Source organism: Natator depressus, chromosome 6 (assembly GCF_965152275.1).
Source record: "Natator depressus isolate rNatDep1 chromosome 6, rNatDep2.hap1, whole genome shotgun sequence".
NCBI classification, from domain to species: Eukaryota; Metazoa; Chordata; order Testudines; family Cheloniidae; genus Natator; species Natator depressus.
Genome location: NC_134239.1, coordinates 75391618 through 75679975, shown reverse-complemented (window position 1 = coordinate 75679975; position 288358 = coordinate 75391618). Strand labels below are relative to the sequence as shown.

General features: G+C 41.9%; 3 protein-coding genes and 1 long non-coding RNA gene across 6 annotated transcripts in view; 2 read left to right on the top strand and 2 right to left on the bottom strand.

Moving 5' to 3' along the window:
- Positions 1-95360, top strand: part of SPRED1 (sprouty related EVH1 domain containing 1) — a 114413-nt gene extending 19053 nt beyond the window's left edge. The window contains exons 2-6 of the mRNA XM_074955754.1: positions 42736-42910; positions 62322-62490; positions 64110-64159; positions 81620-81775; positions 90360-95360. Coding sequence (XP_074811855.1) covers positions 42736-42910; positions 62322-62490; positions 64110-64159; positions 81620-81775; positions 90360-91019 — 1210 coding nt within the window. The 3' untranslated portion in view covers positions 91020-95360. The remainder of the gene's footprint in view (positions 1-42735; positions 42911-62321; positions 62491-64109; positions 64160-81619; positions 81776-90359) is intronic.
- A 38674-nt stretch (positions 95361-134034) lies between these two features.
- On the bottom strand, positions 134035-148155 carry LOC141990109 (uncharacterized). The gene is made up of 3 exons (XR_012640079.1): positions 148031-148155; positions 147487-147624; positions 134035-134241 (listed from the first exon to the last, which is right to left on the bottom strand). It is a non-coding gene; the product is annotated as an uncharacterized LOC141990109 (long non-coding RNA).
- A 154-nt stretch (positions 148156-148309) lies between these two features.
- On the top strand, positions 148310-206124 carry FAM98B (family with sequence similarity 98 member B). Of its 2 annotated transcripts, XM_074955753.1 has the most exons (9): positions 148310-148421; positions 150692-150840; positions 153328-153462; positions 155038-155216; positions 168627-168707; positions 169123-169239; positions 178317-178484; positions 191731-191824; positions 206105-206124. In XM_074955753.1, the coding sequence occupies exons 1-9, from the start codon at positions 148357-148359 to the stop codon at positions 206107-206109; spliced, it is 993 nt and encodes a 330-aa protein (XP_074811854.1). In that variant the 5' UTR covers positions 148310-148356; the 3' UTR covers positions 206110-206124. The 2 variants fall into 2 exon arrangements, with proteins under 2 accessions (XP_074811854.1, XP_074811853.1); XM_074955752.1 differs by lacking the exon at positions 206105-206124 and having other exon boundaries at positions 191731-193297.
- On the bottom strand, positions 202082-275477 carry RASGRP1 (RAS guanyl releasing protein 1). 2 transcript variants are annotated; one of them, XM_074955750.1, is made up of 18 exons: positions 275271-275477; positions 274388-274455; positions 272157-272338; positions 241399-241504; positions 238453-238515; positions 236738-236869; positions 235493-235646; positions 231409-231582; positions 230616-230732; positions 229787-230062; positions 224997-225077; positions 223062-223166; positions 220580-220689; positions 219509-219653; positions 218765-218801; positions 217936-218082; positions 212731-213104; positions 202082-205154 (listed from the first exon to the last, which is right to left on the bottom strand). In XM_074955750.1, exons 3-18 carry the CDS (start codon positions 272224-272226, stop codon positions 205020-205022), a joined length of 2226 nt encoding a protein of 741 aa, XP_074811851.1. In that variant the 5' UTR covers positions 272227-272338; positions 274388-274455; positions 275271-275477; the 3' UTR covers positions 202082-205019. The 2 variants fall into 2 exon arrangements, with proteins under 2 accessions (XP_074811851.1, XP_074811852.1); XM_074955751.1 differs by lacking the exons at positions 274388-274455; positions 275271-275477 and having other exon boundaries at positions 272157-272393.
- Between the last annotated feature and the right edge of the window lie 12881 nt (positions 275478-288358).

Sequence of the window (288358 nt, the reverse complement as noted above, 5' to 3'; positions counted from 1 at the left end):
CAACTTGATTAGTCAACTAGTGTCAGTTGTTAAAACAGAAATGAAGTCAGTTATTTTCTCCTGATAGAGAAAAAACTATTGTATTCTATTAATTTCCCTTTAACTGAGTACATAACCTGAATCCATGATTGCCTGGTCTCCTTACTCTGATGTCTGTCTACTTTAAAACTTGTAATTTAGTCTTAATAATTATAAGATCATGTTACATTTCTGGGGTTAAATCTATTTGACATGTAACCCATATGAGAAAAACCCTTAACAAATAATAGTGCTTGCCGTGATAGTTTAAGCTTTAGTTAATATTAGGATTATAAAACCTGGTTTTAAGGAGGAATTGCAGTTTATATCATAATGGAAGATTTTCTACTTTTGTTTAAACCATTGTTAAGTAGAAATTTCAAAGTTAGAAAGATTATCCTAACTTGATCAGCAAGACTAAAGTGTAAGTATGTGTGTGTGGAAAATGTGCAGACTGGTAGGACCCTTGAATTACTTGGGTATCAAATTTAAGACAAAATGAGGAACAGTTTTCACCATTCCAGTCACTTCACAGCTACCTTGGAACTTGTAAAGTTTAGGATGCAGGGGTGTTTAACATCTTTTTTCCATAAAATTATGCAAAAAAAAAATAAAAAAAAATTATGCTTAGGCTGTTGTTGTTGTAGCTAGGTATCAAATCAAGCAAAATAAAATGTTACGAGGATAACATTAAAACACAACCCCGCAGATGACATTTTCATCTGTGCTAAAGTACAGTGTTTTCAGTAGGAAAAAAAACAACCCTTTCCCTGATGTCACTTAGCAATTAAAATCATTCAATCACAACAATTGTGTGTGTAAATTAATTTGCTTAAACCTTGCGAGGGGGAGGGAAAGACAGTGAATACTCGGCAAGGACAGAGATATAATTGACCACTGCTACTAGCTTGCTTATGACATTGGTATGTGGTGAAATTTTAAGACTTTGTTTGGAAGTTTCATCATTAGAAAAATGCTGAATTCATTTTTAATCACTTAGCAATCAGATCCTTTAGGACTTCACAAATATCATTTTAAAAATACGGGAGTTAAGTTTTCCCCTTTGCTTTTCCATAGATAGAAGCTTTTTGTCTGCATCAACAGTAAGAATTGTATTAACTTCCTAATTGTGGGTAGGGAATAAGGAATTGGTCCATGATGAATCTGAATGAATGTTCAGATCAGTTATAACCAACGAAATTCCAGTAAGTAATCTTTCCTGTTCTGAAATGTCTTTCCAGATTTAAAGCTCTGATATATCTTTTACTATAAACACAAAATCTTTAAAAGCAGCTACAGTGACTTGCTTTTCTGAAGAAGAAGTTGAAATGGATGCCAAATGCTCATGTATTGAAATTGTTGTGGGTCTCTGAATACAGTTTATTGGACTACTGAGACACTTGTGGAGTGATGGGACAGTATTACATGTGGGTCTCAAATGGCAAGTCAGTTTACATAGCATACAACTGGTAATAAATAGGTAGTGCATAATGATTTAATAGCAGATTTTTATGAATCTGAGTGAATTATGTTGCATTTATGGTTTATGCATAGTTACATATACAATTTTAATATGATGGAATCAGTAGATGTCTGTGTGCTTTTCCAGAGGGGAATGTGCAGGTGCTGGAGCTAGTTTGAGTTCACAAGCTTTTCCTTCTTAACAGGCCCACTTATTACTATAATTGATTACTATTATAAAAGTATTATTATAATGTGCATATAATTACAGGGGAAAGTAATGGAGTGGAGAAAACAGGGCAAGGTAATTAATTCAGTTATTGTATTGTCATATGACAAAATGAGGTTTGATTACCCTTACTCGCCGAAAATGGTCTAGGGCAAGAAACTTCTGTAAAAAAAAAAAAAAAGTATAATCATGTGGGGTTATGAGCACAGGGCAAAGGTGACGTGCTTTTTTTGGTTTTGGTTTTTTGTTTCAAATAAATTCACTTAAATTCATATTCACTTAAACAATTTTAATTAAAATTTAAGCAATAAGGATTTTAACTGTGATGTTGCAAATTTGCTCTGCTATTAAAAACCGAATATAGTCTCTGCACCAGAATTGTAAAGCAAGATTATATAGTTTGAAAAAGACTGGAAATAAGCTCCTCTTAACATCTCTAGTTAAACGGTCAAGGAAAGGAAATGAACATAATCCTATTCCAGTGCATTTGATCACATAATCCTAGAGCAAAACACTGCTTTGACTTTATAAGTCATGGGGCTATGCCCTTGTGAGAAATTTATTCCCACCCTCTCTGCTAAGGAAGAGGGTATGCTTACCCACATGCTGTCTCTGAGCCTTGTTGGGGGATTCTTTCATCTCAGCTATTAGGTTTTTAAAACTCAAACCCTTCTCCCTCATCAGCTTTGGAAGTGCAGGGAATCTCTCTCCTTTCCCTCCTAAGTCTACTGTGCTGTTCTCCACACACCCCTTCAGAGAAAGTGGGATGTCTTTACTGCTCTACCTACCTCAGTCTCCTGTCTGCTGCAGGTGTGGGGATGGAGGGTGTTATACTATTTTGTCCCTCTTTCTCCCGCAGCCTTTCTTTTTTTGGGGTATTGTTTACCTATTAATAGCACAGTTGCCTGCCGGCATAGTTCATCAAAAAATATTGTTTATCATGTAATTTGTTAATTGGTTGGGTCCCAGAGTCTTCCAAGCCACAAGTGTCAGATTGATATGATGATCCTGAGTACTGGGTTGTGCTTCTAATTTTCTGATTTAATCCTAGAAAAGTCAAAATCACATGTAGGCAGCCAGCTTCATTGCACATGTGAGGGCAATCTAAAAGGCAAGCTCCAGCTACAGATTGACTTTAATTTGCGGGGTTTTTTTTCCTTCCAGAGTTACCCTGTTTGGATAGACAACTTGTGTAAAATAGATTCCATCTTATAAAGCCCTTTCAACTGAATTTTAGAAGCGTGTATATATAGGCTTTGTGCTTTACAGGTTTCTCTGATGTTAACTGTCTCTGGGTCTAGAAGTAGCTTCATTGCCTATTAGAAGGATTGGAGTACAGTATTTCATTAAAAGGCAAAGCACAGCTGAATGGAACTAACATCCCGGAGTTCTGTAATTCCATACTGCAAATTTTGATCTAGTAGTTCTATATGCTGTTGCTTTGTTTACTGCCAGATTTTTGTATATAAGTTCAGTGCTCCATATAACGAATTCTGGCTCACGTTTCTAATAGAAATGTGAACATAGGCATCTACGTTTCCTACCCCATTTGGGTCTTTTCAGAATGTGCTGCTTTTTCCTCTGTCAGATTGAAGGACCATGACAGACGGACAACTGACGTTCATGTACGCTACTAGCGGGAAGACACACTCCTAACCCCTACTGTTGTTCCAGAGTCTCAGACAGGAGGGGGAAGCGAGAAGGAGAACAGATTTCTGGATAGAACGTTGGGCAATGTGATTAATTCTTTTATCATTTTCCACCAGAAATTTATTCTAGTGGATATCAGTTTTTAACCATTTAACTACTGCATGCTGTACAGTGAGTCAGTAGAATCTTGGATACAGCTGGAGCATATCCATCAAAGGGCAAACGTCTAAATTAGGGTAATTATTACCGTAAAATACTAAACGGTTAACCAGTAAGCATCAGTCTTACCGGTTAACCAACCCTAACGGTTAACACCCAGGCATGGCCGGTTAATCGGTTAACCGATTAAATTACATAAAATATTAAAATTAAACAGTTAACTTTTTAAATGGGTATTTACATCCCTAGTGTAAATAGGCTTATTGGTCTAGCTTGAAATGCCCTAGCGCCACGCTGCACCTAGAAGCAGCTGGCAAGTCCGGCAGCAGCTCCTGGGGGGAAGGAGGGTCTGTCTCCGCACACTGCCCTCGCATGCAGGCACTGCCCCTGGGGCTCCCATTGGCTGGGAATGAGGAACCGTGGTCAATGGGAGCTGCAGGGGCAGTGCTTGTGGATGGGGGCAGAGCATGGAGCCGCCTGTACACCCCCTCTCCCGCCAGGAGCTGCTGCTGGACATGCCAGCCACTTCCGGGGAGCAGCACGGGGCCAGGGCAGGCAGGGAGCCTGCTTTAGCCCCGCTGAGCTGCCGCCCGGGAGCTGCCTGAGATAAGCAGTACCTGACCAGAGCCTGCAACCCTAAACCTTGCCCACAGACTGAACCCTACCCGCACCCTGGCCCCGGCCCTGCATCCCCTCCAAAGCCCACACCCTGCACCCTAAGCCGCTCCTGAGACCCCTCCAAGAGCCAGAACTCCACATCCACTCCTGTACCCCAATCTCCTGCCCCAGCCCTGGGCCCACACCCTAACCCCTGCCTGCACCCCAACCCCTGCCCCAGGCTCAGCCCATAGCCCCTCCCACACTCCGAACTTCTCAGCCCCAACCCAGAGACCACACCCCCTCCTACATCCCAACCTCCTGTCCCAGCCTGCTGAAAGTAAGGAAGGGTGGAGGAGAGCAAGTGATGAAGGGAGGGAGATGGAGTGAGTGGGGTGGGGCATCAAAGAAGGGGCGCGGAGTGAGGGTTATCCAACTTAATGCTTATCAATGTATCTGAAATACAAAATTTAGATGAGTAAAATATGAACTGCAAATCATTACGTGTAATACAAAGTTACAGGACAATGTGTCAAACATAGAGGATACTGATACATGTGTGGAAATTCACATGTATGACCGGACTTTGCATGTGAGTAAAGCTATGCAGGTACTTCGGTGTTTGCAGGCGTATGGCCCAAGTTGATATTGATTGCACTAGGCAGAGGAATTTCTACCACATGACTCCTTAGTACTGTCACTGTACATGTCTGTAAAATGTTTAGATTGTTCATATGGAAATGCCTGCATTTCAGGAACATGGAGCCTAGTTATCCTCAAAAGATAGTATATCAGAGCCCAACATTAAAACTTACAATTTCAGATTCCTGAGAGAGGCCAGGTGGATGAGGTAATATCTTTTATTGGGCAAGCTTCTGTTGGTGGAAAAAACAAGCTTTTGAGCACTACAGAGCTCTTCTTTCAGATCCCTGCATTTTTCTGTGTTCCAGATAAATCATCAGGGATCCTCACCTTAAATAGTGGGATCCTTGTAAGGGAGGAATTCCAGGAACTCTTGTAGTGTTCCTGTATATGTCTTTATATTTAAAATAGATTTTTTTTAAGGGGAAAAAGGTTGCCAAAAAGAGCAAATAAATGCAGATAAGTACAGCGTATAGTTGGAGCAAATATGAAGAATCACAATCACTAATAAATTAGTAAAATTTATAGAGAGGACTATATAGGGTCCTCAGGACCATAGTAGTTGCATTTAAAATTATATAAAGTTTTCAAACTATTATACAAGATAAATTGACAGGCTTAATATAAGTGTAAGTACGTAGAGTAGAAGTATCATTATAATTAATGAAAATGACTGTTTAAAGAATGACTGGTTTCAGTACTCTTCACAGTGGATACTTTTCTATGCTGAAAAGTTTTTATCATCACTTGTACCTCTTTGACGCTATTCTTGAAAAGCCAACCTGCTATTTTATTTTTTTAGTTCTTGATCTGGTGGTACACATTATGTGATTTCTTTTAATGTAAGTGACAGAAAAATGCTTCGACATGCATCAACCTGCGGGTCTATTTAGACAGAGCACATTCATCTGGTATGTGTTAACTCATTTGAAAATAGTGGCTGGTGGAAGTTCTGAATATAACACAGGTAGAACCAGACTGAATATTTACCTCTGTTGAAGAAAGCCATGAATGTAGGGCAATAGATTTGAATCTTATAGCTGGATAAAATTGTGTTTAGGCCTCAGTAGTGTAGAGAGAACTTTGCTACTGTTTTCACTCCCCTAAATCGTTGCAGGATAGCAAACTGTGAACATTCCGTATTTTGACAACAAAAATATAGCATGTTAAAAAACAAACAAAACCCCCCCATGTGGTTTTAATAATCTATCTATTTTTGGTAGCCGCTGACACATTAACATGAATATCATATGGAAATACAATACCACATCTCCATATTGAATCAGAAATGAAACTTCAGAAGCTTAGTAGTTTTCTATATGTTATAATTTGTTTTTTTGCTAAAATAACCACAGGCCCAGTCCTGTTCCTGGTGAATTCATAAGGTGTTTTAACATAGGGACTCATCTGTTTGGGAGCATCTGTTGCACTAGATAAACTACTACCAGGATTAATCTACAAAATGCATGTTTATAAATAGTTTTGGTTATGCGTTTGTACAGTTCCTAGTACAATGGCGCTTCAAAACTAGTTTGAACCTTTGTGTGTTACCATAATATATATAATATAAAATATATAAAAAATAACTGAACCAAAGTTTTGACCCAGTGTGCTTGATCAGTGTCTAAGTATGCTGTGCAGTGTTGTATAACTTCATTATTTAACTTTGAAAATGTAAATAGAAATATTGTACAATATTTGCAGCCGTCCAAGTAGTGATTATCACTGAAGATGAAAGCTATACAGACTAGATTTGCTAATATTTAAATGTCTGGGATAAATTTTTCAGTTGATTTGTTTGGAATCAACAGTTTCCCTGCAAACCAGTTGTTACCAGAGTGATGGATAAACCCTTCTCACAATGGCCAGAATGTCTGTATTTCTGCTACGAGATTTTTTTCCCCTTCTAGAACCAATTTTGCTTCCTCCTTGTGTATTTTAGTCACACAAAAAAAGTTTAATTTTTGTGTAATAGTCATATGTGCTTCACCAACTGGTCTCTAATTTATCTAACTCTAGCAAAGAATATTAGGAAAAAATTGATAGAATCCTTGTTTGGGATGTAGAAACTACATGCAGTTTATGGTAGCACTCTATTCTGCAGTTGATTTCACATCTAAGAAGCTAGGCTTCAAATGCAGAAGACTTGAGGCTCTTAATGTTTCAGATCCTTATTTCTCCCCTGGCACAAGAAGAACTTCTGAATTCAAGGACTGTAGAAGATGATGGGATCATGGATTCCATTCTGCAGAAAATACCCAGTAGGTCAGATTGTTGTGCATCTGTTCTTATGTCTGACTACAGATTTCTTACACTAGTGGTTCTCATTCTTTTCCAACTCCTTAGTCCCAGACTATCCACTTTTTTCTTCTTCTGTGGTGTTTAAACCGAAAATGTGTTTCAAGTAATCAGCACATCTTCAAATGCAGCTAAAGGTTAGCTACTGAAGAAAACAAACTATGTTAATATATGAAAAATAGCAGAACTACACAGTAAAGCTTATGTGTTTTGCTATCTGTTTTCTGTCACACATAAGACACGTTTCCCACCAGTTTGTGTGTATATTAAGCAAGGGCACCCAGGTTCTCCTTCTAATGTGCTTCACTCTCAAGCTGCCGCTCCCGCATTTAAAGTTGCAGTAATGTTTTGTTTTCTTTCTCTTTCATCTCCCTTCACATGGCTACCCCAGATTCTTTAGATGGGGACAGATTGGCTCAGGGCTTTCTCTGTTTCCCCACCCTTATCTCTTATCTTTTATTCCACTTCTGCTGCCAGAGTCGCTGCATTTGTAAGCAGCCCCATCTCCTGTTCACTTTTCAAAAATACTGGTGAATAATCTATTTCCTTTTTAAAAAGTCACATTAAACAGCAGATGTATAACTTAAGGAAATCTAAGTACTAACAAAGAGGCTTTCAAATTAATGTCTTCAATGATGTTCCTGAGGACATACATCAAACTAATCACCAATATCACTAGCGCTTCTTGCTTGGCCTGAAGGACTTTGCCTGTGCCTTTTCATGGGAGAGAGTTAGGCTATGGCTACACTATAGACTTTACAGTGGCACATCTGTACTGCTGCAGCTGCACCACTATAAGGTCTCCCGTGTAGCCGCTCTCTCCCATTGGCATAATTAAACTACCCCCGTTGAGCAGCAGTAGCTATGTCAACTGGAGAGCATCTCCTGCTGACGCAGCGTTGTCCACGCTGGTGCTTTTGTCGGTGAAACTTACCTTGGTCAGGGGGTGTTTTTTTTTCACACTCGTGACTGACAAAAGTTTACCAGCAAAAGTGCTAGTATAGTATAGACCTAGTCTTAGCATACTGTCCATTTAGTTGGGCTTTTGGTTTTCTTTTGTTTTGGCATAGGGGATTTTTCCAGACAAAGCATGTCACTGTGCTTCAGAGGATCTTGCCTGGAAATATTCTAGAATCTGCCCTTAGAAGGTGATCTGCAAAGGATTTTTTAAAACTAGTGTTGTGCCCTTTCGTGTTGGTGGTTATATAAAGAAGCCCTGAAAAGTAAGTTTTATTTTCCTGCTTGCTTTAATCTTAAAAATATTCAGGAATGAAGTTTGGTCTTCCCTGGGTTTGTTGACAGCTTGGTGGTGGTGTGAAGGATATTTATTGTGAGTGCTATTGTGCAGGAGTGATCAACTTACCTGTAGTGGATGGAGTACAGACTCTTAAGCCTTGTCATCAATGGTAAAAAAGAGGTCTGTGTCTGTGTCTGTGTCTGTGTCTGTACATATATAATAATATGTGTGTATTATATAAATATAATTTTACCTCGGGGCAGCTATTGTGCATGACCTATCCCAAGTGAAACAGTGAAAACAAGGCACTTTAGTTTTACTGCAAGGAAAACTAGGCTATGCCAGCATTATCTTTCTGCCTGGGGCTGACTTCACCTAGCTTACCTTGTGTAAAACTTTAAAGTGCCCTGTCTTCATTTGTTTCTTGCTTAGGGTAGCTCATACATGTTAGCTGCTCCAAGGTTTAAAAAAAACCCTTTTTTAGTGGTGAAGACAAGGCCTTAGGAATAGACGTTAAACTAAGTGGAGGAAAATAAATTAAAAAACTGATTGTTTTTATTTAAATAAAAAACAGGATTCTTTTTTTTTTAATCTACTTAAAATTATGACAATATATACTAAGGCCTAAATTTACTATAATCTATTAAAATTGGAATTAAATAAATGTTTTCTGCTAGAGTTTTAAACAAAGCCATACCACAGAACTAGTGGAAGTCACTGGTTGAGCACTTAAAACCACAGTTTTGTTGATGTGCTAAACCAGCTGTTGACAATAGTAGTCTCTTCTGCAGGTGCAGTGAGAATTTCTACGTCAGCTTATTCAACTAGTTCAGTTTAATGACTAGTTTGTTTCAAAGTTAAGAAACCAAACAGAAATTGAGAAAGCGGGAAAGTTTATTTTCCTCTTCCAATTTATGAATCAAATTATGATATGAGGATGAGTTCTGCAAGTTTTCAGTGCTGAAGGAAACCATCCAATTTGCTAACTGAACATAATACCTCTTTTGTTTAATCAGTTTTAAATGCAAAGCATATTTTGATTCTTCTTAGTTTAAAATAAAAACTATTTTTAAATGTTGGTTTTTATTTTATTTGCATTCCAATGTCCATCTAGTGCAGCTTGGCGCAAATCATGAGTTTTAAAAAACCCTAGTTAATAAGAGAGGTCATTCACCATGTTCTAACAATAAAGTAAAAATTAATTTGAATAAATATGTTAAATGTATGTAGATACCCTGTATCTTTCTGGCTAGCAAAAAGAAGTACCAGATTTAATGTAAAGCCTATATTTAGTTGCAAATCAACATATTTTAATGGTTACCAACCAGTGAGAATTATCTTTCGTTTTGGAAAAATAATTACAGTACAAAAGCAAAACAAAATTAAAACTGGTTATTTAAATTAAGGTTTCCTGTTTGCTGATTTAAATCAGGATTACGAGTGACTTAAATCCTTTTGATTTAAATCGTTACACCTTGGTATAAGACTCTTACCCTCTCAGTTACTGAGATTTCAGTCTTTTGTGATAATCCTAATTCCACTTATTCTTGAGTCGTGTCCCAGGATATACCAGATTTGAATTTCTAATGTAAGGAACAGTTGAGGATGAGATGTGGGGAACGTCTTCTGATGACAAAAACTTTTCATCGTAAAGAAGCTAAAGAGGACATAAGCCCTATTTATTTAAAGATTGCCTTTTTATATTGAGGACTCATTAACACTTTTCACATGATGTTTAGTTTAAATGTCCCAGAGTGGAGGCCATGTTGGCCACCAAGCTTCTTAGGCAGACTATATACAGACAAAATAAGCATGAACGGCGACTTCCATAAACTGGATTATAACTCCAAGATCCCAAAATGTCAGGAAAGGGTTTTTTCTCTGTTCACTTGCTGTCTTTTCAAACATTTTGTCAGAAAAGGGAGGCTTTTATAATATTGGGAAGAATGGATGAGAATTGTTTGTTCTATCAGCTGAAAGCCCATGCCATCCCAAAGGGGTGGTGGCTGTTGGGTCAAATAATCCACCATCTGTGCAGTCTTCCTCATATTAGCTGTAAAGTAAGTGTGGTGATTGGTTGAGTTACCTCTGGTATCACAATGGTTTAGGACTCTTGGTATGGCATAAATGCATGCCCTGCTATAGCTGTACACCACTCGTGTGAAATTCATAAAGTCAAAATGGATGATGATAGACTGTGAATCCCAGTGAAATTGAACCTGCTGATATTCTAAATAAAAAGATCTCTCAACCATGGTTGTAGCTGCTTCTGTCACTTCGCACTGACCAAGCAGACATTTTTTTAGAGTAGCAGCCATGTTAGTCTGTATTCGCAGACAGAAAAGGAGTACTAGTGGCACCTTAGAGACTAACCAATTTATTTGAGCATAAGCTTTCGTGAGCTACAGCTCACTTCATTGGATGCATTCAGTGGAAAATACAGTGAGGAGATTTATATACACGCAGAACATGAAAAAATGGGTGTTATACACAGTGTAAGGAGAGTGATCACTTAAGAGGAGCTATTACCAGCAGGAGAGCGGGGGGGGGGGGGGGGTAGAAAACCTTTTGTAGTGACAATCAAGGTGGGCCATTTCCAGCAGTTGACAGGAACGTCCGAGGAGCAGTGGGGGGTGGGGGAAATAAACATGGGGAAATAGTCTTACTTTGTGTAATGACACATCCACTCCCAGTCTCTATTCAAGCCTAAGTTAATTGTATCCAGTTTGCAAATTAATTCCAATTCAGCAGTCTCTCCTTGGAGTCTGTTTTTGAAGTCTTTTTGTTGTAATATTGCAACCTTTAGGTCTGAAATCGAGTGACCAGAGAGATTGAAGTGTTCTCCGACTGGTTTATGAATATTATAATTCTTGACATCTGATTTGTGTCCATTTATTCTTTTACGTAGAGACTGTCCAGTTTGACCAATGTACATGGCAGAGGGGCATTGCTGGCAAACTCTGATATCATAATCAAAAAGGCTGACAAAGGAGGTGCTGTCGTCATCATGAATAGGTCAGAATATGAACAAGAGGCTGCTAGGCAGCTCTCCAACACCACTTTCTACAAGCCATTACCCTCTCATCCCACTGAGGGTTACCAAAAGAAACTACAGCATTTGCTCAAGAAACTCCCTGAAAAAGCACAAGAACAAATCTGCACAAACACACCCCTGGAACCCTGACCTGGGGTATTCTATCTGCTACCCAAGATCCATAAACCTGGAAATCCTGGATGCCCCATCATCTCAGGCATTGGCACCCTGACAGCAGGATTGTCTGGCTATGTAGACTCCCTCCTCAGGCCCTACGCTACCAGCACTCCCAGCTATCTTCGAGACACCACTGACTTCCTGAGGAAACTACAGTCCATTGGTGGTCTTCCTGAAAACACCATCCTGGCCACTATGGATGTAGAAGCCCTCTACACCAACATTCCACACAAAGATGGACTACAAGCCATCAGGAACAGTATCCCCGATAATGTCAGGGCAAACCTGGTGGCTGAACTTTGTGCCTTTGTCCTCACCCATAACTATTTCACGTTTGGGGATAATGTATACCTTCAAATCAGCGGCACTGCTATGGGTACCCACATGGTCCCACAGAATGCCAGCATTTTTATGGCTGACTTAAAACAACGCTTCCTCAGCTCTCCTCCATTAATGCCCCTACTCTACTTGCGCTATATTGATGACATCTTCATCATCTGGACCCATGGGAAAGAAGCCCTTGAGGAACTCCACCATGATTTCAACAATTTCTATCCCAACATCAACCTCAGCCTGGACCAGTCCACACAAGAGATCCACTTCCTAGACACTACGGTGCTAATAAGCGATGATCATGTAAACACCACCCTATACCGGAAACCTACTGACCACTATTCCTGCCTCAATGCTTCAGCTTTCACCCAGACCACAACACACGATCCATCTTCTACAGCCAAGCTCTACGATACAGCCTCATTTGCTCCAACCCCTCAGACAGAGACAGACACCTACAAGATCTCTATCAAGCATTCTTACAACTACAATACCCACCTGCTGAAGTGAAGAAACAGATTGACAGAGCCGGAAGAGTACCCAGAAGTCACCTACTACAGGACAGGCCCAACAAAGATAACAGAACGCCACTAGCCATCACCTTCAGCCCCCAACTAAAACCTCTCCAACGCATCATCAAGGATCTACAAGCTATCCTGAAGGACGACCCATCACTCTCACAAATCTTGGGAGCCAGGCCAGTCCTTGCCTACAGACAGCCCCCCAACCTGAAGCAAATACTCACCAGCAATCACACAACAGAACCACTAACCCAGGAACCTATCCTTGCAACAAAGCCCGTTGCCAACTGTGTCCACATATCTATTCAGGGGACACTATCATAGGGCCTAATCACATCAGCCACACTCTGAGGCTCGTTCACCCGCACATCTACCAATGTGATATATGCCATCATGTGCCAGCAATGCCCCTCTGCCATGTACATTGGTCAAACTGGGCAGTCTCTATGTAAAAGAGTAAATGGACACAAATCAGACGTCAAGAATTATAACATTCAAAAACCAGTTGGAGAACACTTCAATCTCTCTGGTCACTCGATTACAGACCTAAAAGTGGCAATACTTCAACAAAAAAACTTCAAAAACAGACTCCAACGAGATACTGCTGAATTGGAATTAATTTGCAAACTGGATACAATTAACTTAGGCTTGAATAGAGACTGGGAGTGGATGTGTCATTACACAAAGTAAAACTATTTCCCCATGTTTATTTCCCCCACCCCCCACTGCTCCTCGGACATTCCTGTTAACTGCTGGAAATGGCCCACCTTGATTATCACTACAAAAGGTTTTCTCCCCCGCCCCGCTCTCCTGCTGGTAATAACTCCCCTTAAGTGATCACTCTGGTTACAGTGTGTATGATAACACCCATTTTTTCATGTTCTGTGTGTGTATAAATCTCCTCACTGTATTTTCCACTGAATGCATCCGATGAAGTGAGCTGTAGCTCACGAAAGCTTATGCTCAAATAAACTGGTTAGTCTGTGAGGTGCCACTAGTACTCTTTTTCTTTCAGCAGACATTGTAAGCTTCAGGTTGACACACACAGTGAGAATCTTGGAATCTTATTATAGAAATGTAGGGCAGAAAGGGACTTTGAGAGGTCAAGTCCAGCCACCTGCACTGTGGCAGGGCCAAGTAAACCTAGACCACTGGTCCCCAAACTTTTCTGGGTCATGCCCCACTCAGAGCCAGGGTCAGGAGCGGGGCTGCGTCTCCTGGGCAAGGGGGAAACATGGACGGAGCTGGGGTTGGGAGCAGGGCTGGGAAAGGAGCTGTGAACAGGGGTCAAGGGTTAGGGTGTAGCAGGTGAGGTGAGAGCAGAGTGGGGCTGGGTGGCGGTCTTTCCCCACCACTTGTGTGGGCTGGCCCAGGCCCTGCTGTGCCCCCTTGAACGTTCCTCCATGCCCCTGTAGAGGGTCGTGCCCCACAGTGTTGGGACCTCTGCCCGAGACTATCCCTGACAGGTATTTATCTAACCTGTTCTTAAAAACTTCCAGTGATTTGGATTCCATAACCTCCCTTGGAAACCTGTTTCAGTACTTAACCAACTACCTCTTAGGGGGAAAAAGAAATCTAACTCTAATACCTTGCCTGAATCTCCCTAACAGCGGTTTAAGACCATTACTTTTTTTCCTACTTTCAGTGGACGTGGAGAACAACTGATCTTTGTCCTCTTTGTTACAGCCCTTAACATATTTGATGCTTATTATCAAGTCCCCCCTCACTCTTCTTTTCTCAATACTAGGCATGCCCCTTTAGTTAAACTTTTTTCTTCAGAGATCAGGTTTTCTAAACCTTTTCTGGACTGTCTCCGGTTTGTTCACATCTTTATTAACATGTGGCACCCGGAGTTGGACACAGTACTCCAGCTGAGGCATCACCAGCATGAAGTAAAGTAGGACAAGTACCTCCCATGCCTGTGTTATGATACTCCTGTTAATACACCTCAGAATATTAGCCTTTTTTGCAACTGCAAGTCACATTGCTAACTCCTATTCAATTTATGATCTACTGTAATCCCCCGAACTTTTTCAGCAGTACTACCACCTAGCCATTTATTCCTCATTTTGTAGTTGTGATTCTGAATTTTTTTCCTTCCTAAGTGAAGTACCCGGGATTTGTTTTTATTGACTTTCATCTTGTTGACTTCCGATAATTCTCCAATTTGTCAAGGTCATTTGGAATCTAATCATGTCCTTCAAAGTGCTTGCAATCCTCCCTCCCCCCAGGCTTTTTGTCATCCACAAATTTTATAAGCATAGTTGGTACTCCATTATTCAAATCACGAATGAAAATATTGAATAGTACCAGACCCAGGACAGACTTCTGCAGAACCCCACTAGATACGACCTCCCAATTTGACAGTGAATCATTGATATTCTTTGAGAATGACACTCTTTGAGTATGGCCTTTCAACCAGTTGTATGTACATCCACCTTGTAGTAATTTCATCAAAACCACATTTCCCTAATTTATTTGAGACTATCCTGTGGGATTGTATCAAAAGCCTTACTAAAATCAAGCTTCTGTTTGTTACTTCCCCTGTATCTACTAAACCAGTAACTCTGTCAAACAAGGAAATTAGGTTGGTTTGGTGTGACTTATTCTTGACAAATCCATGCTGGCTGTTCCTGATGACCCCTGATCTAGAGGATAATAGGTTAGCAACCTTTCAGAAGTGGTGTGCCGAGTCTTCATTTATTCACTTTAATTTAAGGTTTTGCGTGCCAGTAATACATTTTAACGTTTTTTAGAAGGTCTCTTTCTATAAGTCTATATGTTATATAACTAAACTGTTGTCGTATGTAAAGTAAACAAGGTTTTCAAAATGTTTAAGAAGCTTCATTTAAAATTGCTGATCTTACGCCGCTGGCGCGCTGCCAGCCTGGGGTTCCGTTCACCTAGGCCGGCAGCAGGCTGAGCGGGGCCTACGGCCGGAACCCCGGGCTGGCGGCCGGAACCCCGGGCTGGCGGCCGGAACCCCGGGCTGGCCGCAGGCTGAGCAGGGCTGGCGGCCGGGACCCCAGACTGGCAGTGGGCTGAGCCGCTCAGCCCGCTGCCACTCGGCCTGCTGCCGGTCTGGGGTTCCGTCCACCGGCTCTTGCCAGCCAGGGTCCCAGCTGCCGGCCCTGCTCAGCCCTCTGCCAGTCTGGGATCCCGGCCCTGCCCACATAGAGTGGGTACCTACCTTCTCCCTGCTTCTAGGCCATTCTCTTTCTCTCTGCACTGAACTGAGGGTGGGAGTGCACTGAGCACAGGGCTGGGGGTGAAGGAGCATGGGGGTTGGGATATAGGGTCTGGCCAGGAGCTAGAATGAGGGAGGGGGCTCTGGGTTGGGGCAGGAGGTTTGGGTGTGGAGTGCTTTCCTGGGCAGCTCCCATTTGGTGCAAGGGGTGCAGGTAGGAATGTGGTGGTGGGGGGGGGGGTGCAGGAGCTCCCATTTGGTGCTCGAGGGTGGGCTGGGGATGTGTGGGAGGTGCAGGAGTCAGGGCAAGGGGTGTGGGGGGGCTGGGGATGTGTGGGAGGTGCAGGAGTCAGGGCAAAGGGTGTGGGGGGGTGCAGGGGTCAGGGCAGGAGGCTGGGTGTGTGTGAGGGGGGTGCCGAGGTCAGGGCAGAGGGCTGGGGATGTGGATGTGGGTGTGGGCTAGGGTCGTGGGGTTGCCCCCTGCCCAGAGTGGGTCACGGCAGGGAGCTGGAGGGGATATGCCCCACCCCCCTCCCCCTCCCCCTCCTTCGCAAGGGCCATCAGCTGATCGGCGGCAGGGAGGGAGAGGAGGAGGGGCAGGAACCCAGCATGGCAGGGGAGAGGGGGACCTTGCCTGCTCTGCCGCAGCAGCTGGCAGGACCAAGCTTCTTCACCCTGCCCCCGCGGTGGCGGGGGTTGGGGGCGCGGAGAAGAGCGGGTCAGGGCGGGCAGGACTTTCAATGGCATGCTGCTGCCTGCCGGGGTTCCGGCCTGGGTTCAGCAGCGAGCTGAGCTGGGCCAGCGGCTGGGACCCGGGAGGCAGGAGCGTGCCATTTAAAAATCGGCTCGTGTGCTGTTTTTGGCACGCGTGCCATAGGTTGCCAACCCCTGCTCTAGTTTTTTTTTTTTTACAAATTGATTGTTTAATAATTTTGTTCCAGTATCTTTCGAGGTATCAGAGTGAGGCTGTTTGGTGTATAATTCATTGGGTCCAATTTGTTCCCCCTTTTTTTAAAGTAGGTACTATGTTTGCCCTTCTTCAATGCTCTGGGACCTCACCCCATGCTCCCTGAGTTATATCGATGAGTTTTGTCTAGGGAATATTTCATAGCTATTCTTTCTTCCCTTTGAAGAATGGTGGTGTTGAGGTTTCCTCCACTGTACTCAAAAGCAGTATTATCTCCTTGATATAAGAACTATATTTCTAGTACAGCAGTTCTTACTTGGCATTGTTACTTCCATGTCTGAAAAAAGACCAGAGAAAGATGACTTGTCTTGGACCCAAAATAGGTGACCCTTTGTCCACAGCCAGAACTTAAAAATAGAGTTGTAAATATCTGCCCTAGCGTCCTAAAGCAGTATGAGGAATTTTGCATAGACTGTGTAGACTGTCGGCCCTTCATCAGTTGAGACTGAGCCAATCACAACATGTCTTCCAATCTTCTCTCGCTCTGGCCATCCTTTGCCATGCTTGTCCATATCTCCTTGTTAGGAAATCATCCCACCTCTTTGGAGGCCGACCGCCTGGCAATTTCTGTTTTTGCGGATACCTCTTGGATATAGCTGCAGTCCATCTGTTGTCACTGAGTCGGGCCACATGTCCCGCCCACCGCATTTTGCTGAGCCTGCTTTCAACAACGTCGTCTTGGACTCCAGACTGCTGCCTAATTATTTCGCTGGGGATGTGATCGCGGAGCGAAATATCCAAAAATGTTCGTTCCATCCCCCTCTGTGTGACACAGTTGATGTTCTTCTATCTTTGTCAGCGACCATGTTTCACTGCCGTATAACATCGCTGGAAGCATGGTTGAGTTTAAAAGATTCGCACAAGGAGTTTTGCTGATCTTTCCTTGGAGGATGTCATTGCGCACCATCCAGCTTTTTTTCTGCACAACAGTTCACCTTTCTGATCTTGGCGCATGTTGACTTCCTGGCCCAAATAAATGTATTTATCAACCTCTTGGATCTGCTCTCCTTCAAGAGTTATTTGGGTTCTTGGCAGAACATCTGATCTCATGTATTTCGTTTTTGACCGGTTCATTTTTAGTCCGATTTGACTAACTTTCATGTTCAGTTCTTTAAGCATTCTCTCAAGCTGGGCTGTATTTTCAGCTATCGGCACTATATCTGCGAACCTGAGATGGTTTAGCCACTCACCGTTGATATTAATCCCGCCTTTCAAGTCTGCTCGTTGAAAAAACAATTCAGGACAGGCTGTGAATAATTTTGGTGAAACTGTATCTCCTTGTTTCACACCTTTCTCCATGGGGATTCGGAGCGGAGTATTCAACAGCAATATGTCCGTGCTGCAGCCAGAATTTGCTTCCTTTAGTAATGTGATATATTTCGCGCTGATGCCCTGTTCTGAAAGAGCTTCAAGAACGTCATTAGTCTTTACACTGTCGAACGCCTTCTTGTAGTCCACGAAGGCAATACACAAAGGAAACTTGTATTCTCTTGAACGCTCTAGTAGTTGGTTTAGAGTGAAGGTGTGTTCTGTCATGCTGTAATTCCTTCGAAAGCCGGCCTGCTCTCTAGGTTGCTGTTCATCCAGGTTTTGCGACAGTCGATTTGTTATTATTTTAGTGAACAACTTATAGATATGCAAAAGCAGGCAGATTGTGTGATAGTTCTTTAGATTTTCTCGATCGCCTTTCTTATGCAGCAAGATGGTATTGGGCTCTTTCCAACTGGACGGTAACTTCTGGATTTCCAGGTAGCGGCTGAACATTTGGGCGAAAGCTTTCCAAAGTTCCTGACCTCCCGCCTTAAGCACTTCTGCTGTCAGACCGTCCTTGCCTGGAGCCTTCCCCTCTTTCATTTGATGGACTGTGTGACGGACTTCGCTGATGAGAACCAGCAGTATGTGTTCTTCGGTTTGTTGAAGTGATGGCATTGGGATGTCTATACCGGATGCAAACAGCTGGGTATAGAAATCCCTGCAGATTGCCTCCATCTGTGTTAGATCGGTTACTGATTCTCTGTGCTGTTCTTCAAAGCTGATGATAATGATGACCTGTACAACACCAGTTCCCGTTCACATTTTTTGAGACTTTTACGATTTTCAGCAGCCTTTAGGAGCTTTTCGGTTTGAAATTTCTCGACGTTTTCCTTCAACTTCATTCATATGAGCTTGCAGAGAAGGGAGTACTCGAGCCTGTCACTACCATTTCTTTTCATTTTCCTCCTCTTCTCCAATAAAGTCTTTGTATTCTCCGAGGTTCTTCCACTAGCTCTTCATGGTCTTTCACGCTCAGCTGATTTCACACACTGTTTCAGTCTCTTACTGAAGTTGTTATAATTGTCACTGCAGTTGTCCAGGAGGCTCCAATCTTCCCTAGAAATGTTTTCCTTCAGGATTGCCTCGTCGAAAGCTACCGGTTGGTGTCTTCTGTTCGCCATACACAGCGTCTTTTTCTCCACCTTCACAGTGAACTTGAGTCCGCCTCTCAGTAGGCGATCGCTATTGAACGATGGCACTACTGAAATATGCTGCACGATGCATCATCTATCGGTCAGAAAGTAATGGATTTCATTTTTTATCTTCACGTTTGGTGCGATCCAGGTCCATCTTCTGTTGGCCTTCTTTCGGAACCAGGTGTTATCAATGAACATTCTCCTCATCTCTGCCAAAATAGCTAGTCGTTCTCCTCGCACGTTTTTGTTCTCAGATACTGTACCTTCCTATGAACTTTTCGCCCTCTCTCCCTCTTCCAACTTTGGCGTTAAAATCTCCCATCACAATCGTATATTTGGAACTGAGTGAGGGTTTCCTCCAATTCCTGATAGAATCCTTTCACCACATCATCTTTGCATGCACTTGTGGGAGCATAGATCTGGATGATTTTGAGGGTACTATTTTGGTTCAATTGGAGGTAAAGCACCTCGATACGCAATGACTTCAAATAGCATAAGACAATTTTCGAAGACCATTCCTTGTTTATGATGATTCTGCCTTCTCCTTTTCCTAGAATGACCGTGCTTCCATCCCTCCAGCTGACCTCCATCTCCTTCTTTCGTCGTGTTTTGCAAACACCCAGTACATCGCAGGCTGTTTTTGCCTTTTCTTCCATGAGATGGTTTATTGATTCCTCCCTCGTCCGTGTTCTGCAGTTAAGTGCACACTGAGAGAGTTGTCCGGTTTCCTTTTGGCGACCTGGCACCTGAGATTCTTTGCAGGCTCTCATCGTTTGAATGCCTCACTGTCTCAGGAGTAGGGATTGAGGGATGTGCAGAGAACTGAGACTTGGTTTTCCATGTTGTTTTAGGCATTGTTTTCAGCCACCCGCTGGCTGGGCTGTCAGTGGCGCGTTTACCTCCTTAATTTAGCTAGTTTACAGCCTCAGAAAGAGGGATTATATGCCCCTCCACAGAGGAAGCAACCCCCTCGCTGGGCTGATAGTCCAACACCTTGATAGCATGGTTAGACTTGCCATAGAATGCACTCCGCTACCATCGCTGTCCAACAGCCAGGGTCACCGCTGCGCCACATTGAGGCGTCAAGGTGGGATTTGCAGCAGATGAGGAATTTTATGCCTGTAAATTTACAAGATGCTTATGTGAATGTTACTAGAGGTATTGAAGGGTCATCATTAGAATACTCCACTTGAAGTAGTACATTTGACATTTGTTCTGGTCTCAGCTCCAAGGAAGCTTAATAAAATCCTGATGATGATGGCAGCATTGCTTCTGATAGTACACCAGTTTTTTATGACTTCCACTTTCCTCAATGACTGGGATTATTCTGGCATTACAACCAGAAGAATCCAGCTAGGATTTCTTGGGCATTTTTAGTAACACAGAAGAGTGATCACCTAATATCAAAGATGATCTACAGGGGGTTAATATTAGTCCCACGCTTACTTTCTCTGACCACTAGGCACAGATTGCATCTCTGATCGTGCGGGAAAAAAGAGGCAAGAGTAAATATGCATATGAGCCTCTTTGGGCTGCTGCTGCTGTGCCCTGTTTGGATTCTTATTCCTTGGTCTTTTCCATCTACAGCTTCAGTTAGGAATTAAATATTCAGAATGAGAAACTGGATGGCATGTCTATCTTCCTGTAGGCAAGGTCCCTGCTTTTATAACTCTAATGGAGATTTTTTTTAAGACACTGTCAAAAATCACTGTCAAAAAAAGACACTGTCAAAAAAAAAATTGAAAGATGCAATTTCTCTAGGTTATGGCAGCTACATAGATGTGGGAAGACAGAATTATGTGGTCATGGAGAGGGAGACTAATGTATATCCACTTCCACTGCTTGAATAAGGTCCCTTATTTTGTAAATATTTTGTATGATAAGTAGAAATGTACTAACAGGTTGGACTGATTTAAACCATGATTTAAGTAAACAGTTTTAATCTTCTTTTGCACTTGTGCTTTTTAGTTATTTTCCCTAAGCAAGGGTCATTTTCATTGGTTGGTAACTATTAAAACATTGATTTGTAACTAAATATACACTTTACACTACACTTCTTTTTGCTAACCAGGAGAATACCCTATATCTATACATATTTATTTAAGCAATATATGTATTTATAGCTTAACATTCAGATTTTTAATTTTTGCATGTTTTTTGCTGTGTTAAAAAATGGTGAATGGATGCATTTCTTACTGAGAAGATGAGGATTGATTCTTTACTTGTGATGTTTGTCAAGCTATATTGGATGGAAATTCAAATTCAATTAATTCACAAAACAAGGATTTTTTAAAAATAAATTAAACTACCTTAAATGCTTGGATACATAAGAAGAAATTATCAAAACTTAGTTTTAAATGAAAAATATGATCTGATTTACTAAACAAAGGAAGTATTCTCTGTAGGTAGTGAATTAAACTGCTTGTTTCTGGTCACCATGTCCTTCAGAGTTTTAGAACTAGTCTTTCTCATCCTGTCAGCCATGGTTTTTGTTCTTAGATTGGAAGATGAAGACAAGTTTTTCTGCCTTTTCAGCTCCCAATTGTTTTGTTTTTTTTGTTTGTTAATTTTGCACAAACTAGTCATTAATGTTCTGGAACAAGTTGAATAAACAGAAAAGAAGAAAATGCCCTCTCAGCCCCTGCAGTAGCTGCTGTCAAAAAGCTAGTTTGTTAAAGTGCTAAACTTGTTTCCAGGTGTTTAGGCATTGACTTCCACCAGCTCAGTGATTTGACTTTCTTTAAAACTTGGCAGCAAAAAGGTACTGTTCAATAATTTTTTTTTAATTTTAATGATTTTAATACATTATAATTTTGAACTTAACATAGGTTGCCATAATTTTAAATGTTCTTTTTTAAAAAAAAAAACACAAAACCACATGGTTTTTATTTAAATAAAATTTCATTTTAGATCAGAGACTTTTTAACTTTTTAAAAAATGAATTGATTTTATCCATCCTGTTTAAGACTAATAGAAAACTAGTTAAACATTTCTTAGAATTTGCTAGTTTTTATATTGTCTAATAAAAGTTTGTAACTTAGTTACAAGTTGCAAGAAACTCCCTAATTCTCCTAACAATGCAAACGTCCCATTCTTCTTAAACTGTAGGTGAGGTTTTCACCTCTTGTATCCAAGTCAGCAAGTACCATCCAATATATCTACCTACTAAGCAAAACAGCTACCTAATGTGGAGTTTGCATTCTCTCATGCTGAGCCCACTTGCTGGAGCAGACTGCTTGATCCTGTATGCAATATAGGCTCAACTTGCTTCCTTTTGAATCCCTCTTCAGAATTTCTTTCGGCTAATTTCAGCCAACCTTTGTTTTTAATAAGTGTAATCTTTTTTTAAAAAGTCCAAAGAGGAAGCAAAAAGATGCAGGCATAACAAACCAACTCATGATCTCTGTTTGCAACACTTCGCTGTTGTCAAAATAAGGATGTGTAAAAATGTATACAGTGGATCACCCTTGCAGTTCCTTTTTTGCTTTTTTTTTTTTTTTAAAACAAGCTGGATGTTTATGCTAACTAATATTATAGGCATGCAAGTTCAGAATAATACACTCAGCTTCATGGCTGTTATCTTTGTTCAAGAAAGTATCTCCCCCAAAAGAATACTGCACGATTAATTGCGCACTATTGTGTAACTGATGAGCGAAGTTCTCAACTTTTTCTGACGTGTTTGGCTGCGGCTGGACTACATGGACCAGCAGCAAATAATGTTCCATTACAGTTAATTCCTTTGAATTAAGATACGTTTACTGTTTTGTTGTTCGTTTTCTTCATTTATGCACACCCACTTGAAACCCTGCTTTACCTTCCATAACTTGGTCCTTGTGAAAGATCCTCAGCAGGTAGTGATCAATGGTTCCATGTCCAGTTAGCAGCCGGTATCAAGCAGAGTGCCCCCAGGGTCGGTCCTGGGGCTGGTTTTGTTCAATATCTTGATTAATGATCTGGAGGATGGCGTGGATTGCACCCTCAGCAAGTTTGCAGATGACACTAAACTGGGAGGAGAGGTAGATATGCTGGAGGGTAGGGATAGGATACAGAGAAACCTAGACAAATTGGAGGATTGGGCCAAAAGAAATCTGATGAGGTTCAGTAAGGACAAGTGCAGAGTCCTGCACTTAAGACGGAAGAATCCCATGCACCCCTACACACTAGGGACCGAATGGCTAGGCAGCAGTTCTGCAGAAAAGGACTTGGGGTTACAGTGGATGAGAAGCTGGATATGATTCAACAGTGTGCCATTGTTGCCAAGAAGGCCAATGGCATTTTGGGATGTATAAGTAGGGGCATTGCCAGCAGATCGAAGGACGTGATCGTTCCCCTCTATTTGACATTGGTGAGGCCTCATCTGGAGTACTGTGTCCAGTTTTGGGCCCCACACTACAAGAAGGATGTGAAAAAATTGGAGAGAGTCCAGCGGAGGGCAACAAAAATGATTAGTGGACTGGAACACATGACTTATGAGGAGAGGCTGAGGGAACTGGGATTATTTAGTCTGCGGAAGAGAAGAATGAGGGGGGATTTGATAGCTGCTTTCAACTATCTGAAAGGAGGTTCCAAAGAGGATGGATCAAGACTGTTTTCAGTGGTAGCAGATGACAGAACGAGGAGTAAAGGTTTCAAGTTGCAGTGGGGGAGGTTTAGGTTGGATATTAAGAAAAACTTTTTCACTAGGAGGGTGGTGAAGAACTGGAATGTGTTACCTAGGGAGGTGGTGGAATCTCCTTCCTTAGAAGTTTTTAAGGTCAAGCTTGACAAAGCCGTGGCTGGGATGATTTAATTGGGGATTGGTCCTGCTTTGAGCAGGAGGAGGTTGGACTAGATGACCTCCTGAGGTCCCTTCCAACCCTGATATTCTATGATGATGATAGCTTGGCAGTAGTTGGAAACAAAGTTGCCTAGCCACACAGGAGTTAAAATCAAGTGGTAGCTGTCAAAGGCTCTCCTTATGATATCCTGCCAGTGTTCCTCAACTCTCTCTGAATTAGAGGGAGTATTCAGAGCATAGTTGTCACCATTCCTTTCAATCACTTTGAGGCATTTGAGACTGCCAAGAACAGTGCTGATTATGACTGGGATTGTAGAAATATGAATCATGAAGTTGCACATAGGCTACTTAAAAATCATTTCTGGCTCCCTACTGACTTTATCTGGATTCTTACCAGTGACCAACTGCAAAACCACCAAAACAACCCTGCATCATACAGATCCTCTCTTCTTTTAAGGACTGCTTACATAGGAGCCTGTGCATTTTTCTTTTGTTAGTCTGTATGCCTCACTATAGTCTCTCTACTGAAAGGTATGCAGTTGAGAAAATAGCTGAACAGCTAATGCAAATCAGTTTCGGGAGCCTTGCATGCTAATTATTGTGTATCTTCTCTTTATTCACTGAGTGGTGGATTTAAAATTAGTATTTAGATTTCATAGGGTTTTTTAAGCTAGATCAAAATTTGAATCTAACTTGCATACTGTTCGTTTACATATTTTTGCTGTTGAAAAGAAAATCTAATGAAAGATTGCAAGCTAGTAGTCCACTTAAAGGGACAAAGTAATTTCTTTGTTTTGAAACTAGAAAATTTATTAGGGCTGCCAATTAATTGCAATTAACTCAAAACAAATTAACTGGATTAAAAAAATTAATCATGATTAATCGCCGTTTTAATTGCACTGTTAAACAATAATAGAATACCAATTTAAATTTATGATAAATATTTTTGGATGTTTGTCTACGTTTTCAAATATATTGATTTTAATTACAACATGATACGAAGTGTACAGTGCTTGCTTTATATTATTATTGATTACAAATTTTTACACTGTAATAAAGATAAACAAAAGAAATAGTATGTTTCAGTTCACCTCATACAAGTGCCGTAGTGCAATCTCTTTACCATGAAAGTGGAACTTACAAATGTAGATTTGTTTCTGTTACATAAGTGCACTCAAATAAAAAATCTAAAACTTTAGAGCCTACAAGTCCACTCAGTCCTACTTCTTCAGCCAATTGCTACGACAAACAAGTTTGTTTACATTTATGGGGTTCTACCTGTAATTCCCCACCCTGTAATGCACTTTCATGATAAAGAAATAGCACTACAGTATCTGTATAAGTGAATTGAAAAATATTGATTTGTTTATCTTTTTACAATGCAAATATTTGTAATAAAAATAATATAAAATGAGCACTGTATACTTGGTATTCTGTGTAGTAACTGAAATCAGTATGTTTGAAAATGTAGAAAACCCCCCAAAATATTTAAATAAATGGCATTCTGTTATTGTTTAACAGCATTAAACTGTGATTAATCGTGATTATTTTTTAATCTCGTGACTAATCATGATTATTATTTTTTAATCATTTGACAGCCCTAAAATTTACTAGTTACTAATACAAATATCTAAAATGATGGGGATATTCTTGTTTTTTTTTTTGTTTTTGTTTGTTTTTTTAAGATAGCTTTATCTAAAACTCTTAACTACAGAGTTTCATTTTAGGAGCAAATTTATATAACCAACTTACCTCTTTTTAGAAGTCAATCTTTATAATGCAAATGTTCACACAAACTTCACTGTAATAATACTTTCAGGTGCTATAAAACACTGTATATTTTTGTTCAGAATATTTTTATAATCCATAATACTACTTACACACAAAGTTCATAGTCCATTTAGAGATTGACACTGACTTTTTTTTAAAAAATGAAAATTCTTTTCTCTGTTTTATTTAGTTATGTATTTGCTCAGGACTGCTTGATTTGATGTGTTTCTGCCTGTATTTCCCACCCAACCCATGTGGGAAGGGAAACAAAGAATAATATGGACTTTGTAAACAGATATAAGAGTGGAAAGGTAGGCTTAAACTAAAGGTAGGATCTAACTACCTTAATTCTGTGATTCTCTACTTCATGTGGAACTGTTTGAATTAAGAGTAAGCTTATTGAATATAGGTGTAAACTGAAGGATTGAGGCCTGGACTGCCATTTTCCCTTGGGGAGAAAGGGTGGTGGAATTTGTTGGTGGCTCTGCAGTTGGTCTAACTAAATATGCCAGACACTTATTGTGGAAGGAGCTGCCCCAGAGAGCTGGAGGCACTGGGATGCAGAGACCACTTGTGTATCGTAGCTGCAACCTGCCCCTGTGGTATTGCCGGCTTTAGAGCTTCACAACCCATGCGAGGAGGTGGATCTGGAATGTTGTTAGTAGTAATGTTTCTCTAGTGGTGGGAACCCCATTGTGCTAGCTGCTGCACAAAGACAGAACAAAAGGAAGTTCCCTGCTCCAAGTAAAAGACAAGAGATAACATGTCTACAGACAGAGAGGAGTACAAGGAAACAATAAGACAGTAGTGGTTGGCATGATAGGTAGTGGTCTCAGCACATCAGAGACCTCTAACCATTGCCAAGTGTGCGATGGTGATGGGGGGTATGGTGTATTTTTGTTTTGTTTTGAAGGCATCATAGCAAAGTTAGGGATGTGAAGGATGATAATGAAGTAGCTTTGTGGATGTTTACAGAGTTTCTCTCAAGCATGAGGGGCAGCATAGAAGATTGCACAAAGGTACTTTGTTTGAAAACTTTAATGAGTGGAGGGTGGCATGAATTCTTAGCAGCCACACTTCCACATAAAATTTTACTATAGTGTACTTAGTTATTTTAAGTATCCCAGTCTCATTTGATTTTTATCAAGAATTAATCAACAAGTCATTTTGTTCCAAACATGTCCACACCTCAGTATGCACATTGAGGGTGATTTTTCTGCCATCCTTAACCAAGATGACTGTGTGTCGTCTTACCGCACTCACATAGCCAGGAGGTGTCTAGTTACTAAAGTGATACGATCTATATATACCTAGGATGGCAGAATCTGGCCTTGAGAAAATTAAATAATTGTAAATTAGTGAACTTTAGCTTGTTCAGATACAAACACTAACTGAAAATTGTTTACTATTAAGCCAATATTTTATCATAAATTGTAATAACCGGTGCTATTCCAGAGAGAACAAAAGCCACTGCTGACTCCAAACTTTATTTTTGTATTTTTTATAAAATGTTGCAGAATTGTTTCCTTGGAGGCTGGGTGTTGTCTGACTGCATTTTTTATTTATTTATTTATTTTATTTAAGTGTCAGGTCATCTAAGATTCAGTTAAGTCTGCCTTAGGATACATACCTGTACTTGTCCTAGGGTTGGTGAATTGGCTGAAAAAGTTACAAAGCCTGTCTTCCTTGTAAATGTTGGTGTTTTCAGACTTCATTTCAGACAAAATACCAAAGTATTCTAGTGCTGTTTTTATTTAAAAGGTCTTGTAAAACTTTCTTTGGGTTTTCTTGTCTTTTTCCAAGCATTCTGGTGGAGGTACCTCACAAGTGGCAAATTGGTCTCTGCTCTTAAAAGTGTACAGTTTTGACTTGATGTGGCACCGTAAGTAAGGTTCAGACAGACAGGTAGATGATGCAAGGGGCAAAGATGGCAATAAGGTTTTGTTTGCTTTTTTTGTTTTGTTGTTGTTGCTCAGTAACCAATAGTATTACAGACACAACTGGTATCACCTGTTATAGTTATGGTTTTCCAACACTTTCCATTATAAGATCCTGTTCTTTCAGTTGCTTATAGCTTTGGCAAACTTTACTTGTTTGAGCTGAATTTTCCCATACAGGGTGTCTGCCTCTGGCTTTTTATTTTATTTTACTTTTTTTAAGTTTCAGCTACAACAGCTCAGCTGTTTTTCAAGAATGAGGTTAGGAAAAAATATATTGTGTGCCCATGTTCAACATGATAGAATTTCTGTTTCTCACTTTTTTTTAATTAGTATATTACCCCCAAAGCCTGCAACTAAGTAAATGGGAGCTCTGCTTTGAACATATAAAATATGCTAAGTACTCTGAAAAATTAGGCCCTAGATGTTGCAAGTTACACATCCAAAATTAGTGGAGAGTTTTGAGAATTTTGGCCTTAATCTTTGTGCCTCAGTTCTGCAACCGTTAAATAGGGATCTTACCACCTAATCTCACAGAGATGTTGTAAGGATAAATAAACTGCTGGTGAGAGTACCACAGAAACATCCCAGAAAAAAATGAATAATTTTGTATTCAGTGCTATATTTGGGTGTTGTGTGTTTAATAAGGAGTGGAGCAACACGTTGAGTGTGGAGGATAAAAATAAATATTCAGTAACTGCATGAGACAAGGGTTCTATGGGGGGAAATAGTATGTGATTAAAACTGTATCCAAACAGGGAAGCTGAAATAAGGTTGTGTGACCAACCTTAATTCTGGTATTTCCTAACTTTGAGTGTTTAATTTTGCAACCTTAATATTCCTTTTAGTATAGTTTTTGGCTGTAATATACATCCTGATGTTTCAGTTTTCTTATTTTTTGGTAGACAGTATTGCCAACCTTAGGACATCAGATATTAGGATGAGATTGGAGCTGATGAGACTGGACCCCAAAATAATGAGATTTTAAAAACCATCAAATCATAGTTTTTAAGTCTGTCTTCTGATTTTTAACTTTCCTCTATGCTCCTCTACCAATGTGTGTGATGATTTTAGGTTGAAAAGTCAACCTTTTAATGCACACCTCTCCCTGGCTACTCAGATGGAGACTTCACTTACCCTCTCCTCTCACCTCAGAAAGGAGAACTGCTATCCATTTCCTAACACTGTCTTGACTTTCTCCCCTCCTAGTTTATTTCCTTTGATTAAAAAAAGGGCTGGATGGTAAATAGTTTGAGAACCGCCGACCTAATTAACGCATAATGGTTTACAGCAGTGATTCTCAAACTTTTTTACTGGTGACCCTTTCACATAGCAAGCCTCTGAGTGCAACTTCCCCCCTCCCCCCAACAATTAAAAATGCTTTTTTATATATTTAACACCATTATAAATGCTGGAGGCAAAACAGGGTTTGGGATGGAGGCTGACAGCTTGCGACCACCCATGTAAGAATCTTGCAGTCCCCTGAGGGGTGCCGACCCCCAGTTGAGAACCCCTGGTTTACACTCTCACATAGAACTCATTACCTTTTTAGGGTTGATGAATTCCATATACATATAAAGAATGTATTCATTCATATAAGCAATGGTGTCACAATAAAAACAATATGGAATTGGTTTAGCCTTTTGCAAAAAGTAACACTTCCCTGACACCCTCTACCCCGTCTCTGCTCACATGTTGCCTGAGACTGGACAGCACTCCCCACACTCTGCAATCACTAAATCCACCTCTGGCTCCCTACAGTTGCCTGCTCGCCCTCACTCTCCATATCCACCTTCACAGTGTCTGTGCTGCTCCCCACATACCCTGTTTCTTGTCTAGCCCTTTGAACCAGAGTGGAATCATTTTGCCTGTGGGCATGGCTTCAGTCTCATTGAAAATAGTGGGAGGTGGCAGTCAGTGTTTTTTTTAAGGACAACATCACTTCCATATGCAGATAGAGAAATGGTGGCCATAGTGCTGGCTTTAGCCCCATTAATAGTAATGGAAGATGGTGGCTAGTTTGAAGAATGAAAAATTTGTGAGTTGGCAGCCTTTCGTCTTTTCGTGAGGTTAAAAAAAACACCCAAAAGTTGCTAGAGTGGCAATAAAATTTTGAGAGTTGGGAATACTGGTTACGTACATTCTCCTCTACTTCCAGGCTTCGTAATGCGAAGTGGGTTTTAGGAGGGCTTTGAATTGGGCACAGGAGGGTGAACAAATTCTCAGAGGACATTAAAAGCATAATGAACAGAAAGACTCTTTGCTTCAAACATAAATACTTGGCTTTGTAGTACATTTTGCCCTTGTAGTTACTACTGTGTCCTAAATGAGGAGCTTTAGCTTTTATTTTATTTGTTTGGGTTTTTTTACTCTCTTGCTGGAGGTGGCTTCTGAGTATGTTCTAGTGATTGAACCTTCTGAATGGTTACCATTTTAAACACGCCTTGTGGGGGAAAAGTAATAACTGTTAAAACCATCTTCCTTCTCTCTCTCACTCACACATCTGAATAAGGAATAGTTTTTACTAAAAGGACACTGTAAAAATATTTTTCATGTTTCTTAAATGCCTAGTTGCTTTCTATAATCATCTCTTGAATTCAGATCAGTTTCTTACCAATTGTCCATTTATCATGGACCTAACAGTGTTTTGTTGTAGGGCATACTGTAAGGGCTTCTAATATGTCAAGTGGGAGGTTGGGAGCAGAAGAGCACTAAAGCATTTTTATGCTCACATATTAAATCTACATAATTCTTAAATAAGGAAAACCTAGGTCTAGTGATCTTGCTCAGTTGGCTTTCAAGGAATCATTATTAATAAAATTCAAGAAAACATAAGTATATTACACTGTCTGGGTTCTGGGAATGGAATAAGTAGTCATTCATGCCTCAGAACTCTCTCTCAATGCGTTCTGGAGTAAAATCTCCTTTCCTGGTGTCTGATTTATTAAGTCACAATACAATAAACAGTTCTCCTGGCTTTGCAAGATGAAAACAGAGTCTGAGTCCTTTCTGCGCCAAGGTGTGGGGCTCTCCAACCCCAAGACCCTAAATAATGAAGCAGTCATCCATTTCAGCCTTGTCCATCAGCAGCATTTGGAGGTATTTCCTGTTCTTATCACCTGGCCTTCCTCTTAGGCCCTTTATTCTTACCCTTCCTCGGGTTTCCTTCTGTATTCCCTTCTAAGAATTCTTGGATCTGGTCTGGCTGGTGGACTCCATTTCCCAGGCCTGGTTGCTGTCCAGAGCCCCACTTCTTCAGGTCTTGCCAAGACTCTGGTCTCTCCCTTACTTGAGAGTAGGCTGCCTCTTCTATAGCAGCGGCCTTGCTTTCATCCTGCAGTCACATGACTCTTCACAGGCTATGTTTACACTTAAAAATTTTGCCAGCATAGCTTTGTCAGTTAGGAATGTGTATCCGGGGCGAGGGAGAGAGGGAAATAGGAAATCACATCAGTAACCAACATAGCTAGGGCCAGCAAAAGCCTTTGGGAAGATACAGCTATTCTGACAGTCTATTTGCTGGTATAAGCGGCATCTCTCTTAGGATTTAGTCATGTCCTCCATCTGGAGGCTGCTACTCCCAAAACGCCATTTTCAAAGGGCTACATACCTAAAGCAAACATCCCATTCCACACGTGCCCAAAGGACTAGCACCCTGTTATAAGTACAGATATTCACCTAACCTAAACGGTAGATTTGTCTGACTTTATTTTGGTGTTTAGTACGATACCTTTTATGTAATCCACACATTTTTATCTTGTTTCTAATTATATATACATAAAGGCTCCCGTGCCCTGCCCTGTCTCTTTGCAAGCATAAAGTGCTCTCCTGTTTGGATATCAGGTACTGTAAGTGGCAGAAGAATAGCTCTTGCAATCTCTCCCAAAGAGCAAACAAAGGCATTTTATATTGCCCTCTCCCCCAACAAAAAAAACAAACAAAAAACTTAAAATAGGCTTACAAAGCACCAACCTGAGGTAGGGAGTGTGGATCGAGGAAGAGCTCACTCTGAGCTGCCAACGTAGCGCATGGCAGAGGGGTTTTTGTTATAGTATAGTGTCCTTTTATTGTATAGTATAGTGGTCCTGTAGTTGGCACATAGACTTTTATAATATAAGTTTCTTTTCTCTCCTCTTCCAACATTGTGAAAATGCATCAATCTGTTAGACGCTCCATTGCACAAATTGACTTTTCCCGCACAAATTGACTGCTTAGCCAATATAACAACTATCTTTGCCATAATATAGTGACCATGGATTTATGGGAATTCATCTTGTACTACGTTAGCTATATTTACAAAAAGTTTATTTTGTTAAGACATTTTAGTTACATACTTACAAATAGAAATTTTAGCAATATTGAAACAAATTGGGGGAAGTATTTACATATCTAAAAAAATAAATGAAATCCTAGATGGTAGCCAGTGTCACATGCATTACAGTTAGTAATTCCAGTTGTGGATCCAATTTTTGGAGGTGACTTTATAGTTTTAAAATGCTGAAAAATATTTTGCATGAGTTCTAATAATATGCACAGGGTAGTTGCTCTACCCATAGGTTCACAGTGTGACTTCAGATGTGATCACTATTTCTTTGAGTTACATTTCCAATTTATATACAGTTGTATGAGGTTAAATAAAAGCATAGCAACGCTGAATGTGAGAATAGAATATTGGCACTGGTAGTTTCAAAAGTGGAATACTGTAGAAACTGAAAGGTGGTGTGTTTTTCTTTCCCTGAAATTGCATGGGAGTAGGTTCTTAAACTTTTGCAATGCTGATAGAAGAAGGAAGAACTCTGTTAATGTTTAGTAGTATATTCCAGTAGTTTATAATCCCAACTGAACCGGCGCCAGGTGCTTTAGTGTGCAGCGCACCGGACTCGGTACGGGAAGCCCCGGCACCGAGGAAGGACTCATCCAAAGGGCTATGGCACCGCCATTCCTTGGCACCGAGGACCAGGTCTAGTGTGAGGCACTGGTCATAGTCACTGGTGCCACACAAGAAAAAAAGAGCTGACGGTTACATTCGAGTTGGCCAGGGAGTTGATTGCCATGATGGCGCAGTTCCTCTCTCCACCAGCAGGTGCACCAGCAACATCGTTGGCACCAATGCTGATCTGGAATAGGGGCAAGCCCATTATGATGCAGTGCCGATTGCATTCACCACAGCACCGATCCCCGGCACAGTCTCCATCTGCAATGCCCTGGTCAGATTCGGACTTCTCCTTGGAGGCAAAGGTGGATTCCTATGCTTCCAAGCAGAGCCAGCACCATTCCTGGCCCTTCCCTAGGCAAAATGAAGGGCAGCCGGTGCCTGTAATATCCTGGCCTCCTCAGTGGCAGGGACTGACACAGTGGCTCTTCTGGACACCCAAGTCCAGGGTCCGGGTTCCAGGTCCCTGTCGGTGGAGTTGGAGGCACTAATCCCTCCATCAGCTACATCTGTAGCCTGGGAGCCTCCGTGGGGTAAGGATGCATAAGGCCAGGCTGATGAGGATGTCTTCACTGAAGCGGCTGTGGCACTGGGTGCTACTGCCATTTCCCACCCTCTCAAGTGGCGCAAGGGGATCCCCGTGAGCCAGAAGGGCAAGAAGACCCCGTGCCTCCGAGGGCGTCATCCTCGTCCTCCCCGGATTAGGTGATAGCAGGCACCTCCACCACTCTGCCCGCTACGGACACCAGGGCCCATCAAGATTTGCTCAGGAGGGTGGCCCAGAACCTGAACTTGCATGCAGAGGAGGTCTCTGAGGATACAGATCCCATGGTAGATATACTGGCCCCTGAAGGGCCCTCGAGGGTGGCTCGGGCCCTCATCAAAACCATACAGAATACCACCAAGGCGCTGTTGCACACACCCGCCTCTATCCCGCCGACAGCCAAGGGTGCAGAATGCGAATACTTTGTGCCTTCTAAGGGATATGAGCACCTCTGGGGACCCTGGTGATGGAGGTGACGAACCACAAAGAGCACCAGGGGCAACTGGGGCCTACCCACAAATCCAAGGATGCTAAGAAGCTGGACCTCTTCAGTCGGAAAGTCTACTGCACCGGGGCGGGTCCAGCTTCACACAGTGAATCAGCAAGCAGTCCTGAGCCTCTATGCTTATCATTCCTGAAGCTCTCTGGCCAGATTCCAAGAATTGTTCCCAGCTGACTGCCGCTTGGAGTTGGGAGCAGTTCTGGAGGAGGGAAAGGAGGTCGTCAGGATGTTTCTTCAGGCCACCCTGGACTGAGCTGACTCAGCCACCTGCACTATGGGCACGGCCATAACTATGAGATGCAGCTCTTGGTCTCGGGGCTCCCGCATGAGGTCCAGAACACAATTCAGGACCTGCACTTCGACTGCTCCAGCCTCTTTGCTGAACAGACTGACTCAAGGCTGCATAGCCTTAAGGAATTGCGAGTGACCCTCAAGTCTTTGGGGCTGCACACACCAGCCCCACAAAGAAAGGCATTTAAGCCCCAGATCACCCAACGATTTTACCCTGCCCCTCCTATACAGGACTACAGTAGGAAGTGGGGCAGAAGAAGGCACTTGTCTCAGTCCTCCTCCGGCCAAGGGAAGGGCTCAGTTAAGCAGACCTCAGGCTCAAAGCCAAACTTTTGAAGGTGTGCCCGAGGACAGAGCGCTAGTTCAATACCCGGATCCTTCCCCTCCCTTGTGAACCATCTATCTCATTTCTACTGTACCTGGGCTCAAATAACCTCAGATCGTTCATGTCCTGAGCACAGTAGAATTGCAATATTCTCTTCCCTCCCTGCCTCCCTCCCTCCCATCTGCCCACCCTCCCTGTCCCTCTTCAGGGACAGTTCTCCCGAGCAACTTCTAGTGCAGGAGGTGCAAACGCTCCTACAGCTGGGGGTGGTAAGAGGTTCCTCTGGATTTTAGGGGCAGGGGATTCTACTCCCACTACTTCTTAATCCCCAAGGCCAAAGGCAGGCTCAGGCCCATTTTAGACCTGTGAAACCTCAACAAATTCATGGAAAAAAATGAAGTTCCGCATGGTCTCCCTGGCCTTCATCATTCCCTCTCTGGATCTGGGTATTGGTACACTGTCCTCAACTTGAGGGACTTCCATGTACTTCCACATATACATAATCCCTTCCCACAGACAATTTCTGTTTGTGGTCAGCAGCATGCATTATCAATTTAGAGTCCTCCCCTATCAGCAGTTCCTCAGGTGTTCACCAAGTGCATGGCGGTCGCGGTGGCCTTCCTTCAAAAGTGTCAGGTGCAAGTCTTCCCGTATCTAGACAACTGGCTCATCAAGGGTCCGTCTCAAGCCCAGGTGGAGGAACATGTGAACCTGGTACATACAATGTTCTTCAACATGGCAAAGTCGACTCTGGCTCCCGCTCAAACAATAGAATTCATTGAGGCCCTCCTCGATTCCACCCAAGCCAGGGCGTTCCTGCCCGAGTCTCGTTTTCTTGCCATGAGCGCCATCATAAAAGGTCCCCACTGGTTCCCCACCACGATATCTAGAAACTGCCTAAAATTACTCGGGCATATGGCACTGTGCACTTATGTGGTGCAGCATGCAAGGCTGCAGCTCCATCCCCTCCAGGCGTGCCTGGCCTAAGCGTACAGACCAAACTGGGACCATCAGGACAGTCTGGTCATGCTTTCTCCTCGGGCTCTCGAGTCCCTTCTGTGGTGGCTCGATTCACAGTCAGTCTGTGTGGGAGTACATTTTTCCAAACCTTTCCAACCGGACATCGTCCGCAGTATCTCCTTGAGGTAGGGATCTCATGACACGAAGCAACAGGAAGTGCCAGAAGTTTTGCTCTTTCCTGAATCACAGCCCTGGCTCAATCATGTACGCCTTTATCCTCTCATGGACGGGGTGCCTGCTGTATGCATGCCTGCTGTTGCCTCTAATCCACAAGGTCCTCCTCAGGGTCCAGCAGGACAAGGCTTTGCTGATTCTCATAGTGCCGGCGTTGAACCTCTCGGTGGACACGCCCATGACATTGCCCCTATTTTCAGACCTTATCACGCAGGACCACGGCTGCCTTCTGCACCCCAACCTGCAGTCTCTCCACCTCACCACATGGAAAATCCATGGCTAAACCCATTAGAGCTCCAGTGCTCTGATTCAGTTAGGGAAGTTCTCCTTGGCAGTAGAAAGCCACTTATCTAGCCAAGTGGAAAAGGTTCTCTATTTGGTCTGCACAGAAGGGCACCCTTCCGCTGCAGTCCTCAATCCCCTTTATACTGGACTACTTACTCTACTTAAAGCAGCATGGGCTGGCAGTCTCATCAATCCAGGTGCACCTGGCAGCTATTTCCCCTTTCCACCCACACACAGTGGGCAGTTGGTATTCACTAACCCCATGGTTGGATGCTTCCTTAAAGGGCTAGATAGACTGTACCCCCACGTGTGGCAACTGGTCCCCCTTGTGTCCTTAACCTGGTCCTCTCAAGGGTCATGATGCCCCTTTTCGAACCTCTAACAACTTGTTCTCTGCTTTATCTCTCTTGGAAAGCGGCATTTCTCGTGGCTATAACGTCAGCCAGAAGAGTGTCTGAGCTCAAAGCTTTAATGTCTGAGCCCCCTTATACAGTGTTTTATAAGGACAAGGTACAATTGCGGCCACACCCAGCCTTTCTCCCTAAGGTTGTTTCGCCATTTCATGCAAATCAGGACATCTTTTTACCAGCGTTCTTCCCAAAGTCACATGTTAATGACAGGGAATGCAGGCTCCATTCCCTGAATGTTAGACAGGCGTTGGCTTTTTACGTTGAGTGGACAAAGCCATTCAGGAAGTCAACACAACTCTTCTTCACCATTGCTGAGAGAATGAAAGGACTGCCGGTCTCATCCCCAATGAATCTCTTTTTGGATTACTTCCTGTATCAAGATGTGCTACATCCTGGCAAAGATACCAGCCCCAGCATTGACGGAGCACTCCATGAAAACTCAAGCTTCATCTGCAGCATTTCTGGTGCAGGGCCCCGTTCAGGACGTCTGCAGGGAGGCAACATGGTCATCTCTTCATACCTTTATGTCGCACTACACCATCATGCAGCAGGCTAGAGACAATGCTGCATTTGGTGGAGCTGTGCTACAATCTGCAACTCTGTGAACTCCGACCCCTTCTCCAGGGGACTGCTTGGGAGTCACCTACTTGGAATTGACATGAACAGTCACTCAAAGAATTAAAAATGGTTCCCTACCTTTCGTAACTGTTGTTTTGAGATGTGTTGTTCTTCTCCATTTTAAGACCCATCAGTTCCTTCTTGCTGGATACTCCGACATAAGGGAGACGGAAGAGGTGGGTCATATATACCTGGCCATGAAGGCGCCACTCCAGGGGCCCCACAGCCGATCCAACGGTTACCGCTAGGGAAAAACCTTCCGACGATCATGCACGTAGCATAGAATCATAGAATATCAGGGTTGGAAGGGACCTCAGGAGGTCATCTAGTCCAACCCCCTGCTCAAAGCAGGACCGATCCCCAATTAAATCATCCCAGCCATGGCTTTGTCAAGCCTGACCTTAAATTCTAAGGAAGGAGATTCCACCACCTCCCTAGGTAACGCATTCCAGTGTTTCACCACCCTCCTAGTGAAAAAGTTTTTTCTAATATCCAACCTAAACCTCCCGCACTGCAACTTGAGACCATTACTCCTTGTCCTGTCCTCGTCTACCACTGAGAATAGTCTAGATCCATCCTCTTTGGAACCCCCTTTCAGGTAGTTGAAAGCAGCTATCAAATCCCCCCTCATTCTTCTCTTCCGTAGACTAAACAATCCCAGTTCCCTCAGCCTCTCCTCATAAGTTGTGTTCCAGTCCACTAATCATTTTTGTTGCCCTCTGCTGGACTCTCTCCAATTTTTCCACATCCTTTTTGTAGTGTGGGGCCCAAAACTTGACACAGTACTCCAGATGAGGCCTCACCAATGTCAAATAGAGGGGAACGATCACGTCCCTCGATCTGCTGGCAATGCCCCTACTTATACATCCCAAAATTCCATTGGCCTTCTTGGCAACAAGGGCCCACTGTTGACTCATATCCAGCTTCTCATTCACTGTAACCCCTAGGTCCTTTTCTGCAGAACTGCTGCCTAGCCATTCGGTCCCTAGTCTGTAGCGGTGCATGGGATTCTTCTGTCCTGAGTGCAGGACTCTGCACTTGTCTTTGTTGAACCTCATCAGATTTCTTTTGGCCCAATCCTCCAACTTGTCTAGGTCCCTCTGTATCCTATCCCTATCCTCCAGCGTATCTACCACTCCTCCCGGTTTAGTGTCATCTGCAAACTTGCTGAGGGTGCAATCCACACCATCCTCGGATCATTTATGAAGATGTTGAACAAAACCAGCCCCAGGACCGACCCTTGGGGCACTCTGCTTGATACTGGCTGCCAACTAGACATGGAGCCATTGATCACTACCCGTAGAGCCCGACAATCTAGCCAACTTTCTACCCATCTTATAGTGCGTTCATCCAGCCCATACTACTTTAACTTGCTGACAAGAATACTGTGGGAGACCGTGTCAAAAGCTTTGATAAAGTCAAGGAACAACACGTCCACTGCTTTCCCTTCATCCACAGAACCAGTTATCTCATCATAGAAGGCAATTAGATAGTCAGGCATGACTTGCCCTTGGTGAATCCATGCTGACGGTCCCTGATCACTTTCCTCTCCTCTAAGTGCTTCAGAATTGATTCCTTGAGGACCTGCTCCATGATTTTTCCGGGGACTGAGGTGAGGCTGAGTGGCCTGTAGTTCCCAGGATCCTCCTCCTTCCCTTTTTTAAAGATGGGCACTACATTAGCCTTTTTCCAGTCGTCCGGAACTTCGCTGGATCGCCATGAGTTTTCAAAGATAATGGACAATGGCTCCGCAATCACATCCGCCAACTCCTTTAGCACTCTCGGATGCAACGCATGCGGCCCTATGGACTTGTGCACGTCCAGCTTTTCTAAATAGTCCCGAACCACTTTTTTCTCCACAGAGGGCTGGTCACCTCCTCCCCATGCTGTGCTGCTCAGTGCAGTAGTCTGGGAGCTGTCCTTGTTCGTGAAGACAGAGGCAAAAAAAGTATTGAGTACATTAGCTTTTTCCACATCCTCTGTCACTAGGTTGCCTCCCTCATTCAGTAAGGGGCTCACACTTTCCTTGACTTTCTTCTTTCTGCCAGCATACCTGAAGAAACCCTTCTTGTTGTTCTTAACATCTCTTGCTAGCTGCAACTCCAGATGTGATTTGGCCTTCCTGATTTCACTCCTGCATGCTCGAGCAATATTTTTATACTCATCCCTGGTCATTTGTCCAATCTTTCACTTCTTGTAAGCTTCTTTTTTGTGTTTAAGATTAGAATACACACCTACTTGGAATGGACATGAGCAATACATCTCGAAGAACAACAGTTACAGAAGGTAGGTAACTTTTTTATAAGGTTTGATCAGGCTGGGATTTCAGGGTTTATATCTGCATTGTTGTTGCTCACTAATAGTTATATTTGACATGCTAGTTATTCTCTATCTTTTGTTTCAAATGTAATTTCAGAAGTATCTTATACTACTAATGAAGGATGCTACTTTGCAGTCAGACTTCATTGAACTTTTGTCCAGTCAGAACTCAAGACATTTTTTATAAATTTCTGATATGCTGTATTAAAACAAATTTTGTTTCCAGTTTAATGTGTATACAGCAGATAGGTTACAGATCTGATAGGGAAACCTGTTCCACTCTGTGAAACTAGTAGCTTTTAATCTAGTGCCAAGGGAGTATAGTTGTACTCTCGGATAACCTTTTCTATTTAATTCACAAACTGTGTTAATACACAAACTCAGTGTTCTCTCAGGTAACTGCATTCTTTTTTTCTTACCTAGGGCATCCAGTCCCTGTAGGTGTAATTTATATGTTCATAATTGATGTAAACTGATCTTTGACTCTAAGGTCACACTAAGGAGTTTTAGAAAAGACTTGGTAAAGCTGCTACTCCTTTTCAGCTGTTTGTGATAGCTCTTGTGAGACTAAGTAGAGTCTTCCAGTTCTATTTACCACTATGCCATTTTTTAAAGACTGTCAAAGGTTTAATTGTCATGTCACAGGTTTAATTGACTTGGTGGTAATTCTGAAAGATCTTGGAATCTTGTCTACAGAAGCCAGTGGTAGCACCCAGTAGTAATTTGTTCTTAAAATTCCCAAGTGTAGATTGAGTTCTAGGGCACATGAACATGTGAAGTGTTAAAGATTTTAGGGACTAATAGCTCCAATGGCAGAAAGTTAGAGCCATCTCTGCTGTATTTGCAAAAGATACTGAAAAATTAACCTTTTGGTTGTTGCAGTGCAACTTAAAAATATAGATTTGTTTTTGTTACTCAAAAATAAAACACTGTAAAACTTTAGTGCCTACGAATCCAGTTAATCCTACTTCTTGTTCAGCCAATCGCTAAGATAGACAAGTTCGTTTTCATTTACGGGGTCCTATTTGTAATTGCCCCCTCACCCCCTTCCGCACATAATGTACTTTCACAGTAAAGTGATTGCACTTCAGTACTTGTATGAGGTAAACTGAAAAAAATACTATTTCTTTTGTTTATCTTTATTACAGTGTAAATATTTGTAATACAAATAAATATAAAGTGAGTACTATACACTTTGTATTCCGTGTTGTAATTGAAAACAATACATTTGAAAATGTAGAAAAACATCCAAAAATATTTACAATGAATTTACATTGGTATTCTATTGTTTAACTGCGATTAAAACTGCGATTAATCACAATTTTTAACAATAGTTTGACAGCCCTAGTTTATTCCTTTGATGTTTGGATGAGACGTTTTCATCCTTTTAGTATGAAGGGGTTGTGAATGTACTGTACCATCTTTATTTGTGTTAGGAATTTTTGTATTGGAATCTTGCACTAATTGGCCTTTATCAGTTGTATAAATGGATTTCATGGTAGTTGATCAAAATGTCTACGGTTTGAATGTTGTCATAGTTCAATATACTTGATTAGATGGTACAATTAAGCATAAGGTTAAATGTGAAGATGGTGTTACTGTAACTTGGAGAGCTTTTGGACAAAGGGGAGTTGTATGTATCTGTAAATTGTATTTGGGGATATAGTAAAAGTACAAATTAGTAACGTTGGAAGTAGCAGTACTTCTGTAAACATACAAAGGAAAGTACTAAACTTTAGTCTGAAACCTCTCAAGGTACTGCATTCTGCTGGTTTTGTGAACTTCAGTTTCCTTACATTAAATTTGAAGTTGGCCTGGTGGAAAGAGAGCAGAAATGTAATATTTTGTCAGACAAGATTGTGGCATTGCGTACTTTTTCCCCCCTTATTTACAGGGAAGCCCTAATATCCTTGATTTCCTTCAGAAGGAGCAGTTTATATTGCTGCCAAGGGAGCAGTGACCAGGGAAAGTCTGAAGCAAATGGATTTTAAATATATAAGCAGACACTTTAAGATCTTGTCTTTATAACTGAAATTCTCTTAATCTATGTGAGACCAATGATTAGACTCGCAGTAATACTGCACTGTGAAAAATTAAGTTTGAGACTCATACTTGGTCATCTGGCTGCTTCTGGGAATATAAGAATGAGTGAGTGCATGGCAGTGCTTCTTTGATGCTTTTCGGGATGTTCCTGGTGAAGGAGAGGCTGCTAATTGATAATGGTGCTAAAATGGCTCCCATCGGTGTCATTACACAGACCACAGCAAATGTTTACTTGAGCTACCAATTTTTAGCGATGAAAGACACAGGTTCAGTGAACAACTTGTATTTCATTTGTCACCCCTAAGTTAAAATGATCTTGTATACTTTTGTTTCATTTTCCAGTTTGTACAGCCCCATTTGCACAGCTTTATGTATTTGATCATTAGATATTTACATCATAATGTTTATTTTATTTATTTGAATTACAAGTTAAAGCAGGAAAGCCCAACAATGACTTTTGGTGTGTTAAAAGGTTTGAAAAGATCAGCATGGAATATCAGAATTTCTTAATGTGTTAAAATTTAACTGTTTGTGTAATAAAACATTCTCCCACATCCCAAAAAGATGCATATGATTATAAGTAGTACTCTTGTACAGATATCTTTTTGTAAATTTCTAGTTCAGTTCTGATAGTTCATATAACATCATTCAGGTGGCGTAACTATGCAAACTTGATTTCTGAAACCCAGTGTAAGCCAGACAAATGGTCCTCATTTCTTGTAAAATAGTGGATTGCTTTTTATAAAGTGCATAAATGATTGTGCAAATGGGACAGTCACACAAGTTCCTGGATAAACCATGTGCTCTCTTTAATTCCTTTAAACACAAGAAGTTGCAAATTGGGGGTCATAAACTAGCATTTCCATTTTTTAAAAACAAAAAACAAAACAAGTTGTCAGACTTTTGAAGAATTAATATAGCATGCTTTTTTAAATTAAAATTTTTAGCATTTCTCTCCTTTACAGTATTTCAAAAGAGCTATGTAAAATGTAAGTAAATTTCATCATGTATCAAACAGAAAAGATGATGTTGGGAGCAAATGGTCCTAAAATAAGTCTAGTACTCTCTTAAAAATGCCACTTCGGTACAAGAAATAATTTTAGGTGTTCATAACAATGGCATAGTTCAATCAGCAGAAATATCTATTGTCAGTTAAGATTTTCTTTTTTCATGGGACCCCGTAGTATACACACTACTTTTCTTTCTTTTTCTTTTTCTTTTTCTTTTTCTTTCTTATAAACATAACTTATGAAACTGGTGTAAAGCAAACTGGAAAAAAGAAAAACAGGTTTCCTAGCTTAGAGCCTGTTCCTACTCTGATTTCAGTGGGAGCAGGATCAAGCCCTTTCTCATTTGTTTACTTTTCTGTACAACTGATAGTGGAAACCTGATTCACTTTATAGTTAGTCTTCAGTCAAAAGCTGATGCTTCCTAGGTATAGTTAGACCATTAAATATATGGTTTCTAAATCCATTTGTGTCTTTACTAAGACTAATGTTGGCTGGTAAGATTTCTTTCCTAATGTCTCTGATCACCAGATATTTACCACAACAAGAAATTATATCGAAAGTGCCCAAGGAAAAGGAGAGGCATACAAAACAATTTTTTAAAGTTAGATTTAAAATAAAAGCATGTTAAAAGTCAGTTTTTAATTTTGGGCAGATTTCCAGATTGTAGCATCTGTTCTCTTTTCAGTTGTGAACCTAGAAAGCACTTAACAGCCATTTATTTTTTATTAAGGTGGTCTTGGTATTTCAAATAAGATTGGGTGCTCAGCCATTTTGTGTTTATGGAAAAACTAATTTGTTCATGTTACATCTCTTTCAGTAATAGTTATGCAAGAGTGCGAGCTGTGGTGATGACCCGGGATGACTCAAGTGGTGGATGGTTACCACTTGGAGGGGGTGGACTAAGCTGTGTTACGATCTTCAAAGTCATTCATCAGGAAGAGAACAGCTGTGCTGATTTTCTTATCCACGGAGAACGACTCAGGGATAAAACGGTAACAAATTACATTATGAATACAACGTATATGTATAACTTGATAGAGCCTAAAAGTAACACTTACATGTTGTTCTACAGAATAATTAAACTTCTTAGCCATAGTTGTTTCCACTCTTTGTTGCATGATTTTACACTGTCTAAATATTCATATGCCTAAAAGAGCAAGTATTTTATTTTTTGATTCTTTAAATTTTCTTCCTGTATCTCTAAAATTAAGTGTTGCCCTTTCAGAAGTTCAAAAATACACTTTTTGGCAAACAATTAGTTTTTCTCCCCTCTGTCTTTCTAATAGAGTTTCAAACTAACCTCTCTTTTCTGTTTGTGCACTGGCAAAATCAGTGAAGTCAGCAAAATGCTGGAAAGTAGAAAAGTACAAGCATGCAATATTCTTGAAGTTTATTTTTTAAAAAAAAAGTGCAGAAGGAATTCCATCTTGAACTAGAAACATTTTATTGTGGGTCAAATTTTGCACTTAGACTAAGGTAGTTTCTTTAGTTATTGCTTGAAAATAACCTGTCTGGACTCTGATAAAATAAATACTAGAAAACATTGCATTGCCTGAAAACCACCAAGCGGAGTTACAGCGCAGCATGCCCTTGCATGCTGCATTTTACACCCCTGCAGTCTGAACTTCAGGACTATGAACTCTTTAAAAGAGTTTAATCTCTTACATGCATGAAATGTGCAGTTTCCTTCTAGGATAAAAGATAGAATTGCTTTTTAGATCTGTGTTGCTAATTCTCACATGTGAATACCTGCTCCTCCATCAGTACTGATGAATTTTCTGCCTTTATCTCAGCTGTTAGGAAGGAGGTCCTATGATGCTGTCACCATCCCCATGGCAAGTGGTGGTTGGTTCCCAAATCCTGTTGAAAGCCTTGGACCCTCTTCCTCCTCCCACTGTCCAGCACCCAGCAGGCTCAGAAGCTGAGGGTATTAGTGATCCCACGTTGTTTAGATTTTTTTCTCTCAAACCTTTTTTCCTAGTCCTAACCAGCCTCTGACCAGACCGCCATAAACTCTAAATTTATAATACGGTGCTAAATTCCATCAAAGTAGCACTCTCTCTTTTTTCCCCCTGCACAATGCAACCTGTGACATGCTTAGGCTGTCAGCCAGATCCCTCTTTGCAACATGCTATTTTGATTGAATAAAAGGGGGTGACTTGACCAAAAAGGGAAAAGCAGTTAAAAGGAGTTTCTTGGCGAGCTTTGACTTCTGAAGAGCTGGTGGATCACCCAAGTCATCAGTGGAAGAAGGCAAACTTTCCCCATCATTCTTGGACTAGTTCAGCATGAAGGAAAAGGTACCAATATTGAAGTTGACAGACTTGGTGAATACCAGTACTGAAGTTGACAAACTTGGTGAATCTTATTCACTCCCCCGTTAACAAATAAAGAGCCTTCAGCCCGTTGCTCTCTCATCTAAAGAAGCTCTTAAAAATATGTAGGAAGATCAGAGCAGTTGTTCCGAATCTTAGATTCTCTGATAAAGATTGTGAAATCAATGATCCACTCAAAAGGGAAAATCCATTTTCAAAGTTAATCCAGCCATACTATATTCATGTGGACATGTCAGTTAAATTATCTTCAGACTGCAGGAATGACTCTTTTCCTTATCTCAATCAGTACTTCCCTCAACACAAAAAAAATCTCCATTGAAGTGACTGGAGCTGGAAGCATCTCCAAAGCGTTGTTTGCAGACCAGATAATGGAGAGCTTGCTACAAGAATCTTTGAATCCTTTTCTCTGGCTTTGCAAGCAGCCATAGTCTTCATAGACTCTTCCTGAACAGTCCTTTCTATCCCCTGCTCCCAGGTTCATGAGCAAGAGAGGCTACCATTTGAAACAGCTTCTCCTCCAAAGTCCTGACATCTCAAAACTTGTTCCTCACATAGGAGGTCTGAAACTTTTCTCTTCCTTTGCTGGTACTATGTCTAGAAGCTATGCTTTCTAAATTGGGGAGATTCCTCATGCAGTCCCAAGACACATCCTCTCTGACCTTCTCTCTCATTCTGGCTCTAGAGCACAAAGAGGTCTTTTAGTTCCTGTTCAGGAATTTAGGGGGGAGGGATATAAAAAGAAAATATTCACCCAGTACTGGTTTTGGGGTTTTTTGTTTGTTTTTGTTTTCTGGTTTTTCATGTTGTAGGATCACAGATTTTTAGACCAGATGGTATCATTATGATCATATAATTGAACTTTCTGCATAACACAGGTAATTTCCTATAATGTACCCAACATCATGTGGTTGGACCAAAGCATGTGTTTTAGAAAACCATCTAATACTGAATTCAGTACACAAAATTATGGAGGATTCACCACATCCCTTGGAAATCTGTTTTAGTGGTTAATTACTCTGTATTCAAACTGAAAATAAAGTGCAAATTTACTATTTACTCAAATATCAAACTACAACCTTTAGAACTGGTTAAGCCCATTTCAAAAGTAGCAAATGGGCAGACTTACTAAGGTGATGTGAGGTGGGGGGTTGGAAATTAAATCAGTTGTGTTGTTTTTTGTTTTTGCTTTTTTGTTGTTGTTGTTGTTGTTGTTGTTTTTGGTTTTTTTGGACCAAATTTTTTGGTTCCTGCCTTATGTGGATCTATTTGGTATCCAGTTCACTGAGAAGGTAGTGAGGTTTTGCATTTGGCATGAGCACGCTCTGGTCCTGGAGGGCAGACCCATTATCTAGTTTTCTGGAATCTCATCTATCAAAAGTTGATTGATCTGAATGTATGCGTGTCTGTGTGCGCTCCCATCCCCAATTTCAATAGTATTTTTTTTTCTGTACTACTGACGTACACCTGACCACAGCTGTACTTAGATGTTACTTAAGTTGTAGGGAAGGTGCCTCTTTAAATGAATACCAGTAGAATGAGGAAGATAACTAGAATGCAGGCAAGAAGTTTGTTTCCAGTGCAGTCTGAGCAAACAATGTGAGAAGCTCCGGTAAAATACAGATACCGATACAGCTTGGAAAAAGAGTTGCTGTGTAGGTAATTATGGGGATAGATGTTTGGTAAGTGAGTAAAAGGAAGCTGTACATTTGTATTGTCCCTGACTTCAAAGGAAAGCTGCGGTAATCAAAAGCTAATATAGTGACTCAACCGGAAAGATCTGATACCTTAGGTGATTTAGGATAACTGTTAGGATAAAATAAATGACCCCATATCCAGCTACTAGTTAGGGTAGGTGGGGACATCCTCAGACAATGATATTTCATCAGAGGAACTATAGCACACTGTAAGACAGCCTTTTAAGGTATGTGTACACTGCAATGTAAGCCTAGGGTTAGTGGGGCTTGAGTCAGCTGACCCTCGTTAAGTGACCCTGGGCTTGAGCATCTCCGTTGTATTTTAACCCTATGTTAAGACTTTTCTAACCCATGCTTGAACCTAGTGGTCTGGTGTCCATGTTGCAATGCACAGACCCAAGTCAAAGTAACCATATCCCAGAGTCCCTAGTGCCCCCGGAAATGTGGCCACTCTAGCCCTGGGACTGAGACACGTGAGTGCCCTCCGTGCACATTACCAGGAAGCAGCTCACTAAGCAAAAGTCTTGATCAGTTCGCTCTCCATTGCAAAACCAGGAGGCTCTTTGATAGCAAGCTTTCAGATCAGTGATCAGAAGAGAATGAGTTAATGCTCACTTGAACTGCTGCTCTTTGCAAAAGGGCGGAGGTGGAAAACCTATTCTGTTTTCAATAGGTTGGATTTCAGATTGCTGGGATAGAGAGGACTAAGGAAGTATCCCTATAGAATTGTGGGATACTTCCAGCTGACTCCCAGGTCCATGTCAAGGGGGCTGCGTCAACACTGCAAAGCAACAGGGCTCAGACCTTTGGGTAGTGGCTTAAGTTGAGCTTGGACCCTCCAGCCCTGCCGGGTCCTGGGTTAGTATAATTACAGTGTAGATGTGGGGAGTAGGCTTCAGCCCAGGCTCAAGCACAGGCTTACTTGCAGTGTAGACATACCCTTAGAATCAAGGAACAAACGATGATGCTATGAGCTGTTAGCTATGATGAAATGATGCTAAGAGCTGTTAGATTAACCTCCTTCCTACGGTGCTAAAATTTGTGTAGTTGCTAGTTCGAAGGATCTTATCGTAGATTCTATGTTCAAGCATGTAAGTCTTGGCCCATTCTCTTCTCTTCTCTTTTTTTTTTTTTTTTCTTCAAATGGACAAGAAGTGTGTTGTTTTGTTTTTAAATCTGAACAGAGTTGAGATTTGGTTGTCTTATCCCTATCAAGTTATTTGCTAGTGCTCTGACAGGAAACAGAATTGTGTCCTTAAGCCAAGAAAGTTGGACACCACAACTGTTAAACTCAAAGGAATGGAGAAAGCCTCAGTCTTCCTCCACAAAAGAGCCTGTAGAGACCACTGTGACACAAAGTGGAACAAGTGACATAGGGATTGTGGGATCCTTCACAAAATCTTTTTTTTTTCTAATATAGATTAGATTATCCTTATCAACTTCTGATTTTGAGAAATAGTTATATATAACTATAATTATGATAATGGCTGCATAGGATGCAAGATGGCGGTTTTTTTCACAAAGCAAATTAGTTTAAATTTTCCAGAAGCATTGTTTTATACACTTCAAAATTTACTTTATATGGCCACTGAATGGCATTAGTGTCTCCAAGAAAGATTTACTATGTGTTCTTGCAGCTGAGATCTTCAAACCTGAATCTCTTCAATACGATATTTAGTCTTTAATTTTAAAGTGGGCCTCTTAATTATATTTTCAGTTTGTTTTTAAGTAATCTTTGGATACAGCAAATATATATATTTATTTAGTCTGTCGCTACGATTTCTGGGAAAGACTAACTATTTTAGCTTTGCATAGTACGTCCTGTAATGTTTTGGTATTAAGGCTATAACTCTGCAAAGACTTAAGCATATGAGTAATCCTATAAGATTCAGTGGGACTATTTGTGCTTAAAGTTTTTAAACATTTGTGTAAGTCTTTGCAGGATTGGGGCACAAGTGACTATGGCTTCCTTTCCAATATCATTCCCATCCTACTCATATGAATTCTTGGCCTATGGAAAGTAGAATTTTCAGAAGTTTGTGGTTTTTTACCTTCATGAATATATACAGTCTTCCTAAATTACAATCTTCTTCTGTTTTACTCCCATGAAATTGTTGTCTTATTTTCATTTTTTATCTTCTGATTTAAAGCAGGCTAGAGAGTGTTTGCCTTGTCTGTAATTTGCTATTAACTTGAAAAGAAACTCATTTATTGATAGCATAAATATATGATCAGTATGAACTGCGAGTATTTCTAGCAGGCAGCCTGGATTGATTTTTTTTTTTAACATTTACATTGTTAGGGTTTATTAGAATTATTTATGAGTGTGAATTGACCAATTAAATTGTAGACAGGAAAGCTTCTCTTAAAGTAACCTCACTAAATAGAGAGCATTTAGCAAGCAATTACTGATTATTCTGAACTGAATTCTTAACTTTGAAGATCCTTTTAATTACCCTAGAACTTAGATTAGTGATGAACAAACTTTAGCTGGATCCTATGTAGAGCCTTCAGAATTGCATGTGATGGTCAATTTAAGAAACTCAGTGCAGTCTCTCTAAATAATGTTTAAAATGTTGCATGATATTGACAAACAGCATGATAGTAGTTTAGGAAGGAAGTCAAAGTGGTGGCAACAAGAATATTGATTTAATTTAGGAGAGGAAAAGGAGGCTTGCAACTGGACAACTTTACCCAGCTTGTATAGATCTCTTTTGGAATGTAAAGTAATCTCACAGAATACCCTAGACATAAATACACACTTCCTCCTTTATTACAGGGAGTCCTCAGACTTACAACACAATTCGTTCCTCGGAATTGCATTGTAAGTCGAAACGTTGTAAGTCAGAACCGCTTTCCCCATAGGAATCAATGGTATGAAGCAGGGGATTGGTTCCATAACACAGGTTTGATACACTATTTTCACCACAATAACCCAGATTTTTGTACTAAATGAATTATAGATGACTAATGTTGCAACATCAATGTATTTACTGTACACTATATTTTGTAAACAGCATTCAAATAAACATATAAACTCACATATGCTGTTCAGAATGCTGGCAACATAGGCTCAGAAAGGCAGGGAGAACAGCACACATGCTGAGCTTCAGCCAATCACTGTTCAAGCTTTCTGATTGGCGAGCCCGGGGCCAGGAGCCAATCAAAAACAAGTGGCAACGCGACCTGGCAGCTACCCTGCTGCCTCAAAGCCAATCAGAAGCGATCCCTGACAGCTCCATACTACTATAATGCAACCAGGAGGTGATTTCAAGCAAATTTTATGCAAATCAAGAGTTGTAGGGGCGAAACGGGCAGTCAATTGAAATGCGTTGTAAGTGGCATCCCATGTAAGTCTGAGGACTGCTTGTTAATCACCTACCTAGATCTGGCTCCATCCAGTCTACTTGGAACAATTACACTCCACCTTAACATAGTCAGGTCTGCTTCTCTGTTAGCCTGTGTAAAGATAGACATATTTCTCATTAAATATATATTAGCATAAAGCTTCAAGGTTTTCAAATTCTGTAAATCTTATTTGTTAAATGAGAATGCGTAACAACTAATTTGGCTTCTTGTTTAATTATGGTGATTTTCTGTTATGGCTTGCACATTTCTCCAGTTCTTCCTTGTAGTGGAATCCAGTATAAAAGTAAAAAGAGAGGCTGGCTTAATTTTGTTCACCCATCAGAAGTGACAGATGGAACAGGTGACATGTTTTCTGAAAAAAAAAAAGGATTTTTGATTAATTTGAGAGATGCAGGGATGCATTTGTATAAAGGAGGCGCACTATACCTCAGTATATAAATCCCAGCACTTTAGGAGACTCCATCCTGTTTTTCAGTCTCTTCTAACTAGAAGTTGGAAAGATATTAACGGGTGTACTTGTGCCAGAATGCTAATTAAATTCAAAAGCTGCTAAACCGTAAGTTTGCATGCTAAAATACATAGAACTATTTCTTCTTCTTCGAGTAGTGTCCTAATGGGTGCTCCACGCTAGGTGTATGTGCGCCCCTGCACCTCTAATCTGAGATTTTTGCTAGCAGTGTCTGTTGAGCCCGCGCATGTGCTCTCCCTCCTTTGTGGTCTGCCATGAGGCTATCTAGCACTCAACCCCTTTGGCCTCAGAGCGAGCAGTTGTCCCTTCCTTATCTGCGTCATTAGCATAAGTAAGTAGTTTGTTTTTTATTTTCCTTAATAGTTAGTGTTTCCTTTTTATATATATACTCCTTTGGGATTAAAGGAAAAATTAAGAAGACAGAAAGAAAAAGAACTTTAGTTTCCTGCCCTGAGAGTATGCCCACCCCCTACCCCCAGGTGTTTAGTAGCCTCTTAAGTTTTTTCAGTTTAGAAAAAGGGCGGGGGAGAAGAAGAGGAGTAAAGAAGACCTTTTTCTGCATTCCTCACTGCTAGAGAATGATAGCCCCCTGCCCAGGGGCATGTCTGGCTCTCCCTGCGCCAGAGGCGCCTCTCCTGCAAGGAGTCAATTCCTGTAATGGCCAGACGCTCACACAGTGTCTGGTGCCTGGGAGAGTTTCACAGAAGTGCTTCACCTGCCACAACTAAAACAGCAGTCTTGCAGGAACTGTGGAGCAGAAGTTAAAACTCCTCCTTATGGCGAAGGTACTTCAACCTCCAGGAGACTCTGGTGCTGACCCCAGATCATCCCCGGAGTCTTTAACTTGAAAGGGGATAGAGTCATGAAAGAAAAAAAACAGCAGACTCTCCCTGTGAAGGCTCATAAAAAGGGCTCCAAGTCATTGGCCAGACGGCGGGGTTTCCCAGTGCGGCCACCACAGTACCAACGGCACCGGAAACGCATAGGCTCTGAGTAGTTGGCCAGCCAGAGCGGCTCCCCAGGGTGGTCACCTCGGTACAGATAGCAACAATAACTCTGAAGCACGGTACCCAGAAAGGGGCCTCCGCTATGAAGTCTGCTCTGCAGCACCAGCTACACCGCTTGGAGAAGCCAGGGGCTCAGGCAGTCAGGCTCTGAGGCAAGTACCACCCCCTAAGGAGACAGACAATTACTGTACCGTCTCAAAAAGAATGGCACAGAGGAAAACCTTTTTGGTATCAGGTGCGACAAAACTCCCATGTAGGGAGTGCTGTGCACCTTCCCAACCATTGGTACTGACAACATACCACAGACATTCCTCTCTGGTACCAAGTGAGCCCGCGGTACCAAGTGAGCCCTGGTGACATGTGGCCCCAGTACCCAGGGAAAGACAATTACCATACCATTTCTAAAAGAGTGGCATCGACAAAACTTTCTGTACCAGCTGCAACAAAACTCATCCAAGGAGTGCTCTGCCCCTTCTCGACCACCAGTACCAAAAAAGTACCGTAGACACTCCTCCGTGGTACCAAGTGAGCCCATCGTACCGCATGAGCTCTGGTACCCTGGAGACGTGATGGCTGGGGAAGAACTGCAATCACCATTACTTGGTACCAGGGCCCCAGTACTGAGCACATTCTGGCACCCAGAATCATTCTTGTCATCAGGCCGTGTACCGTCAATACCCCAGTCAGTGCTACCCTTACCCAGTGACAAGTCTGACAGTGGCCAAGAGGAAGTCATTTCCCTGGTCTCTCATCGTGGCCCCCATTCCAACTCTCCTTCCCTATTCCCCTTCAGGGACCCTTCTCATGAGAATCTACTTCATCAAGAAATATATCATTTGTTGTGCCTAGGGGCCATTGAACCAGTCTCGGTGCAACTCAGTAGCAAGAGGTTTTACTCTCATCATTTCCTGATTTCCCCAAGGCGAACGGAGGTTGGAGGCCCATTCTAGATCTAAGGGCATTAAACAAATACGGGACGGCGTGGAGGTTCAAGATGGTCACACTAGCAGCCATTATTCCAGCTCTAGAGCAGGGAGAGTGATTTCCAACCCTCCACCTACAAGATGTCTACTTCCATATCGCAGTACAACCATCGTACAGGAGATTTCCTACAGTTTACCTTTGGGGCAGGACACTAACAGTACAGATTGCTCTGCCCAAGGTATTCTCCAAGGTTATCTTCATTGTAGCGGCACACAAACTCCAGTCGCTGTACTGGGGTTAATCAGCACCAATCTTGATGCAGTACAAGCGAGAGTATTCCTCCCTCTACACACTTCCCACCCTTGGGCGGATTCCTCCTTAATAGGCTGCGGAGCTCACCTACACATCTACAAGGTTCAGGGCAAATGGCCTTCCACAGAAGTGGCCTTCCATATCACTCTGCAAGGAAGTACTCGAACTTTGGAACTGGTGCATCCATCACAACGTGCTCATCTCAGCTATCTACCAGGGATACAGAACGTGAAGGCCGACAGTCTGTCGGAATTTTTGTCACGACCACGAGTGGGTACTGAACTCAGAAGTACTTCAAGATATAGTTCTCAGGGCTTTTACTAGACCTCCCTTTGAGTCCATGGCAACTTGCTGTCTCTCACACCTGTCCATGAAGACAGTATTTCTAATTGCCATCACTTCAGCTAGGCACATAGGAGAAATAGTGGCCCTGATGGCACACCCATCATTCATGGCCTTTTTTAAAGACAAAGTAACTCTAAGGCCATATCCCAATTTTTTCCCTACTTTCTCTGCACTTTCCATATGAATCAACAGCTCTACCTCCCTGTTTTTTCCCCAGAAGCACATTGTGACAACAGGGAGACAATTCTGCATATGCTAGATGTTAGAAGGACACTAGCATTCTACTTGGACAGGACTAAGGACTTCAGGAAATCCCTCAAATTCTTCCTTTCATCCACAGAAAGATCTAAAAGCTCTGCGATATTGGCTCAAAGACTATCCAAATGGGTCTCTGGTTGCATTAATCAGTGGTATCAAGGGCTCAACCTGCTTCCATCCAGAGTCCATACGCACTCCACGAGGTCAATTTCTACCTCTGTTACATACCATGAAGATAGGGATATCTCAGTAGTCTGTAGAACAATGACTTGGGCGTCTGCCCATACTTCTGTAGAACATTATGCAATCACTGAAGATTTGGCCCCCGACGCTGTCTTCAACTCCACAGTACTCTCCGTAGTAACAGACTCCATTCCGAAGTCCCATCCTCCAGTGGTGGGTGCTGCTCGGAAGTCACCTACAGTGGAGCACTCATAGGGTGCATAAGCACTACTTGAAGAAGAAGAAGAAGAGGAAGTCCCTCACCTTGTGCAGTACTGATGGTTCTTCAAGATGTGTGTCCCTATGGGTGCTCCACAACTTGCCCTCCTCCCCTCTACTTTGGAGTTCTCTATAGGGCTCTGGGGTGGAGAAGGAAGTGAAGGAGGTTTGTCAGCACAGTGCTAGATGGTCTGCATCAAGGCTACTAGGGAGGGAAAGCACATGCACGGGCTCAACAGACACTACTAGCAAAAATCTCCAATTAGAGGTGCAGGGGCGCACATACACCTAAAGTGGAGTACCCATAGGGAGACACATCTCGAAGAACTGTCATTACTGCACAAGGTGACTAACTTCCTCTGATTACAGTTTGTTTAATTATGCTAAAATGAAATTTTTTTAAGCATGACACTGGGTTGTGTCTCCAAAGTTTGATTTATCTTGTTACTGTTACTAGATAACAAATCATGTAATTCATTTTCTATCTTTTCATACTAAATGTTCTTCAGAAAATAAATGCTACTATTTGTTCTAATAACAAGGAGCAAATACACAACTGTGGGAAAACAGTATTACAAATGGTTTTTCTTTTACAGGGTTTATTGTAAATGGCTAGTAAACATATCTGTGGACAGTAGTATGAGACAGAACTTTGAGTGGGTCTTCAGCTTTCTGCTACAGGGTGGAGTAATTTAGATGAGTTTGAGGCTTTTGTGAATCTAATTTGGAAATTTGTTCTATTGCATCTTGAGAATAAAGTGTATAATAAAACTTTTTTAAAACCACCATTTATAATTTTTAAAAATGCCACTATAGCTGGGATATCTTACTTGACTGCTACAAAACCGCTATAGACAAAAAACAAAATATTGAAAAATAAGGCACTAATCTTCCAAATGCTAAGGCAGGCAGTTTGTTACTTGAATAGATCGATTGACTTCAGTGAGATTAAGCACATGCTTATAGTTAAGCATGTGCATAAGTGTGTTCAGCATCATAAGCTATAATTGTATTTTTATTAAAAGCTTTTCAAATCAAAATTGCCTTGGTGTTAACAATGAAAAGTTATTTAGTCTTCCAATACATTAACAGTTAGTCTGAAGTTTTTCTTTCATAGCCCAAAATTTTCAAAAATAGAAGGCTAATGTTAGGCTTCTATCCCGGAGTTAGACACCTAAAGGTAGGATTTTCATGTGCTTTTAAGAGCACAAGTCCTACTGACTATATGCTGCAAACCCTGAAGGAGTATGGCCTGGTCAAAGTATTTCAGCTTGACTGCTAGAAGTTCAAAGTATTTGCATGTGGTGTCAGTTGAAAACAAACCACAAGTCACTTGCTAATCTGTTTTGTCTTTTGCGTTAATGTTATCATAGTAAAGATTTTAATGAGGCCATGGACTTGTCTTTCTCAGCAAACTTGGGCATTTTATTTAAATGTGAAGAGAAAAAAATTCTAAAAATCTGCTACCAATTAAATTAAATAAACAAATAAAAAAAATGTTCCCATTTAAGAGAATAAAATGGGAAGAACTAGAAACATACTAGAAACATAGAAATCATGGATATTTATCTATCGACCCAGCCAATTTTTATTCTGCATCCGTAGCTCTCAGAAGGCAGATTTGGTGCACCAGCTGCAGAGCCAAATCAGCTAAAGCAACAAAACTAATTTCTAAACAAATGGTAGCTGTGCTTCTAGAGGAGCCCTTCTCAGGAACAAGGGTCCCGCCCCCTATTCTCTCTCCATAAATTCAGTCCCTAGTATACTCTGCTCACTGTCACGTGGCAGATAAACTCATAAGAGCAAGTCATAAGTCTATGGTAACTTCTCTTCACCCCTCAGGGTCTGAATGGACTCAGAGATTTGTGTCTTGGGTGGTCAGGAACTTGGTCCCTCCCCAGGTTTCCCCTTGGGGTTTGTCTCAGTCCCCTCCCCATTGCAAAATAAAGCACACATTGCCTCAGACAAGATATTCCCTTCAGTAAGCCCTTCTGCCCCTTGAGTGGTTGTGGCTAATTTGCCTTTGAAGAACAGAGCAAGTCCTGCTCTAAGATGCCTGAATTGATGTTCCCAGCATCACTACCAAACACAGAGTAGATTTCTGACTTCCAAAATGTCTGTAGTTGAAGCACTACTCTGAGCACCCAGAGTAGGAGTCAGTACTATATGATAGGGGATCAGATGGCCTGAACCTCCCACTTTGGGTGCAGTCTGTGTGTCTTGCTTTAAGCCCCTCCACAGTCTGCCTAAACTCTTAGGCTGTATTTTTTCTTGGGTGGAACAGTAGAATCTTCCTTCTTGACCTTACCCCCCCCCCGGTGGAGCTTTTCTCATCAATACAGATCTGCAGGCAAGAAGGCAGCCCTTTCTTAATCCTGTCTGGAGGGCTACTCTAAAGGGGAAGCAAAACAGAGTGGTGCCATACGGGGAATGTTTGTCTCCAGAGGATCAGAGAAGGCTGCGCCCAAAATGCAGAGTCATGAGGCGGTGCCTTCCCTCAGGGGTTTAATTTTTTGTTCTATCTAGAAAATCTTCAAACCTCTCCTTCTTGTGAACCCAGAGAGAAGGAGGCTTGCTTCAGGAGTTGTTGTTTTCTTCTACAAAAACATCTCTCTTCTCCTACAACACAATCCATGTGAGAAGCAAATGGAAACACTTTCCTTCTCTCTGGGCTTTCTTCTAGAGCAACTTTTTTGCATTTTCTGCAGAGTTGAAGGAGATTGAAACAAAGTATGGATTCCAAAAGGGGTCTTCCCACTTCATGTGCCCCAAGTAGGATGAGCAGATAGCAAGTGTGAAAAATCAGGACAGGAGGTGGGGGGTAGTAGGTGCCTAAATAAGAGAGAGCCCCAAAAATCAGGACAGTCCCTATAAAATCGGGACATCTGGTCACCCTAGCCCCAAAAAGAGGATTTAGCACCCTGTCATCATCCTTTTTATAATCTCAATCTGCAGAAGGCCTTAGTCCCCTAAACAGAGGGACAGAGACTGGCACAGGATTTCTCTTTCCCCTACCGTCCCTTGGAGACTCGCATAGGTGGCTTCAGTCTTCAAACCATGAGCCTTTCCTTACATGGGGTTGTATAAATGCACTACAGACAATCACACCCCACCCAAAGAAGTCCCCATGAATTGGAAGCATCTTGAAATCAGTTGGGCTACTCAAGGACTAAGGTGCTCAGCATGAATAAGGGTGTCTGACTCTCTAGTCCTTAGAAATTATTAACTGGTTGTAGCAAGGTCTAATGCACATTTTAAACAAGACTGTAGTTACATGATCCTACCAAGTAGGCCCTGCCAATTGTGGCAGTTACTGGTGCAACACAGCAGAAGATGTCCTGGCATTGGTGTTAGCCACATTTGGCCAAGGTGACATCTCCCCTGCAAACCTAAGTATTTTTCTGTTGCATATAATTGTAACCCATGATTGTAGATAGATTGCTGTAATAGCATAGTGGGTCACTGTTTGTTCTCTTGCATGTGCCTACTATTTCCCCAAAAAGTAAAACCTCTCTGCTTTTCTTTTTCTTTCCCACATTTTAGTGATTTTCTGAAAATAGATAGAGGGCTTCATTTATCCTATTGATTTCAGTGGGACTGTTCATACAAGTAAAATTACATGCATACGTGTTTGCAGGGTTGAGCCCTTTGTGATATATTATGGGACAGTATCTACTTACATATAATGATATAATTTGTTAGCACAGCTGGAAGCCAATTAGAGTTTATAACTTGCTTAATTAGCTTCCTGATAGATAGAAGTTTTCAGTTAATCATATCAAAAAGGAGGTGTACACCAAATGTACTCACTGAAAATTTTTTTTCTGTACAGTAATACAGGTATCTTGTGTTAATCTTGTGTAAAATAAATTAAACTGTTTGAAAGCGTGAATTTTTCAGTCTAGACTTGCTTACTCTGATCAAAAATTGCTTTGAACACCTTTGCCAATTTTAAGCAAAGTTTTGAGAATGGCAATTAACAAAGACACAAAATTAATGTTGCTTTTTATAATGGTAGAAGGGAAAACCACATCACTTTGTTACTGTACTTAAGAATTTATTAATCTCTGCTAATATTCTGCTTCAAGGGTCTAAACCGTTATTTTGAGACTGCATATGCTCCTGATATAAAATTGTTCTGACTTGCACTACACAGAAGTAATATTCTGTTTGTACTTTTTAAAAAGTATAATAGCTTTATTTCTGTAGCCTTTTAGTGTTTTGTCTATTGTGTGTTCTCATGAAGTCTATAGGTTCTCTGCTGTAACTGTTATGAGATTATGGCATTCAAACCAATGAAATGTTAATTAGGTTGAAAATCTAAACTAGGTGGGATGCATGATAATTTAGCAAGCAATATTTTCTGTTCACAGCACACATGTACACATGCATGCTGTCTGTTGAATATATATGCACACATTCTACTAGGGAAAAATAATAAGTATTATGTGATGCAGAATTAGAGGCTGGTAACAATAGGTGATGGTAGTAAAATGACATTTTTCTGGCCAGAATCATGGAAACAATTTTATGTACATCTTATCTGAAAGTATAAATATTTAGCTTCTGGGATGGTAGATTAATAAATCATCCTTTTTAAAAACAAAAAAATTACTCAGAAAATTCAAATTAATAATTGTATCTTTTAAAAAAAGTATTATACCAAATAGATGCAAAATTATATGTATGATATGACAAATGCAACCTAACTTCTGTGAGCAAGGTCCTTGGATTATGGTGTATGAAATTGAGAATTCTGCATCAGCTTCAACCGAGTGTTCTAGTGGAGGGTTTTTATTCAGTATCAAAATGAATAATCAGAACAGTAGCCCCTGTTAAACCCAGTTTTTGGACTATGCCCACATCTTCATATTTTAGTATACCACAGATTTTTGGTTTTTGTTTTTTTTAAATTGACATGCATAACACAGGGTTAGGAGTAGGAAGTAGGGAAGCTGGAACCGTAGCCACTTTAGAGGTGCAAACGATAGCATGACATCTGTAAGTGTGACCCAGGGATTTCTTGATGGAGTCATGGAGCTGACCCACTGCAGACAGAGTCCTTACACTATGGATGGGTGATAGTGAGCTGCCTCATAACCCTGAGTGCCCCTGGAAAGCATCAGAGCAGGCAATTCAGGGTTGTGGGAAAAGCAGAGTAGAGAAATAAGTATTGATATTTAGATTCTTATTTAGGTTTGAGTTAATCATTTACTATGAGCAGGCCAGTTCACACCTCCACACTACATGTTTCAGGATATCTGCAGGCTTGGGAAGATAAAATTGCATTAATGTAACCCGGGAAATATGAACCAAGTTTTTCATCAGAAACATGGGTAGTACCTATTTTAAGGAAAACTTTTAGATTCTACGGCAGGGATCTCAAACTCAAATCACCACGAGGGCCACATGAGGACGTCTACATTGGCCCGAGTGCTGCATCACTGGCACCTTTTCATATAAAGGTACAAAAGCCCCCCCCCCCCCAACTCCACCCCTTCCCCACCCCATTCCAACCCTTTCGCCAAAGTCCAAACCCCACCTCCATTCCCTCCCTGCCCCTATTCCAACCCCTTCCCCAAATCCCTGCCCCTGCCCCACCTCTTCTCCACCTCCTCCCCTCAGCGCACGGCTCCCCATTCCTCCACACTCCCTCCTGGAAAGTGCTAAGCTTGGCAGCGGGAAGCACCTGGAGGTAGGCAGAAGAGCAGGGATGCTGGAGGGGAGCGTGGCAGCCTGAAGGAAATAACTCTGCAGGCCGCGTGTTTGAGACCCCTGTTCTACAGCATGATTTAGCAGCATTGTATGGATCAGGGAAAATTTCTTCAACCAAAGAATATGCAGGGACCTAAATAGATATCCTGTTGGATGTGGCACAATATTGTACGTCTCTCCAGGAGGGCTGTTGTATTAAGAAAGATGAGAGGTTAATAAGCACTTTAAGAATGGAAGAATCCAAGATATTTGTAAGGAAGTATAAGGAAGCTTGGTTCTTGCATGCTATTTCTCTGGATTCCAAGCTTTACTGTAAGAGCCTTTCTCTGCGATTCCCTTCTCTAGGATGAAATCTTTTATTCTTCCTATTTTGGGAAATTGTATCATAGCATTATATTGAGTTGGGGGCTTTTTAAAGAAAATTTCAAATTTTGGATGACAGTCTTAAGTACTGTTTTAGATGTGGGACCAGATTGTACCTTCCTGATTTATTCCAGCCATGAAATCTGCCAGAGATCAGGGTTATCTACCTGCACCATCTGCATGTATTGCCATTGGCCTTTGTACCATCCAACAAGAGGGATGAGGGAATTTGCAGAGTGTTGGCAAAACTGGTATAATTTAATGCTGAAAGACAACTCAAACTCTGGATGGGCAAGACCAGACACTATAGAAATGGAATAATGTTGCTTCATTCGATCCAGAAATCTGCTGGTGTTTCAGGGACACATGCTGAAAAAAGTAGATACTCCATGGGTCCATATGAACATAATTCCTAACAAGTTTGTATAACTCTTTTCATCTGAAGATCTCTAAGCGCTTTATGGAGGTGGAACTCCTGAAAATCCCCAACTACTTGCCTTTAGCACAGAGGGTTATCTGTGGGCTTAAGAAAGTGGGGGAGGCTTTCTTGACATTCTGCTTCTTCTGGCCATGCTACGGAGGGGAAAACAGGGCCTTTGGGTTTACACAGGGTATCGGGAGTAATTTGGATATCTGGCTATGGGCTTGCAACTTAGACTTTATCCTAGTATCTAAACTGGGTTAGGGATCTATATGTATTTCACATAGAGAAATATATTGAGCACTATAGAAAACAGATATTCCATAAAACAGTTTAGCAAAAGAAAAAAAATCACCAAACCCCCTTTCTTTTGATCAGGTGACAGTCTGGATTTGTGAATAGCATTATAATTTATAGGCAGCCTGGAGGTTGACTCAGTGCTAATGTCTCTTGTGTAAGCATTCTAGCCATCCAGAAATGCTAGTTTTTGGCGCAAGGTGGTTAATGCTACTATAAAGGATGTTTGTCTCAAAATAGACTTCCGTCACATGTTAGCATCAAAATTAAAGCACTGATTTTTCTCCCCTCCTTCATTTAATTTTTTCTCATGGTGTTTAGATTAACACAGTTGGGAGCAGATGTCTAGTCAGGTACTGCAGGAATCAGTGTTCCTGTACTTCACATCTTTCGTTGTGGATGAGAGTACAAACAACATAATCTTGGCTCCAGATTAGGAGGCATTTTGAACAGCATAAGACACACAAATAATACAGATGGACCTGGTGATATATTATTAAAATGAATAAGAAATATTAATATTGGGGGAAGAAGAGGAACAATCCAAAATGAAGACATTGAGCTGGAGGAAGAAACTTACAAAGCACTAGTACCAAAAGTGACATAGGGTGATAGTGGGCTGCAAATTAAAAATAGACAACGGCTGGTTTGGGAGTTTTTTGATGCACATGTAAAGGCAGGTATACAGAGGCCATAATTTCTCTCTATATACCTAGAATAGAGTACCTCAATATCAACCATTTGTAGGGAGTTGAGAGAAGAGCAACAAAAATAATTTTGAATCTGAAGAGATTCATATGTGAGGAAAGAGTAAAAGATCTAAATTAAAATTAATATTGCATAGAGAGGAGTAATTATTGGCAATAGAAGGCAATTGAATTCTGAAAAGTGGGATGAATAAAGAATACAAAAGCCAAATAGGAAAATAAATAGTCTGAAATTCACCTTAACTGTGTAACGGTTTCCCAAGAGAAGCAAAGGAAGTTCCATCACATCACATGCTTCAAAATGGACTAGACAAAGCATTTAAAAAAGACTGGGGAACAATCCTGTATTGGGAGGAGAAGGAAGGCTAATATAGGTAGTCTAATAATTAATGTTGTCTATTTCAGAGCTGTTTTAAATATAGGACTTTGTCATCAGAAAAATGCCAGAGATTGGCATAAGAACCTAATATAGTGCAATCCAATGGCAAAGATGCTTTTGTGATGAGGGAATCTTGGAGGGTGGAAGGAAACATAATTTTGATTTCAAGAGGTATTTATAATTAGTGGGTAAAAATGATCTGCAGAAAACATTGATTGAATCTTCTCTTTAACCAAGTACTGTGTTCAAAATAATCCTTATTTCCCATTTACTATAAGAGATTTTATATTTCCTATCTGTGTTGTGTGTGTAACAAAACGTAGTACAAAACAAATGCTGAAGTTAGCATTCTGAAAAGACTATATGACAGGGTTAAAGGAAAAAAATAGTATGTAACAACTTATCATGAAGTGCTTTAAATTTAAACAGCCCTGCAAAAACATGAAATAAGAAGGCCCCTGTTACAGGTTGTTCACTATTGACGTTTTTAAGCAACAAATGTAATATAACTGAACTTTACTGTGTGATAACTTTAAAACAGAAAAATGGCAGAGTGATAGGAAGATTGTTTTGTTTCATAACTGGACAAACTGCCTGCATATGCCTGGAGTATTTTTGTGGTCAGATGTTGTGTTGTATTCTCCTTTCTCTTAATATTAACACTGTTTTTATTCCAAATGTTGTACAACACAAATCATAGATATGTTTTTAAATGATATTTCTGGCTGTTTTAGCAAATAGAGTGCAAAACTACAGCTGTCTGTATCCTGCTTGTTTTCAGCTTTTAAATTTTCTTTAATGTTTTAAGTAGGTTTGGCTTACTTACCGATATTCATTCCTGCTACTATATTAATTTCTACGCCCAGTGACTTCTCCTGTAGAAGGTGGAGATAAATGGCTTTGACGCAGTATTCAAGGTAGGCCTAGCCTACACTCAGAAGTTTTGTAATAGAGCTATGCCAGCAAAATCTTCCTTGTGTAGATGCAGCTTATACAGGCAAAAAAAGTGCTTTTGCAAGTATAGCTTATACTGGTTAGGCAAGCAAAATAAAGCTATACTGGCAAAAGCATTTTCATACTGGAAAATGATGCCAACGCTAGGGCTCTTGCTTGTATAGAAATGTCACTAAAGAAAAATCTCACTCCTCAGTGACACTGCTATATTGGCAGAAGTTTCTAATGTAGACCTGGCCTTAGTTGAAACTGCTTGTTTGTACTGGGAAGAAATTAAACAAGGATTTGTTAACTGTATTTAAGAAGTCATTTTTCAAGTAAAATTCCAAAGATGTATATTGAATATCTTTTCTTTACAAATTTGTGATATTTTCAGAGAATTACATTTTTTTTTCCTCTTCATTTCTGGAAGGTGGTTTTGGAATGTGCGTTAAAGAAGGACCTCATTTACAACAAAGTTACCCCAACTTTTCACCACTGGAAGATTGATGACAAGAAGTTTGGCCTCACATTTCAGAGTCCTGCTGATGCACGAGCATTTGACAGAGGCATCCGTAGAGCTGTAGAAGATCTCTCTCAAGGTGTGTGTCTTGGTTTGGGGTTTTTTTTGTTTTGTTTCTTAAACGTATCCGTATTAACCCTGTGAAATGACACCATAAAAAGTATTTTGATGTAATGCTGTTAAGTACTTAAATATTTGCATTGTTCTACAATAGACTATGGTTGTAATGGTTAGACAGTTTAATAATACTTTGAATTTCTCTAGTACTTTCCATCTAAGGATCCTAATATTTTTGCTAATGAACTAATTCTCAAAACATGCCTGTGTAGTGAAGAAGCATTATCTCCATTTTACAAATGAGAAAACAGAGGCATAGAGAGGTTTAGTGACTTACCCAGATCATACCAGAGGCCTGCGATGTAACTGGTTTGACCATATCCATAAATTCCCAGTCCTATGCTTTTTTAACTAGAAGTCCATCATTCCCATTGGTTGATACTGTTTTGTATATATGAATGGATTCATGCTAGTATCTCTAGGGGCATGTCAAATTATATGTTCTTAACATGTGAACTATGTAGCTGAATGGTCAGACACCTTTAAGATTACTTTCTTTGCTGAGATGCTTAGTTCATAGTAATTTTTTTTAGCCGACACTGTCGAAGTAAGTGAATGCATGAATTTTATGTAGGATCTGTGGAGAAAATGTCTCATGTAAAATCTTAAGCACTGGTCTAATTGACACAAAGTCCCAGAGCTGTGCTTGTATCATAGAAACTGATGCATAAGAAAGACAGTAAAACAAAGACTGTTTTGAGGTAGAAACATAATAAATGGGGAGGAGGCAAAAAAATATTTGCCAGTGGAAAAGGGAGTGAGTGTACCTTTCAGACGTATAAAACGAAAATTCAAACAATGGAGAGTTTGATATTCTATGTAGATATCCTTCTGAGATTATTTTTTTTATGTGCACGAAGCAGTGCTAGTAAAAGGAAGAATGTGAATTGTTTTGTTCTATTAAAAAGACTTGTCATGAGTTGAGCTCTGAGAGAAAATGCAAGACTAATCAATGAACATTTGAGCGCACACACTCTTTTTTTCCCTTTAATGTTGATCCTTGTGTATTGTCTGTGTGCACTTATTGATGGTATTCCAAAGTAACTTTTTGAAGGAAATATTTTTGTCTTTAGATATGTGCACCATATTGCCTTTTTACCAATTCATTCAGCTTAAGGCATAATTCTGGGAGTTGCAAGATTCTAGTATGAGGGAGTAGCACAAAATATATTAATGCTTAAAATATTTAATCCAAAAAGGGTGCTTTCTTAATTCCCTTCTGACCTTAGTATCTATGAATTCTGATTCATGGTAGAGATTTCTGGGGCGGGGTGGGGGGGGGAGAAGCTTTTACAAGACAAGGAGAGGAAAGCAAATAAATAGGTGACTAGAAATATGCAGTGGTAAGAACACAGCAACGCAGAGCTGCAAGCTAGTTAGAAGACCATGCTGACAGGAGCACAGAAGTACTAGGAACCTGTATTACAGGCTCATCAGCATAAATGATAAAGCAGTTGATCTACTTATTTAAAGTATTTAGTTCAGTTTTTATATCCTAAGTGGTTATTGGCGGTTCAGATGGAATGATTGAAGGAAGTAAAACAAATGTTGTTTATTTTTGCCCTTTTCATTTTTCCACAGGTTGTCCACCATTGCACAGTGACACTGAAGTGGCTGAAGATGGCTTTCAAGTAAGTGTTTTAACTTTTATGCCAATTGCATAATTTAGAGCAAATGACAGTTGATTGACTTCTGTAATTTTATTTTGCTGCTTCTTCCTAGTACTTATAGTATTTTAAGTTTAATTAAAGTGAGTTTTCTAGATTCAGTATTTTGGAAAGTACCTTATAATCCAGCCTATCGCTTATCTTTGTAATACATATTAAACAAGGAGATGGTTTGACATTTTAAAAGTCCAATTTTTAAGTTTGTTGTCTGTTCCAGGGGAATGTGTGTCCTGTTGAAACAAAGTCTGATCCTCTGGTAACATTTAAAGAAAAGCAGAGGAGCCTGGATCTTTCAAAAATATACAGTTTTATTTGCTGACCAGAATATCATTGTGGTATTGTATACTCTGCTGGCACTGGGCATGATTAGGGTCATGTGGTTTTTGGTTTGGTTTGTTTTTTTGGAGGGTGTGCAACACAACCTAAAAGAGTCATAGAGTAAATGGAGGGAAGAGTCCAATCCAAACAGGTTAGTCATATTGGAAAACTTCAGATAATTTTAAATAAAGCTGGTGCCATAGTTAAAGCTGTCCCTAAACATCTTCTAAAGGTTTTATTGAGCCTAGCAACATTACAGGATTAATTTTTATTTGAACTGTTCTTGAGCAATTTCGGTAGACAACAATGAAATTAGAAGTTTAAAAACTTCCTTAAAATTTGCCACCAAAAAATTACGGCACTTTATTCAGAGACACCATTGAGTACTCTGAAATTGATATGTAGTAATAACTACCAAGTTGTTATATAATTAAAAACCCGTGTCACCTCTGAAAAGCATAGGTGCTTTTCTTCATTTATAAGTGTGCATGTAAGTCACACTATTTTATGCAGCAAATACAAAGAAAATCTTGGTTACTTTTTCGCCTTTTCAGATATCCCATTTAAATATTCTTTTTTTGTATATGCGGTTCTCCTTAAAGACTTCAGAGTCACTCAGACAACTGATGGTATTCTAAAGCAACTTTTTGAAGGAAAGATTTTTGTCTTTAGATGTTAAATTCTCATGCTGCACATTGCCTTTTTACCAATATACTGAGCTAGAATATAAAATGCACAAAATGACAAAGATAAGATTAGCAGACTACCTGTATAATTTGAGGTCCTGGTTAAGAAACAAACTATTAGTGAGGGGCTAATATAATTCCAGTGTATAGAAAGGATTGTAGTGCAAGTGGATAGGCAAGAGCAATCTAATTTTATCACACAATAAAATAGGGATTTAAAGATGGAAATTCCTTAAAGCAGTGGTGTCCAAACTTTTCTTGTCACACCCACCCCCCCTTACCAGTAATGGAATCTCTCTCTGCCCACGCTCTGGTCCGTTACAGCGGAGTTGGCTAACAGAGGAGCTTGGGGATAGAACTTGGAAGGAGCAGGAGCGGGCCTGAGGACAGAGAGGGAATGGGGACGGAGTGGAGCTGCAGCTGGGGACAGAGTGGAGCTGCAATTGAGGGTGGAGTGGAGCTGAGGGTGGAGCAGGGCTGTGTGGTGCTCCCTTCCTGCCCCCCCGGTCCCTGACACGTGTCTCCCCCCCCCCCCCCCCAACTGTTCCTCTGCGCCGCCCCCCACTCCTTCGAGGGGAAACACACTACAGTCTGGGGGCACTGTTATAAAGTATAGATAGAAGGAACAATAATCTTTATAATATTGTTAGGGAAAATCACTTTATAAAATTTTATATATTTTAACATAATTTAGACAAGTTTATAATAGAATTACTTGTATTATAGGGAGAGTGGAGAGTCAGTTGCCTTCCCAAAAGATGGTTGTTACCCCATTCATAGCAATTAGTTTGAGATTAGTGTACAAATAAAATTCATCTGAGTACAGTATCGCATACAGTCCAGAACACACAGTGTAAAGTGCCATCATGACTAGCAATCCCTATTGTAGTCATATTTCTGATCTGTCTCTTGGTGGCAAAACGAATAGCAAAAAAAACTTCTCCCATTCTATCTGCATGGCATAGTAAAGTAAGGGATATTTTGGTAATGAAGAAATTCACACAGCAGATGATACAGAAAAAGACGTGTTTATTGGGTAGCCCACTTACATTTTCAGACAAGGACTGTACATTGCTAGTGAAACCAAAACTTCTACAATCATGTGAATATTAGAGGGGGAAATTAAGGCTTATTAATTATTTGGAGCAACTACTCTAGCCACCAGGGATGACATTCTGGGAAGATGCATTAACTGGGCAGCTCAGGATTCCCTCAGTATGGAGGAATCCTAGGCTGGCATAGGCAGCACTACACCATCGTTTCCTACTTCCCTAGAGTAGAGAGTGCATTGGGGGCAGGAAGGGACATGATCAGAGCACACTTACAGCTTCACATGGGGTAGAGGAGGTCTGTGGTTCACTGTTGTTAAAGTGTGTGAAGTAGTGGTGGAGTTAGTTGCCATTTGTTGGGGAGGTTAAGGAAGTATGAAGTTGGTATCATAAAAATAATCTCCATTCTGGGTATTTCACCAGCAGTCCCTTTCAGAACTGTCAGGTTCCATGCAGTCTTGCATTTGGCGCCCTGTCTCACATTCCTGCACGTCATGTTTTGCTATGCTATGGGAAGGCTGCAAGCATTTATTTGTAGGTTCTGTTTTGGCCACTCTGTCTCTGAACAGGCAGCCAGACATCCCCTCTATTGCAGTTCCCCTTGCTGCATCCCAGCAAGAAAGGAGCACTTGAGGAGGAAGCACCACTACCACAGGGTGAGGGGCCCAATATTAGTTTCAGGCACCTGCGTGCTCTCCTTCTCCTTCCCACAGTCAGCTGCACCAATCTCGCCTACAATTTCCCTGACTTCCAGTACCATTATCCGTAGGAATTACAGCAGCACCCCACCCCGCTATGCTTCTAGATACCCTTGAGGACCCACCTACCCAAGACACAACTGCCAAGTTTTGTTCAGCTCCGTGTTCTACCACCACTGCTCAGAGCAGATTGGGTTGATCAGAAGTTTAAGTTTAATCTAATTTGCACATAACCATAAATAATTGGCACTAATGTCACACGTGGAGCGGAACAAAATGCATCAGCTCTGCCCTTTGAAATATGAGGAGTTCCTTGCTGAAGCTGCAGCACAAGGCAAATTCTGACTGAATTTTGAACTTTCTGTTTATCCATATGTGTTCTACGGACTGGAAGGGTTGGGGAATCTGTCACACGCTAAGATGTGCTAGGCTGATTATAGTTAAACCCAATTTCAACCAGATTCTGTACAGCAATGCTTCTGTAGGGCTTGGTGCTCTTTTTATGTTACTTCATTGCAGGATTAGCATAACAGCAGCACCACTAGATGATTTCATTGATTGTACCATGTAATTTTCTTACTCTTCAACCCTAACCCTCTAGACTACACCCCCCTTGTTTGAGAGCCTAACCTCTCTTCCATCAAGGCAAGTACTCCAGCTCTGGACTCTGGGAGGTATGCTAAATGAAAAGGTCTATAATCACTTCCTTGACAAAAGCTCCTGTGCTAAATATCTGGAGAGACAGAGCTCATCCAGTTTTATTGCGCTAAATCTTAAAAGGCTTCATCCCCATTCCACTGCTCTAGTCCAGACATATCTTCCAATTACTAGGTAGTACTTTCTTTTGATACATGCTTAAATTTTAATGACTCAGTATATGTACACAATAAGCCTTTAGTTTAAAAAAAAAAAAATTGGGAGGAGGGGGGAATAGAGGAGCAGGAGCGTGTTTAAAATATTGGCAGAGACATCTAAAAAATAAGCCCCAAATTGACCTAATCTGAACTGTTCTTTGCTCAGAGATGAAAATGCTAAAATATTTATTTTAATCTTTGAGGCATAATCCACTTGCTTTAAACCAAAATTTTGTTGTAATATGTCCAATACAGAGTTCATCCTCGCAATCTGTAGTTAAAATACAAGGTGACTTGTATTCAAATTGATAAAGATATTGCTACAAACGGTAGTGTCCTGAAATTCACATCACAGCACAGTAGCAACTATTTTTACCATAAACCAGAATTCTGTAGTTCATATTATTTTTTGTTTGTTGGGATGCTAGACAAATTCACTGAGATTTCAAAGATGTTTTTGCTGATATTTGTAGTAGGTTCTTAACTGTTAATCCACCTTTTTAACAAGGTTTTGCAGTCTTCTCAAATTATCTCGTACTACACAAATCCCACAAAAGGATTGTGTACATGTGCAGTAAGAATATCGTAATATTAAGCATGTAGTAAATATTGTAAAATGTGTAATACAATGTTTAGCATATAATACATTTTATTATAAAATAACTAGTTATTTAAACCTATCAAAACCCTAGAAATTCATAGTAAAAATCTACGTATCGTCTCTGGACTCGCTTTATACTACTACTAGTGTAGAGCTATTAAAAGATGATATATAACAACATTACACAGTTATAAAATCCCTCTAATGTGTGGGAGCTAAGTTTGGTGATAACTGAACTTCTTGCTTTATAACCTTTTTTTTTTTTTTTTTTTAAGGTCTGTAACTTTATGTTCAGATGGCTTTTTGGTTTAAATGAAAGAAATGTATGTTAGAGCATAAGCTCTGCTGCTACTGAAATCCATAGGAATATTATTAGTATAAAGAATGCAAGTTTGGCCACACACAATTTTAGTAAAGGCAAGGCAGAACACAGAATGTGAATAATTAAATATTTTAAAAAATGAAAATGAGTTCATACCTTCCAATACAAAAGCTAAAGGATACCTATCTAGAATTAATGAGGGAGAGAAGGTAAGTTGTGTAAATGAAGAACCCTGAAGAAACTTAAGAAAATTCCCAGCTGACAACCAAATCTAACGGGTTCTCTCTCAATTGAGATCATTTTCATTTGCCCTTCAGACTGTATAGCTTAATATTTACTTTTCAACTGGAAGTATTGAAATCGTAAACATACTTTAAAGAAAAAACCAGCACTTCAGTTTTTCCCAAACTGCTATTAAGTAAAAGAATGGTACAGCTATATTTATTGATTACAGTGAGACTAATACTACCATTTATTAAATCACTTGTGTGTTATATCTGAAGACTTTCACTGCCAGCACTCAGTGTGCATGTTTTTATTGTTTAGCACCATAAAATTCCAATTCACCACCATAAGTGGTTAGCTGACATTATTTATTTTTCAAAAACAGTTTTCTTACAGTAGTTCAACTTAACATTTTAAGTACAATTTATTAACTAGTTACTACATTAATTCCAAATGTAAATTTATATAAAAAGGTTAGTGCAGTCATAAAGGACGTGTGTGTGTGTGTCTGTGTGTGTATATGTATGTGTGTATATTTATATTTATAAAATCTCCACATACACACACACAAAGCAAACACATGTATAGAGACTCTAAAGGACAAATTTTTACCTGAGAGTACAGTGGGTGCACGCAGACCCATTTATTGCTCATGTGTGGGACGCTAAGCAATGAGGCATGTATTTATCGGATTTTCTTGTTTAAATATAGGACATGTGGGCTCTGCTGAAGTGCATGTTTTTGCATTCGGTGTACCTGCAGTTTTAAGTGGCTGGCCATAGTTGTTTTCCTCTACCAAATATAAACTTATAGATACAGGGGTGATTTTTTGATTTTTAAATGAAGTTAAGAATCATAAACCAAAAGTGAAGAACTAATCAAGATTTTTTCATCTGTTTTAATCTGATAGTGAAGTCTAAGCATACAGTATTGTTGGAATACTTGCATATTTCTTTCAAATTGATATGCTTATTTTAAATTTTGATTTTGAGACTTACAAGATACGTACATCAAATATGTTACAATGCCTGACAGATTTTGTTGTTCAGGTATATTGGAGCGATCGACAGGCCACCAACATTGTTTCACTACAGTTTTGATGTACTTTTAAGACAGGAAGTTCTTCCTTGAGTTTCCTGCTACAGGCAAAGACAGAGAAAAATTTAAACTTGATGGCTAAAAACAGAAATATTGTCATATTCTTTGACTCCAAGGAAGTGCTTGATTGTTGTTGTCAGGATTAAGTGCTTCAGGTTTTTAGCCAAAGCACTTAATCCTGCACAAGCAAAAAGGCTTGTGATTCACGCACATTATCTAAAATGATCTTACTGCAGCAGACAGGATGTAAGTTGGTCATGTTCCTTTTTGTAAAGATAATGTTTAATGAGTGTCCAGGTTTTTGTGTGAAAATGAAGTAAAGCAGCCATTTGTGTATGAAGTACACATTTTCATACTTCTGTTACATGGCTGAATATATGCAAATTTTGTAGATGTGTATGAAGTAAGTTTACACATGGCCTCTTACAAGTAACTGCAATCTAATTCAGCAGCGATACTATGATGTTTGTAATTTCATTTGTTTCATGTATTACAGGGTTAAGAAATTCCTACACAAATTATTTGCATATAGCATATTAATTAGGTGTAACTCAAAGCAGTAAATGTGACAGTCATCCGTATTCCTTATTTAAATTTAATATAGCAGTTCTGTGTGCGGGGTGGTGCATACTAAACGAGGAAGAGGAATTACTATTTTTTTCTGATTAACACAAATTATTAGCTGATTTAATCTCTCCCTATTTGCTTTTTCAAAGGTAGACCACCTCCTGTTATGGCTTATGAACTTGTATACCAAATTTGACACCAAAAAACATTAGTGTTCCATTGTGGTTAGGCAAAGCAGATTTAGGAGAAGGAATATATGTCATATGTCCTATTTATTTTTCCTTAAACTGTTTAAAAATATTAAAACTAATCCTGACAACAGTTCAGCACTTTCAGAATCTAGGCCAAAAAATACATGTGATTGATTGTAGTGAAGGCTTTACTGCCAAATCTGAAAATTGCTCCATCAGTCTAAGAAATAGCTAAAGCAGAAGGTGGTTACTTTAAATTTGAGATCTGTTTCACTTACTCAAATGAAAAAAAAAATTTACTTAAAACCTTCACCTGTTGGTTAGAATCAGGCAGCAAAATTTCAGGCCTCATGGATGCAAAATACAAGTAAGGGAAATGTGGTCTTTTATCCTTTCTTCTGTATAATCATTCAGAATACTGAAAGCAGAACATTTTTAACAGTGTTTTCAAAACAATGCTGAATTCTCTCCCAGGCAGAGAAGGGAAAAGCGAGGAGAGAAGCTTTGAAGAAGAGAGAAGCTTTTTGGTTTTCATTTTCTCTACAGCTGTCGTCTGGCTTTGAATTCCGCTGGAGAGCTACAGCTGGATTCATTTTATTGCTTTTCCCAGCATCCTTTTGCCTGTGAGCACAGAAATGTTTTAGTAGTCTTGGGGAAAAAAAAAGTTAGTATCTCGTAGCAACCATAGGACAGTAATTATTATACCAGCAGCTGGGAGCAAACCAGATTTCCGTTGTGCATTAAAAACTGGCGTAGATTACTTTACAGATGATACTGACTAACCTATGCTTGTGCTGAACTTTGCAGACTGTGGTAAAAGGATATTGAATGTGGGCGGAGTGTAATTGCTGTGGAAAATAGAAGAGGGGGATGTGCATGTGTGTTTGTGTAAAATATATTTAATGTAACAAATTTTGTTCTTAAGGAAAATTTTACATGCTTTGGTTCTTATTTAAAGAATTTTTTCAGTATAACTGGAGTTTGTTTCTAGGATTTCTTCAAGTTGTCAGTATTTCCATTATAAATGCTGTTTCTCATGTTCATAACTATGCCATAAAAATTCACATTGGACTAAAACTTGGCATATATATCCTCTGTCCAAAGTAAAGCTTTTTTCAAATTTAATAAAATTGCTTTGGATATTTCTGAATTATGAGTTCACTAAAAAAGTTTATTGGTTCATTTAACTATTTTGCTCCCATATAAAGTAAGCAGCTTTGTTTAAATAGTCATTTCTGATATTTTGAAAAGGAAAAAGCTGTGAAGATAATTAAAAGGACGCTGTCTGTGTCATTAGGCAAAATGTCAACCTTTCTACAGTTTACCTTCCTCAATTACCTTATGATTTTCCAAAACATTTTTCTCCTCATCTCCACCCTGCCCTGAATTGAGGAGAGTGGGTAAATAACGAAGTGGTCAGGTCACTAATACAGAAAGATCTGGATCGCTTGGTAAGCTAGGCTCAAGCAAATAGGGACAGATGATAGGAAGGAACGCAATACAAAACGTACTATAGCAACCCATGCTGCTGTTTGTATGTTGCTATTTTTTAGCACTTTAGCTCAAAGCTAGCCATGTGTACACTTTACCTGAGCAGGAAATTTTATACTTCCAGCTGCAATGTAGACTTACCCTAAGATGTGCCTCCAAACTATGCTAATGCATACACAAATGGATGCTTTGCATACTTCTGTTACATGGCTGAATATGTGCAAATTTTGTAGGTACAACTTAAGTGCCTTTGTTTGATAATTTAGCTCTCAAAATTTGCACAATAAATCCAATGTTTAGGTTTTTTTACCTTTTTTCTTTTTTGTGCCAGAGCATGGATCCATAGATTCCAAAGCTAGAAGGGACATTGTGATTATCTAGTCTGACCTCCTGTAAAACACAAGCCATAGAACTTCCCCACAATAATTCCTACAGCATATCTTTTAGAAAAACATTCAATCTTGATTTAAAAATGGTCATTGGAGAATCCAACATTACCCTTGGAAAATAGTTCTGAGAGTTAATTACTCACTATAAAACATTTATGCCTTATTTCCAGTCTGAATTTGTCTAGTTTTAACTTCCAGCCATTGAATCATGTTAGATCTTTCTCCTCTAGATTGAAGAGTCCCATTATTAAATATTCCCATATAGATACTTAAAGTGTAATCAAGTCAACCCTTAACCTTCTCTTTGTTAAGATAAATAGATTGAGCTCCTTGAATCTGTTATAAGGTATGTTTTCTAATCCTTTAATCGTTTGGCTGGCTCTTCTGTGAATGCTCTCCTATTTATAATTATCCTTCTTGAATTATGGACACCAGAACTAAACACAGTATGCCAGCACTGGTTGCACCAGTACCAAGTATAAAGGTAAAATAACCTTCCTACTCAAGATTCCCCCATTTATGCATCCAAAGATTGCATTAGCCCTTTAGTCCATACCATTGCATCGGGAGCTCATGTTCAGCTGGTTATCGATCTCCACCCAAAATCTTTTTCAGGGTCACTGCTTTCCAGAATAGAGTCCCGTATCCTATAGTATGGCCTACGTTCTTTGTTCCTAAATATGTATATTTACCTACATGTATACATTTACATTTGGTCAAATACATATTTGCTTGAGTCCAGCTTACCAAGCAATCCAGAGCTCTCTGTACTAGTGACCTGATCTCTTCATTATTTACCACTCTCCCAATTTTTGTGTCATCTGCAAACATTCAGTGTTGATTTTATGATTTCTTCCAGGTCTTTACTTAAAAATATTAAATAGCATAGGGCCAAGAACCGATCCCCATAGGACTCCACTAGAAACAAACCTGTGCAATAATGATTCCCCATTTTCAATCACATTTGAGACCTAGCAGTTAGCCAGCTTTTAATCCATTTCATGTGTTCCATGTTAATTTTATATCTTTCGAGTTCTTCTTCGAGTGTTTGTTCATATCCATTCCATTCCATTATAGGTGTGTGTGTGCTCACAACGTGCACTGGTGCCGGAAGTTTTTCCCTCAGTGGTATCTGTAGGGGACTGGCTCTGGTGCCCTCTGGAGTGGCACACGTATGCACCAGTATAAGGGATGCCACCGGCTCCCCCATCCCTCAGTTCCTTCTTACTGCCCGTGACTGTGCTGGCATGTCTCCTTGCTTCGTAAGATTTCCTGTCTGTACTGTGTCCAGTAGTGAATTTGTTGTATATAGTTGTTCAAAGTTGTATAGTTACTAGTTTCCTTAGTGTTAAGTTAGAAATAGTCAGATAGTCCTGTGCGGGACTCAGCCTAGGGACGGGGCATGCCCTGGTCCCCGGGCTTCAGACCTTGTGACAGCTGCAAAAAACCCTTGCCAATCAGTGATCCCCATGAAAGCTGCTTGAAGTGTTTAGGGGACACTCACATGAGTGACAAGTGTCACATTTGCAAGAGCTTCAGTCTGCGAACTAAAAAGGAGCTGGAGATTCGTCTCAGAGCACTCCTTATGGAGTCAGCCCTCGCACTGGCCTCAGAGCCGGCAAGATCGGACTCTGCTCCAAGCCGGCACCAACCTCTGACTGGTACCATTTCCCATCCCCTATACCAGCTAAAGAGCAAAGTATGGCCAGGAGGGGGCGTTCTCCTATGTCCCGTAAAGGGAAGGAGAGAGCTGGAGGAGAGCAGACCTGCATGGGGCAGCTCTTCCCCTCTGGATGGTGGCCAGGCTCTAACTCCCATTGAGCTGTCAAGACCTGCCCATCCCAGGAAGTGGCAGAGGCGCTCAGCACCTGGTGGTTCCATCCACTCAGGACATACTGTCCCTTCCGGTGCTGCCCACGCTGGCCGCTGAGGTTCCCCATTCAAGGGGTAAACCTGCCTTGAGACCCTTTCAGCGGTCTCCATTAGTGCGGCACTGCTCCTCACCACAGTGGGTGCCCCGTCAGCGTTTGCCTGAACAGCGCCACCAACCCCTGGATGCGGAGCTGGCCTGCCAGAGTCCCTGGCATCAGTCCCCAGATTCTAGGCACCGTTCCTTGGGCTCTAGGCATCGATCGCCAGCAGTCTGGCGCAGATGCACAGCACCAAAGCCCAGAGCACCAGTGCCAGGAGCGCCCAAGCCACTCTCACAGCACCATTCCAGAGGGTCGAGATGCCGGAGCCTGGTCGCCAGATCACCAGTACAATTCACCGTGAGCACATTGACAGTCTCTGACAGTCAGTCTTCTCGCTCCTGTTCCCAATCTACGAAGCGGCACCGCTCTCTAATTGTGAGGCATCGATCATCAGGTTACCATCACTGATCTGCCGAATGCTACCATTGGTCATTGGGGTCACAGCACCGAGAGCCATTGCCCCCCTACAGGTCCTCAGTGGATGTCCACAGCCAGAGCTGACGGGATCGGGGTAGGCAGGTAGCCTCGGTACCATCCCAGTCCCCCAGACAAGTCTCTCCCTCGGGCTCAGACAGCAAGGAGGAGACCCTGCTCGCAGGCCAATGCCAACCACAGGGGCATTGGCATTCCCCTCTGGGCTACCAGGGGCAGCATTGTACCAGGGCCAGTGGCTGGCCCCCTGGCAACTATGGAACACATGGGGGATTTCCCCACCCATCACAGGGGCATAGGTTGGTCTGCCCGCACCATGACTCGGTCGCAAAGTCAGAGCAGACTCCCCAGGGCTGGCCAGCCTCAGCCAAGCTCCCTTATCAGAAGCAGCGGAGTTGGCAGACCCACCTGTACCTGCCTCATCATCATCTTCGCCTGATGAGGCAATAGCAGGGCCCTCTCACTCGGTTCCTCAGGATGATGCAAGGGCCCACCAAGAGCTTTTGAAGAGGGTCGCCTCTAACCTGGGGCTGGAAGCCGAGGAACTGGTGGAGCCCTCAGACTCCCTGTTCAATGTGCTAAGTGCAGCAGCCACTTCCAAGGTGGCATTGCCGGTGCACAAGGAAGTGGTAAAAATTACTATGGCTTTGTGGCAGACACCCTCCTTCCTGCCCCCCATCTCCAAGCAGGCAGAAAGAAAAATCCCCACTACAGGGTATAAGTATCTTTATACCCACCCTGTCCCAAGCTCACTAGTTGTGTCAGCAGCCAATGAGCGCAATAGGCAGGACCAACCAGGATGGACACCTAAGAACAAGGCGGGAAAGAGGCTCGATCTTTTTTAGAAAATTTATTCTACGTCCAGCCTCTAGCTGAGAGTGGCCAACCATCAGGTCTGTCTTGGCCATTATGATTTAATATTTGGCAGTCCATGGCCAGATTTACAGATTTGCTGCCAGAGGAGTCCAGGAATAAATTTCTGGCTATCCTCGATGAGGGCAGAGCTGTGGCCAGGGAAGCCCTCCAAGCGGCTTCAGGTGCGGCAGATTCTTCGACCCAGACCATGGCTTTGGTAATTTCAATGAGGCGGACGTCCTGGTTGCAGTTGTTGGGCCTATTGATGGAGGTTCAGCAATCCATCCAGGTCCTCCCATTCAATGTCGTGGCACTGTTTTCGGAGCAGACAGACAGTAAATTACATGGCCTAAAAGACTCTAGGGCTACCTTGCTCTTCCTGGGCCTTTACATGCTGGGCCAGCGAGGAAGCAGTTTAAGCTGCAACAGCCCCACAGGTTTGGAAACCAACCTCAGTCAGAGCCCTTCCGCAAGGGCTATAAGCGCTGGCAAGGCCATCAGCCAGCACCCACAGCTCACTTGAGCTCCACTCATAACCAACCAGGTAACAAGCAAGCATTTTGAGCATACACCCAAGGACAACCTTCCAGCCTGTGTCCTGGATCCTGCTCCCCTGTTATTTTCTAACAGTTTGTCTCCCTTCTTCCTTGCCTGGGCCTCTATAACATCAGACCAGTGGGTCCTCAGCATAGTAGCAGGGGGATATACCCTACAGCTTATTTCTGTCCCCCCACATCTCTCTTCAGGGACCCTTCTCACAAGCATCTCGTTGCTTAGGAGGTGCAAGGCCTTCTGCGGGTGGAAGCCGTGGAGGAATTCCCTCTGTACCTTTTATCCCAAAAGCCAAGGGTGGTGGGGGAGGGGGGGCACAACCCATCCTCAATCTGCGGAGCCTCAAGTACCTCAAGAAGTTGAAGTTTCACATGGTGGTCTTGGCCTCTGTCAAGGCTAATTCCTCACTCTAGCACTTGGAGGGCAGAAAGTGGGAGCCCACAAGGATTCTAAAAATTAATACTGGCCATTCCGGTCTTGTATTAAACTCCCAAGGTTACAGCTTTTCTCTGACCTTGGATGGGTAGATGCTGCCACCACCCAAGTGCAAAACACCTTTGAGAACCCAGGAAGGCGCACTTGGGAGTTCCTTCCTGTGGGGTACCCTCGAGCCCTTTCACCCCCCCTTCCGGGGAAGAGCTGAGAAAGAAAAATAAAGGAAATTAGCTGTTGTGTGTAACAACATGTGCATAAACTTCTTAGGACCCAAAAATCCAATTCTGTTCTTAAAGGTAAATTTTATTTTAAAAAAAAAAAAAAATCTGAAAACTCAAGCTATTGCTAGATTTAAAAAAGAGAGGGAAAAAAAAGAGCAACTATAAGAATTAAACACCAAGAATAGCTTTCTTGAGGTCCAGCTTAAAGGTTACAAGCAAAACAAAAGCATCTGGGGTTAGCACAGAGGAGTCCACAAGCCATAAAGAAATAAAAAGAGAGAGAAACCTAATTGCATCTTCCTAGACATTTCCTGATCTACTTACATATCTGGGGTTTCACTTGAGTAGTTTGTAGGTATACCGATGATTTTTCATACCTGGCCCAAGCTTCTTACAGCATAGTTGCTGCCCTGTTCTCTCTCTCTGGAGAACAAAAAACAGAGACAGACAGACAGACAAAAGGGAGTCTTGTTTCAATTTTAAAAAGTTTTAGCCTTCCCATTGGCTCTTTTGGCCAGGTGTCCACTCACTTCCTTTTACCTGTGCATAGCAGTGAGACTTTTAACCCTTTACAGGTAAAGCAAGTAGAGAACAGCTACTAAGAGGGATTTTATCGCTAACTGGCTGGCTGGGTCCATAAAAGGTAGCTATCCCCCACCCCTTCATTTATCACAGCCTCCATCATTCCCTCCCTGGATCCAGGAGACTGGTACACCTCCCTCAATCTGAAAAACGCTTACTTTCACACATTGCTATTTCATGCATACAGACAGTTCCTATGTTTCGTAGTTGGGACCACCCACTACCAGTTTGCAGTGCTCCCTTTGGCCTAGCGGTGGTGCCAAGGGTGTTCACGAAATGCATGTCAGTGATGGCAGCCTACCTCAGACGTCAAGGTATCCAGATTTACCTGTACCTCGACAACTGGTTCATCAAGGGCTGCTCCAGGTCCAGCACAGTGTCAAGATGTTGCAAGCCACTTGTCAAGCTCTGGGCCTGTTGTTAAATGAACAAAAATCAATATTGATCTCAGTCCAATAGATATTGTTTAATCAGAGCGGTACGCGACTTTACCTGAGCCAGAGCATTCCTGCCAGAGGCCGTGTTCAGGGCAATGTCAGATCTGATTGCCACTTCACTGCCCATCCACTCACCAATGCCCGGGTCTGTCTCAGACTACTGGGGCACATGGCAGCATGCACGTATGTTGTCCAACATGCGAGACTCAGGCTGCGTCTCCTCCAGATGTGGCTGGTATCCGTCTACTCCCCAGACATCACCTAGACAAAATCATCACGATCCCTCCATGGGTACTTGCCTCTCTGCAGTGGTAGTGCAACCCGATTCTGGTGTTGGAAGGTGTGCCATTCGCAAGCCCACAACCCATGGTCTCCCTGATTTCAGATGCATCCGACCTCGGTTGAGGAATGCATCTCGGTACACAGCGGACTCAAGGGTTATGGTCTTGAATTGCATATAAACGTCAGGGAGTTCAGAGCCAGCCACCTAGCTTGCAATGTCTTCCTTCCCCAACTGTCCAGCCGGGTGGTGCAAGTGTTGATGGACAACATGGCCTCCATGTTCTATGTCAACAGACGGGGGAACTCGATTGTCACCTGTGCGCCAGGAGCCCTCCCTCTGTGGGACTTCTGCATCCAGCATGCAATCCACCTGGAAGTCTTGCACCTCCCCGGCGTCTGGAACAAGCTGACAAATTGCCTCAGCAGGTGCTGCGTCTCTTACCACGAGTGGTCCCTTCACTCGGAGATTGTCAGAATGCTCTTCCAGAAGTGGGGAGCTCCCCAAGTGGACCTGTTTGCCACCAGACAGAACAGAAAGTGCTATCAGTTTTGTTCTCTCCAAGGGCTCGGCAGAGGCTTGCTAGCCAATGCCTTTCTCCTGTCTTGGTCAGAGGACCTGATGTACGCCTTCTCACCAATTCTGCTCATTGGTAAAGTCCTGTCAAAAATCAAAAGGGACAAGGTACAGGTCATTATAATCGCCCCAGCATTGGTTCAGCATGCTCATGAACCTGGCTGTTTGCAGCCATGGCCGCTTCCCAGCCACCTGGACCTATTCTTGCAGGATCACAGTAGACTTCTGCACCCGAACTTCGCCTTTCTCCGCCTCACAGCTTGGATGCTGCGTGGCTGAATCCAGAGGAACAAGCCAGCTCTAGTCGGGTACAGCAGGTTCTCTTGGAGGGCAGAAAGCCCTCTACCAGAGCAGCTTACATGGCAAAGTGGAAGTGTTTCTCTTGCTGAGCTTCAGAGCAAAATATCTCCCCAACTGAGTTGTCTCTGCAGTCCATGCTGGATTACCTGCTTCACTTAAAGCACCAACAGCTTGACTTCTCTTTGATCAAGGTGCACCTGGCTGCCATATCGGCCTTCCATCATCACATTCAGGGTAGGTCGATGTTCTCGCATGAGATGTTGATCGGGTTCTTGAAAGACTCTTTCCACCGGTCTGGGACCCTGTTCCCCAGTGGGACCTTAGCCTGGTCCTCTCCAAGCTTATGGGTCTGCCCTTTGAACCTATGGCTTCTTGTTCCCTTTCTAACCTTGACAATACAGCCCAGCCTGCAAACTGTAAGGTCCTGCCTACAACTCTAGGGATACATGTCAGCCTCCAAGTTTTCAGTTAATCTGGAAAAAGAAAAGGAGTACTTGTATCACCTTAGAGACTAACAAATCGGATGCATCCGATGAAGTGAGCTGTAGCTCACGAAAGCTTATGCTCAAATAAATTTGTTAGTCTCTAAGGTGCCACAAGTCCTCCTTTTCTTTTTAAAGAGGATGTTGTAGTTCCTGAGGCTGCGAGAGGGGCAGCAAGCGGATAGCAGAGACAGAGTGACAGTGTGCAAACTACAGATGGGCATCAGCCTCGAGAGAATCCCCAGAGTGCCACGAGGGGGTGCCAGTCCGGTGGTGAGTGATGCGCCCCGTGACCATGCCCACAGACACTGCTTTGTACTCTCCAGTTGAGAGGGCACAAGAGTGCACACATCCCTTGGTGGAGCGCCCATAGGGGCAAAACATCTCAAACTCAAGTTACTGTAAGATAAGTAACCTCTCCTTCCATCTCATCCAGAACATGGTGCTTTTGTATACTTCAGATGCAGAGCTAATTTAAAGAAGAAATGATTTAAACATATATCTATCAAAAGGAGAGTTAAAAATTCAGAGTCTTGCACTTTCTGTATCTTTTGGACATGCCAAAGCCCTTGATTTGCGTCCAAAATGGAAAATTCTCGTGTATTTTGAAGCCTAAATATGACTACCTCATCTGGTCCTGTGCAGTAGTTTGTGTTTAATTGGCTTATTCAGATCTTTTCGGATCGCTACAAATCTTTAGCTTGTTTGGTTTTATTACAGTGACCACCATTAACCCAAACAGTTGAAGTTTGACCTTTTTCAAGAACATCAGATTTTACCACCCAGTCAATTCTAGTTTTTAATTATATCTGTCAGTGCTAACCGAACTTTATATGGCATGTGGGGTGGTTGTTTTTTGGGAGGCAGCTAACTGGGAACTGCCTCATTCTGATTCACTACATCCTGTCCTCAATATATCCCAACTCATTAAACACCTCAGATTCTTTAAGATTATCTCCATTCTGTTCAGTAGATTGATCGTCCGCACATACAGACCACTGTTCAACCAAAGCACACTTCCTGTTCCACAATCTCAAGCTATGAGTGGGATTTATCCTGCAGATATCTTAATATACATTTTCCACATGGTCTTAACCTTGTGCCCAGTTGTTTCATGTAAACTTAGTTTCAGTATTGGATAATCATTATTAGTTTTGTGTATGCTTGCTGTGACTGTGTGGCACTCAGCTCCAGTATCTATTTTGAAATTCACTTTTTGTTCATTTATTTTCCTGTATAGCAAGCCAATCTGTTAAACAAACTTGCTTTCTAAACTTGAGACCCAAATAGTAATTCTGTTTGTGCATCATTACTCTCAGAACCTTTTCCTTCAGCAGTATGTCTGAGAGGTTTTTTTCTTCACAATTTGTAGTGAGAGCAATACAAATTTGCAAACACACAGTACAAGCTACTGTCAAAATAAAAAATAATTAACACCTTTGTGGACATTTCTAGAACAAATAGCATTGGAGACTGGACTAAACACTCCCTCCTAGAAGTAGTTCTTCCATGTCAGATTTGAAGTGCATGGGTGGGGTAGAGAGACTTGTATTGCTGCTGCCTATGCTGTATTCATTCTGTGGACAGGGAATTTCATTCTTTTGGGCAGACTTACTTTGTCGGTACTGAAACGATTTAAAAAAAAATTGTTTGAGACCTTGTGAATGTTTCCTTCTAACATGTATCTTGTAAAATATATATGTATATATTGGAGAGTTTGAAGATTTTATGGTTTGATATTTGTAGAGATTTTTATGTAAACGTTAAATCCATATCAAGAACAGAATACAGTTGAATTCTTCTATTTTAGGCAATTCAAGAAGATACTTCCAGTTCATTAAAAGATCACCTTTTCCAACATGAAACCGTAGTAACCAGCGAACCTTATAAAAGTCCAAATATAAGGTCCTCGACATTTGAGGAATTGAACTCTAGAAGAGCCTACTTTCCCAGCCAACCCAACCAGGTAAGAGCTTTCCAACCGGGGATGGCCTGGTATTTACAGATATGATTTTTACCACGTGAAACTGTCTTTGTTACCAGCCTGGGAAAGACTAGTTAGTTCCAGTTCAAGGCATTTTCTATTTTAAAAACTGTTTTGTTAATGCATATCACGTTACACTTTGTTTTAGTTACATATTCAAATTGTGGTTACCTAAGGCAGTAGATTCGGAGATTGATTTAAAATTCTACAAATAAAACGTAAAATTGCAGTAGGTGTAAACTAATATATTTAATATGACATTGAACATCAGACTGTGTATTTTATTTCAGTATTTTCTCAAGGAAGTTATAGATGTTATGACTCATTTCAATTTTAAATATTATATATACTGCAAAACTATTATTTAAATTGCTAGATATTTTTCAGTAATTTTCATTAGTATATTCTAATTTTATTTTTTCCAATTTCAACTGGTATTTGCCAGTGCCCTATCCTAACCTAGTTTTTTCCCAGGAAATTGCCAACCCTGCTTCCAACCATAGAAACATTTCTTGTTTCACTGACCATGTAATTCTATATTAGTCATTTAATCCAACACTACATAGGTATGGCTGGGATGACACTTGAATTATAAGCCCCTATATGTACGTACTGCAGTCCTTACTTTCTGAAATGTGGTAGATATATCCTCTTTGGATGAAATGTCAAAGGATTTTTACCTCACAAAGGACGTTTTGGAGGTTAAGTTTTGTAAAATTGTTTAGCCATCCCTGAGTTAACCAGATTAGGTGAAAAACCATTATTTCCACATTCTGAATTTTTTTTCCAAGTCTTTATTACACCTTTCTGTGTTTTGATAAGCCATTTATTTTTGAAACTTTTAATTTGCCATGGTCTTAGTCCTCAGTGAAACAACATTTTTGGCAAGTACAGAAAAACTGTTTTGGTTAGAAATTATAAATAAATGTATACTTGGGGTGTATTGCAGAGAGTATTTTTCTAATTAATATTATTAGAGAAACTTCATTTATAGCATCGTAAGCAGTCAGAGACCAGGATATAATGTTTGGTACAACATGAAAACAATATATAAATTGTACATGAATAGTATTGAATAGTTACAAAAGGAAAAGACCACTGACCCAGGAAAAGGCACTTTACTGATTCAAATGTTTAAAATACACTTTCCAAAACATAGTGTTACATACAATATTAAGACTAAGGAAAAACTGACCTTAGTCTTCCAATATGATGTGTGCATTTTGCTGCTGCTTAAGTATCAAAGCATCAAGGTTTTTGATAGACAGGATAGAAGTAGTAAGCATTTTTATTGACTTGGGTAACAAATTTATTATCGCGGACTATATGCCAAGACGTTTTGGGGAACTTTTTACTAGGGAAACTCTAGAGAGTATGTCCATAGCATGTACTGAAAATGTGGAAGTTCAAATAATAGTTCAGTGCATTTTATTAGAATGTACTTCTGCCCCTGGAAAAAGCATAAGAAGGGAGCCCTCTAATACATTAGGTATTCTTCCAAAGAAAGATAAGCTCCCCGTTCACAAACTTGTATCAACTAGTGCAGGAGTTGACTAATTACCCAAAAGTAGTAAAATAAACCTTCTTCGTTGATTTGAAAGACAGTCCTATCTGCAGAAATAGGCAAAGGATTGGGAATCATGAGTTTGTTTGTCTTGCTTCTGCTGCTGACTCATCGTCTCCTTGATAAGTCACCAGACCTTTGTGTCTTAGTCCCCGTAGTTGTGAAGTGGGGATATGTGCCTACCCCCATTAAAGGAATATTGTAAAGATTACTTAGTTAATGTCTTTACTGTGCTTTGAACATACGTCTCTATAAAAATGCTTTATTATAGCTTTTTACATGAAGTACTAACATTAAAATCTAGACTGTAGAATATCAGTAGAAACTGAGGTAATCTTAGATTCCTAAAGCATTCCTTTCAAACCTAAGGACCAGTTGCATCCTTCACATCCCTCTTTAGCATAAACCCTCATTTAGAGCATGGAATATTGTTGATTTTTATTGGTTCTAGATTTTTTCATTTACAGAATTATAGAAAGATTAATGTATATTTCTCCTGACTTTAATGTGCAGGGCTTCAATTATGTATACACTAATATGTATGTGGCGTTCTGCATAATGAGGTAAATGCCAGTAAGTTTTATTTTGATCATATATACATATATTCAAACAAACCCTCTTTTGGGTGCAGGGATATTTTAACCACCCATTGAATAAATTATAGATTTTAATCTTGACCATAGCATTCAAAACTGCTTAGTGCAGTGTTAAGATTAAGAATTTTAATGGACAAGAGTAAAGAAATTCAGCCATAACCCAACCCTTCATGTATAATTGTGTATTCAACCTAGCATTGTAGGCTGACTGCAAACTAAGCAGAGTTGGATCTGCCCACTTGGTTGGATGGGACACCGTCTAGGAAAACGTGGGAAATGTACAGTACTCAACAAATGTCCAAGCCTAGTTTGGATGTGCTGCCTTTCAAACAAAATGCAACATTAAGGCCCTGACCACAGTGAAGCTGTTAATCTCTTGGTACTTCTAGCAACACTAAGCACATTAGCACCAGTGTTCCAGCTAATTTTCAGCTGGGTAATTTTATTAATGAAATTCTCACCGGAGTTCCAATTTGTTATAGTATTCTTTCTCACTCTCTTTTCAAACTGCTGTGTAGTGTTGCTACATGGTATTAGGAGAGACCATGTTTCACTATTGGGCGATGTGAATCCTGAAATATATAAATGTAGGTGCAGGTATATACTCTGACGTTGAGTTAGAGAATGGGATTGTTCTGAATGAAAGGCACACTGTAAACCTAATTTATTTCGCCAACAGTGTTTTGTACATAACTGATCCTGGGTCATACTCTGTTGTAGTCTTCTTTACTTCCTGCCTTTGAATTGTTTAAAAGGACACTATCAAGGTGTATCACCTAGCTTTTAAAATTACTTCATACTCTTCATGTATAAAATCTTTGGAAGTTCAGTACTAAAACTTCTTTCCTTATAGGTATTTTCCCTGCTCCCTTGACCACTGATTTGTTATTAGGTTGCTATTGCGGTGGACTGCTGCAAGTTTTTAACATATCAGCATTGAAACATTTGAGCAGGTGGTAGATTTGGGGGTGATTTGGGGAAGGAGAAGTGGGTACAGTATCCATGTGTATGAATGAATAAATAAAAATAACAAGCTTTACAAACATAAAGGGGGAAGGAAAAAAGGTCAAATTTCAGGACTATTAACCCTAATCAAGTCCTTAATGCTTTATTAGTTAGCCAGTTTTTTTAAGGAATGACTTATTTCCGTTTAATTAGAATGCATTTTCAGCATGTTGTGTGGGTGAAGGACCCGTTTAGAGGGAAATGTGTGATAGAGTAATACACTTCTAAGGAAAGAATGAACAGATTTTTGACAAGTGTGCAGTAAATATTTTAAAAATAACTAATTATCCATATCCAGTTCTGGTGCTAAAACCATAAATTCTTCTGTTCAGAAACTTTCCTAACCTTTAGGGATATCTCTGCTTCCATGAGCAGAAGGGAGCGCTAACCTCTTAATTCAGGCCCAGAGGAAGCATGAAAAAGGTAGTAGTAGTGGCTGCATGCCGTAAGTCCTCTGCTCACACAGTTTCTCCTAGATCAAATGGAAGCCCATCCTCACACTTTCTGTGGATTAGGGCCAAGGGAACAAATATTCTTCTTGGCATATGCCACCCCTAAACGCACAGAGCAACTCAGCAATAGTTCTTCCTCTGCATTTTGGAAACCCACACTGAGAAGGGCTCCAGGGGAATGTCAGTCCGAAGGGCTGGGTATCCCTGGCAGAACAGCTTCTGTACAGTCGAAATGATAGTATAGAGGCCACCGTGTCCTCACAGGTGGCCCCTGCCTATGGTATCATGTGGATTTGCTAAATTAGGGGGCTCAACCCCCTCAGCCTTTTCTGTGAGAAGGTTCACAAATCATGCACCTGAGAGCAGAATGAGAAAAAAACTGACTGGAAAGTTGAAGGGTTTCCATTCTCTTGGTCTGGGTTCTTATATGACCCTCAGCATAGTACCAGAGTTCCTTGCTAACCTAGGTGAATTCATCCTTGCAGTACCCTGTGAGGAAGTTAAGTATTAGTATTCCCATTTTATGGCAGAACCGAGACTTATGCTTTCTCTCAGTTGCCTCTTATTTTATGGGGATTTTCTGCAATATGTACATGCAAAACCTCTATGCTATCCTCCTGCATATCTCTCCTTAAAACTCACCTGTGTTTTGATATCAGTAAAGCACTCAATAAAAAGGTTATGCATGTGATGTGCTGTGATTGCTGCTAATTTATACTGAACATAATCGCCTCACTATTGCCTGTCTGCTTCCAGCTGTTGTCTCCTCTTATACTTTGATTGTAAGCTCCTTAATATTTCCTTTCAATGGATTTTCATTTAATGTTCCCAACTCCTTGTATTACAAGATAGGACAACTAGAAGTTCTCTATCTGCTTATTCAGTTCCATTCATTATTTCGTATGCCTTTATTGTCTTATTTGTCTTTTCTTTATGGTAAATGGTCCCAGTCTCTTTCAGTATCCTTTCTGGGATGAGGTGACCTCTGGAATACTGGAATTCGGTAAAGGTAGCAGACTCAAAACTGATAAAAGGAAATACTTTTCCAAATGGCTGAATGGGTGAAAGTTACTGGTTAAGCACCTGGAACTAGTTTGTTGAATGCTAAACCAGCTTTTGACAGCAGTAGCCTTTTCTGCAGGGGCAGAGAGAATATTTTCTTCATTTCAGTTTATTGAACTATTTCAGTTCAATAACTATTTCTTTCAGACTGTTAAGAAACCAATTGGGATTTGAAAAAGCAAGGAAGCTTGTTTTCCAATGTATTAATAACAACTAGATGTGAAAGGATGAGATCAACTAGTTTTAAAATCTTGAAGGCCGTAGTGACCAGAAGCAATGGTTCAGTTCACTAACTACAGATATGTCCTTTTGTTTAATAAATCAGTTATAAATAAGGCTACATTTTAGTCACAGGTATTTTTAGTAAAAGTCATGGACAGGTCACGGGCAGTAAACAAAAATTCACGGCCCGTGACCTGTCCATGACTTTTCCTATATACCCCTAACTAAAACTTGGGCAGGGGGCTGCAGGTGCTCTGAAGGGATGGTCCGGAGGGAGTGTGGATGCTCTGGATGGGTGGCCTGGGACCCCCGCTGGGGGGCGGGGGAGGTGGGCTGCATGCAGCCCAGGACCCCCACTGGTGCTGGGAGGGAGGGGCTGGGAGTGGCGCATGGCCCAGGACCCCCAATGGTGCTGGGGGGAGGGTTGGTGGGGTTGGCAGGCTCTCTACCCAACTCCGCATGTCCCTGCAGCTCCTAGGGGGAGGGAAGACCGGGGGACTCCGCACGCTGCTCTTGCCACAAGCTGGGAACCACAGCCAATGGGAGCTGCTGGGGCAGGACCTGCGGACAATGCGCGGAGCCCCCTGGCCCCTCCGCTTAGGAGCTGCAGAGATATGCTGGGGGGAGCCACCCACCTCGAGGTAAGCGCCACCTCTCACCCCAACCCCCTGCCCCTAGCCCTGAGCCCCCTCTCACATACCCAAACTGTTGCTGCTGGTCCAGGGGCTGCCCGGCTCACGTAGCCCCTGAGCCAGCACCAGACACTTCAGAAGTCAAGGAAAGTCCCAGAAAGTCTCCAGCACATTTAAGCATAGTTGCCAACTTTCACATGGTAAATAAGCACCCCGACTTTCACAATAAGCCAAAAATCAAGCAAATCCAATTTCAAAACCAGGCCAATCCCTAAGAACTCCAACACTATGTGACTAAATTCTCCCTCCCCCCCCCCCCCCCCCCAACCCCAGCATGCAGTCTGGGACTGCAGTAGGCCCGCTATGCACTCTGGCCTCTCTCCCCTGCTTGCCAGGAGCCAATCAAAAAAAAAAAAAAAAGCTACAAGCCAAAAACTAGCCAACAAGCAACTCATGCCAATTAAGCCAAAAACAAGCCCAATTTCTGCGTTAATTAATCTAGTAAATAAGAAATGGATCATATATCCATTTTACAAATATGCATCCATTTTATAAAATAATATTGTAAAAATTAAGAATCTGCAAAAAAAATATTTTCATCTGTATAATTGTTTAAAAAAATATGTATAGATACAGTATATCTTTCTGGTTAGCCAAAAGGATCAAATTTAATGCAAAGGCTCTATTTAGTTGCAGATCAGCATGGTTACAGACAAATGAGATTCAGCTTTTCTTTAGGAAAATGCGTAAAGTGCAAATGCAGAGCAAGATTAAAATCAATTATTTAAATGAAGGTTTCCTGCTTCCTGATTTAATCATGACTACTGTCAGTGATTTTAAATTGCTTTCATTTAAATCAGGGGCGGGAAAACTTTTTGGCCTGAGGGCCACATTGGGTTTCGGAAATTGTATGGAGGGCCGGTTAGGGGATGTTGTGTCTCCCCAAACAGCCAGGCGTGGCCCAGCCCTCCCCCTAACCCTCCCCCCCCCCCCCCCCCGGCCCGGGGGTCCTGCCCCGGGACGGAATCCCCCGTTCCCTGATGCTGCCCCCCCCCCCCGAGACCCCCGCCCCTGGCTGCCCTCCCGCCTCCCCATCCGACCTCTCTCATTCCTGACTGCCCTCACCCCGCGGGACCCCTGCCCCATCCAACCACACCTTCCTGACTGCTCCCCGGGGATCCCTGCTCTCATTCAACCCCCCTGTCCCCTGCCCACCCTGAACCCATCCACACCCCTGACCACCAAACTCTCCTGCTCTCTATCCAACCCCCCCTGCCTCCTTACCATGCTGCCTGGAGCACCGGTGGCTGGTGGCACGGCTGCACCAGGACAGGCAGCCGCGCTGCGCAGCACAGAGCCCTGGGTCAGGCCAGGCTCTGCAGCTGCGCTGCCCCAGGAGCTCGCAGCCCCACCACCCAGAGCACTGCGCTGGTGGTGCAGTGAGCTGAGGCTGCAGGGGAGGGGGAACAGTGGGGAAGGGGCTATGGGCTAGTGTCCCGTGCCGGGAGCTCAGGGGCTGGGTAGGAGGGTCCCACGGGCCGGATATGGCCCGCGGGCCATAGTTTGCCCACCTCTGATTTAAATCAATCCACCCTGCACAGGATGTTGTAGAAGTCAAGAATTCAGCAAGATTCAAAGACAGATTGGATATTTTGTATGGCTAACAAGAATAGAACTATTGTAGATACTAAAACACTTCATAAAGCATATAAAACTTCATGCTCCCTGGGGAGCAGTTATCACATATGTGTACCGTGGGATTTCTTCCACCTCCTCTGAAGTCTGTGTTGCTGTAGAGGAATCCCCAGTTTGAGACACCTGAACAAGCAGGTGCCAATGCCAGGCTTCAAGCCTACACCGTTACTGTACTGCCACAGGCCTTTCCCTTCGTTTACTTCCCTCTTCCATGGAGGTCCTGCTATATAATACCTTCCGACCTTGAACAACATAGTCCTCCCCAAAGTTCCCTTGCCTTCTTTTCTGGTTGTCTCTAGGCCTCTTAACAGGTCCTTCCCACAGCCCGTCCTTTCTGCTGCCCTAGCTGCCTTAATGGAGAGCTCCACTCCAGGTTTTTCCTTATGTCTAGTGTTTCTTAGCGCCATTGTGGAGAGCATAAAGCACAAACTGTTCCCATGAGGTGCTAAAGACAGAACTATAAAATTTTATGTAGTGCTACCTTTCCCAGCATTCGTTGCTATCCCACTCCCCATTCTGGGCTGAAGTCAGGTATATATGCTTGCCATTAAAGACCCAGCACCACTACAGTACCTTAGATTTCTGTTGCTATATTTTGATTGAGGACTGTGCCCTGCAGCTTTTCAAAAATTGTCCTCTCTATCTTGCTCTACAATATTAGTGTGTTTACCATTGGCAAGGTTGGCTGATTCTGAACTTTATTCCATGGAGCCAACTAAATCTTCATGAATCTCAAGTATTTCAGCAGAGGTTAACCTCCCCTATAATTGAGGGACTTGTTTGCTGTTGGCAGCGATGGGAAAGGATTGTTTGCTTTTAATCGTTGCTCATAAACTAAAACTTTATAGCAAACTTATTTTCATTAATAGTGAAAGATGGCTCTCATCACCAGCCAATCTTTATAGAACTATGAAAAAGTTATGTTGATCTTGGTTTTGCAAAATTTCCAATAGATGCCAGCTGTGTTCTAAAAACCCTTTTTGTGGTAACTGGCTGTGAGCTCCCACCATAAGCATTAATGCATTTCTTGTGAAGTACTGCTTCAGTAAGCAGAGACAACTCCATTAGAAAGTATTTTGAAATTATTCAAGAAATGGATGGTGGTGGCTTTTGCATTATTACCTGCACGTTATTTGATCATCTGCTTCACAAGATAAGTTGAGCTCACACCTTGTAAAAGTCTGTTATGCAGATTGTGCTAGGTCATATATAAGCTGAAAGCACTATCTCCTGGCAATGGGGAAAAGTTCTGTGCCCTGATTTGTATCGTAACTGAAGTACTAACCTAACTGTGTCCCTGTACATAATTTAACAAGATGCTTCTATTTACCATTTCAGGTCCCACTGAAATCAATTAGACACGTCAGCTTTCAGGATGAAGAGGAAATTGTTAGAATAAATCCTCGTGATATTTTAATACGTCGTTATGCAGACTACAGACATCCTGACATGTGGAAAAATGATCTGGAGAGGGATGAGGCGGACTCCAATATACAGTTTTCTAAGTCCGACAATAAAAAATCGGACTATCTATATCCATGTGGGGATGGGACTAAGCTGAATTCACTAAAAGACCCAAAGAGTTCTGTGGTATTTAAAACACAGCCTTCCTCGTTAAAATTTAAAAAGTCAAAAAGAAGGAAAGAGGATGGTGAGCGTTCTCGCTGTGTATACTGCCAGGAGAGATTTAATCATGAAGAGAATGGCAGGGGGAAATGTCAGGATGCTCCAGATCCTATTAAAAGATGCATATACCAAGTTAGTTGCATGCTTTGTGCAGAGAGCATGCTATATCACTGCATGTCAGACTCTGAAGGAGATTTCTCTGACCCCTGCTCATGTGACACTAGTGATGACAAGTTCTGCTTACGATGGTTAGCCCTGATAGCTTTGTCATTCATTGCCCCATGTATGTGCTGCTACCTCCCCTTGAGAGCATGCCATCACTGTGGTGAGGTGTGTGGGTGCTGTGGAGGAAAGCATAAAGCTGCTGGATGAACAGTCTAGTGCCAAATAGAGCTGAAAATCTTTGTTTCCAGGAAGCATCTATCTTGGATTTGTGGAAGCTTTTGGCAAGCAGGAGGAAATCTTATCTCGTGTAAGAGAAGCCTGATGTGGAAGAAGCAGCAAGACTTGTCAGACCTTAGCATTTTACAAATGCTAGTAGCCATGCCTAACTATTTCCTTTCAGTGCATGGTGTTTCGTTGCAAGTTGTGAAGGAGTTTGGAAAAGGAAGCCTTTTCTTATTATTGGCTATAAAATGAGTATATAAACTACAGTTATACTAAAAGGGATTAACTTTTGCCATTTTGTACATTCATGGTTTAGGTGATGGGGCTCTTAAAAGAATTACAAATGATTTGAGAGGAAATTACAGGTGCACTAATGACAGCTGATTTAAGACTAAGAAAAGTTAATACATGGCAAATGAGAAATGAAACTGATTTAAGTGCAACTAAATCACTTATTAATAGATTTTTGGAAGCAACTTTATATATAAATAACAAATGTTTATATTTAACTAAATGTGTAAGGTACGAATTATTACATATTAAACTTTCCTTCCCCTTTCCAGTTATATAGTAGGTATGAATCATATCTACAGTCACATTCCATGTTAGTATTTTAAATATTTAATTAGTTTATTTAGTAGCATTTCTATTCCAGATGGACAAATCGGTATTTTCAGTCCTATTTCCCGTCAGCTACAGTTTGTATTGAGTTGTATCCATGCATTTTGGTAATCTCTAAAAACATTTAAAATATTAATTATTATAGTCTCGAGTGACCAATATTTTTTTTGTTAAGCACAGATGTAATTGTCTAAAATGTTCTAATAAGAACACAACATTTATTTTTCTATATAAATGACTTTGGTTTCAACAATATAGCAAAAAGGAAGTTGTATTCTGTTACTCAACCAGCAAGTTGTTTTCTTTTGGCGTGTCTTCCAAAAAATATTTTATTGCATTTACAAATGTTCCGCAAAGCGAAAGGTCCAATAAGGCAGTTGTAATGGCATGTCATCAGTGTTCTCAGTTTATCCTTCTGTTAAACTAAGATTATGTTCAACTGTTTATCAAGTACTATGATTAAACTGAAAGATTAATAATAAAAATTTAAATTTTTTTCATTGTAGAATCTTTTTATTTAAACTGGCAAGAATAAAATTATTCTGTGTTTTAAAAAAAAATTAACAATTTACAACCCCTGAAAAATTGGAGTAAACTTTTTTGAGAGAGAGCGCGAGCGTGTGTGCATACGCGTGCGCACGTGCGCGTATTTGTGCATGCGCACACACAAAATATATATAAAATTGGCCATGGTACTGTATTACTAAATGTTTAATTTACAGAGCAATTGGTCAAATATTCTAACACGTTAACTATTAGAGAATTTTTAAACAAGTTGTCATGACTCTTATTACATGGTACAACAAAATACATTCACTCATAATGTTTAATTAATGTCATGTTAAAATTCTAACACAAGTAAAGGCATTCGTTCATTTAGGAAGATATCCCAATAGGGTTGGAGTGGGAAAGAATGTCCTTTGTACACTCTTCCTATAAAAAGTTGCGTAGTTGATTTTTTAAAAAATTACCTTCTTAATTTTCTATGCATTTTTCCAGTGTGGGTGTATGTAACATTTCTTTCGTACATATATTAAAGCTTTTGTTAGTTCTCTTCTGTAGTCCAGGAATCAAATTCTGAACAAATGTATATAACACTATCTGTCTGTAAAATACTTTTTTAAAGAAAACATTTATATTTATATGACCGCTCGAATTGACCGCATTGTGTACATAGAGCATCTTGAAGTATTATTTCACATTGAAAAGAAGACAAATATATTGATAACTGTAGAAGTTATGAAAGAGCTTCTAGTTTTGTACTAAAAATTGATTGGATGAACTAAGTCCAAGAATATGACACTGTAGCAGCAGTCTTAAGTCTCGTTTTTACTGTTTATATATTTGAAAGCTGCTACTCTGGATGATTTTCATGCTTCACATGTTTTCAGATAAACTTGGTTGCCTAGAATAGACTGTTACTTAAACTATTCATTAGTGAAATGGGAATGTTTTCCTTGTGAATAAAAAATATTTGTAAGTGCTAGGTTTTTAACAAGATTGAGTGAGGTATGAACAACCTAAGAAAAGAACTTGCTGGCTGTATAGGAAAATAATGTAGAGTTGTATTGTGTATATACTTCAGGAAAACATGAGTTTAACAATTTCCTCTGAGCACTGTTCAGCATAGTGCAACTCCTGGTCCTGTACTGTATTTTATATGCAACTTATATGCTTTAATATTTTTACTGAATGTGTGCAGTAATATTTTCAGTTTGCATTTAACCACTTTGCTCCTAAAATTTTGCCCCCATCCTTTCCTTTACTCTTTTTAAAAAAATCGATCCATTTAAAAAAAAATAAACTTAATTCCATTATCATCTTTTTTACCATGGGTCTTTCTAGCAGTTCACCCAATTTAAGACTAATTAAAAGAATTACATGATGTACACTGACACATGGGTTGGATGCAGTAGAGCACAGAGATGTATGCCTCTCTCTACTGTTTGGGTTCTTATTCACTTTTGGAGGCACTTTCTGAGTATTCAAAAGTAGACACTTCGCAAAACCATTCAGGGACTGTCCCTTGCATCCCACCCCTGGTCTGTGGCAGTGTTAAGTGAAGTTTACCTTTCCTTCTGAAATCTTTTCTCAAGTTTTTGAAAGGGAAGAGGGAAACGTAATACAATATTTTTTTCTGAAAAGTCAGAAGTCAAATTTTAGTCATGTGACTTTGTAACAGAGCTCTGTGCTGCCATTCGGGAGACCTAAGTTTTAGGAAATGGCCATAGAAGATTCACTTTCCTGGCATGGTGAAGTCTACAGTTATGAAAAGAAAGCATTTAGTCTCTTGGGTATCGAGGTCAACTGTAGCACTTGGGCACCACCTATTGGAAAAACTAAAGGTAAGCATGATTACGTAGCCCAATCATGTATTGTAGCTATATTCCCATACAAATAGCCAGCTAAATACAACTACATTGTTTGAGGTATGAATTTAGTAAAAACTATCCTAAACTGGAAGTGGGAATAAGAATCCTTACTCTGATTCCTGAGATCTTATGCCTTTTAAATGTTTCCACTACAGCTGACTTTAAAAATATAATAGTGTTTGCTAGAGTACACATTTGCAAAATGGACCATAGATTATATGAGATGGGCCTAAAATATAAAAGTATGTGTCACTAAAATCAAGATAATGGCTAAAATGGTGCCTGAAAAAAGTATTCTACCAGTGGACCTCCAAGAATAACTGGGTCGGGTTTTTTTGCCTTTGTTTGGGGTTTTTACTAGTTCCAAGATGGTGGTACAAACACTTGTGTAGATAGAGGAATTTAATTCTTTGGGTAGCTTTTTTTAACAACCGTGAACAAGCACACCATCAGCTCAACAGTTGTGAAGTGGTGTGCCTATAATCTTCTAAGCAAGGTTAAAACAAAATACAGAGAAACCTGTGGTAAGTAATTGTTTGTTGAACAGCACAGTAAATGGTTGCATAACATTCACAAGTGTCCAGAACAAAGTGAGGGATGCTTAGTGCATGAGTTATGCTCTGGATAAACTATTTCAAAGAATGCATCGATTTTTTGCATGTTGAAATATAGCACTCCCATTTCTGACTTGTTCTCTTTTGGATGATCTTTCCATGTGTACTTAGAGGATAATATTGAAAACCCACTTGTAAATAATGCACAACTTTTAAATTGGACTTTAAAGGAATATCAAGATAAGGATTACTGGGTGGGGGGAAGCCTTATGGTACTGTTAGTCAGCAGCCAAGTGGTTAAAACTTCCATATGCTTTGGTGCACTGATAAACGTAAGCATTTTTTTCTTAAAGCTTCTTAAATTGCAAAAGTTGTTGTTAGTTTTGAGATTTCTAAAACATTACCTAGTGGAGAAACAGTTGTATTTGAAGTTACAGTATAATCTGTACATAGATTTTCATTTGTGAACACTGCCTCTTCTTTTGCTTAGTGCCATTTGCTTTCCACCCTAACGACCTCAAAAAGTGCCTCACTTGTATATTATTTCCATTAAAATCTTAACAGCTATTTCTTTCTACTAAATGATGTATGATTTAGTTTAACTCATGTCATAGATGTATTTCTTCTATGTATAAGAATATAGCTTGTTACTTTTGAGTATATAATGTAAATATGCATATATAAGTTTGTAACAGTTTTGTTACATCATACACTTGTAAGTTGACATCAGATAATATCATACAACAGTTTCAATGTTTTTCTGCAATTACCTGATTAAAACTATCATGAAATTAAACTGCTGACATGTTTTTTCCATTGTCTTTTGGGGCTGCTCAGAACAGTACATCAGAATTTAAGTATTGTTGCTGGAGAATAGAATACATATAGCATTAATATTTACTAATTAAAGTGTAATCAAATCTCTAATACATTTGAAAAGTTACCAACCACTGTGTTACTTTGAAGCTCTTGCATTCTTTACTCTATCAGTTTTAAAGGTGTTACTATTATGTCTTAATCAAATACTTGCCTGTTCCAGATTACTCTGTGTACATAAATAGTACAACATGAATTGTACCTGCAGTCACACTATAGAGCTGACTATTTTTAGGTTTGCTGCTTATATCAGATTTGTTTGTTTGAACTTCTGTTGAACCATGCAAGACAATGAACCAATTTTGTTTTAACCTCATATTTGGATTTTAATTTTTAGATTTTTCACAAACATTAGAAAAATGAACACTTACTACAGAAGGAAGAATTGAGTAGGATAGAAAATAAATTAGCAAGTATATGAAGGACAAAAATCTGTTCAACAAAGAAGAAATTCAGTGAAAGGTGGACCTATAGAAAACATCAACATTGGATATGATTTGAAAGGTCAGTTGTCAGAATTTAGTACAGACTGTTCTAAATTGAATTTCATGTGCCTCTAGCTCTTGCAAATGCCCTCACATTTGTTACACATGATAAAGTAATCTCTAGAGGGGCTTTGCTGCATGCTTCCTCTGACTACTCCTGTGTGTGAATACAGCCACTCATCTAACAAATACCTGAGGATAGTTGGTCTAGTTATGGTCAAAAGGACTGAGCATGTGATTGACATAGCTGACTTCCTGGAGCAGCTAATAGACAGAAAAGGTAGATATTGCCATAAAAGGGAAGTAGGCAAACTAACACAGAGACCAGTAAGTTTGTGGTTTTCTACAACCCATGGCGGGGACGGGGGAGGAGAGAGTACCCTGGGGGAAATTCCAAGTTGAAATGCATAAGTACCAAAGGACACTTGATGTAGTATTCCAGCAGGGTCTATTTACAATAATTTAAAGTGTAGGGGGTGCCTACTGTCTGCCTCAAGAAATCCATCTCTACCATTGCCACTATCAACTCATAGATGACAAATACCTTTTTGTTCTTTTAGAAGGGCAGGATGTGCAAAAGGCTAGATGTGGTTGCTTTTAACATTAAGTACCAGACTAAACTCAGGTTCTGGGGTATCAAAAAGTTAAATCTAGACCTGAAGGCAACATGTAACATACTCTGTAGCTTGCAGCTAGAAGTCCAAGGGGACAAGAGTGCAAAAACTTTCCAGCTGCTCTTAATTGCTTTGCAATTACTGTACAGAGCATGATGTACTTTTAACAGTGTATAGACAGACATTCATGTCAGCAAGAGAACTTATTATACATTGTATTGAAAATAAGTTTTAAAAAAATCCTGAAATCAAATAAAAGCTGGGAAATATACCTGTGTTTGTAACAAAACAAACTAGATTCACTCTGGAGGAAACAAAATTGAAGTTGTAGTAGTATGAAAGACTAAGAACTACGTTTATATTTATGAACAAAGAAAATAGAAATACTACCTTGAAAATCTGATTGGTAGCTTTAATCTTTATGCCTAAATCTAGGAACTTAAAAGGTGTGAGCGGGAAATGTTTCCAAATTTCCAAAGTAGCTGAAATGTCAGTCCATCTCAGAGGTTTGCTGTCTGTCAGTGAAAGTTGCGAACGGTAGCTGTTGCCAAATTCCATTCCCTAAAGAATTATATCAGCCAATGAATTATTAGGAACATATAATTTAAGTAAGGTCAGTTTCAAATAAACAATGCACAGGAACTATTTCACAAACGCATCATGCCCATTTTTAAGGATCTGGAAGGCCATGGTGGATTGTCTTGTGTTTGCAGGGAGGAATAGCTCAGTGGTTTGAGCATTGGCCTGCTAAACCCAGTGTTGAGTTCAATCCTTGAGGGGGCCATTTGGGATCTGGGGCAAAAATTGGGGATTGGTCTTGCTTTGAGCAGGGGGTTGGACTAGATGACCTCCTGAGGTCCCTTCCAACCCTGGTATTCTATGATTCTATAACAAAAAAATGTAAATACCACCTGACATGCCTAGAGAGCAAGGAAAGGCGAACCTAAATGTCAGCATTGATGCAGGAGCAAAATCCATATGTAGAGCCCTGAGCGGATACAAAATTTGTATCTACAAAAATGATCTGTGGGCGCGGATAGCCGCAGTTTGCAGGGCTCTAGATGCAAAATTTGTTTCCGCATCTGATGTGTGGATATCCAGATTTGGGCCCTATCCATATGTAGGTAACTCACTTTCAAAACTTCTGAAAACCAGCACAGCATGAAAACAGACAAATCTTTAGTAAAAGCTGCTGCTGAGTTTGACCCCTTTAAAAAAACTTTTTTTGAATAGAAGTAAAGATTTAAACACATACCGGGGGAAAGTCCATACTAAACCTATCTGACTTGACAATCTCACAGAGAGAGCAAAACCTGTCAGGATACAGTGTGACTTTGAGGGAAAACATGCAGATTTAATTAAAAATAATGCACTTAGAGCTGGAAAAAAATCATACGTTCTTAGCCTCTCGTGATAAATGCATGGGGCATCTGATTTTCAGTTTTAACCATAAACACTAGAAATGGTTACAGTACCTGTATCTAAGAGCTTGTCTACAGTAATGCTGACTCAATAGTCAGCCTGGTTTCTAAAGTGTTGTGAATTAATTGGTCTGTGTAGACCTTGCTCGTACACAGGAAGGTTTCCCTAGTATATTTACCGTAGTGCTGTTTGAAATAGTACTATGACAAAATGCACTAGGGAATATTACAAAGATATGTTACCGTAATGAATGTGTAAAATAGATCTTGGAGTTATTGTGGATAGTTCTCTGAAAATGTCCGCTTAATGTGCAGCGGCAGCCAAAAAAGTGAACAGAATGTTGGGCATTAAGAAAGGGATAGATAATAAGACAGAAAATATCATATTGCCTCTATATAAATCCATGGTACACCCACGTATTGAATACTGCATGCAGATGTGGTCATTCCCTCTCAGAAAATATATTGGAATTGGGAAAGTTTCAGAAAAGGGCAAGAAAAATTATTAGGGATATGGAATGGCTTCCATATGAGGAGAGATTAATAAGACTGGGACTTTTTAGCTTGGAAAAGAAACTACTAAGGGGGGGAATATGATTGAGGTCTATAAAAACATGACTGGTGTGGAGAAAGTAAATAAGGAAGTTTATTCCTTCCTTCTCATAACACAAGAACTAGGGGGTCACCAAATGAAATTAATGGGCAGCAGGTTTAGAACAAACTAAAAAGTATTTCTTCACATAACACACAGTAAACCTGTGGAACTCTTTGCCAGAGGATGTTGTGAAGGCCAAGACTATATAACAGGGTTCAAAAAAGAACTAGATCAGTGGTTCTCAAACTTTTGTACTAGTGACCGCTTTCACATAGCAAGTCTCTGAGTGTGACACCCCCCCCCCAATAAATTAAAAACACATTTTTATATATTTAACACCATTATAAATGCTGGAGGAAAAGTGGGGTTTGGGGTGGAGGCTGACAGCTTGCGACCCCCCCACATGTAATAACCTCGAGACCCCTTGAGGGGTCCCGACCCCCAGTTTGAGAACCCCTGAACTAGATAAATTCATGGAGGATAGATCCATCAATGGCTATTAGCCAGGGTGGGTAGGGATGGTGTCCCTAGCCTCTGTTTGCCAGAAGCTGGGAATGAGCAACAGGGAATAGATCACTAAATGATTACCTGTTCATTCCCTCTGTCATTGGCCACTGTCGGAAGACAGGATACTGGGCTAGATGAACCTTTGGTCTGACCCAGTATGGCCATTCTCATGTATTACCCATTACAGTATATGCAAGGAAACCCTGGGAAAAAAATTTTTTAGAAAGCAACACAAGTCAAAAATTGCTAAAAATACACCCAAAAATGAAATTAACAAACTCCAAGAAACTGAAGCCCTATAAATACATCTTCATTAGGATTAGTTATCTATGCATCAAAATCTTTGACAATGATGCAGGTGAACAAGGTGAGCCAAGAGGAGTCTATTGAAACCGCTTACGTTGGCCGAACTCTGCCCAAATGCTGATACCACAGAGCCTCTACTTCTACAGCCAACATCATGACTAGTCTTAAAAGGGTGTCTCTCTAGATGGTGAAAAGAGAAATCACGTTAGGTAACATGATTTTAAATCTCATGCACGAGTGCATAAACCCATTTTTCTTTACACAGGTCACCTTTAAGATCTTTCAGGACCATCATCTAATACACAAGGACCTCTGAAACCTGCTGCTTTTCTGTGGTACAAAATCAGTTGATACCATCTTTGTGTTTGCCGAATATTATGATCAGGCTAGACTATAAACTGCAGCAGAGATCTTGTCTCCTCTCTGTACAGTTCCTAGTACTCTGTTAGCATTATAAAAATAAGGCAGCATCAACACCTTTTCCCCCTCACTTTATTTCCTATTCTTATAGCTGATAAGAGCAGGCTCCAGCTTGAAGTTTTCATTCCCCTCTGTCGATCTGTAGGTTATTTAACTAACCAGCCCAGTACTATGTTACTTGCTGCAAAATGAACAGTGAAAATGCCCATTATGTTCATAGCTTCTAAGGCCCAACGGGGTCATTGTGATCATCTAGAGTGACCTCCTGTATAACACAGGACTTTCCTGAATCTACTCCTATTGGAAGTAGAGCATATCTTTTTGAACTCAAGATTGGATGTGTCTAAATTTCCAGTGATGGAGAATCTACCATAGCCCTTGATAAGTTGTTCCAGTGGTTAATATAACCTTACCATTACATTTGCACCTTACTAGTCTGAATCTGTCAAGCATCAACTTCCGGCCATTGGAGCTTGTTATACCTTGGTCTGCTAGACTGAAGAATTTCTATTACCAAATATCTGTCGCCATGTATGCAGTATACAGTGCAGACCCGTTTACGCACAGATGTCAGGAGTCAAGCCATCATGACCATGTGTTAACGAACTGCGGGTTAAGAGGGCCACACTGAAAAAAGTGTCTATGACTCACTTAGGAAAAAATGCCATTATTTTCCACTCTTTCTGGCTTGCATTTTTTTTTCTTTCTTATGAAGTCTGTCTTTCGCCACAGATGAATGATTTCGATATTTTCCGCATTTTGCTCCTCCATAAATCTTACAACAGTTTCTACAGCACTAAGGGCTTCTGTGGGTGAAAATTTGACCTTTTCAATGACATCCTCGCCATCACTTTCGCGATCTGACATAGCCTCGCAGCCCGTTAATATTTCTTCCTCGGACAGAAATTCTGAAGTTGGACAATCTTCATCCGTCTCCAGCCCCTCGGTGATGATTTCTGGTGACGTATCCAAACTAAAATCTTTTATCATTTGAAAGAGAAGTTTATTTTTATCCTCTTTTGTCTGCATGCATCTTTGTAGGATGTCGCCTTCTGAAAATCCTTCAAAGTCTGGCTCTGAATCAGTGCCACTGCTGGAGTTTTCCAAGTCTGAGCCATCTTTGACAGAAAAGGCATCACCGAGAGCCTTCATCCAGCAGTTTTCAATGGACTTTTGTTTTACTCCGTCCCACGCTTTTTTAATCTAATAAATAATTTCCTTCATGTTTAACTGTTTCAGGAATTCAGAAATGCCTGAAGATGTGCATGACACGATCGCCAAAATCAGCTCCCATCAATAATTGTTTTTAAAATTCTGAATAATGCCCTGGTCTAAAGGCTAAATTTTGGATGTTGTGTTGAATGGTAGGTATAGCACTTCAATTTTTCCATCACTCAATACCACTGATTCAGCTGGAGGATGGGCTGGAACATTGTCAAGAAGCAAAAGTGCTTTGGCTTCAAGTTTCTTCGACTGCAGATGCTTACAAACAGCTGGAACAAAGCTGTTGTGGAACCAGTCGTTGAAAATGTGTCTTGTCATCCAAGTATTTTTGCTGTCAGCATATATTACTGGCAGTTTGGCTCTACTGAGGTGATTAAAGCAGCAAGGGTTATGAAAGCGGCCAATGAGAAGAGGGACAAGCTTATGGCTGCCTGTCTTATTACTATTAAAAAAGAAGAGTCACATGATCTTTTATCTTTTTAAACCCAGCTGTTTTCTGTGTCTTATAATTAAAGGCTAAAGTCTTATCAGGTAGCAGTTTTGCAAATCAAGCTGTTTCATCACAATTATAACATTTCAAAGTAGCAGCCATGTTAGTCTGTATTCGCAAAAAGAAAAGGAGGACTTGTGGCACCTTAGAGACTAACCAATTTATTTGAGCATAAGCTTTCGTGAGCTACAGCTCACTTCATCAGATGCAACATATAACGTTGTTCTTTGTGGTAGTCTTCATTTTGTAAAATAGATTTTAACTCGATGGGAAACGCGTTCGCGGCTGATTCATCGGCTGATCGGCTTTCTCCTAACCTGTGCTATGCCATGACACTTTTTAAAATGACTTATAAACCCTTTGCTGGCTTGGAATGATTCATCCCCCGTTAAATTTCCAAATTTTATCGCTTGAGCTTGAAGAATTGGCCCACTTAGCGGCATTCCTTTCAGCCTTTCCTGAGTAAACCACATGCGCATGGCTTTGTCTGTGGGTTTTGCTGAATAGCGCACACATTTTCGCTTAAGACCCGTGGCAGAATCAATATTTTATACAAAGCCATTCAGTTTAGATTAATTTTTTAGCCATCCTCGGAGAGTAGATTCGGCAATCCCAATATCTTTTGAAACTTTGGCCTGGGTTTCTCCGCTATTTACTCGATCTATTGCAGCTAGCTTTTCTTCTACAGTGTAGAAACGCTGACGCTTGCCCTCTGCCATTATATGAGGCCTACGGTTAAAATTTTCTAATGTAGTATATATATTACTGTATAACTACTATATATATATATATATATAGCGTGACAATGACTAAGCCTGCGTGATATGTCTTTACAGATATTGGTAAAGACGTACAACACATTTTTGCTCTGCACTTCCTGTCGATTTCTATGTCAGTGAGTTTAGTGAGCAAATCTGTAGCGCTACATAGCAAGTTCCTGTACCGCATGTTAACGAGCCTCATGTGTTAAATAGGTAGCACTGGGAGGCATGGGGCTACTGCGCGTTAAGCGGATTCGTGCATAAATGGGTCTGTACTATAGTTGTAGCCATGTTGGTCTCAGGATATTAGAGACCTGAACAAAAGCTCTGTGTAGCTTGAAAGCTTGCCTCTCTCGCCAACAGAAGTTGATCCAATAAAAATATTACCTGTTGCCCTGTAGGTACTTCTAGTCTGTGATCAAGTTACCCCTTAACCTTCTTTGAGCTCATTTGACTTAATATAGAAGTGTTTTTCAATCCTTTAATCATTCTTGGGCTCTTCTTTGAACCCTCTCCAATCTCTTCTTTCTTTATCTACACAATATTGGTACAGATCTGGGGTGAAGATGGAGCTCTTTGTAGTATCTTTTTTGACAGCGACAATAGTGTTTTCCTAAGGCTTTGTCTGTGTTTGGCATTAGCTCCAGTCAGAGCCATCCCTTTGGTATGGTAAATCGGGGTGACCACTTCGGGCACTGTGCTTTGGGGGGCCCCATGCTTCAGAGTGTGTGTGTGTTGTGCGGGGTGCGCTAGGCCGGCCCGGGGGGGGGGGAGAACTAGGGGTGCCTGGGGGGGGGCGCTAGGCCGGCCCCGGGGGGGGGGAACTAGGGGTGCCTGGGGGGCCTGGCACTGGCAGCGGAGGTTGGGCCCACACTCACCAGCAGAAAGTGCGCATTGTATTTCTTTTTCTTGCTCACCTGCCACTGCACCGGCCGCCAGCGTCCTAGCGCCGCCAGAACACACCAGCGCCAGGCTGACCCCATCCATTGCCCTTCTGCACTGGACCTCTCCCTTTTCTGGGACCTCCCCTAGCATGGGTGCCACCCTGTGACTCTCCATCATCCCTTGCCGCCACCCCCCCCTCCCTAGCACTGGTGTCCCCTCCCCACCCCGGATTTCACCTGTATAAAAAATGTGAAGGGGGGGCCTATACAGGCTGATTTGTCCCAGGCCCCACACCTCCCTAGCTCCAGTTTAGCAATCAAATGCAGCATTGCAACAAACCCTGTGCATAGAGAAAAATGGCTGCACTTTGCGCCATTTGAGCTTTATCCGAAGATATCCTTATCTAGGGTTTGCATAGGTATTGCTACACCTGTTGGGGTTGCCACTGATACTCACTCCAAACTACAGACAAGGTCTAAGGTTCTGTAATGAGTGCTAGGATCTTACTTTAAGCTCAAACATTGTGCTACTGAAAGCTTCCTTAGCAGACAGCCATGTCCATGCTCTCCGATACAAAGAATGAGCTCAGTCCATTCATTGTTTGCACCTATGTTCAAATTTGCACCTAACCACATTTATACGGCAGTGGACCCAAATTAGGCCCTTTGGGGAGAACATATCTAATTATCAGTGGACGACTCTTTAAAACAAAGCGCTGAACAGTCCTTGTGTAGTTCAAAGAGCAAGAGTGTGTATCTGTAGTACAGTTACCTTGTCTCCCCAGTTGGTATTGTGCTGTCGACACTGGAACAAAATAGTCTGAGAGGCTTGCTGTCAGTGGGCTGGTTCCCTTGCCAGTGGTTGAAATGCTCTGCCTGAGGCAGAGTTGCAATGCTCTGCAGTGAGTCATTTGCTATGCTGGATCCCATGTGCTTGTTTTCCATAATGATAGAGTCATGTGTTGTCAGTTGTTCCAGAACTCTGCTTTTGGACTAGAGAGCTCTTTTTTCCTTACAGGGCTACTTCTGTCAGAAGAGTAGTTAATATGGTGAAATGGACTGTACCTTCTTCCCTGAAATTGGCAATATGTGATTTCAGAAGTTTGCAAATGTCTTGGGGCCCACAAAATAGGCTCCATTCATGTGAGTCACCAAAATGAGACCTCACGCACAACAGATTGCATACACTCTGAGAGCCCCTGGGCTACTTGAGTGTGGCTCATCCTTTCTAGGATTTGAATATGCTCTATTACAATTACTGTTATAGTCCTGGGCTTGACTTGTCCTTGTCTGGGTCCAAATGCAAGTAGTGAGATCTTCCAAATGTCATCAACTCGTGGCACCAAAAAGGAGATGTCTCTCTCATAACTCATGCAGCTCTATGATCTTCCCACTCCTTTTAAGGAATGAAATGGTTCACAACATTGACATTTGAATTAACACCTCATTGTGATAAATGAGGCCATTGGCATCTCTGAGCAATTTTTCCAGGCATCTCTACATTGGTTTCACTCAGTTCATGTTTTTGAGGTTATGGTTACAAAGACTTCTCATTTAAAGGGAAAAAAGCAGCATGGTGACCCCACATGCCAGGTTGCAATACCACTCGCTCAAATTTGGCCAATTCTCCTCCTCCTCTCTCTCCCCCCCTTCCCCCCCCATGATGGAAGGCCAAACCATCAGAAGGCTTGCTGCATTCCCACAGAAAGGAGGGGATCCCCAATTTCTGTAGTGCACAGGCCCCAAAAATCTAGCACTGTACTCTCTACACACAATAGTTGCAATGATTTCATTTATACTTTTATTTAAAATATAAGTACATTTATAAATTTTAATATATGAAGGCATATAAATATAGCATTGAGTTCAATAGGGCTACTTCCAGTGCAAGTTGCATAAGTAAGGAGTTGCGTGCAGAAGGATAAGTCTTTGCAGGAACAAGGGGTGTGACTGAATTGGTGTAGAGAAAATCTGCACAGCCATATCATTACCAAAACTCCTTACCCATTTTAAAACTGCTTTAGTAAAATCAGTCTAGGCTACCCAAGCCTGGGCTATATTACAGCTCCAGCTAAAACTAATTTAAAAACTGGCTGAAGTTTGGGGAAAGCTTCCCCAGAGTTGGCAGGCCTGTAGTGCCTAAACCGACAGCCAGCACGCTGGCGAGAGACCCACAGAGAAAATCATCAGCAGCAGGGTGGGACAAGATACTACGGGTTGATCTACCACATGAGGCAGAAGGGGGACTGGCTTTGAGATTCTGCACACTCTGTAAAATACAATATGCTGAACTGGTTACAGGAAGACACCTGTGTGTAAGCCTAGGAAGGGGCAAAACACTCTTAGGTGACCATGATTACTAACTAAGGCCCTGGCTCTGCAACTAGCTGTGTGTGAATGGACCCATGCAACAGCCTACTGAGGTCAATGAGATTCCGTGCAGGTGCTCTCGGAGGCACAACAAACTGTAGGACGAGTTCAAGTTTTAACCAAGTTTGTGTGAACCCAAGTCTTGCTTAGAACCAGCCATGCCAGTAACTGGTTACAAAGTCAATTGAATGTTGTAAGGTAACCTCACGGTTTTCTCTGTCCCTTGTAATCTAACATTCTCCAAACCCTTCCTCCCACCACCACTGTGTCTTCTCCATTGGCCTACCTTTATTTCCAAAATACTCCCTTACTTGCTCCCTTTTCTCTAATCTCTTCCTCATGTTCCCCTCCTCTCTCTGATCTCCACAATCACAGTTTTTCTAGATTGAGGCCTCTGATTGGCCTCAACAGTTCGTAACCATAGTGGTGGCCCTGATCCTCAACTGTATTGTCCCCTTTTCTTACATCTACAGATCTGTTTATCACTGCCATGGCAACATTGCCCACATACACCCTGCTGCAGCTCCATCCCTACTAAAACTTGAATCCATGCCTTTATTTCCTGTCTCCTTAACTACTAGGGTTCCCTTCTCTATAAAAAGTCCTATATCTCCAGGCTCCAGAATGCACTGAAATATGCTGCCTGCCTGTTCACACATTGAGTACACCCATCCTTCAATAATTCCAGTGATGCCTTGTTCATTTCAAATTCCAGTTCAAAGCTGCTGGTTATTACATTCCTCCATAGACTTGATCCAGTCCATTACATGGCCCTTGTTCCTCTTTCTACTCCCCCATCTCTTCCCTCCACTAATCTAGCAGCGGCCTTCTCCTTATCCCGTGACACAATTTCACCACTGCTGATGCAAGAATATTCTCCTCTGCAGGTTGTAAAACCTCCTTTTATCCCATCCATGAACTGTAGGGGCTCGTCCACACATAAAGTTGCACTAATCTAAGTAATGGTATGACTTAAAATCCATGGCAAAAGGCCATGACACTCTTAGATGGACATAAACCTGGCATATCAATTTAACTTAAATATATTAGGAACAGGTTTGAGACAAGCTGCAATAACCCACTGATGAAATGAAACAACAATGTCTACACAGGGTTTGCACCAGTTTCAATAAATCTGTTTTAAACCAATTAAAACTAAACCAGTGCAACATCTGTGTGTAAGCTAGGGCTATATCGGATTTCAGGGATGGAGAAACATCTCTTTTCTCCTTCATATGTACCTGTTAATTTCTCCCTCCCTTTGCTTTTTTAAAATTAGACATTTTTTTTAAATGACCAAATCCTCATCACTAAATTCTGTTAGATCAGGTTTTCTGCTGATCACATTAAAGCACAAATGGAGGCTATAGCATGTGCTATAATGTAGTAATACACAGAGCGTGAAACAATTTGAAATTATTGAAACATTCTGGGTGGGCAGAGTCTGATTCTCTCTTTTGGTTATCATGGAACCAAAAACTGTCTGGCCCCTAAATACTGTGATGATTGGCACTCTAAAAATACTAAACACAGACAGGAAAGAGGTATGTTAACGGGAGTATGCTAAGAGCCTGTTAGTGTATTCTATCCCCAGAATATTAATGAGAGATGGTTGTTCCCTCTTAGTGGGCTGACCTTTGATACCTCTCTCTCTCTCTCTCTCTGCTGATTATCTCTGTAAATGAGAATCGTTTTAGTGGCAGTTTTTATTAAAGATACAATTTGATAATGCTTCTTGAAGCTTTTCATTTTCAAACCTCCTTACAAAATACTCAAGGACCTGTGAGAAGTAAATAGGTGTACTATCCTCCATTTAACTTAGGGAAACTGAGGCAGGAGGGTTAGAGACATGCTACATGTGACATTTTTGCACCAGAGTGGTTTACCTCATAGCAGTTAGCATAATGTAAAAAATGGCATGCACTGGGATAAGCTGCACCAGTGCAAGTCACTTTTACACTGAGGTTTGCATCAGTGCAGTGCTGATGCAGCTGCACCAGTGGGGGGGGGGGGGAAGAGGGGAATCACAGACCAGACCCAAAGTGTCTTGACTGGGAGAGAGTCACTGACAATCTCCACCAATAACGGACCCTTACACTAGTATACTGCCCTTCCACTGGTGTAAATCTGGAGACACTTCACTGAAAACTGGAGTTACTCTTGACTTACACTACTGCCATGAGCAGACATTATAGGTAAGATTTTCTAAAGCAGCTAAATCACTTCGGAGCCTGGGTCACATTGGAAGTACGAATGTGACTTAGGTTCCTAAGTAATGGAGACACCTATGAAAATGTGACTTAGGTAATTTAAAAAATGTTACAGGCCTAATTCTGCCATGCACCTTTTGTCGACAACTACACCAATGAAAAGCCGATGTAAACCACTACTATTCTAATTTGGTAGCATTTTAACTCACCTAAACAAAGGGCAAGGCAGAGGAGAATCAGGGTATCGGTTGGCAGACACATGAATGACATTTCTGAACCCATCTGTTGAGCGGATGGGGATTGTGCGAAACAAAGGGATAGCTCTCAGCATAGAGATAGGGTCAGAGACTCAGTTCAATGTTGTGAAGGAAGATTGGGGGCAGGGGAGGACATTCATGGAATAAGGTAGCTTGGTGAGGATTTTAGTGAGTTAGCACATTTATGAAAGTAATTATGGGTTTATAGACAAGGGTTTTGTAAGTAATAAAATGTAGATGAAATCTGAGGTCTACATGAGAAATACTTCTTTTTAAATGAAAATAGGATAGGGGAAAGATACGTACATGGTGTTAAACTATCAAGATGTATCCATAATTGTTTTCAACCTTCATCCCTTCTATTTCGTCCACATTTACTGTGGCCCGTGCTGCCTCTGCAAATAATGTTGTATTCCGTTCAGTTCTCCACCACCATTTGGAACTTCCATTTTTTTAATGTACAATTATTGTTAGAAGTGTAACTTGTATGATTTTATAGGCTCTACCTCAGATGAAAGCAGAATGAGGATCCTGGCCTTTTAATGGTTCTTATTAACCAGAATGTTTGGACAACTACCATTTGGGGAAATCCTGACAATGAGAAACTGGCTTGACTAACTGAACTCTATATTTCCAAATGATTGGGAGAAATCTTGGCGCTTCAAACTTAAGATGTAAATTTAATGTGCAATATTCAGACCAGGCAGCTGAAATTGATCATGTATCCACTGAAAAGTTGCTTTCAAAGTAGTCCCAAGATTTACCATACAATTTTGTTAGCTCTCTAGTGAAAGACTGTCTGAATTAGCCTACTGGCTTTGCAGATCCCTTGACTGCTTCAGACATTTTTCATTCTATTCCCTAGCCAACAGAAGTTTCTTTAGATAAACAATGGATGTATTAACTAAAGGACAATCGGTTCCATTTCTGATCAAAGAGCTCTGTTGCTGTGCAAAGGGCCTACATGACTGAAGAAAATACAGCAGCTACACTTGATGGTGTATTCGGTGGCCTCGTGTGTAGTAGGGTTATTTTCCCAAAATGTCACTCCAGTTTTAAAATCAGGGAAAGTGCCAGGGTAGCTAAGGGTGCTGCCAGATCTATTTTTATAACCCATTTACTTAAACCTCCTGAAAGCAGGTTTAACTAAACCAGTTCTGAAAAAGTCTATATGGCTAGAGCTGTCTACATTGCAGCTCCAACCAGATTTAACAGCTGGAAAATTTCCCCATGGTAAACCAGGTTAGACGGTCCAGTGAAGTCTGCTAGAGCGGTGGTTCTCAACCAGGGGTACATGTACCCCTGGAGGTACGCAGAGATCTTCCAAGGGATACATCAACTCATCTAGATATTTGTCTAATTTTACAACAGGCTACATAAAAAGCACTAGTGCAGTCAGTGCAAACTAAAGTTTCATACAGAAAATAACTTGTTTAATCTGTTCTGTATACTATATATGGAAATGTTAGTTCAATATTTGTATTCCAATTGATTTATTTTATAATTATATGGTAAAAATAAGAAAGTCAGCAATTTTTCAGTAATAGTGCGCTGTGACACTTTTGTATTTTTATGTCTGATTTTCTAAGCAAGTAGTTTTTAAGTGAGGTGAAACTTGGGGGTATGTAAGACAGATCAGACTCCTGAAAGGGGTACAGTAGTTTGGAAAGGTTGAGAGCCACTGCGTTAGAGAGCAAGTGTGGATGGGGGGAACCAGGGAAGAGCGGGTGCAGGTAAAACAGCATGTGACAGCCACATAAGTGCTACCTGTAAAAGTGTGACCCTCCTTGCTGTAGGTTAGTCTACAGGGGCTTTATACAGCTGCATTTTTGGACAATTTTCATTCATAAATTAGTTTTTAGTTGTGCCAGTTCCATACTTTGCCTCCCTGTTCCACCATTTTAATGATATACCCCCTTAAGTCCCAGGCCTGTGAGTTTGTCATTGCTCACTGAGAAAACCACATTGACACATAGAATTTTTGTAAATTGCATGGAATGGCCCTGGTGTCCTTTTCCCGTCTTTCCTCTCTCCCCCATAAGTAATGCACATAAAATTCAGCATTGCTTAGCTACACATGAATAGGATGTTACTAAGTCAGTGAAAAAGGATGTGACTTCTGGGCCAATCCTGTCAGGGGATGAGCATCCTTAACTTCCCGTGAGGCCAACGGGAGTTAAATGTGTTCGACATCTCGCTGATTCAGACCCTTAGCTATTAAAACGTCTCACTTAGATGACTCACAGTAATACCTTTTCCAAGCAAACTAGCAGGGAGTTTAGGTACAATACTTCTGGACATAGAAGTGTGAACTTTAGCCCCTGGCTAGAATGAAAATTTGGCCAGTATGCACATTGAATGCTTCCAAAAGTATGGTTTGGCCCTGCAAGTAGTTATTGTTAAATATTATTGGCTCTAGACCAATATTATTTATATGGAATATAGGTTGCTATGTAATTTAGGAATTTGTGTAGGCAGAAGGCTGTTTGATGCCTATCTAGCTCTGAACTAAAACTCACGTTCAGTTAAAAACTTACACACATCTGTCATAGACATCTTGAAGATATCCATAATGCTAAGCAAAATAAATACTGTTAGCATGACATTTGCTGCAATAATATGTCTCATGAGGTAATTCTGTACTTTTTTTTATTACCTTATTTTCATTGCTCACTCACTGCATTGGAGTTCTGTTTTGTGGCTTAATCATTATTACATCACTTTCCCTTTTTAATTTAAAGCTGCTGCCCTTTTCCTGTCATTTCATGCCATCTCCTTACTTCTTGAGCTTTGTGCACGTATCCCTCTGGCTCGTCTTCTTTAATATTGTTTTCGACACTCATATGTTTGAGTCACCGATGAAGACTGACTGTGAAATTATTTTAAAACATATCTGATTTATAGAAATCACAAATTAGGCAGGTTGTGAAGAATGCGCTAGCATTAGTAAATACTGAAATAAGCATACGGGACAAATATAGAGAGGATAACATGGTGAAATAAATACAACACAGCATATGACGTGTACAGGTAGGCAAACCAAGTTGGGGCATTGCAATATCACATCCATATGAAACAAAATCCATAGGTATTAGCGTATGCATTGGTCTCAACACATTTAATAAACGGTGGCCCAATAGCAATGTATTTGGCATATTCTTGTATTTAAAGCTGGTAAGTTGTTCCTTATCCCCACTACTAGAATGCAACATTAATTGCAAATCCACTGCCTGATTTTCAAACATGCTGAGCGCACGGCAGCACCCACTGAAGTCAATGAGAGCTGCTGGGTGCTCAGCACTTGAAAAAAATGAAGGCACTTATTCAGGTGTCTAAACTCTGAAACCTCTATTGAACTGTAGGCTCAGATTTCTTTTTTAAATTGTGGCCCCCAATTAATTAAAGTGGAAAATTTTAGTGTTCATCATTGGCAAATAACAGAAAATGCACGAATCAGCAAAATAAAACTGGGATGTTCATTTAGTTGTAGAACACAGAATCTTGCTCTTCTATGTTTTGAATTTCTCTCCAAAGGGCTATAATATTCCCAACACAGATGTCTAAATATTTTAATGATAGGATTGCATCCTCAGCACTCATTCGGAATCTCACCATTTTATCTGCAAAGGTTTGGACAAAGTAGAGAGTTCCAATGAAAAATCTAACATGGCATATTTCACTGACTGCAGAGTGATGTTCCCATGGGCCGATTCCAGACATCTCTTCGGTTCTGTTTTTAAAACAATATTCTGGAGATACTACCAGATTGTCCAACTCATTTCAGGCAAGACTGTATACCCGTGCTCAGTCAAAAGACATAGGCAACATGAGATTATTCCAGTTAACTATAACTTCTTATTTGGTTTGGAAGTTTCATTTGATTTGCAAAAATTCTTGGATATGTGGAGGCCAAATCGTGCAGTCCTTATTCAGATTATACTCAGTCCTAGCTCAGGCAGAATGTTGTAGGCTTCAATAAATCTTTGGCCTAAGTAAGGACTTCAGGACTTGACTCATAGATTTAATACATTCTAGGGCCAGAAGAGACCATTGTGACCATCTCGTTTGACCTCCTGTATAGCACAGGCCATAGAATGCCCCCAAATAATTCCTAGAGCATATCAAAGGTTTTAACTGAAATATGATGAAATAAGAAATTGGTCGTAAACCCTTTCTGTAATATTAGATAATCCTATGGACAGAGCACTGGATTCACTGAAATTTATTTAAAAATTCAAAATATCTTCAGAACTGTCAATATAATTTTAAAATGTAAAGGAGGGATGTGATAGGGTTACTGCAAACAATCAGACAGTATGGAGCTGGATGTCATGATATACAGATATATCTGCCCATAAGACTATGGTCCAGATCACTCACCTTAATGCCAAAGGCTATATCTTGCCCTGTGTGGATTTTCCAATTCTTGTCCCAAGGAGTTCCCATGCCATTGTAACTGGTACTACTTCCCTCCTGCTCAATGGGTAGGGACTTGAGGCTAATAAACCTGCTGATCTCAAAATACCTGAAGAAATTCAATTCAGTACTTCCTCACAGCTCCCTGTACAAGTTCCTAAAAGATCCAGGCTTCTATACTCTTCCTAATAACTGATCCTCACTGAGGGTTCGGTGTTGCTTCATTGGAGGGGAAAACCACGTAAGAGAGTGCTGGGCAGCATTCTTCCTCAAGGAAGCCATAGATTTCCAGGGCCTGGAGACAGGGAAAGAGGCAGACATCTCCGCCTTGCTGCAGAACTCCGGCCCTGTTACCAAGCCACATAGTGTCCTGACCCCAAAGGAAACTGATGGTGGAGCAGAGCTGCTGGGACTGCCGTCCGCTGTTTACCCAGAGGAGATTGAGGACTTGCAGACAATGGACCCATGCCAATGGATTGTGGTAGGAAGTAGCCAGATATTAGTCCGGAAACCAGATATTAGTCCGGTTGTGCTGTTGCAATACGAGTCAGCGTGTTTCAGTAGGAGCCCTGCTGACCCAATGGCAAGACCACCTACCACTGTTAGGGCCCTGGGCTGGGACCTTGTAGAGTAGGGTGGGCCTGGGTCCCTCTGCCACTGACCCCACCCCTGGTGTGGCCGTCTACTCACCCTAGCCTGAAGGTCTGTGCCTGACTGCTGTCCGCTCTAGCCAAAAGGCTGGGCTAAAGACTGCCAATTGATTCACCTTGCCCAGAGGGTCAGAGCCCTGACTGGGTTTACTGTCTGCCCTGGCCAGGAGGCTGTGGGCTAAAGACTGCTCATTGTTCTTCTCTGCCCAGAGGGGCAGAGCCCCAGTCGTATAAATTACTGTCTGCCCCACAGGAGGCTTGGGCTATAGACTGAGTGGTGTTCAGCCCTGCCCAAGGGGCCAGGGCCCTAGTCTAATAATTGACTATCTGCTGTGGGATGTAGTGAGGCAGAGTGGCCTCCCACCAAGCTTGTTGGGGAGGGATGACCACAAGCCACTACGCCATACTACCTATGAAGGGATCTACAGAGCAGTTTGGGATAGCAAGGTTCTACGTGCTAGAACTGGGGCAGCTACAACTCTTAGTAGACTTAGTACATGGCTTCAGGCATCCATCCCTCTACCCTCCAGCACAGGCAGGAGCACAGATCTGGCTAGCTGTAGCGAGAAGCAAAATGTTCCATATTTTGCCATCTGTTATCTCTCTCAAGTCTCTTAACATTATTGGACTGAGGAAATACACCAACAGAAAGCATGAGCAGAGAGCCCAGCACATTGTTTCAGGTCATGTTGCACATTCTCTCTGCTGCCTACAGCCATAAACTTTTGAAGTCACTACTAGTGGAAAAGGTGGCAGAAAAAAAAAAATGATGACAGCAAGTCAAATACTACTGTGACAGTGGTATCCGATAATTCCCTGAATTCCAGCAAGAGCTTCAGAGTAGCAGCCGTGTTAGTCTGTATCCGCAAAAAGAAAAGGAGGACTTGTGGCACCTTAAATTTGTTCATCTCTAAGGTGCCACAAGTACTCCTTTTCTTTTTCCAGGAAGAGCATAACTATCACCGAAGGACAGGGACAAAAGATCAAGGTCAGGGACGTGCATGAAAAGGGTAGCGGCAAGGTCTCACATATTAGAAGTAAAAGGACAACTTTACTGCTGCAACTGTTGTTTGCTATGAACTATCAAAGAACATTCGTTCTCAAATGAAGACCCAAATGGGTCCAACCACATGATACACAACTGAGGGCTACAGTGGAAATTACCCAAAACTGTGAAACAAGTTCAGTTACAAGTAACATTCAAATTGACAATAGTGAGGGCTGAGGCTAGAAAATCTACCAGCCTAGAAACCTTTTGAGGACAAACCTCAACAGAAAGAAGTGGGCCAAATTAAAATCAAACAACAAGAGAGCAGAAAAGTTCAAAGATTGTGTTGTGAATGGAAAATATTTCACACCAGTATAGAGCAGGAGATAAAAGTAGGCTATGCGTAAGTTGTGCATGTAGATAATATAAAGTGCACCAGCCATTGGCATGCAAGAGTCTGTAGCAGCTTCCTGAATCTTCCTGACAGCTGAGATCTACAGCTTTGTCACTTCTCATGATGTGTTTTTAAGTTTTATCTTCCTTCATTCAGACATGTTTCTGAACTATGGTTCACACTTCACAGTGCAAGGTGGCTACTATGCATATAAGATTATTTTTGGCAATAACGGAAAAAATACTGTTCCTATATTTCCAATACATGCTTTGCTCAGAATGAGATTACTACTGTGGGGAAAAATTAAATTGCATTGGAGAGGGAGAGAGAGAGAGAGAGGAGTATGCCTCTATGTACAAAAAATTCCTCTTTCAGTGGCAGTGGGTTAGATACTAATCTGCAAAAATCATAATCTGTAACTTCTTTCCCTACTTGGCATGATTTGCACAGAAGCTCAGCTCATCTGAGGTGATATTTTATGACATCCCTAGAAAAATAGAAACCAGTGTAGTTCTGAGTTGTCTCCCTGCCACGGCCACAGGTCAATTTCCAAGATTACTCTTGGTTTATTTTGAAGACATTTAATTCAAAGGTCTGACTTATGCAATCTTTCCACATATTCATAGCTTACTCCAAGAAAATAACATGGATCAGACAATTCATTGTAGAAAGCCCGCAAATTCCAGTATTATTATAGAGTCTCTAAAGCTGTTGTGTTATCTTGGCTGGGATAAGACAATGTATCATGCTCCAGATGCAAATTTGTATTGCAAAAGTGGGTTCAGATACCAATAATCTATGTGCAGTTTTCAGAGACTTCAGCTGTTATTCGACAAGAAACATAAAAGAAAAAAAGATTCACTTCTACTCCTTGAGGAGACTTTCATAGGTAGTCTGACCTGCATTCTTTTGGGTTTTTTTAACTGGTTGAGGCAAGAATGAGGACTATGGGGGCTTTGCAGGCTCTTTCAGAAATGCATTTGGGCACAGGCTAAGTGCTTGATAATGCAACCTTTTCTCACACTGAGTACCACTTAGTGAGGCAACGATTCCATTGAAATCAACAGACCTTATTGCGTAAGAGGTTCTTAAGTGTTGTAGAATTTGGCCCTTAATGGTAAGCAGGCTATAATATTGAGGAGCTAAAATATACTATCCACTACCAATGGCCTTTAACTCCTCATTAGAGCTCACAATACGTAGTTTTACTGGAATTCACAGAGATTTCTACAAGGTCAAAGTTAGGCCAGATCTATACTGCAGACTTTTGCCGATATAGTTACGTTGGTCAGCGTGTGATGAGGTGTGATTTGTGACCTAGCTGTGCTGGCATATACTGGCTAAACTGCAATTTTGCTGATATGGCTTGTTTTGCTCAGGGGAGCTGGACCAAGCTATGCCAGGGTCACATTTAAGGATGAACTGCACCTCAGACCTCTTTCAGTTCCCCTCAAGTGGACCCCTTAGGTCACAGGCCTGGCTTTCTGTATCTCACTATAAGTGGAATGAATTGGTCTAACCGCTCTTATTCAGGATCTCTGGGCTGTGTTTGGCACTTGTCAGCATTTTCACACTAGAGACCTGAGACAACTGAGGTGACTCAAAAAAGAAGCGTTTTCAAAACAAAGCATTACTTATTCCTCCCCCCAAAGGTACTAAGCATGTTGAGCAAAGGGCAAAAACCATGGGCTCTACAGGTATATTTCCCTTTACCTTACTCTTAATCTTTCCTGGCCAACTTTTTCATACATTTCAGCTAGCCCAGTTACAGAAGCAGTCCGTCCTGCTCTAAGCATGATCCCTGCCTCTGAGTATCTCCTTGCCTGCTTGTCCACTCTCACCACCATTCCATGGGCAAACCCAATCACATTCTAGAGTGCAATCCAGACTAGTGAGGGACTGTGTCACTGTCTGCCTAGGGTTGCCAATTTTCTAATGGCATAAAACCTAACATGCCTACCTCGCCCCTTCTCCGAGGCCCCACCCCTGCTCGCTCCATCCCCTTTCCCTCCCCCCCACTCACTTTCACCGGACTGGGGCAGGGCGTTGGGGAGAGGGGTGAGGGCTCTGGCTGGGGATGCGGGCTCTGGGCCGGGGACAGGGATGAAGGATTTGGGGTGTGGGAGAGGGCTCTGGGCTGGGACAGGGTGTTGGGGTGTGTGTGTGTGCAGGCTCTGGATGGGAGTTTGGGTGCAGGAGGGGACTCCTGGCTGGGGTAGGGGATTGGAGTGTGGGATGGGGTTTGAAGTGCGAGGTCCAAGCGGCACTTACTGCAGCTCCCAGGAAGCAGCCACCAGTTCCCTGAAGCCCCTAGGATGGAAGCTACGGAGCTGGCACTGGAAGCAGGGGCAGTGCACGGAGCTTCCCTGATCATCCCTCCTCCTAGGGGCCGCAAGGACCTGGCGGCCGCTTTCAGGAGCTGCGCGGAGCTAGGCCACGCAGGGAGCCTGCCCTAGCCCCAGGCCCCTGCTGCACTGCTGACTGGACTTTTAATGGCCCAGTCAGCAGTGCCACCCAGAGCCACCAGGGTCCCTTTTTGACCAGGTGTTCCGGTCAAAAACTGGACACCTAGCAACCCTATACTTGCCCCACATAATGCCTCATAATGCTTTTCTGCTGTAGCTCCCAACCCTGGCTGCTCTCAAACAGCCTGCCAGCTTGAAGGTAACACCCTGAGTGTCTTATAATTGTAGCCCTGGGCCAGCAGCTCTGACCCCAGCAGCCTGTCAGCAACATATCAGTCACACTCTGGCTTCCATCAGCCTTGGTTACTACTTGCAGGATGACCCCAACACACTCTCAGTCCTGAATTTTCCCAAAACGTGTGTGCCGCACTTTCTAGTCTTCTCCTGGACAATTCAGATATTAAAGGTCTGTTGCCCCTGTAAAGGGTCAATGTTGAACAGTTTGCTACTTTAATGGGAATGACCAAACAGTTCAGTTTAAACACAACACTGGGTTAGTTTAGATTAAAAATAAAACAAGTTTATTTAATGACAAAGAGAGAGGTTTTAAGTGAGTGCAAGTACAATGTATTAAAGTCAGAAATGGTTACAAGAGAAATAGATAAAATGCTTTCTAGTAGCCAAAACTTAACAAGCTAGACTTGGTTCAAGGTAAAATCCTTACCACTTTTCCAGCAATATGGCTGACCAAATTCTCGTGGCTGGTTCCTTTGTCTTCTAAGGTGTGAGAGAGAGAGATTGGGGTGGTTTTGCCCCTCAGTTTTATAGTCCAGTCACCCTTTGAAATGCATTTTCCGCTGAGAGTTACCCCTGGATAAAGTTCATTCCAGCTGTGAGAAAGGAGACATGGAGTCTTGTAGTGAAAGAGGTTCCATACTGTTATTTGGTAAAATGTAGATAGATCTGTTCCTGCCCCCCTTTTGTTGCCAAAGAACAGCCAGTTGACGGGTGATTGACAATCAACTTTGATGACACCTAGCTAGAGGTGTCAGCTTGTTCTTTGTCTTTGAGAAACAGGTTTACCCCCACCCAAGACTTATCTAGTAAATGCAATTTAGTCATAATTTCAGTTTACGTTCATAACTCTTAATACCCATTTTGGATGCACATTACACAAGAATATTAATCGTGTTATTAGTTTTTAAATGATACCTCACAAGGCGTATTTGGCACAAAGATTATTACAATAATGTGTAGCGTATGACTATAGAGGTGCTTAGCATCACAGACCCCACCTTAGTTCATCCAGAGTCCTGTAACTCTTTGATCTCTCTCTCTTCTAACTTTTGCAAAACAGCTATGTTACCAGAGTAGGGGCCCGAGGAGTTGGCTCTTCAAGGCTATAAATCTGGTTATTAGGTTTTGAGTGTGTGTTGGAATGTTCTTTATCTAGGTCATTATGTTGCCTTTCCAGCTTTCCCCTAACAACACCTTTTGGTCTAACTCCATAGCAAAAAGAAAAGGAGGACTTGTGGCACCTTAGAGACTAACCAATTTATTTGAGCATAAGCTTTCGTGAGCTACAGCTCACTTCATCACTTCATAGCAAGTAACCCATCATAAACGCACAGAGGCATGCACCATATTCATAAAAATAAATACAGATATTTGAAGTTCATCACAGCTGGCAAAAGCACAGCTTTGCCGGTATAAATTGTGGCCACAAGGGGAATCCTTTGCCAATATAGTATGCTCGAATTCCTATATGGGCAAAGTGCTCCTTAGTGTAGACTTGGCCTTAGCTTCATCAAGGGAGTTTGATGAAACTCTATAGGTGCTGAAAAATAAGTGGTTCTTGGAGAAGAAAAGAAAGTTTACATGCTTGAATTGCTCAGCTACTTCTCTGTTAAACTGTATATTACGTTTTAAAATTGTCAGTAAATAAGCCAATTTAAAAAAGAGACTTAAATATTTTTTCTTAACTAAGTGGCTTAGCCACTAGTTAAATTGACTTTTTATTAGAGCTGGGCAAATAATGAGGGGAAGGGGGAATTTACAGAGTATCTATAGGTTTTGTGGGAATGATGATGCCAGTCCCCTGGCTTCCCCATGCCCCCTTCTGAGTTACAGATTCCCCCTTTGAGGAACTACCACGAGGTCTGGAAAAAAGGGAATAATGCAGCAGATGGAGCAATCAATTATTTCTGTGTTCCAAGAAAGATCGCATGGGGCCAATCTGGGCTTTGGATGTTACATAACTTTGCTACATTTCCTACACACACACACAACTTTCACAGACTTCTTGTGTGACCTTTGGCAAATCACTTAGCCTCTCTGTGCCTCAGTTCCCCACCTGCAAAGTGGGGATATTAGGACTTCCCTACCTCACAAGGGTGTTGTGAGAGTAAATACAATAAAGAATGGGAAGTACTTTGAGATCTACTGATGAAAAGTAAAGCTAGGTTTTATTATGATCCCTTTGTTTCTTGTTTAGAAATTATACATGATAGTATGTACCTGGTTAACGTGTGATGTCATTTGCCAAAGTATATCATACACTGGCTTGACAGCATATCTGATATTTTCCAGGGTTGATATTTTTATGGTTTGTAACCAATGTTAATAGGACACACAAAGTCCAGACAGACACTTTCTGTAAGAATTGAAAAGAGTCTCAGAATTTCCTGCATATTCCCAAATGGCATGTAAAAAAAATCCTTCATGGATAACACTTCTGTTTTCATCCCAACAGCAGTTTGCTGAAGCACTTGGACTTTGGACAATGCAGACATTTAGAGGAGGTTTCATTTTTAACAGGATTGTGGGGGTTCTGATGATATTTGATTTTTTTTTCCCATTAGAGAAAGCTTGGAAATATGTTGAGAGCCTCTTAGGACAATCAACCATGCTGTGAAAGTTTGGAGAGAGAGCCACTCACAAAATGAGAATGCAACTGATAAGTGTGCTAGCAGGTCAGAGGAAGAATTCAGTACAATCAGAATGGAATGGGTCTAAACCTTTTTTCCTGATGGGGGAAATAAATAGCCATAAAAATGATTGTTACTATTTATGAATATCAGGTTGCTAGGTGACATCATGTGATGCTCACTGCTTAAACTGCCACCCACAGTTCTTGAGCAACAGCAAGAGGGTGGGGGTGGGGTGTGGAATAGAGATGGAGGAAAATCAAAGAGTCAGAGTGACTGTAAAAATATAGTGTTTTTAAAAACAACAACAACAAACAAACTGAGTTTTCTAAATATCACCTGGCCTGTTTTTCCCCTCCTAATATATTTGCTCCCCTTTTTTAGCAGACTCCATTATGGATGGATGAATAGGTTCCTGCAGAAAAAAACACCAGCGAAGTATCTGGCAGAGAAAGCCTAATAGCCAGCCCTGCCTCCCCACCACAAATGTAAAACTGAGACACATTCTATTGTATACACATATGTGTATGTGAGTCTGTGCATGCATGAGAGTGGGTAAAAGACTATATATGTGCATATGTATTCTATATGGGGCTGCTAGCAAAACCAAGTATTGTTTGCCTGAAGCTTCCCATTATAAGACAAAAAGAAAAGGAGTACTTGTGGCACCTTAGAGACTAACCAATTTATTTGAGCATAAGCTTTCGTGAGCTACAGCTCAGCATCCGATGAAGTGAGCTGTAGCTCACGAAAGCTTATGCTCAAATAAATTGGTTAGTCTCTAAGGTGCCACAAGTACTCCTTTTCTTTTTGCAAATACAGACTAACATGGCTGTTACTCTGAAACCTGTCACTATAAGACACTGTTTTCAGTTGTTTAGATCATTGTCAAACTTTAAGTGGCCTAAATTTTTCCCTGCTGGATGGCTGTCTCAGTCTGAATTTTTGTGGACCTTTCAGCCAAAACAGTTCAGCCATTTCCAAGAACAGGGCTATTAAAAATAAATAAATAAATAAATAGTCATTTTGCCCATGTTAAAAAATTCTAATGACCTTGTGTTTGAAAAGTTCCTGCATCATGATGTTTTGGAGCAGGGACTTGAAATTTGGCAGGGGGTGACCATTGTGTCAGGGTTGTGACTTTTGCCAACCCCATGAAAATCTGCCCAAATTTGGCCAATTTATATGCATCTGAGAACTATTAGTTCACATATGCTCAGTAGAAACTTCTTACAATTTAGCGGCTAAAATCTTCGAAGATTTTTGAGCATCTCACAGCTCTTAGTGCTGATCAGACTATGCATTTGCCATCCTCACAGAACAACTGAGCATGCTCCAGCCCAGGGCTATGGGGCTGCCCTTTTCCTGTAATGGTTGCTCCCTGTTGCTCAGGGCCGGGCATCAGTTCTGAGAGCAGGGAGTCAACCTCTCCTGTGCTGTCAGTGACCTCCCAGATGGCACCCATACAGCGTTGAGAAGGAAGCCATCTGATTCAAATGCAGAAGGGTTAGAAGCCTGAACAGGGAGGAGGGGAAGGGGTAGATTGTGACAAGGGATCTGGTGAGATTGGAAGTGGAGAGGTGAAGGGTGAGAGAAACTGGGATTTGCAGGGCCAGGAGCCTGGGACTGGGAGCCAAGGGATGGGAGTGGAGAGGGGAGACTGGGACTCGTTGAGAAAAGAGATTGGAACTGGGACCCTAGGGCTTTGAGACTCCTAGGCCAGCTGGCTCCCCAAGCTGCCTAACTCAGCTGCTTAATGAAACTGACAAAAATCATGTCCATTTCAGTCAGCAGCTGCTGGTCCTGTGAAGCATATTTCATTTTGGAAACACCATGTGTCAGTGTTTCTGAAATGAAATTTTTTGGAATTTTCAGTTCCTGGGTAATTTTAAAATACTGAAATTTCTTGCAAACTGGAAATCCTGAATTTTGGCTAGTTCTAGTTGTTGTTGTTATTTGTATTATCAAAGCACGTAGGAGCCCTGATCATGGACCATGATCCCCTTGTGCTATCATATGTAATACCAATGCTTGCATGAACATAAATCATAAACAACTGTGAATTAGACAGATTTAAGGATGCGTGGTAAATAAATGCACCAAAGCTCTCTGATATGAATGATCATAAAAGATGAAAGCAAAGGGGATTATCAGGTCGTCTTCCTGCCTGGGAACTTCTGTCCTACTGCTTTGTCTGTCAGACAAAATAGTTGATCTTTTTCAGCTCTCAGATTTCACACCTCCTTTCCTATCCTAGGATTATTCTACTGCTTTTCCCCCCACCTTCTTAGACCCAATGTGATGATTTTGGGAAATCTGTCTGGACAATTTAAGAATTGTGATTCATTTGAAGTTATTATGAAGTTCTTGCCATGAAGATTTCTGTATTATTGAATTCCCTGTGTCAGTGTGGAATCCACTATTGTGGGTAAGACCTACAGCAGGTACACACCAAAATTAGCACAATGGGCAGTACTTAACTTTAATGACTGTATTTTGACTACACAGTGGCTATGCTAAGGAGGGAGAAACCAGCTTAGCCAAGTTGGTCTGTAGGGCTCTGGGTTCTTGGAGCAGTGAAAAGTTACCAAGCAGGCGGTTAAGCTTGAGTTTGTAAAAGGACATACAGAAACAGTCAGGAAGTTTGGGCAGGAGGAAGGAAGGGGACGGACTGGCCAAAGTCAGAGTAACTGAGCTGAGGGAAATAGGAGAACCCTGATCCGAGCCCAAGAATATTCTGGACTGATGAGGAAACTGAGGCAGGGAAATGTGTGTCAGGATTATTATTTTTGTATAGCTCTATATATTACTTGTGTGTTTAAGTAAAGAGAAATAGTATGTTAGAATTCTGCACAAGGTGTCTGTGTTATAGGGTACATCTACCATGTGATCCCTTGAAGAAGTCAACCAGAAGGCTCACACCTTTAGGTGGAGTTCTAGGAGAGGGTTCTTAAGATATAGGGGAGATCTTAGGGATGAATACTGGTCCTAGGGCTATAGGCAGAAGGTGTGTGAGACTCCATTTCTGTGAAGGGGTAATGGACTGAGAGTCTGTGCCCAGGAAATATGCCAAAGGGGAAAACAGTGCTGCAACCCACTGACATCCAGGGAAGCTTTTATAAAGCACACGGGAAATTCAGTGTCTGGATCCCCTCACAGCACTCTGGTGAGCCGCCAACAGGGGGAGCCTGACCAGATCTTTGACATCTTCCTATACCCATTTTCCAGCTACTACTTTATATAGAAAGTCCTTCAGAATGTAAATCAAAGGTACTTTTTGCCCATGCACCTCCAAACTGGTGATGTTAGGTTGGGTTGGCCTCAGTTTCCATCATGAGGCTTCATCTTCATCAGGACTCAGGACCTTCTCGGTTTGAGGATCCCATTTAGGAAAATCCCTTCTAGATACATCCCTCTGAATGAACCTGTTTTTTAGGTTTGGTGGAAGACCTTTCTATCCAGGTTGGTTCAAATTTCATCATTTTTTTTTATCCCTTTTCCACAGACCACAGCTCTTCCATTTAGAGTTTTCTTTGCCATCCTCTTGGCTGCTTTTCTCTGAGCTCTGTGGACCCATCTTTACTTTAGTGATTATTCTTTTCACAGCACTTAGATACAGAGTGATCAAAACAAACAAATATATACTAAATGCCCCTTCTCCTCTTCCACTGGTAGGGCCGCGGTGTTGCCTCTCTCCTCTCTTGCCCCAGCCTGACCTTTTCTGTCATGACACCTACCAGCAGTAAAAGTCATCTGCACTTTTCTGTGGCTGTTTTCATTTTTGTTTTGAATATGCGTACATGGGGAATGTTATCGTTCTCATTTTGTTCTCTAGAGGAAACCCAGTCTTAAACCCAGTCTGATTTTGCTCTCCCCATAAATTTTCAATGTCCCAGATTTTTTTTGTATTGCTAAAACAACTGCTTTGTAGAAGCTGTCGGGTGGGGGGTAGAGGGGAGAAGCTGAAGATTTTGGCAGCTGGATGGGGGACAATTTGGGCTTTAGAGATATGACACTGGGCCAGAAAGGGTTAAGCAACTAGCAGGCTAAATGACCCAAATTAAACCTTTAAAGACATATTAGGAAAGTCTGTAAATGGTAATTAGGGCTATTCCTTATAAATAGCTAACAAAGCCATGTTAGACAGACTAGAGCTTTGAAATGTAAACCTATATTGTTAGAGAATTGAAAGAAGATAGTGATTGTAGTGGTCTGTTTACCTATATCTTGTTAGAGGTTAGCAATGTAACCAAATGGTTCCTATCTGTTACTATATTCTGTTGATTCAGAAATCAAAAGGGGATATGAACATTAAGATGGAACTTGGGTGTAATAATATCATTGTCTATATTTCTCTTTGAAGTTTGTAGTAAACTGTCTATGAACTGCTTAATGAATAATTACCTTATGCTGATGAATGCAACTCATTACCCATGTACACATAGGAAATAGGAGGTTTTACTTCAAAGCCACAATGGAATGCCTGCTGGCAAGAGGCTGCCAGAGATCTATAAAAGAACTCTATGGTCCCATTCCTATATCTCAGATCTGCTTAAGCCTCATCAAGGGAAGTTTGAGTCACAAGACTGAGGTCTCCAGCTCCAGTCTGGATCACCTTGATAAGTGGACATGGTCTGCCTATTTTGGACTATAACCTGATGAACTGATTCTGGAAAGAACTTTTTGCAGCTCTACAGTTCACCATCTCTACTATGAAACTGACCTAAGAACTTTATTCATATCTGTATGTATAAAGATCTTTTAACCAGTACTCTTTCTTTTCTTTTAAAATAAAGTTTAGTTTAATTAATAAGAATTGGCTGTAAGGGTGTATTTGGGTAAGATCTGAAATATTCATGGACCTGGTGGGTAATGTGTCTGATCCTTTGGGATTGGTATAACTTTATATATGATGAACAAAATTTTCAGTAATCCTCATCATATTAGACCTGACTGTCTGCTTTAAGTGTTTTTGGCTTCTGGATAACCAGTAAGGTATTGTAGAAACTGTTTTATTGCTAGCTTGGTGAATCTAATTATTAGAATTACCACCAGTTTTGGAGATTGTCTGCTCCATCAGGGCAAACTGCAGAGAATGGAGCAAGCTCAGTATGGGCCTCCTAGGACACCGGTCACGTGAGATTTGGGCATTTGTGGGAGGCGGTTTGGAATTTGGGGATAAACATGTTAGCTGATATTTTTGCTAAAATGATCAGTTATAAGTTAACAACATTGACATTTAAATATTCATTATTAGGTTTCAGAGTTGAGGATCACCTGAGACAAGTGGGGGCATCTCACACATCTGTTAGAACTGGTGTTTTAGGCCATGCACAGCCTCAGGAATATGACACTGCATTGATTTACATTCAGTTCACATTTGATTTTACAACATCATTCTGTGGTAAGGAGTAAATTCTATTGCAGAATACAATATACCGAGATCCATGCCTGCTTTTTTTTATTGCTCACATATGTCCAGCCTTGATGAGAGCTATAGAAATGTCTGTAGTAGGTTTTTGAGAGGGAAAGACAATACTTTTATTTCATATACTCATTTGTTTACATTTCATTTGTGCATTAAAAAAAATAGACAAATGCACTGGATTCATTTTCTTATACTCACAAAGTAGATTCTTGATTTCTCTTTCTGTGGCAGTCACACCTTCCAGACAGGGAGTTGCTTTCAAACTTTAGTGGTTCACTCCCTTCCTGCTGGAGACCAATTGTGTCTCATTTGCAATGCCATTGGTCAAGGGAGCAGCTATGCTGAGGTCTTTCCTTAGCCTACCCTTCCCAAATGGCACTGGGATGCCCTTCTGCCAAGCCACGGGACCAGAGCACTCTTTGTGGTGTAGCCTCCTCCCCGTGCACAAGCAATATAACCATTTCAGCATTAGCCACAACGGGTGTGAATTTCAATCCTCCAAAAGAATTTGAAGCTGTGGCTTGAAAAATGATACTGCCTATTTATTAAAACAGCAAGCATGATCATACCAAAGCAACTTACTAGTTTAACAGATGGGAGCTTGTTAAAACCTTTATTCCTATATGTTAAGAACCCATTTTTGCTACAAATTGTAAAGTATGACTTGTGAATCAAGCCCCAGAGGAACGGATGGCTCATACTCTTCAGTTCTCAGTTTCACCTTCAAGACTCGAGATTTTTCCTCTCCAAAATATTTTTTTCCCCCTGAATAAATCAAATTGTTCACATCATTCTCAATAGCTCTTACCTGACTTCTGGCTTTTATTTTTCCTAGGACACCCTGAAATCTGCTTTACTAGTGAACGGGGAGCAGAATGAAAATTCTTATTCATTTGAGGCCTGATTCTATCAACTTTATTCACAGTGACTAATCCCTTACTCAGTGAGTAATCTCGTTGATTTTAACAGGACTACTACTCAACCAGTAAAGTATTACTGTGGCAGGATGGACTCTTAAGAAGGATAATTTTAAACTATGAAGGCCTGTAGGAGAAGAACAGCTTAGAAGTTGCTGTGCCCCCCTTATTGCAACCCTGATGGTAAAGCTGAGCACATACCTCACCTCTACCTCTTATTTAAAAAAAAAAAGTCTGAGTGGGTAGTTTGCCTTTGTCCTTGCCACAGTTCTCAACCAGAAGGATAATAATGGCACTTCATCAGTAGACCTCACCTGAGATTATCCAAGGACCTAAAAGTGCTTTACAAAGGTAGCCAAGTAGTAGCCTTCCCCTCTCCCATCTTACAGCTGCGGAACCTTTGGCACAGACAGGTTGAGTAAGCTGCACAAGGTCACATAGCGTAAGTGAGTGGCAGAGCCAAGGAAGTGCTTCTCGCCTCCCGCTCCTGTCCTGCTTCAGCCCATTAAAAGGATCTTCCTCTCACTGCCTTCCACTCTGTCCTGCCAAGGGAAGCAGCATGGGAAAAAGCACAGGGAGTCCACTGAGCTGTGGGGAAACCATAGCACAAAGAAGCAGATAGGCAGGAAGACAAAATGATGGGTGAAGAAGCTCTAGAGCAGAAAATGGATACTTTTTTTTTTTTAAAGGTGTGTTTACTTGGAAGCTCCTTAGTGCACTCTTTGTTTTTAAACTTGGCCTTCAAGTAACATCGAGTCATTATTGTATGAGGCACGGAGTTGACTCTGTTCTCCTACTGGACATTAAGGATTTGAATTTCTTGAGGATGTAAAGGAGGATCATTTTTTTTAAGTGTGGCCCCAGCCCACCCACTGCCCATGACTGTCACAACAAAACTGGAGATTGAAGGGTGAAGGACAGGATGGAGATAAGATGAAAGGGATTAGAAAAAAGAAAAAAAAGATGACCAGACTATGTTACAAAAGACCACTTGTCTCTTTCTTCTCACCTTTGTGGCCTGTGGAAAGCCTGGGGTCAGCGCTGGCGGAGGAACACTGGGATAGGGCAGCTCCTCTTGGAGGTGGCATTATTTACTGGTCCTGTGCAATTCAGAATGGCAGGTAGCATAGTTTAGAATAAAAATCTTAAAAACCATGATCTAAATCAAAGAGTAAAGGTCAAATGCCTCTTCCCAGATTCATTGCGAGCACCTCAAGATCTCAGGACAGGTCCATGTCTTTCTGTCTCTTTCTTTTCTGAGATAAGAGACATTTCTTATCTCTTCCTTAACTGACTTGTTTAATGCAATAAGGGCACTTGCCCTGACAGGCAAACTGGAAAGGGGGAACTCTTGCACACCCGTAAAACAAGACTAGGATGAGGATTCAATATACAACTTCTTAATCCTCTAGGACTTGTAACTGGCTTCCTAGGATGCTTTGAGTTACTTCGCAACATTCCAGTGCCAATTATACACATTCCAGGGATTGCTTTTGGTCTGAGAGTCTTCCCCTATTAAGCCCACGGGACTTGACTACCCAGATAAGTGTCCTTCCATCATCATGTTCTAGTTAAACTGCTACTTGCAAAAGAACTGCTGCAAGGTCCATCCATACTGCAGTTCCTCCCTTAGAAGACTGGAAGAGGAGAAGGGTATCAACTACCTATGAATACATCACAGTGCAGGTATAAGGCCTCAATTATAACTTTGTGTATATTCAGGAAGAGATTCATGTAAAATTCAGGTTTCAGAGTAGCAGCCGTGTTAGTCTGTATTCGCAAAAAGAAAAGGAGTACTTGTGGCACCTTAGAGACTAACCAATTTATTTGAGCATAAGCTTTCATGAGCTACAGCTCACTTCACTGGATGCATTCAGTGGACAATACAGTGGGGAGATTTATATACACAGAGAACATGAAACAATGAATCTCTTGTGTGGACTGGTCCAGGCTGAGGTTGATGGTGGGATGGAAATTGTTGAAATCCTGGTGGAATTCCTCAAGGGCTTCTTTTCCATGGGTCCAGATGATGAAGATGTCATCAATGTAGCGCAAGTAGAGTAGGGGCATTAGGGGATGAGAGCTGAGGAAGCGTTGTTCTAAGTCAGCCATAAAAATGTTGGCATACTGTGGGGCCATGCGGGTACCCATAGCAGTGCCGCTGATTTGAAGGTATACGTTGTCCCCAAATGTGAAATAGTTATGGGTGAGGACAAAGGCACAAAGTTCAGCCACCAGGTTTGCCGTGACATTATCGGGGATACTGTTCCTGACAGCTTGTAGTCCATCTTTGTGTGGAATGTTGGTGTAGAGGGCTTCTACATCCATCGTGGCTAGGATAGTGTTTTCAGGAAGATCACTGATGGATTGTAGTTTCCTCAGGAAGTCAATGGTGTCTCAAAGATAGCTGGGATTGCTGGTAGCATAGGGCCTTAGGAGGGAGTCTGCATAGCAAGACAATCCTGCTATCAGGGTGCCAGTGCCTGAGATGATGGGGCGTCCAGGATTTCCAGGTTTATTGATCTTGGGTAGCAGATAGAATACCCCTGGTAGGAGTATTCTATACCCCTCCCCCCCCCCCCCCGCTCTCCTGCTGGTAATAGCTCACCTTACCTGATCACTCTCCTTACAGTGTGTATGGTAACACCCATTGTTTCATGTTCTATGTGTATATAAATCTCCCCACTGTATTTTCCACTGAATGCATCCGATGAAGTAAGCTGTAGCTCACGAAAGCTTATGCTCAAATAAATTTGTTAGTCTCTAAGGTGCCACAAGTACTCCTTTTCTTTTTATGTAAAATTCAGAGAGCCAAAATCAGTCAAGAACACTATGGGCTTGATTCTCAAGTAAACTGTTTTTTTGTTCAGCTCCATGGAGTTATGCAAGTGTAAAACCAGTGTAACAGAATGGAGAATCAACCCATCTGTATGCTGCTCTTCACAATAAAACACTTACACTTACCGTCTAAGAAATCATCATCCTCATAATGTCAATATAAATCGTGATGTGCTGTGCTGAATACTTCCCTGAAAAGATTCATGCCATATGGGCTGAAGAGCAAAATGGGCACTGTTTATTTCTAAAAGAATGAGAAATATGAGCTTGGAATATGCATTGCTTGGTCCTGCCAGGCAGACAGCCAGGATTTGCTGAGGAGGAGGCCAGATCTACTGCATGTCTGGCTTTTTTGCCTGTTTGGTGGCATATGTCCCATGAGTTTGTGGCTTCAGTCTGGTTCTGGTGGAATGATGTCCAGACCACAAAAATCATCACTCCTCAGCAGTATCAGCTGATGCCAAGGATTCAACGGGCATCATGGAGACTGAATTGCCCTCTTGCGCCGATCGTTTTCTGTCTAAATGCGCCCCTTAAAGCAATTTTTTCCTGAGGAAACCCCCAGAGTATTTAGCCATTGTAATGCCTATCGATTTCCATCTCTGGGGCTGAATTCAAGCCAATGAGATAGAAGTGAAAGGCACTATCTCTCATTACCAATCTTGAGCCATCCAGAAATTCCAAGGCCAGAAGTGACCACTGGGATCATGCAGCCTGAGCCACAGAACTTCTCCACAATAATTCCTAGAGCCCTATCTCTTACAAAAACATCCAATCTTGGTTTTAAAACTGTCAGTGATAGAGAATCCACCACGACCCTTGGTAAGTTGTTCCAAATGCTAATTACTCTCACCATTAAATGTGTACACCTTAATTCCATTCTGAATTTGTCTGGCTTCAACTTCCAGCCACTGGGTTGTGTTGTACCATTCCTTGCCAGATTAGAGCCCATTATTAAATATTTGTTCCCCATGCAGATACTTACAGACTGTAACCAAGTCTCCCCTTTACCTTCCCTTTGTTAAGCGAAATAGATAGACTCAAAAAGCTCAATCACTGTAAGGCATATTTTCTTGTCCTTTAATCTTTCTTGTGGATTTTCTCTGAACCTTCTCCAATTTATCAACCCCCTTCCTGAATGATGTGCACCAGAACTGGACACAGTATTCCAGCAGCAGTAGCATCAGTGGCAAATATAGAGGTAAAATGACCTCTTGACTCCAATTCGAGACTCCCCTGTGTATGCAACTGTGACACTTTCCCAGCATCACCAACCCACCGTTCATAGATGCAAAAAGAGCAGTCCTTTTTGCTCTGTCTATGATGGATATCCAAAGCGTCTTACTTGTCAGCCAGCAAATATTCAAAATGCTCTTTATTGTTTGTTCTCTGGTGTGCTGATCCCCATGTTAACTTGGAAGGCAATGTAGCTCCTATTGGATTTGACTTACAATGCTTTATTAACATCAGAGATGGGGCATGGTGAGTAGATCTGCTTTGTCTGGGAGAAAACCTGTTTGTCAACTCTGCTTTGTTACACAGTTTAAAACATATTTTAGTAGGTACGTATAACTCTTTAAATGTCATCTGCAGATACATTTCCCAATGCTATTGATGATCAGCATGTTCCTGGCTTTCACTTATGATCTCACACAACATTCTTTATAGATAAATACCATGACAGCAATGTATTGGGTGAAGTGAGTTTGTCAGGCCTGTTAGGAGTCGCTGACACAGTGTGGTGAACCCTTTGCCAGCTGGCACCAGTGGGCCTCTGTGTCAGAACATACTAGGATTGCATTAGCTCTTTTGACCACAGCGTAACACTGGAAGCTCATGTTCTGCTGATTGTCCACCATGACCTCCAAATCCTTTTCAAAGTGAGTGATTCCCAGGTTTGAGTCCCCTGTCCCATATGGCCTACTTTTTTTGTTCCTAGATGTATACATTTACATTTAGCTGTATTAAAACATATATTGTTTGCTTCAGCCCAGTTTACCAAGCAATCCAGATTGCTTTGAATCAGTAACCTCTCATTACCATAGATTCCAAGGCCAGAAGTGACCACTGGGATCATGCAGCCTGTCCTCCTCCATAACACATCGGCCACAGAACTTCATCCGGATTTTGGAGTTGGAGAATCAATTGTGGGGGCCATTGTCATGCAAGCAAGTAGGGCCATTAATCATCTCTTGCTATGCTGGACTGTGACACTCAGCAATGTTCAAGACATAATGGATGTATTTGCAACATTCAAGTTTTCGAATTGTGTTGAGGCGATAGCATGCATGTCCTTATTTTGGCACCAGCCCACCTTGCCACAGAATACACTAACAGAAAGGGCTACTTTTAGCTGCGTATGCAAGTGTTGGTGGATCACTGGGGATGATTCACCAGTATCAATGTGGGCTGCTCAGGGAAGGTGCAAGATGCTTGCATCTTTAAGAACTCAGGACTGTTCAGACAGCTGCAAGCATGGACATTCTTTCCCAATGGGCAGAGTACCACTGGCGATGTTGAAATGCCAATAGTGAGTCTGGGAGACCCAGCTTATCCCTTGCTTCCCTGGCTCATAGAGCCATACACCAGCCAGCTTGACAGACTCAAGGAAAGACTCAACCCGTGCAGAATGACAGTTGAATGCTCTTTTGGAAGGCTGAAGGGACGCTGGCTTTGTATATTCACAAGATTGGATCTCAGTAAGAAAAACATCCCAATGGTATATCTGCCTGCTGTGTCCTATGTAATATCTAAGAGGCAAAGGGGGGAAAGTTGCTGCTGGGTGGAGCAGCTGTCTGCTGACTTTGAACAACCAGACACCAGGGCCATTAGAAGAGCTCAACACAGAGCTACATGGTTTCGGGAGACCTTGAAAGAGCAATTAACAATCAGGCACAGTAATGTAGTGTGGTGGACTGTGCTTCACTTAACCCTGAAGGTTTGGGAGCTATTAGGAATTATGTAGTACTTGGTGTACATTTATGAATATACCACAGTCTTTTAATACACCTATGAATTATGTGGTGCTTGCGCTACATTTATAATGATTACACTGTGTTTTTCACTGAACCTATGAGTTCTGTGGCTTCGTTCAATTACAAATAGTGGGTGCTTTGAGTAGCATCCTGCATTCTATGTTGTGAAGTAATAAACATGAATTTATTTCCACTAAATATAAATTTATTACATACCAAAATCAGTGCACAAAAAGGTAATTAAAAATAAATACAATATAAACTTCTAAAATAAATTAAATAAACAAAACTTTAAAATTAAAAATGGTAGAAAACATTCTTGTCCATTTTGGGTACACTACACATACAGCAACTGTGGCTCTCACAGGTCAGTGTATGTGAAGCTGTGGTTATCCTTGCTGTCCCCCAGTGTGGAGTGGTAGGGGTAGATACGTGGCTGCTAATCATAGAATATCAGGGTTGGAAGGGACCTCAGGAGGTCATCTAGTCCAACCCTCTGCTCAAAGCAGGACCAATCCCCAACTAAATCATCCCAGACAGGGCTTTGTCAAGCCTGATCTTAAAAACTTCTATGGAAGGAGATTCCACCACCTCCCTAGGTAACACATTCCAATGTTTCACCACCCTCCTAGTGAAAACGTTTTTCCTAATATCCAACCTAAACCTCCCCCACTACAACTTGAGACCATTACTCCTTGTTCTGTCATCAGCTACCACTGAGAACAGTCTAGATCCATCCTCTTTGGAACCCCCTTTCAGGTAGTTGAAAGCAGCTATCAAATCCCCCCTCATTCTTTTCTTCCGCAGACTAAACAATCCCAGTTCCCTCACCCTCTCCTCATAAGTCATGTTTTCCAGTCCCCTAATCATTTTTGTTGCCCTCCGCTCGACTCCTTCCAATTTTTCCACATCCTTCTTGTAGTGTGGAGCCCAAAACTGGACACAGTACTCCAGATGAGGCCTCACCAATGTCGAATAGAGGGGAACAATCACGTCCCTCGCTCTGCTGGCAACGCCCCTACATATACATCCCAAAATACCATTGGCCTTCTTGGCAACAAGGGCACACTGTTGACTCATATCCAGCTTCTCATTCACTGTAACCCCTAGGTCCTTTTCTGCAGAACTGCTGCCGAGCCATTCGGTCCCTAGTCTGTAGCGGTGCATGGCATTCTTCCGTCCTAAGTGCAGGACTCTGCACTTGTCCTTGTTGAACCTCATCAGATTTCTTTTGGCCCAATCCTCTAATTTGTCTAGGGCCCTCTGTATCCTATCCCTATCCTCCAGTGTATCTACCTCTCCTCCCAGTTTAGTGTCATCTGCAAATTTGCTGAGGGTGCAATCCACACCATCCTCCAGATCATTTATGAAGATATTGAACAAAACCAGCCAGAGGACTGACCCTTGGGGCACTCCACTTGATATCGGCTGCCAACTAGACATGGAGCCATTGATCACAAGCCATTGAGCCCGACAATCTAGCCAACTTTCTATCCACCTTATAGTCCATTCATCCAGCCCATACTTCTTTAACTTGCTGGCAAGAATACTGTGGGAGACCGTGTCAAAAGCTTTGATAAAGTCAAGGAACAACACGTCCACTGCTTTCCTCTCATTCACAGAGCCAGTTATCTCGTCATAGAAGGCAATTAGATTAGTCAGGCATGACTTGCCCTTGGTGAATCCATGCTGACTGTTCCTGATCACTTTCCTCTCCTCTAAGTGCTTCAGAATTGATTCCTTGAGGACCTGCTCCATGATGTCACGTCCTGTGCTCAATTTGTAATGAAAGAGGTGCTGGGGCTCAAGCAATTATTTTACTTTCATAACCGACACAGTAAGCCCACAGTTGCTGGGGCTATGAATTGCAAAGCCTAGAAGGGGTGGGGCTCAGCCCTGGCAAACCCTGGCACAAATTAAGCACTGGTCATGTGGAATGTTGGAGGGTGTAGAGAAGTGCTAAAATTGAGTTCTCCATAGACTGCAAAGGGAAGCAAGCCATGATTGTTGGACCCGGAGGTCAACAACTCTGCAGCATTTGTGTTTGCTGCCTGATAAGACACATTATGTCCTGGTGCATTTCCCTCTGCTTTTCCTGGGTCTTTTTCCTGTCTTCTCTTTCCTTCTCCATGCTGTCTGCCATAGTTACCTTCCATGCCCTGTGTTCACAGTCTGATCCAGCACTGGCTTGCAGGATCTCATTGAATGTATCCTCCCTAGTCGTCATCTTTCTCCTTCTCATCAGGGTCAGGTGTTCCACAAGTGTGGAGGAGAGGCACCCCTCAAGCCACAACAGCAGAAACTACAGATAAAACAGACAGATGAATCATTGGATTTACAGTCACAATGGAAAGGGAAAGGTAGATTTCAGAACGCCCATCCCTTATTCCCATAAAAGTTTTAAATAAGCTGCCATGTCAGCTTTTGGAGAGTCTGCACAGCACTCTCCAGCCCGACCAATGGTCAGTGCGGCCTGCCACAAGAGAAAGTGGGGGAGGAAATGAAGAGGGACTTGTTCAGTTGCATGAAACAATAATATTTCAGTCCCTACTTCCATGGGTGTGGGTTCAGGGCAATGGCACCAAGTACTGGTACTATTTTCCACAGGCGGTGGTGATTCTAGCTGATATCTCACTCCTGAGGGTAAAAAAGGCAGAGAGCAAAGCTGCTAGTCTGCTTACTGCAATGGTGCCATCCAAAGTCATTGTGGAATGGCATGGAAAAGTGTCCTACCACAGAGGAAGAACTAAGGCTGCCATCCCTTCGGGAGAAGATTGCAGAGTATCTCCATTAAAGTTTCATCAAGATCTCTCAAGGGGATACAAGGAACTTCCCTATCTACATAAACTGCTCAGCATCTTTGCCTCCTTCCACCTCACCCTGCCTAACCATCCAGGGGAATAAAAAGCAGATAACAATTCTACCTCTGTTTGTTGTACCGCTACCTCCTTTCATATGAGTAAAACAACCAAAAGTCCTAAAAAGAAAAGGAGTACTTGTGGCACCTTAGAGACTAACCAATTTATTTGAGCATAAGCTTTCGTGAGCTACAGCTCACTTCATCGGATGCATACTGTGGAAAGTATAGAAGATCTTTTTATACACACAAAGCATGAAAAAATGGGTGTTTACCACTACAAAAGGTTTTCTCTCCCCCCACCCCACTCTCCTGCTGGTAATAGCTTATCTAAAGTGATCACTCTCCCTACAATGTGTATGATAATCAAGGTGGGCCATTTCCAGCACAAATCCAGGGTTTAACAAGAATGGCTGGGGGGGGGTAGGAAAAAACAAGGGGAAATAGGTTACCTTGCATAACGACTTAGCCACTCCCAGTCTCTATTCAAGCCTAAGTTAATTGTATCCAATTTGCAAATGAATTCCAATTCAACAGTTTCTTGCTGGAGTCTGGATTTGAAGTTTTTTTGTTGAAGAATTGCAACTTTCATGTCTGTAATCGCGTGACCAGAGAGATTGAAGTGTTCTCCGACTGGTTTATGAATGTTATAATTCTTGACATCTGATTTGTGTCCATTTATTCTTTTACGTAGAGACTGTCCAGTGCTGGAAATGGCCCAACTTGATTATCATACACATTGTAACGAGAGTGATCACTTTAGATAAGCTATTACCAGCAGGAGAATGGTGTGGGGGAAGAGAAAACCTTTTGTAGTGGTAAACACCCATTTTTTCATGCTTTGTGCATATAAAAAGATCTTCTATACTTTCCACAGTATGCATCCGATGAAGTGAGCTGTAGCTCACGAAAGCTTATGCTCAAATAAATTGATTAGTCTCTAAGGTGCCACAAGTACTCCTTTTCTTTTTGCGAATACAGACTAACACGGCTGTTACTCTGAAACCTAACAAAAAGTCCTGTTAACTTGGGGTTGGGGGAGGCGCCTTCTTTACATTTAAACATTGTAAGAAAAAATGCATGCACACACTTCCCAAGATTCCTTCCCCTTCATCGGACTTCTCGGTGCCTGCCTGGCAGCACTGGCTAGGCTGGTGTGGAGTCTTGAAAAGATCCTGGCTCATGGCATAGCTGGTTCCTCCTGCTACATGTCTTCCCCCGTCCTCCTCCTCGCTGTACTGTTCTACAAACACAGTTACACTGGTTTAACTAAAGCTGTATTTCTAAACTGATTTAGTTAAACTGGTCCAACTTTGGGTGGACAGCCTTAAATCAATTTTAAACTGATATAAGTGTGTCCACACATGGGTTTGCACCAGTTTAACCGAATCAGTTTTAAAATCAATTTAACTTAAACCAATACAACTTCCATGCGTAGATAGGAAAACATTGCATGCTGCTTTTTAGACTTATCAGGCTAAAAGAACAGTGAGTTCTTCTCTATACTCAATTTGCACAGATTTAATTTATATCTATTTACATTAAACTGGGGCAAAACCCTGTGGCTGCATCTGCACTAAAATGTTAGGTTGACCCAGTTACTTTGCTCTGGGGTGTGAAAAATCCACCCCCCTGAGTGACATAGTTAAGCTTACCTAACCCCCACTGTAGACAACCCTAGGTCAATGGCAGAATTCAGGTCAATGGAAGAATTCTTCCATTGATCTAGCTATCACCTCGCAGGGAGGTGGATTAACTACAGTGACAGGAGAACCCCACCTGTCACTGTTGTAAATGTCTATGCTAAAGCCGCAGCACTACAACTGTGCCCATGTAATAGTTTAAATGTAGACATAGCCTATGTAAAAGTTCTTATTTTGGTTTAAGAGATTTGGTTTTATTTTATTTTAGCGTAAAATAATTAGTAATCGATTTAAACTAAATCAATATAAACCAGGGTTATACTGATTGAAGAGTGCCCAGACAGCATTTTGTACTGTATTAACTAAATCAATTTTAAATTACATGTTTTCTTAAGTAAGTACAACTTTGCATGTAGATGAGCCCTTTCAAGCACTTTGTATCACTTATTCCCCTTCTTTCTCTGCTACTATGGTCCCCTCTAGTGGTTGATAATTTTCTGCTGTTTCTTTTTATTCAAACAAAAATGTCCAGAAAAAAGACTTGTAGACTTGTTGCATTAAAATAATGACTGTGGAGTCTGTAGTTCTTTAATTCAATTTACTTTTGATCCTGTGGGGGCAGTGAGGCTGTTCCATGCGGCATATTATAAAGGAAAAAAAACAAGTGGATTTTTTGGAAACATTTACTAATTGTATCTGGAAATATTTGTATCTTCTCCATGAAAAAACTGAATACTGTTTTCCCAAAGTTAATCCCTTTATCGCTTCTCATCATATAGTGTACATCCTGCAAAGTTCCAGTCACATGGGCCTTGAGACCCTTCCTATTAATAACAACAAATGGAATACCTAAAGGACCTGGGCCTTGAGCTTCTTGGGGAAAGGTAGGTGAAGAAAGAAACACAAGTTCCAGCTATACTATTATTTTTTCTGTCCGAAGAAAGCTGAACTATTGTATTTAATCCATTCTTCTACTGCAGATTTTAAATTAATCTTTTTCCTGCAGATAAACTTTGATAATAAAAGAGAAGAGAAAAATGGATCATATGTTGAGAGCAATACTACTTTGTGCACTGATCCTCTTGATTCTCACAAACTGAGCAGGCTGAAGACTGGTCAATACTTGGATAGAAACTAAGAAACTTATTTTTAAAATCCAGTTAGTTTTTATTGCTGTGGGCCAACTCCAGATGAATTTTAAAAACAAAATGAACGCAAGAGAAAAAAGAGCACCAAAAGGAGGAGAGGCTGAAGAGCAGGAAGGAAACATCCATTTTGCATTAAATGTTTTATTTCAATTTCTGCGAGCCAACCCAGCCTGACTATTCTTCAGAATCCAAGAATGTACTTCTCTAAATACGGACAATATTATGATATTTCAGTAAACTTCAGATTGACCTAAAATCCTGGACAACCACCAATTGAGATTAACTGAAAATGGCGTGGGGAGGCAATTTCTTTGTACCATCAGTTGTTAGGATGCTTGGATGTTTTGAATTTGACCCAGAGTTTAACATGCAAGTTCCAAAAGTGTTAAACATACTAACATTTTAATTACTTTTTTTTTAAAAAAAAAACCCTATACTAAAAGAATGTTAAGATTGCAAACTCAAGCATTCGGAAGTTAGGAAATACCAGAATCAATGTCATCTATGCAACCTTAATTTGATCTGCTTTCATGAATGTATAATAGTCTGGATCAGTATTACATAGGAATGTGTGACAAACACAGGGATAGTAGAGAGTCCCACTTCAGTGCCTAACTCCCAAGAGAACATCTTTTTTCATCTGCAGCCCTCTGCCTCATTCATCATCCATCCTAAGCACTGAATGAGGCAAGGGTCCTGTGGCACAAATAATATCTGATCATGTAATTAAAAATTATATTGCTGCATTGTAATGCACCCACACTGGCAACCTTCACACAGTTTTCCTAACATCTGAGTGCAACCTTTGCAACCATAATATTATCTTAACATATTTTTGGTATACAGTTCCCTATTTTTTTTAAAAAGCAACTGAACCCCCCCCCCCGCACTGAAATTCCAAAATATGAAACCATATTGACACCTCACACACACTCATAAGCAGTGCTGGAACCCAGGACTTTTAGATGCACACCTCTACTACTTGAGCTAAAAGATGGAAGCCGTACTAGGCTGTTCTGCTTTGTGGACCAGCCAGATGAGAAGATTTACACTTTGCCAGAGATTTAAATAACTTTACTGGAGAGCAGAGGACTGTTGGGACTCAAAATCCTAGTTTCTATTCCTGTATTTGGAGGGGAGTATGATATAATGCAGAGTTTCTCAACCTTTAACATATCGTGACCATACCAGGACCTCCCTCTTCCCTCCCTTTTATCTGGGATCTAAACAGGGACCCTCTTTCTATTGAGAAACATGGGTATGATAGGATGGTTGTGATTCCCTGACAGATGTTTGCAACACCCAAAAGTAAAGTAGCAGCAATTTCCACATCATCTCTTGCAAGGGCATTATCATAGTTCAGGCCAGCTGCACCTGTACTCCCCCCTCTATGGACCAGCAAGGGCACCCACTCTCAGGTTTCCAGCTCATGGCCATTGCCTTTCTTGGGCAGAGACCCACATCTCTCTCCCTTTGGATGGGTATATTTCCAGGTGGAGCAGATCCCTCCCTTCCCTGTGTTATTCCCAGCAAGAGACTCTGCCTAAGCAGATCTGCACACTTTCTCTTCAGAGATTGATAACAGAGTGATTGCCAACCGTTATAAGTTACCACACAGCACTTCCTATGGAAGCCTATTTTATTTTTTTTAAATATAATAAAACAATAAAAGAGCCTACATGCATATGCACAAGTTTACCAGAGATTCCCCCCAACTGTCTTCAACATGGGTTCTGACAAGTGTGTCTTTCAACTCCCACCCCCTCCTACCCAAAAGAATCTCTCCAGGGTCACAAGTTCATAACAGTCTTGGCTGAGGACTAGCACCCAGTCTTATGGGCCCTCACTCACTTGTAGGCCAACTCCCTAAGAATTGGGGCCCGCTGTGGCCCAGGAGTCCTGCCCGTTAGCTGGATCAGGAGGAAACCCCTGGGCCTGTTTAAAATCAGGCTATTTATCCAAAAATCAATTTTTTGTCTTTTGGTCCCTGGAGAATCCAGTTTGAACTAGTGTACACGAACCTCCCCAGGGAATGGCTTCAAAGGGCTGATAACCAGAGAAATTACATTAGCATTCCCCTCCTCCTAGATGTTACATTCTCTCCACAATAACACATACACAATTGCATTTTTAATATGATAGACCCCAAAGGAATTAAACCTAATTTAATAAGGTTTAATGTAATTCAATGAAGTTGAATCTTAATTCCATAAAGTTTGTCAAGGATATTGTCAGTCTGTCAAAGGCATACTTAATGGTCCTAGAATTAGACCTGGAAAATATATGTATGGCAAACCTGTAATAAAACTTACAAAAAAGAGTGGGTTAGAGAAATTGCTGCAGTACCTATGTACTGTATCTCTTCAATTATCACATTACTAGTTTTGTTTTGAATGATTATTTCACTTCCAATTGTACTGAAGCTTAATACAATGAACTTTTCTTACCATGCTCCTAGAGTGACAGGAAAATTGCTTGGTTCCTAAAAACAGCTTTATAGCGATGATTCATTAAGGGAAACAGTACTTTGTAGTTGTACTGTTTTTAAAAAGATATCAAAAATAAACTCTGTTATAATGAAAAGCTTATTCATACCCCATATTTTTCCAGTTTAACATTAATTCGGCATGTCTCTCTACTGTATTGCATTCAATTAGATTCAAACTGGAAGTTAATGAATAGTGCTTACTGTTGCTTGGTTAAAAACATGGAGTTTCAAGACTTAATGCACATGTTATGAAAATGTGAGGGAAAAGTATCCACGTTTATGGGGGTGTGGGAGGCAGTACAGCAGCTGGAGTTCTCAGGTGGGATTTTGCCTGACTTAGTGCTCCCACACAGCTCACATTAAGAAAAGGAGTACTTGTGGCACCTTAGAGACTAACCAATTTATTTGAGCATGAGCTTTCGTGAGCTACACCTCACTTCATCGGATGCATACTGTGGAAGCTGCAGAAGACATTATATACGTACAGAGACCATGAAACAATACCTCCTCCCACCCCACTCTCCTGCTGGTAATAGCTTATATACAGTGATCATCAAGTTGGGCCATTTCCAGCACAAATCCAGGTTTTCTCACCCTCCACCCCTCCCCCCCCCAAACTCACTCTCCTGCTGGTAACAGCCCATCCAAAGTGACCACTCTCTTCACAATGTGTATGATAATCAAGGTGGGCACATTGGCACACCACTTGAATAAGGTATAACATGTTTCCCCACCCATGCTGCTGCAGCCATGGTCCTCTTGCCACATTTCAAATAGATAATGCCTGGAGGCGGGGAGCATTAGGAGTGTACATTCCCCTCAGAAGTCTGCCTATTTCCCAAACAAGTCCAAATAAGATGGGGAAGCTCCTCCTAGCCTCCTCCCACTGGACCCAAGTGCTATTATTTAAAATTCAATCCATCCCTTGTGTCTGGAACTCCTTTTCCTCTCTTCATTCAAATCTATCCTTTCAGTTCCGGGGCTGAAAAATCACTGTGTAGACGTCTGGCCTCAGGCTGGAGCCCAAGCTCTGGGACTCTGTGAGGGTTGAGTGTCGGTCTCCAGCCTAAGCCTGAATGTCCACATAGCAATTTTTAGCTCCACAGCCCGAGCCCAAGTCAGCTGACCTGCGCCCAGTACAGGTCTTTTATCCCTGTGTAGACACACAACTTAAGACAGAAATGGTATTCATACTCTGTTCTTAATATCAGATGGGGGTGGGGTGCAGACGAGGGTTTTGAGAAAGCAGCGCTGAGCCACTGATATTGCTCCGCATGGTGGGCTGGCATAAGCACAGTGTCCAGCAGATTTTAACGTAGTGATTAAGTGGACTGTGCAAGAGTATTCTGATAGAACCCTTGGACACATTTCAGTGTCTGAGACTGGCCCTCGTGGCTTCCCTGTTATCTGTTTCTTTTGAGTGAAGCTCTTAAACATGCTCTGCTAAGCCAGTATACCTGAGCAGGTTCCTGGAGACAAGAAAGAGAGTAGAGAGAAGGGACAAAGGGATTGTGTGATAACAGGTCTCAGTGTTCCCTGGAGGAAGAGAAATCACAGCTGTTTGCCTGACACAACTGAACATGTGAGATGATGGCTTGGCTGAGGGCAGGTGCAACAGGACAGCTAAATGCATAGAATCGTAGAAGAATCATAGACGATTAAGGTTGGAAGAGACCTCAAAAGGTCAGCTAGTTCAACCCCCTGCTCAAAGCAGGACCAACCCCAACTATATCATCCCAGCCAGGGCTTTGTCAAGCCGGGCCTTAAAACCCTCTAATGATGGAGATTCCACAACCTGCATAGGTAACCCATTCCAGTGCTTCACCAGCCTCCTAGTGAAATAGTTTTTCCTAATATCCAACCTAGAACTCCCTCACTGCAACTTGAGACCATTGCTCCTTGTTCTGTCATCTGCCACCACTGAGAACAGCCTAGCTCCATCCTCTTTGGAACCCCACTTCAGGTAGTTGAAGGCTGCTATCAAATTCCCCCTCACTCTTCTCTTCTGCAGACTGAATAAGCCCAGTTCCCTCAGCCTCTCCTTGTAAGTCATGTGCCACAGCCATAGCCGCCGACCTTAGCCAGTGCCGGTGGGTGCTCGCGCCCCCACTCTGTCCCCAGTCCCGCCCCCTCCCTGCCCCCATTCCAACCCATTCCCCAAATCCCCTGCCCTGCCTCCTCCCCCAGGCATGCCGCATTTCCCCTCCTCCCCGGCAAGCCTGGGAGGGAGGGGGGATAAGCAGAGCAGCGGCGTGCTCAGGGGAGGAGGAGGAACAGAGGTGAGGGGGGGTGGGGAGGCAGAGGAACCGTTCCCCACCCCAGCTCACCTCCGCTCCACCTCCTCCCCTGAGCGCGCCGCCGCCGCTTCGCTTCTCCCCCCTCCCTCCCGCTCCCAGGCTTGCTGTGCTGTTGGAACGGGAGGGAGGGGGGAGAAGCGGAGCGGCGGCGGCGCGCTCAGGGGAGGAGGTGGAGCGGAGGTGAGCTGGGGAGCCGCGAGGAGCTGCCAGTGGGTGCTGAGCACCCACCAATTTTTCCCCGTGGGTGCTCCAGCCCCGGAGCACCCACGGAGTCGGCGCCTATGGCCCCAGCCCCCCAATCATTTTCATTGCCCTCCGCTGGACTCTCTCCAATTTGTTCACATCATTTCTGTAGTGGGTGGCCCAAAACTGGACGCAATACTCCTGATGTGGCCTCACCAGTGCTGAGTAGAGGGGAATAATCACTTCCCTTGATCTGCTGGCAGTGCTCCTACTAATGCAGCCCAATATGCCATTAGCCTTCTTAGCAATAAGGGCACACTGTTGACTCATATCCAGCTTCTCGTCCACTGTAATGCCCAGGTCCTTTTCTGCAGAACTGCCACTTAGCTAGTCGGTCCCCAGCCTGTAGCAGTGCATGGGATTCTTCCATCCTAAGTTCAGGACTCTGCACTTGTCCCTGTTGAACCTCATCAGATTTCTTTTGGCCCAATCCTCCAATTTTTCTAGGTCACTCTGGACCCTATCCTCTCCCCCAGCTTAGTGCCATCCGCGAACTTGCTGACGGTGCAATCCATCCCATCATCCAGATCATTAATGAAGATGTTGAACAAAACTGGCCCCCAGACAGACCCCTAGGGCACTCTGCTTGATACCAGCTGCCAACTAGATATCGAGCCGTTGATCACTGTCCATTGAGCTTGATGATCTAGCCAGCTTTCTATCCACCATTCATCCAATCCATACTTCTTTAGCTTGCTGGCAAGAATACTGTGGGAGACCGTATCAAAACCTTTGCTAAAGTCAAGGTATATCACATTCACCGCTTTCCCCATATCCACAGAGCCAGTTATCTTATCATAGAAGGCAATCAGGTTGGTCAGGCATGACTTGCCCTTGGTGAATCCATGTTGACTGTCCCTGATCACCTTCCTCTCCTCCAAGTGCTTCAAAATGGATCCCTTGAGGACCTGCTCCATGATTTTTCCAGGGACAGAGGTGAGGCTGACCGGTCTATAGTTCCCCGGATTCTACTTCTTCCCTTTTAAAAAGATGGGCACTATATTTGCCTTTTTCCAATTGTCTGGGACCTCCCCTGATCACCATGAGTTTTCAAAGATAATGGCCAATGGCTCTGCAATCATATCAGCCAACTCCCTCAGCACCCTTGGATGCATTAGATCCGGATCCATCGACTTGTGCATGTCCAGCTTTTCTAAATAGTCCTTAATCTGTTCTTTTACCTCCTCCCCATACTGTGCTGCCCAATGCAGCAGTCTGGGAGCTGACCTTGTCTGTGAAGACCAAGGCAAAAAAAGCGTTGAGTACTTCAGCTTTTTCCACATCATCTGTCACTAGGTTGCCTCCCCCATTCAGTAAGAGTCCCACACTTTCCCTGACCACCTTCTTGTTGCTAATACACCTGTAGAAACCCTTCTTATTACCCTTCACATACATTACTAGCTGCAACTCCAATTGTGCTTTGGCCTTCCTGATTACACCCCTACATACTCGAGCAATATTTTTATACTCCTCCCACGTCATCTGTCCAAGTTTCCACTTCTTGTAAGCTTCCTTTTTGTGTTTAAGTTCACTGAAGATTTCTCTGTTAAGCCAAGCTGGTCGCCTGCCATATTTGCTATTCTTTCTGCAGATTGAGATGGTTTGTTCCTGCGCCCTCTATCAGGCTTCTTTAAAATACAGCCAGCTCTCTTGGACTCCTTTCCCCCCTACATTAGTCACCCAGGGGATCCTGCCCATTAGTTCCCTGAGGGAGTCGAAGTCTGCTTTTCTGAAGTCCAGGGTCTGTATTCTGCTGCTCTCCTTTCTTCCTTTTGTCAGAATCCTGAACTTGACCATCTCATGGTCACTGCTGCCCAGGTTGCCACCCACTTCTACTTCCCCTACCAATTCTTCCCTGTTTGTGAGCAGGAGGTCAAGAGTAGCACAACCCCTAGTTGGTTCCTCCAGCACTTGCACCAGGAAGTTGTCCCCAGCACTCTCCAAAAACTTCCTGGATTGCCTGTGCACTGCTGTATTGCTCTCCAGCAGATGTCAGGGTGATTGAAGTCCCCCATGAGATCCAGGGCCTGTGATCTGGAAATTTCTGTTAGTTGTCCAAAGAAAGCTTCATCCACCTCATCCTGCTGGTCTGGTGGTCTGTAGCAAATGCCCACCACGACATCACCCTTGTTTCTCTCACCTCTAAACTTAACCCAAAGACTCACAACAGGCTTTTCTCCAGTTTCATACTGGAGCTCTGAACAATCATACTGCTCTTACATACAGTGCAACTCGTCCCTCTTTTCTCCCCCGCCTGTCCTTCCTGAACAATTTATACCCATCCATGACAGTGCTCCAGTCATGTGAGTTACCCCACCAAGTCTCCGTTATTCCAATCACATCAAAGTTCCTTGACTGTGCAAGGACTTCCAATTCTTCCTGCTTGTTTCTGAGGCTTTTGCATTCATGTACAGGCACCTAAGATAACTAGGCGATTGCCCTACTTTCTGAGTATGAATAAGGAGGCCTCCCCCGTTGCACCCCCCTCCTTGTGTTTCCTCCCAGTATCCCACTTCCCCACTTACCTCTCGGCTTAGGTCACCATCCCCTGGCGAACCTAGTTTAAGCCCTCCTCACTAGGTTAGCAAGCCTGCCTGCAAAGATGCTCTTCCCTCTCTTTGCTGGCCACGTCTTCCTAGCAAACATTCTTCCTGGACAACATCCCATGGTCGAAGAATCCAAAGCCTTCTCTCCAACACCACCTGTGTAACCACGCATTTACCTCCACAATTCGATGGTCCCAATCTGGGCCTTTTCCTTCAACAGGGAGGATGGATGAGAACATGACTTGCACCTCAAACTCCTTTATCCTTCTTCCCAGAGCCACGTAGTCTGCAGTGACTGCTCAGGGACATTCTTGGCAGTGTCATTGGTGCCCACGTGGAGAAGTAGGCAGGGGTAGTAGTCTGAAGGCTTGATCAGTCTCGGCAGACACTCCGTCACATCCTGAATTCTAGCTCCAGGCAAGCAGCACACATCTCGAGTTTCCTGGTCTGGACATCAGATGGATGACTCCATTACCCTTAGGAGGGAGTCCCCGACCACCACCACGCGTCTCCTCCTTTTGGGAGTGGTGGTCGTGGAACCCCCATCCCTAGGACAACGTATTCCATGCCTTCCGGTCAATGGGGTCTCCTTCTGATCCCTTCTCTCAGATGACTATTCCAAACCATTCTCCGCCGTAGTATCTGTGCAGAGAGCCTGAAAACAGTTTCTTACCTCTATCTGCATTGAGGGTACATGGGTTCTCCTCTTTCTTCTTCTGGAGGTCACATGCTGCCAATTTTCTTCCCTGTTCTGCATTGCACTCTCAGATTCTTCAGCATGCTGTGCCTGCAGTACCAAATGCTGACTTCTATCCAGAAAATCTTCATTTTCTCTGATGCAATGCACAGTTGATACTTGGGTCTCTAGTCCTTTAACCTTCTCTTCCAATATGGAGACCAGCTTGCACTTCGTACAGATGAAGTCACTTCTATCCTCTGGGAGAAGGACAAACATGGCACATCCTGTGCAGGTCAGAACAGCTGATTGCTCACTATCCATAATGTCTTCCTTCTAAGAGCCTCTTCAGATGATGTATTTACTGCTCGCATAAAACTGAAAGGCAAAAAAAACCAAACCTCTGTGGGAACTCCCAAGCAAACTACCTCTGTTTGCCTGTCCTCAGTTCACCGCTCATTCGGTTTGCAACTGGCTGCTTTTTTATAAGGCTGCTGGCTCGAACCAATTGGCCCAGCTCAAAGCCTTCCCTCCAAGTGCATAACACTTGGCAGCCCTGCACACCCCTCAACTGTATTGAGGTCAGTACAGGAGTAGAGGTTTGCTCACTTTAAAGGTTCTTGGGGTACCCAGGACTGTGAGTCACCTTGTTACTCCCTGCCACCAGCAAAAGGGAGTCATGCTTGTGCTTAGCTGGGTGTCAGCTCCCTAACACCACCAGCTTGTCAGCCGCTTAAGCACTCTCCTCTGGGGGCTATGCCAGGCCTTACTTTGCCTTGCATGTTAACAATATGTCCATCCTAGTCCCTGAGTCTCCTGTAGTGTTCAGTCCTTTATTCACTCAACATTCACAGAAATGCCAGGTCTGCTGTCTCCAAAGGAACAATATACACGTCAGCTTGTAAGATTCAGCTCAGGAGCAGCACTTTGCTTAATAGCACAGCACTTAGATATATTTATAGTAAAAACAAGAATAAATTTATTACGAAAGCTTCAAGATAAGTGATAGTGAGTTAGGAAACAAATAATTACATAGAAAATTATAAAGTAATTATAAAGAAAAGTAAAAGAGAGTAAACTTAACTAACGGGTTAATTTCCTGCCTAAAGAAACTTTATCTCACCCAAAGTCTTCTGCAGTGTTTTCAGCCAAGGCTGGCTGTGATCCTGTTTTCATGAATGCAAATATGGCGTTCGTTTACTTCCAAGGTGCAGGATGAAGGTGGTGTCTGCTTTGCCTTCTACCTGTACCCCCCCAGAGTTAATAGTCTGTACTCAGAGCCAGGATAACCACCCATGGCTTATTTTTTCTGTGTGCTACTTTTCAGTTGACTTTACATCTCTTTATTAACATTTGTACGTAAATGGGAATTCATTGTTGGCGTACAGTGCTTCATTTACATCCCTACAGAGAGACAGACATTCCTTATCTCCTGTCTTAGAAGAAAACCTGTTTTTCACCTCTGCTGGTGACTAATTCCTTGACACAGACTTTAAAACCATATTTTCAGTATATACACGTAACTCCTTACACAGTATCTGTACATTTCACAATGCTATTAATTATCAGTGTGACCCCCAGCTTTCATTTAAGACCTCACTTGACATTCTTTGGTGAACCAGGATGTACATAGCAGAATCAAGATATACCTGTAGCCTTCTTGCCCGCTGGCATTAAGGGTTTCTTAGGCCACATTCTCATTACTGAGGAAGTCCTGATGAGTGCCCACGTGTCAGGGAAGACTGACTGGTGCAGTCTATGGAGGGAGCTCAGAGACCAGGTCAATGCTGTGGGGCAGAGGTGGGAAGACATGAAGAATAATTTGTTTTTAAAATGCACGTGTAAACTCTGGCCTCCTTTATCCTTAACGTCCACCTCAGTCACCCTGCTCTGAGCTAGAAAGCTTCCTGCAGAAGCCAATCACGGATACTCCAGCCTCCCGTGCCTGTGGGAGGCGGCCTGGGGAAGGCTAGGGCTGGGGCAGAGTGAGGCTTCCCCCATGCTGTGCAGGACACCAGAGGGATACCCCACTTCCTGCCCCAAACTGCCGACCCGTTTCCTCGGGCCCTGTATGGAGCTGGGGGGTCGGAGGGGCCCTGGCTCTGTCCTGAGCATTTCAGGAAGCGCCTCGGACTCTCTGTGCCTATCTGGTCAGCAACGTTTGAAGGTCCCCCGTTCAGCGCGTCCCCGCACCGGGAGGCCTGTGTGTAGAAGGTGCCGGGCCTGGCTCGCTCGCTGTCGGCCAGCAGCGCCTAGCGTCCCCAGATTGGCGGGCGGGCGGCCGGGCCTGTGTGAGGAAGCGGGGGACACCCGGCGCCGTGCGGGGCGGGGCCTGTGTGAGGGGGAGGGGGAAGCCGAGGCGAGGCGGGGCGGGGCCTGTGGGGGGAAAGCCGAGGCCATGCGGGGCGGGGCCTGTGTGGGCGGGAGGGGGGAAAGCCGAGGCCGTGCGGGGCGGGGCCTGTGTGAAGCCGGGAGCCGGACGGGGCGGAGTCTGGGGGCGGCGGGGCCGCGCCGGCAGCATGAGGGCGCGCGAGCGGGAGCTGAAAATGGAGAGCGACGTTCTAGACGCGCTGGAGGCTTTGGGGTGAGTGTGCGGGGGCGGCCGCCTGCCCTGCTCAGCCCCCGGCGCCGCCGGGCCTGTCCGCCGTTCCCGTTGTGCAGAGGCTCCGTGGGCCCCGTTTGCAGGGGAGGCGGGGTAACGGTCGCTCCCCGCAGCCCCACTTCAGCAGCCCGCACTCGATCCTCTGCGCCACAGTCCCTCGCTTCAGCCCCTGAAGCCTTGTGAGCAGCTCGGCCTCCCCCGGCGCTGTCCGCCTGCGACTGGGGCTGCTCCGGCGGGACTCGGAGCGACACGGGAGCGCCAGCGCCGGCGTGTCTCTGGCACCCAGAAATGGCCCCCAGCTGGGACCTGAGCGGAGGGGGGAGCGAGAGTGGGAAGAAGGGGAAACTGCGGCGGAAGGAGCATCCCCAAGGGCATCCTGGGGGGCCAGCGGTCTGTGTTGATTTAAAGAGTTGTGCGCGCCTCCCTCCCCCCCCCCCCCCGGCAGGGTGGGTGAGAAGGGGGTAGGGGTGCTGTGGTCCCGCCTAGGAAGGACCGATCCTCTGGAGGGGGCCGCGTGCCGCGGGGGGGGGGGGAGGTGTGGAGATGGGTATGGGAGAAGTGGGCACATAGGCTCGAGGGATGGGTGCAGGGACTTCGTAAACCATAGTGCGTGTGTGTTAACCTGGGAGATCTGGGTAATTCATCTGTGTTTTGTGCTTACCCTGTCAGAACCTTATTTTGAAAGGGGAAGAGGGCTAGTGTACTCTAGCATGTGACACTTCTGTGGGAATAAAATAAACTATATATATGTATCTATCTCATGATAAAGGATTCCACAAAATGACTATTGGAAGACTAGAAATCAATAAATGCTAAACGGTACAAGTAGTGGACGTGTGTTTTTCTCCAATGTATTCATTCAACTTTGTCTTCCTTAAAGTAAGTCCTACTGCATTCCATTTGTTGGGAATAGTTCTGAGTATAGGGTACCCGTCGTGCAAGTTGCTCCGTGTGGGTGGAAACTTGGACCCAAGAGGAGCCCTATTGAAGTCAGTGGGGCTCCATAGAGGCACATACAGTGCACTTCTCAGAATTGGGCCTTAAGATTTCAAAATAACCCTTTTGTGATACAGTGACTATCAAGAATACAATCACATAAATTGGTAAGATCTTGGATGTTTAATAGAAAATATATTTAGATCATATTATATGGAAAAGCAAGACTTTCTTTACATTTTACTACCTATTTGACTCCTATTTAGAGTTAATCATTTCATGGGTTTGAACATATTAGGATAGTGAAAACTATATATATTTATTTCTCCCTCAAGCGTAATCATGAAATAGAGATCTCAGATGCACATCTCATGGAAGAGGGAAGAGTTACACTAACTCTCTGTGTCTGTAAAGCTAGAAAGAATGACCAACATTGTTAGCTTGCATGAGATTATGAAAAGGCAATGAAGATACTTCTTCTGTTCTATATAGGTTCTATATATGTGGTATCTGAGCACCTATATGCTATTAGGAGACCATGCAAGAAGTAAAGGAGAAATCTATGTAGCAGGGCCTTTTACTTGGTACAGAAATTCATCAAAAGAGAATCCCACAACAATAGAATGTGCCAATCCTGAAAAAGTCTAGGTTCTTTGAACTCTGCTAGAGATAATGATTTGAAGAAATGAAAATAAGGATGAGTTTACAGTGTAATTTTAAAAATTTCAATGAGAACTGTTTTTAAACATTTCCCTATAGTACCTGAACCCCAAAAGTTGCGGCACCAGGAACCTGAAAGTGAAATATATTATGAGCAAAATGAAAGAGATTTCATTTATTTTCATTGTCCAAACTCAGGGAAATGCAAAAAGTAAACAGGGCATAAATAATGAGAAGTACATTTGATTTTCAAATTATTTCATTGCTAGTAATTTGAAGTAATAGGTAAAACAGTTTTCTTTACAATTTTTTTTAAATTGACTAAGTCCATTTAAATTGTGTCCTGATTTATAATCTCTTCAGCATCGTCCAAATCTTAAATAAAAGTATAAATACGTCTAAGTGGTTTTACATATCTGTGATATTTAAACACATGCATACTTTCTGCATTGTTAGAAGATCAACATTAGTGCAGCATAATTTCTTTTACAATATTTAACATTTAGGAAAATTTGTAAGAGATGTGAATTATGAATTTAGTGATTCAAAAAATTGTAATGGATTAATCCAGTTTCTAACTGCGAAACAATTTTACATGAAAATAAATTTAAAATCCAGGTGCTGTATTTGTCAAACTTTTTTTCCCCCCTGTTCAGGTATGAAGGTCCCCTGTTAGGGGAGGAAGCACTTAGCAAAGCAGTAGAAAATGGATTATCTTCACCAGACTTTTCTGAGCTTTGTGTTTGGTTAAGTTCTGAAATAAAATCAGTGTGTGACCTGGAAGAAAGCATCACTTCAACAGCTGGTATTTCCACAAAATTTGAACTTTAATTTATTGAAATAATGTAGTGGTTAAGACTGTTTGTTTATTTGTTATAATTTATATTTTGTTTAATAACAACCTTCTAATCTTAGTCAAAGAAACAGTATTGATGCTTAGGAGTAAGATAGTTGTAGTAAAGAACAAACCCAAGGGTAAAACTCGTGTGTTGGTGTGTTCTGTTTTTAATTGTTTAAAATTTTCTTAAATCTTACTATAAAAAGACATTCACATACAACCTACAAATGATTGTAGACATTATATTTTTGTGATTGAAATGGTAAAACAATATGTACGTACCTCATTTAGTTAAGTTTTCCCTCCATAACTTCTTTAAGTGAAAACATCCCACGAGGTAGACTCATAGACATTAATGCCAGAAGGGACCATCATGATCATCTAGTATGACTTTCTGCACGTTGCAGGCCACAGACCTCTTCTGCCCACTCCTGTAATAGACCTGTAATCACTACCTGAGTTACTGAAGTCTTCAAATCATGAGACTCCTCCATTATAGAGAATCCACCATTTATGCTTGTTTAAACATGCAAGTGATACATGCCCCGTGCTGCAGAGGAAGGTGAAAACCCCTGGGTTCTCTACCAGTGTGACCTGGGGAAAATTCCTTTCTGACCCCAAGTAAGGTGGTCCGTTACACCCCAAGCATGTGAACCCACCAGCCAGCCAGCTGGGAAAGAATTTCCTGTAATAAGTCAGAGCCCTCCCCATCTAGTGTCCCATGGACTGTTGGAGATATTTGCTACTAGCTGTCGCAGATTGTCTATATGCCATTGTAGGCAGGTGCGTCCGATGAAGTGAGCTGTAGCTCACGAAAGCTTATGCTCAAATAAATTGGTTAGTCCCTAAGGTGCCACAAGTACTCCTTTTCTCATACTACCCTCCATAAACTTATCAAGCTCAGTCTTGAAGCCAGTTAGGTTTTTTACCTCCACTGCCCCCCTTGGAAGGCTGTTTCAGAACTTAACTCCTCTGATGATTAGAAACCTTTATCTAATTTCAAGCCTAAATTTATTGATGGCCAGTATATATCCATTTGTTCGAAAAAATCATTAAATACATGTATTTATAGAGAAAGTCAGCCTTCTTTTGATTAAGCTAGTGGTTTTCAACCTTTTTTGCATTTTCAGACCCCTAAAAAATTTCAAATGGAGATGCAGACCCCTTTGGAAATTTTAGAGTCTGCGTACCCCCTGGGGTCTGCGGACCACAGGTTGAAAACCACTGGGTTAGGCTGAACAAGCCAAGCTCTTTGAATCTCCTATCATAAGGTTGGCTTTCCATTCCTCCGATCATGCTAGTAGCCCTTCTTTGGTCCTGTGATCAATCAGTAGACCTAGATCTTTCTCCTCCTCTGTCACTTCCAATTAAATTCCCAGTTTATAGGAAAAATTTCTGTTGTTCGTTCCTAATTGCATGACCTTGCACTTTGCACTACTAAATTTCATCCTATTACTATGATTAGGGCCCTACCAAATTCACAGCCACAAAAAACGCGTCTCAGACTATGAAATTTGGTCTCCCCCTGTGAAATCTATATAGTATAGGGTAAAAGCACACAAAAGACTAGATTTCATGGGGGAGACCCAGCGTTTCTCAAATTGGGATTTCTGACCCAAAAGAGAGTTGCAGGGGAGTCACAAAATTATTTTAGGGGGGTTGCAGTATTGCCACCCTTACTTCTGCACTGCCTTCAGAGCTGGGTGGCCGGAGAGTAGTGGCAGTTGGCCAGGTGCCCAGCACTGAAGACAGCGCCCCGGCAGCAGTGGTGCAGAAGTAAGGGTGGCAATACTATACCATGCCACCCTTACTTCTGCACTGCTGTTGGCAGTGGCTCTGCCTTCAGAGCTGGGCTCCCAGCCAGCAGCTGCCACTCTCTAGCTCCCCAGCTCTGAAGGCAGCACTGCTGCCAGCAGCAGTGCAGAAAGTAAGAGTAGCAGTATAGCGATCTCCCCGCCATAACTCCTTTTGGGGTCAGGACCCCTACAATTACAACATTGTGAAATTTCAGATTTAAATAGTTGAAATCATGAAATTTACTATTTTAAAAACCCTATGACCATGAATTTGGCAGGGCCCTAACTATGATCTATGATTTTTGATATAAAAATGACACCCATGTTGTTATGGTTTGAAGGGAAAATAAAGCCTATCCCACTCACCTTATACTCGATGTAAACTACTAGTCCACTTCAACTGATTGCGTTGGTTCCTTGCGTTGGGGGATCATTATAGTATTGTCTTCTGGTTTTGAAATATGAAGGTGTTATTGTTTCTTATGTATGTATAGGACTCCGTTTTTAATTTAAGATAAAGTCCTATTGAATTGGTCATGAACTAATATATTATGTTTAAACTTGTAATTATAATTAATTTTCTTAATAACAAATTTGAGTTTAAAATAAAAAAAAAACCGCTGAATTTTGTAGTGATTTTTTTTCTTATTTTCTTAAGGTGGGGAAGATGTAGAGAGTTTCCAGCTTGAGATTAGTGGTTTTTTAAAAGAAATGGCTTGTCCGTATTCAACACTTGTGTCTGGAGACATTAAGGACAGGTTAAAAAAGAAAGAGGATTGTCTTAAACTCCTGTGTAAGTTGCAACAATTTTCCCTCTTGCAATAATATTTACTTTTTGTAAGCTCTTTGTCTTCTTTAATCTTTTGCATATTTATCATCTCTAACATCATAGTTTGTTTCATGTTTTTGGTTGCTTATCTTCCACTGTCTTCAGTGTTGATATTTCTTTTGCCTCATATTTGTCTTCACAGTTATGTTCTGAAGCCCTTGATCTATAAGTATAACTCAATGGGAGTTTTGTGCAGTAATTAAGAACACCCAATAGACTTTAGGGTTCAAGTGGCATAGAAAATACTAGTTTTTTAACATCAGTGATGCTCCACCTCCCCCATTCTGAGTGTCAGAATACGCTGTTTTCTGGCTGCTAATTATATTACACACCAAAAACTATGTTAAAAGATCATTAACTTTTCAAAGTCAAGCATGCAAAAGTTAGAAAATACCAGCATAAATGTTGCCTGTGCATCTGCATGTGAGTGCTTTAGCTGAGATTAAAGTAGCTAAGATCTCTGGAGATTCCATCAGCACTGAGCATGCTGCAGCCATTCACAGTTCCTGTGTGTCACCAGAAAGTACATGTGCCATCCCAACAGAATAACTGCACATGCTCCACCCTGGAGATACAGGGAAAGTCCAGCTTCTTCCCGGTAACAGCTGCTTCGGGTTAGGTATGGCAGTGGAACTGAGAGCAAGGAGTCTGTCTCACCTGTGCTCTCAGTGACCTCCCTGCTGGCACCTAGGTAGCGCGGAGGAAGAAACTACCTGACTCAAATGTAAAGGGGACAAGAACTGGACCTCTGGGGCAGGGAGATACATTGGGATAAGGAACCCAAGGGACTGTCTGGACAAGGAGACTGGCACTGCAAGCTTCCCCTCCACACACACATCACTGGGCTTCAACTGGTTGGACATAGAGATTCAGACTATGACTTAACTTGTAACTTTTAAGTGTAGACTAGGCCTGAGGTTGCAAAGTCGTAGTGCTCAAAAGTTAGGAAATGCTAGAAATTAGCTTGTCAACCTTAATTCATGCTGTATGGATTATGATACAGGCTTTAATGACATCACATAGGCAACCTCAGTTTTGACTTTTCATGACTTTTGAAGCCACCTTGGAAAAACTTCAGCCCAGCCAATTAAAGTTTGGCAAAGTTTTATAAACAACTGAAAATGGGGTCATGTAATATGACATGTTAGGCAATCTTAATAGGTGGCATTGCCAGTTCCACATATAAGGGCAATATTTTGAGGATTTTTAGAGGAAATATATCTTTTTTGATTAATCTGAAAAATGTATAAGAAAATCCCATATTAGAGAAAAACAGAATTATATTGGTGGTCTTTGTCAGGAAGGAAGTAGGCCTCTTCCCAAAAAACTGAGTACCAATCAGTTACATGTTTATAACTCTTTCTAATACGTTTGTATAAAGTAGTAGCTCTTTGACATTTTTCATTAAGTTTGCAGAATTCTGCCTACTTCTTTTCTGTTACGTTTGTATTACATGTACGTTTTATTTACTATGAGAATACCGGCACAAAAATATTCAAGATGTCTTAAAGATGCTATTATAACACTTTTTCTCTCTAGTATTTTTAAGTACGGAGCTTCAAGCTTTACAAATATTGCACAGCAAGCAACTTAAAAGTTCTCATTTGGAAAAGAATAACGAAATCTATCAGGAAGTGCAAACTCTCTGTGACTCGCTGGGCCTATCAAAGTCATCATCTTCTGACATTCCTCTCTTGTTAAGCAATGTGGAGTCAAAGGTACAGAATTTTTAATCTTTAAATATTCTTTTACTATATGACTTTTAAGTGTGAGACCCAACCTTCTAGTTCATTAAAGTCCTGTCCAATTAGCACAAAGTTATTCTGGTTTTGAAAATAGTTTAACCCTCTCTAAACTCTATGTAACTGTTTTACACTAACCCATTTCCGTTACTATGTTAAATACGTGTGCTGCACTCACAATGAGATGTGCTTTGTACCTGGTGATATAGACTTTTCAGTCTATAGCTTTGTGGGACAAGGTGAAGTAGTGTACTAATTTTCCTGATACGCAATGCAAGTCATTTTAAGTAGTAAAGGGGAAAAGTTTTTATGTTAGGTGCACATAACTGGTTGTGCAAAATTTATTTGAATAAGTAGTGATCCAAATATGTATGTATGTGAAGATGATCATATCAAACCTCCACTTTTATTTCTTGGTTTGAAAATATTTACAAGTACTTACTTTGTGAATTCCATTCTGTGAATTGTGGAATTGCCTGAAAGGGCCTGACTAACCTAAGTTAGCCACTTCACCAAACAACTTAAGGAAAACCGTTTTTGAGACTTTACCCCACCAAGTTCTAACTTGTTTGATTCTAAATTGACTTCTGTGCTGTAGAATATAGAATAGGCTTTAGTTTCTCATATCATTTTAAAAAAATAATTTAAAATGATTAAGTGTTAGAAGGAACACCAGTATGCATTTCCGTCCCTCAGAGTCCTCTCCACTCTTGAGTGTTGTTTGGCTTTTGGTGAGTTCCTTCTGGGGTCCCAGGTCCTTTCTCCTGGACCCCACTTTCCCATCTCAGGCTTCTTTTCCTGGTCAGGGAATCTCCTCTCACTCCTGCAACAAGTTCCCTTTACCTTGTTCAGAACCAGTGGTTTAAAGGTTCTCCCTCTTCAAAGAACCTTTGTTACCTAGAGTCTGTATTTAAAAAAAAAAAAAAGGAAGTTCTAACACCATGTTTCTTTGTTCCTTCTTTTCTGCTGTGGATTTTCAACTGATCAACCCCTTCTCCTCTAGAGCAGTGGTTCTCAAAGCCGGTCCGCCGCTTGTTCAGGGAAAGCCCCTGTTGGGCTGGACCGATTTGTTTACCTGCCGTGTCCGCAAGTTCGGCCGATCGCGGCTCCCAGTGGCCGCAGTTCGCCGCTCCAGGCCAATGGGGGATGCGGGAAGGACGGCCAGCATGTCCCTTGGCCCACACCGCTTCCTGCAGCCCCCGTTGGCCTGGAGCGGCGAACTGCGGCCACTGGGAACCGCGATCGCCTGAACCTGTGGATGTGGCAGGTAAACAAACCAGTCTGGCCCGCCAGGGGCTTTCCCTGAACAAGCAGCGGACCGGCTTTGAGAACCACTGCTCTCTAGACAACCTGGGTAGAACTGGCTTTCCCCTAGACTGCAGACATCCCATTGAGCCCTGAGATACGTGACACTAGCACAGATAACAAATGACTTGTTCAGTGATAGAGCAATTTCATAGAATCAACCCAATTTCACATAGACACATTTCCCAGACTGTCATGATTGTCTTATTGTAAAATGGGAATAATTATTTCAGAAGGATGTATGCTTTTATTTCAGCTGCCAGTATTGGTCTCAAATGCTGCAAATGCAAAAGATATTGTATTAGTATGGTGAGACTGGTAACGCCTTGCATTTTAAATCCCTGAATCCCACAAATCAAAGTATTCTTTCAGCCATGTAACTTTTCTATTGTTTTCAAGGACGTGGCTGTAAATCAGGCTATTGACCCATTTTTCAAAATCTTTGTGAATAACAGACACAAGTAGCCTAATTAGGCTTATTTGTAGGGCTGTCAAGTGATTGAAAACATTAATTGCAATTAATCGCACTGTTAAACAATAATAGAATACCATTTATTTAAATATTTTTGGATGTTTTCCATATTTTCAAATATATTGATTTCAGTTACAACACAGAATACAAAGTGTACAGTGCTCACTTTTTATATTTTTTTATTACAAATGTTTGCATTGTAAAAAAGAAACAAAAGAAATAGTATTCAATTCACCTGATACAAGTACTGCAGTGCAATCTCTTTATCATTAAAGTTAGACTTACAAATGTAGGCTCTGAAGTTTTACACTGTTTTATTTGTGAATGCAGTTATTTTTTGTACATAATTCTACAAGTCCACTCAGTCCTACTTCTTGTTCAGCCAATCGATCAGACAGACAAGTTTGTTTACATTTGCAGGAGATAATGCTGCCCACTGCTTGTTTACAATGTCACCTGAAAGTGAGTTCGCATGGCACTGTTGTAGCTGGCATCACAAGATACTTACGTGCCAGATGCACTAAAGATTCATATGTCCCTTCATGCTTCAACCACCATTCCAGAAGACACGTGTCCATGCTGATGACCAGTTTTGCTTGATAATAATCCAAAGCAGTAGGGACCAATGCATGTTCATTTTCATCATCTGAGTCAGATGCCACCAGCAGAAGGTTGGTTTTCTTTTTTCGTGGTTTGTCTTCCGTAGTTTCCGCTGCGGAATGTTGTTCTTTTAAGACTTCTGAAAGCATGTGCTACACCTCATCCCTCTGAGATTCTTAAACCTAGGTGAATCATGTGCTACACCTCATCCCGCTTCAGATTCTTAAACCTAGGTGAAGTGCTGTAGCTATCTTTAGAAATCTCACATTGGTACCTTCTTTGTATTTTGCCAAATCTGGAGTGAAAGTGTTCTTAAAACGAACATGTGCTGGGTCATCATCTGAGACTACCATAACATGAAATATATGGGGAGTGTGACAGGTTTCAGTTGGTCCTCCAAGCCCTTAGGGGGCGATGGAGAGCTATGGTCCCACTGGCAGGCCTTAGTCACACCTTTCGGGCGCTGGGGAATTAGCGGGAAAGGTGTGCTGGCAGGGGAGCGCCGGCACGAGTCTGCAGCGCACCCCTCAGGCAGGGGAGCGCCGGCATGAGTCTGCAGCGCGCCCCTCAGGCAGGGGAGCGCTGGTATGGGTTGGTAGTGCACAGTTTTGCTACCCCAGGCAGGTTGGCCGGGGTAGGGGAACGCAGGCCCACCCAACTCCACTGCTTTCCAGCCCAGGGCCCTGACAGTGGCGGGAGGTGAAGGTCCTGCCGCTTGGTCAGCGGGGGGGCCATCCGCGCCCCGCTGACCAAATACACCCACCACACGGTGCAGTTCTGCCCCTGGGCTAGTTCCTACCCGGTCTCTCAAGCAGGTCTCTCCGGTCCCTCCAGCTCGTCCGGGTATTCCGCTGCTGGCAGCTCCAGCTCCCTCTCTGTGTTGGACTCACGCTGGCCTGGGCTACAGCCGGGCCCCTCCAGGTCCTCCGGGTACTCAGCGGCTGGCAGTCCTGGTCGCCACAGGCCTTCCTCCCGGTCAGGTTCCTCCTGGCCCCGGGCCTCCCCTGGGTCGGCAGCAGGATCATGAGGGAGCAGCCTGTGTCTGTCTCCCTCCCTGGTGCTGCCCTCACTGGGCAAAGGGCCCCGTCCTTTGTACTTCCTGTCCCACCCCTCCCCTTCCGGGGATTGGCGTAAGCTTGGTCTGGCCCCGCCCACTCAGGCTGAGAGGGTGGCTCTTTACCCTCTGGTTCGGAGGGAAGCCACCCTGGCTCCCTACAGGGAGACATACAGTTCTCCCCCAAGGAGTTGAGTCACAGATTTATTTAACACTTTTTTTTTTTTAAATGAGTGTTGTCAGCTTGAAAGCATGTCCTCTGGAATGGTGGCTGAAGCATGAAGTGACATATGAATCTTAAGCATATCTGGCACAAAAATGCCTTGCAATGCCGGCTACAAAGGTATCATGCGTATGCCTGTTCTCACTTTCAGGTGACGTTGTAAATAAGAAGCCGGCAACATTATCTCCTGAAAATGTAAACAAACTTGTTTGTCTTAGCGATTGGCTGAAAAAGGAGTAGGACTGAGTGGATTTGTAGTCTAAAGTTTTACGTTGTTTTGTTTTTGAGTGCAGTTATGTAACCAAAAAAAATCTACATTTGTAAATTGCACTTTCAGGAGAGAGATTGCCCTATAGTACTTGTATGAGGTGAATTGAAAAATTATTTTTTTAAAATTTTTACAGTGCAAATATTTGTAATAAATAATATAAAGTGAGCACTGTACACTTTGTATTCTGTGTTGTAATTAAAAGCAGTACATTTGAAAATGTAGAAAAACATCCAAAAATGTTTAATAAATTTCAGTTGGTATTCTGTTGTTGAAAAGTGTGATTTAAACTGATTGATCACTATTAATTTTTTTTGAGTTAAACCCATGAGGTAACTGCAATTAATCGACAGCCCTACTTACTTGCCATCTCTTTTTAATCAACTGTTTTCTCTCCAGTTCTCAAGATCAATAAGATTTATGGGCAAGTAGGCCAGCCAGCAGACCTCTGTAAATTTAAAAAAAACTCACATACAGTATGTCTACACAGTGATTAAAAACCCGCGGCTGGCCTGTGCCAGCTGACTCGGGCTTGTGGGGCTTGGCTAAGGGATTGTTTAATTGCAGTGCAAATGTTCAGGTTCGGGCCTATGAGGTGGGAGGGTCCCAGAATCCGAGTCTAAACGTCCACACTGCAATTAAACTGCCCTGTGAGCCTGAGTCAGCTGGCATGGACCAGCCATGGTATCTAATTGCAGTGCAGGCATACCCCTAGTGTGATTGCTTAAATCATGTTGTCAAAGTTGTAAGAGACAACAAAAGAAATCTTTTCAAGCAAATAATTTTAAACCTACATTTTCAGCTCAGACTGATTACTTTGAATGTTTAGTACACACACAGCTGCTAGTACTAAACATTCCTACGTACTTTTGTGTGCCATGATGAAAACTTATACAACAGCATTAAAGACCACTTCATTAGAAGTTGATTCAGGTTCACTTAGCATTAACAACTGCACTGCATCTGCTGTTTTACTGTAAAATTCAAAGAGGAATCCTAGATTCTAATTTAGCTGAAAAGGCCTTTGAAAAACCCTTTTACACTAGTAATACTCAATTTAGCAATGGGTATTATGTGAAGATAAAATTAATCATCTTCCTAATTGATTATCAAGTGTAATTCTATATGTCCCTTGACTAGTCTCTGTCATTTTTTTCAGCAGACCAATATAAGCACTTTTAAAATTTACATTTGGTCTATATGCTAATATATATATATATATATATATATATATATAAAAAAATGGAGCAGTATTAAATGTCAAATAAACATTATTTCATAATTCTGCCATAAAAGGAAGGTTGTCTGAGGTGGCTAGGCAAGAGCATGTAGGGTAAGCAATTTCATCCTGCAGTTAGGCAGGCTGCTACAAGCCCTGTAGTCTGAACTGAAGTGTGTGTGTGTGTGTGTGTGTGTACGCATGTACACGTGTACATTTTTATATATATATATATAAAAAAATAAAAAGACATGCACCACATCTGATATCATCACTGAAATTGTTATACGATGTAAGACTGATATTCATGAGGAGCTCGGGGGGGGGGAGCCTATATTGCTCTAGTTTTGAAACAAAAAAACCCTCTCATTCTGAATGTTGAGGAATAGAATGGGGAAAAATAAGGAATCCAGCAAATATTCATCAGACTCTTACAGCTCCCAGGTCTATCATGTCTGGCAAACTTGAAGGTTTATTTTTTCCAAAAAGATATCCTTTCATCTGCATCGATGTATAAAAATGTTACTGCTGTAACTTATGGAGAGTTACAATAGATACTAAAACAAACAGAAGATTCCAGTGCAAACTTTTCTTTTTATGTGAAAACCATTTCCTACTTCTCTTCCAAAATGCCTGCCAATTCAACAATGAATTGATACCAGCTACGCTTGCTTTGGGGTCTTTATAGGTGTTAAAACGAGTATATTAATCCATTGTGGAATATTCCATGCTGCTATTAAGAATTAATGTGCAAATGTTTCTTCACGTACTCATTTTATACATATTAAAGTTTTCCTTGTCCTAGTGCTTGAGAAATATTGTAGAATCTTTATGCATCTTCGATTTTATACCGCAGGGCTTAATTTTAAATGGCACAGATTCACAATTTATCTTGACATATCAGAAGGAATTCCATATATCTGTAGGGGGAGCTACATTAGGAAGATAATAGTGATGCCTTTATTTTGTTGGTCTCTTAACAAAAAGCAATTTTTTAGAATTCGTGATTATGCCTTTCTTAGTACTAGTTGCTTGTAATCGTTCACTTAAAATAAATTCTTGGATTTTCAAATGTCTGTTACATTTGACTTAATTTGGTTCCATGTAAAATTGTATTATTAACTTATAATTTCATGTTTGTCATTTGTAATAGAAACTTACACTCTTATCGGTTTTATCCAATTTTCAAATGTGTTTGCTGTATTTCACAATGTCTGCTCTTTCTCTGTCTAGCCTTATCACCATTGTCAGTAGCTGTGGGAATAGTTCTGAGAATAGTGTTTGATAGACTGCTGCTGCAAAGCCAAAGGGACAGATCACACATTGTATTTTGGTATGGCACATCAGAATGTTGATTGTGTTTTTAATAATGTCTCAGATTATTTTAAAGATAAGTGTAGTATAAAATCCAAACCACTTTCTTCACTGTGACTATAACATTTATGGTGGAACAAATTTTGGACTTGAAGAGGTTGAAAATATCTCTTCGGATTTACATTTCTTATGGCAAACTGGTGCAGTGGTTACCAAACTATTTAAGACAGTGATACTCAGACCTCAGTGATTCAGGAGCCAAATTTAGTAGTCAGCATTACCCAAAAGAACCGCAGTAGTGTGAATTCATTGTTTCATTTACTGTAGTACTATATATTCGTATTTAAACAGTATTGTTAAGGAAAAAGTTAGCACATGTGACTCCATTTTGGTTTGGGGCCCACCATTGTCTAAAAGCAAGCACATCATGCACCAGGAGGAGTGATCATTAGATACTGCATCCCTGTGAAAATCCTCCTCCTTGTCTCCAGCCTGCCTTGACTCCCAGTATCTGTTTTTTGTCGGTCTCTAACTCCCTGTCTCCTGGCCTTTGATGTGAGGCCTCCCATCCTGATAATAAAAGTTACTGATGCATGGCTTTAGGACCATGCTGTGTAATTAACATACTGGTTTGGCACGAGGAATGCACAAGCAGGGATAGGTGGTAGATAAGAAAAGGGTTTGTTTATTGGTTAAGGTTTCCGATGCACGAGGGCAACATGCTTTGCTAAAAAGTATATAACCTTTGTATAATCTGTATTCAGGGCCCCTCCTGGCTAGCAGGGGGGCATCACGCTCGAGCGTAATAAACTCAGTGTTTTTTGGGAACTCTGTAATTGTGGTCTTTGTTTATGTGCCTCAGCCTAGATCCGAACTGTGCGTGTCCTCTCAGGTGTAATTCGTAGCATTTGTGTGCGTGTCCTCTCAGGTGTAATTCGTAACAGTATGATGGGAAATATTTAGGTTTTTTTATATGTATAATTCTCACAGTAAAATAGCTGACCAAGTATTTTATCAACTAAAGTTGGTTAATAACATAGTAAAAGCATCCTGATTGGTTAATAACTTAGACTGGTCAATAATTAAATCACACAGTGTTTTAATATAATGTGCTGCAAAGAGCCACAGGAGACACATTAAAGAGCCACTTGTGGCTCACGAGCCTCTGTCTGGGTATCATTGATTTAAGACAATGTGAAGAATTAAGTCAGTTTAATGCTGCAGTGACCACAATACTAGATTTATTTACTCCAGTTGGTAGGTTGAAAAATTAGTATGGCACCTTGAAGTTTGCTTGTCAGGATGTTATCCTACTCTAGACTTGCCTTGGAGGGGTAAACTGAGGAAGAAACATTGACATTTAGTACAAAGGAAGCACAACTTTGGCATAAACACTGATCATCCAGGAGAGTCACAGGAATTTAGTATCCTGTGGTTCATACTTTTCTCACGTGCAAGATTGTGTGAATTTAATAACTGTTTGTTTGTAAAGGAGCAAAGAAAAAGTGACTAACATCAATATGAAATAATATAAAGATTTTAAAATGTCTTCTGTCACCTGAGTGTTGCCTTATATACTGTGGTAATGAGTACAATAGAAAAGATCTAAATCCTTTTAAGTAGTAGACAATGAAATGAAACACTAAAGAATGACCGAAAGCTTTTGGAAGAAAATATTTAAAAGTTGAAAAAAGAGGGAGTTACTTTCCTTTCTCGTGTTTTAGTTATTTTTACAAAAGAGTTTTAGTTAAATTTTCTGTAGTTTACTTTTTAAATTGAAGCTAGCATGTTGTCTTTAACATGACTAGTTTTCAAAAGCATGTTTATATGGCATTCACTAAACCTACAGTCTAACAATGAATAATGCACTTTAACATAACATACTTATTAAAGAACATGGCAGATGTGTTCTGTTGTTATAGACTATATAACTGAACAGGTCAGAGTAGACATGCATAAAAGTCAAGCAAAAAATGTCTTTAAAGACTGACAAATACCACACCAACACAAGCTTCTGGTAAAAGGGGTGAAGAAGGAGGGAATGGATGTAAAATGTTTGATACTAATGGTTTTCATATGATTGTTTTGTAAATGTACGTGTCACTTTACAGATAGTGAAGGGTAAGTCTGCCCTTCGAGGTGGGGCATGATTCCCAGTTTGAGGAGTCATACTTGTGCTAGCTCTCATCAAGCTAGTGTGCTAAAAATAGAATGTAATGGCAGGATCTAGCCTCTCCTGCATCTAGCCTCTCCTGCTGCTGCAGCAGCTACATTCTGTTTTTAGTGTGCTAGCTTGATAAGAGCTAGGGCAAGGATGGCTCCTCGAGTTGAAAATCACACCATAGCTCAAAGTGTAGACATACGTTAAGATCAGTGTCCCTTTTCTGGAAGAGTTTACAGTGTAATGTAAGATAAATTAATGTTATAGTTCAACTCTTAGGGCCAGATTTTTCAAAGCATCAGAACCCTTATGAGCACATACAAATCTAATACTTTCACGAACAAGGGGTCAGGCAGAAAGAAAAACTATCCTTACCGTCTGTCATAAGATAGTATAGAAAAACCTCAGTGTGTATTAGAAGATGGAACTTTTAAAACTTATCCAAGAGCTACAGGCTTAAAAATCAAAGGAAGAAAGCAGATTTAACGCATGGGATTTTAAATTGGTCGGTACAGGATAGCTGCATATTTTAAAACGTAATAGATTTTAGTACAATATCCAGAAACTTGGCTGTGTCTTTTTAAACAGTAGAAAAACAGATCAAATGATTCAATGACTAACATATTTACTAGAGGATACAAATAATCACAGAATTGCCCTAAAAATGCACAGTGGTGACAGAGACTTTGGAAAAATATCTCTTAATTAGTCAACTGTGTGCTCCTGCAACTGTGATTTCTGGAATTATGATGGATCGGTTGTCTTTTAAGACTTTGATCTACTCATATGTTTAAGTACACAACAACCATATGCTGAGGTTGCTTTCATAATGCATGGTTCTAAATTCGCTTTAAAGGGTATTCTTCACTGTAGAGTTAGCCTAGGCTCTTATCTGGGTATTTCTGCTAACCCCTTTCTGTTCCACATGCAAAATACCTGTGACATGAGTTTATTGGTCCTTTCTATTCAGGCTTTCTGGCTTGTTTGGGACGGTAGGCTAAAGCATGTATGCTGCTTTCACGCAGGCTGGTAACCCATCCAGTTTGCAGTGAGAACACAGGCTAAAGCACGTGTGTGCTGATAGTTGTCCAGTGCCTGCTCCCAAACTCCCCTGTGTGCCCAGACAGCAAACAAATTTTCCCACAACTCACTGGGAAAGAATCAGAGTGGTTCGGCTTGCAGCAGCACAAAGAACCATGGGATATTCCCCCCAAAAGTCCTAGTGACACATCTCACCCGTGAGGACACAGTAACTTACGTATGGCTTTGTAGTGTGGCTGCTCACACCCAGACTCTGTTGATTGTGGTGCTGATGTGGCATACCCAAATTGTTGCTACTTTTTAAATTAATGTTGCTGACTAATAAAGTTGATTCTGGATGGAAGTGTGTATGTATTCTTTTAAACTCACAAAAGTACGGTATAGAAGTTAGAGAAATTTTCACAGCTCATCAGTTTAATCTCCCCGCTGATACAAGGTTGTTTCCTCTAGAACATCTTACAGTTTTTGTTTATAAGAAACTAGACAATGGGGCATCTCACTTGAAGAACACTTTTTCTGGTGTTTAAATTGTCTGTTACTTAGTTTCATTGCGTATGGTATAGTCTACCTTTGTGTGTTGTCTGTAAATATTAGGAGAGTTGTATCTCTCCCTCTTCCCTTCACATTGCTAAACCATATGCATTTAGCACTTCTTAATCTTTCCTCATGAGTCCACTCCTCCAACCCACTCCTTTTTGTTCCTCTTTTCTAGATTCCCTGTTTGTCTCAGTTCTTATGCTAATGACAGGTGCATGGAGCTCACCTCAGCATTCCAATTGTGCCTGTCCTATATTGAGCATATTATATGTGTTTATGGCTTCTTCCTAATAATTATTTGATATGGAGCCCAGAATTGTAGTCCCCTTGTGTAGTAACCCTATCCCATTGCAAATTCATCTCTGATTTGCTGTTAACTCTCATTTCTAGGTCTCTTTCAGCATCAGTGCTTTCTAGGTTTTCTTTCCCACATTATGCTTGCTTTAGATTGATAAAATATTTTTTTTCTTTTTTCTTTTTCCTGTCGGATGTCTGGGTTTGTATTTTTTCCAAAGTGAATCTCACTTTGATACATTTTGCTCTTCTTTGTGATCTCATTAGAGCATTTAAAATTACATTTCTGTCCCCAACTGTGTGTGTGCGCGCAACTTCTTTTAGTGTCATTTCTAATGATCATTTAATGTGCTTCCTATTCCCTCTTCCCATCGATCCTTGCAGTTCACCAACTCTGCCACCACAAAGGTTGTTACTTTGCTATTTATTAACTTTAGTTCATCCATTTTTCACATCCCATGATAGTATTTATTTTAAGCCAATTTGACTTTTGAGGCAGATGTTGTGATATGGTATACAAATAGTTTTACTAAAATCCAGGCACAGTGGCCAGACCCTTGGCTATGGCTGAGGAATGCGCAGCTCATGCTATGAACACGTGGCTTTGAAATTCTCCTGATCCTGGTATGGATATACACGAGAGTGGTACCCCTGTTAATTTGGACAAGCCTGAAGTTGGCTGTAAATTATGCAGGCTGCTGATGCCCCCAAGGAGCCAGTATAGCAGATGGGGGATCAGTGGGGCATAAGGAAGCCCTGGCCATGTCCTCTTTTCTTATCCACAGTCTTATTGTGAGCAGCACTGGGGAGGGGGTGGCAGACAAGATTCTAAACCACCAGAGGATCACCTTACACTGTATAGCAGGCCATTTTGTGCTGGAGTCAAAGCAGTAAGTTTCCAGACAGTTTTCTATTCATTTCAGTGTGCTATTGGTTAACAGTCTGTAAGGCGAACTCACAGTTTGAAGAAACTTACTTCAGTGCTTTCTATCTGCGTCACTGATGACGTAAGGGAAAATAAACACAAAATACCATATTTTCCAAAAGAAAAGTGGGGGAAAGGTTCTTGCTCTCCTCAGGCTATATAAACACTCATATATGAGACATACTGAACAGAAATTTTCCTCTTGGTTTTGTTGACACGAAGAAAAATAAAACCATGAATCAGATATTAAAAAAAGGAAAACAGGGGAATGAATTAACTCACTTAAAAATATTGCTACTAAAATAGATTTTTTTAACGCATTGATGATGCTGTAGATTTTGATTCCTAGTGACAGCCTAAAGCTTCTTAACAATTATTGCAAAGATCCTATAATGTATATAAAAGATGGCAGCTCTCAACCCTCTGACAGAAAGATTTAAGATTGTTGGAGTTTTAGTGGAAAGAGAATTTGGAATTTATCCTTATACCATGTATCTTCTTCAAATGCCTGTGTACATGCAGATAATTTCAGCCCTGAGGAAATGATCTGTTGGTTTGCCTTGGGTCTAGGGTTATAATGGCATCCTTTCTTATCCTTCATAGAGTGTAAAATTGCGTCAGTTCTAGCTTTATTTTCATTTGTTTATTTGGACAATAATCATCCACAGTTTTGTGTATGTTTAAAAAAAAAAAAAAAAAAAAAAGAGGATATTGTCTCTTCTCCAAGCATCCCAAGTTCACGTCCTAGATTTGCTATGGACCATACTGTTCAGATGTGCAGAATCCTGCATAAAGGATCAAACATTTCAATAACTACCCACATAATTTCTACGTGACTTTGAGGCCAATTGAAGAACTGCACATGAAGAAGACAGCTGAATGAAGAGGGAGCTTATATCAAGGTGGTATGGAACAGTTTGCTATGATGAAAGGGATGATGCAGCTAGAGCAGTTATGAGGAAGGTAGAGGAGAGCATAGAGAACATAAGGGGAAATAAGAAACTAAAGGCAGAAGTGTAAGCAGAGGTGGTGCTGGTCAGACCTCTGAAGATAAGTTTATAGAATTGGATACAGAAGAAAGCTAGTAATGGGATTAAGAGACAAGTGGCAAGACAAGATCATTAGCTACTACTTTTAATACTAAAAAGAAAAGGAGTACTTGTGGCACCTAAGAGACTAACTAATTTATTTGAGCATGAGCTTTCGTGAGCTACAGCTCACTTCATCGGATGCATACTGTGGAAATTGCAGAAGACATTATATACACAGACACCATGAAACAATACCTCCTCCCACCCCACTCTCCTGGTGGGAGGAGGTATTGTTTCATGGTGTCTATGTATATAATGTCTTCTGCAATTTCCACAGTATGCATCCGATGAAGTGAGCTGTAGCTCACGAAAGCTTATGCTCAAATAAATTGGTTAGTCTCTAAGGTGCCACAAGTACTCCTTTTTCTTTTTGCGAATACAGACTAACACGGCTGTTACTCTGAAACCTACTTTTAATACTAGTGTTTATCTTTAGCTTCATATATGAGCATATATGCTCCCAAAATATTTCACTTCACAATTACCGATGGGTCATTTGGTGCTGGATTTCCTTGTTTCCAGCTGCTACATTGAATTAGATAGCTAAAATACAATAAATATTTCACTCATTCTAATTTTCACTGTAAGTAACTGCCGAAGTTGTCACAGGGCTATTATGTGATTGTGGGTGGCCCACATAATTGGAGTTGACAGTGGAAGTGATCCATGAGACAGTTAAGATGTGGTCCCTGCTATGAAAATATTTAAGAGCTCCTCTTACAAGGCATGTTAGCAAGCTAAAATATCCTAGTCTAATTTTATATGAAGATAATGAACACCGCATAATAGGACCAATTTTTGGTAAAAACTTGTGCTGAAGTTTGTTTGGGAGCATGAGTTGTTTTCTGAGAAGGGTGTGTGTGTTTGTATGTTTTGTTTCAGATCAAGGACATTCTTTCAAAAGTAAAAAATACCCACATGGGGAAACCACTGCTAACAACACCTTTGAATCCTGATCAGACGGTAAAACCCCTCTCCATTTTACTTTCCTTATTTCATATAATCGGCAAAATTAATGCTTGTGACCTTATTATCTGGCTTTTCATACTTGTTTTGCAGTTTCTATTTTAAGTAGTGTGATAGTGAATGTTCAGTGTTAAATTTGATTTAATGGTATAATACCTTTATGACCTCCTGTTCAAATACTTCATACACTAGTTTGTTTATAGATTTAAATTAATGTAACAAAATCATGTAAAAAGTTGTAGAAGATATTCACTTACATTGTAGCAGTTGGTCACAGCCTATTTTTTGTTAAGTGGTTTTTCATGATGGTCAACTGTTGACAGACATTTTTGTTGGTGAGGCAGGTTAGCTTGTGGGGCCTTGTGTATTTTAATGGAATCAAATATTTGTCCTGTTTATTGCAATGCCATAGGAAAGATTGGAAAAAATCAATGATGCCCTCTGCAGTGAATATGAATGTCGTCGTCGGATGTTAATGAAGCGGCTTGATGTGACCGTACAATCCTTTGGATGGTCTGATAGAGCAAAGGTAAACATGCTTTATTGTTTGCTTCCTGTAGGTGGTGGTAGTTTGTTACAATTCTCTAAGCTGTCTTACCGAAGACATCTCATTACAACTAACTTTTCTGAGCACTACTTGTAACATACATTCCCTGCATGTTTTGAAGAGAGAAGGATTTGACTAGACAGTCAAATCTACCAATCCTTGTGATCCACATAGATTTCAGTGTTGTTCTTCACTTGAAAATGTCAGTCGCCCTTTGTTTTTGTTTTTCCCTTGTGCTATTGTAGGAAAAAGCTTCAAAGTGTTCCTCATATCGAGAGAGAGACACACACCCACCCACTCCTCAAGGAGAGCTACAGAATCCTTGGGATCGTTCTAAAGAACCTACTAACTGTGAATGCTGCCAGTTAATGAACCCCAAGCTTCTGAACCTAGCACAAGGCCATATTCAAATAGCCATTTGTGTCTCCTCTGCTAGTTTCAATTCAGACTTTATCAAGATGAATAGTAGCTTGTATCAGAAAAATTCACAGTTATCAGTAATGGTTCAGTGAGCCATAAAGGTGGTATCTGCCTCATGGGGAAGCTTCCAGATCACTACTATAGGGTATGCCTGCTGGTGTCAGAGTTTTCCCGAAAGACTTAAAAAAAAGATAGTCACTGTGGAACAAACCATTTATGCATCAGTAACTGTCTGTCCCACCATCCTAATGGCTGAGTATGTTTTCAGATTATGTCTAGGCATTTCTATGGTGCTCACTGTCTTACTCTTTTTTTTCAAGTATTCATATATTATTAATCATCCCAGCATCTCTGAGAGGTACAAAAGCATTATCAGGGGTGCAGAGAGATTTTTGGGGAGGCCGAGGCAAAATCTGAAACGGTCCCCCCCCCCCACCTTTTCAAAAAACCAACCAAACAAAAAAACATAGATTCCATGACCAAAAGGGACCATTGTGAGGTATCTACTTTGACCTCCTGCAAAACCTCCTGGTCATAGACCTTCCCCAAAATAATTCCTACAGCATACTTTTAGACAAACATCCAATCTTGATTTTAAAAATTATCAGTGATGGAGAATCCACCACAACCCTTGGTAAATTGTTCCAGTGGTTACAAATGTACACCTTATTTCCGTCAGAATTTGTCTAGCTCCAACTTCCAGCGATAGGATCATGTTAAACCTTTTCTCTCCTATACTGAAGAGCCCATTATTAAATATTTGTTCCCCATATACATACTTTTAACCTTCTCTTTGTTAACCTAAATAGTCACTATAAGGCATATTTTTTAATACTTTAATCATTCTCGTGGCTTTTCTCTGAACCCTCTCCAGTTTATCAACATCTTCTTGAATTGTGAGCACCAGAACTGGACACAGTATTCCAGCAGTGGTCACACCAGCGTGAAACATAGAGGCAGAATAATCTTCTCTACTCAAGACTCCTGTGTTTATGCATCCCTGGATCGCATTAGCTTTTTTGACCACTGTGTCACAGTGGAAGCTTGTGTTCAGCTGATTACCCATCCTGACTCCCAAATCTTTTTCAGAGTCACTGCTTTCCAGGACAGAGTCCTTCATCCTATAAGTATTTGGTACATTCTTTGTTCCTAGATGTATATATTTACATTTAACGATATTAAAATGTATATTGTTTGCCTTCACCTACTCTACCAAACAGTCCAGATCACTCTGAATCAATGGACCTGTCCTCTTAAATTATTTACCACTCCCCCAATTTTTATGTCATCTGCAAACTTTATTGGTGGTGATTTCATGCTTTCTTCCAGGTCATTGTTAAAAAGGTTAAATAGCATAGGTTCAGGAACCGATCCTGCGGGACTCCACTGGAACACAACTGCTCAATGATAAGACTGAGATTTTGTCATGGTTATTTTTAGTGAAATTCACAGACAGGTCATGGGCAATAAACAAAAATTCACAAAGCCTATGACCTATCTGTGACTTTACTAAAAATAATGGAGGGGGCAGGGCTAAATTGGGGGAGGGATAGCTCAGTGGTTTGAGCATTGGCCTGCTAAACCCAGGGTTGTGAATTCAATCCTTGCGGGGGCCATTTAGGGATCTGGGGCAAAATTGGGGATTGGTCCTGCTTTGAACAGGGGGTTGGACTAGATGACCTCCTGAGGTCCCTTCCAGCCCTGATATTCTATGATAGCTTTCTAGTTTTTTAATCAAAATGTTTTGTGGTACCAAGTCAAATGCCTTAGAGAAGTCTGAGTACATTACATCAAAACTGTTAACTTTATTAACCAAACTTGTAATCTCATCCAAAAAAGATATCAGGTTATTTTGACAGGATCTTTTTTCCACAAATGCATGCTGATTTGTATTAATTATATTACCCTCCTTTAATTCTTTATTAATCGAGCAAATATCAGCTGCTCCATTCTGATTTTGCCTAAGATTGATGTCAGGCTGACAGGCCTGTAATTATCTGGGTCATCCCATTTACCCTTTTTAACAATTGGCACAACTTCACCTTTCTTCCAATCTTCTGGAATTTCCCCACTGCTTCAAGACTTATTACAAAAAATCAACATTAAATATCCAACAAGCTCCTGAGCCAGCTCTTTTTAAACTCTTGGATGCAAGGTATCTGGACCAGATAATTTAAAAATGTTTAACTTTAGTTTCTATTTAACATCCTCCAGAGATACCAGTAAAATGGAATAGTGTTATCACCATATGAGGAAACAATATTATCTGCTTTTCTCCCAGATACAGAACAGAAATATTTATTGAACACTTCTGCCTTTTCTGCAATATTATCCTTAATTCTACTATTTCCATCTAGTAATGGACCTATATCTTTGTCAAGATTCTTTTTATTTCTGATATATTTTAAAAATTTCCTTATTGTCCTTAACACTGCTGGCCTTAGATTTATCTGTGTCCATTTGTTTCCCTTATCAATTTTCCTCAATTCCTAACTTCAGCTTTATATTCATTATTGTTAACTTCCCCTTTCCTCCATTTGTTTTTTCACTTACTCTCTAAACCTGGTCAGTTTTTTGACCAGTAGGCCGCCTTCCTGGATATCAGTAACTCAGAAACAGGCAATGCTATTTTTGACATAGAAAGCCACTCTCTCTCCCTTTTTCCCATGTGATCCTTCTAAATAGTTTATAACCATTGATTTTAACATTCCAATTGTGTGAATCATCCCACCAGGTTTCAGTAATACCCAAGTAGATTGAATTTATGCTCATAAATGAGTAATTCTAATTCCTCTTGTTTGTTATCCACAGTTTTAGTGTTGGTGGATGGGCAATTCAAGAATTATGTCTTTTCGTGTCCCTTGGTTCCCTGATGAATTATGATCTCAACATTTTGATTTTTGTGTGGAGTGTTCCTAAATTCTCTCTCTCTCTCTTTTTTTTTTTATTTTTATTTTTAAAAAGTCTCCCTTTATTGCTGAGGAGAGGTACTTCTGTAGGTTTTGGAGAACAAGCTTACCTTGAAGCTGTGGCTTCTGTCCTGTTGGTCTGGGCCCAGCTCTCTGTTTCAGGTTGTGCGACCTGGTGCCAGGTTGTAATGCTACTTGCTCAAATTTACCCAGCTGCCTCTCCTGAGTGGCACTGCAACTCTTTAGGCCAGGCTGCAATGCCACTCAGTTTGAGGAAGAGGGCAGGGAAATTGTCCCTTTTCCTCCCTCGTCCCTCTCCCCCAGCAGCTCTGGTTATTTTGCAAATTAGGAAGCTGAGACACACTGAGGTTGTGATTTGACCAGTAGACATACAGGAAGCTTACGGAAGCACTGAGAATAGCGCACAGACATCCTAACTCCCAGTTCTGTGCATGAACCGCAAGACTACCTTTCCTCACAAAGGAATACAATAGTTTAGGTCCTGTTCATTTTTAAACCGGTTTAAGGCTTTGCATGTATACTGAAAATAATGGAAAACAACATACAGTTCTGTTTTTAAAAACCTACCTGGTGTTGTCTGTTGTAGCTTTAGTGCAAGTGCAGACAAAACCTCAGTTGCATGACTCTCATTAAATATCAGTGGGAGTGATGCAGCTACATCTTCGTATACAGAGTAGAAAATTTATTCTCAAACATTCAGCTATTGCTTCTTTGTGCACGTCTCACCTCAGCAGCTTGCATGAATGTTGATGCACTGTAGGAGAGGAAAGGAAAAGGGAGTTAACTCACTGTGGTAAGGAGACTACTGCATACATTTCTTTCTTTTCTCCCTCTCCACAAACACATTTTTTTTTTCTTACCTTTGACTGAAGAGCAACTGATACAGTAGAATTCAGAGCAAGGCAACTTTTATTTCGGTGTCTAAATAGGGATGTAAGTACCTAACTTTAGACACCCAAGCTTGAAGATATAGGCCTATATTACGATTTTATACCAAGGATAAAGTAGAGGTTGTTTGTCTGTCTTATATGGTTCCACATTGCTCTTTGTGTACAACTATATAAATCTTCACATTTAAATAATTTAAAATAATAATATTATTAAAATTGTATTTAATTTATGACCGTAGCTTAAATTGACTTAATTTGAGTCGTTTGACTTCGTATTAGTCCCTAGATGTGACATTAAACACTGTTTAAATGGTTTTTGTTCAATCATGAAGAAAGTGTACCATTGTTTTATTTAATGAAGTTAAAGTGGTGAGATGAGTCAGCAGCCTGTTCTTAGAAACTCTGCAAAAACAAAATACAGTTACTGAGATTTCCAGAAGATCTATTGTAATCTTGCATTAAAGGTTGAAATTACATTACTGGGTAGATTTTTCAAAGGGTTGAAGTGCAGCTTCCCTTTTGAGGGTACAATTTTTGCCTGCAAAAATGAATTCAAGTGCAAATCTGAGTACTTATGTTTCTTCATACCTGAACACAGATACACGGGAGGTAGCAAGAGGCACAAGTACTCAATTTTATAGCTATTGTTAAAACTATGTAAAATGCAGGTATAATATTGGTGGGTGTAGATTGCACCTGAAAAAAACCTGCTTTTGGAAAATTTTAAACTTAGCCTTGAGAAATCAGTTTTCAGTTGTGTTTAGCTTTTCATAACGTGTACATGGAATCTTATAAATATTTAGCTGAGAACAATATATATTTACAAGAGCAGATTTCAGATATATATGATATATTCATATGACAGGTGGGCAAACTACGGCCTGCAGGCCACATCCGGCCCACGGGAACCTCCTGCCCAGTCCCTGAGCTCCTGGCCCGGGAGGCTAGCCCCCCGCTGTTCCCCCTCAGCCTCAGCTCACTGCTCTGCCAGCGCAGTGCTCTGGGAGGCGGGGCTGCAAGCTCCTGGGGCCATGCCACTGCAGAGCCCGGCCTGACCCAGCGCTCTGAGCTGCGTGGTGGCGTGGCTGGCTCCAGCTGGGCAGCTTGGCTGTAGTGCCGCCAGGCAGCATGGTAAGGGGGCAGGGAGCAGGGGGGCGTGTTGGATAGAGGGCAGAGGAGTTCGGGGGGGATGGTTGGGGGAAAGGGGTGTGGATAGAGGTCAGGAATGAGAGGAAGGGGGGTTGAATAGGGGCAGGGGTCCGGGGGGGGGGGCAGTCAGGAATGAGAGGCAGGGTTGGATGGGGCGGCAGGGGGGCAGTCGGGGCCGGGGGGGGGGGTCCAGGGGCGGTCAGGGGATAGGGACTGGTGGATGGGGCAGGAGTCCCAGGGGGGCCATTGGGGGCAAGAAGCAGGGGGGATTGGATAGGGGGCTGGGGTTGGGCCATGCCTGGCTGTTTGTGGAGGCACAGCCTCCCCTAACCGGCCCTCCATAGAATTTTGGAAATCCGATGTGGCCCTCAGGCCAAAAAGTTGGCCCGCCCCTGTCATATGACCTACTTGGTTTTTGTATAGCTTGCAAGATTCTGGGGGTTGGGGCTTTGAGCCAGATGACTCCTCAATTGAGGAACTGAGGTTACAGAAGAAGCTGCGGAGATCCAGATCCTTCTCTCCCTGTTTTCCTTAGTACTTTCAGCTCTAGCAGTAGGTGGAATTCCTTGAAATGTGCAGCTCTTCTTAGAGATACCAAAATCAAGGACTATCTTCAGAGAGGCATTTTCTCTCCTCCCTACCTTCTGGTGTGGAGCCATGTAGTCTAGGCAGCCTCCTTCACCTGATATTGTCCTGAATGTTATACAGTTGGGAAGGATCTCAGTTAATGCTGGGAGAGATTTAACTTAGTTCTGTTGGATTAGTTGAGAAGTGGGGGGGCAGAGCTGCAGAGAACATCCATTTCCCACCTTTTTCACATCAGGCTTGCCCCTTCTGTAACTGTAGATCACTCAGGGAGGAACTGCAGAGAGGAATAGGGAACTATGCAGAGAAGAGACAACTCCTTTATTCTATGTCCCCACCAGATTTTTGTCCCCTCTCCTCATGCAGGTGGAAGGAACAATTTGACCCTTTGTTTAGCTAATTTTAGCCTTTTGTATGTTATGTGTAAAATCTTGTTATCTTTAGGTTCTTCCTCTTTTTCTGTAGTAATAGTAAAAATGTTAGTTTATTTCCTATAGTTTATAACTTCCCCAAACAGTAACATTTTGGACTGAAATTATCCTTCTGAGTCCAGACGTAAATTGCCTTTATTCATTTAGATCAAGAGTCGGCAAACTACGGCCCGCAGGCCATGTCCGGCCCGTCAGGCCTTTTAATCTGGCTCTTGAGCTCCCGCCAGGGAGCAGGGTCAGGGGCTCGCCGCACAGCTCCCGGAAGCAGCAGCATGTCTCCCCTCCAGCCCCTATTCATAGGGGAGCCAGGGGGCTCCGCACGCTGACCCCGCCCCAAACAGCTCCCATTGGCTGGAATCACGGCTAATGAGAGCTGGAGGGGCAGCGCCTGTGGATGGGGAAGCACACAGATCCACATGGCCGGCGCCATACCACGTCACCATGTAGAAGCCGTAGGGGGGCACGCCGCTGCTTCTGGGAGCTGTGGGGGTGGCGCCTGCAGACGGGGCAGCGCGTAGAGCCACTTGGCCACACCTCTGCATAGGAGCCGGAGTGGGGACGTGCTGCTGCTTCTGGTAAGTGCTGCCTGGAGCCTGCACCACTAAGGTCTCCCGCCCCCCCCCCCCAACTCCCTGCCTCAGCCCTGATCCCCCTCCGAACCCCTTGGTCCCACCTTCCTGCACCCCAAACTCCTCATCCCACCCTAACCCCAGAGCCTGCACCCCCAGCCAGAGCCCTTGGCTCCCTGCTCCCCAGCTCTCTGCCTCAGCTCAGAGTCCCCTCCTGTTGTCTAAACCCCTCGGTTCTAGCCCAGGGCACCCTCCTGCACCCCAACCCCTCTTCCTCAGCCCCACCCCAGAGCCTACATCCCCAGCTGGAGCCCTCATCTGCTCCCCTGCCCCAGCCCGGAGTCCACTCCCCTCCCCCCCCCGAACTCCTCATTTCTGGCCCCACCCCAGAGCCTGCACCCCAAGCTGGAGCCCTCATCCCCTCCTGCGCCCCAACCCCCGATTTTGTGAGCATTCTTGGCCCGCCATACAATTTTTATACCCACATGTGGCCCTCAGGCCAAAAAGTTTGCCCACCCCTGATATTATTGGCCCCTGTGTTTCTGTTTTTTGACCATGGTGTTTTTTGAATTCAGGTTTTCAGTTTCCCACAGTGGGAAAGTCCTACTGTCAGTCATTCCTTAACAATATATTACTGCAGGGAACAGTGTGTGTCCAGTGTCAGTGGGCAAATGTCCAGCTGATCTGAAGCTCCCAGTCTCCCAAGGAGCATTTTTTTTCTCCCTTTGTTCCCTGTTTTTAAAAGTTCATATTTTCTCTCCTTCTCAGTTTCTTTTCACATTCTGCACAATGTCACTGTAGTTTTGCCCTTTTTGCTGGTATCTGTGCAATACTGATTTTTTTTGGTAATCAGTTGACCATATTTTCAAGATGTTATGTTTTCATGTTGCTCATAATTGGGTACATTTAATTCCCTTAAAATAGCAGCCTTATTTCTAAAGTGCTGGACCTTTGGGTACTTTGGAAAATAGAGATTCCATTTGTTTCCAGTGAGAAGGAGAGGTGTTGTCGTGGTGTGATGAATGTGGGAATTCTCAATATTTTTATGAGCTATCTGTATGACTCTGTACCTGTCATGTTGGCATTGCTATCCATTGCGGGGGCAGGGGAGAATTTATTTTCTCCAAATGATGTGGGAGATCAGGGTAGGTATTTGAGACACATAGCCACTAGGACTTTCTGGGCTGGAATAACACATTTGAGTGGAAGCCCTCCAGAGACAATGGAAACTGCAATGATCAAAACTTAACACCTAGCTGCAGAGGGAGCTGAAGATGTGGACATAGCATGGCTGTGTCCAGAGAACAAAGACAAAAGGTACCAGGTGTCTATGTTAAGAGCTGAGCTATCGGAGATACAGGATAGTCACCTGAAACTAATGGAAATGAAACAAGACAGAGAAGGGAGGCAGAGATGGTTCCTTCAGCAACATGGCTCAAGGGAGCCTTGTCTTGAGCCAGTCTGAACTGTCTTAACCTTCACTTCTCTATGCTAACCTAAGCACTTTTAGATTATGTATACCATTTATTAGTCACCTGGTTACCTTGTTTTTGAAAAGTCTGCCTGCATATACATACTGAGAGCATTGCACCATGAAGGGATACATTACAAGCCTCCCGCAGGCATCTGGCTTGGCTGGATTTGCTGCAAGGAGCCACAGAGAGAAACAGGGATGGTTGGTACTCAAAGGCCCAGTTTTGGACCCATGGACGCTGTGGGCCTTCCCCTGTAGAACTGTGTGGACCCTTGGGGTTTGACACATTAAAGGGGTCACTCACAAGGGACTGGTTACAGGATGGGGCATGGACTAGACCATGTCAATTTGTGACAGGTAATACTAGGATTCAGCATTAATGAAACATCTGCATTACCATTGTTTTGTGTACAGTAGCTGATTGTTGTGAGCAAGGCCGGGAGACATTTATAAGAGTGACTGGCACTGTTTTTACTAAGGTAGTTTGAATGTCTAAACTTTGTGCTCTGTGTATAAGTCACCAAACAGCACATGAAGAACAGCCATTGAGCGTTTGCATTTTTATACATGAAATACTTAGCAACGGAATTATATTTGACTTTATCATTTAGGTTAGAACAGATGACATAGCGAGAATTTATCAGCCCAAGCGTTACGCACTGTCTCCTAAAACAACCATTACGTTTGCCCACCTTCTTGCTGCTCGAGAAGACTTATCAAAGATCATGAGGACAAGTAGTGGATCTACACGAGAAAAGACAGCCTGTGCCATCAATAAGGTATACTTTTCTTTCTCTTGTGGATTCACAGAGCTATTGAAAGTAATGTGGTATAATAACTGATAATGTGTAATTAATGATATCTTTAGCAAGAATGTTGACTTTTGCTTATCCTCTATAATACGGTTTTCCTTCTTTTTTGCAAACTACTTGTATTTAGTGCACTGGAAAAGGAAGTGCTGCAGCACTCCCATAAGCATCACTACAGCTCCATTGTCCTAGTTTTTGTTACAAAGTACACTGCACACTCCTTTTGTTGGCCTGTAAAGTACATACACTACACCCCTGCCCCTTACGGGTATAAATAGCAGCAGATGGTGAGGCATGGCTTAGGCAAGTAAAGACTCTCTGGAACCATGTGGGTATGAACCCTATAGGGCTTTCTACTCACCCATGCAGTGCTTTCGCTGTCTACACTGCTATTTTTAGCAGTGTGGTGTCCCACTGCCTCCCTGCTGCGGGATCCTTGCCCTGCTGCGGTGAAAGACTCCAGCAGCAAGGAAAGGCTCTGACAATTTCGCACTGATGAGCTTTTCTGCTCTGCCTCCCCCGTGCCAGAGCCTTTCACTGTTACATGTAGCTACACACTGCAGTGTGAACATAGCCTGCTTTTCATTGTGGTGCGTAACTACGCATACCCTACATGCGTCCTCAAGAGGTAAGTAGTGTGTGTGTATATAGACCTACAGTCACTTTCACACTGAGATAAAATAATTCTAGATAAGAATTGCAGTGGACGGAAAAAGGAGGATTTAGAATCTCACGCCTCCTACAGTGGTATTCCTTTTTTATGCTTCAGGAGGCAGGACCAAATCTGTCAGTCCCTGGGTATGACAAATGCTTGACTCTCTTCTGAAAAATTTGCCAGTTCACTGCCTCCCAGCAGCAACAACGGATGGTCTACCATCCTGCTTTCTCTGAGCGGGTCACATATGCAACTTGGAGTGAGCCTGAGTATAAGAATGAACTGTCTGCTTCAGGATCTCCTCTCTCAGAGGAGAGATTCCTTTCAGGATAAAGCTAGGAAGCAGAGGTGGTCATCCCTGTGGGTACTGAATCTCAATCATATAAATAAAAATCTTTCCTTCAGCTTCCAGAAGAGAGCTCGGTATACCTCTAATAATTACAAAAGCATGCGGTAATTCCCACTCCAATTTAACTAAACAAGATTAAGAGGCTCTCTAATCTGTCTAAAAAAAATCTTGTGCTGGTACAAAACAAAAAATCAGACTGTCACCCTCCCAATAGTTGATTCAGCCATTGCTAAACTTATGGATTAATTGGACAGCCATTCAAAGGCAACCTTCTACTGAAAGAGCCAGCTAAGCCTCTCCTACTACTGCAGTTAGGCAGGGTTGGCAGGCTCCCTATCAAAGGAGAACCCACTGAACCTAAGGGAGGAAGGACGGTCCTGTGATTGAGGCACTAAGTCCCAGGAGATCTGGGTTCAGTTCCTGGGGATCTTGGGAAAATCATTTAATCTCTCTGTCTGGGTTTCCCTTCTGTAAAATTGGGGATATACTTCACATTTTTGTTGTAAAGATGACTCCTTTAATATTTATGAATGCTATGATGCTGGGGACCACATAAGTACCTAGCCTATACCAGAACACCATTATTTCTAGATAAGATGGTACTGTCCTCTTTTTTTTTTTCTTTCTGTCACTTTTGAAAGACCTCCTAAATCAAGGATTGGTAGTGCCCCTAAACCTACGGATACTCAACAGTGTAGATGCTAAATAGAAACAACTGTTGGGAGAGGGGAAGCAATTAACAGTCTCCTAGCTTTGAGAAAAAAATAAACAGACTTGGAATATGCTAAAATTTGGTTCAATTGTGCTTCATGGTGTAGAGAAGAACATGAAGAATCAAAGCATCAAATACATTTCTAATTCTGGAATACTGCTGGGGTAGTCTGGCAATTGAACTGAAGGCATACGCTTTCTAAAAGCATTCATCAGCATATTGGCGGTGAATAGTTCTAGGAGTCTTCCCCTTATATCAAGTGCTTTTTCACAGCAGTCTCCCTATTTAACCTTCTGGAAACATACAGGGGAGCCCTGTGGAAGTTGAATCTGTAGTTGGACACATTAGTTTTGATTTACTTCTCCATTGAAGGAGCATTACAAGTGGCTATCACTTGAGCAATGGAAGTTCTGGGAACTGGGAGAATTATTGGTGGAGTCACAGTACTGTACCTTCAGTGCTGATAAAGAGGTATTCTTCCTGGAGCCTGGTTTAATTCCAAAAGTTTCACTGTGTCTTTCACAGAGTGGAGATGATTCTTTCCCAATTCTGCACCAAACCGAAACACCCCAAAGAAAGGCAATGATGCATGCTAAATGTCTGCAGGGTGCTCAAAACATATAAGATCACAGGCCTGTAGAAAGTCTTGTGTCCTAGTTGTACTATAACACCCATGAGGTAAAAAAGGTATCTGTTAGGTAGTTAAAATTTTGCATCAAGAAGGCTTGCAAAACGAAAGCTCTAAAATCTTTAGGTAAAAGTTAAGTCAGCAAAGCAGAGCAGTATCCCTTTCCTGGGGAGAGAACTCCTTTGCATCATTTGAAGAAATCTGCAAGGTAGCAACTTGTCTATCTCTGCATATGTGCATGAGACTTAACATGTTAGCCATCCAAACTTCAGCAGATATCTCCTTCAGAAGACTGTACATTGTGGTACCTCAGTCTATTTTCTGAATACAGCCTGCAACTAATTAGCATTAAAAGCCTGCTCTTGAAGTTGCACTGCTGTTTTAAAAAAAAAAAAAAAATCCCACTGAAAGGATGGTGAGCCTGTGTGAAAGATGGTACCTGATGATTCTTTGAGTGGCCCAGTATATTCCTGCTTATGGGTAATGCACTGACCAGTGCAGCCCAACTGTTGAATCTTCTCCAAGCAGTGCCTGTTGGAGTGCTCATGCACTCCCACCTATCCCTCCCCTCAATGTTTGCTAATGTTCTGAGGGGAAGGGCATAAAAGGGGGCTCCTCGTTTCTTCCAACCTCAGCACCAGACAAAGTGAACAGTCTGTTCCTGAGGATCCAGGGTTTTCTCCTACTGTAGTGTCTTATAGGAATAGTCTATTAATATTAGATAATTAGTTTTCTGTAGTTTTAAGATAGTTAGTGTATTTTAATTTACAGTATGAAACATCGCATCTGGTATTTAACATTTTAGGAGCTCCTTTGAGAAGTAGGACGGACTTTTGCAACCTGTTAAACTAGTTTGTGCGGCTCTTGCTTCCTGCCAGCCTATCTCTAAGAGGGCAGTAAACACACAATGTCTTCCTGATGGCCCCGTGTTTAGCAAGGGAGAGCAATGTGTTTGGCAGATCAATTAAGCAGGGACAGCTCTCAGATGCGTGAGTGGTCGTTAAAGGATCAAGTGTTGTAGGCCGGTTTGCAACCAGGTTCAACAAAAAGTTGTCACCGTGCCTTCGTGGGTCACAACTGAGAATACCAAATTCAGGACAATCTGCTGGGGAAAAGGGTAGACACCCCTCCCACAAACTGGTGGTTATTCTTCCATGAGATATACCAAACCAGCAACAAAAGTAAAATTCTGGCTCACCTCACTGGCTAACAAGTCAGAAATGCAGCCTCCATTGGTATTCCAGTCTTGGATTCAACACCCAAACACTAGACTTAATGATGAGTGGTTATTTAAAACCAACTTCATCAAACGAAAGGTTCTTCTGATCCCAAAGGACCAGCCACACACACAGGTCAATATACAACTCAGATCTTATCCAGTAATCACACTGATGCCAATCCTTTAGGATCTAAAATCTAAAGGTTTGTTTATAAAAAGAATGAGAGGTGAGAGTTAAAATTAGTTAAAGGAATCAAATACATACAATAAATGCAAAGTTCTTGGTTCAGGCTTATAGCGGTGATGGAATAAACTGCTGGCTTGTTAAATCTCTGGTTGCTTCCAAATCATTGGAAGGTCCTCAGTCCTTTGCTTAGAATGCTCCTATTAGTATAAGCTCATAGTCCAGGGGCTTAAGCAAGAAAGAGGCCAAATAGAGATGTTTCCAGGGCCTTTTACAGCATCTGCCAAGTGAAGGGAATTCCATTGTTCTCACTGTTGAAAATTACAGGTAACAAGATGGTGGTTGGAGTCACATGAGCAAGTCACATGTCCATGCATGCTTCGCTTAGTCATAGCAGAGGTCATTATCCATATTCCAGTTAGAACGTTCACAGGAAAGTCCATTAAGTGTAGATAGACATCTTCCATCGTGAGTTAAGTGTTCTTTGATGGACCATTCAACTTAAATAGTTCCTTCACAGTGTGCTGGCTAAATACCTTGTGGGTGCTACCCAAAAGCAAGCGCATTTGAAATATATATATATATAGAGAGAGAGAGAGAGAGAGAGAGAGCCAATACTCATAACTTCAAATACGAAAATGATACATGCATACAAATTGGATAATCATATTCAGCAAATCGTAACTTTTGTATAGACCCCTTACTTGACATACTTTGTATAAGACTTGTTGTAATTATATAACAGCGGTGGCAACAATGATCTACGTGGCCATATTTTAATTAGATAACGTCACAGAAGTGTCATCTTTTTTGTCCAAGAGTAGAAAAGGACAACTGGTCTATCTCCTACTTTCCTAGTGCACTGGGGAAAGTGGCTTCTGTATACAGTAAAAGCTGTGTTGTCCGGCACTTTACCAACTGGAAAGCTTTAGAAACCAGCATTTCTGATCTCTCCCAGTACAAATTTTCAATAGGGTTGCCAGGTATTTGGTTTTCGACTAGAACGCCCAGTCTAAAAGGGACCCTGGTCAGTACTGCTGACAGCACAGCAGGCGGCGACATGTCCCTGCTGCTCCTAGGCGGAGGAATGGCCAAGGGGGCTCTGTGCGCTGCCCCCACCCTGAGTGCTGGCTCCGCAGCCAATGGGTGGAGGCAGCGTGCATAGCCCCCGGCCATGCCTCTGCCTAGGAGCAGCAGGGACATGTCACCAATTGCAGGGAGCCACCTGAGGTGAGCACTGTCCGGAACTGGTACCCTAAAACCCGTCCCCCGCCTAACCCCCCTGCCCTGAGCCTGGTCCCACGGTCAAACTCCCTCCCAGAGCCCATGCCCCGCACTCCTTCCCGCGCCCCAACCCATTAGTAAGTATAATTCTTAGTTAACCAGAATTTTTAGCTAACCAGCACCCCCCATTCCTCCAACGTGCCAGATAACAAAGCTTTTACTTTACTTCCCTCCTCCCCCCCCCCCCTTTCCATTAATTCAGAAGGTGGTGAAGAACATGAGATAGGACAAGGCAAGGTCAATTTGGGTCACATGGCTTGGCAAGGACAGCAATGGTATATGGATATAGACCTGCTTCAGCTGTCAGGAGGAGTGTATTGACTGCTTCCCTTGTCTTTGTACCTGGTGTTACAATAGTATGGCAGAATTCTTCATCTGTATCCTCAGTCTCTTCATCTGATGGCCTGGTTTGTCAGACTCTGACTAGTGGAAGAGCAATCCTGTTCAGTAATGGTTCAGAATTATTGCTTACCTTTAGAAAGCAGTCTGCAAGAAAATGTTGTCACTTGCAGTGGGCTCGGTGTCTCTTTTACAATGCAGTGTAAATTTGAATTGCAGTTACTGCCTCTGTTCTGTGTTTTGGAATATGTGATCTATTTAAAGCCTAAAGGGTTATGATTCCTCTCTGAATCCACTTGGTGGCTCTGTCACCTTATTTTGTCTTTATGGATGGTAGATCATTATTTGCACATGGTGCAGTTAAAAAGTTCTTAAAGGGGTTATGTAACAGGTCTCCTTTCTTGAGAGATACTGTTGCAGCATGGGATCTTAAGTTTTGTCTGTGCTTATGCAGCTGCCTTTTGAAACCTTGCCAAGAGTCTTCTTTCTTTTATCTGTTAATATTGTTTGTTATTGCTATAACATCTGCTAGGAGGCTGAGTGAATTGTATGCGTTGATGGCAGACCTGCCATTTATCATTTTTCATAGGGATAAACTGTTCCTTACACTTGACCCAAGGGTTTTGCCAAATATAGTGTCAGTTTCACATCAGACAATAAATTTACCGTTTTTTTTTCCCCCCAAAGCCAAACACTGTTAATGTGCAAGGGTCTGTAGGGCTAGAATCTGGGACCATGGAGATCATGGGCTGCTGACACCTCTGCATCACTACTAGAGGCTACTCCTGGGGGAATACTGCAGGCGCGCAGAATTCATGTCCCCTGTAGATTCCCCCCCCCCCCCCCCCCGGAGAAAATACATTCAGCAGGAGAGGTGCTGTAGTTACACCTTTCACCCACCAAGGGCTGCTGTGGCGCCAGAACAAAGGGCAGCTGGCTCACAGACTGGAGCAGCCAGTTGTGGAGAAGATGTGTTCCTCACAGTGTCCTGCTTGCGGGGCTAGGTGAGAGGTTATGATGAGGGGGGACAGTGCAGGGCAGGCTGGGCTTCTGGGGGGGTGTTCTATAGACTGGGACAGAGGCACAGGAGCTAGTGAGGTGACAGCATTGAGCCAGGGGCTGAATGGGAGTGGGGGTGCAGGGCCACATGGGGGGTAGGGGGTGCAGGAACACATGGGGACAGGGGGAGGAGGGGTGGCTGAGTGGGGGTGCAGGGACACAAGGGATAGGGGCAGATGTGCCTGACTGAATGGAGAGGCTAGGGATCAGCCAGAGTATGCATGGGGGAGGCTCACTAACATCCCCCCACCAAACAAAACAAAAAACAAAACAAAAAACCCTGTTCCATACTTCTTCCATCTACACCCAACAATCCTTCAGGTTCTTTCCCAGGCTCCTTCCCAGCAACTGCTTCCCTCGCCCTCCGTTTCTCTGCTATCCCTGACTCCCATAAGCCTTTGCTCTGCTTCTGAGGGGTGCAAGAAATACATTTCTTCTTCGAGTGATTGCTCAAATTGATTCCAATTAGGTATGCGCGCACTGCGCACATGGTTGTCGCAAAGTTTTTCCCCTAGCCAATGTTCCCTCTAATTTTTGACAGGCCGTGTGTGCAAAAAATTTCTTCAGTGCAAATTTTTGTGCATGCAGTGTTTTTGCCACATGCGCAGGGTTTAGGATCTGTGTGTGCACGCGCACAGCTTAGGGGGAACGGTGCCCCTAGCAGCATCCATTGGGTCGGCTGTGGAGCCCCCTGGAGTGGCGCCTGCATGGCACTCAATATATGACCCTGCCAACCCGGCGCCCCCTCAGTTCCTTCTTACCGCCCATGACGGTCATTGGAACTGTGGCGTCTTGCTTAGCAAGTTCTCACGTTTCCTTAGCTTGATTCTAATAGTAGTTGTTCTTTCTTGTAGTTTCTTTTTTGATTTTGTTGTAGTTAGTAGTAGTTGGGTTGGGGGTTTCCCTCCGCTCCGATTGCTTTCCTTTGGGAGGGCTCTCGTGCCCAAATCCCTGGGATTCAAACCCTGCATATCCTACGACAAGCCCATGCCAACGGGCGACCTCCACAACTCTTGTGTGAAGTGTCTGGGGGAGCCTCACCAAGCCAAAAAGTGCAGGATCTGTAAGGGGTTTCGTCCTAGGACCAAAAAGGAGCGGGACTTTCATCTTAAGTGCCACCTCTTAAGGAGCTGCTTAGACCCAAGCCTCCTTCGGTGCAGCAGGACCCGGCACTGAGTTCTTCGGTGCGCTGCACCCCGGCGGCAGTGGTGGAAGCGGCACCATGGATGGACTCCGGCCGAGATCTGCCGCTCCAGAAGTAGGAGAAGAGTGGCTCTCCTGTGTGGAGGCCCACCCCCCTGGAGCCGGCCAATTGGGCGCGTCCCAGAGAAGCAGGGCCGGCTCCAGGCACCAGCTTTCCAAGCAGGTGCTTGGGGTGGCATTCAGAATGGGGTGGCAGTCCGTGTCCCGCAGCGGCAATTCAGCGGCAGCTCCGACGCTCTTTCGGGCGCAGCAGCAATTCGGTGGCAACTGCTTGGGGCAGCAAAATTGGTAGAGCCACCCCTGCAGAGAGGAGCGCCCGGGGGCAAAGGCTGTGGATGCGGCACTGCCGACTTCAGCCCCGCAAGGGGAGCTGTTGAGTCCAATGCCATTGGACACCCCGACCCACAGCATTGTGGAAGTACAGCTGCTGTCCACCCCTGACACCTTTGCGGCTGCGAGGGACCTCGTTGCCATGACAGCACAGGGGTCTCCTCTTCTCCACAACAAGCGTCCGGTACCTCAGCGTGTGGCACAGTCTCGAGGCAAGCCAGCATTGATCTGACCGTCGGTTGAAACTCGGCACCGTTCAAGGTCCTGGCACTGCTCGGAGTCCCAACACTGGTCGCACTCATGGCACCGGTCAGACTTCCAGCACCACTCCTGAATGTGGCGCCGCTCTGTACAGCTGTCGTCTTCGTGGAGTAGGTCCCGGACTCAGCACCGATCTTGCCGCAGTTCTCCATCTCAGCACTGCTCCAGGTCATGACACTGCTCCCCAGCCTTAGGATGCCGCTCTCCAGCTTCTTGGCGCTGTTCGCCGGAGCAGGTCTGCTCGGAACCTCCCTGGCCCTTGCGGTCCTGATCCCGTTCCTCAGGCTCGGAGACGGGGTCGCGGTATTCGGAGTGGGACCGGCGCCAGTCAGACCGTGGACGCCCTGATGTGGGGGCAGGCCCATGGCAGGTGCACTGGTAAGGACCCACTCAGTGGCCATTGTGGACCCCGAGGGCGTACCAGCAGGCCCAAAGTGCGCAGTCTGGAGCTTCCTGGTCGGCCACATCTGAACAAAAAGTGCCGGAAGCCTCGGCCAGTTGGCCCAGTTCTAGGGGTGCGGAGGAGGCATCCCCCCCCCCCCTTGGCTTCTTCATCCTTCTCCCCTGACGAGGCTGTAGCAGGCACCTCCGTCTCCGGGCTGCCCCCCATAGACAGCTGCGTCCACCAGGACCTTCTGCGCAGCGACCGAGTTGTGGGTGGTTTGGCCTGGTGGTCAGGAACCCGAGGCCAAGGGGTAGGTCCAGAATCAGGAGCCAGGTGTCTGAGCCAAAAGTGGAAACTGGGGTCATAGAAAAAACAGGAGCTGAAGCCAAGGGACACTGCTGAGTTGGAAGTCAAAGAGCCATAGTCTAGGGTCTGAGCCGGAGCAGTCAGTCACCAGGCCGACAGTGTTCAGGGCCTCGAACAAGACAAAGGACAGGAGCCGGAAACAGGGCAGCGTTGAAGGCAGGAACTGGGGATGAAGCCGGGAGTCAGGAAGTGGACAGCGGGGTCCGTAGGATTGCCAGGATCCACCTTGTTGCACAGACTACTTCCTATGTCTCTTTTGTCACGTAACAGGTGATCAGCAGCCCAAAGGTCCCTCAAGGTGAAGTTCCAAAGGCTGAATATGTAGATGGGAGTTTACAGTCCCTTCCTCCAAGTATTTCCTAGGAATTCCACTTCAGACATATTGTCCCAAAAGATCATTTGTGTCTGCTACATTGTTCAGCATAGTTTTTTGAAGCTCACGGTACTTCCTAGAGATCACCTTAATCCTGTCTTCCTCTTAAAGATATTCCATACAGCCCCACAGTAATACATAAACCAGCTGTATTTTTAATACAACGAACTCCTAAAGTACTTTAAACTTTAATTCAATAAGATTTCTCCAGAATATTGCAGGAAATGGCCATAAATGTCACAAGAATCCTTAGTTGTATGCAGTGTTGTTGTAGCCGTGTCGGTCCTAGGATATTAGAGAAACAAGGTGGGTGAGGTAATATCTTTTGTTGGACCAACTTCTGTTGGTGTGAGAGAGAAGCTTTTGAACTTACACAGAGCTCTTCTTCAGGTGTGGGAAACTTACTCAGGGCTTGTCTTCACATACAGTGCTGCAGTGGTGTGCAGCTGAGCTCCTGTAATACTTTAGCGAAGACGTTACCATGCTGACGGGAGAGTTTCTCCCATTGGCATTGTTAATCCACCTCCCCAAGAGCTGGTAGCTATCTCAACTGGAGAAGCTCTCCCATTGACATAGTGCTATCTACACAGCGATTAGGTAAGTATAATTATGTTGCTCAGGAGTGTTGATTTTTCACGCCCCTGAGTGACATAGTCATACCAATATAGGTCTGAAATGTAGACCTGGCCTGAGTAAGTTTTCCAGACCTGAAGAAGAGCTCTGTGTAAATTTGAAAGCTTGCTTCTCTCACCGACAGAAGTTGGTCCAACAAAAGATATTACCTCACCCGCCTTGTGTCTCATAAGAATCCTTACACATTTTCCAATTTCGGAAGCTGCTTCACTGGGCAGATTTCTCAGAGGCAGCCTAGCCTTCCCTGAAAGCTAACAAGTTTGGGCCTGCTTTTTTGAAGCTACAGAGCAGAAGAAACCCATTGTAGAAATGGCAAGCCTGGATACTTCAAGAAAAAAATGATCAGATATCACTTTTTGATTCCCTGGATTTGCTACAAAATCTTCTAGTCAGTAGAGACTGTCAAAGTGGATTTGTGCAGCCCTGCAAGGAATCTTGAGAAATCTGAAGAGCATCCAAACATTTTCTTGCAAGGAGGACCTCAGAGAAAAACTGAATTTGTCATTGGTCATCAGTGCTAATTGTAGCTTCACTAACAGGGACTCAAGTCACAAGAGATGTTAAAGTGTACATTATTTCTTGAGTAGGAGAAACTTTGCTGAGATCATTCTTTTTATGAACTAGTGAAATGAAGTGAATTTCCAGATTGCTCAACCAGCAGAACTTGAAATTGGGAATGTGAGGAACTGAGGCTTCATATTATTGAGGCGCTTGCCTGATTGTCTGATATTTTGAAATCACAGTTGAGGATCAATATGCTTGTCACAATTTGTGTAACTATTTAATGAAAGTGGTCTCCATGGTTAAGAAATATTATGGTTATAATTACATGCAAATGAGTTATTTGGACCATATACTATGCTCCTGTAATTAAAACATAATGGAAAAAAGATTCTCACTTTTTAACTGCTCTCCAAAATCATAAAATGACATGAACTTTAATCAGAAAATAGCTTGCTATTGAAAATATTAATCTTTAGGGGTCTTTTTTATACCTTGCTAAATCCAGCTTTGGATGGTTCCCCCATCTGCCTCTCATTTAAAATGACTTTGTCATTTATTTCTGACAGTTTTTTCCCACCATTTTATTTTGTAACATCTAATTCTACCACCTAATTAGAAACAGGATTATCTGGGGAATGTTATTTTTTGTACATATTTATTGCTGATAGATCTTTGGTTCATTTTAATAGTGACAAGTTTTTTTTTGTTTTTTTTAACAGTGTAAAGCCCCAAAGCTGTAAAGGGATCTCCATAGGGTTTATAGTCTATTTCAGGACTTGTAGCTAAATGTAGTAGCCAATATGTCCAAATGCATTATTTATTCTTGGTACTTTATTTACAACAATGGGCCCCAATTATGCACATGCTTAACTTTACATTTGTCTGAAGTTAAGCATATGCTTAAGTGTTTCTAGGATGAAGGCCTTATACTACTAAATATCAGGGTTTTGTAATTCCTTCCATCACAGAAATATTATGCATACCATAACAGCTAAGGATTTAAAAGCGTTTTCATTATGGCCTAATGTTCTGAGATTTATAACTCATTGATAAATTTAAAACTTTTTGTTGAAACTAGGCACAACAGGCATCTATGGGAATGAAATTCTTACTACAAAATTTAAAAAAAAATATTGTGGTTTACCTATGTAAATGTGATAGCTACATATCAATGATGAAACTCAATAACTACAAACAATGTTACTAGTTTGTTATAATTTTTTTCATAATTACTCAAATGAAGATGAAACAAATTACTTCTTAACTACCTATCTACAAACTTCCAAAGACTTTTTAGAAGGAATACATAATCACCACTACAGTCCCCATGTTTCTTATTTATTTTAGGGGTAAATTGGAATCTTGCTGAGGATTCCTATTTTATGTTAATTGCAGTGATGGGTGGAGCAAAGGGGGCAGATTGCTGAAGGTTTGGAAAGTAGAAGCAGATGGAATGGGGTGCAAATGGAATACGGTAGTAATTGCAGGGTGTAGGAGCCAGTTGAAAGGGATGGGTATTGCAGGTTGGACACAGGCAGACTTAGGGGAGGGTTGGCTTTGGAATACTTGGGAAGTGGGTGGTTCGGTTAGATGATGAAGTGTGCGTGGGTCAAAAGAGCAAGAAACTGAGAAGCAGCAGGAGAGGTGCAGATCGAGAGTGAGATGGAAACAAGAGGAGACATTAGATGTGGATCAGGCAGTGTCCTGAATAGTAATGAAAGAGTAAGACCCAAGGGTTGTATGTCAAACAAAACTGGTATGTCCCTTTAATGAGAGTGATCCCAGGACATCCCATGAGTGGCCAACTGGAATCCAGGGATTTACTTGACACATGCTTCCTTGTTTTTGTAAATAGTAATTTAGTATCCAGTATACGTGTTAATGCTGTTTTGACTGAGAGTGATCTGAGTAGCTTGCATGTTGGTATACATTATGGTGGGGTGAGAGAGAACCTCTGAAAGCAAGAAAATTATCAACAGGCTACTTGGGTAACTAAAACTGTCATGTCTTTCTGCATGACAGCTTAGAAGTAAGCTGACTGGAGTACAGCGTCTCTTCATGTTAGAATGACATGCTGTGTGAATATTTTTTTCCAAATAATGTTCTCTTTGTACATCAATTCATGTCAAGTGAATCTCAAGATACCACTTTTCACTTGAAGGTGCTACTATAGCATTGCATTATGGACTGGGTTGCTTTTTCAGTTCTCTACACTGCATCAGTAATGCCTGATTGAAAAGAAAGCAATGAACATTTTATAGTTGCATATGGTTACCCGTTTTGTCAGATCATATATGCTACCCACTGTAGCTGTCAGTGCAGTATTTTCTGATGGGATTTGAACTGATGTTTGCCGTTCTGGTTGAATTTAAACAGCATCATAATATAAGGATTAAGGAGCCATGAGCATTGATCGCCCTTATGTAGCACCTGTGATTTAAAAAAAAATCTCAAAGCTCACTATAAACAATTAACCCTGACCACCCTAGGTAGTAGCTAGCTGGTGGTACTGAAGGAAAACTGACTCTGAGAGGCTGTCTATTGTCACATGGGAACTCTGTGGCAGACATGGGATGATAACCTGGAAGTCTGAACTCCCACAGATTGCTCTGGGTAGGATTGCATTCCCTGTGATGAGTAGGCAGATGCTCTTCATCCACAAGATTACTTCTGTATCCTTTCAGCAGCCTTATTGTTATGTAAACATAAGCATTGTGTATTTCTCTACACAGGTCTTGATGGGGAGAGTGCCAGACCGTGGAGGCAGACCAACTGAGATTGAACCACCACCTCCTGAAATGCCCCCTTGGCAGAAGAGACAAGAAGGTGGTGGGAGGGGTGGTTGGGGGGGAGGAGGTGGTGGTGGGAGGGGTGGTTGGGGGGGAGGAGGTGGCAGAGGAGGAGGTGGTGGTGGCTTCAGTGGTGGTGGGAGAGGTGGTTTCCAAGGACGGGGAGACTATGGGGGAAGGGGAGGTTACAGTGGTAGAGGTGGCTATGGAGATCCATATGGTGGAAGGGGAGGAGGAGGAGGAGGTTACAGAAGATACTAACAACTGACAAAACGTGGTTGTGATTTTACTGGTAGCAGGAGGTGTGTATATTAGCAATGGATTAGTGTTATGATAGGAAAATTAATTATGATCTCTTTATTAATGAATCACTGCATTTGATCCCTGATATTACCATTGAATCCTGTTAGTCAACTGAACATTTATTTTATACAGAAATGTGATGTCTTAAAGTAGTCCTCGTTTGCACTACTCACGTGTGTATTCTTAAACAGTTTAGTTTTTTAATAACAGACTTCAGAAAAGTGAATAGAAACAATGAATTTTCCTTTTTTCAATGTTTTATGTTCAGATCTCTTTAATTATTGCCTGTCATACCCAGAATACAGGAAGTGATTTAGGGGGAATTTGGCCTTGTAGGCTATGCTTAGTTTTATATGCTTTAAAAGGACTGTAGAATGCTGGTTCCAGCTTCTTGTCTTCTTTCAGTCCTCTGTATGGGACAATTGAAAAAAATGTAACTTCAGAAATTAATCTAAAATATTCTAAAAATTTTAAAACAAAAAAGCTTCATTGTTTCCAAGTGATGTATTGAATCTATGCTATTCCATGGTCAGCAAAACAAGGCTATGCTGTATTTATATATAATGTATAAAAATATTTCAAAGCCAAAAACTTACATTGTAAAAGCTGATTTGTGATGAACCTTGATAGGTAAAATGAAAATGATCTGCTAAAAGTGGCATTCTATGAAACTTACTTTAAAATCAGACCCTGTTACCCATGATGGAAAATTTCCCCAACCATTGCACCTAGTCAGTTGGTCACTTACATGGTCTTCTGTAGCACATAAGCCCCAGAAGGCTGAGTAAGATGACTGTGCACTGAACTGTCGTGTGAGCGGAAAACCCTTGAATCCTACATGAAGGGGGTCATGAGCAAACCAAGGGCACTATTTTGAAAAAGCTGTTCATAGAATTAGGAAAGTTAGCTAACCATCAGCAGCTCCTGGCCTATTGTAGCTGTCAGCCGACTGTTTCTCTCAGCTACTGGTGCTACTCAGCATCACCACCAGCTCCTCTCCTACACGTGCTGCTTGTGTAAGAGGGGAGCCACTGACAGCCTCCTGCTGCATTAGGGAGAGGAGGAGGTAGGGAGTGTGGAGAGCAGTGTTTCCAGGTATGTTTAGCTTAGCTCTGTCCTGTCAGATACTTTGGTCAGGATGGGGACAGAAGTTCAATACAGAACTCTGCTGTCCCCAAGCTGGCTCTGTAGAAGAAGAGCCAGGAGGGAAAGGAAAGGAAGGGAACAGTTTCCCTTTCTCTCACATACAGTCCCTAAGCTGAAATTCTGCCTGTTTGTCCCAAAGTAGTGTTTTGGTGACTTCTGCTACAAGTGACATCTGAATAGCACCAAGAGGCCGAGGCTAGGAAAATCTAAGGGCTTGTCTATATGCTATAGTTGCAACAGTTTAAATAAAGGTGAAATATCTTACTGGTTTTTAGTTAAACAGGCATAGCTGTGTGTAGCCACTCTTACATTGGATTTGAACTAGCTTAGCATGCCTGTGACAGGATTGATGGGGAGATGCTAAACAGACATAAATCAAGTTTAAACCCATGTAAGAGTGGCCACACACAGTCGTACCAATTTAACTAAATCGGTGCAACATCACACCTTTAGTTATATCCGTGCACCTTCAGCATGTAGACCAGACCTAAAACAGATCTAAAATAAAAGTGAAATAAATTTGGTGTGGTTTTTTTTCTTAAATCTGAAGAGTTAAGAAAGTAAAAACAATAAAATGAACAAGTATGTACACTTCAGAGATGACATTATTTTGTCTCCCCTGTTCTCTGTATGTTTTTAACTTTCAAAAGATGCAATAAAATCTTCTAAAAAATAGATTTGATTTAAACCTGTTCTCACAATCTTTTTTTTACGTTTCTGTCATGAACAATGAATTTTCAAGACTTTGGTTTTGAGTAAATACAGCTTGTGTTTTGGGAGGGTAATGTGGATTTTGTTGTATATGTTTGTGAACATTTGATTTTTTTAAAACGTTCTCATTTAGTGATCATCCATCCAAAATGTAGGGGGAGGGAGGGTTGTTTGAGAGTGGAGAAAAAATTATTTTCAGGATTTAAGAAAACACTTTAATAGCCGTGAACACTGAAAAATAAAGTACTGTATTTAAAGTTTGTTTGCGTCTTTTATACAGTGTGGTTGAGATCTGTCATACATTGCTTCTGTACTTTAAAGAATGGTCTCCCATTGGTAGCTTGCAAGAATGGAAGAACTAACTTTGAGTTAATGGGAAGAAAAGAAATATCTTGAGGCCTGCCATTTTGAATTCTTGAGACAGTTCTGCTTGGTCTGGTAGCCCCTAATTTTAATTGAGCTGGGTGTGATGTGCTTTTCAAAGTATTTTATGAAAAATAAAAGCCTCACCAGGATTGGTGGGATGAATACATTAACACATTTCTAGGCAGGCTACTGTACTAGTCAAAATGGCATAATGTTTAATTTGTCTCAAGTTCTGTCCTTGAAAAGGAGACAGTTTTGAACATAAAGATGAAAGCATAGCATGTTTGTATAGTTCCCCCCCCTCCCCCCCTTGGAATAACTAATAGGCTTTATCTATCCTGTGAAAGCATAATGGAAGCAAGGCTCTTTAGTTTTACTGTTAAGATAAACTAGGTGAGGTCAATCACAAGTGGGATATGGTGCAACCTCACCTAGCTGCCTCAGCAAACACTCCAAACTTTTGTCTCTACTTAGGATTTTACAGTGAGATAACTAATGTGCATCAGTTATCTTGCTGGAGGAAAAAAAGGCTTTGTGTCAATGAAGACAAAGCCTTCGTGCCTGGAAGATGAGTGTGTGGCAAAAGTCTTGGCCAACTGCGGAGTTTCAGAAGTAACAGCTTTTGAGAAAACATAGTAACTTGCATGAGTAAAGAGAGGCAGAGTTCAAAAGTAAGGACTGTAGTAGTTAAAAATGGAAAAGACCATTCAGATGTCAATCTGTCCTCCATATGTGTGTCAGATATTAGACTGAAGGAAGATGAATGGGAATGGAAGTGGTGAAAGAAATATCCTGATGCTCCTAGTTCATCATGCAGAGATGCTGATTCCAGAGTAGAGATCTTGTTGGATGTATTTTAGGCATCAGGCAAGTCTGCCAGAGAAGAAGGTTTTGGATGCTTATGGGACCAAAAAAATTACAATAGGCATTAATTCAGTTGTTTTTAGCAACTTTTATAATATAAATATTACACAAAGAAAACTTACTTATATGTAAAAAATCTTTACAATCTGTACACTTGGTCAGTTGTCTTTAACATTTATCTTCAGGCAAAGTTCTACAAATTACCACCACTATAGATGTCGAACAAATTTACAGAAACATTAATGCAGATTGCTACTATTGCAACATTTTCTTTGCATTTTCCAACACACATAAGTTACTTTACAGTAATTACACGTGACTCCTCTATGTTAGGCAAACAGAAATAAATGTTAGTCCTAGTTTGTTCTTGTACCAGTACTAACCAATCAACACTTCAAACGATTAGACTAGAAATCTAAGGATAAGCAGTATTTCCTTTAAAGGGACACCATCCACTTAAAAAAAACAAAAAACCAAATTATGCTTCTCTAAATTTTTTTTTCTGTTGTGTTTTCTATTTTTTTAATCTTAATGCCTTAGCTACACTAGGGAAAGAAGTGGGTGTTTTTAAATTGGATAAGTCATGGTATGTTAACACAATTTTAAAGGCGTTAAAACCTATCTAAACTAGTTTCTAGACAGCATCCAATTCTAATGTCAGCTAACACATTTCTAAAAACTCACCATTGTCTCTAGTCTCAACAAGGCCTACAATGACTAGAAATGAAAAATTTATAACGTTTTTTTTCCAGTTTATTTACTTTGTGCTTTTCACTTTTGTGTAGTCAGTTCCCTTCCCCCGTTTAGTCAGTTTCTGCTGTTGGTATGGGTCACAGAGCAAGAGGATATAAATATAGGAAAATATTAATATAAAACTGCAAATATTCACTTAACGGGCAGATATAGTACCTGAAACTACTATTAATGCCCTGAAATTTCCAGATTTTCGCTACTTATCTTTTGGTTGAATACTTTCAATATATGTGAAACAATCATACCTATCTTGGGCAGTCTCCTGTAAATGGATCTCTCCCAGTCACTCAAATAATCCTTGTACAATCACTGAGTGTACAGTACACAGGCTGATATCTAATTTCTACCCCAACCTTTCACCTCCCCCATTTTTTTTGTGTTTGCTGGGATGATTAATGTAGTTTGAAGCAGCTGACAATCAAGACACAGGTATAGCAGAGCCAAAATGGCAGCTGATTGACTGGATTTTAATATTTAACTAAGATGACTATTTTTGCTTGATGTGGAAAAGAGGGGAGAGGCAGTCTAGCCAGTCCTTAAACTTAAACAGGAGAGATTTGATTAGTTTTATCTCTGATCTATAACATTTTGACATATGACTCATATTTAGGCTCTTTTGATATCCTTATGACAATACCGCATGCACCAAAATGATAGAAGAAGGGAAAAGGAGAAGTTGAGATGGAGTTAAGAGAAAAATAAAACTGAGACTGCAAAAACCTTTCCTTACATGAAGCCCTGATTCTGGATGTGGTTTACAGGACAGAAGTGCTGGTTCAGACAGGGTCTGCAAATCTCATTGCAAAAACACAATTTGCACCCCTAATGCTAGTTTATTGCACTGGGCCTGGATAAATCCCGTGCGTGCATGAAAATCCCATGGGACAGCTGCCAAATTGTAATTTAAAGAGATTGTAAATTTATTTATTTATTTATTATACATTCTTCCTGTTGTTAATGCCTTTGGTTGTCACAAGTGGAAAAGTTGAAAGAAGAATATATTTTTTTTGCTGTGTATATTATAAAAAGTTACCGTAGCATTTCACTTAATTTGGAGAAATAGGTTAAGCTGATAAATTTCACTTTTGTTTTGCGTCAGTTTTACTTTTTGGTTCTCTTGCTTTAGGTACAATGGCTTTGTGGTTAGATTCACATAACTTCAGAGAACTCTTTAATTTTAAAATGTATTTCTATTCATCTTCTATTATATGAAATCAGATTTTTATCATTTTAGCCCTAAAATTAGTTGACAGGGTTCTTTTAAGCAGATAGCCAGGTTCTTCAGGCTTTATTTAATTTGCTGGATAATCTCCAAATATGTGACAATAGATGCAACATATATCTGGTTCATTCAGTATCTACAGACGTAAGAAAGCACAGATGCTTTATATTTTAGTATCCACTGATTCAAAATTGAAAGCCATCTTAGTCAAACTTGTAGAGCACTTCCCTTGCCTTAATTCTTTTCATAAAGAAAAAAAGAAATATGAAAGGGAGAGGGCAAAGCAAGGTTGCAAGCATGGTCCACGTTCAGTTGGGATTACTTTGTTGAGCACAGACATGCAATTTTATTATGCTTATCAGTTATCCTGGATAGTTCAAGTTTAGTGTATGAGTAACGGAAGCTGCACAGAGTTCACAGCTACTGATTAAAAAGAAGTCACATGCATAACAATTATCTTTACATACTGTACATGTATTTACAGTCAGTAAAATAGCACTCGACCTACAAATCATCTTAGCTTATATCTCTGCTTGGTTTACCCAACAATAGAGATACCAGCCCAAGACCCAAGTTCAAAACAAGAATTTAAAATTACAGAGTTTTATAAGTCATTTCAACTGGACTTTTAAAACTTTTTTGTTAAATAAAAGCTACATACACTTTATATTTAACAATTTGAATTGCTTTGATGGGGTAAATGTACATTTATTACCATATACTTGAATGCAAAGTACACATGCTATTTTTGTTTGGTCAGCTAAGACTTCAGTGTACAATAGACTACATAAGTTATTTTACAAGAATATGTATTCTTGAAGAGCTCTGAGTAGATGTTGCACATAAATACCTTCAGTTACACAAGTTTCTGATATTTAGTTGAATTACATTTGATAATGGTTCCCCATTCAGTCAATGTGTTATACATCTGAAAGTCTAATGAATCTCTTCATCTTGAAACACAAACAGTTTTCATCCTGGCCAGATGGATGTTCATCTGACAATAATTTGAAAGACTATTCAGTTGCCTCTTAACGGTATCTACACTTTCTTGCTTTAAAAGCAGACTGGGTTAAACTCACCCTAGCACCTTCAGCCAGGGAAAATTGACTTGCAAACACAGGATCCAGTCCTTGACTTTAGGGTGAGTAAGGTGGAGGAGAGATCAAGGCAGCATTTGAACTGCTAGGTTTTGAGAGGGAAAATACTGAGCTAGAAGGGGAGGATGCTAGACGTTATAGGAGACACAGCTGTTGTATGGAGGCTATTACTCCCACCTCCCAATTAAACATTACAATGTTCGGACAGTATCTAGCACAACAGAGTCCTTGTCCATGACTGGGGCTCCTAGGTGCAACTGCAATAATAATAATTATCGGTGAAATGTTCATGTCACCTCTGCCCCAGAGGATGGAATGGATTTTGTCACACCAGAATATCAAATTGGTCACAGATTAAGGGACTGGGCGCTAAAGGGCTGGCTCTAAGATTCTACTTGGCCTGGGGACTAAGAGATGTGACTCTTGACAGGCTGGGAGGTCAAAAGGGTCAGAATTAAAAAAACAAAACAAAACCCTCAGAAATTTGGTGATTTTTTTCTTTTTTTAAGGCTGTTGATTAATTGCAGTTAACTCACACAAGTAACTCAAAAAAATGTATTGTGATTTAAAAAATTAATGGCGATTAATCGCAGTTTTAATTGCACTGTTAATAGAATACCAATTGAAATTTATGAAATATTTTGGATGTTTTTTCTATATTTTCAAATCAATTGATTTCAATTACAACACAGAATATAAAGTGAATAGTGTTCACTTTGTTATTTTTACTACAAATATGTGCACTTTAAAAATGATAAAAGAAATAGTATTGTTCAATTCACCTCATACATTTACCATAGTGCAATCTATTTATCATGAAAGTGCAACTTACAAATGTAGTTTTGTGTTTTTGTTACATAACTGCACTCAAAAACAAAACAGTGTAAAACTTTAGGGCCTACAAGTCCACTCAGTTCTACTTCTTGTTCAGCCAATTGCTAAGAGAAACTAGTTAGTTTACATTTACAGGAGATAATGCTGCCCTCGTCTTACTTACAATGTTGCCTGAAAGCAAGAACAGACATTCGCACGGCACTTTTGTAGCCAGCACTGCAAGGTATTTACATGCCAGATACAAAAATTTTATTAAAGCTAATGTTTAAAAAGTATATAATAGGTTGGGGAAAGAGTGTCTGTATATCTGGGTATAGTGCTTAGATTATCCACAAAGTTAGTTTTTTAAGTCATATGCTACCCAGAGTACATAATCAGCAATAACCCAAATTTAGGTGAATAGATTTAACAATACAGTTTAGATATTAGAATCCGAATACTTGAGTACATCACTCATGAAAAGTTGTAGAGATTTGGTTGTGGAAAGCAAAATGTATCAATGAGTGGAGATTGTCCCTCAGTAATTGAGAATTAGGTTGGTTGTCCATTTAGAAAATACAATCCATGAGGAAAGTATTTGTTACTTTCCTGACTGCGCTTCTCATCAGCACTCCAGATCATCCCTCCTGGTATTACCGATGTCCAGTGATGTGGTCTATGTAGATGTCCCTCGACTACTTGATGGCGTCTGATACCATGAGTTGCCACATCAGCCGAGGGTAGCATTGACTGATTCCGCATTCTCTCAGCACTCACTCATCCTGGGGTCCCATGCGCCTAAGGCTCCAGCGATCAGTGTGTGTGTCTGCCCTGGTAACCCCTAGCTCTCAAGGTTTTGCCCAGAGGGGGATATTTCTCTACCTTTCAAGATCGGGCATTGTGGAAGGCCGGGGTCCTGTTCTCAAACGGCACTGTGACGTCCACCGTGATGATCTTCCAGTCCTCCTTGGTGATGACTATGTTCACTCGCAGTTGGCTGTTGGGTCCGGGGATGATGGAGTTTATGGCAACCTTCCCCAACAGGTGGCGGGATGGCTCTGGCCAGGCTATCTTGGATGGTGTGGTGTTGCAGCTGCCAAGCTCTTGAATGGAGCTTGCAGCTACACAGGACATGGGGTAGCATCTGTTGGCGTAGCCACACTTCCTGCATCGCTTGTCCTGATTCCCGTGGCGGACAGTTCCGTTCAGTGGTATGCAGTTGAGCCTGGCCCTGTGGATGAACCTCCAATCGGCAAATCAGGTGAAGCTGCCCCCGGGGAGGAAGTGGTTGTTGGTGTCCCACTTGCACGTCACCTTGAATGCCTTGCCCTAGTCCAGCTTCCGTTTCAGGTTTTCCACATATTGGCAGTGGATGGCATCCTTCAGGGTCCTCTCCAGCATGGTTCTAGCTCTGAGTGATGATAGTGTGAGCTGTATTCTTCATCTGTGGCACCAGGACTCCCAGCTTCTGGCATTCCTCGCACCGTGTCCAGTGGCAGCCGATACGCTTCTCCAGTCATTGCATAGCGTTGCGGGCACGAGTCCAGAGCGAAGCAAAGTCTCCCCTGTCTCTTCCAAATTTACCTTCCAGTGAGCCGCTCAGGTAGGTGGAGACATCTTGGTTGGAGGGGGTCCTGGCAATTCGCTTCTTGACGGCATCCTTTAAAGCACTCTCTGCAATGTTCCTCACCCGTGGTGTCCGGGCACATCAGAAGGCGGAAGGCATGAGTGATCATGGCAACATCGCACAGATCACCCATTCAAGGGATGTTGGCACCGTCCTGCCTGTGCAAGATGTACACCAGTTCATTGCTGGCCCTCTGGGGAAGAAACATCCACTTCTTCACGAGCTGCCGGATGATGTTCTCTGCCTTGTTCAGTGGTACCTTCGCCACAGCAGATCCCCTCAGGACAAATGAGATACAGGGGATCAGGAGGGTGTTCAAGGCGTTGATCTTCTGCCATGGTGCCGGTAGGGAGGAGTTGATTCTGGCCACATCTCGTAGGATCAGATGGTATCCTTATTTACAGTGTCCCCTGAAAGCGGGAACAGACATTCACACGGCACTTTTGTAGCCAGCATTGTAAGGTATTTACATGCCAGAAATGCTAAACATTCATATGCTCCTAAATGCTTTGGTCACCATTTCAGAGGACATACTTCCATGCTGATGATGCTCGTTAAAAAGTAATGCATTTAATTAAATTTGTGACTGAACTCCTTTGGGGAGCATTGTATGTCTACTGCTTTGTGTTTTACCTGCATTCTACCATATATTTCATGTTATAGCAGTCTCCGACGATAACCCAGCATGTTGTTCATTTTTAAGAACACTTCCACTGCAGATTTGACAAAACGCAATGTGAGATTTCTAAAGATAGCTACAGCACTTGACCCAAGGTTTAAGAATCTGAAGTGCCTTCCAAAATCTGAGAGGATGGGGTATGGAGCATGCTTTTGAGAAGTCTTAAAAGAGCAACGCTCCAATGTGGAACTACAGACCCTGAACCACCAAAAAAGAAAATCAACCTTCTGCTGATGGCATCTGACTCAGATGATGAAAACATACGTCAGTCTGCACTGCTTTGGATCATTATCGAGCAGAACCCATCATCAGCATGGACGCATGTCCTCTGGAATGGTGGTTAAACATGAAGAGACATATGAATCTTTAGTGCATCTGTAAATATCTTGCAACACCAGCTACAACAGTGCCATGTGAACACCTGTTCTCACTTTCAGGTGACATTGTAAACAAGAAGTGGGCAGCATTATCTCCTGAAAATGTAGACAAACTTGTCTGTCTGATTGGCTGAACAAGAAGTCGGACTGAGTGGACTTGTAGGTTCTAAAGTTTTACATTGTTTTATTTTTGAATGCAGTTATTTTAAGGAGATTGCACTACAGTACTTGTATTAGGTGTATTGAAAAATACAATTTTTTATTTTTGCAGTGCAAATATTTATAATAAAAATAAATATAAAGTGAGCACTGTACACTTCGTATTCTGTGTTGTAACTGAAATCAATATATTGGAAAAGATGGAAAACATCCATAAATATTTATATAAATAGTATTCCATTATTGTTTTAAGTGTGATTAATCGAGATTAATATTTTTTTTAATTGCTTGACAGCTCTAATTTTTATTTATGGGTTTGTCTATACAGGGAAGTTAGTTCAGATTAAGGTTGGATTTAAATTTAAAGTTGATCTTGATTAACTCCCTGTGTAGATGTTGTTCTTATTCTGGAATAAGAATGCTTTATTCTGAATTAGCTTAATCTAAAATGGGTTAAGGGAGTTAATCAAGAATAGCTATTCCACTTTAAATTCATGCTTTACCTAAATCTGAATTAACTTCCCTGTATAGACAAGCCCACAGCAAATAAAAATACATCATATTGCTAAGAGTTTGTCATAAGGAGAACCTATCTAGCTGAATTTTACAGTGTCTGATTAAATAGTGTATACAGAGCCTTGTTTTAATGTGTTCCTCTCTATGCTTAATGAAACTAAGACCCCCTGAAATGTATTTACATTAAAACACCCTTATGCCGGTAGAGGAGTGTAAAAGGACTTTGTAAATGAGCATCCGGCTTTTGAAAACTAGACTGTTATTTGGGAACTCTAGGCAGATCATCCCAGGGAGGTACAGAAACCTTCAGCTTCTAAGAAGAGGTAGCAAAAGGAGAGTGTCTGAAACCACCACCACTCAGGCTTCTTGGTCAAAAAGGCACAGGCTGGGGAGCTCTCTCCTATAAAGAGTGTTTCTTGCACTATCACAGTCTGACAGACATACAGGGATACTAAGACTACAGACAAGAATCGAGTTGCAGAAACAAAGGGAGGTACTTTTATACCTGTGCAAAAATCAGAAATGTAGTTACATGACTTGCATGTGCTAGGGCTTGTTCTTTTTCCCAGCTAAGCCAGTGGAGGTTTTGCTGTTGATTTCAGTGGGAGCTAGGTACAGCCCCAAATGCAGATTCCACACACAAATTAACAGTCTGTTTAAAAAATCTGACTCACACTGGCATGAATGTTTAGATAAGGCAGCTGAAGGACTTTACAAATGGCCTTAGCAAGCGGATGGATGATCCAGCCAGGGACCTAGGACCAGAGAGAGGGAATGTGTGCAGAAGGGCAGGTGTAGCAGGGTCCTGAGAGCAGAGCAGGAAATTTAATTGCAAGGAAGAACCTCTTGCTGCTGAGGACTCCTGTTAGGAAAAGACTGTTTATTGCACCAAATTAACACAAATGTAAGGGTGGGGGGAGAAGAGATGGAGGAAACAAATTTTGAGAGGGCATGTTCGGGGAAGGGGATTAATTGCTCAGGGACTGGAGCCAGGAAAGAGTACATGGATTCAATACAGAATGGGGACAGGGCAGGAGGACCCTAAGGGATTCAGGAAACCCCAAGTCTCCCCAGCTTCCATATGAGAGACAAAAAGAGATGAAGGCTAGAGGCTCCTTGCTAGTGTGAAGGACAGGATTGCCATGGATTCTGGTTGCTTAGCTGAACCGTTAGTGAACTAAGCTACCCACAATAACATAACCTGAAATTCCCCATGATATACATGGAACTCCACTAGCCTTGCTTCTCAGAATTGTTTCACGGCCACTTTTTTCTGAAATGCTGGCAACCATGTAATAATCACATATAAAGTCTCTTTTGTATTTATGCCAACAAATCCTAGAGCATGAGCTCTTGGGGGCAGGAAGTGCCTTCATGTTATTTGTTTGTACAGTGCTTAGCTCAGTAGAGTCCTAGTCCCTGACGGGTACCCTTAGATGTGCCAGAAATAATAAATAACAATAACTTAAGCTATAGAGGAGGCTTTGTACTTCCCCAACTTTGATAGGTTCCATAGTTGGAGGCCATGACAGTTAAATACTGTCATGGACTGAAAATTCCCCTTCCTTCATTTTAATATTCATATTTTATGATTAAATCTTGAAATATAAGAACATATTGCACGCTTATAAATCAAGGACTGAAAGATGGAGAAAAGTTAAAGAAAATAGTCAACATCATTTCCTCCTGTCAATAAAATCTGTCTTCAACCATTAACCGCTGAGCCAGCAGGGCTAGTATCAAGACTATTTGACCTGAATGGTAGCATGGAACTTTAAAGTGGAAGCAATACTTCAGTGTGACATCTCTAGTCTCGTGCTCTGTATGAGGCACTACAATTTTTAGTTTTGCAGGGTTAAAAGTTTGGGTAGCTAGAACCTCTAAGGCCAGCTCAGAAAGCAAAGATTTTAAGGAATGCTTAATTTTAATCATAGTTGTAAAAATATTTATATACCACATCTTAGAGCATTAAAAAGGAAAGACTTAAAATGTTACTCGTTTCACTGCTTGACGGTGCATATTTCTAATGTTGGATGGTGAAAATCAATGAACTCAGTTGCACTTTCCAGTTCTTAATGCAGCAATCATTGGGTCCATGAAATTTCTGTCTTATCAAAAATTGCTCAAAAGTCTTAGATTTATCAGATGTTTCAGAAAACCTGAATCTGGGCCAAAATTGAGTTGATAGTGTCCGCTTAATTACATACCTTGTCGGAACACTTGTAGATGGGCACTGGGGACTCGATAGAAACAGTAGCTACTTGCAGAGTCACATCATGCATCATCCATATTGGACATGGAAGTTGCTTACTGATGATAAATATAAACTTCAGGACCTATATCACCCTTCTTGAGAGAGAATCCAGAATGTATTAATTCCCATGTTCAGAAGATAAATTCTTTTAAACTGTCAGAGAAAGGAACACATTTTATACATTCAGCAGTATATTGAACAGGCAAAATATGCTGATTCAACAGACTATATCTCTGTTTAAAATCTTTCAGTCTCTTGTTTCCTGTTCACTTGAATACAGCAGCTTTGTCACAGTTCAAAAAGCCCTCTCTTTCATCCAGAGGAGAGCTCCTGCCTTGTCAGCTACGCGCAGTCTCTGTGTTGTGTATTGTCCAATACATGATTTCTGCGTTGAATACTGAGAGATTCAATTGTTTTGTGCGCCTGTTTAAGCTGAATCTTTAAAGCTTCATTTTCTGCCTTTAGAATATTTCTTTCCTAAACAAAAACAGAGAATGGCAGGCATCATGTGAATGGTATTGGATTTTTAAATCGATTTCACCCTTGTTTGCTGGTGCACTTGCTTGATTGGCATCTCACATTTTCTGTGAGAGACTATTTAACTATTCTCCAAATGGTTATTATGCACTGAACAGTAAATGGCATGTTAAACAAAAAGGATCAACATGAGCAAATGGCAATTAATTTTCTGTTTGCATCTCTAAAGAATGTATTTGGTTAGCTGGTAAATTAACCATTTCATGCTTGGAACCAGTATTTTTCAATATGACTCATGCAGAATATATTTGTTCTAAACGTACTGAGCTTTCAACCACACAGTGCATAGGAGATGCAAAGATGGGGGAGAAGATTTGGGTGGTAGGTGGGAGTCTGTGTTTCAAGGATGGATGGGAGAGGGTTTAGTTTTGGACATTGCTTGCGTTTGTAGATAGATATAACATGGATTATTACTGTGGTGGTTTTTTTTTTTTTCCACAAAGACTGAAGGCTTCATGGGGCAGCGACAGGCTGTCTCTTGATTCCATTGCCTAGTGTAATGACAGTGTACTAGTTGAATCCTTTCCTCATTTCCTTTTCCCTATGCATTAATATGCAAAGGTCCACAAAGTGCTGGCTGCCTGCAAACTGTGGGAAGTGAGCTTGCTTTATTCTTGCTTGCCTGAGATTTTCGGACAGTGATGCTGATTGGAGTTAGGATTTTAATCATTTCAGTTTTCATTTGAATTGTTTAACTTTTGTAAGAGGAAGGGATCATCTTGTGGTTAAAGCACTGGACAGAGATTCAGATCTGGGTTTAAATCCTGGATGTGTCACAGGCTTCCTGCATTACCTTAGGCAAGTCACTTAATAGTACTGGGCCTGAAGCCCTTCTCAGTAAAACGGGTAAACAATGCTTGCTTTCTCCCACCTTTTATCTGTCTTGTCAGTTTAGGGCCCGATCCAACTCCCAGTGACGAATGAGAGTTTTTCCATTGACTTCAGTGTGAATTGGATCAGGTAAGCTTGTAAGAAGAGAACTGTTACTTACTTACTTTACAGTAGATGTGGTTCTGCAAGATGTGATGTCTGTGCGGATCTCACTGTTGGTGTGCTTGTGTCCCATGCACACAAGATCAGAATTTTCTAGCAAGTACTGTCTGTTGGGGGCTGTACCTGCACCCTGAACATCCTCGCCCCTCCCTTCCACCATCCCCTGCTAAGCACACAATGGGCTACATGGATCCAACCAACTCTGTTCCCTCAGTAATTCAGAATCCCAGAGATAAGGACTCCAAAGGAGCAGGGGTGAAGTGTGTGTCATGGGATCCACATGGACAAGACTTCGCAAAGAACTACAGTAACTGTATGATAAGTAGCTGTTCTTTCCTCTTTGCGTCCTTGTCCATGTGGATCCCACTGGTGCTGGCTAGCAAGCAGTAATCCTCACAGGACAGACTGAGAGGCCTTGTCTAACTAGCTAACTTAGTCAAAGAGAGAACTGAGAACAGCCCTTCCAAATATGGCATTAGCTTTGGCAGCCTGGGGTTATTTTGTGAGTGACGCACCAGTTTCAGAAAATTATTGCTTCTTGACAAAGGGAGGAGTGAGCACCATTTTGTCTGATGAATATTGCAGATGTATTGTCCATCAAGGATCCCTTGATCAGTGACAACACCTTGAAAGCTGGCCTGATCACTCAAAACTCCAGGATTTTAATGTGAAGGCAGGCATTGCTTTGGGACCTGATTCACCCTGTCGCAGAAGCATCTGTGACTACTGTTAGTGATGGGCATAAAGTCTGAAATGGATCTCCTCTCCTCGTGCTGGGGTTCATCCACCATTTGAGAAAGTCCAGTATATAGCACTGTGATAAGAGTCCGTGGGGTATCTAAAAGGCTGCTACACTATTCTGAGCCAGGACTGCAGTGGACATATGCAAAGTCTGAAAGAAGCATCACATATGTGCATGAAGCAAGATGACCTAGTAGCTTTAAGCAAAACCTTACTGATGTCATTGGTTGGTTTGAGAGAGTAAATATAAGAGATTTAATGGTGTGAAATCTATTGATACGGGGGCAAGCCCTTGCTGAGTTTGTCAAGAAGAGTCGTGATAAATTCTATCCTCTGTGAGGGACAACTTGGCATAGATCACTCTCTGTCCTAGACAATGAAAGAGATTCAGAACACTGGTGATGGTTGTGGAGACTTCTTGGCTGGACTTTCTCTTTAGGAGTCAGTTGTGCAGGTATAGATCATTTTGTCAGTGTAAATGAGCTACCACAATAGCTAGGCATTTTGTGAAGGCCCTTAGTACTGACAACAGGCCAAATGGGAGTACTCACACTCCTGTCTCTCTCCATCTGTTCTCTCTTGTGTTATATTTAGGTTAGAAGCTCTTTGAGGCAGGGACAGTCTTTTTGTTCTGTTTGTACAGCACCTAGCATGATGGGGGTCCTGGTCCGTGACAGGACTGCAGGTACTACAGTAATACAAATAATAATAATTAATAAAATGATACTTCCTGTGTGCAAGGTTGATGGCAATGTGGAAGTAATGCATTCTGGAGGTCGAGAGCCATGGACTAATATTGAGCTTTCAGAGCAGGTATAACAGAGGCTCGGGAGACCATCCTTTTGGATGTACCTACTGAGATGTCTCTCATCCAGGATGGGGCACAGCACACCATTACTTTTGGATTGAAGGAAATATTGGGAATAGAATCCCTTCTCCTTTGAACTCTGAAGGAATTGTCTCTAGGGCTCCTGTGAGTGGGAAGGAGTCCATCTCTTTTCCCAGCTGTTTCTTGTGAGAAGGGTCCCTGAAAAGGGATGGGGAAGAAGGCTGGGAGGGAGGCAATGATTGGAATTGTATAGGGTAACCCTTTATGATTTCCGTGACCTGTATGTCCAAAGCTATTCCAGTCCATTCATGTCCGAGAGAAGCGAAATAAATGGCAACCGAATATAAGTGGGCTTTTAGGGAGCTCTGTAGTAATTGGTTGGGAGCTCAGTATTCCCATCAAACCTACTTATTTTGAGGAGAAAGATGCAAGGATTATAGCCTTAGACTCTATGAGGTAGAAGCTGAAGGTGTCTTCCTCCTTGAAAATCTAGACCTCCACTTAGATGAGAAGTCAGCAGACCTTTTTTGGTAGGAAGATGATGATCTCTGTTTTGGTTCTGGGAACGGAAGAGATCAGGCTCCTCGAAAAGATAGAACTTCAATAGCATACTGGACCTTTTTCAGGATTCCTGATGGCTGGAGCCAGGATGCTTTGTTATTGCTGTGGCCAGGAATCGAACAGCTGCATTGGACGCAGCTTGGTGAGAGGTCTTGGCCATTATTAACCTTTTGCTTCACCGCCTTCAGTTCTATTCTTTGATCGAGAAAGAGAGAGAAAGGAAGAACCTTATCTCTGCTTGTTGTGTTTGGCAAGTAATGCCTGATAAGTTGCAAGGATACTGAGGAATGTGGTTTTCTACCAAATAAGTCCAACCTCTTTAGATCATTTTCCTTGGGAGTGGACCGAGTCAGGGCTGGTTGTCAGGCCTTTTCTAATATTGCTGAGACCACAAGAGAGCTCGGGGTAGGGTGAGAAGTGACATTCATATCCCTTTTGCAGAGTACTTGTTAACTCCTCTCAGCCCTCAGAGATAGGAGGAGTTGAGGCTGGTGTCTGCCATGAGTCCTTTGTTGGCTCTAAGATGCCTTCACTAATAGGCATGACCAGTCTCGCTATCATGCGCTTTGGTGGCTTTTCTTGGTGCACTGAAAGCAATAACCCAAGTATTGGCTATTCTCCCGAGCAGGTCTTGAAATGCCCTAAGACAAAGGTCTCCAAACAGTGGAGCACGCCCCCCTAGGTGGGCATGGAGGAATGTTTGGCGGGGGGGAGGAGTGGCGGTGGCAGGTGGCTCCAGCCAGCCCCACACGGCAGGGCTCAGAGAAGAAGCACCACCCCGACTCTTTTTTTTTTTTTCCTCTTTTTGTCTGTGTTGGGGACACAACCCAAAATTTGAACTCCAAAGGTGGGGGGCTCAGCTCAAAAAATTAGAAAACCATTGCCTAAAATCAGCTGCAGACAGGATCAGTACAGGGGTGTCTGCCTCAGCAGGAGATAATGAATGAGCAGCAGGTTGTTTTATCATTTCATCAACCAGATCTCTGGAGGAACCCTCCTCTTCATATTCAGGCCCTGACTCTCTGACTTTGTGGCTATGTCTACGCTGATAACAGTGTATGGCGTACGGGTACCACACGTGTAGCAACATACTGCAAGGAACAACTCCAGCAGCTCCTGCCTTTTCCTGCTGTCTCCCCACTGCCAGAGCCTTTCCTTGCTGCAGTGAAAGGCTCTGACAACAGGGAGCCTCAGTGCAGCGAGAAAAGGCTCCAGCAGCAGGGAGGCAGCAGCAAAGGGCTGCCTCTTCTCCCACCCCCTGCCAGAGCCTTTCCCTGCTGCTGGAGGCTCTCACTGTGGCAGGGACAGGCTCCAGCAGCAGGCTACGGCTAAAAGTACCAGTGTAGACATAGAAAGCACTGCTTGGGTGTAGAGTATCTATCCTGGGGGTTCCTGCATGTAGAGCACTCTTCTGGCCTAAGCCATGTCTCACTGAACACATGCTAGCTGGGCATGCAGTGTCCGTACTCGGCATGCTGCCGTTTATATAGACATCTTTAGTGTGTGGGCGACGCTGCCCTTTGCATGGAAGTTGATCTTGGTCCTTTTCTAGCTGAAGGTACGGGAGAGTGGGACCTAGAGGTACATGAGGCTGCACCCCAATATGCCCAATAAAGCCAGGAAGGGTAGAACGACTGAGAAGGAGAAGTAGCCTTCCAAAGTCTTTCAACTGTGTAATGGGGAAGGTGCCTTTCCTGAAGGGAAACTGGGGTGATATCCCTACTTTGGCTCTTAAGAGCATGGGAATGCTCCTTAGCAGAAGCTGGGTGGAGGTAGGAGGATGGGGAAGATGAGGTCTGTAGAAAATGCTGATGGGATCAGCAGTGTGAGGATTAGTACTGAGGAGGAGGGTTCCAGTGCTTAATTTGCAATGAAAGAGGTGCCACAGCTCAGCCCCAGAAAGCCCTGGCATAAATTAAGCACTGGCTGAGTGGCCGGAGAGCGGCGGCGGCTGGCCGGGCGCCCAGCTCTGAAGGCAGCGCACCACCAGCAGCAGGGCAGAAGTAAGGATGGTGTGGTATGGTGCGTTGCCACCCTTATTTCTGCGCTTCTGCTGGTGGCGGCGCTGCCTTCAGAGCTGGGCAGCTGGAGAGCGGCAGCTGCTGGCTGGGAGCCCAGAGGTGCCACGGCTGAGCCTAGAGGTGCCAAGACTAGAGGTGCCGGGCTGAGCCCCAGCACAAATTAAGCACTGGAGGGTTCCCTGAGGGCAGGTAACGGGATGGCTAACTGAGCCTTGTACCAGAGAGTAAAAGGTCTTTTGGTATTGAGACACTAGCATCTGAGGATTCTATCGCTGCCGAGGCAGTCAATACCGTGCTCCAGTCCTGGAGCTGAAGTGGGCTCCCCTTGTCCTGAGGGAGATGGCGAGCTAGTCAGGGTCACTTTCTTGAGCTGATCTATATTCTTGGCCTTCGAGTTATCAGAGTCACAGGGCTCCAGGCTCCTCTTACACACCTTTGCTTTGTTCTGTTCCAGGGAAGGAGCATGGCAGTGTCATCTGTCCCTGGGTGGGGGGCAGAATCAGCCTGTTGCAGAAAGAGTAGAACTCGAGCGCTGAGGGTTTGGAGTCTATCATAGAGGTGGTAAGGCACAAACATCTAAGAACATTCCCTGGGACAAAAGGGGACTGGAAAGCTGCCAAATGGGCAGAAAAACTATTAACTAATAATCTAAATCTATACATACAATTAATAACAAACTATTGGACTAGTTGCAAGTGAAAGGAGGACGCCACAGTTCCCACCTTACTGCCCATACGGAGCTTTTGTGGCCATTTACGCCTTAGGATTGTGGGGAGCACAAGCATGTACTGGGCACAGGTGTGATCCCAGTGGACACTGCTTACCAGAAAGTTTGAAACTCATGTTCATGGAACACATGTGCACCAATAACAGCGGGAGCCACACAGGCCGGGATTTGAAGAACCGTTTCTTACTATGTGTTTTGTACAGTGCTTAGAACAATGCCCCAATCTAGGTTCGGGCTTCTAGGTAGTTATTTTACAATGGTTAACATTGTATATAGATTTTACAGTTCCTCATTGCTGATTGTCTGGTTTGTCCATTTTACTCTGCTGAATGCCTTTCATTTCTATAAAGTTCTATTTCTCTCTCTTTCATTAGTCCTCATCTGTCTCTCTTCTGGTTTTATTCTCAGCTGCTATCTGTGCCCTCCCGTATCATGAATTCCATGCTATTCTTTTCTCTTATTTACATTTCTTTGGGGTATTTTTTTCTTATTTTTACCCTCACAATCATGTGCTTGTCATTCCCTTCCAGCTTTCTTATTTCTATTACCCTTCTTGTTTTCTCCATAGCTGAGTAGCCCACACATTCAATGTCTTTCTTTCTGTATATTCACTTCAGTTTCATTGGTTCCAGCCTCTTGTTCTCCAGTGTCATTTCTCTTTCTCTGCTTGACCGCTCAGACTTTTCTAGGTGTTAAATGCGAAAAACTGTTAATGCAACTTCTGCACAGTAAAAATCACAAAGAGTCAGGAAAGTGTAATATTTCACCAGCAAAGTGAACTTGGCCACATTACCCTTCCAATCAATTTTATGATGTGTACATATTACAACATAAACTGTTATACACTTGCCTGTTCTTTTAAATAGAAAATGGAACTAGAAACGCTAAATTCTGTTCTGCAGAGTTAAGGTTATTTATGGAAGCTTTAGCTTCCATATTTCTTGAGTTTTTATGATTAACTGTATAACCTTGAAGTTGCATTCAGAGTTTTTTTGGGGAGGTGTTGATGTCCTATGCATTTTTTAAAGAAATGCAAAAAAAAAAATAAAAACTATAAAATTTAATGATCCCAATTAAATTTTGAACTTTACATCTTTTTCATGGTAAAGTCTGGCTTTATTAGTGCTACTATTTAGCTAGAGGAGTTTTTGGCACGGCAGGGTTAACCTGGTATCAGCATAGTGGCTTACAGTTTAATGGCAACATCTTCACTGTGGAAACTAATTTGCAAACTATTGCCCAGTCTGGAGTGTCCCTAAAATTGATAACTAGATTTATGGAGTAAAATCCTGGCTCCAGTGACTTCAATGAGAATAGGATTTCACCTATGGATGTAAAGGCCGTAAGGGATCATTGTGATCATTTAGTCTGACCTCCTGCATAAGAAAGGCCTAATAATTTCTGCATCAAGCTCAATAGCTTATGCTTGAATTAGAGCATAACTTTTAGAAATACATCCAATCTTGATTTAATGTTTTCAAGGGATGGAGACTCTACAAATATCCCTTATTAATTGTTCCAGTAGTTCGTTATCCTGGCAGCGCAAAAGGCCCTTGAAGTGACAGTGGATTGTTAAATTAACTTAAAGGCCTCTTTACTGTGCCACTGTAGTGTAAAGGAGAATATGATCCATTGGGTAAGTACCTGCTCCAGTTCCTGGTATGAGGGTTTATAGATGTGAAGCTCGTCCTTCCGTTTCTGACTCGAGTCTTTGTTTTCCCATTTTACATAAGCCTTTTTGCGGCTTAGAACTGGGCTTGGGCATGGAGATGGTGTTGCAGGCTGTAGATAAATATTTTCCGATGGTATCCCATGCTCCTTCTCCATCTGCCTGCTGGGTACATCGCTATTTGCCAGTGTTGGCTCAGTCTGTGTGCTCTTGTCAAGAACAGCTGGCTTCACTCTCACTGAGATTTTTTGGGACGAGACGCCCATAAGCATAATTGTTCGGTCCTTGCTCTCTTCATTGTGTTCAGCCACTTCTCCATTAGGAAATGTAAACGGTCCTTCCTCCTGCCCTACAGAACAGAAACAACGAACAGAGTTAATTGGAGACCTGCACTGGGAAGGAAGCTATATAGCCATAGTCATTCAGTGTGCCCTTTTAAAACAATGTACTATGCAATATTTAAGCTGAAATGGTGTTTATATTCACATCTCTCTGAATTTGGTCTAGTAGCAGAGGCTCTGAAACTTTTTCCAGAGTGTGGACACCTCCCCTCCGATTCACAATCCCATAAAATCCCTGCAGCAACTGCAATAATTACTTACATGGGAAAGAATTAGGAAAGTATTACTGTAAATGTAGTTGTCTTTAAGATGATGTAGCATCACAGAAGTGTAAAACTGGAAGGGACGTCAATAGGTCATCTAGTCCTGTCCCCTGCACTCAAGGCAGGACTAAGTAATAATTAGACCATTCCTGACAGTGTGTTTGTCTAACCTGTTCTTAAAAACCTCCTGTGCTGGAGATTCCACAACCTCCCTAGGCAATTTATTCCAGTGCTTAACCATCCTGACAGTTAGGAAGTTTCTCCTAATGTCCAGCCTAAACTGCCCTTGCTGCAATTTAAGCCCATTGCTTCTTGTCCTATCCTCAGCAGTTAAGAACAATTTTTTCCCTCCTTCTTGCAACAACCTTTTATGTACTATGAATGAAAATGAAATAATACACACTAGAGAATTTCCTCCTAATAATTCCTGCAGCAGATCTTTTAGAAAACCATCCAATCTTGATTTTAAAATTACCACTGACGGAGAATGGTAAATTGTTCCAATGGTTCATTACCCTCACTGTTAAAAGTGTACACCTTACTTCCCGTCTGAATTAGTCTAGCTTCAACTGCCAGCCATTCAATCATGTTATACCTCTTGTCTGCTTGATTGAAGAGCCCATTATTAAATATTTGTTCCCCATGTAGGTACTTAGAGAACGTAATCGAGTTAGCCTTTTCTTTGTAAGCTAAGTAGATTGAGCTCTTTGCATCTGCCACTGCAAGGATGTTTTCTAATCTTTTAATCATTCTCTGGGCTCTTCTCTGAACCCTCTCCAATTTATCAACATCCCTCTTGAATTGTGGACTCCAGAACTGGACACAGTATTCCAGCAGTGGTCAGACCAGTGCCAAATACAAAGTAAAACAACCTCTCTATCCCTTTACATACTCTTCCTTTCCCCATGGCCTTGGGGAAAAAAATCACAGTCTTTGTGTTAACTTACCCCTCTAAAACTGGTGCAATGAAATACTTCATTTTGCAGTGTCTTTCATGTAAGTGATCCCAGAATGGTTTGCCAAGTTATACAACAGTTACAAAATGAAAGCAGAGGGAGTGAGAAATGGAGAGGTAAGAGTGTGACCTTAAGAGCTCCTCCACACCAGCTGGCAAAGGGCTCACTGTTCTGTAACAGCAACTGCTGCTGGGCCTGCTAAACTCACTACACCTAAGAGGTTGCTGTCATGGCATTTATCAGTAAAGCATGTTGTGTGGAATCTTAAATGAAAGCCAATATTTTGCTGATCATTAATATTGTTATGATATCTATGTACTGATTATATGTAAAAAATTATGTCTCTATATTGAAACTATGTCCTTTTGGTTTGTATCAAGGTGTTATTCCCCAGTAGAAGTGAAGAACTGGTTTTGCCAAACAAAGGCATGTATGTTCACGAGTCTGCCTAGGTTAATATGTAGATTAAGCACTGTAAGCCAAACACAATGGGAGCTATATTTGCATTTCAAATCAGCAGAAGGATCTGAAGACAACTTGGAGGCATCACAATGGGGGGGGTGAAGGGGCAATCCTGACTGAGGGGTCAAAACAATGAGTTTGGCTTTTTGCTTCTCCTTTTATTTCTCATTTTGGTATCCCCTTACTGAGGAAACCCCTTGAAGGGTGTTGCGATCGTTATGAAAACTTGGGTCCTGGTTTTGACTGAAAACCAGCAGCTCTTTCATAACTGAATCCTTGGGAGAAGATCTACTTTATAAAACAGGAAAGGTAACTATTAATAAGTGTAGACCTTGGATTGCATTTTATGTTTTGTTTTATATGTGTAATCATTTCTGTTTCCACTCATTATCCTGTATCAATATCTCTAAAATCATAATCTTTGTTAATAAGCATAGAAATAGATTACACTGCTGTTGTGTTATAAAAGGATCACAGCCTGAGATGTACCAGCCAAGCTGTTTGTACATTGTTGCTTTGGGGACCGCTTACCTGATAATTATTGTGAGTGTCCAGTGAGAGGGACTGGATACTGCAGGGAGCACTCAGGGGTTAGCCCTAGCTGGCACAGAGAAGGCGAGCTCTGTGGAGGCTGGGAAATCCATGATTGTGGGACCAGAAGCTGTTGCTTTTAGGTAGGGTTGCCAACTTTCTTACTGAACAAAACTGAACATCCCTGGCCCCGCTCCTTCTCCAAGGCCCCGCCCCACTAACTCCATCCCCCCTCCCTCTGTCACTCGCTCTCCCCCACCCTCACTCGCTCATTTTCACTGGGCTGGAGAGGGTCCCTTTTCAACCACATGTTTGGTTGAAAACTGGATACCTGGCAACCCTAGTTTCAGGAAGTTGACCCACAACAGACATGGACAAGACTGTTTCACAGTAAGGGCAAGTGGTGGCAAGGTGCCTCACAACCCTGCGAACCCCTGGGGTGTCACAAGAAGCAGAGTGGAAAAGAGAGGTCTTCCTGTGAGATTTGAAAATGGTTGAAGAGCTGATCAGGTGAGAGATACAGGGGAGCCAGTCCAGATGGCAGAACTTCAGAGAAAACTTTCTCTTCAGGAGTAGCGCATGAATGGGACGTGAGAAGATGAGGCTGTGACTAGATGTGTGTACAGACAGGAAAAGGAAGGGAAAGAGGCAAGTCTGACTGCAGTAACTATGTGGGGCAAGCACTTGAGGTGAGAAATGGAGACAATTTGAGAACTTTTAAATGGAACGGGAGAGTCAGTGAAGCTAATGAAGGATGCAGCTGTGGCTCTTTGTACCTGGGGCAAGATGGATGGCCATATCTGCATGTGTTACAGCCCTGCATGTTCTGGAGGCTGGAGAGAGATGGGCCTGAGGGAGACCATAGAGCAGGTCAGTGAGAGCAGCCCGATAGCTTCCAAGGCCAGAAGGGGCCCCTGTGATAATCTAGCCTGCCCTCCTTTATCACACAGGCCATAGAACTTCCCAAAAATAATTCCTAGTGCATATTGTTTAGAAAAACCTCCAGCCTTTGTTTAAAGATTGCTAGCAATGGAGAATCCACCATGACTCTCAGTAAACTGTTCCAATGGTTAATTACCATCACTGTGAAACGTTTACACCTTTACATGGAGGCATGGGTGAGAACTCCCCCATCAGAGCAGTTGAGGCAGTGGTGTACATGGGCAATGCTGCGGGTGTGGTTAAAGGCAGATTTACAGACACAGGCGATGCGCAAAGAGCAGGAGAGCTCAAAGATGATGAGAGCGAATACCTTGGGGAAATCCGAGTCAAAAAAGAAACACTTCTTCTTTTGGATGCTTAACTTATTAAATCTGAGATTAAGCCATGTTTCCTGGATTGAAATAGGCAGGAAAGCGTGGGCAGTTAATAAAGATCTGTACAACTGAGTATTAATGTAAGGGGGTTAGTGAAGGTTAAGGTGACCAAGAGGGAGTTTGAAATCACCTAGGGAAATGAAGAAAATAATGTAATTATGGCTTTTAATTTTCTTGGTGCACTGATATGTACATGAGTTGATTTTAGAAACCCAGAAGCAAAACTTGAATTTAACTCTGAGCCACTTATTTAATATTGCAATTTTTTCCTGCCAAGTGGTAGAAACTAGAGCACACTGCAATCTGCTTGTCACAAGGTGGCACAATTAGTTAACACATCAGCCTTTCACTTCTAGATAGCTGGGCTCAGATCCTCTGAGTCACAGCTCAGAAAGGTTGGACAGCGTCTTGGCTCAGCTCTTGTGGGAATTTGTGCACGTCATACAATTTCACACAACTGGAGGTCTCTGCTCAGGAAATAACCAGGCCTGAAATAATTAGCAATATTGTGAGCAGGGATAGTGGTGGGTGCACCCAGACCTAGGTTTACTTATGTCTGGCTCTAGCCCCAGTCCAGACTTATACGGCGACCCCTCTGATACTAGTCAATATGTTGTTGTTAATGAATTCTAGTGTTTATTAACTAATGCTATTCAATCATGGGAGGCGGGTATAAGCCTTCCCTGGCACAGCTCCCTGCTCTGCCCCTTCCCTGAGACCCCCGCCACTGCCTGGTGAGTCTCTCCTCTCCTTGCCCCTCCACAGGTCCCCGCTGCTTGCCATGTCCCTACTCTCCTCCCCCCAAGTCCTCTCCTCCACCCCCCTCTTCCCTGCAAGGCTGCCTGCACAGCCGCTGTGTCGCAACTCTCCTCCACCTCCTCCCCGCAAGACCCGGCCACCTGCCGCTCGCCACATCCCTCCTCACACCCCCCCCACCACCACCACCCCTGCAGGACCAGGGACATGGAGGAGAGGAGGGATGCAGAGAGCTTGAGTCGTGGGGACATCAGGGAAGAGGGGGTGGAGAAGAGGAGGGATGTGGAGATCTTGAGTGGCGGGGGCTTCGGTGGGGAGGGGTAAGGGTAGGAGAAATGCGGCAGATGCTGGGGCCCTCACAAGGGAGGGGGCCTGGGCGGAGCAGGGGGGAGCGTGGGCAGGGCTGCAGGTGGAAGAGGCGGGACAGGGAGCTAGCCTCTCCTAGGGGAAGCTTCACATACCACCCAGGTATTCAATTAATCAACATGTTGGGGGAGGGGATAAAGGAGGGGTCCTATATGGCACTTTGATCTTAGATATCTGAACCTTCCTCACCATGGAATTGCTCTTTGACTCCTACAGGGCAGAGGCTAGAAGCGAGGGCTGAGGTCGGGCTGTTATCAGCAGTCATGCTTTTGGATCTTTTCTTGCACTCAAATACAACCAGGTCTTTGCATTGCTTGTGACAGTTCATTCCACAGTCTGTAAACAAGTAAAACAAGGTTTGTAGCATTTAGTGGTTTTGCTGCAGCATCTGAGATCCGTTCCCACACTGTATTACCTCCCCAGGAAACTGCAGAGGCCTTCTTACATGTTCTGTAAGGCATGGTATGAAACCACAAATGGATGGTAAATATACTCAACTGCATCCCTGTGCAATGTACCATTCAAACCCACTTTTATACTGAAGATATCCCACTAGCAAAAACTCAGCCAAGCAGAACACATTAGAGTGGTACTGGCCCAGGTGGCTACTTAATATTGCATGGTCACATTGTCTTCTCCCATGCAAAAGCCTGCAGGAGCGTATTCAGAGGAAGGAAAACGCTGCAAGATTTCCATTGTGGAGCTCCCCAAATAGTTCTGTTGGGAGCTGGGGTTTGCTTCCCTAGGAGTGTCCATTACAGATCCTGTAGGGATTTGCAGAGCGCTAGGGCCATCCATTGTGAGGTCCTGTGACTTCAAACTGGCTGAGGGCCACCTGCCCCTCCTCCAGATCTCAGGCCATGGCTTCCTCTGTCAGTAGACGCTCCTTAGGTGGTGGGGATTGAAGTGAGGCTATGGAAAAGGTAATGTATCCTCAGGCTATACAACCTTATCATTAATTTTGCAGGGCACCTTCACAACTATGCATTCAGTCAACAGAAGAGGAAGTAGTAATTACCTTTGCATCTATATCCTTGTTTAATAACTCCCCAGAGCTGGAATTCAGGCACAAAGGAAAAAAAGGCATATTTGTGTTAAGATATTTCATTGAATTTTGGCATGTCGGATGGCCCTCTCCAGGCACAAGAATGTGACAAAAGCCCACCCCTTTGTTTTGAAGCCTGATACTTTTTCTTGCCAGTCAATCATGTCTGCCGATCTGAAAAGAGGTCCCACAATTGGAGTAGCAGGGGTGTCACAAGTCACGTCTATTGTGCTTATGTAAAGCCTAGTCTCCGGCTTGTGACACGCCTTCAGGAGCCATCACTAACGCATATCAGACATCACCCCATAACAGCATGATGCTGATCCCAGGAATCAGTCATCAGGGAGCAGCATAGTCAGCTTGCCCCGTCTTCCTTTGCTAAACAGGAAGCAGGCCCAGCTTCGCTCAGTGCTGGGCCAGTCCCAACGAACTCTGGGGAAGGGAGGCGCTAGGCTTTGAACCTCTTGCCTGACAGTGATGCATCTTGAAACACGACTGCCTTGGCAGCCAGAAGAACACGAGGGAGAAGGAGCAACGTTAGAGAAGCAAAAACACCACCAAGGAGGGAAAAGGCTCCATTGAAACATGGTCAGTAACATTAAACATGTAAATTGTCCTAAGATTTCAATATTAAATGATAAATGTTTGCTTACTAGACTGAAGAAACATCGTTATGCTAATAGATGTTAATGTAATGTACTTAAAAAATAAGCTTACAAATCCAGCACAGTTGTCACAGAACGTAGGCTTTAGGTAAGTGGTCTCTTGGAAGTTGTGAGCAAAGCCAAGACCTAATTTAGAATAGATCGAGCTAGCCCTCATAAAGTAAGCTGTTATTTCATCCCTGCTAATCAGACCTTCCCTGCAAATAAATAAGAGAGATGGTTAATAGGGGCTCTGCTTTCCAGCAGCACAAGGAGAGTTAACTACATCTTCCGCCCCCCACTTCTAACAGCCGTAGATGTCAGAATTATTCAATAATCTGGCCATGGGTTCTACAGAAACTCATTTATGAATTAAAATGCAGTTTATACAACTAAACAAAATAGCTTCTTGTGAAGTGCAACCTCACAACACCTTCAGAACACAGTTCACAATTATCAAAACAAAGCAAAAAAAATGAAGCAAGGGAATAATTCCTTCCAACAGGAATTCACGCTGTTCTTTACCGTCTCTAATGTGGTGTTAGAAAGCGTGCTTTCTTATAGGAGGAGGAAAGAGATACCACGCATTTCTGACAGAGTCAAATTTTAATTTTCTCTGCTTTCTAATTTTAATCCTTGGCAGGCCAGAGAAACTCCAAATGACCACAGCTGCATTTTTCTATATTTTGAGGAACATTTTTTGGCTAACACACAGATCTGTTGTCATTTGATCAAAACACAGGTTTCACTGGTCTGCGCCAAACATATTTTATTTCTCTATATGGTCTTTAACAACGACAACAACAAAAGCCTGTTCTGAGACACAGTTTTACCTTAGAAAAATGTTCAATACAGTTAATGTTATTGAATATAATTCAATAAAAGATTCTTTACGATATTACACTTCAATTTTCTTCAATCGGTCTAAGCAGAGTATTGGAGTCTCACAACAGACAACGGTTTGATTTTGCTGCAGGGGGGTGAGGTCATTTGCAACTAACTCAGAAGGTGCTTTTGTGAGTTACGTTTCCACTTTCATTTTGGGAAAGAGGAAGGTGATTTTAACATCTCTTATGACAAGACCTATCTGTTAAGAAGCTCACATGCAGAAACAGATGTAAAAATGAGGTTCACAGACACACACCTGTCCTTGTCCATGACACAAAATGAGAATGGAAAGCTGGCTGCAATCTTTTCAAATTCTTCCTGAGAAATGTATCCATCCTGATCATGGTCATAATTTTTGAAGACAGACTGGATAAGATAATAATAGAGGAAATTATAATGAAGTTGGACAACTTACTTATCACCTTTTTGGGGGAAAAAATTAAGTTCAAAATATATTAGCATCCCAGACAAAAACATATATTGCTTCTGAGTCATTCAGTGTAAAATGAACTTTAATGGTTTTCTTTAAAACAGTGCAAGGACCTTTCTCGCTGCCTGCTCTGCTTAAGTCTGTAGAACCATCGTACATTCTGGATTGATGTCAAAACCCAAAGGTAAATTCTAAACAACATGGACCAAATTCTGTACTGCTCCATAGTGTGTGCAATCCCACTGCCTGGGTGTGGTGGTACTTCCCTTCCACAAATCCCTTTGTTTTTCACACTCAGCCCCTTTCCCCCCCTCTTTAAGCCACTATGGCCAGGTCCACACACAAAGGTTGCAGCACTGTAGCCCTCTTTATTAAAGTGGGATTAGGTGCGTGCGCATGCACACACCATCTCCCAGAGCTAGATCTCTGTAGTTAAACCAAAATAGTTGCCCAGCTTATTTTATCAGGGCAGCTCTACATTGGAAGGAGTGTTAAATCAATGGAGTAGCACCGTAGACACAGTTTCATTAATATAGTGACATCAATTCAAGTAATTCTCCCACTTCTAGCCTACACTGCAGCAGTGACTGATGCACTGAGGGGTGGTGACTTTTCTGCACTCCCTATCTAGTCATCAGCTTGTCCCAAAGTCACTCTGACTTTAAGATGTTTTACAAACTCCCAAGAGCCCCATTTGCAAGTCACTAGAACACCAAACCTTTCAGAGCATTCTTGGGTTCACCAAAGGGGCTATATTGCCTAGCACATTTGCCTAGACCTGAAGTTAAGAGAATTGACTTCCTTGCTGTCCGGGGCAAGAAGCATGTGTAAACAGAGCTCAGAAACTCTCACCCAAAACAAGGTCGTCTGCCAGTACCTGTCATACAAGAAGGCAGCTCTGAGCTCAGGAGCTTCCTTCCGATTCTCAGTGCCTGCTGCCTTTGTTCTTTGAAACCAGGCAGAAACAGCTATGGGGGAGGGCAGAAGTGTCCTTCCCTTCTCTATATCCCCATAGCTCCTCTACACAAACTACTGGCCATTTCCCCTGCTTTCTCTGCTTGGTGTTTTCTGCCTTCTCCCACACAACATCACCTGCCACCCTCTCAGTTTGGGCTGCCAGGCCCCCACTGCCTCTCTGTCTCCTAGTTCCCTCCTTTAATCCCTTCCATGCCAACAAGGCTGTGCGACCCCAGTGATGTCTGCACCTGTGCAAGTGCAATAGTGTGAATGCACTCAATCAAAATACTTGGATCGATATAACTACTCCAATATAACTTGCACCTGCACAACTTGTATGTGTAGACAAGCCAAAAGTTACCTTCTCTCTTGTAGGCCCCCAACTCAGCAAAGTACTTACGCACATGCTTAACTCTGAGATCATGGGCAGCCCAGCGACATCAGTGGGACTGCCCACATACTTAAGTGCCTGGCTGAATTAAGGCCATTTCTGCAACCCTTGCGCCCACTGAATAACACCACTGACGTTCATGTGACTGCTTGCATCTATTAAGTATAAGGGTTGCAGAATCTGGTCCTAACTCTTAACTTTCAAAGTTCCTCTAGCTCATGATAAATTCTTTTTATCAAGCAATTTGTGAAAACACATGTGAAACACTGGCAGGGACCTTGGGTCACGAATCCTGGTCTATAGGGCTCACTGGAGTTATCTGGTTCCACCCTGCACTTCAGAGCCCTACTAACTCTTGTCAGAATCGAAGCTGAACACAGACAGAGGGCCCCAGTCCTGGAAGCTTGATTGGTTCAAAGTCCTATTTAAACTCAGCACAGGAACAGGAAGATGTCCATACAACTGGGATCCATCTTGCTATGGACTGTGTGCTTCTGCTCCCCTGGCTTGACTTTCTGGTATCCTGACCTGGCCCAACTCTGGTTCCTGATCTCTGGTTTGGCTCTCAAGCGTGTCTCCTGACCCTGCCCGCCTCCTGACATTTGACTCTTGGTTCACCCTCTGACTTTCTGGGATATAACCTGGCCTGATTCTTGCTTTGACCACTCGGTCAGACAGCCCATATCCCAGTCGTGACAAACGCACTGTATCAAAATAAACTTTAGCAAACAACGAGTGTGTGTTGCAGTTTAAGCAGCAGTGCAGTTAGTTCATACCCCTGATGGGACTGCAGCTACTATAACAAAATTGTGCTTTCAAACAACGCAATTGTTTTAACATGGTTTGCAAATGGACTCAGCACAGGTTTGAAGATATCTGGTTTTCAGTATGCAGCTTCTCATTACATATATTATCATATACAGGAGGTAATCAAACATACATGGTAAAATGGCCACTTACATCAACCATTCTCTGAACGTGCTTGCTGATTGTCTTTGGATCGGGTTTTGGAGCTATGCCTGAGGCCCAGTCTGCAACTACCGGTGGTTTGGAAGGTGTCAAAGGCTAAAATGAACATTATAGAAGCTTATTACCATCTCATCAAGTATTTTCAATAACCAAGTTCTTTCCTTTGTCTAACAGAAGAATAAAAATGGCTAGCCAGGAGCAGATCAGTGGCCCAGTTGGTCCAGTATCCTGTCTCTGACAGTGGTCAGAGAGGAAGGTCTTCACTGAGCTATCCACAGTGGTATTTAGGTCTTTTCCCTAAGTTATTACAGTTAATTCAGAGCCCAGTAAGGTGGGTGAGTAGTTCTGCCAAGGTGCAGTTCTTTGCTGTTTTTTCCCAACACAAACGAATCCACCACCATGGCTGTCTGTTTATCCATCCTTATTGGCTACCGCTGCAATTCCTTACATGATTTTTCACTCTTGATTAGTCTAAACAATTGTCATCTGCAAATTTTGCTACTTCATTTTTCACCCCCTGCTCCAGCTCAGTGAGTATATTGCACACCACCTGTCTTAGCATGGAGCCTGTGCCATCCTGTTAAACTACTGACCATTTAACTCTTCTTTTCTATCCGAGTTTCTGCTCCCTGACAATACTTTGTATCCCACCCCATGACTATTTAATTTACTTACTAGCCTTTTGTGAAGGACTTTGTCAAAGGAGTTTTGAACTGTCAATTAGTGAGGCACAATTTTCCTTTATAACAGATGGTTAGTCTCTATGATATCATGAACACTTAATTATTATTGTTTCTACCTATTTATCAAGAACAGCAGTAATTTCCCCATGGCTACTATATTCAGTCCTATGCATTTTGATTAACAGTAGATCAGTTTCATGCAATGTAAGGGTGACCTTAAAAGCCCCTCAATGCATAATGGCAAAGAGATCACTGTCATATAACAGCAACTGCTATCAGGCCTGACAGACCTACTACACCTAACACATTGCTGTCATGGTACTTATCTGTAAAGAATGTTGTGAAAGGTGTCAGCTGAAAAAACTTATATCACGCTGGTCATCACAATCACTGTGTGATGTATGTGTGGGTAACCATTACACAGTTGAGTATATACTGAAAATATGTTCAAACCAGGCAGGGCTGATAAGCAAGGTTTTCCTAGACAATGGAATGTTGATTTATCTGTCTGCCTAGGTCTCGGATGTCAATCGAGCCTGGTAAAAGCCAAAAACAAAGCAAGCACATTAAGTCAATAGGAAAAGCAAAGGTAAGGCTCTTCCAGGGGGTTGGGCACTGGTGTGCACCAAGTGTTACCTGCTAGGCAAAGTAAGGGCTGGCAGAGTCCTAAGGCATTTGTTTGGCTGGCTAACCAACTGGGGTGGCAGGGTGTTGTCAGTTGGTTTAGCATCTGCAAATCTCTCTTTTGTGAAGGCAGAGGCCTAACAAGGTGACTGACAGTTCTGGATGCCTTGAGAGAGTGTCACAGTAAGCAGCTTTCTTTTCCGTGTTTATTAAAAAAATTGAAAAATAAAATAATATAAAAAAGCCTTGGGGTAGATTATTGGAATTGTTAGAGGCCTGTTGCTTTAGAGGAATTAGAGTTCACTATCAATGGGGCAACTCATGGGTCTGATGTCTCCACTCATGCTGATATAAATCAGGAGTAACTCCATATATTTCAAATACATCATTTGAAATAAATGGAGTTACACTGGTATCATAAGAGTGAGAGGAGATGCAGGCCTGTATACAGAGTTGTTATTACTATTCTAGTTCACTAACATGCTGTTGTTTGTAACAACAATATACCACAAACACATCAGTGTCTTTAATGAGCCGTAGGCTAAACCCAAGTGTCTACCAAGGATGAAATGTATATTGCTGTTAAATCATTTTGTTAAGGTTCTGGAAAGGCTCTTACTGCAGCTCGGTTCGTTCTTGGCTCTCGTGCATATGATAGTTCATATATTTCATCTTCAGTGTAGTAAAGATCAAGTGACAGCTGAAAATAAACATAGAACTGGATTAGTCTCGAAGCAGTTGCTGTTATTCCGTGTATTTACTTGTTTCTAGTGCACCTACAACTTGCTGGTGAATTAATTGTTAATTAAGGCTGTGCTACAAAACCATACATTTGGGGGAACATGCATTCAAAGCCTAGGTGCTGATAGCAATTTGAAATGGGCACATTTCCAAATGCCAATCTGTTGTTCCCATTGCCTAAGAAATGAACACAAGTACAATCAGATATTGGCAGTGTGAGTTAATAAGTGACCCGATAACAGTCCGTTGTCCCCATGACATTACAATGGGGGTTCTGTCACATCCACGAGAGAGGTCTGCTTGTCTGCACTTATAATTCAAACTCTATTTTGGTAGATTTGTCTTTAATAGCTACCCAAGAAGTTTAGGGCAAAATTATTTTTCAATATTTTAATTATTTAGAATTAATTTCAGTAAAGATTTTATTCAAGCATGACCCACACAAATGTAACTGTAAAGAAAGAAGTAGTCTAACTAGCCTCTCTGAATTGACATGGCTCCTATAGAGTTCAGTGACCCCTTCTCCCTCCTCCCCCAACTCCCGCAGAAAGAGAAAAGTTATCTAAGCCGTACAGGTCATTTTTAGCACTATTGTGATATCCACAAATTCAAGGAAGTCATTCCCAAGAACTATTGAGTTTCTTGCTGAGTTGGTTATTTGTGGATGTGGTATGGTATCTCTTTTGGTTTCCATATGCTCAGCAGCGTCTGGGAAGCCATTTTTCATTGAAAAAAGAACAGGAGGACTTGTGGCACCTTAGAGACTAACCAATTTATTTGAGCATAAGCTTTCGTGAGCTACAGCTCACTTCATCGGATGCATTCTGTAGCTCACGAAAGCTTATGCTCAAATAAATTGGTTAGTCTCTAAGGTGCCACAAGTACCCCTTTTCTTTTTGCGGATACAGACTAACACGGCTGCTACTCTGAAACCCATTTTTAACTGGTTTCTCAGAGGGAGAGGCTGTGCTCTCTATCTAGGAGTGGCCTGTTAAGAAAGTCAGAAGAATACCTAACCCCTCTCGATAAGTCTGTATCCAGCAGGCAGTCGCTTAGAACATTTTACACTATTATAATTCAAACAGTTATGCAGAAGTGCTGCTATTGCTTGATACGTCTCATATGCGACTGCATTTTTGCAAGGAAAATAAGTGGTCTCCACTCCACTGTAGGCTCACCATATGGAGTTCCTGTGGTTATTATTGCCCAGACACTGCAGTATTTGTTTAGCTATACCTGAGATTTGAGTCTCACGTTATTACACTACCTTTTACAAGGAAATAATCTCCTTGGAAAGACCAAAATTCTGTTGTCACATCGCACACAGGCCAAGTGTCAGTTCTGTGTATTTCTGGAAGAGTCCTCCACTCCCAAAGGCTGCTAAACCCAACCCTCTGGAATTCCCTCCATTTTTACTTTCTGGGAACTGTTTTATGGGATAGACTCGTCTCATGTAAGTTTCACCAGCAGATATTTCTGAGCAAGTGTAGAGGGCCAGGAGCAGTAGTGGTGGCGATGAGGCTACTGTAGGGTGAGGATTCACTCTTGTGAGATGGTCTTTATCCAAGAACAACGATCCTGAGACTTGTAGTCCAGTGATCATGGGAACTGTAAGCTCCTAACAAAGCATGTTTGGTATAAAAGGTCTTTCCTCAGTATGGGAGAGATCAGAGAGATGGTAGCTACTTCTGTGAGCCTCTCTGTCCAGGAGGAGACTAGATGAGGGTAGGGGTGCTGATCTTGTCAAAGAGAAAGGGGCTTAAGGAAGAAGATTAGAGAGGAGCTGAGCAAAGGACCATTTGGCAGGGCTACAGGAAGACTGAGCAAGCCCCTCCAATAGAGGGAAGAAAAGTGTCCACTCAGACCCTGATGAAGAAGCTGTAGCCTAGTGTCTGGGTTTTTCTTTCTTTTTGACTATTTTTGTGGACCCTGGAAGGGGCTAATTTTTTGGGTCACGTGCGGGGCTAACCCAACCAACCAACAGGGGACACTGGGACGCAGACCAAATCTGATAATGGTGGAAGTTGAACTACACTATCATAGCCCTCAAACAGCATCAGAAAGGGTCCATCACTGGACATGGAGAACCTGACACAGGAACTGAAGGAGGCGGCACATAGCTTCATTGCTATTACTCTTCACCTCAGTTTATGCTGCTGTCAGCCTGAAATCTGCGGTTTCAACATCTTGAATTCATCAAACCCAGCTGGGATCATAAACAGTGGGTAAGTACATGCCAGAGCCAGAAGATGGAGATGCTTATTCATAGTGAGAATCCTTTAATTTTAGAAGGGGGCTGTTATTGCACCTGGATGAGATAGAATTTTTTTTAAAAAAAGCTTGCCTACACCCCCTTTTGCCTTGGTTTCTGCAAATATTGCAGCAAATAAGCTTAGTGACAGGAAGTTCTTGCAAATAACTGATTCTCAGCTGGTATTAGATAATTTTCACAGGAAGTGAATTTGGAACTCTTGCATACAAATTCACGCTATAAAGCTGATTCTAGGAGTTATGCTTATGTAAGCGACAAAGGAATGTGTGTACAGGTCCCCCTCTGTAACCAATCGAGAGCTTCAGCTCGAGCTACAGTAGCTCATGCCCTTAGCTCTAGAGGTTCCCAGTTCAATTCCTGCTGTACCAGCCAAGATGGTGTCTCTCATACTTGTATAAGCAGGGCCCAGAAATATAGCATGTGACATGTCCAAACAAAACTGAACAAGGCTGCTCAAGTTTCTGATTTCAAATATATGCAAAAAACCACTTGAACAACCTACAGATCAAGAATTATTACTGCAGTAGTTGTAGTGATAATTTCAAATAACCTATAAATCTTAAACTGGTTTCTGGCAATTCAAAACAACAAGCTAATTTTGTCAAATAATATTTTCATTATGAATTAGTCACTCCTACCTGCAATTACCACCACCTCTTCAAACTGACATGTCTGCTGATGCAAAAGCAGGTGACTAAAGGCAATGGGAAGGAGTAGGATGGAGGCTGATGTGAGCCTGGGGAAGGAATAGGCTAACCCCAGGCCCTGGAATGCCGGAGAGAAGCTACTATTGTCAAGTCTTCTTACAACAAACCCAGAGTAATGTACATCTGATACAGACAGTCATAAAACACCCACCATTTTCAAGGCTTTGCACTGAAATTGTGAATGACTGCAGTTGTATACGTAAAATTATTTTTGCTAAAATGTTATGGAAAATAAGAAAGTTTAGGGACATAAAAATCACTTTAAACAAGGTATTAAAAGCTTTTTTATTTTTATTTTTTTGGAGGGGTGGGGCTGGGGGAAATTCAGTACGTAGCAAGGCTCTGTAGGAAAACCTGACGGACTATGGCCCTGATTCAGTAACACAGGTGTTTTACTTCGAGCACATGGTAGTCCCAGTGGTACAGCTACTCATGTGCTTAAAGTTAAGTACGTATTTAATTGCTTTGCTGAAACAGGGTTTGTAAGCTGAAAGCAAAACTGGGCCATCTTGTTCAATTGCAACCTGCTAAAAATAAACAGCACAATTTGGGAAAAGTAAGTACGTATCAAAAATTCTTCATAGTTTGATAATACTCTAGGAGCAACTAGAATCATAGACTCGTAGGACTGGAAGGGACCTCGAGAGATCATCTAGTCCAGTCCCCTGCACTCATGGCAGAACTAAGTATTATTTAGACCATCCTCTAACCTGCTAACTTGCTCTTAAAGATGTCCAATGATGGTGAATCTTCCTAGGCAAATTATTCCAGTGCTTAACCACCCTGACAGTCGGGAAGTTTTTCCTAATGTCCAACCTAAACCGCCCTTGCCGCAATTTAAGCCCATTGCTTCTTGTCCTATCCTCAGAGGTTAAGGAGAACAATTTTTCTCCCTCCTCCTTGTAACAACCTTTTATGTATTTGAAAACTGTTATGTACCTCCCTCAATCTTCTCTTCTCCAACTAAACAAACCCAATTTTTAAAATCCTCTCACGTAGGTCATGTTTTCTAGACCTTTACTCTTTTTTGACTAAAACAATGATATTGAGACACACCCCCATCTCTTATTTAATTTGGAGAGCATCCCTGCAGAACTAGTAACATTGTCCTGGCAGAGATATTCCAGAAAGAACCACCATAAACACAGGCTAATTCCAGACAATCTTTGCTGGTACCATACAGCAGCTTCACAAAGAAAAGTAAAATATTCCTCAGAACTGAGGTACCTTTATCCCAACAGCATCTTATGATGCCTCCCCCTTCTCACGTTGAAGCACACAGCAGCTACTATCCGTAACAGGCACAGCAAACCCCTCCAGCATGCCTGAAGATTTTTATAAGATCTTCTGTCTTTCCAGGAATATCCGGGGAGTAAAGGCAGCTCTGTCCCTAGTTAGTGCCTCCTTAGTGAAGGTGTGCAGGCCGTGCTTGCTAATGTAGAATGTCTCCATTCCTTCCTATAGAAATAACCCCAAGGAGACTACCAAACAGCCTGTATTATCAAATACCTTTTCCTATAGCCCGTGTCCTCACCGGGACTACTGTGTAACCCCTATTGTACCCTAAAAACCTTAGCTATTTTGTTTTCATATTAGCTGTAGCAAAGTATATATTTAGCTTTAAATGCTTGAGAAATGCATGAAAAGCTGTTCAAAATAGGCAGTGTTTCTGTGATCTTAGAGACCTACCGTGAGCAGATGAACAAGATCCTTATTAGCTTCTAAGGGAGGTGCCATCTCCTGGAGTTGTATCAGTTCATTTATGTGGTTATACAGAGACTGCAGTTTATGCACATTAATTTTTTGGTCCTCTAAGTAATTTGGTATGGCCTCATAAAGGGAGATCAGGTCCTTCAAGTGGACCCCAAGGATTGGGATCTTAAAGTTAGTGCACTCATTGTAGGCACGTCGATAATTGTCATAGTTCCTATAAGATGAGAGCAGTTCTGTCATTTCATTAAACACCTAAAGAAAATAAACAAAGTAGCAAAATTAATCACATTTTCTGTGTTCATGATTTTATTCATGTGAACATATTTGTCTCTTCAGATGGTATAGAGACAGCCCATGTTATTGTTCACTGACGTGTTTTTATCCTCCAGAAAGCCAAGCCAAGATTTACAAAACAAAACAGAAGAAAGTAACCCTAAAGGTCTAAATCTTCTGGCTTCAAATGAAACCTAGTTTACAACTGCTTACACAAATGTTACTGCCATTTAATAATATTTTAAAAAGCAATCCACCAATATTTTCAGATTCTGAGCCACTTAATCCCTCGGATTTTAGCTTCACAAATTAAGATTATTTTTAATTAGGTATCCTTAAAAATACAGCCTCAAGTCACCAATTCCCCATCTTTCCCCTAACCCCACTTCCATTACCACATATTTGGAATCTTTTAATCTGTAAATGTAATTGGGGGAAAAAATAAAAATTGTTTGCCTGAAGGTTGTCCAATCTGTATTACTTGATGTTATCTAAACTGTACGTTTATGATACTGAGGACAGCGATACTGACCTTGTTGACCTCATGAGGAACATAAGAACTTGTTTCTTTGAGTCTGGAGATAGAGCTGTGACAGAGACCTCCTATCACTGCCATTAAAGTATTGAAATTCTGCAACTGGTGGAGCTTCTGTATTGACAAACAATATCAATTACTTAAAGTTTGAAGTTGTGAAATGTATACATCCAAACTATGCTTTCCTTTTTAGCTGGGGACTAGGTACTGTTGGTTCTACGGAGTTCCTAAAAATGTCCTTTGTAGCACATCATTCTTGGTTACCATTTTTAAACAATCTTACTCCATTTTTATACTCAAGTAGTGTTCTCATTTGTTGGAGTGCTGTGTAAGCTCTTCCTTTATACAAAAAGCCTTTTTATTCTACAAGCAGAGAGCATCTCCAAAGGACACCTCTCTTCAGTGCAAAGGTAAGATTTTAACAATGTTCAATGTTCCTGTTCAGGAGAATCTTGAGCATCTTCTCTTTATCAGTAATTCACTGGCAAATACAGTCTCTAAATAGTGACACCTCTGGAAGGTTAAGGAAAAGTATTGAGTGGTTCAAAAGGAAGTCTAGCTGCTTTGGGCAAACGGGTCTGCAATATGGGTCTCAAGGGAGAGACCTACTGCAGTTGAAAATAAGGTGATACTCGATCATTTGGTATAAAAATAGAGACCACTGCCAACTCTCCTTCCCAGCTGACCCCACTGGAGAGTACAAGTCGTGGTGAAGAAGGAATAATTAAAGGGCTGACAGTTTCAAAGAAAGGACATATGACGAACCCAAAAAGGCCAAAGTGAAACTGACCTGTGCAACATGAATAAACTTGATGAATACTTCAGCCCGAAGCTGTGGTGTTGGCCTACTGAGTACCATTAGCTGTACCCACTGGGAGATACCATTACAAAGAGCAATGGACCTTTCCATTGTTGGATTCTCCTTTACGCAGCTGTTTACAATGTAATTCTGGTAATCTGAGAACTAAAAAACAAAAACAAATTAAACCTCATCCAGACTTTGTATATTCCATGAAGCCTGTGTGCAGATATAGATCTTCTTGCTAAATAAAATACAGTGACATGTTATGTATTTTATATTTATGTATAGGGCGGAAATCTTCCCCCATTCCTAAGCTCTTCTCAGCACAGGGAGGTAGAGCGGCTTCAGTCTGGGAGCCAGGTGATGCTCCCCAAATGACCTTATGCCACTGTCAGATATAGGTAGCAAAGCTCTGTTCCACCATGTTCCTATCCTGTTCCCCCAGCACGCAATAATGCCGAAGATGAAAGGAGGACTGCTGGCACAACAGGAAGCTATGCCTCTGACAACTTGACACCAGTTGAGATTTCTCTTACATAAGGGGAATTCTCTACTGGCCACCTCTGGCCAAAATATGTCCACTTCACATTGCCTGAGTGGCAAAAAGTGGCTGTGATGAACCAAAGAATCCAGCTCATAATCTGTACTATGTACTATTCATGAAATGGAATGGTGGTGGAATTCTATCTCAGTGCTTCCAATGTTTCACCTTCCTCTGCTGTGCTTGAAGGCAGACAAAGTGACAGGTATGTTGTCTTTTTATTTAGAGTTGTTAGTAAGCAGCAAGCATCTTTTGAATTAGGATCTCTCAAAGGGAGGTTCTTGTGGGGTATGTAAGTGATCATGATTTAGAATGCTAGTGCCCAGCAACTTCTGACTTCTTCTGTTAGTGAAAACAAATTTGAGTTTTCTTCTATGCACCCATTCCAAAGGAAATTGACTGATGTGAATTAACTAAATATTACAGCGGCAAAGAGTCCTGTGGCACCTTATAGACTAACAGACGTATTGGAGCATAAGCTTTCGTGGGTGAATACCCACTTCGTCGGATGCATGTAGTGGAAATTTCCAGAGTCAGGTATAAATATGCAAGCAAGAATCAGGCTAGGGATAATAAGGTTAGTTCAAACATCCTCCCTGATTGAACAATTCTGACTTATTAAATTTTATTTTATACCAAGTAGAAAATTAATTTCTCTAGTAAGCCTATAAGAACAGAAACTAGAAGAGACGGATCTGTAACAAAAAGTAGTAAATTGTCAGCTCATCAAGATGCTTTGTTCCCTACAGCCTCTTTCTTATTTTTTTTCTTTCTTTCGTTTTTCTTTTTTTTTTAAACTAATAAGAGCTATCAGCCATTCAAAATCCATGTAAAAAAGCAGAGATGACAACAGACAACCTTGGTTTGTTCCCCTTGCTAAATTAAAAATGGAATAAATATTAACACTAATAAGCAGAGTTGTCTGTGAGATTACAGAGTGTTCACATCCATTGTTTGAATTTTGGACCAAAGCCAGATTTGGCAACAAGATGGAACCCAAGCAGCCACTCTACAGAGCTGGATAATTTTTCAGTATTTAACTATATAATTATTGTCTTTGTATTGGTTTCAGTACAATAATGAATACATTTGATTAGATTATCTTGGTTACCAGAAGTTCTCCCTTCTGGAAAAGTCCAGAAGGCTTCCCTATAATGTTGGGCACATTTTTATATAATGTATTAGACAAGCTTTCAGAAGAATGTTGGTGTCTGAATTATTATTAAGGTTATTTAACAAGGTTGCAACGGAAAGTAATTTTGCACAGAGCGAATAAACATACCTTTTCATCTCCGACTTGTATTTGCACTAAGAACAAACACAGTTCATCTGCCCCAAACTGAACAAGACAAAGGCTGAGTGAAACAACTGAAAACAGCATAGACTCATAGATGGCCAATGTGAGAGATCTGAGTTCAAAGGTCATTTTGTTCTTGCTCTAGCTTGCAGCATTGGAGCAATGATGTTTTCAGCTTGGAGCATTTGAATATCAGTCATTCATCAGCCTACCTTAGTATCTTTTTAGATAATTATGGAGGGGGATCTGTTAACCATCCTGTTACAAGGTTGCATCCCACAACTAGATAGGAAAAGGAGTGGAATTCAAATGGCAAAATTGCGGCCCAGAATGCTGGGGACATTGAGGTGGTGAAATATCATAGACCTGATTTCTGAGTACTTGGGTATTTTTTGTAAAATGGAAACCACCGTAAGTCTTGTAACACCATTAAACGGCGTTCACCAGTACACTGTCCTAAAAAAACTCTCATTCTATGTAAGTGTCCTGAAGTTCAAATGGCTTAGCTATTTCGAGATTTAGGACCTATATAAGTTATCACACCCTACGAACAAACACATGTATTATCCCACCATTCTGTAACAATTCCATCAAACTCAAAAGCTCAGCTCTTAAAACCAGTGATTTTGCAATGGTAACATCTTGTTCACACTGGACATGCTCAGAGAATTAAACACAGACATTAACACATTTGGATGGAATGACTAGAAATTAAAGCCAGACAAATTCAAATGAGAAATACAGTTGGGGGGGGGGGGGGTAGAGAAATACAGGCTTCCCCCCCCCCCCCAAAATAAAACCAGTGAGGGTAATTAACCTTTGGAACAAACTACCAAGAGAAGTAGTGGATTCTCTCTCTCGATATAAAAACTGAATGCCTTTTTTGGAAGATATGCTATAGTCAGACACAAGCTCCTGGACACAATACAGGAAATACTGGATGAACATTAATGATTTGATGGTAACTTCTAGCCTGAGAATGAATGAATGTAAGAATAGTTACTCTCATGTTAGCATTATATCATCTAATTTGCATAGTCTCAGCCATAACAGGGACAAGGATTAGGCTACTATAGTAGGGAGGCATTCTGCAAGGAGTTAAATAATCACATTGTTTAATGGATAAAGCATTTTCTTTTCCTAACCAAGTCCCAGTGAACTAATTTTTATCTCAGATTATCACTAGTAAAGTATGCAGGAACCTATGTTACACAGCTAAGTAACTGGCTGAGAACTATGAGGAAACCAAGACTCTGACTGTGCATCATACTTGTTATTCCCATTAATCATTAATTAATTAGTGTCTGCACAGAGCTTTGAAAATGTTAAGCATTATGTAATCGTTAAGTATTATTACTGCCTACAGGTAGGACCCTATGCATAAATGCATGACTTCAGTCCCAAGGCTGTTAGTTAAAATCTAACACATGAGGAGTCACGTACCTGGAGCTTAAAATAAAGTGCACTGATGCATGACTAGGAGAGGTTTTTTTGCAATCTGTTCAACATCCCTCTAACTGCAAAACTTACACTTCAGATTCTAGTGCTACCATCCAAAAGATGAGCCTCTTTGTTCTTTTAGCTGTGCATCTTATCTCAGCAGCTTTAAAACCAGTATTGTACACATTTCCGGGGTGGGGAAAGGATCAGCTATACCCACTGCCCCTCCTTGCTGCTTTGAACCTGCTGTGCACTCTTTTGTTTGACAAACAAAGAATACCAAACCATACTGGCCTTTTCTTTAGTGTGACAGTCAGGTACAGCCCCCATTGGCCTGTTTAAAACAAAAGTGTTACTTCAATATTTAAGGGGTTTCAGGGCTCTTCAGGAGCCCTTGTAAAGAAGTGCTGCAGCGCCCCTCTGCTGTCATAGTGGGGTGAGTACCCCAGGGAGACAAAATCAGGCAGCCTAGCTCCTGTAGTGCTTTGCTCTCCCCATTCTCCAGTCTCCCTCACCACCACCCCTCTCCCCTCCCCGCAATGCCGCTTGCATCAGCTTAAACACTGTTTTGAGTGAAAGGACATTGCTTGTTCCTCAGCCTCTCCTTCCTGATTCAATCTACTATCTGAATATAAGGAGGATCAAAACTCTCTGCCCTGTCCACGGCTAGCTCCCCCAACCCAATACATGCACTTTTTGAAAAGACAAAGTAAGGATCAGGATGAAAGTGAGTCCAACTGCATGCATAGAAGGTTAGTTGTTTTGTTTTTCCTAGCCAAAAGCTGATCACTTACTGATATTCTTCGGAAGGACTTAAATTCAAGGTAGGTGAGGTGGTCTGATAGCTCTTCCGGCTCTAGATGATCAAAGAGAAGTGAGACTTTCCTTTTCTTACTGGTGTTGGGCTTTATCCGCTGTGTAAGCTTTCGGGACCAATCCCGGGAATTTCTTTTTATAAAAAATAGGAAAAAGTTTACACGAAAATGGAGGTTGCTTTTTGCAGGAAAACTAATTTACATTTCCCCCAAAACAAAACTGTATCAGTTGCATGATTTATTGCAGCTGAAAACCAATGAATGATTTGAATTTCAAAAGAACAATTTCTTTATATTCATTATGAATGATGGACATTATGACATATGCAGTGTAGTTGTAGCCATGTTGGTCCCAGGATATTAGAGAGACACGGTGGGTGAGGTAGTATCTTTTACTGGAAGTTGGTCCAATAAAAGATATTATGACAACAGTCCTGTTGAATGCTTTTAGCTTGCATTTTAAAAGTACTCTTTAAAGATAGTAAAATTACATAATGAAATAGAATACAGCCATAGTGATATCGCCTCAGCATTGCTGTATTTAACTCTCTCCAGTTTGCTGTATCCATTGGATCAAATCCCAGTCCCATTAAAGTCAATGGGATTCAGTGGCAACAGGATTTGGTCTGTCCGTTATGCCGTAGTTATTCTCAGGAGAGAGCCACGTGAGATACAGCCCCTGTGCACTTTATTTTTCTAGGTGTTCTGGGATCTATCCTTGACCAGATAATAAGACCAGCAACAACACATAAAATAACATTAGGAATTAGACATAATGAAATGAACCCTATATTGTCTTCCTAGTGATTTGAACTTTGGCTTTTAAAAAGTCCACTGTTTTACCCCATGTACACTCTGAGTAAAATGTGTTCTCCTTTTTCACTGCACTTTCAAGGAATTAAGTCTTTCAAAATCTTAAAGTCTTCTGTGTGCCTTAAAGTGAAGTTTACCCTGTTCAGAGGGTTGGCACAAAATCTCTGCAACAATTTAGTTAAACTTAAGCCATATTTTGAGAGCTTTAATAGGACTTAAATTGTCACATGCTGGCCCTTTGCACAGGGGTAAATTTCACCCTCAGTAAACTGAGATCTTTTGCACATAGCTAATATAGGACACTTGGAAATATTCCTAATCTAGCTATTGGAGATTGGTTATCATTATTTTAGGGAAGTGAGATGGTAATATTGTTTTGTTTTCCAAACAAATTAAAACCTTGACACTCACATTTGAGTTGTGTCAATTAGGCGACAGTGTAACTCCTCACCATTAGCTCTCACCAATTTCTGAAATTCCTCCATGGTATTAGTTAGACTAGAATCCATTTTGAACATGATCCAGAACTCTGTTATCCAATACCTATTGTAAATGGAAAATATAATAATAAAATAGAGAATTTTGCTGGTTATTTGTGTAATTGAAACACCCGTAATGCTGCAAGGCAAACATCCAGTCTGGTTTATAACTTCTATGCTCTTTTGGTCACTCAGATTTTAAATTTTGCTTCAAAGTACCTTCTCCAAAGTACACTGTTCTATCAAATAGAGAGTTTATAATGCAAGAATCAAACACTTGTATTGACACCACCAACTCTGTCTTATTGCTTTGTAATGACTGTGTATGTGACAAACTTCAACGTATCTGATCATCTCAACCTAGTATCTACACATACATATATATCAAACAACACAGTGAGCTGGCTCAGTGCTCAGACCTTTAAATATATTGGGCAGATCCTCAGCTTGTGTAAATCAGTGTAGCTCCACTGGCTTCAATGAAGCTACACAGATTTACACAAGCCAAGGATCTAGCCTGTTACTTTTTCTTTATATGGTGCTTATCTGTACCGCCAAATTCTACAACAAACTCATAATTTCTTGAAATCAGGTAGTTTGACAGTGAAGGCAATGCCTCGTTCTAGGATTATTTTTGTTTATTATATATTGGGTGGGGGAGTGGAAACCCGCCACCCACAAATAAATAGAAATCTTTTTAGGTGATACAGTTTAACTTGATATGTACAAGGTATTTCCTGAGAAACAGTGCCTTGTACATAAGGTGGTCAGATTGCATGTATTATGTCTCATTATTCCATTCAGCTTATTTGGCTTGTAAGCCAGGCACACACACAACCTGGGTTTTCTCTAATAAATGGACATGTGTACTCTTCTCTAGGTGTGTGCATTTGTGAATTTTACATGTGCACAATTTGAAAATTCCATAATGTCCTGTAAAATACTGAACCATTCTGCACTAATGAAGTACCCCTTTTTGAGATAGTAAAATGGTCATTATTAAAAAGCTGACATTTGCCAGCATCTACCATTTATTTCTTGGTCTAAGTACTGATGAAAGCATTAGTGCTGTGCAAAAACTGTTGGCAAATGCTGACTCTCTAATAAAAACATTCTTTAAACTAAAATATCAACCATTAAATTAAATGTAATAGAAGGAAAAAGGAAATAATTTCCTAGGGTAACACTGCAATTGATTAAGTACAACTCCTTATTGAATGCAGTCAGGAGTTGTGCTTCATACTGATATAGCCCAATTATTCAACATTGCTTTATTTGAAAGAGAAAACTGTATGGTAACATAGGGCCCAATTCAACCAGCTGCTGATCACTCTCCACTTTCAGTGATGTCAATACAAGTTGAGGGTGCTGAGGTTTTTGGACGCTCAGGTTCATAATTATGCACCCGTAACAGGGAGCTGAATTCATCCATTGATTTTAATGGATTTGTGGGCCATTGTGCAGAGATCTGTGCAAGTAAAACTTTAAGGAAGGCTGTGGAAGATCATTCCTCTTTTGAATGCTAACTTAAGTAATGCAAAGTCACTCTTATTTGTGGCACCACATGACCAGCCTGAACAATAATAGCGAGCATGACATTGTATCACTTATTTTATTTCACAGATACACGATGCAAAAAATTCTTACCTTACAAAATAGCATATCTTTACACAAAGCCCAGAAGATTTCTTTTCTAAAGCATCCAGATATGTAGAGAACTGTTAAGGAAAACATGGCAGTTCACCCACGATCTGAGACTTGACACGTTCAGCATTTCTTGGGGCCTGATCCAATGCTCACTGATTGAAGCTAGTGGGAACTTTTCCATTGCCTTCTGTGGACATTGGATCAGGGCTCTGATGCATATTATTCTTCCGAAATCATTAGTGAAAGACAGATATAAATAGGACAGTTATAAATAACACTGACGTATTTCACCAAGTGCTGAGAGGTGTTAAGTAGTTAAATGAACCTTTGCTTTTCAGTTTGCTTCTTGGTAATTTTATTCCCAGTTTTCATTAGGACTTATCCATTCATACAGCTCGTTAAAGTATGAAACAAAAGGTTATAAAATAGTGCTAAATTAATCAAGGACTATTTTTATGGAGAACTGCCTGTAACTGTTGTGATTTACCAGAGATAATGCTGGAGAGAAATATTTCTGAAGTGTGAAATTTATATTAACTGCAAAGAGAACATTTATTTTTATTCTATAAATGGTAATTTACATATAGAATCATAGAATATTAGGGTTGGAAGAGACCTCAAGAGGTCATTTAGTCCAATCCCCTGCTCAAAGTAGGACCAACACCAACTAAATCATCCCAGCCGGGGCTTTGTCAAGCCAGCCCTTAAAAACCTCTAAGGATGGAGATTCCACCACCTGCATAGGTAACCCATTCCAGTGCTTCACCACCCTCCTAGTGAAAGTGTTTCCTAATATCCAACCTAGACCTCCCCCACTGCAACTTGAGACCATTGCTTCTTGTTCTGTCATCTGCCACCACTGAGAATAGCCTAGCTCCATCCTCTTTGGAACCCCACTTCAGGTAGTTGAAGGCTGCTATCAAATCCCCCCTCACTCTTCTCTCCTGCAGACTAATAAGCCCAGTTCCCTCAGCCTCTCCTCATAAATCATGTGCCCCAGCCCCCTAATCATTTTCATTGCCCGCCACTGGACTCTCTCCAATTTGTCCACTTCCCTTCTGTAGTGGGGGGACCAAAACTGGATGCAATACTCCATGTGTGGCCTCACCAGTGCTGAATAGAGGGGAATAATTACTTCCCTCAATCTGCTGGCAATGCTCCTACTAATACAGCCATGGTATACATGGAAGATCAGTTCAGGAAAAATATATTATGGGCATTATGGATATTTTTCTCCTGCAGATCTTTTATGCATCTCTTTATGAGGTATTGTGCACCTATTCAAAGAAGATAATTTACAGACTGTCAGAGGGCCAGATCAATCTAAATGGGACTCAGATCTACTGCAAATTGACCAGAGCTGGTCATGTATTTTTGAGGGATGAAGAGTGGTGGAGCTGCAAATTTGAAGGCAACTTCAAAAACCTCAAAGCCCAGATTAGCTGATCCATTCAAATCTGCTTTACTCCACCACTGACTTTGCAAATACATATATCTGGCTGGAAAGTGTGTGTGTGTGGAATTTAAAAATTGACAAGTGAATTACTTCCCTGACTGCAGAAAACCCAAGTTCCATAGGGAAGATGTAAACAATTATTTTGTTCCATTATTAAAAAAATGATCAGAAAGGAGTGGGGACTCTCAGCCACAGCTTGAAGTGAATTTGAACCCAACTCTTATTTATTGAGGATTGAGGCCTCTATAATTGATCACATGGTATATTTGGGTTGGTGCGGAATCAAGTCCCCTTTGTTTCTACTATTGTAGAGCAAAACCCCCTCACTTTAATATATCTATATCTATCTATCTTATTTACAGGTGACTGATATAATTTTGCCTTCACTTACAAAGGTGCTACTCCAGTTGTAGATAATTATTATTATTAGCGATTGAAAACAGGATTGTTTTCTTGACCGTGGGAAGCAAGTTGCCTCTGTAAGTCAGCTATTTGTTTGGTTTACACTGTAAACGGGAATGGCTCAATGTACGTGAGAATTGAGCCCCATATCTTGTTATTTCTGAGGAAATGCAAAACCCTAAATTAAATGACAATTATTCTACAATCCAAAAAGTAACTGCCTGATATCTTGGATGCTGCATATTGTGGGTATCTAGGGAAGTCTGACTGCTAATATCATGGCAGGTCTGTTTTGCAAAGCTATGCTAATTGGAAACCAATAAAAATTAGAGTTGTGGGGGGAAGTACTAACTAAAACAAGTTCTACCAAGTAAATGCCTGACTCAGAGGTTCCTGGTGTCTCTCAGGATTGGTTCCTAATTATGTTATGATCCATTAATTATGAACAAACATTCTGTAAAGCTAATAGAGTTAGGCAGTATCTTCCACAGCTAAGAATCCTCTAGATAAAAGAGAGCAGTTATGCCCGTATTCATGCTCTTAGCATCTTTTTTATGAGTGTCTGATGGGCCACAAACTCATTTTGTGAAAATATATTTTCACAAAACTTTGAGGCCCCAAAATACAATAATTAGATAGACAATAAGGGGATTGTTTTAAAATTTACCCACTTCATTTTTGGAATATTTTAACTTTTATTTGCGTGGAGAAGGTAATTCAACACATTGTGCATATCTTTCAATGATTTTCAGATATAGACTACGTTAGCATAATATGAAGATGTTTCTGTACATAAATAATTACAAATACTGGGTCTGAGATTGCAACTGCCATGTAATTTGCTGGAAAGCCTTCTCCATATACCTTCTACCCTAGATCATTGATTACATCTTCCTAGGTTTCTTTTAAAATATGCAGACTTTTCTTAAGCACTAAATTTAGCCTTTCAGTTACCATGAGATGCAGAGGTGAATCCACCAATTTATTAATATAGACCTGTAGGTTGTATTCACTTTACTTACCGTTCAGTCAATGTATTTCTGTATTACCTTACCTTAATAACTACAGGTGAGCATTATAAAGGATATAGATCAATTAGTTTTCGGAGCACATCCTCAGAAGGGATGATAACTCTGTGCATGGTCAGTGTTATCTGTAGCAGCTGGTTGTTTTTACATAGGTTTCCTTCTGAATCTGAAAAGTGAGGTGAAGCATTCTTATCAGGAACATAATAAAAGACTTGTCATACAAGAGGATAGGGTTTTTTTCAGCTTTCCTGTTCTGATCAGGCCGGTTCACATAAGCAATATCAGAGACAGTAGCTACTCACAGGTTTCAGAGTAGCAGCCGTGTTAGTCTGTATCCACAAAAAGAAAAGGAGGACTTGTGGCACCTTAGAGACTATTTATTTGAGCATAAGCTTTCGTGAGCTACAGCTGAAGTGAGCTGTAGATCACGAAAGCTTATGCTCAAATAAATTTGTTAGTCTCTAAGGTGCCACAAGTCCTCCTGTTCTTTTTAGTAGCTACCCTGTTGCATCAGTGAGATGAGATTATTTTGCAAGCAGAGGTGCACAGAAATCATTTGTACTTGCATAAAATATTTCATCCAAGGATTTGAAAGCCTTTTACAAAGATTAGTTCCACCTCAAAACATCCTGCAGAGATACACAAGTATAATGGCCCCAATCCAGCAAAGCTCATAAGCGTATGTTTAATTTTAAGCAAGTGAGTATAACCATTGAAACAAATTGATAAATTGAGGTGGAGAGGTTAGGTGAGGTGACTTATCCAAATCAAACAGCAAATCAGTAGCGGAACTGGATGTAGGTCCCAACAGGCAGATTTTTAAAAGGGCACATGCAGTTTTCTGCACACCTGACTTGCATGCCCAAGACCTTAGGGTACAAACACAAGTCAGGATTTACACTTGCACACAACTATGCATGCACAATCCTAATAAGAGTGTGTATATCAGGAGATTTTGCACGTGCAGAAGTCCAGCGATGTGCCCACTTAAGGAAAAAAAAATCTAGCCCCAAAAGTCTTAATACAAGTTCTCTTACTTTATCCATTACATTCACTGTACTACTATTAGTTTTTAGATACACATTTGTGTTTCTCGTATCTATACTTGGGAAGAATCCAGGACATCAAGTATTTCAGACGTGTTTAAATTAACATTACTGTAAATTTGTTACATAAATGCAAATATAATTACACCGAGTATTTTATAAAAATTCAAAGAAGGTATTTTATACCAACTCTGGAGAGAGAGGCTTCGCTTCTTCTTCAACGCTTAGCCAGACAGTCGGCCGTAGTGATCGTTCGCCATTTGGTCTGTTCCTGCGCAACCGCAAAGCTTTGACCGTCTGAGAGTCCAACATGGGAACAGAATTGATAAACCCATTTAATAGGGGGTCTTCCTCTGGGCCACCTCCACCTCTCGGTTGGTGGAATTTTATCCCGGATGTTACATGCCGCACGGAGAACGATGTTCGCTGGAACATCTTGTGGCATCCTTGCGACATGTCCGAAAAGCGTAAGGCGCTGCCTGCGGACAATGGCCCCAGTAGTCCGTAGACCTGAATGACCATAAATAGCTGCATTACAGATGAAGTCACTCCACTTTATGCCCAATATACAACGTTGACATTTTGTGTGGAAAGCCTTCAGCTTTGTCCAGTCTGTGTGGCATACTGTCCATGTTTTGCAGCCATACAACAGTATGGGAAGGATACAACTCGCATAAATCCTGAACTTGGTTGTCATACTAAGATGATGTTGATTCCACATCCGTTGTAAACAGCCCATGGCAGATGCTGCGATGCCAATCCGATGGAGAACCTCTGTGTGAGAACTGAAGGAGCTGGTAAGCATAGAACCCAGATAGCAAAAGCTGGAAACCGATATGATGGTTTCATTGTTCAAAGAGATTGGAGTCACAGGTGGACCTGATCCTAGATTTTGCAGTTTTGTCTTTGATCATGAAACATGGAGACCAATCTTAGCTGACTCCTACTCCGTATGCTGGAGTGCCTCACAAAACCTTTTGGGGCTCTGTACTAAAAGAGCAATGTCATCAGCATAGTCAAGGTCTTTGAGCAAGAGATGACTGATCTCTATGCCTATGAACCTGATGGAATGCTGCATTACGAAATCCATTGCCTGACAAAAGAGTGCAGGGGCCAGAACGCAACCCTGCCTAACACCAGATATTGATTTAAAAGGTGCTGACATCCCGTTCCCCAGACGAACACGGGCAGTGGTTCTATTATCAGGGAAACCTACACCCTTTAAGGCCTTCCATAACGTGACATGGTCTACTGAATCAAATGCAGCCTTAATATCAACATACACTACATGCAGGGGCTTTCTGAACTCACGATGTATCTCCGACAACAAGTAAAGGGCCAAAATGGCATCTAATGCGGACATGTTCTTCGTAAAACCTGACTGTTGGGGGACGACGTTTCTGGTGTGGCAAAGGCTCCAGGCATGCCAGCAAAACACGCGCAAATACCTTCCCTGGAATGGAGAGCACGGTGATCGGCCTGTAGCTCTTACATTCACTGCGCGGTCCCTTGCCCTTACAGAGTGAGATCACAATACCTTCCTTCCAGGCGGTTGGCAGGGTTCCAGTTCTCCACACCAGACGAAAGATGGCCAGAAGTGATTCTGCTGCAGGATCAATAGCACATTTTAGCAGCTCTATGGGGATGCCATCAGCACTGGCTGTGCGTCCGTTTTTCAGTTTAGAGATGACACACTTCACTTCACCCAATGTTGGTGCATCAGTACAAATGTCTGAAGCCGGAACCACAGTGACTGCCAGATCATCCATCTCCGAACAAGAGGCAGCTGAAGGATGATTCAGGACACTATGATAACATTCCACCCAGCGTGAGAGAATGTCATCATCCAATTTAACTGGATGGCCTTGGCTATCATTCAGGATGCCATTTGTAGTGACTACCTCTTGACCCCTGGGGTTGCAAATGGCATGGAATGCTAGCTTCAAGTCGCCCCGGCTAAGCCAAATTCGACATCATCCGCCACTTGGTTATAATATGCCTCATGATCGCTGAGTGCCAGGATGTTAAATTTTCACTTCAGCTGATTACGAGTGCACTTATCACCATGCTGGTGAGCTGCGGCCTTCAATTTAATTATCTGGAAGGCCTCCTCCAATACCCGGGGTTGGCGTGCTGGATGCCTATAGCCAATCATCTGCTCAGCAGATTGGTTGCGGGTAGAAGTGAACATGGACCAGGCAACCTCCACGTCATCTGGCAGATTAGCTAGAGCCGAGAATGCGTTGCTTTGACATCGATACAAAACCTGTTGCTAAACCTGGCACACGTAGTGCATCGATGTCAAACTTCATCATCATCATAGAGGGCTTACCTGCTCGTTGGAACATCAACATCATACTGGCAACCAATAGATGGTGGAGAGGCTGGCTGGTTCAAATAGAAATTTGACTGACTTGCGATTTGAAAATAAAATGTGATCTGTTTGAGTGCTTTTAACTATATTCCCCTCTAAGAGCCTGCATTTATGTTACAAGTTGAGAAGAACAGCTGAAAACCAAAATAGCATAAAAATATTCTTGAAACAATGCTTAATGAGGAGAAGGCAAAATGGAAACAGTAGGCAAAACCCCAGAAACGCAGCATATTTGGCTGCATATATTGTTAGAGGAAAAACATTTTCAAGTTGCATATCACCCCTATGGAGGTGTTGTCAAGGTTAATCCACCTAAAAAACAATATAATGAAGAGGCAGATGTCAGGTAAGGGTTTTGGTGCTATCTGAAGGTGCCAACTGGGGAAGGTGGACTCCAGATCTGAAATCTCTCCTACCAATCAAAAATCTAGGATGAGAAGCCTCCCTAAGTCTTTGCCTAAGGATGCAAATTCAGCCTCTTTCTCCTGTGTCTGAGTTGTACATCAAAAGACAGGAGAAGCTGGGTCACTTTTAAGTCAACAGTTTGTAAATTTCTTCAGCATTGGTGCCTCAGGTCACTCACTTTAATGAAGATTTCTGTATTATGGCTCTCCCTGTGCTAAATACAGGACATCTAGCAGACAAAATAAGATATTGATCTACCATCATTTCATAGCCAATTTTTATTGACTCAGGAAACATCCTAGAACTTCTCCCTAACCCCTCCAGGTCAATTTAGGGTCCTTTTAACCTTCTGGGATTTTGAAACATGTCCCACTTCTTCTTGAACTGCTTACTTTGGTTGCTGGCTGTGAGGGGGTGTTCACCACACACCACCCAGGAAGGGTTTAAGGTAGCTCAGAAGGGGCTAATTAACCTAGTAGGCTGCACCTGAAGGGAGATTTAGGCTTGACTAACAAGCATTAATTGAAGACGGAGCCCATGTGGGCAGGAGTAGGCAGGGCTTGTATAAAGCCAGGAAGGGAGAACAGAAGGGGGCTACAGCATAGAAGTTTGCAGTCACTTTCTGGGTGTAGGGAGGAGAGAAGAACAAAACCCATTAGGGGAGCAGAAGTCCTGGGATCCTGACCCCCTGAGGGAGCTGGAAAAGAAAGCCGGTGGAGGGCAGATAAGGAAGGAGAGTGGGAAGACTTGCCTGGAATGGCACCTGGACAGCTACTCCAGTGAGACTTCCTTACCCTGGAAGGAGGAAAATTGTATAGTGACCTGGTTGGTGGGCCAATCCACAAAGACAAAGCATTGCAATTCCTAGAGAGCAAGAGGAGCCATGGCATGAGCGAGCAAAGGAAGGGGATATCAGACTGGGCAGAACTAATTCCCAGATGCAGGCACTAGGGGTGTCCCAATGGTGAGTAACGCCTGTTATGCTGGCTCCGACAAACGGTGGTGTGTTTTGTTTCTTGTACCATTTTTGGAATTACACTGTCCAAATTGTTTACAAGATAGTTCCCTCTTCAACATCTGTTTGACTAAAGCTTTAGAATTAATAGCCATCTTCATTTTTAACGATGCACTAATTTTCTTTCTGGATCATTTATAACTTTTAGTTGTTTCCTCAACCCATCAGCCCGTTTATAAGCAATCAAGCTAAATCTGGTCAAACTGAACTCATTTACATCCCAGTAAACTGAAACATTTTGGTTGCACTCCATTAAACCCTTTCATACACATCTTCCTTTAATAGTTCCACAAATATCGCCGCTATATCGTTCTCCACTGAGACTGGGCTAGTCTGCCTGAAGACAGGCCTAATTTATGGATCACATATCTTAATCTATAAGGGACCAATTCTGGTTTCAGTTACATGGGTGGGAGTCTCTAGGCCTTGCACTCATGTAACTGAGGGCAGAATTGGGCCCTAGCTGCATATAAAGAGCATATGAGCAGCAAAAAGAAAACACCATAATATGGATGCATATGGTTGTGCAAAAGAAACCCACACTGTGGCTGTAGGGTGACTGTTGTATATTTTGCACAGAAACACTTTGGCCTTAACAGCTTACTTTCTTTAAAGGATTAAGTGTGTGTTTTTGAATAAAAGCATCTTGATAAGCAAAAATTCTATGTCCATATCCTGGGATGCTGCTCTGGCAGGATAGTGTGGACAGAAAGGGGGCTTGAGCAGCCAGCTGAAGATTCCCCTTGTTCGGGGAACCCCTAGGTGGCATAAATCTGATAGTTTGATTTATACCATCTGTTCCTGCTCCTCCTGGTGCAGAGAGAGTACTGAAGAGACAGGAGAACATGTGACTGGAGCATGCTGCATTCTGGCAACTCTGGGCCAGTAGAACAGGGCCCCTAGGGGTAGAGTACACTGATGAGAGCAGCCTGAGGATAAGCTGACTTGAATGAGGGGCTGAGCCAACTCCATTTCCCCCAGGATAAAGGGAAGGCAGTAGAAAGCATGGAAATGTACTTTCTCTTTAGAGATTTTCATCTCTGAATATTTTGACAGCTTCAAGAGGAAAAGCCTTAGCAGACAGACAGTTTTAGAGAAGAATTTTTTGTGTACTTCTTAACAAGCCTGCTAACAGCACATCCTTGTTAGATGGGCCGTGAGGGTGTGCAGGTGCACTCACCACTTGTGAGAAGGAGTGAACATTCTGGCAGGCAGATAAATGAATGGAGACCATTTTGAATTGCCCATAACATATAGGGGGAATGCGGTGGACATAATATACCTAGACCTCAGTAGGCTTTTGACATAGTCCAACATGACATTCTGATAAGTAAGCTGGAGAAATTCAGGTTTGGCTGAACTACAATGAAGTGGATCTACAACTGGTTAAACAACCACAAACACAGAGTAACTATCAATGGAATTATGTCAGATTGGAGGGAGGTCTCAAGGGGGGTTTCACAGGGATCTGTTCTGGATCTGGTGTTCCACATCTTAATTACCTGGATGTAAGTAAGAGAGCATACTGACCACATTTTCAGATGAGACAAAGCTAGCGGTGGGGAGTTGCCAAGACTTTGGAGGACAGAGCTAAAATTCAGAGGGATCTTGATAAACTGGAGAACTGGGCTATAGACAACAAAATGAAATTAAATAAAGACAAATGTAAGGCATTTAGGGAAGAAAAACCAAATGCACAAATACAGCATGGGGAGTAACCAGCTTGACAGCAGCACTGCTGAGAAGGATCTGGGAGTTGTGGTGGATCACAGACTCCACATGAGTCAGCAATGTGATACCATTGCAAAAAAAGCAAATAAAATTTTAGGTTGCATTAACAGAGGCATAGCAGGCAAGTCACAGAAGGTGATAGTACCACTCTTCATGGCATTGGTTAGGCCTCAGCTGGAATACCATGTCCAATTTTGGTCACCACTGTATAGAAAGGATGTGGAGAATCTGGAAAGGATCCAGAGGCGAGCAACAAAGATGAATCAAAGTGATGGAAGGCAAGGCATATGAGCAAAGGCTGAAGGAACTGGGTATGTTTAGTTTGGAAGAGAGGAGATTAAAGGGGGACAGGATAGCTTTCTTCAAAAACTTGAAAGGCTGCCATAAAAAAGATGGACTACATGCAATGGGGTCAAACTACAGCACAGCAGATTTAGATTAAATCTCAGGAAAAACTCCCTAACAATAAAAAACAGTAGGACAATGGAACAGACTGTCTCTGGAAATTGTAGAAGCTCCTTCACCGGAGGTTTTCAAAAGGAGGCCGGACAGCCATCTGCCTTGGATGGTTTAGACACAACAAATCCTGCATCTTGGCAGGGGGTTAGACTAGATGACCCCTGCGGTCTCTTCTAATACTATGATTCTATAAACTCACTCTATTCCCCCAAAATGGAAATGTCCTTAAGTCAAATAACAACCTTTTGGTTTCCATGTGTGCAAGTGGATAGAAAGTATTTTGACTCCTGCACCAAAACATCTGTTTGAAGGCTTCAATTCCCTTCAAGGAACCAGTAAGACATTAAAGCTCAGTGTTAGCAATTGGTATTTTGACCTGAAGCAATGCAGGTTCCCATATGGAGGCAGTTATAAACCAGATCTCTACTGCAATAATGTGATATTTATTCATCATAACTGATGGTGCCTTTTTTTGTATCCAGATAAAAAAAAGAAACTAGTAGTTGATCTTAGCAGCTGGAAGCCAGAAGAAATCCACTTTAGGGTTCTTGAAGAAACAGCAGGAGAAATTGTGGAGCTGTTATGAATAGGTTGAGTGCCAATAAGCTATTTCCATATCAGATGACTGTTTTTTTTGTTCATTTCCAATCTCCCAAAAGGGGAAGAAAAGAGACCCATGACATTGCTGACCACTTACTCAAACTCTTTACTTTACAAAATCTTGGAAAATAAAATCACAAAATCAATAGGTATGTAGATTAAAATATCTAGAGCTGTTTATTGTCAAAGATTCTTGGGCTGTCTATCGACCTGTATATTAAACTTTCTATTCTCAAGTGTGATATTGAGGTCTGGGTCTTCACTGTTTAGTGTTTAAAGTTCATTTAATTCATTAATTTAGTTGTACTTTTGTGTCTGTCAAGCCACAGCCTGCACTGGGAGTATGGTATGGAGCTCTTCAGCCAGAATTCACATAGGGCAATAGGGAATGTCAACACCTGTTAATGTGGTGAAGCAGGGCCTCAGCCTCTCTAAGTGTGGCACCATTTGCATTCAAAGTGCCTCCAGCAGCACTACAACTCCCCCAGTTCTTGTACTCGGAGGCGCAGATCATAATCTCCTGTGGCTTAAAAAACAGATGGAGACCCTGGAGGAGTGCTTAACAGTTTCCATTTAGGCCCCCAGTCCAGGAAAGCACTTAAGTACTCATTTAACTTTTGAAGCCAATGGGACTAGTGCTTTGCAGAACTGGGGCCTCACGGACTTAAGTGCCAGCTTTTGAAAAGTCCTCAGCACCTCCCATTGTGAGTGCTATTAAATGTCTACTTGAATGCTTTGATGATATCTCCTCTATCTGTATTTCTAAACACAATCTACTGAGCTTTTTACAGCGATCACTTTCAAGGCCAGCCCTAGGCATGAACAAAGTACATCGACATGCAGACCCTGTACCACTCACTTTATTAGCACCCCCCCCGCCCCACTCCTTCCTTCTACCAGTGGCTGCTGAAAGCCTTCGGATCCTCTTTGCTGAAGTCTTAATTACAAGCATCTCTGAACTGGCCAGCTGTCAAATCCAACCCCCAGAACTGTCACGTGCCAGTTCAGAGCTCTTATTCTGTGGACTGCTTTGTAAAACATCCCCTGGGTCACCTCGTTACTCAGACTTCAAAGCCCCCACTACAATGGTCTCAAAGTATTTAATTCTGTGGACCAATATGATAACCTCCACAGACTAAGAACTGCGCTCAGGTGTTTAGCACCTCTGGAAACAAGGGCACCTTTATTTACGAGCATAACTATGGATTTAGCTGCTTAATGTTTGGTACCTGTTTGAAAACCTGGGCCATGGTCCATAGTGTGATTAGAAAAGGAACTACTAAAATATAACTTCATGAAAGGAAATTACACAGTTTACTTAAGTTTATCTTCATGAAACGTATGGAGGAGGTGAGTGGCACCTTCTTGAATCAATCCCTGTTGTAAGAATTTGCATGTTTCCACATGCACTTGAACCATGAGTGTTAGGATATAGATATTCAGGCCTGTCTGTAAAGGCCTATACTCTAAGAATTTAGGTGTATTCTTATCACTTAGCTAGTTATAGAGGTATAAAAGAGAGAATCAAAATCACTGTCTGCCGGTGTAAGGTCCTTCTCTTACTGTGACAGTCTGAGGCCCTGTGCTTAGGCTAAGATCTTTTGGCTAAGCAGCAGAGGCAGCCATAAGCTGGGAAGCGAATAGTCAGATCCTCACATTCCAAACTAGTCACATTGAAATACGGTGCTATTGGGCTGTCAGGAATACAATCCTGTCCTGATAATGCCTATCACCTCCAGAGAAAGGGAAGTGCCTAGAAGATGTAAAAGGAAACTTCGTTTGATAGCATCCTGTCTGGCAAGAACTCACCTATCAATAACTGGGATGTGAAATCCTCATTTCTTTGTTCTATCCCTATAGCCCCCATTTCCCTATTGTTTGACTGTATAATCTCTGTCTGGTTCTGTGATTGTTTCTGTATGCTGTATAATTAATTTTGCTGGGTGTAAATTAATTAAGGTGGTGGGATATAATTGGTTAAATAATCATGTTACAATACTATATAGTCTGCAGTCAATCAGGAAGTGGGGGGGGGGGCATGGGAACAGGGAATGGGGGTGGGGAAATTGGAATCATGTCCTGTTAAGGGCAGGAATGGGAACAGGGCCACAGGTAAGGCTCTGTGGTGTCAGAACTGGGAAGGGGGACACTAAGGAAGGAAACTGGAATCATGCTTGCTGGAAGTTCACCCCAGTAAACATCGAATTGTTTGCACCTTTGGACTTTGGGTATTGTTGCTCTCTGTTCATGCGAGAAGGCCCAGGGAAGTAAGTGGGTGAAGGAATAAGCCCCCTAACAATAAGCAGTTTATTTTTACATTTATAAGTTGAAAGCTTCTTGACTCATTTTCATTTCCGCTTGTATACCTGTTACTAACCACACACCCTGCTGAGCAAAACCACTGAGTGAATACTAAATAAATTTGGAATGGCTGCGTGTCAGTGTTATATCATTTTACATTAGGAAGTGCTGCAAAATAGCGTACAAGTGTTAGTTTTGTTTTACTGCGTTTGTTAAAAAAAAACCCAGAACAACCCATGTGCTTTCATTCCTTTTTTCTGTAAAATACATATGCTATGTAGATGTGGGAATTTTTCAACCAGTATGCATGCTACTCAAATGGGCAGATAAAATAGACAATGCCAATCTAGATTTATTTGCCACCATCAGCCACTATTAAAAAAAAAAAATCCAGTCACCAATAACTGGGAGAACATCTGAAACAGAAATGCCTTGCACCATGTCCTGAAGACTGCCACATCTGGGCTCTGAGGGGCTCTCAGAAGGAATATGTTCCACAGGCAGGAGCCCTCTCCTGAGGCCTGGCTGCCAGTTCATAAGAGTTCAACCCTAGGGGGACAGCAAGAGTGCCCCAGATTAACTGGTTTCAGAGGAGCAGCTGTGTTAGTCTGTATTCGCAAAAAGAAAAGGAGTACTTGTGCCACCTGAGAGACTAACAAATTTATTTGAGCATAAGCTTTCGTGAGCTACAGCTCACTTCATCGGATGCATCCGATTTGTTAGTCTCTAAGGTGATACAAGTACTCCTTTTCTTTTTCCAGATTAACTGAAAACTTGTAGCGAGGGAACACCTAGAGGTCATATTTGGGGCTGGATATTTCATAACCAACATCTTTATCTACAGGGGTTCCTATTTATCACTGTGGTATCTAAATTGTACTCTGAAGTGAATCAGAAGCCAGTTCAGGCATGGAGCACTGATATCACATGCTCTCGGTAACCAAACCTCTAAGAAGGTGAATAACTTTTCTCAAGTACCTAAAGTCTCCTAGTAGTTCTCAAAACGTATCACCCTAGAGAACACATTGCAATAACTAAGTCAAAATCATAGATAGCTGCATGGAGGTTCACCTCACTTGATGCTGCAGTCACTCACTACTTAGAACTCCTAGGGGTAGCAGCCTTCAAAGTGCTATTTGTGATGACTTAAATAGCCACCTCCCAATAGGGGGAGACACTCATATAATCATAGGAGCGTAGTGTTACAAATGTTGACCCCAGGAGATAATTAAAGCAGCATACCTCCATAGCACAGGTGGGAGAATCAAAGTACTCAAAAGCTCATATCAAAGATCTTAAGGAAACATGTATAAGAGTACAAAATAAATATGAAGGCTTATCCAGGAGCTCAGAAAACTGTTTAGCATCCTACTCATGCCTATTGTACTGCACCTCTGCTCCAGATGGAAACAGATGCAGGACTAAAAGAGAACCTTAGGAACACTAGAAACAACCCAAGTTGGAAGGGGCTCTGTCATGAGTTCTATGATGCCCCGCAAAAGGTACTACTCATTTATGTCCTCTTCAATTGCAAACACCACAGATAGCATTGCAGGCCCTCATGTTGTCTCATCAGTTTTAAATCAATCTCCGCTAAAAACTCCCCATTCTCTCTGATGCTATGCAATGTGAGGCAGAAACTGTAAGGGAACCCCAATGGTTCTGGTGGTTTTTAGCTTAAAAATTAAAATATTTACTCCCTTCTCAAACTCAAAAACTGCCCCTTGCAACAAGTTGGCAAAGTACTAAAGAAGGAGCAAGAGGATGAGTGGGGAGTAGTTAGCACCCCCCAACAGTCAAGTCACTATTTGAGGTATATGATCACTTCTGTCTTCAGGCCTCTTGCTCGTCACACACATTTTATTTGATTGAATATGCCCCCAGTGGGCATGCTTGGTAGACAGACATTTATATTATGAAAACTGTGCAAATTACCTCCCCCATTGTGTTCTGAATATTCAGTGACTTTTAGCCAAAAAATGTCCCCTCCTCTGTGTATTCTGTGGTTTGAATTCTCATTTGCTAAATATATTAAAGCAGGCTATTACCTTGGTCTGCTCTTCAGACCTCTATACAGCCTCCCACTCTCTTGGAAATTCCTAAATAGAACCCTGAAGTTACATGTATGCTATCTGGTGCAAACCGTCATACTGATACTTTATATGTAAATTATGGCTACATTAATGTCAACCAAGATGTGAAACTATTTCTGGAAGCTTTTCTCTAGGTACCTTTCACTTTCTTTCATATACTGTTCGTCTTTTTGTTTGCTTATTGAAAAAGAAATGGACAAAAGTATTTTGTTGAGCTTCATTTACAGCAGCTCCCCAATAACTTGACCAAAATCTAATTCTTGAAGCTATACTTGTCTTTCCACCGACTGGCCTACATCCTTGGAGTCTTGAGCTGGTTATTGCTCCATCTTTCATACAGCAGATTTACCCACGTTGCTTATTGCTGCAGTTGTGATGCTTTAAATTAGCAACCACCGCAGCTGTGGCTATCTAATGGCAGATATAGTCACTGAGATCCAGATCCTCAAAGGTATTTAAGTGAATATCTAAATACCTTTTGAGGGTTTGGGCCTAAGTTGCTGATTGCCTAATGGATCCAGACTAGGTCATGATCAAGCTGGGTAGAGGAATTTGCTCATCATTTTATGGCAGCCTTTATATTAATAGATAGGGGTGGGGCATGCAAACTAAATTCAGGAGATTCCCTTTCAGCAGTAAACCATCATTTCTTCTCTGCTACCTGAGCTTCAGACATGATGCACCACTCATTTATCAAGCCTCTTAGAGTTTTTTTTTTTAAAAGGGGGGATTCTTTCTCTCTTGGGGAAGAGGCAGAAGATAGAATGTTGCAGCAGTTCTGTTTACATTACAATTACATTCATATTGGGGATACCCAATCATGTGACAACCATGCTATAACATTCCTGGGTTTTGTTTGAATAGAGGGACCAAATCCTGTTCAGGGTACTATCCTATAGACAGCACTAAAAAGGTCTGGCCTGTAACATGATTATTGGCCCTGTTGTTTGCACCTTGTTTGCACGCAGGAAAAAAATCGATCCATGCTGTAAGATGGCTAAGGCCCATACACAGTAGTAACCTTTGTGTAGTTGGGAACTTAGGGAAGAGAAGCTAAGTGCCATTCATGCTCCATTTGTATCAGGCACACATGAGGCATATATCTCTCCATCTCATGCACAAACAGGGCCTGATCCAACTCTTGCTGAAGCTAATGGAAAGGAGTCTACAAAGAGGAGAGACTATAAAATTAAATGAGAATTCACCAGGATCTTGGAGAGAGAAAGGAATATTAACCCCACTTTCCATATTCAGCTCTGCAAAAGGATCCCTAAACAACAAGCCAATAAAACATGAGTGTTGCAAGAAACCCCATACTTTGAAATGAAAGTTCTCGAGTGTCCTTTCCCCTGTGAGACAACTGGGGAATCTGTATATGTACAGCCTATGAATTGTCTGATACAGATACATGTAACAATTCTCCAGTGTCATTTTGAATGTGGGGTTTATTTGCTTTTTCTCAGGTTCTCTTGAATTTCAAGGGGCAGTGTCCAAGGGCTAACAATAGAGTGTCCATTAAACCTTGATGGTCTTCTTTTCAAATAGAAGCACCCTAGACTAAAGGCTGGATGCTATGCAAGAGAACTGCTTTATCAGGGGATGGGCTGACTGGCAAAAGAATCACCTGGTAGTGGTCTCTCCTGTTGAGACAAAGCAGAAGGTCACATGACACAGAAGGCAGGAAGGCTATAAAAGGGCAGGAGCTGCTCTTTATGTCACAAACCTCTCAAAACCATGTTTGGCCTTTTTATAGTCGCTCCTAGCTGTTTTCCAAAAGAGTTGCTATTTGAAAGAATAAATCACTTGACAACCATTGGTGGAGTTTTCCAATGCAGAAAGACATCAAGGAGCTATTTTTTCATGTTATATTAGCTCTTCCGCAATCATTATGACCAAGACCTAAAGTGACTTGTTTAAAAACAAGTGTGGTAGGATCTCCCACAGATATCTAAGGTAGCTTGTGTACTTTTGGCCCCCTGTTTGAAAAATATCTAAATAGCTAAAATGATCTGTAGTCATGGAAAGCCCCACTTCACATTCCTCAATATCTGAAACTTTCTATTGGACTCATACCAGAATTTCCTTTAGGTAAGCTTCCTTTCCAGTACAGAGGTCTCCTCTTCAGCCTCATCTCAAAGTATTTGGGTCTCAGGTATTTCCAGAGTATACTGGTCTCAGGTCCTCTCTTAGGTGGACAGGGTAAGAGACATAATGATTTCTCATCAAGGTACTCATTCATCAGCTGTTTCAGTGCTAATATAGTCTTTTTCCACTTGAAGGTGTATTTGTCTTGCACACCTTTGCCCTCCCTTCCTTTTATCACAGCTCATTATTCTTTGCATCTCTTCAAACTAGTTGCCCTACTTTGTAGCACTGAAGCATATTTCCATTCTAACTTGTTCACAGATCTTTCTGCCATTGTGGGGCTACCTGGAAGAAAAATTTTACAGGTTCTTTTGCATTGTTTTCCTGTTAAAATTTTCATTAACTAGTAAACTAATAATATGAAAGTCTGTTTGAAGAGTCCAATTTGGGTTAATGTTGGAAGAATCTTGCTTGAAGTGAATACCTCATTTGTAGGGCCCTATCAAATTCACAGTCCATTTTGGTCAATTTCACTATCGTAGGATATTAAAAATCATAAATTTCATGATTTCAGCTATTTAAATCTGAAATTTCACAGTGTTATAATTGTAGGGGTCCTGACCCAAAAAGGAGTTGTAGGGGGTCGCAAGGTTATTGGGGGTGGGATGGAGGGAGGTGAGGTACTGCTACACTTACTTCTGCATTGCTGCCTTCAGAGCTGAACAGCTGGAGAGCATCGGCTCCTGGCCAGGAGCCCAGCTCTGAAGGACGAGCTGCCACCAGCAGCAATGCAGAAGTCAGGGTGGCCTGGTATGGCATCGCCACCCTGACTTCTGCGCTGCTGCTGCCTTCAGAGCGGGGCACCCGGCCAACAGCCACCGCTCTCTCGCCACCCAGCTCTGAAGGCAGTGCCGAAGTAAGGGTGGCAATACCGCAATCCTCCTAAAATAACCTTGCAACCCCCCTGCAACTCCCTTTTGGGTCAGACCCCCAGTTTGAGAATACTGGTCTCCCCCATGAAATCTGTACAGTATACAGTAAAAGCACACAAAAGACCGGATTTCACAGTGGGAGACCAGATTTCAGTCAGTGATGCATTTTTCATGGCCATGAATTGACTAGAGCCCTACCCATTTAAGTTATTTAACTTATCTGCAGCCAAAGCTTGCTGCTTAACCTGAGACCAGGAGGCTATGATAAGTGCACTGTTAAGACCTAATATCTTAAAATTTTAAACTTATCGCCCTTTCCACCGTGCATTTTTGTCCTCCCATATAACTTATCATACGTACCCCATAATCCAGGGTGGAATTTTCAAAAGCACTTAAGTAACTTATGAGCAAAAATCCCATAGACTTTCAGTACTTAAGTCACTTCATTCTTTTGAAAATCCCACCCTTGATGTCTGTCTACCTGATTTGTAGGCGCAATCAGATATCTGGCTGCTATTACTTACACTCAAACATTCCAGGCACAAAGCTTCCTATCCTACTCCCACTGAAGTCAGTGGGAATCTTACGTGCTAGTTTTTAACTCACTAAACTTTAAGGTCCTGATTTTGAAGAGGACAAACTGACATAAATAGCAATAGAGAAGAAGCACTTGATAGGGAGTGGAAAAGGCTTAATGAGAACAATTTGATAATATGAAGCTCCTTTCTACCACTCTCTCTCTTCATGTCTAAATTAGAACAGCAAATACGGAATGGCCGTAGCTGCCAACTTTTAGCATCTTATGCAAATTTATAGTGAACTAATTTGCATATTCATAAATAATTTACATGTCCCCATAAACTTCAGCCTTTGGTCAACACATTCTGCTCTAAGCAGTGGTGTGCGTAGGTCATGGAGCTGCCAAAAGTTGGTATCTATGGATGGCATGGATGGGAAAGAATCTTGGAGGCTGTCATGGTAGGTGAGCGAGTCTTGGAGAGTGACTGGGTCAGTGGTGGGAGTATGGAATTGCCAAAGGATTTCTGGGCATGCTGAATTGGATAGGTTGCAGTGTTGGGGCTGGGGTTGCTGGGTAGGTATATTGTGGGAGGAATCTTGTGGCTGAGTAGGGAAGTTTGGTGTGGGGCTGTCTGGAATGTAAACTGGGGGCTGCTGAGAGATGAATATATGGGGGAAAACTAGTGACTGACTAGGGGGGAAGATAGTGTCTGGAGAGGAATCCTGGATCTGGGAGAGCCTGGTACTAGTACTGAACCCCTCACCACTTCCTCCCTGGCTGCTGGAGGAGCAAGTGTCTCCTCTTAGCTGTTCCTTCCCCACTGATCCAGCAGGGGAGACAGAGGCCATTTGGCTGCCCCAGCATAGTGGCCACTGGTGGCTGACAGCTGCATTTGCAGCCTATTACTGAAGCCCAATTGGATGCATGACCTCTCATCTGGGCTGCAGGAATATGACATGGTTGCCGAATACATGAGTGTCACATAAGACACGACACTTAGCAGCCCTGAATGGGGAAAACGTGAGAAAATCCTAATTCCTCTCTGTCCCAGTTCTGTGGCCACTCTCATTGAAATCTATGAGTCTCAAAGCCTCAAAGGGACACACAGAGTGCCCCTAATTGCTAGTTCAGATTTGTTGGAGTATGTTCAATTCTGAGTGATAAATCTTTCCCAGATCTACTTAGATTCTAGACTCTGGGGCAGAGACCATCTTTGGTCTGTGTTTGTACAGCACTTAGCACATTGGGGTCCTGCTCCATGACTAGAGATCCTAGGAGCTACAGTAATGCACATAATTAATTTGCTAATTTTGTAGGTTATTCTAAACAATTTTCATTTGTCAATATATTGCTTTTTAAAGAACTAACATATTTGTATGAATTGGAGGCTGATGTTTAATGTTGCTGATCAGCACTGGGGAGTGGGAGAAAGAATCCCATCCATCCCAAAATGAGGAATTGTAGAAGATAGAAATTATCCAAAATAAATGCTCTGAAGGAGAGTCAAGTTCAAAGGCTGAGCAAAAACAGATCTTGATGTCACATTATTGATCCCTGCCATATGAACTCCACACTTCAAAGACATGACACCTACTGAAAAACCTCACTTGGAGATGTGACATTTCACCACCATATGTATGCAACTGGGCAGTGACTTAAAGTTCACTCTGTGTACATTTGAGTCTAAAAGGCGCAGTGCTCCAAGACTCCTGAAATCCACCTCCCATGCATGAGTAGCACAGATTGCCCCTAATGGCTGCTGCCTCCCCTTTGCCCTTCCCCAGATGCTCACTTCAAGTTCTGAACTAGGTATCAGGGATGGGATGAAAAGAAGCTTTTAGGAAAAATGTCTTGATTTTTTTTCCAGCCTAAAACTTTCCAACAGCAAGATCTATTGGACTGTGTAATAATCTCCAATGGGATGTGGAAGCTACATTGTTTGAGTCATTTAAAACTGGTGCAAAGTACTAGAAAATATACTGTGGTGGTGGTCTTAAGGACTGGCAGTGTGGATAGTACTGTACAAGAGACAAAATACTGAAAGTTCCTGCTTCAAAGAACTTACAATCTAAACAAGATAGACACAGGGTAAATAGGATGCACTGGGAAGTCCCGAGAGGAATTAACTGGATTTTATTTTTTGCTGCTGCTTCACACATTGGCTGGAGGAAAGAATGGACACTAGTACTGCTTTCTTTGGAGACTGAATTGGTCATCACTTTTAAATGCCTAAACTTTTGCGAAGTGTAGAGAGATTACATCCTTTTCCTCGACTGATATAAACATTTTTCTCCTAGATTCCTCTAAAAGGCATTCACTAAGGGACCTAGGGAGAACTTTCATCCTTTCTAACCACTTCCATAAAAATTGAACATGGAAGGCCAGATCCACAGCGGGTGTAAACCGACCTAGCTCCACAGTTGTCAACAGACCGATTCACACTTGCACTAGCTGACAATCCAGTCAGTATATTTTGACTAGTAGTAGTCCTTGGTATATTCCCTCCTTCAGTCGGAGATAATCATTGACACGCCATAGTCAAATCCCATATTTTACATGCAACATCATCCTACAAAGTAGAATTTTTTTCAGTTCAGTTGTCCAAAGTCAACATGCAGAGTTAAAGGAAAGAAATAAGATTGAGGGTCAATAAATTTCTGTGTCTTTTTAAACAGCTTTTTAAAAAACTAATTCATATTTTTGGCAGAATCTCCTATGGAAAATGTTAAATTATCAATGGCTGTTTTACATTTGTTACAACCACAATCAGCTTTAGTTAACTAAATTAGCATTTAGCATTCTAAAGAGCAGTAACAACTCTTCTGTGCTTGTAATGTCATTAGCTCCTTATTAACATAATTTCTGTTGCCAAGCAACTAAAACTTCTATGCCATATTTGATGGAATTATGCCAAGATTATGTAAAAGCATAAAGATCAATTCCATTTTAAAACAGAGTAAAACTGAGCTAAATGATGAGTACTTTATCTAATAGAAACGTCAATTTTCAGTTTAGGATGGTAATATTTAAGAGGTGGGGGAAAAAACCCAGAAATTGAAGGATAAGAGATAAACAAAATGCCATATGCAGGTGAATCTAGCAGTGAAAAACTAAATGATAAAGATAATTTACTTCAATGTGGGTGTGTATTCACTTATAAAATACGTAACTGCCTTTGAGTCAGAATTCTGTGTTACAGTTTGTGTGAATTAAGCTGACTTTCTAAGCTTTCCATCAGTGGCAACAGGATTTGAGCAGGTAGGGAATGCTGACCTCACATATAACTGTCTGACTTTGTTTTTAAAATGTCAATGTTTAATATTTTAACAATTGCCAGGTTGATGGGATTTGATGAATATATTGTACCCTAAGTTTGCCTTATGTATGTCTGGAAGATCAAACAGGATGCTTTTTTTAAACAACTAAATGCATGGAAGCCTAACTTCATGGAAGTCTAACCAGCTCTTGATGATTTGGGCTACAGGGGGCTATGGGCTATGATTTGGGCGCTTATATACTGCGAAGAGAACTGTGTAAGCAGACCCTTCTAGTCACAAGTAGATGCACTGAAATCATTAGGGTTCCACACAAGCCTGGGTGGGTGCCCACATGGCTTTCTTTGCAGGACTGGGGCCTATGGCAATTACTAAGGCTCTCTAGAGTTATAGTAAATTTTATTCTTCTAAAAAAAACCCAGAGATTGTTGGCCATGGAGAAATAAGTGTGGTCCAGTGGTCTGGGCACAGGAGGCCAGGAACTCCTGAGTGCTGAGAAGAGCACCGATACTGACGTCCTGTCTGGCTTGTGGTATGTAACTTATTATTTAAATCAGCTTCTGTACCAGATGACTGGAGAACAGCTAATGTGATGCCAATTTTTAAAAAAGGTTCCAGAGGTGATGCCAGCAATTGCAGGCTATTTCAGTACCGGGCAAACTGGTTGAAATGATAGTAAAGAACAAAATTGTTAGACACACAGATGAACATGATGTGTTGGAAGAGTCAACATGGTTTTTGTAAAGGGAAATCATTCTTCACCAATCTACTAGAATTCTTTGAGAGGGTCAACAAACGTGGACAAGGGTGTTCCAGTCGATATACTATACTTCAGAAGTCCTTTGACAAGATCCCTCACCAAAGGCTTTTAAGCAAAATAAGCTGTCATGGGATAAGAGGGGAAGGTCCTCTCGAGGATCAGTAACTGGTTAAAAGATAGGAAACAAAGGGTAGGAATAAATGGTCCATTTTCAGAATGGAGAGAGGTAAATAGTGGTGTCCCCCAGGGGTCTGTATTGAGACAAGTACTCTTCAACATATTCATAAATGATCTGGAAAAAGGGGTAAACAGTATGGTGGCAAAATTTGCAGATGATACAAAACTACTCAAGATAGCTAAATCCAAAGCAGACGGTGAAGAGTTATAAAGGGATCTCACAAAACTGGGTGACTGGGCAACAAAATGGCAGATGAAATTCAATGTTGATAAATGCAAAGTAATGCACATTGGAAAACCTAATCCCAACTATATATATAAAATGATGGGGTCTAAATTAGCTTTTGCCCATCAAGAAAGATCTTGGAGTCATTGTGGATAGTTCTCTGAAAACATCCACTCAATGTGCAGTGGCAGTCAAAGTGAACAGAATGTTGGGAATCATTAAGAAAGGGATAGATAATAAGACAGAAAATATCATAGGATATGCCCACATCTTGAATACAGTGCACAGATGTGGTCGCCCCAGCTCAAAAACATATATTGCAATTGGAAGTTTCAGAAAAGGGCAAAAGAAATTATTAGGGGTAGGAATAGCTTCCATATGAGGAGAAATTAATAAGACTGAGACTTTTCAGCTTGGAAAAGAGACTACTAAAGGGGGATATGATAGCGGTCTATAAAATCATGACTGGTGTGGAGAAGAGTAAATAACACTTACTTATTTACTCCTCCTTTACTTTACAAGAACTAGGGGTCACCAAATGAAATTAATAGGCAGCAGGTTTAAAACAAATAAAAGGAAGTATTTTTTCACACAGCACAGTCAACCTGTGGAATTCCTTGCCAAAGGATGTTGTGAAGGCCAAGACTATAACAGGGTTCAAAAAACAACGAGATAAATTCATGGAGGACAGGTCCATCAATGGCTATTAACCAGGGTGGACAGGGATGGTGTCACAGAAACACTGCCTATTTTGAACTGCTTTTCATGCATTTCTCAAGTGCTTAAAGCTAAATATATTCCTTTCTACCGCTAATATGAAAACAAAATATCTAAGGTTTTTAGGGTACAGTAGCCCTGGTGAGGACATGGGCTGTAGAGAAAGATAGTGGGAGTTAAAAGGTTAGCTTAACTTACCTGGCAGTGTAGGGAGAGGTGGTTAATAATGCAGCTATTTGGTAGTCTGCTTGGGGTTATTTCTATAGGAAGGAATGGAGACATTTGTTTGCGCTCCTACATTAGAAAGGACTGCCTGCACACCTTCACTAGGGAGGCACTAACTAGGGGCAGAGCTGCCTTTACTCCCTGGATACTCCTGGAAAGGTAGAAGGTCTTTATAAAAGTCTTCAGGCATGCTGGAGGGGTTTGCTGTGCCTGTTCCTGATAGTAGCTGCTGTGTGCTTCAACATGAGAAGGGGGAGGCATCATAAGATGCTGTTGGGATAAAGGTATCTCAGTTCTGAGGAATATTTTACTTTTCTTTATGAAGTTGCTGTATGGTACCAGCAAAGATTGTCTGGAATTAGCTTGTGTTTATGGTGGTTCTTTCTGGAGTCTCTCTTCTAGGACAACAACAGACTATAACAGGGTTCAAAAAAGAACAAGATAAGTTCATAGAGGATAGGTCCATCAATGGCTATTAGCCAGGATGGGCAGGGATAGTCTCCCTAGCCTCCTGTTTGCCAGAAGCTGGGAATGGGTGACAGAGGATGGATTACTTGATGATTACCTGTTCTGTTCATTCCCCCTGTGGCACCTGGCATTGGCCACTGTCAGAAGACATGATACTGGGCTAGATGGATTTTTGGTGTGACCCACATGTTCTTGGCACGTCTCAAAGACCATCTACAAAGGATTTTCAAAAATTTAGGTTTATGCCCCTTTGTGTTTTTATTGCTGTATAAAGTAGGCCTGAAACATGTAGAGTATTATTCCCGCTTGTCCTTTTTATCTTAGAAGTATCACAGACATCCATTCAGATCTTCCCTGGTTCTGCTGGAAGGTTTACTGTGGATGTCAGACGATGCATACTGCTAGTATTTCCACAATACCTGAGGGGATGAGGGTGCCCAGTGTTTAATACAGATTCTTTCTCCAAAATGTTGTTTAGACATTGAAATTAAGTACATGTTAACAAAACAAATAAATAGTTGTAAGCAGTCTGAATAAAAGTTGTTTGGCTCTTGTGAAGTTGTTTCACTAGTTCTCATGTCTGCCAGCCTGGATGGACTAGTGTGTGTGGTGTATGTGTGGTTTGTTTGTTTCTTTAAATAAAAAAAAAAAGCGGGGGAGGGGGTATGGAGGGCAGACACTGAACAAACCTTTCAGAGAAAAGTTGCATAGCCTAATTTTTTTCCCCTAGTGGATGATCTTTAACATGTCTGTTTGTCCAACTGTAAAACAGGGATAAGATGCATCTTCTTGGAGGTGCTGTGGAGGATCAATAGTTTTCTGTACAGTTCTGAAGAGGAAACATGCTACAGAAGTATTCTAATCTACAGAGCAGGTGCAGTCATGTTTAACTTATTTTGCAAAACACCTATTGGCAATTGTATCAATTTCAGGGTATGGTGGCGAGGGAAGTACATTCAGACTGCCAGCACCATTCCCAGATTCACATCACTATATTATATCTATATAGTACTTTCATTCAAATAGGTCCTCAAGAGCTTCTCAAGTTATGTTATGCTGACTCTACAAGGTGTGCTTATAAATATATCACTTTGCCCAGTGACTGAAGTGCTGTTTAACACTAAACAAGCAATACTATATATCAGTTATCAGGAAGTTAAGAATACGATAACCATGTGAATTTACAGGTAGAAGCTGTGGACAAAATGAAATTATCCAATTTAAAAATTGGCCAAGACCCTGAGTTAACACTCCTATCTCTCCTGCAGAGCACCACAGTATCTCTAACTATGATCAATCTTGTTTTTTACGATTCAAGTGAAATATCTTGCTATGGGAGTACTGCATACAATTCTGAACAATTATTTCCAGTATAGTTTCAGAGTTAGGCTTCTAAGTGCAGGACCAAATCAAATAATTATATTAATCCATGTTATATTGTACTACATATGGTATGGGAAGCTATTTTTACTGTCAGATGCATAATACAATGAGATGTACAGTGCCTATTGACTACAAAAATCTATATTCCACAACTTTTTGTTTTGTATTGCCCTTATGATTCAAGTACTTCCCACTTTGAGCCATTCTAACAGGCACAGTTTTGTTCATCCGAAGATGATTGAAATGTAGACAAGCTCTGCATATGTCTATTCATTCCAGTACGTTGACATATTCTAATAAGTCTTTCCATAGCTCTTCCTTTTGTTACAGCTTTAGTAAAAGAAACAGACTTAGGGATGTGAATCGTGACATGCATTTAAGGAAGCTGTTTCAAGCATCCTTTTTCTAATAAGCTTTCTTCTTTGCTATTTAGGATTACAGGTTTGTGGTGAGACCTGAAGGGTCCCCGGGTTGTCTAGAAGAGATGAAATGCATGAATAGGAAAGCACTGTTTAATCTTATTAGCACTAAGGGGGGAAAAACATGTTCAGAGGGCAGAAGTAAAGATCTTGGGCAGCTGACTGATCTGATGACAGAATGTTGCATACAATATAAATTTCAAAGTCTTAAGGTCCTCAGAGCATCACCAGAGGAATCCTGCACTGCTTTTTAAAGCACTACGGAAGGGTTTGTCACATAAGTAAAAGGTGTGTTAGGTGTTTGCTCATGTTCTGAAACTCTAGTGTAGACAAAGCAGATAGACATTATCTGCAAATCCTAGCCACAGTGGTCAATAGAACAACTTCCACTGACCTCAGTGGGGCCAGGATTTCACCCTAATACATAAGCTTGAGTGGAAGCCTATGCTCCCCCCCTAGGGGCTGGTTGTATTTAGGAGAAAGGGTGGTTTTTAAAACATTTTAAGTAATACATTTTAAAACTCTAATGGGCACTTCTACTACTTAATGTAAGTTAAAATACAACTTGCCCTGTTTACACTAGGGTTTTAAAACATGCTTATTAACATTTTGCTAAAACACTTAAAATATCTTTTAGCCTAGGGGTGAGCAAACTTTTTGGCCCGAGGGCCACATCTGGGAATAGAAATTGTATGGCAGGCCATGAATGCTCACAAAATTGGGGTTGGGGTGAAGGAGGGGGTGAGGGCTCCAGGGTTGGGCCAGAAATTAGGAGTTCAGGGTGCTTGAGGGGGCTCCGGGCTGGAGCGGGGGAGTGAGGTGCAGGGGGGAGTGAGGGCTCCAGCTGGGAGTGCAGGCTCTGGGGTGGGGCTTGGGATGAGGAGTTTGGGGTGCAGTAGGGTTCTCTGGGCCAGGATCAAGGAGTTTGGAGTGCAGGAGGGGGATCAGGGCTGGAGCAGGGGACTGACGCGTGGGGAGAGGCTCAATGGTGCAGGCTCCGGGCGGCGCTTACCTCAAGTGGCTCCTGGAAGCAGCGGCGTGTCCCTTCTCCAGCTACTGCACAGCCAGGCGGCTCTGCATGCTGCCCCATCTGCAGGCACTGCCCCTGCAGCTCCCATTGGAGCACCAGAGAGGACCATTGGAGCACACAGGCGCTGGAGGGAGGCCATGCCGCTATTTCCTGGTGCCACATGGAGCAGCCCCCAACCCTGCGTCATGGCTGGAGTGGGGCCATGTGGCTGCTTCTGGGGACTGCATGCAGCAGTCCCCGACCCTGCTCACTGGCTGGAGCGCCGGAGCGGGGCAAGCCCCAGATCCTGTTCCCCAGTGGGAGCTCAAGGGCTGGCTTAAAACAGCTGGCAGGCCATAGTTTGCCCAACCCTGTTTTAGCCTATTCTAGACCAGCCGTAGGCTTCAACTCAATGAGCTTAGTATGTGTTAAAGCCTAAACTACCTGATCTACACTAGTTTTGGAACATGTTAGTTGCAGTTTTCTAATGACATCTCTAAACCCTAATCATGATAAGCCCAAAGGTAGAGCTATCTGGGAGAGAGACAAAAATCACAGGAAAGGGGGAGGGCTCTTATCACCAAACTTTTTACTTACACACATATATAATTAAGTACAAAATTACCAGCTATGACAGATTTCTACTACATAATGGATCTCAAACCCCAGAATGCTATGCTCATAATTACAGAAGAAGCTGGAGTAGACGAGTGTGTTGTGAACAGTTCACATTTCCATACCCAGTGTACATACAGCTGACAGACATGATCATCCAGTGACCACCACTGAAATATTCATCCTTTCAGCTGTTGACCAGCCAGGCTATTCTGTGAAGAAATATCACACCTTCTGCACTTAAAATATCAACACTGAGCCTCATATATTTAAAATTAGTTCATTTATCAAACGTGTTTAGCCCTTCCTGTGCCACAGCTTGCTGCCTGCCTGATTCACAGGTTAAGGTTTCTGTCAGAAAAGTGACTAAAAATGGAACTGTCCTATTCAAGATATCTATTGCCTGTCTTTGTTTAAATCAGACACTGTCCGCACCATAGAGCCAATACAGCTGGGGAAGAACAAGTTAGCTTCTATTCTACCTCAATCATCAACAAAATTGAGGTTTCAAGAGTCTTTATTGCTGGCAGTGATGTAAGAGGCAGAAAGCCCAGCTTGAGTTGCAGATCCCAGGTTGAGTTTGCAGGGTGTCAGTTGGAAAACCCTTCTTTTGACTTGTAAATTGAACAGACATGATATGAAAACACTGGATTCAATAGGCTCTTTTTCAGACCCAGTGTCATTGTTGGTGACACGTTTTGTTATCTGTGCTTCTGAAATGCACTTTATAATGAGAAAAGTGACACTAATACAGACTGCTTCTACTACAAATTCACTCTCTAATGTTGGGCTGTATCTTTAGCCAAGCAGCACAACTTCTGCACACTCATTGTTCCCAAACTCTCAGCCTCAGCCCCTTTTGGCACCTGCAACCTACTCAAACCCTCCTTCCTGTCTGCTCAGGGTCTTGCTACATTCTTCAAAAAGAAAACTGACATGATCCAAGGGTACCTCCCTGTCCCTTTCTTATTCCCATCACCAGCGTCTCTTCCCTGTCCCTATCACTGAAATTGTGATTTCTCTCATGCTTTTGTTCGCTAATCCCTGCACTTGTCCCAGTGGCCACAGCTCATCCCACCTGATCTCCCTCTCTGCGCAGTCTCATCCCTTCCCTCACATTTCTGCTTTGCTTCTCCTGATGGCTTGTCTGCTCTGAGATGTAGTGTGTGGCAAGCCAGGACGTAAATCTACAGCATGCTGGCTTGCTGTGCACTAACTGGCAGTACTATAACTACCACACACTAAAGCTATGACTGTACTGCAGCTGGGAGTGAGTCTCCCATCCCAGGTAGACTCACACTACCAAGGTTTGAGCTAGTGCAGTGAAAATAGCAGTCTGGATGCTGCAGCTTGGTCTCTCCGATCCAGCTTCCACCCTTTTATTCCACTGAAACAGCTCACACCAACGTCTCTCATGTATTCATGGCCTGTTCTCAGGACCAGCACTCCATTCTCATCCTTCTCAACTTGCCTACTGCCGTCAGCTATCAACCATGTTCTTAACAGCTTGTCCTCCCACCCTTCTCCGGTTCTCCTCCTAGCTCTCTAGTTGCTCTCAGTGTTTCATTCGCAGGATGAATCCCATTCATCCTCACCCCAGCCCTCATTGGGGTTCCTACAGAGCTCCATTCCTGGCCCGTTTCTTCTTCTCCCTATCTCTGGAGATCTCATTCAGTAGTATTTTTTTAAGTATCATCTTTACATGTATGACTCAAGGTATGTCTATCTTGCAGTGCAAGGTTTAAACGCAGGCTCAGTCCTAACCACCCTCCTTTACACTAATCACACTAACCCAGAACTCAGATCCAGGGTCTCAGGACAACACAGAGGTAGCATGTCCAAGTCTGAGTCAAACTGGGACACAGGGATCAAGCCCTATTGGTTTGCAGTGAAGACAGAGCCTCATAGGACTCATGGTCAGGGAGTCCACCAAAAGCATTCCACAATGCCATGGGCTGAGTTTGTCTTCTGGACAGTCAAGTTTTTCTCACACTGCATCTGAACAAAGGGCTAAAGCAGATACATTTTGAAAGGCCTCTAGGAAGTCTGGGATATGGGTGGTTGAACTAAGGCCCACGTAATGCCCTACAGATGCAGGGGCCTCAGGTTCAGACCCAGGGTTCCGCAATTCCTAACCTGGGTTACAAATGAGTATAGATGCGCAAACCCTAGGTTAGCAGACCCTGGGTTTATTAACTTGAGTTCTACTAACTTTGAGCTTACACTGCCGTGTAGACATACCCGCAGATCTACCTTTCCACTCCAGACCTCCCTCATTCCTTCCCAACTAAAATTCAAAGCTGTCTTTCTGAAAACTCCTTGTGGATGTTTAGCTATCGCTTTAAGTTCAACGTAGCCAAAATTGAGTTCTTGATCTTTCCCCTAAAGCCTTCCCCACTTTCATCATCACTACGTACAACACTAACATCCTTCCTAACATTGAGGTCCATTGTCTTTGACCCAGCCCCCTCTCTGGACCCACAGTTCCAGACTCTGCCTAAATCTTGCTTTTTCCTTCACACACATCTCCTAGATCTGGCCTTTCCTCTCTGTTCATACTGCTAAACCTTCATACAGGTCCTCTTTTATCTCACATCTTGTCACTCCAACTTGCTCCTTTCTGTTCTTGGCAAAGGTCCTCTTGTCCCCACCCCTCCTTACATCCATTCACCACACTGCTACCCCCTCCAAAAAAATCATCTTCCTCAGTCATTGCATCCCTTCACTGGTTTCCCCTTTTCCACTGCATGACACAAAACAAGTGCAAACTATTTGTCTTCATTTTTAAGACTACTTGACTTGGCCCTGTGCTAATTATCATCTCTGATATGGAATAGGGCCGTCAACTCCCACCTACACTCCGCTACTGCTGCCAGCCTTTATTGCCCCATTAGACACACATCAGTTTTCAAACTGTTTTTGTCTGTGTGCGGGATCCAACGCGATGGGGATGTGATCCCCGACTGGGACCTCTAGGTGCTATTGCAAATATTAATGGAATAGCATAAAGTACAGTGTGCATTTTAAAGTATGTTGTGTGCCTTCTTTTGGGGCTATTATATTCTGAATTTTCATAGCAGAGAACTCTTTTTCAACAAGTAACCCTAAGCATTAGTTTCCCTGTGCTTCCAATACTAATTTAATAAAATGTAGATCTAACATTAAAGTAAAACATTGCACAGTTTCCAGCACTGGATTTATCAGGGGTGGTTATCTATAAAACCTTGCAAATCAGAGTGTTTTCTAGAGTGATTTTCTGAGATGCAGAAGGAAGAAAAATTCAGTCTGGAATAGAATTGTGACTGTTCAAGGCAGGGGTAGCCAACCTGAGCCTCAGAAGGAGCCAGAATTTACCAATGTACATTGCCAAAGAGCCACAGTAATACGTTAGCAGCCCCACATCAGCTCCCCCACAGCTCCCAGCGCCTCCCGCCCAGGGGCAGCTCTGCCTATCAGCACCTCCTCCTCCCTCCCTCCCCGCACCTCCTGATCAGCAGTTTCATGGCATGCAGGAGACTCTGGGAGGGAGGGGGAGGAGCGAGGGCATGGCAGGGGGCGGGAAGGGGTGGAGTGAGGGCAGGACCTGTGGCAGAGCCAGAGATTGAGCAGTGAGCACCCCCCAGCAAATTGGAAAGTTGGCGACTGTAGCTCCAGCCCCGGAGTTGGTGCCTATACAAGGAGACGCATATTAACTTCTGAAGAGCCACATGTGGTTCCGGAGCTATGGGTTGGCCACCCCGGTCCAAGGTAACTGGATAGCATGCATTGCAATTTCAGGCATAGAGTGGACTCACTCAGTCTGACTGACTTGTACTAATTTAGCATCTAACAGTTTTTGTTTTTTTTAACCTGATCACAAAGCAAAATTTTGTCTCCCCATCCCCTCTCCTGAAATGGACTCCAGTGAAGGTTGTTTGCAAGATGTTTGTAGTTAACCCTCGGAAGAACCCTCTGTAAGCAATGTCTTTACGTAGTTGTACCAGCCTCATTTCATGCTTTACTTAAATACTCTACTGTGAAGTCCTAAGATATTTTAAGGATTTGCACAGTTTCCAGGAAAACAAAACACATAAGAAGAAAAGGAGTACTTGTGGCACCTTAGAGACTAACAAATTTATTTGAGCATAAGCTTTCGTGAGCTACAGCCCACTTCATCGGATGCAAAGACTATTTGTATAAGCTCACTGAATGGAAGAGATTGTGAAGTGCCTTTGGCTTATATAAGATTGTGTGGATTTCTACAGTACAACACAGTTCTCTCAAACAAGCTCTTCTATAAATCTTATGGTTACATATGCATTATTATTCATTTAGAAAGATTAAAATATAATTGATATAAATATGTATATTGACTAAAACAAATAGAAATATTGGATGAAATCCTGGCCTCATTGAAGTCCATGGCAAACACCACATTGATGTCAATGGGGGCAGGATTTCACCTACATTATTTGAAATAAGTCACTGCAACCATTCTGCTATCTTTCAGTATAAAATGCATATCCTTTTTCTTTTACAAAAATATAGGTACAAATTGAGAAGATTGGTTAATGAGCTAAGACAAATACAATACGTGTGTGTATATATAGGCTTACTTTAGCACTTAGTTTGGCTCAGTTTGTCTGAAGAGAGAAACAAATGTTAGTAATTTGCGGCAGGGTTGCAAGAGTGAGGGCTTTTTAGTGGTTTAATGGCTTTTCTTACGTAGTAAAATTCAGTGTGTAGATTAAAATTAGATGGAGGAGAAAAAGCATTGTTGGTTCTCTTCTTACTGCAGATATATGTCTTCCCTTGCAAGTTCTTTATAATCAGTAAGTAACAATGCGTGCTTTCCTCACTGGGGTGTTACAAGGATTAGTTATGGTTTGTAGAGTGCTTTGAAGAGGTAAAGCACCATATCAATACTAAGCCTTATTTAACTCCTATAAATCCTTCACTGAAAAGAAACCGAACTGCAACTCACCCTATGTATACGTACAAATACAACTTCCACTGCTCTGCCTATTTTTTTTGCAGTTGACAACAAGTAGCTCGTTGGACATTTAGAAAAATTGGTGTCATCCTCGGCTTAATCTCCATTTGAAAAATCTGCAGTTTTCATGTTTGTTTACAGCTATAAAAAGGTGAACTCCACAAAGAAGTGGGATGCCACAAGCTGCTGCTAGGGACTGAAATATCCAGCACATAGCATGGAAGGCTATAATATTGGCAGTAACAAAAGAAAATGGTACTCTATAGTCAAAGAAATACATCATTTAAAAAACAAATGATTTGAAAATACTTTAGATTTCTATCTTTATTCTTTGTAAAGGCTTTGAAGCCCTCCATCTGATTCCATAAAATATGAAAAATAGTGTTTGCTAATGAAAATAGAAAGCGTCTTTTTTTGCATAAGTTATACATCTTAAATGGTTCTCTTCAATGTAGATATTTTGCTGGTGAAAGCAAAAATCATGAATAATTCATAACCCCAAAAGTATATGATTAGGCTTTTCACTTGAATCTTTTCTCCTTAAGAGCTGATTTTTTTTAAGTATCTCTTCTGATTAAGTAACAGGCATTCCTACTTTGCTGCACCTAGCCCACAAAACAACTCTTCTAATTTCTGACTAGACGATATAAACACATTTACATAGTTTGTGAATATTGAACTCTCCATTTTGCAACATCTACTTGTTAAACATCCATCCATGTGCAAAGAATTTTCTGTTCTGTACACGGAGTAACAAAAAATGAAATGAAAATTACTTCACTTCAAAATGCCTGGTAACTTTACTGTACTGATCAGGAGTGTCTTCCCAGAATAGAATAAGTTATCATTCTAAACTTTCATCATATATTACACATATTTATAGATCCATATTTTTTATATATATAAAAAAAATACTTGACTATATCTTAACATTTCACAAATTACCTAAACTGCTATTGTACAAAGGTCTGAAAACATTTACACACGATTGTTTCAAATCAGGACACTCACCAAAAGACTGAAGGCAGGTTTCAATGAGGTTCTCCAGGCTGGCGCCTTTGGCTAAGTGTCCCAAAGGCATCGTTATTCTGAACTCAGTGATCTGGGTAGGTTTTGAATGGGAGGCACAATGACTGATCTGCTTCAGTTCAAGTGCTGTTTTAGGGGCAGTGCTGCATCCTTGTGCAGGTTTCCTAAAGGAAAGGACAACAGTCAAGTGAGTACAATGAGAGCAAGGCAGTGGCAAATTTCACACAAGCCTCCGCTGCAGGTTGGAAAAGGAGGAGAGATTTAAAAGGCAATTAGCTCCCTGGAGTTGGGTTGGTGAAAAACATAACCCTCCCACTTGGCAAATGCACCAAAGATACCTCTCTATATAAAATATACTTTCGGGGCGAAATATGGCTCTTTAGAGCATGGTTATAGAGCTCTTCATTTTTTAAATCTATATATTTCAATCTTAATGTAAACATAATTCCCAAGCAAAGCAACAGGCATTCATATAATCTGACACTTCATCGAAAATCAAACAATGTATATTATAACACAGGGAAAGTGTCCTAGTAATGACCATCCAGCCTATGGATATTTACATTTGGGCACTATGATGAAAGTGAATGGATTTAAGCCCATAGTCAAACCCTGAACAATTCTGGAAGACATCTACTTAAAAAAAAAAAAAAAAAAAAAAAACCTGTTAAGAAATAATGATAGAGCTCATGCCTGAAATATCAGCATGATTTTACAGTGGAATATTTTATAGTTACATGTTTTGTTTCTACTCTTAACTGCTCCTGTAAATGTCCACTTATACTGAATTTTTCTTGCTAAGTTATTAATGACTGTATTAACAATCTTATTAGTCAGACTTTCCAAGGTGGCCACTAAAACTGCACCCATAATTCTGCAAGTGCCTATTTTTCACACCTAAAGGTTTTGTAAGTACAAAAAGCTTCTGTGTTTACAAACAACATTTGAGTTTACCTTATTTGTAAATACAATTTTCATGCAAACATAAAGAGATTGAGAAGGCACAAAAATCATAGATAAAATGTGTGCTCAAATTTGCATTTGCAAAGCTGCAGGCACCATTTTGAAATGCCTTTGAAAATATGGCCTGATAGTTCCCAGTCAGTGATCACCGCTCTATTTGATAAAATGGTTAGCTGTTTCAAGGAATGTAAGTTGCACCCCACTGACACATCTTCTAAGAGAGAATGTTAAAAATCATATGTGGGGTGAATTTTACTGATGATGGAAGTAAAACACAGATGGCACTGCCTGGAACAAAACTTTGTACAGTAAGCAGCAGTGCTATCTCCTTCATGCACAGTTCGAACCCTGCAGTGAAACTCATATTTTAACCCCCGTAGGTTCAGGTGTAAATATAAAATACTTATTCAATACAGTTTTTCCTAACAAAAGCACTTAAGATATTAATTAATGAAGTCTAGCAAGGGCCCTGTAAGGTAGGTTTTTAGAGTTAAATTGTTTCTGGTGTAAACCCACTGTCTGTATATTGCCGATAAGGAAGACAAGCTACAGGTGGAGTGATTTTAGTGTCAGAGCTGAAAGTAGAATTCGGGCATCCCTGACTCCAGTTTTGTGCTCCAAGGGGAGTTATGCATGCCTCATGAAGAGAATAGTACCCCTATGCCATAGCTCTAGCAATGAATCGCAATCCTTATCTGCAATTTCTCTGCTATTACAGTGCTGTGTAGTTCATGAAACTCATTTCAGGTATAACCACGCTTGAAGCCAGATCACCAGAAATACAAAGCTAGTGTATGATGGTGATGCTGATAGAGCAGATGCTAAACACCCCCATCCATTCCTGTTGAAGTTAGAATTCTTCACACAGCATGTCTCCTATTTTGTCTAAATGTTCCTGCCCTTAGCTTTATTGTGTGACCTCATGGTCTCATTTTATGGGACTAGGTAACAGGAAGGGACCAATCAGCTTACAAGATGCCCTTTGTCGATTCCCTTCCACCTCCCCTTCAAGCCAGGCTGCTACAGCATTACAGGGGCAGTGAAACAAAAGTTACATGTAGCCAGCATGTATTTATTTTGGCTGGTACCAAGAACGAACTCAGAACTGAACCGTGCATGAAATAAAGACAATCCCCGCCTCACAAAGCTTACAGCGTGGCCCTTTCTGCTTTCAAAAAGCAGGGTACAGAGGGTAACTAATCAATGACATGAGCTGAATTCATCAATTAATTAAAACTATATCCACTTACAGCAGTTAGTCAGCGTGTGTAAGGGGAGTGGAAGCTTCTTTTTTTCCACCCTGGATTTCCATTGCAAACTTTTGAAGGGAAAAAGAAATCACAAAGTAATGAACGGTCAGCTCGTGGGCTAGCACGCAGCACTAGGCGGCGTTTCCCTTGTGAGAGGGCTAGCACCGAAGTGGTGACATCTCTCACGCCACACTATAGACTAAAGCACGTTACCCCAAAGGGACAGGTGACTAGAGTCCTTAGACAGAATCAAAGATTCCACAGCTCTGACATTCCTGCAACAGCAGCCCCAGGGGGACGCAAGATCAGGTCAGCAGCACTCCTGTTAGGACTCCCCATTTATTACAACTTTCAGGTATTCTCAGTCCACCCCGCTTTCCAAAGCAAGGCAAAAGCCCAGCTCCAGCTGGGAAAGTTACAATCAAGATGGGGAAATAGAATGTTTTTACCACCACATTTCCCTCCCCTCTGTCCCCCGGAGTAATTGGGTAGGAACGCGATGGGCTTTAGACACTCTACTGCAGCAGCCTGGATTTCAACCCTCAGGGCACTGCTTTCCCTTGTAGGTGGCTTCATCCCAGCCTCCCTGCAAGCGCGCCAGCAAGGCACCTCTGGCCAAGCCACCCCCCCAGGCCCTAGCCCAGCGCGGGCTCTCCAGAGCCAGGAGTGGGACTGGGCGCCCAAGGCACAGGGGCCGCTAACTCTGCCTTTCAGTGCGAGGACAGCGCGAGTGGGGGAGGGAGAGGGGCCCCGGGAACAGCCCCGGCCCGTCCATCTGCCCTGCATTCCCTCCCGCCTGCGTCGGCGGCCCCTTCATCCCCTCGCGCCGCCGGGGAGCTCCCGCGTGGAGAGGGATCACGAAGCCAAGTCACGGCAAGCTTACGGGTTCTCTCGCCTCTGCCCTAAGGTTCCCATTTCGGAGCCAGCCTCAGCCCTGCCGGGATCACATGGCGAGCGGGGTCACCAGGAGCAGCGAGGTTTTGGGGGAGCAGCCCCGGGCATTGCATCTCTCCCTCTCCCCGCTCGCTGTTTCTACTCCCCCCTCCCCAGAGCAGCTTCTCTAGAGAAAGCAGTTGCGAGCGGTGCAGCAGCCGCTGCCAGCTGTGACGAATGAGAGCGAAGATCTTATCGCCAGAAGGAAGTGCTCAGCTGCTCTTCTCCGAAGCCACCGCGCTTCACAGGTATGGAACCGCAGCAGACTCCTGCACGAGCGGGCTAATGGCAGCAGCAGCAGCGGCAGCATGTTCCAGGGCAGGGCTCTGTCTGCAACCCACTTGCTTACCCTGGCGGGCCGAGAGGGCTTCAAAGCCCAGCGGAGTTTCATGCTAACCGGAGAAACTCATTTTCCATCGAAAGGGTTTGTGGGTTTTTTTCAGTGGAACACAGTTTTTGGTTTGGTGGGGGGGGTTGTGTTGGGGGGGGGTTTGTTTGTTTGTTTGCATAATTTTAGTCCCCCTGGCAGCCAAAAATGGTTCCGAAAATGTTCAGGGTTTTAACAAAATCCCAAAAAACTTCAAAGACCTAATTCACTGCAAACTAAATTCTGTTCATATTTGCTGATTCCTCCCCACTCCCGGAACAAAAATCCTTTCCCAGCCAACTGTATTATAAACCCATCAAGACCCTCTATTCCCCCTATCAATTGATAGCATACCCTATCCTCCCTGCATCTCAGCTTCCGCACCTGTAGAATGGGGATAAAGATGCCTGGCAACACCTGTCAGATCTATCTGTTAAGAGCTCTCTCTATATACTAAGAATTCTTCCATTCATTTATTTATATAACAGTAGATGTGCCTGGAGCTTATGGGCAAGGAAAAAACAAAAGAATTGCCCTTCTGCAAGTCAAGGTAAGCAAAAAACAGAGGGGGAGGGAGGGAAATGGCAGGAGAAATGCCAGATCCAAGGAAGCCCCATGTGGAGACCATGTTCCATTAGAATCATAGGATTAGAAGGGCCCACAAGAGTCATCTAGTCTAACCCCATGCCAAGATGCAGGATGTGTTGTGTCTAAACCATCCACGGCAGATGGCTGTCCAGCCTCCTTTCGAAAATCTCCAGTGAAGAAGCTTCCACAACCTCCCTAGGCAGTCTGTTCCATTGTCTTACTGTTCTTACAGTTAGGAAGTTTTTCCTGAGATTCAATTTAAATCTGCTATGCTGTAGTTTGAACCCACTGTTTCTTGTCCTGCCCTGTGTGGACAAAGAACTTCCATCTTTTTTGTGTCAGCCTTTCAAGTATCTGAAGTCAGCTATCGTATCCCCCCTTAATCTCTTTTTCCAAGTGAAACATACCCAGTTCTTTCAGCCTTTGCTCATATTGTATGCATTCTACCCCTTTGATCATTGATCTGGAGGAGGCAGGGCTGGAGTGGGCAGCCATTCTCCACATCATCATCCCCTTCAACCATTACTCCTGGGGGAATTTTGTACCACTGCACATACAGAGAATTTATTTCTCCCACAGATTTCTTTGCTTCCCCACAGAAAAATGACTTTCTGATGGGGAAGCAGAGGGAAGCCACAACAGCGATCATGCAACCCTCCTCAGCAATATGTTTTGGGTCCCCAAGGCAGCTATCAGAGAGGTAAATCACTGTGGGGCAGGAGGTAGAACTTGAGGAGACCCGACTGGTGGCTCTGGCCCTGTGCTGGGCTCATTTACTAGTCTGGGCTGGGGAGGACGGGACTCCCTCTTCCCCTGCACGGCATCAAGGGCCAGGTCAGACCCACCCCCACCCACCACTTCCTCAACCCATTGCTCCTCAGCTGCAGGGAGAAGGATCCCTGTACAGGGAGTTGCTCCCCCAGCCGCCCAACCCCTGTGCATCCAGACCCTGTCATACCCAGACCCTCCTGCCAACCCTCATCCCCGCCCCCGCACTCAGAAGCCCCTCGATGAGTCGCCCTGCACCTGGACCACCCCGACGAGTCACCCGCACCCAGATCCCCACCAAGCGGCAACCAATTGCACCAATTCCACCCCACACGCTCAGTATCTGGACCCCACACTGAGCCCACCACATGCAGACCCTCTCTGCCGAGCTCTATCCCCCTCACCCCCAGCTCCCCCCAGCTGGTAGTGTCTGAAAGAAGTTACCTTCCAGATGTTCTGTGGGTTATGTGAAATGAGTTGTTGAGTTCAGTTCCTAGTGGAACATCCCAGGTCACATCAAAATTCACCATCCCAGTTCGTACTAATTGGCATCCTCATATACAGTCCTGTCAGAAAGTCCAAAGGCTGAATGAGCATAGAAACTGAATTGCCCATTGAGTTCTAGAGGTGGTGACTTGAAGCAGCACATTGGTGGGATGGGAGAGCATTCACTGGCAGTGCCTTCCCTGTTTAGTGAATAATTATAAATCTCCTAGGACATCAGTACCACACTTTTCATGAGGAACAAATGAACCAATCATTTAACTGCTCTGCTGAATTCTATGTCAGCCATAACAGCGCATTTTACAATATCACACCCCTGGACTTTCAGGGAGAGTCTCAAATGTTGAACTTGGTCACACCAGTCCCCTCTCCTTCCCAAAACACATTTCTGCAAATAAAGGAGCATCCTTTACCCTCTAGTTCAAGTAGAAAGCAATGGCATGAAATTGCATCACTTTGTATGGGCAAACTACCTTCTCAGAGGGTGCCTGATATAAAAATGAGACTCAGTGGCCCTTTCCAAATCCATTTTAATTATCAACTAAAACCTCATTTTGTTAATGTCTGTCAAAATATAGACATTATAGTTCAGATTTGGTAAAAAGATTTATAAGAGTCGGTGGAGATTTGTGACTCAGACTTTCAAGACCAGGATACTCAGAGATGTGTCTGCAGATAAGAATGGTGCCATACAGTAGGTCATTGTTTAAAAATGCAATTGGATGAAGGACTAAAGGTAAAGAGTGGCTCTTTAGTTGTGATTCAGAGTTTCAACTGAAAGGGCAAACATTAGTCATAATGTTAACAGCAGTAAATACATGTCATGAAAGCATACGGCATTGTACTTTCCAATACTTCTTTAGAGACTGTTGCTCTCTAGCTGGTAGATGTTCCCAGAACATCCTTGATTGGTGCTGTTCTGTCTCTCACTCCACTTCTCACTCCCTCTTCTCTCCTCACCATGCTGCTAGAGCAGGGATCGGCAACCTCTGGCACGCAGCCCGCCAGGGTAAGCCCCCTGGCGAGCCAGGCTGGTTTGTTTACCAGCCGCGTCCGCAGGTTCAGTTGATCGCAGCTCCCACTTGCCGCGGTTCGCCGCTCCAGGCCAATGTGGGCTGTGGGAAGTGGCGCAGGCCGAGGGATGAGCCTTGAGGTGCTAGAAAAACTATGTAAGAGATTCTCTCTGAAGAACCACCTGCATGGCCACCGGTGCTCATTAATCACAACCCTTTGCTGCTGCACTATAAACGGCTCATGTTTAGGTGCTGGGATTGTGTTATCAAAGGTAACTCGGTCATCATCCTGCCTAAGGCTGGGATCCAGTCAGCTTTCATAAGCCAGCCAGTGTAGGCTTCGACAGCAGGGTTCAGTGTCGCACAGTTTCAGGATTAATGGTACCTGTATTTACCCTCCATTGTCCATCAAGGACAGCCACTTAAGGTTTCCCGCTCCCAGTCAGCCCCTTTTTTGGTGGAGAACCACATCTCTCCCCCTCCTGACCAGGATTTCAAGGCTGCACACCCCTTGCCATCCTCTGTGATATCCCTAGCAAAACAGACTGCCTAAAGGACAGCCCCTGCACTTTGTTTTCCCTCCGCAGGCAGTGACAGTGTTTTTACCAGCAGTTAATAGTCCACTTTTCCTAAGCAAGCACATTCAATCTTCAGGCAAAAACATTACAGAGAAAACGTAATAAAAACAGATTTAAGCACAGTAAACATAACAGGACTCACCCATCAGTCTTATGGGGGCCCAAATTGGCCAGAGTCTTTTCAACCCTTCCACAAGGGTTGCCTCCCCTCCCCCATGAACAGATGATCCTGTCTATTTTCTGGATCAGAAAGAAGGCCTAAGTCAGTTTAAACCCAGCTGTTTTACATCAAAAGCCCTTTCTTTGTCTGTTGGTCTCTGGAAAACCCAGTTAGAAGCAGTATATGAAGCCTCTGCAGTGGGAGGTACCTCTCTGGAAGTGTTTACAACCTAAGTGATTCATCTTAATCACCCCCACTGTTTTTGGTTCCTGGAGCTTCCTCCTGGAGTTGCATACAGCCCCTTGCCCATAGTGATACGTAAACCATGCATACATTTAATACATTATGGTCCGCAAAGATATTGCACGTGGATGCAATATCCATCATTTGACAGTAGGGTCCAGATTTTGAAAGGAGTTCTGTACATACAATCAGAGCCAAATTAGCAAGAGTGCTCAGCTTCTATTTAGGCACCAAGGTAAGAGGACAGATTTTCAAAAGAACCAGTGTATTGGGTGCTGAGCTTTTGAGCCAGTCTGGTGATAAGTGTAACAATGGAAGCTTCTGGAGGCTGAACACTTTTTCAAGTCTGGCCCTCCGTTTATAAAGGACATCCAGGAAAAGCAAGGTGTTGCAGGAAATAGCATTAGTGATTCAGTAGGTGCTATTCTTCTGAGTCAGCACTGAGCCAGTTTCCAGCATGTTGTCTGAAGATCACTGTGGTCCATGAGATGCCATCTGTCTGATGACATAACGCAAAAATCCTGAGTAGAGCTTGTTGGAAACTTTCTGACAGAACAGTTTTCTGTCGGAAAATTCCGATTCAACTATATCAAAATGTTCCGTGGGAATGTGTCAATGTCAAACTCTTCCAATGGAAGCCAGGCAGGTTTCTTGCCAGTTCTCTGGCAGCCTGCCTGGTGGTCTGCTGCAGAGCCAGGCAGCTCTAGGTTCTCAGGGCTTCTAGGCTGCCTGCTCTGTGGCAGGGAGCTTGGAAGCATGGGTGTTGGACTTTTGTGCAGCTCGGAGAACCTTATCAATTTTGTTTCAAAAAGTCGAAGTAAAATGGCATTTTGATTTTTCAAAACAAAATTTTGGAATTCTGTTCTGCAAGAAATATTGAGGTTTTGTTCTGATGTAGAACTTTTTTTTTTTTTTAAATGTCAGTATTTCCCAGGGAATTGTAATTCCAGATGTCAACCAGTCCTGACCACATAAGACCCTTAAGGGAGCCTGTGACACTTCATGCAAAAGTGAGTGTATTAGCCCAGCATCCTGGCCAAATTCCAGTTTGAGTAGTTATATGCTGTCTATCTTTTGGTTTGTTTGCTTTTCAGTTTAATAATTTTTTTTCCTGACCACTGTATAAGCAAGCATACACAATACATCATTCTGTCAAATACAGATATAGTACAGTTCAGCTTTGTGGTCAGAGATAACTGTGGTATGTAGATTTTATGGTTTATCCTCTCTTTTAAAAATACTATGATTTCTGTTCTCCAACTGCATTCTAACTCACTAGAGCTAAAGAACCCTATAGAACAAGGGTAGTCAATAGGCGGCCCAGGGGCCAAATCTAGACCACTAGACGCGTTCGAACAGACCCCAAAAATTCTTTTTATTTACTTCTTATCACTGAGGTTTTCTTTTTATTATTATTTTGTCTGGAGTCTGGACCTTAACTATACCTAGAACAAGAAATTTGGACCTTGACAAAAAATTATTGACTACCCCTGTTATAGAATGTGATACTAGATAGACATCTACATTGCAGTTAAGCACCTGTGGCTGGCCTGTGTCCCTTGACTTGGGTTGTGGAGTTTGTAAAATTGCGGTGTAGATGTTTGGGCTCAGGCTGGAGCCTGAGCTCTGATACACTCTCCATTGTGGGGGGTCTCAGAGGTCGGGCTCCAGCCCCAGCATCTGCACCACAGTTCTATAGCCCAAGCCCTACAAGCCCAAGTCAGCTGACCTGGGCCAGCCATGGGTGTTTAATTGCTGTGTACTCATACCCTGGCTGTCCAACTGTCTCAGGAGACATCCAAATTCTTTGTATAATCAAAGTTTTAGATAAAAAATATTGGCGTTAGAGGGCAGAAAACAAAATTCAGATAAACAGGGTTTATATGTATACCAGTAGATACAAGAAACACAATTGGGGTAGAAAGTATCACAGAAAATTGCAGAGAAAAAAAATCATTGTTTCTTATGCATGAAGATTCACAGGGGGATGTGGCGAGAGGTCCCAATTCAATAATGTTGTCTGAAGTTAAAAATCATATGGGATGGAGAACAGAGCAAAGATCTTCCAAAAGGCTCATGATGCATCCCTTGTAGATACACAGGCATTAAATTAATCTACATAAAATTCTATGAAGGGCTGCCACGTATTCTCATTATTGCTCTACTAATTTAATCTAACAATATACATTTCAGTGGTAATGAATCAGTTCTTATACATTATATATAATGTGTTGTGGGACATTCTGTATCAAAGGTGCTATGCAAAATTAAGTCATTATTAATGTCAACTCTAATGATAAAGTAGCATGCTATCATCCTATTGGTTAAAAGACCTTTTTTCCCCAATTAAAATTTTTTTTTGTTCTGAAGTTTTCTGACAGCATTCACACCTACAGTAAATTGTGACTGGAATGACACCTTGCTCATGTGAATCAGATTGGAACTCTAGAAGTAGTTTGCCCATACAGACAAAAAAAATCAAACAAATTCACATGCATGTACAGACAAAAATTATATATAGAAAAATGCTAAGAATTATTGTGTCCATGGTGCAAATGGACAATACATACTGTATATAAAGTTTGTGGTGTCTCCCCCAACAAATAAATGAAGTAATATGATATGCTTCAGTCATTCTAACGTCTTTCAGATCTTATACATATTCAAGGATGTCTCTGGGGCTCTTTTAAAAAAGCAAGAGGAGTAATTATCTAAAGTGATTCTCACTTCCAATGAAAATATTCCTAGTTTTCAGCACAAGCAACTAACTACACTGGTAAATAAAGACTGTTCCTTATTTAAAATAGGCTTTATTCTGTAGGCTCCCAAACATGTATTTTAAAGAAATATATGTACTCTATACATGGTTGAATTTATGTACATATCATCTGGGAGTCTTAATTTGGGAGAATATGATAATACTACAATATAAAAGCCTCTACGTTTCCTGAAAATAAGACTCCCTGTGAAATAGCAGCTCAGGGAGAAGATGTGTGTGTGCACGTTTGACAGAGATGCCTGTGTATTTCAGAGAATGAAAATCATAATCAAAATTATTTCAGAATGTTTCTTTGAGTAGCTTGTGTCATTTCACCAGAACACAAGTACTGTAATAACATAAGCACAACACTGAGTTTTAATGATAGCTAAATGACTTGATTATATTTCATAAAATCCTGTGTGATGGCGACATTCATTGTAAAACTAACAGTTTTTCAATTTTTTGTTTTTTGCAACACTTTCCAGTACCAGTAAATCCTGGTGATAGGTATTTTTACACTTCTCCCACTGAGCACCCCCCCACACCAAAAAAAAATTAAAAAAACAATCTACACCCTGTGCAAAGTTTAAAACTCACCCCCTTGCTGGGGTTTGGCTTTATTAGCAAATACATTAACACTAGGATAACAAGTTCCATCTCATGCCTTTTCCTCAGTTTGAGTGCTCCTAGGGTTCCAGCTGAAGGACTGACCAGCCCACACGCTGTATCCTCACTCAGTCTAGGCACCCAAGTGTCCCCTATATTCAAGTGAGGTGATGAGTCACCTGCCTGAGTGAGTCAACAGGACCTATTTAACCCTTTCCCAAGAGGACCAACCCTCAAAGAGCAGAGTTTCAGGCAACCAGTGCCAGACTGTCTTTTTTCCATGGGCACTTAGAGATAATGCAAATACTAAGACTTTAGTTGGGGCTGGTTGCACCACCTATTATTAAGGTTGCCCAACACTTCTCATTGTAAAAGCCTGTTTTCAGTCGATTATAACTTTGCCAAACTTTACCAGTTTGGGCTAAAATTGGCCATGCCAGGTGTCTACCTCAGGCTGAAGTTTTATGGAAAATTTCAGCAAAACCACTTCAGTAGTTTCCAAGAATGAGGGTACAGGAAAATATACATATTTTTTGTCCATGTTAAAAAATTTTGTTGACCTTTTTTCAGGTGCTCCAGCACCCCCATGTTTTGGAACAGGGACTTGAAATTTGGCAAGAGGAGTGGCTTTTGTGTCAGGGATGTGACTTTTACCATCCTATGAAAATCTTCCAAAATTTAGCCCAGTTATAAGCCTTTGAAAAATCAGTTTGCATGTGTTCACTAGACACTTGCTAGAGATTCAGAGCTAAATTCATTGAAGATGCTTTCCGCACTGGGCATGCTCGAGCTCAGGGGTAAGCTGGGTGTTCCCTGCCACTGCAACTCTGGGTGCACTGCATTTGGGTCTGGGGACTGGAACTAAAAACAGGAACTTGTCTCTACTGTGCTATCAGTACTGCTGACACCAAGGCAATGCAGAGAGGGAAGCTGCCTAACTCAAAAGCACAGGGGACAAGAGTCAGACCTGAAGGGGTATGTATTGTGGGAGTAGATTAGGACAAGGAGCATGAAACTGGGGTGTGGGCAAACTGAGACTGGGAGTTGCGGGGGACTGGAAGCCAGGGAGACTGGGAAAGGCAGGGCAGGGAGCCAGGGTAGGAAACTGATGTGGGATATTGAGATTGGACATAGATCTGCAGGGAGATTGGGACTGGGAACCAGTGGGTGAGGGAAGTGGGGAGAGAGTTGACAACAAGTCGGGGTGCAAGGGGATCATTGGAACTGGCTGGTCAAGGAAACTGAGGCTAAGAGGAGAACCTGAGGATTAAAGACTGGGCCTGGTTAGGTCAGGAGAATGGGACTGGGATGAAGAGACAGGAACAGGGCAGAAGTAGGCAAGTTTGGGAGAACAGGCAGAAGGTGCTGTGTCCACTAGAGCACCTCGCCCCCCTCTGGAGACTGGAATGAAATCCAAGATTCCTGAGTCTTACTATTCCTCTGCTGTCAGCAAATATCTGTGAAACCCATTGGCAAAGTGTGTGTCTCTTCCCTGTCTAGTGGTGGTACACAGAGGAGATGACAACCTACTATTGCTACCAGTTACTCTGTTAGCTCAAGTGGCAGAAGTCTGTGCCGTGGATCTAAAATTTCCAACTCTGCTGATGACCCACATGGGTGTCAATAAATTGTCTTATAATGGAATGTCTGGGTTTTTTTCAGTTTGCTTTTCTAAAGCTTAGGAAAATATGCGCAAAAAACTATATTCAAAGAACATTTTTAAGGTTGCAAAGTCAAGCAGAGAAAAATTAGGAGATGACAGAATTACCGTTGCCAGTGCCTATGCAACCTTAATTCTGCCCCCTCGTGTGTATGAATTATGATAGTCTTTAATTACATGACGCCTGCTTCATTCAGAGCACAGGATGGACCTGCTTTGGGGGTGCATCAATGTTGTGTAGTGAAGGAGACTGTTGTTTTTGGACTCCTTGCTTCATTTGTTGCAGAAGTTGGAAGATGTGTAAAAGTGAATGAGGCAGGAATTAAGGCAGTTGAATGCTGCCCCAGAGAACTGGTTTCTATCCCTGCCTCTGCTACAAAGTTCCTTTGTAATGCTTGGCAAGTCACTTAAACCAAACTATTCCCGGGTGGTCACTAATTGTGCATGCCTCATTTTCTTGGTGTCTGATTCCAGATCCTAAGATCTCATTTGCAGAAATGCTGAGCACTCACAGTTAAAACTGAAGTCAGTGGAAGCTGGGCTTTGAACATATAAAGTGGTATACAATGCTAAATACTCTGAAAAATCAGGTCCTAGGTGTCTCAAATTGCTGATCTCAACAAAGCTGCATTTTCTGACCAAAAACTGTTCGGTCCAAAAAAATTGACCAGCTCTACACTTTAAGCTTCTGCTTAAGTGCTATCCTGAATCAAGATCTAGTACTAGAAGCAAGGCATAGAGAAGAGCACATAGCTAAGAGGTTCTTTTCCATGCTACGGATCATGTCTAAGTTCGTGTCTTCTCAGACACTCCCATTCTCCAACTACTCTTTGCCCCTTTTTCAGTCCACACTCTGAAAAGTAAGTGAATAGGCCTGTAAGGGGGTTGTGACTGACTTCCACTCAGTGCCCAGGAATATATCAAAGGCTTAACCTTATTTGTGCGCATGTGTAACCTTCATTCACACTTCTGAGGGAGCTCAGCAAACTTGTACTCTACTATGCACTGCAGAGATTTTCAGGATCAAGGCCTTAAGATCATTTAAACTGGGAGACTTTAAAAAAATAATTTACTAAAACTAATTTTTGCCATTAAAGTAAGCACCAAGCAGATACTTTCAGAATATACAAAGAGAACAGATCTTGTTTCTTAGAAAGTGCCATTCTTACATAGTAACTCTTCGGAATAGAAACACACTCTGAGTTACACATTTTTAGGGCTCAGGCCTACAGTTAGAATCTTGGTACCAATGAAAAAGTATGCCAAGAGGAAATCATTTTCCTGCCTGGAGTAATGCTGGAAGGCAACAAACACTGAAAGAAAAGGAGTACTTGTGGCACCTTGGAGACTAACCAATTTATTTGAGCATGAGCTTTCGTGAGCTATAGCTCACTTCATCGGATGCTTCATCCGATGAAGTGAGCTATAGCTCACGAAAGCTCATGCTCAAATAAATTGGTTAGTCTCTAAGGTGCCACAAGTACTCCTTTTCTTTTTGCGAATACAGACTAACACGGCTGTTACTCTGAAACCTGTCAACAAACACTGAGTCACCCATCTAGAAAGAGCAATGTAATTGCCTCCCACACTCAAGTCTTTCTGCACTGGAAGCAGCATACCTTGTGCTGTTTGTGAGATCTCACAGTACCTTTTGCTATGCATTGCGAGATTGTCATGATATTGCCTGTCTGGATCAATACTCTGTATCATGAAAACTGAAAGATACTTTTAATTCTGACTCCAGTGAAAAATAGAAGCTTATATTTGGTGTCAGATGAGTACTCGAGTTCATCGTTTAGAGCTGTTTGGAAATTTTTCGTTGAAATGGTTTCTTGATTCAAAATGTTTTTTTACAAAATCAAAATATTTTGAAGAGTGTCCATTTCAACAACATTTTGTTTAGAAAACGAATGAAGCAAAGTGTCTTGACATTTTAAGAACAGAATGTTTTGCTTTTTCATTTCAAAATGACCTTTTGAAAATAAATTAACTGTTTTTAGATTTTTTTAAGTTTTAAAGGTCAAAATCTGAATGTTGTGTTTTGATTTTATCAAAATAAAATGTTTTGATAGACCCAAAATTAATTTTATTTGAATTTCACTTCACAGGAAATTTAAAGAATTTTTGTTTCTGTTCCAATTGGGAACAGAAGGTTGTTTTTTAAAATGGTTTTGAAATTGTGGAATTTCCCGCAAAATGGAAAATCTGGGTCCCACTTAGCTCTATCCTCATCTCTAACCCCTCACTATGGGTTAATGTCAAGTTTTTTGCGACCTCCAAAACTAACAGTGTGTCTATTCAATTTTTACTCAGTTCATGGGAGGAAGCTTGTGTCTACAGAGACACAATTTAGCAACTACTTTTGAAATAAGATTTGCAAGAAGATACAGCTGCAATATCATGTTTTCAAGTCATCAATCTGTAAAATGGAGAGAGAGGAGGTGGGAAAGATCTCAGACTTAGAATCAGTCTTATACTTGAAATCACATCAGACCTGAGAGGAATGGCACTCAAAATAAGGAAGGGAAGAGGGTAAAAATGCTTCTACAGAGTCTTTGCTTAGATCTCCATCTGTTCCAAGAGACAAGTGCTTAAACAGGAAGTAGGTAACACAATCCCAAATGTCCCATTGTAGACATTTTCCAAATTCAATTAGCTATTTCCCTAACAGGATATCTCTTGGCTGGGGAAAAAGAGGCAAGACAAAGGTCACTAGAAATATAAACAGTGTATTGTTTTAACCTTTTTAAAGAGGTTTCCTAGATAAACGACTGTGATGCTGAGCAGGAAATAGTTAAGAATACAGCAGGATGGAAAGACAAGCCCTTAGAAGTTTTCTGTTCTGACTTTAATGTAATTTTTACTCAATGTCTACAAGATAATTTATTTATTATGTGCAAGTAGCAACTAAAACTACCATCAATGACATTTCAGCTTGGAGAGAAGTGTGTGTTTTTTTCAGGTATGGTTCATTTTAGATACAATTCTAAAGGCTTTCTGTAACTACTCTTGGAGTTCCTGTATACGGTTGAGTTACATGTAAGATGTCACTTAAAATGAGAAAGTGGAGTGTTGCATAAATATCTAGATGTGTGCTGATAGTGGTAAGCAGCTCATTAGTTCAGTTTACCAGCATACACCAAGAGTTTCATTGGAATCTGGCATATCCTTTTCATTTCAAACTGGTGTGTACGGTTAGCGCCTGATCCAATGCCCACTAAAGTCAATGGAAAGACTCCCAATGACTTCAGTGGTCTTTGGATCAGGCCATTAAACAGCTGCTTTGGTGTACTGCAGATGTTTTGCACAGAGAGGAGAGGTGATTGACTGGAGATTTGTTGCCTTCCCATTTGAACAAAACTGATTTCTCACTCATGACTTGAGCTGGTTATAAAATAGTGAATTGGTCAAAATTATTCAGAGTTTCTTTTGGGTCAAAATTTGATTTTGACAGATATTTGCAACCAGTTCTTCCCATAATCAAAGACTGAAAGCAACATCAGCTGTCACACGTACGCTAATTTTCCAGAAATATTTATGTATCCTTCATTAGGCTGAGGTAGAAGGAAAAGGGTAGAACAATATTAACTAACAGGCTCCTGAGGCCTAGGACTGAATGGCCAGGGCGGTGCTATTTAAGAAAAGCAGCTGCCTGAGGGAACAGCAGTAGTCTGGTGAGCGTGGGGAATTTGAGGATTAATTGGGTAGTCAACACATATTTACCAGCTGCTGCTGTGCCAGTTGGCCTGGGGGTGGAGTTGCAGGTGCCTGCCAGCTGTAGACAAAGGCA

Coding starts and splice junctions, on each gene's coding strand:
- FAM98B (XM_074955752.1), top strand. CDS start 148,357: ATGAGGGCGCGCGAGCGGGAGCTGAAAATGGAGAGCGACGTTCTAGAC. Junction 148,422..150,691: donor GACGCGCTGGAGGCTTTGGG/GTGAGTGTGCGG, acceptor CCCCCTGTTCAG/GTATGAAGGTCCCCTGTTAG. Junction 178,485..191,730: donor CAGCCTGTGCCATCAATAAG/GTATACTTTTCT, acceptor TTCTCTACACAG/GTCTTGATGGGGAGAGTGCC.
- RASGRP1 (XM_074955750.1), bottom strand. CDS start 272,226: ATGCCTTTGGGACACTTAGCCAAAGGCGCCAGCCTGGAGAACCTCATT. Junction 231,583..235,492: donor AGTCCTTCCGAAGAATATCA/GTAAGTGATCAG, acceptor TTTGTTTTTTAG/TTCTCAGATTACCAGAATTA. Junction 225,078..229,786: donor ATCTTGTTCATCTGCTCACG/GTAGGTCTCTAA, acceptor GTTTATTTTCAG/CTGTCACTTGATCTTTACTA.